This window comes from Mobula hypostoma, chromosome 24, assembly GCF_963921235.1.
Source record: "Mobula hypostoma chromosome 24, sMobHyp1.1, whole genome shotgun sequence".
Classification (NCBI taxonomy): Eukaryota; Metazoa; Chordata; class Chondrichthyes; order Myliobatiformes; family Myliobatidae; genus Mobula; species Mobula hypostoma.
The window spans coordinates 23,416,316-23,704,673 of record NC_086120.1 but is presented as its reverse complement, the minus strand read 5'-3'; the positions used below and the strand labels follow the sequence as shown (position 1 = coordinate 23,704,673).

At 44.4% G+C, this 288,358-nt stretch overlaps 3 protein-coding genes across 3 annotated transcripts; 1 reads left to right on the top strand and 2 right to left on the bottom strand.

Moving 5' to 3' along the window:
• The first annotated feature begins 45,029 nt into the window (after positions 1–45,029).
• c24h6orf120 (chromosome 24 C6orf120 homolog) lies at positions 45,030–47,415 on the top strand. The gene is made up of 2 exons (XM_063032696.1): positions 45,030–45,163; positions 46,106–47,415. The coding sequence occupies exon 2, from the start codon at positions 46,152–46,154 to the stop codon at positions 46,698–46,700; it is 549 nt and encodes a 182-aa protein (XP_062888766.1). The 5' UTR covers positions 45,030–45,163; positions 46,106–46,151; the 3' UTR covers positions 46,701–47,415.
• Positions 47,416–79,993: 32,578 nt separating this feature from the next.
• cilp2 (cartilage intermediate layer protein 2) lies at positions 79,994–116,548 on the bottom strand. The gene is made up of 8 exons (XM_063032248.1): positions 116,385–116,548; positions 113,157–113,249; positions 107,474–107,743; positions 104,461–104,619; positions 103,237–103,551; positions 102,389–102,497; positions 101,484–101,632; positions 79,994–87,911 (listed from the first exon to the last, which is right to left on the bottom strand). Exons 1-8 carry the CDS (start codon positions 116,449–116,451, stop codon positions 85,540–85,542), a joined length of 3,534 nt encoding a protein of 1,177 aa, XP_062888318.1. The 5' UTR covers positions 116,452–116,548; the 3' UTR covers positions 79,994–85,539.
• Positions 116,549–133,587: 17,039 nt separating this feature from the next.
• Positions 133,588–271,126, bottom strand: yjefn3 (YjeF N-terminal domain containing 3). Its single transcript, XM_063032805.1, has 6 exons — positions 270,976–271,126; positions 168,985–169,093; positions 148,305–148,415; positions 141,998–142,111; positions 140,365–140,512; positions 133,588–136,898 (listed from the first exon to the last, which is right to left on the bottom strand). Exons 1-6 carry the CDS (start codon positions 271,038–271,040, stop codon positions 136,699–136,701), a joined length of 747 nt encoding a protein of 248 aa, XP_062888875.1. The 5' UTR covers positions 271,041–271,126; the 3' UTR covers positions 133,588–136,698.
• Between the last annotated feature and the right edge of the window lie 17,232 nt (positions 271,127–288,358).

The window sequence follows — 288,358 nt, the reverse complement described above, 5'->3', positions numbered from 1 at the left end:
AGAGATGGTCAAAGTCTCTGGCCAAGACCCTGCATTTGCCAGGCTAGAGAAGGACAATTTTTCTTCCTTAAGCAGGTTCAATGACATTTTTTATGACAATCTCATCATTAATGGGACTAACCTTTTATTCCAGATTAATTATTGGGTTTTAACCTCTCAGTGGGGCTGGTGAGATTCATCGTGTCTGTCCCGACTGATAACCCAAACCTCTGAGTAGTGGTTCTGTAGTTTAGCCTCTCTGTTCCCAGAGCCTATGAAAGTGTTCACTTCTCGCTGCGAAAGGATGGCCAACATTTCTGATTGAGACTCTGCCTCAGGTCTAAAGGTACAGATGGGCGATGGCCAGTACAGAGAAGTGAGAGGGAAGGAGTGAGACGGAGGTAGGAAGGTCATCACTTCCTTTTCTCCTTACCTGTTTCCACATCAGCTTCGAGCCTCTCTCTCTCTCTCTCAATATTCGCCATTCCCCCCCGCCACCCGCCCCAATCCAGCTGGCTCTGCCTTTCAACTACCAGGTTCCCAACTCTAAAAAAATGGCTGTCTGACCTCGACACTCTTTGTCCTGATGCGGAGTCTCAAGCAGAAGCGTCGGCTGTCTCTTTGCCCCCGCAGATGTTGCTTGACCCACCTAGTTCCACTTGCAGTTTGCTTTTGCTCACTACCAATTAATCTGCTTGTATTTGCACCTCTGAATGTGGGGTCTTGCTGTACATGAAGTGGCCACAACATTTCCAGCGTGACTACGTTTCAAAAGTATTTCATTGTCTGTGAGGCATTTTGGGACGTCCTGAGGCAGATGTGGAAATAACAATACATATTCAGTTCTCTGTTTCTTTGTTGCACTATCCAACCTTCTCTCTTTCCTCACCCTGTCCCGTGAACTCTTTGGTTAATCTTTACCCCTGTGTCCCCACTGCCCTGGGATCTGTGAGCAAGTTGGGAGGCTGCATTCCACTCAGCACCCCCCTCCTAAGAGGGAACAGGATGATAAAAATAGAAGCAAATAAAATGAAAGTAAAAAATGCACAAATAAGCCAAGACAAACTCTTAACCTGTGAGTGAGCAAGCAGATGTCCCTGCAGTGTTTGTACAAAGATTGTAGCTCAGCAGAATTGTTTTTGTCCCTGGATTCTCTCAGAAGTCTAAAGCTGTGTTTCTGGAACTGGAGTGAGATTTTATTTCTTCATTTCTCCTACTGAAATGGACAGTGACTGAATGGACTGTCACTGTAATTTATACAGCGTTACATGGTTACCTTTCTGTACAGCCAGGTATCAAAAACCTTTCCCTCACTGTTGCTGGGTACCTGGACTCCAGCTCATTCAGCTCCTCAATCTTACCTTCACTTGACTCCCTCGGTGCCCACAAACCTTTCGATCGCAGTCCTGAACATCCTCACTGACTGAGCATCCACCAGGCCCTTTGGGATGGAGCGCTTAACGATTCACAACCGTCCGGGTGAAGAAACTCCTCTTCATCTCCATCCCAAGTGTCTGTTATCCTTTGTCCCCGAGCCTGAGAGGCCACAGCCTATCACCCTCGATGCTGTCCATCCCTCTCAGAACTTTTGAGTCCCCAAGGGATGATCTTCAAGCTAACCCCTGGAGAGCTGAAGCCAGACTCTCCTCGTAGGATAACCCCACATCCTGGCAGTTGGCTGGAGCACTGGGATTTCTGGTGCTGGATCAAGTAGGCATTGCAGGCCTGTTGACAGAGAAGCAGTGAGTTACTTACATCAACACAAGTCAGCTAAGGCACTGTGGAAAGGCTGAGACATCACTTCAATTATTTTTTGGCTAATTAGGGCTTTAGATAGCCAGAGTTCCTAAGACAGGAGAGTTTCTCCCACTCAGAAGCCCTCTGCAGTTACCCAGTGTAACCGATAGACACTTCGATTCATAGTTTGCCAACAGTCAGGTTACCAGCTTTTTGCCTTTAAAGTCATCTGGTAGAAAACAGTAAGACAAGACCTAACAGTTGTTTTCAAAATGTCTTTAAAAACAGAATCAGTGTCAGCTCACATTCAGTTGTCAATGGCCATTTGGCAGCTCCATTTTGATAATATGTTTTTGCGATTTTCCTGGGTTTGGAGAGCCAGGTTAGTTACCAGGAGGAGGTGCAGAATTACTGACTATTGGCTACCGAGTACAGCTCTCCATTTCACAAAGTAGCACTGGTAACTCCATCAGCATCCACTCTTCAGACAGGATCCGCCACCCTGTGCACAGGTGAGAATCTAGTCATTGCTTGTGGGAAAGGTTCTCTTGGTGTGTCAGAACCACACACTGCGAATTGTTTACACTATTCATTGCAGCAACTAGACATACAGATGCACACTTACACACATGTTGCACACACTCACGGTGTCAGCTTCATACACTGACACATCCGCATTGCACACACACCCCTGACGTGCTCATGTACACATGAACACAGCAACCGGTACCCGGGTGCTGCCCACACCACACTTCCGAATTCCATCCTGAGGGATCTGAGCCCCTAATCTTCAGTGATAGTCCTGAGCAGAAATTCCTCCGACAAGGAGGATGAAACGAGCTCTCAGAGAGAAGCACTGAGGGAGTGTTGTAGTGTTGGCAAAGAGGTTCTGAGAGAGTGCTGAGATTCCTGGCCTGTGACCCACCCTGATATGCATAATTTATTATACAGCCAACTGGGTTATAGAGGTCCCATATGCTTGAGTGGAGTTAAAACATAATTTGACGGGGCATTAGAAGTAGACTGGTTCCTAAGGTTCCAGGGTAGTAGTGGGGATAAGCTCCCACTACCTATGAAGTGCTCCAAATGGCGTGCGTCTCTAACAGACTCTGATAACCAAGTCCAACTCTTGGCCTTCACGTGTGGCTTAGCTACCAGGCCCGGCAGAACTGTTTCTACTGACAAGAGAACGGGCAAAGACGGACCACTGGTGCCTCAAAACCAGTTGCTTCGGGCAGGTGGGGCTCATCGGCCTTGGACGGCAGACCACCTAGGAGAAGGAAAACTCTGTTTTTAATCCTCTGCTGCCTTGCAGCCATACCCACCCATGGGAAAGGCTTTGGGAGTAAAGCCCAAGGAAGAAATCCGGAGCCGGGGTCCCTAAGGCAGTTTGATGTTGTTTACAACTTCATTCTGGCAGCCTCTGCGACGACACTGATGCCAAGCTGTATTGGCACTTGCCCTTCCCTTGGACTATATCAGTGACATGGAGAGGGGGAACCCGCGGCATGGGCAACAGCCAGTTCTTCAAATCTTCCCACCCAGGCTTGCACCCTGGAGAGGACACAGTCCACCAGAGGCGCAAACCCATGATCCCCTGGGACCGATGGCTGCCTACCAGAAATAGACATAACAATGAACTTTCGAAAGGGAAGTGAAGAAACTCATTAATATGAAAAATTTACCAAGCTCTGTGACAGATTGGAGGTATTGTCCAAAGAAGCAGATATCCATTTTGCACATGGTATTGTCCTCCATTTCCATGCCAACATTGTACCGTCTATCTAGAATGGGGCTAGAAAGCCAGACCTCTGTTCATGATTGCAGTGCACCCAGTAAGCCAAGTCTCACGTGGAAACTGGGCTGTACTGGAAGTGATGTGGTTTCTAAGTGACAATAACCCCAGGATTCAAAGCCAGAGCACTTACTGGAGGGCTGACCTCCTGCCATTTGCACAGAGAAAATGTGTCAGGGCAAAGCAACAAGTTATTGAGACATAAAGGAGAAAACTAGGGCAAGAGAAGCAGAATCACATTGCCGGTGTGTAGTAGAGGGTGGATGCAGCCGAGACTGTTATTCCCGTGTGGGACTCTACAGCCATAACAGATGCTGCTCTAACACAGACTGAAGCAAGACTTTCCAGGCGCAGATCCATGGTCTCGTGAGACTAACGGATGCCACCACCAGTAGAGGTCCACCCCAAGATGGGCTGAAAGTACCCTCAGTGACTTTATGTGCAACCTGCGCTCACCCACTCATACATCTATACCCCTGCTATACAGATGGACCACTGCCAGCTTCTATGCATTGAACACCCACACATACACACACCACATTGTACACTCACACATTGCACACATTCACAATTCTTTTTTAAAGTGCAGATCTTAGAAATCTTAAATAAAAACAGAAAATGCTGGAAACACTTAGCAGGTTAGGCACTTTTACTTTGTGCAACCACACATTGCACGTTGCTTACACTATTCATACTCAGAACAGTGATATACACACTCACACATTACATGCACACATATTACATCTACTCACAGTTAACACTTATACAGCTTTGCACATTAAGAACCCCATATGTTACACTCACAGTGCACACATAACCATCACAGTGCACACAAAACCATCACAGCGCACGCATAACCATCACACTGCACGCAAAACCATCACAGTGCACACAAAACCATCACAGTGCACGCAAAACCATCACAGTGCACGCAAAACCATCACAGTGCATGCATAACCATCACAGTGCACACAAAACCATCACAGTGCACGCATAACCATCACACTGCACGCAAAACCATCACAGTGCACGCAAAACCATCACAGTGCACACATAACCATCACAGTGCACACATAACCATCACAGTGCACACATAACCATCACAGTGCACGCAAAACCATCACAGTGCACGCATAACCATCACAGTGCACGCAAAACCATCACAGTGCACACAAAACCATCACAGTGCATACATAACCATCACAATGCACACAAAACCATCACAGTGCACACATAACCATCACAGTGCACACAAAACCATCACAGTGCACACATAACCATCACACTGCACGCATAACCATCACACTGCACGCAAAACCATCACAGTGCACACAAAACCATCATAGTGCACACATAACCATCACACTGCACACAAAACCATCACAGTGCACACATAACCATCACACTGCACGCAAAACCAACACACTGCACACATTCTACATGTACACAGTAGCCACATAAGTACATGAACAACACACTCATAGTTTACCTGTACCTGCTCTTCACTCCAGAGTACACACAACAGTTGCACACTTGTACCTGCATTTTGCATTCTACATACACTTGCAGGCACACAAACAAAGGCTCACACAGACACAAACCAACAATACATAGTAATAAACAATGGACAGCCATACAGACACACTCACATTTGTACATACAGATGAAAACTAACAGACACTCACAAACCATGAACACACAGGCACTCTCTCTCTCTCTCACACACACACTCACACTTCAAACACATGAATATACAGTGATCTTCTTTCTTTCCAATGTCTGAGCCGCAAATGTTTGCCAGGTGGGATTATGTCAATGTACTGAGGTCCAAAAATTGGCCTAAAAAACACTTGCTATTTAATAAAACTATTCACTGAGAGTTGCTGTTGGATCACTTAAGGGAGGATCTATTTAATTCACCATTAAACATTTATTTCTAACCAATATTCTCCCAAATTTTCCAATGCCAGTTTGTGTGGGGTTTAGGTCAACCGTAAAGAAGGAGCTTACGTTTACATAGTCCTTTTCTCAATGTCGGTGTGGAATGCACTACTGAAGTGCAGTCCCTGTTCTTACATAAGAATGCATGGAAGCCAATTTGTGTGTTGAAAGCTCCCCACAAACCAAAATGTGATAATGGCCAAATATTAATTTAGAAACTTGGACACCTCTCCTCTGAAATCCATTGTTTGTGGAGTGGAATACAATGGACCACACTGGTTTGCAAATTCAATGGGACATAATCTGGGCATCAGGTGAGCATCAAATGATGCTCCCCCCACTTTCTAACTCTGACTCCTCAATTTTTTTTCTCCAGTCCTGCCGAAGGATCTCAGCCCGAAACGTCAACTGTACTCTTTTCCATGGATGCTGCCTGGCCTGCTGGTGTCGCTTGGATTTCCAGCATCTGCAGATTTTCTCATGTTTGTGATCCCAGTGAATCTCCTCTGTACAATCTCAATGCAATCAGATCCTTCCTATGGTTTGATGGCCAGTCTATAGTTTATAGTCTAGCCGATGTTCTATAAAATTGTACCGTAACCTCCCAGTTGTTGTGGACTCTATCCCAATGAATGGAGGCAAGTATCCAAGATACCACCTTCACCACTTTATGTGCTGATATCTGCAGGGACCCTTAGAATTTCCCACCAAAGTCCCTCTGATCTGACCACTCATTCTGTACTTATGTCCTACTCTTAATGGTCCCTCCAAAGTGTATCACCACATACCTATCAGGATTAAGCAATACACACAAAATGCTGGAGGAACTCAGCAGGCCAGGCAGCGTCTATGGGAAAAAGTAAAGTCGATGTTTTGGGCCGAGACCCTTCTGCAGGACTGTACCTTTTCCCATAGATGCTGCCTGGCCTGCTGAGATCCTTCGGTATTTTGTGTATATTGCTTTGGATTTCCAGCATCTGCAGATTTTCTCTTGTTTGCGATTAAATATTATTCCTTTTGGAGTACCTCCAGGATAATCAGTTTTCAGGAGCACAATTTGTTCTTATGTTGGCGCGTGGCCAAGTGGTTAAGGCGTTCGTCTAGTGATCTGAAGGTCGCTAGTTCGAGCCTTGGCTGAGGTAGCGTGTTGTGTCCTTGAGCAAGGCACTTAATCACACATTGCTCTCCGACGACACCGGTGCCAAGCTGTATGGGTTCTAATGCCCTTCCCTTGGACAGCATCGGTGGCGTGGAAAGGGGAGATGCAGCATGGGCAACTGCCAGTCTTCCATACAACCTTGCCCAGGCCTGTGCCCTGGAGACCTTCCAAGGTGCAAATCCATGGTCTTACGAGACTAACGGATGCCTATAATTTGTTCTTAATAAGGATTCTCCAAACATTGACCACACTCGGTGAAGTCCCATTGTTCGCCACCTCCTATCTGCTTTCACCACTCCCTGCAGGAATGAGTCCTCATTCTCACCTTCTCTCTGGGAAAGATGTTAGTCCTGAGTACTTGAATAAATTCATCAGCGAATATCTGTGGGTGACAAATTTCTAGTTCTGCTCTTCCCCACAAGAGGAAACATTCTCAGCACCAGTTCTGTCAAAACCTTACCAAAATTTTAAAATCCCCTGTCAGATTAATGCTCAGAATTCTCTCTTAACAAAAGAAGATGCCTATTCAGTTCTTCCTGAAGGATATAATCTCACAGTTCTTGAATCATCCTTGAAAATATTTTTGTTGGCTTTCCAGTGTCCATGTATTAGTTTTATCATCTGTCTTTATCATTAGATTGAAATGGGTTTTAAGATCTTTGCTTATTTGCAAAAATAATTAAATCTAAATTGGAGTCAGTGAACCCACGTAAGCCAGAAGTTAAATTTCTAAAGGAGAGGTTATTAACTGTGGAGAATACCATTGTTAATCCTTAATAAAGGAAGTGAGGCAAAATCACTGTTTAATCCCCAGTTGTGGCATTGTGCCCATTTTCAGAGTAGGCCCTTCTATGTATAGGGGGTTTACAGCAGGGACAAGGGGCTTCAGCTCTGCAGAGAAATTGGGCTGTTCTTAAGGGATTTCCAAATTTATAAAGTGTCCCAAAATAGTAAATGAGGGAAAACTGCAGCAGGGGACATTGAGTGAAGGGGGTGGAAGGAGAATCAGAGGAGAGAGGAGGAAATTTTTTGAAGTGACGGGTTGCGTATTTGGTGCATTCTTCCAAAAGGGACGTTGAGACAGTCACCAGATATCTTCAAAAAAAAAATTGGTGAACAAATGAAGTGGAAAATATGCAGGGGAGAGCAGGAAAATGGGACTGATCATATGGTCTATCATAGAACTGGAACAGGTCCCAGGGACCAAGAAGCCTCCGCTGTATTGTGGGCTTCCATGAACACTTAACGCCAAATCCTGCAGAGTCCATGGGGCCACCAACTAAAAGCTTGACTGGACCAACTCCAGCCATAGTGTCACGCAGAAGAGAAACGGCGTGTAGCTTGTGATCCGGGGCTCAGAAACAAGGCACTTCCGGCAGTTACAAGATTAGTCATGAAGCACACTTCCTCGATCTTCATCCAGACATACATCCACAGTAACTTCTTGGCCATTATCCCAGAATGCATAAATTCGGCGTCAGGCTCTAAGGTGGCATGCAAACCCCAAAGGAGGCAGCAACACCCATCACACAGCCACGGTTGATACGTGCACAATGTTCCACACGGGTATGACATCCTGAAAAGCTGTGCCTGTGTTTGGTCCGCTCTCAGGGAATTAAAATAAAGAAATGCTCAACAGGAGTGGGAGAGAGTAGGGGTGGCGGTATATAACAGATGGGAGTTCTTTAATGCAAACAGAGATGAGGGAGCTTCCCTGAATGTCCATTGAGAAGAGGTCAAACAGGACAGGTATGGTACCCCTGGATTTTTGAAGAATAAAGGATTGTTTCAGTGAGATATACAAGAATCTGAAAGGGACTGACAGGATAAATACTGAGAAATTGTTCCCTCTATCCATAATTGGGAGCATAGCCTTAGAGCAAAGGGTCAGAGGAACAGAAATTCCTTCACTCTGAGAATTATTGGCATTCTCTCTCCCAGTGCACCACGGACACTTGGGTCATTGAGTGAATTCAAGGCAAAATTCCTAGATTTTTAGAATTTAGAGAGATCGGGAATATGGGGATCGAACTACAAAATAGATTTCAAGGAGAGGATATGGCATGATATGACACGATGGTGTGGGCTCCTTTCCTAAGAGGGCTTTATATATTCACCTGACATCCTTATGCATATGAGCACAATGATTTTCACAATGGCATCAGTACTTGGACAGGTACCTAGAGACACAAGAAATATTCAGTAAAAAGAATAGTAGGAAGTAATTGAAATAAGGAAAGTCTCTTGGGTGAAACAAAAATGACATTAAAATTGATAAACTGCATCCTCAAACTTCAGAAAATTGGGACCAGTTTTAACAGCAGTTAGAATCATAGTTAACAGCTGTTGGATCAAACGAGGATCAAATTGGAAATTAGTCAAGTGTTGACAGTGTACAGTATATCTATTTCGGTTTCAATTAGTCTCAGCTCAGTAATGGCACTCCTGAACCCAAGTCTGAAAGAAATGTCCCACATCAAAAGCTTCAGCTAAGAAATCCAGACTGTCAGAGATCTATAAATCTTTAGACCTTAAGCGAATAAAGGAACATGGAGATAGTGCAGAAATGTGGCACAGAGATAGAAGTTGTTGAACCAGTATGTCTCCTGGTCTCCAGTTTTCGAGGGTTACCCGTTCTCATCATTTTGTCTGTTCTTTGGTGTGAGTGGGCAAATAGCTCACCTGTGTTTCTATTATTAATGTTCTAACGTTCACATGGAGAGTAGTTGGGTTGTTCGTCCCCTTATTACGCAAGACGACGCGGGATATACAGTACAAGAACAGGGCTTCCTCACCCATGGTGGGGAAGGCAAATGCCACGTTAACACTCATTTCAAGGGGTCTGGAATACAAGAGCAAGGAAATGATGCTGAGGCTTTAAGGCACTGTTCACCTTGAGTATTGTGAACAGCTTTAGGCCCCTCATCTTAGAAAAGATGTGCTGGCATTGGAGGGGGTCCAGAGGAGGTTCACAAATATGATTCCAAGAATGAAAGGGTTATCATACAAGGAATGTTTGATGGCTCTGGGTCTGTTCTTGCTGGAATTCAGAAGGATGGTGGGGGTGGAATCTCATTGAAACTTCTCGAATGTTGAAAGGCTTAGACAGAGTAGATGTGGAAAGGATGTTTCCCATGGTGGGAGAGTCTAGGATAAGAGGGCACAGCCTCAGGATAGAGGGGCGCCTTTTCAAAACATAGATGCACGGTAATTCCTTTAGCCAAAGGGTAGTGAATTTGTGGAATTTGTTGCCACATGCAGCTGTGGAGGCCAGGCCATTGGGTGTACTTCAGGCAGAGGTTGATAAGTTCTTGATTGGATATGGCATCAAAGATTACGGGGAGAAGGCTGGGAACTGGGGTCGAAGAGGGGGCAAAAAAAAAAGGATCAGCCATGATTGAATGGCGGAGCAGACTCGATGGGCCAGATGGCCTAATTCTGCTTCTATGTCTTATGGTCTATGGTCTTATCGTCACTTATGCTCCCTCCTCCGAATCTATCAGTGTCGCCTTCTATTTCCTTCTCCTTCACGGACTCCTCGTAAATGCATCTGGACTATTCCCCTCACCCTTACCCTGAGGTGACGAGTTCTACATTCTCACCATTCTTAAGGTAAAGATTATTCTGAATTCCCTTTTGGAGTGACTACCTTATTTCAATGCTCTCTTCCGCACAAGTGGAAAAACTCTCTCGGCATCTACGCCATAAACCCCTTTATTACATTAAAGACCTCTATTAGGCTTCCATTCAGCCTACTTTTCTCAAGGTAAAAGAGACCCAGTCTGCTCACCCTTTCCTGATACCCTTTGTAAATTCCTGCACCTTCTCCAGTGCCTCTAGACCTTTGAACAACCTGGCCGCTAGAACCTTGCTGCAGTATTCCATTGATGCTTTTGTACTGAATGTTCAAAGGTCACCAGTGACTCATTCATTGAGACATGCAAAATGATGGGTCTTACGTGCAACATCAACAAAACAAAGTTCCTTTACCAACCAGCTCTCACTGCACAGGATTATCTTCCCCCTTTAAAGCTCCCTGATAGCAATGAGTTTTGTAAACTGTTCCTTCCTGTGACAGAGTTGCAGGCACATGGAAATTTATAGAAGTTTACAACGTGGCAAGTTGTTCACAATGCCCGGAAACCCCCCCATTTCCTTATCTCTTCAAGACCATCAGACATAGGAGCAGAATTAGGCCACTTGGCCCATTGGGTCTGCTCCACCATTTAATTACGACTGGTTTATTTTCCTTCCTAATCACATTCCCCTGTCTTCTCCCCATAACCTTTGATCCTCTTACCAATTAAGTATCTATCAACCTCTGCTTTAAATATACCCAGTGATATACATCTGTCTGTGGCAATGAATTCCACCCTCTGGCTAACAAATTCTCTGTTACATCTCTGTTGTAAATGGACATCCTTCTATTCTGAGGCTGTGTCCTCGGGTCCTAGACTCTCCCCCTATTGGAAACATAATCTGGACGTTCATTCTATCTGGGCCTTTCAATATTTAGGATCAGTTTTGGAATAAAGGGGGAGGTTTAACAAGTTCAGTATGGCTGTGGAAGTCATGGGGCCACACAGTGGGAGCACAGGAATAAAATTTGTTCAGCATCTCAACCCATGGGCACACCTCTTCCCCACCACAAGTGGCCATGCTATTTTAAGACGAAGGAGTTCATTAAACTCGTCCTCTGTTTCACAGAAACTTAACAAGTCATTTCATTTTCAGGAGGTGAAGTGAAGCCAGCCGTAAATCTAACCTTGCTGCTGCAGCTTGAGCCCAGACTAAACAGCAGCCGCATTCTTTCACTTGCCGCTAAATAGTTTTGTGAAAGCACAAGTATTTTCACCAGAATTACAATCGGTCGCCAAAGAGGAAGCAGACAAAGGCGTTTGTTCAGGTTGAGTGTAATGAGGAAAGCAGAGGACTTTCTACGCTGCTGTAGGAGGGAAAGGAAATCTCCCTGGGGCAGTTTTAATCAAATTTCTGTGTCAGATTTATTGAATACCGTCAACTGTTGAAGCAGATAACCACCATCCAGTTCCAAATTGGAAAACATATCAATGGAGAATTGTTTTTCTTTGAAGTTTATTCTGCAGAAACATAAAAAGAATCATTTTCCCTCAAAGATGAATAAGGAAGGAATCTTGAACAACAAAAAATTCTGCATTGCTTTCCTAATGGATAACCATTCGGTTCGGCAATGTGGGATAAAAGCCATTCATAGAAAGGTTTGGGAATGGAAATTTGCTTCACTGGGATTGAACATTAGGAGTAGAGAATCCCAGTACTATAGTGCCCATTTTCCCAAAAATTTCTAATCATGGATTTTTAGGAAATAGAGGCCATTCAGCCCATCTTGCCTGCCGTCCTTCGGATGAGACATTATATAGAAGTCCCTCCTAAAGGTCAGAACTGGAGGATTGTAGAGACTGTGAAAAGGAATAGGACTGGAGGATGTTTCGGAACTGCAGAGAGATGAGAGCAAAGATGAGAATAAAAATCAGAATCATAATCAGGTTTATTTTCACTGACATACAGAATGTTGTAAAGTCTGTTGTTTTGTAGCAGCAGTACAGTGCAATACATAAAACATTATTAAAAGTTACAGGAAGAAAATTTTATAAAAATCAATAATCGTTACAAAAAGAAAGTAAAATAGTGTTCCTGGATAGTGAGGTAGAATTTTAAATTCAAGACATTGTTTAAGTTGGTGTCATCTATAACAATAATTTGGATGAGAACATACAATTAGCTAAGTTTGCAGAATACACCTAAACAGATGGTGTCATTGGCAGTGAAGAGTTATTGGGATTGACACAGTGATCTTGATCAGCTAGGCAAATAGGCCAAGGAAATGCATATAGAAGTTAATCATAGAAGTGTGAGGTGTTTCATTTTAGGAAGTCAAATGAGGTTAGGACATTCTCATGAATGGAAGAGTCGTAGGGAGTGTTGTAGAACTCAGGGACCTAGGATTACAAGTGTATGGTTTCCTGAAAGTAATGTCACAGGTAGATGAGATGATGAAGAGGGCTTTTGGCACACTGACCTTCATGAGTGCAGACAGAAGTTGGGGTGTTAAGTTGCCGTTTTGGTCACCTTGCTGTAGGAATAATGTCATTAAGTTGGAAAGAGTGCAGAAAAGATTTATGAGAAGGTTATCAATATTTGTGGAACTGAGATATGGGGAAAGGTTGAGCAGGTTGGGACTTGGTTCACTGATGTGAGGGAGAAGGAGGGGTGATCTTACAGAGGTATAAAAAACCGTGAGAGTTCAACACGCATAGTCTGTTTCCTGGGATTGGAAAATCGGCATGGGTTTAAACTAAGAGGGGAGAGATTTAATAGTTCCCTGAGGGAACCTTTTTCACTCAAAGGGTAGTCAGTAGATGGAATAAGCTGCCAGAGGAAGTGGGTGAGGAAGGTACGTTTACAACAATTCAAACTTACTTGAACAGGTACATAGATAATTGAAGCTACAGCTCGATGACCTTCAGTTCATACGGGAAACTGAGATGATAAATAGGAGCTATGGGGAGGTAGTCAAACCCTAAATTACAGGAGGGAGGTAACTGGGCGACTATCAGGAGAAGGAAAGAAAATGGGCAGCTGGTACAGAATGCCCCTGCGGCCGGTCCCCTCTATAGTAAATATACCACTTTGGGTGGGGAATGACCTACCAGACGGAGGTCTTAGCAACATGATCTTTGGCACTGAGTCTGTCTCTGTGGCTCAGAAAGGAAGGGGGAGAAAAGGAATTCAGTAGTGATAGGGGATTCCATAAATTTGAGGAGCAGACAGCAGATTCTTTGGACGTGCAAGAGACACCCAGATAGTATGTTGCCTTGCAGGTGCCAGGGTCAGGGATGTCTCAAGTCGGGTCCACAGCATTCTAAATCAGGAGGGTGAACAGCCAGAAGTCATGGTACATATTGGTACCAACAACATAGGTAGGAAAAGGGAGGAGGTCCTGAAGAAAGAATATAGGGAGGTGAGGTAGAAAGCAGAAAAGCAGGATCTCCAGGGTAGTAATCTCTGGATTGCTGCCCGTGTCTTGTGCCAGTGAGGGCAAGAATAGGATGATTTGCAGCTGAATGTGTGGCTGAGGAACAGGTGCAGAGAGCAGGGGTTCCGATTTGAGGATCATTGGGATCTCTTCAAAAGGAATGAGCTGTACAAAAGGGATGGGTTACACATGAACCCGAGGGGGACCAATATCCTTGTGGGCTAGTTTGCTGAAGCTGCTGGGAAGGGTTTAATCTAATTTGACAGGGCGGTGGGAACCAGAGTGATAGGGCTGAAGATAGTGCAGTTGGTATACAACTAGATGTAGCGTAGAGTGAGACTATGTGGAAGGACAGGCAGATGACAGGGCAGAATTGCAGTCAGTGGGATGAGTTGCAATGTAACAGGGAGACAAAATTAACAAGGATGATAAATACAGGATTGAAGGTGCTATATTTGAATGCACGTAGTATTTGGAATAAAGTAGATGAACTTTTAGTGCAGTTAGAGATTGGCAGGTATGATTTGTGAGTATCATGAAGTCATGGCTGAGGAAAGATTATAGCTGGGAGCTTGACAACCAAGGATACACATTATATCAAAAGGAAAGGCAGATAGGCAGAGGGGGTGGCATTGCTCTGGTGGTAAAATCAAATCCTGAGAAAGAGGTGACATAGGATCAGAAGGTGCAGAATCCTTATGAGTGTGTCATAAGGAGATGGCTGGGAATGGACCCAAGTGCAAGACACAGACACTGAAGTACTAGGGACAGGACTAGGATACAGGGTAAGGGCAAGGACATGGACACAAAAACCGGTTACCCGGAACAGGACTGGACAAGAGAGCTAGGTTCAGAGCTTGGACTCCGAGCCAGAGACTGGACAAGGACCCAGTACCTGGGTCTTGCCTCTGGTTCAAACCCCAGAACTAGGCAAGGACGTGACTTGGCTGGCAGGCAGGACAAGGCTGAAGTCTTCAGGCTCGCGGCTAGGGGCTTGAGGTCTTGCAGCTCCCCCTGGGCAGGGTGCGGATCTCCACCCGACAGAGGCAAGGGACAGGAAGGGACAGTACCCACCACAGGGTAACGGCAATCTGGCCTGACTTACCCAACGGAGGCAAGACACAGGAAGGGACAGAACCACCCACAGAGTAACGGCAATCTGGCCTGACTTACCCAACAGAGGCAAGGGACAGGAAGGGACATAGATACAGGGTGGCTCCAAGACAAGACTTCAGGCAAGGCGAGAGTTACCGGCAAGGCTTCAGGCAGGGAAACAGAAGGCAGGGGAAGGGATACAAGGAGCAAGGACAAGAACAATCCAGCAGCCACACCCTGGTCTCTGGAGGTATTTATGCAGCCAACCCCAACCAGAATCAGCTGCCTCAATTAGTGCTCAACAGGGACAGAAACGGGGTAGACAGAAAAACCTGGAGCAAGGGTTGATGGACCAGACCATGAACCGGAATGTGGACTTCACGGACCGGACCATGACAGGGTAGAGCTAGGGAACTGCAAGGGTAAGACCCTGATGGGAGTTATATACTGGCCTCTGAACAGTAGCAAAGATGTGGGCTGCAAATTACAATGGGATACAGAAAAGGCATGTCAAAGGAACAATATTACAATAGTCAAGGGGGATTTCAATCTGCAGATAGATTGGAAAAATTAGGTTTGTGCTGGATCCCAAGAGAAGGAGTTTGTAGAATGTCCACGAGGTGGCTTTTTAGAGCAGCTCATGATTGAGCTTTCTAGGGGATCAGCTATTCTGGATTGAGTGTTGTGCAATGAGTTGTAATTAATTACAGAGCTTAAGGTAAAGGAACCCTTAGGAGACAGTGATGATATGATAGAATTCACCCCGCAATTTGAGAGGGTGAAGCTAAAGTCAGATGTATCAGTATTACAGTGGAGTAAAGGGCATGAGAGAGCAGCTGGCCAAAGTTGATTGAAAGGGGACACTAGCAGGGATGATGGCAGAGCAGCAATGGTTAGAATTTCTGGGAACAATTTAGAAGGCACAAGACAGATACATCCCAAAGAAGAAGTATTCTAATTGCAGGATGATGCACCCATGGCTGACTAGGGAAATCAAAACAAATATAAAAGCCAAAAAGCAGGCATATAATAGAGCAAAAACTAGTGGGAAGTTAGGGGATTGGGAAGTTTTTAAAAACCAACAGAAGGCAACTAAAAATGTCATAAAGAGGAAAAATATGGAACATGAAGGCAAGCTAGCCAATAATATTAAGGAGGATACCAAGAGCTTCTTCAGATATATACAGAGTAAAAGAGAGGTGAGAGTAGATGTCCCACTACTGGAGAGGTAGTAATGGGGGAAAAGAAAATGGCAGATGAACTGAATAAGTGTTGTGAGAAGTTTTGAGACCACTATTTAAGAAAGGATGTGCTAACCTTGGAGAGGGTTCAGAGGAGGTTCATGAGAATGATTCTGGGGTTACCATATGAGGAGCATTTGATGGCTCTGGACCTCTACTCATTAGAATTTAGAAGAATGAGGGGTGATCTCATTGAAACCTACTGAATGTTGAAAGGCCTCAATAGAGTAGATTTGGAAAGGACGTTTCCTATAGTGGGGAAGTCTAGGACCAGAGCACACAACCTCCGAATAGAAAGACATACATTTAGAACGGAGATCGGGAAGAATTTCTTTAGCCAAAATGGTGAATTGTCACAGGGAGTTGTGGAGGCCAGGTCACTGGATATATTCAAGGCAGAGGTTGATAAGTTCTTGATTAGTCAGGACATGAAGATTTTCAGGGAGAAAGCAGATGACTGGGGCCAAGAGGGGTTAGGATCCAAGATAAAATGGCGGAGCAGACTTGATGGGCCAAATGGCCTAATTCTGCTCCTATATCTTATGGCAACTAGGACTAGTTTAGGTGGGAATTTTGCTCAGCATGGACCAGTTGGGTTGAAAGGCCTGTTGACCTTATGACTATGGTGTGGGTCAGTTAGAAAGAGGAGATGGCTGGATGAAGTTTGGTGTGACTTCAGATGAGGCATTAGAGTTTTCGATCGATCAGTGTTGGCCAGCAGATTACTGGAATAAGATCAGAACAGGACTCAGAGGCCATGAGCTGAGGGAAGCTGTTGGACAATGTTGTGGCAGCAAGGATAGGTAAGCTTAGATCATCTGGTTATTATCCTATGAGAACTTACTGCGTACAAGTGGGCCGCTGTGCTTTCTGTAGAGACTATACTTCAAAAGTAATTCACTGACTTTAAAGCTGATGGAATATTTTGAATTAGGCTCTGTATGAAGTCAAGCCACCCCAGTATTTGGAAATGCAGCCACCGAAGAGGGCTTGTCAAAGAAATCAATCAGTGGATTTTAATTCTCTTCCCTTCTTGTAGTCTTCTTGATTTGCAGAATTACCTTATAAGCTACAGTGGGCTGTGAAAAGTGCCAAGTCAAGCCCCATCATTTAAAAGAGAAATCTTGACTCATTAAAGGATGACTCATTCATTCTGGCTCATGTTAACTCCCAGATGCTGTCTTGTCAGATGATGGTAAAGTATTCCTATTTTCTCAAGTTGTAATATTAGTTATTCTGCACGCCAGCTGTTTCAACAGCCAGACAGCGCTGGATGCTGATTGTTGTTTCACTGCCTTTGAACATAAACTGAGTCAAAGCAGAAAATGGAAATATCTGATTTCCCGGCATGTGGAGACCCCGAGTAGGTCAATGAGCACAAGGAGTCACAGACCAATCAAATGAGCCATTATACCTGCACTGGGTGTTTAAAGATTGCAGATCCACCCCAGAAGCACACAATTTAGGCTGACCCTCCAGTAAAGCACTGAGAAAGTGCTGCATTGACAGAAGTGCTACCTTTCAAATGAGATGTTTAACCAGGACCTCGTTTACTTTCTCAGGCGGGTGCCCAACATTCAATTATTGCATTTTAAAGAAGATTATGTGAGTTCTCCCTGATGTTATGGCTAATATTTAACACTAAGCAAACAAGCAACTGATCATTCCCATACTAATGTTAGTGGGAGTTCGCTGCACACAAATTTGCATTGCTTGCTCCATTAACCACACTTCAGGGTGGTGTCGTGGCAGAGCTTGAAGTGAACTATATCACAGCTCCAGTAACCCGTGTTTGATCCTGACCTCCTGTACTGTCTGTGTGGAGTATGCTTGCTCCCCACATGGTCATCAAGGACATCGTCAATAGGCGGTGCCTCCAGAAGGCGGCATTATCATTAAGGACCCTCACCGTCCGGGACATTCTCTCTTCTCATCATTCCCATCAGGGAATTTAGGAACAGCTTCTTCTCCTCCATTATTGGATTTCTGAGCCATCTAAACCCATAAACATGACCTTGTTATTCCCCTTCTGCATGATTTATGTATTTTACTTTCTGTGGCAACTTATTTATACCTTGCACTGTACTGCTGTCACAAAACAACTAATTTCACGGCACATGTCAGAGATAATAAACCTGATTCTGGTCACACAGATTTCCTGTGTGTGTCCTGGCTTCCGCTCATGTCCCAAAGGTGAGCTGACAGGTTAATTGGCCAATAAAATCACCCTAACTGGGGCTAGGTGGTGCAAAACCGAGTTGGAGATAATGAAAGGGAACAGGTTACAGGGCAATTAAGGAGAATGGGATGATGAGAATGCCTGCGGAATAGATGTGTCCAATGGTCCCCGCCTCTATTGGAATGAGTAATGTGAGCAAGTGCTCTGAGATGTCTTAATGGTGTGAAAGATGTTTCAGAAATGCTCCTTCTCCTTCTCAGTTTAGGCTGGAGATATGTCTGAGAGGTATTAGTGGTTGGGGCAAATCCTGTACCCCTTCCTCTTTACTGCTCCATGTCCTGTATCAGCTTCTGCCCATCCGATGTTTGGGGCTATCAATGCTGTGGCTGTTAGAGCGATTTAGCACATTTACATCGAACAAATGACTTCGGCTACCAGCCATCACAGCTGAATATGAATTGCAGATTTAATTTGAAGTGTAGCTCTGAACAATGGGTTCCTAAAAGCTCTGAATCCCAGACCAGACCATGCTGATTAAAATTCACTTGGATGTCTGTGATGGGTGCGAATCGAGAGGTGTGAAGTTTGTGTGTCGTTGTCAATACAGTGTAAATATGGAATTGTCCTTTGATGTTTGGCACATAAAATATCGAGCCCCACGTTGGGCCAGCAAGACCTTTCAACCAAAAGTGCCTCCATATGATACCTGCTTTCACAAATAAAGAAGTTGCTTCGTATCTACCAGTACTTTTCTCCGATGACTTCATTCATGCAACAACATTTGCAACGCACCTCAATACCGGCACAGGAATACCCCGTCAAAGCAAAAGACAAAACACTGCAGGTGATGGAAACTGAAAGTGAAATGGAGAATACAGGAGAACCGAGCAGGTCAGGCAGCATCTGCGGAAAGAGAAACAGATTTGCTGTTTCAAGTTGGCAGTCTTTCATCAGGACCAGGAAAAGTTAGAGAAGTGCAAGTTTTAAGCACAGAGACAGGGCATTTGAGGGAGTGAGGATGGGCTGGTAGAGGAAGGAACAATAGAATAGAATAGAATAGAATATCTTTATTGTCATTGTTGTGGAGCAATGAAACACAGTTTAGCAGCTCAACGTTTTGCAGCATGACAAAGGATATATACATAAAATAAACTCTAAAACCTCAGGAGTGCAGTCCAAAATTAATAGTATATGGATGGGGGGGTAGGACTATTGCACACCTGCCATTCCTGGAAGTGTGATGCATTTAGCTGCCGCCGTCTTAGGAGGGGGGCAGGAGAAGGGAAGGGGGTGTTATACATTTCACTGCTTGTGGGTAGAAGCTGTTAAGGAGTCTCTTTGTTTTTGTCCTTAATGCTCTGTATCTCTTCCCAGAAGGTAGAGGGGAAAACAGGTGATGTCCAGGATGAGTGGGATCCTTTGAAATACAAGTAGCCTTCTTTTGAAGTCTGCCAGTATAAATGTCTCTGAGGGAGGGTAATGTTGTGCCAATAACCCGCTCTGCTACCCTCACCACCTGCTGCAAGTCCTTTCTGTTCTGTTCTGTGCAGCTGGCAAACCACACTGCACAGCAATACGTCAGGAGGCTCTCTGTAGTTGTCCGATAGAAGTTGATCAGCAGGTGATGAGGGAGGAGAGCGTGCTTTAGCTTCCTTAGGAAGTAGAGCCTCTGTTGGGCCTTCCCCACCTGATAAGAGATATGGGCAGTCCAAGTGAGGTCAGCCGAGATGTGGACGCCAAGGAACTTGAAACAAAGGGAATGACTGAAAGGATAGAACATTGGGGAGATTAATGAGAGCAAAGGTGCCAGTGAGAGAAGAGGGTGAAGGTACAGGGAAGGGAACAAAGGTGAGGAGGGGTGAGTTTATCGTCTTTATTTTCTCAATAGGATGAGGCTGTTGAAAGCAAGGCTACCGTTTACCACTGCTGAACTGAGTGCCCAGCTGGGCAGTTTCAGAAATGTTCTAATTCATCCACCTCAGTGAGTCTATAGTCACACAGAGGCCAGCAGAGGACAAGAGGTTTCCTTCCAGAAGGGACAATCATCAACCAGGTGCATTTCTTATGACAATGCTTGTACCCGTGGAAAGCGTGGGTATTCCCCGGGTGCTCTAGTTTTCCCCCACAGTCCAAAGGTGCACCGGGTAGACTAATCCACCATTGTAAATTGTCCCGTGATTAGGTTAGGGTTAATCGTGATTGTGAGGTTGCTGGGATGGCCAGGCTTGAGGGGCAGGAGGGCCCCACTCTGCACTGTTTTGCTTAGTAGATAAAATAAATAAATACCACGTCTTGAAAGCTTTGCATTGCTGGTATTAAATTATTTAACAATTAATTGTTTAGCTAGTTTCTCAGCTATGCATTGGCTGCTGTACCATGTAAACTGCTGAATTCAGAGTTTAGTCTGAAAGACTGTGGTGTGTTAGATTGGAAGATTAGGTGCTGTTTCTCCAAGGTTATGACGAGCTTCACTGAAATAATGAAAGAAGAAAGTTCAGAGTGCCTCATGTAATCTTGTACACTGACTTGCTTTCTGTCTCAGTCACTATCCAAACCTTCAAACCTCTCTAGGTGAAGTAGTTCCTACTAGCTAAAGCCTCTAGCTCTTGACCCTACATGGCTGGTGACGGAAGGCGGTGTACGTCAAATTACCCATGTCAGCCCTTGAAACGGATATCATCACCCTGCATTATTATAACAGAAAACCTGTTGTTCCTGCTTCTCTTTCTCAGTATGCATCCCCAGCACTGCACATAGCCCTCCTGCAATTGCCCAGAGGAAAAAGTTGAGAGTTTGGATCTAATTCCAGGGAACTGAGCACAAATATTCACATCAACATCTCAGTGCATTACTGTGAGAAGGGTGCACTGTCAGGGGGCTCTATTTGTGGCTGAAGCAATAAACCAGCATTGAAACTACTCCTTGAGGTGGATGTGAAAATCCCATGGCAGCTATTTTGAAGATGAACAGAAGAATTATCCTTGGCATCCAAGTCAGTGCCTAACTTTCAACAAGCACATAAACATTCGCACGTATAAGGAATTTGTGTGATGAACAACATTCAACAATTATAAAGAATAAAGAATTATATAAAGTTAGAAGTGTGGTTATGGAATAAATTGTGCATAAATATATAAATTGTAGCACTTTCCAGAAGGGAGCTTTTGGAAAAGGAAATTTGTTCGGTGGATAGTATCCGCAATGATTTTTTCCCCTTTACGTTACTACTAGCAGGCAGGAGGTAGGAGCTTGAAGACCCACACTCAACGTGGACAGTGTGGTAAACCATATATATATATATGTTGTAACTGGGTTACCTGTCTGGATACGCCCCTCTGCTGACTGCTCCTGTGGCTCCTCCCACAGACCCCTGAATAAAGGCGATTGTGCCATTGCTCCTCCTCTCAGTTCAGGGCAGATACTCGGCATGGTGGAGGTCACATTTTACTGCGAATAAAAGCCTTTCAGTATTTACCCTACTTCCAGTCTTTTGGAGTAATTGATGGTGCATCAGACAGCTTCTCCCCCCCACCCCCGGTGGAGGGTTTGCAACCCTCCACCATCAGATTTCGGAATGGTCCATAAACATGCCCTCTTTATTTGTCTTTTGCACTATTTATTTATTTTTCAACATAGTAATTTTCTATCTTGCACTGTACCTGCTGCCCCAAAACAACAAATTTCACGACGTACGTCAGTGATAGTAAATCTGATTCTGACTTGCCTTATTTTACAGTACTCCTTGCATTTAAGTATATTCCCTTTAGAGTTTTATTTTTATTTTCAAGTCTTACACATTCTCTCATTAATCTTCTGCCTTCCATTTCCAACTCAGCTTTACTCTCTTCTGAATTTACTCAGATTCCTAACCCCCTGCCAAGGTACTTTAAAATCTCCCCACCAGTATCAGTAAATATGCCCTCAAGAATCTGTCTTGGTCCAGGCGAGGAACAAAACAATAACTCTATACAAGAAAAAGGAAAGTTTGCTTTGAGACTGCACACTTTACAACTTCAGTGTGTCCAAATGTGCTTCAGGGTCAGTGAGGTGTACCCAATGTTGCACTGTGGGAGTCAATGTGACCACAGAAAGCTCCCAGGTATGTTAATAACTATCTAGACAAAGTAGAAGGCAAAAAAAATCATTGCGGATACTATCCACCAAACAAATTTCCTTTTCCAAAAGCTCCCTTCTGGAAAGTGCTACAATTTATATATTTATGCACAATTTATTCCATAACCACACTTCTAACTTTATATAATTCTTTATTCTTTATAATTGTTGAATGTTGTTCATCACACAAATTCCTTATACGTGCGAATGTTTATGTGCTTGTTGAAAGTTAGGCACTGACTTGGATGCCAAGGATAATTCTTCTGTTCATCTTCAAAATAGCTGCCATGGGATTTTCACATGCATGGTGAGGGTCTTTAATGATGAATGCTGTCTTCTTGAGCATGCCCACAATGGCAGGGTGCATGGTGTCCATGATGGAACTGGCTGAGTCTGCAACCTTCTGCAGTCTCTTGTGTGTTGGAGACATGGCGATGATGAGGGTATGTGATATCTTAGCTTCTACTGAAAGGGGTGCCAGGTTCAACCTTCCTTGTCACAGGATTTTCAGGGAATATTCAGAAGGGCGCAGACAAGAAAGGAAGGAAAATGGGTCAAAGAAAGTCTCAGTTGTACGGAGGGATGATTTGTTAGGGTCATTCAATTACGTTCTACAGGTTGTGCAAAAGAAGAGCTATAATTTGGGAGAACTGTATACTATAGAACAGGGTAGGAAGACAAAACTGAAAGCAAATTTCTGAACAAAACTAGGGCAGTGATAGAGGATGATTTAACTCAACACTGGGATACATCACCATCAACTTCTAAGGTAGTCCTTTGGGACTGAGGATGATTTGCTACCCATCTGGTTCTGTAGGCTCTGAGGTGTATGTGGGTCTCACAGACTCTGCCTGAGATGGATGTGCCTGGCGGGCAGGCATGAGGGTAATTTGCAAGCTGGCACTATTTATGCCAGGCTATTGTTGTGCTTCCAAAGGTAATCGAGATTCTCAATGTTCCTTTGAGTGGTTGTAGGTTGGGAATTCCCAGGGGTCAGTCGAATGTTGCAGTTCCTCAAGAAGGTTTTGACATTTCATTGAATCTTTCCTTCTGTCCACTTGCTAATCTCTTCTTGAGACAAAGATGACTAGTTAGTCCTGGGTATAGGGAGATCTTTAAGAAAGAAATTCACCACTTTAGGGAAAATATAATTCTTCAAAGAGAAAGGGCAGGAATGCCAAAGCTAAATTTCTGGAGGATTGTGCATTCAGTGTAGTCTAAATGGATTTTAGCAAGCTTTTTGACAAGGTTAGAAAGTAAAATACCACTGAAATCCAAGGGAAAATGACACTGGATTCAAAATAGCCCAGTGCTAGTAAGCAGGAGGTGATGGTTCGTGGCCATTTCTACTAGTTGGGTTCCACAAGTTCCTTGCATTTGTAAATGGTTTAGACTTAAACACAGAGACACAATAAAGGGGCTTGTGTATTATACATATTACTAACCAGATGGTTGCTAGAGATCACTGCAGGAAGGTGTTGATAGTCAGATCAGTTGGTACACAACAAATGAGTGTGTGAAAATCAGAGGGATCTTACAGTGCAGTCCATAGATTCTTAAAAGTAGCAGGACAGGCCAAACAGGTAGCGTGCAGAATGCTTTCCTTTATTGGCTGAGAACTAGAAAATAACTGTAGGTAAGGGATAACTATAATTGCATACCGAGACCGCTGCTTCAGTCCTGTGTGTGTTTCTGTTCACTAAATTACAGGAAAGATGTGATTGGACAGGGAAATTATAGAGGAGATTAATGAGATGTTGCTGGGACTGGAAAATCGCAACTATTGGCAAGACTAGATGTGCTGTTGTTTTCTTTGGCTAAGGAGTGATGTAATTAAAGGATAGGAAATTATTAGGGGCCAAAAACAGTTAATAGGAAGGACCTATTTCCCCTTGCAGAGGGATGAAAAACCAGGGGGCATAAATTTAAAATAATCAGCAGGATTATATAGGCATCCGTTAGTCTCATGAGACCATGGTTTTGCGCCTTGGAAGGTTTCCAGGGCGCAGGCCTGGGCAAGGTTGTATGGAAGACTGGCAGTTGCCCATGCTGCAGGTCTCCCCTCTCCACGTCACCGATGTTGTCCAAGCGAAGGGCACTAGGGCCGATACAGCTTGGCATCGGTGTCGTTGCAGAGCAATATGTGGTTAAGTGCCTTGCTCAAGGACACAACACGCTGCCTCAGCTGAAGCTCGAACTAGACCAACGCCTTGACCACTTGGCCACGCGCCAACGCAATCAGCAGGGTTAGAGGGGAGAGAATGTACACACTTTTACCCAGAGGGAAGTAGGAACTTGAACACATTGCTGGGAAGGAGAGACAGAGGCAGAAACCCTCGTCACATTCAGACACTAGTTGATGGAGTGCATGAAGAGCTGTGGCCTGCAGGGTTTGGAACTCGATGCCTGAAGGTGTGATTTGGCTGAGTGCTCTTTTCCAAATGGAATAGTCACGATGGGCTGAATAGTCTCCTTGATTTTTAGTGCTCTGAACAACTGCTGGATGATGCATCCAGTGGCCTGATCCAGAGAAATGAATGGGAAAGCCTGGAGACAGAAGCCCCAGCATGTGATCTGACAGCCTGACAGCGATGATAAACTACTACTAAGCTGGCAATCCTGAGGTAATGGAAATTTACTTCCTTACCTTGGCTCTGGCATATGTGACCCCAGATCCTAATCATATGCTAGATAATTAACCAGCCTCTGTAGTGTCCCAGAAAAACTCTGATATTGATGGATTACACAAGATAGGTCTTCGCATTGTTAGTGATAATCATACTCATTTGTAACCATATTCTACAAATGACTAAACAGGATCAGCTTGCCTTAGACATTGAGGAAGGAGAAACCATGTGGATGGACACTGTGTGGTGATGCAACAAAGCACTGTGTATGTAGTTCACAGCACTCAGGAGGCTGGGAGGCTCCCCTATACTTTCTGGTCCTGCTGAATCTCTCCATGGCAGTAGAAGAAACTGTTTTTGGACATGGGAACTTGGTGACCCTCCTAACCCAAGCTGCAGTCTGCCATGTCTGCAGTCTGTTACATTAATAGCCATTGTAACCTTGACAAGAGCTCTGAATCCTATTCCCAGTTCTTCTGTCTCCGCCGCATCTGCTCCAAGGATGGGGTTTTCCGTTCCAGGACATCTCAAATGTCCTCTTTCTTTAACGATCATGGTTTCCCTTCTGCTGTCATCAATGATGCCCTCACCCCCATCTCCTCCATTTCCCGCACTTCAGCCCTCACCCCATCTTCCTGCCACCACAACAGGAACAGAGTTCCCCTTGTCCTCACCTACCACCCCACCAGCCTCCAGATCCAGCACATTATCCTCCACAATTTCTGCCACCTTCAACAGGACCCCACAACTAAGCACATCTTTCCCTCTCCACCCCTCTCCGCTTTCCACAGGGATCGGTCCCTCCGCGACTCCTGGTCCACACGTCCCTCCCCACGGATCTCCCATCTGGCACTTATCCCTGTAAGCGCAAGTGCTACACCTATCCCTACACCTCCTCTCTTGCCACCATTCAGGGCCCCAAACAGTCCTTCCAAGTGAGGCAACACTTCACTTGTGAGTCTGTTGGGGTCATCTATTGCATCCGGTGCCCCCGGTGCGGCCTCCTCTACGTCGGTAAAACCCAACGCAGATTGGGGGACCACTTCGTCGAGCACCTCCGCTGCATCCGCCAAAACAGACAGGATCTCCCAGTAGCCACCCACTTCAACTCTGCTTCCCACTCCCATTGAGATATGTCCATACATGGCCTCCTCTACTGCCATGATGAGTCTAAACTCAGGTTGGAGGAGCAAAACCTCATATACCGTCTAGGTAGTCTCCAGCCCCTTGGTATGAACACAGAATTCTCCAACTTCCGGAATTCACTCCCCCTCCCTTTCCCTATCCTTATGTCACTGGGCCCCCTCCCCCAGCTGCCTATCACCTCCCTCATGGTTCCGCCTCCTTCTACTACCCATTGTGTTTTCCCCTATTCTTTCTTCACCTTTCCTGCCTATTACCTCCCGGCCTCCTCTCCCCCTCCCCTTTATCTTTCCCCTTACTGGTTTTTCACCTGGAACCTACCAGCCTTCTCCATCCCATCCTCCCCCCACCTTCTTTATAGGGCCTCTGCCCCTTCCCCCTACAGTCCTGACGAAGGGTTCCGGCCCGAAACGTCGTCCGATCTTTTCCACGGATGTTGCCTGACCTGCTGAGTTCCTCCAGTGTGTTGTGAGTGTTGCTCTGAATCAATGCATGCTGGATTCCCTGAGATCTCCTGTGTCCCCTTCCTTGCTCACTACTCCTCACTCCTAATCCCTGCTGCCTAGGATTCCAGAAAGCACCTCTCCCCCACAGATCCCCTTGTCCAGTAACCTGAAAACCAGACAGTGGTAGCTGTGCGCCAATTCACTGCCACAATTCTCATATTGACGACATCTTCAAGCATTGTTCACTGACTGTACCTCACTGCAGGGCAGCCAGTGATCACAAATGCAACCTTTGGTTTGCAGATCCAATGATGGAATACTATTCCCTCAATTCCAATAACAACCTGGTGGTCAGCTAACAGAACAGCACAGTGGGACTTTTCATTCTGCAAAGCAGAAAGTCTAACGGTTGATGTCTGTAAAGAAAGGGAATGGGTCAGTGACCTCCCAACTTGTCTGTTGATGCTTATAGATGCTGGAGTCAGAGGCAGGATGGAGGAAATATTGACTGCATTCAGAAAGCAGAACAGACTGTCTCATGCTGGAAAAGTGATATCTGTGCGAGTACAAATATGTTTTCTTTAGCTATTAGCAGGTTTGGAGGGGTGGAAATCCAGACAGACACTGCTTCCTTCAGTCAGATGTTGTGGGATATTTCATTAGAATACCAGCAGTAACGTTACAAAAATAAAATCTTGCACCTTACACAAACTGAGGCCAGCCTAACACATGCTGGAACTATTTCAATTAAAATTATGATGGGGGGTGTAAAAGACACAATTTTCAAAATTCTAGATGATACAAAATTTGGCAGATTAAATCTAACATAGAAAAAGACAGAGTGACAAGCTGTAGAAAATCTGCAGATGCTGGAAATCCAAAGCAACACACACACAATGCAGCAGGAACTCAGCAGGCCAGGCCGCATCCATGGAAAAGATTTGGAAGAATGGGGAGAAACTATGTGAATAATAGAGACATGGTTCCAAAAGGAACATAGGAGCAGAGAAATCCAGGGGAGATGTGCAAAACTCACTGAACGTGGCAGAGCAGGTTGAAATCATGGTTACAACACTGTGTGAAAAAAAATAAGAGCAGGAAGAGATTATCTGTTCCTGTAGACAGCAAAAACAACCCATGAGGCTTCGAGGGGGGTAGACATCATTACAATATTAGTGCTGAACCATATAAGGAGGTATTAGAACAGCTCGGACTCAAGATGGCCTGTTTTAAGGAGTGTCTTAAAGGAGCAGAGTGAGATAGAGAGGTGAAAAGGTTCAGAGATGAGATGAGATTCCAGCATGAGGTATTGCTGTCAATGGGGGAGCAATGGAAATCAAGGATGGTCAACAGCTCCCGATTACATGGATGGAATCAGCTGGTCACTGAGTCCTCCCAACGGACCTCCACCCAAATAATCTTTAAAGTAAAGGCAGCTGTACTATTAGGAACGAAGCTTACCTGAGAGGCTGGAAATCACAATCACAACTTAAAGCGCGTTAAACACTCTCCCAGACCATATTTCATCTGGTTTAATCCGCCTCCTCCGTCCAGCACTGCCATTCCACTTCAAAGAAAAATACACATTTTACTCCTGCCATAAAACCCAATTTGTTTCCACTGCTGAGAACTAAATGAATGGAGTCTATTCACTCCCTCGCACTGAGCCCTGCTCCCTCATCACAACTTTAGAAACAATTAAGGCATGGCAGTTTGACAGGTAGAAAAAATGCTCACCTTCCTCAGTTTCACTTTCCGCCCTGAGTTCCGGTGCTGTTCATCTTTCAAGGGTTGCTTGGAAACAGTTTGCAAGAAAGGATTACCATTATCAAGGAGAAACTGAGACCTAAATGTAAACAGAAAATGCTGGAGATTCTCAATGAGTCTGTGAGGAGAGAATCTGTTAAAACTACAGCTCCATGACTTTTCACCTGAATGATGAAGTTAGGAAGCAAGCATGTCTACATCTGATGAAAGGTCACTGGCCTGAATTGTTAACCCTGTTTCACTTTGTACAGAAGCTGACTGACCTTCTGACGAGAGTTTCCAGATTTTCTGTATTTTATTTCAGTTGTACAACATGTGCAGTTTTTTTGTTTTGCTTTTTGATGAAGAGACTAGTCCAGTTGGCATCCTCAACCTCTCCAATACTTTCCTTCGATTATCTTAAAGTTGCTGGGAAAGTTACCTAATGTCACCTGAGGTTTGATGGGCAGGATGTTTCAGAAGATATTTGAGGTGACTGTGCTATTTTGCTGGTAATAACTGGTGCTTAACCAGATGATTTTTTTGTTGCCCCTTCTTATTGACTTGAAGCTTACACTGTGAACACACTATCACACCCAGACCATGCGGAAGCAAAAGTGATGTAAATCTTTTCTCACAGGTGATGCGTGATTCTCACAGTCCAACAAATGCTTGCCAAAATGCTGCACAGCGTAAAGGGGAAAACCGCAATGTTACCAGCATAATTACAGGAACATTGGCAAGATCCTACTCTGCTCACTTGCAGTAGCTCTTTATCTGCCTCAAGACAGTTGCTGGGAGCCCTAAAACAGCACTAACTTCAAACTCTCATTACAGACCTCTCCAATGGAATGTTATGCCTCCACCTAACCACCCCCTCCCATTGCTCTATCATCTCCACTTGGGTGCCCATCTTCCCACTTCTCATACCTGTGAGGCAGGTACGCCAAAGGTGAACAGGCTGAGTCTCCCGTGCCAGCACGGTGCCATGGCAGTAGTGTAGGAGTTCAACGCTCTCCGAGGAAGTGAGGGACTGCTGGGGGGCAGTGCTGTAATGCTGAGGGGGATCTGTAGGATCGAGGGGAAGTGCTGAGCAAGTGACACACTATCATAGGGGCAGTACTGAGGGAGAGTGCACTATCAGACAGGCAGTGCCGAAGGGATGGTGCGCCACTGGAAGTCAGTACTGGGGAAATGAAGCTCTGTTGGAGATGCATCCCGTTGGGTGGCACTGTAAATTGAAACCCATTGCTGCGAGAGGGAAAGATCAGGGATATTACCATAGAGACCCACTCACTCACTTAGAGATTGACAGCCTTGCCATTACCATCTCCAGCTGTTGAATGCATTGAGAAAACATACACTCAGTGGCCACTTTATTGGGTACCTCCTGTACTGAACAAAGTAGCCTCTGAGCATATTTTCATGGTCTTCTGCTGCTGTAGCCCATCCACTTCAAGGTTCAACATACTGTGCATTCAGAGATGCTCTTTTGCACACCACTGTTGTAATGCATGGATATTTGAGTTGCTGTTGCCTACCTGTGAGCTTGAACCAGTCTGGCTATTCTCCTCTGACCTCTCTCACGAACAAGGCATTTTTGCCCACAGTACTGTTACTTACTGGATGGTTTTTTGTTTCTCGCACTATTCTCTGTAAACTCTGGAAACTGTTGTGTGTGAAAATCCCTGGGGATCCACAGTTTCTAAGATACTCAAACCACACCCCCCCCATATGGCACCAGCAAACATTCCACAGAGATCACATTCTTCCCTGGTCTGATGTTTGGTCTGAACAACAACTGAACCTCTTGACCATGTCTGCCTGCTTTTATGCATTGGGTTGCTGCCACATGATTGGCTGATTAGATACTTGTATTAACAATTGGGTGTACATGTGTATCTAACACTGTGGCCACTGAGTGTACTTAGCCTGGTGCGTGTATGCCCATGGAGCATGTATTGAATCACAATCAGAATCCGGTTTAACATCACCGGCATATGTTGTGAAATTCATTAACTTTACAGCAGCAGTACAATGACACAAGTGATAAATAAATATAGAGAAACAATACTCAATTACAGGAAGTATATATATTAAATAGTTCAGTTAAAGTAAGTTGTGCCAAAAAAACAAATGAAATAAGTGGTGAGCTAGTGTCATGGATTTGATGTCTATTTAGAAAGCAGCTGGCAGAGTGGAAGAAGCTGTTCCTGAATCACTGAGTGTGTGCCTTCGTGCTTCTGTACCTCCTTCCTGACAGTAACAGTGTGAAGAGAACATGTCCTGGGTGATGGGGCCCTTAACGATGGACGCCGCCTTCCTAAGGCACCGCTCCTTGAAGATGTCCTGGATAGTACGGAGGCGGGCACCCATGATGGAGCTGACTAATTTTGTACCAGACAGCTAAATTTTACAAGTATTTTACGGTTTTACCTATTCCTGACTGGAATTCCAACACTAAAACATACATAAAGCATTAAACACAGGAGCCACTAGTGTGCAAAATGGTTCCATTCTGTGAAATTCCTTGTTTTATTAGGCTGCTGTTTGCCTGATTGATGACTTATGCACAAAAAGCAATAACGATTCCAGCACATGACTTCCATTGCTTCCAAATGTAAGTGGCAATGTGGCTGTGAATTTCCCTTTACTTTCTCCCGTGTAGATGTGAGATCTCGCTGGCTTCGTGAGATCTCATTGGCTTGGCTCATCCTGATGACAGGAAAATCATTTGTAGCCACAATTAAAGATGTAGGGCAGCTAAAAAAATTCAAAGTAATCAAGGAAACCTAGTATTTTTTTGTGAAAGGAAAATCAGATTGACCAAGTTAATGGAGGTAACATGCTGTGGATACAGGGAAGTAGGTAGATGTTCTACACTTAACTTTCAAGAACACTTCATAGAAGATATCACATCAAAGGCTACTGCAGAATATAATAGTCATAGTCATACTTTATTGATCCCGGGGGAAATTGGTTTTCGTTACAGTTGCACCATAAATAATAAATAGTAATTGAACCATAAATAGTTAAATAGTAATATGTAAATTATGCCAGTAAATTATGAAGTAAGTCCAGGACCAGCCTATTGGCTCAGGGTGTCTGACCCTCCAAGGGAGGAGTTGTAAAGTTTGATGGCCACAGGCAGGAATGACTTCCTATGACGCTCTGTGTTGCATCTCGGTGGAATGAGTCTCTGGCTGAATGTACTCCTGTGCCCACCCAGTACATTATGTAGTGGATGGGAGACATTGACCGAGATGGCATGCAACTTGGACAGCATCCTCTTTTCAGACATCACCGTGAGAGAGTCCAGTTCCATCCCCACAACATCACTGGCCTTACGAATGAGTTTGTTGATTCTGTTGGTGTCTGCCACCCTCAGCCTGCTGCCCCAGCACACAACAACAAACACGATAGCACTGGCCACCACAGACTCGTAGAACATCCTCAGCATCATCCGGCAGATGTTAAAGGACCTCAGTATCCTCAGGAAATAGAGGTGGCTCTGACCCTTCTTGTAGACAGCCTCAGTGTTCTTTGACCAATCCAGTTTATTGTCAATTCATATCCCCAGGTATTTGTAATCCTCCACCATGTCCACACTGACCCCCTGAATGGAAACAGGGGTCACCGGTACCTTAGCTCTCCTCAGGTCTACCACCAGCTCCTTAGTCTTTTTCACACTGAGCTGCAGATAATTCTGCTCACACCATGTGACAAAGTTTCCTACTGTAGCCCTGTACTCAGCCTCATCTCCCTTGCTGATGCATCCAACTATGGCAGAGTCATCCAAAAACTTCTGAAGATGACAAGACTCTGTGCAGTAGTTGAAGTCCGAGGTGTAAATGGTGAAGAGAAAGGGATACAAGGCAGTCCCCTGTGGAGCCCCAGTGCTGCTGATCACTCTGTCAGACACACAGTGTTGCAAGCACACATACTGTGGTCTGCCAGTCAGGTAATCAGGAATCCATGACACCAGGGGAGCATCCACCTGCATCGATATCAGCTTCTCCCCCAGCAGAGCAGGGCGGATGGTGTTGAACGCACTGGAGAAGTCAAAAAACATGACCCTCGCAGTGTTCGCTGGCTTGTCCAGGTGGGCGTAGACACGGTTCAGCAGGTACACGATGGCATCCTCAACTCCTAGTCAGGGCTGGTAGGCGAACTGGAGGGGATCTAAGTGTGGCCTGACCATAGGCCGGAGCAGCTCCAGAACAAGTCTCTCCAGGGTCTTCATGATGTGGGAGGTCAATGCCACCGGTCTGTAGTCATTGAGGCCGCTGGGGCGCGGCGTCTTCAGCACAGGGACGAGGCAGGACATCTCCCACAGTACAGGAACCCTCCAGAGCCTCAGGCTCAGGTTGAATACATGGCAAAGTACTCCACATAGCTGAGGGGCAGAGGCTTTGAACACCCTGGTCCTGACACCATCCGGTCCTGCAGCCTTGCTTGGGTTGAGACGTTTCAGCTGTCTTCTCACATGTTCAGCTGTGAAGCCCACCATGGTGGTTTCGTGTGGGGAAGGGGTATAGTCATGAGAGCAGGGCAGGGGACTGTGAGGAGGGGTAGGAGGGGAGAATGGAATATGTGTTGGTTGGGGGCCGACAACAGATGGCTCATGTGGGGGATGGGCAGGGGCCACAATGTCAAATCTGTTAAAGAACAGGTTAAGTTCGTTGGCCCTGTCCACACTGCCTTCAGCTCCTCTGTTGCTAGTTTGCCGGAACCCAGTGATGGTCCTCATCCCCACTCCAGACCTCTCTCATGTTGTTCTGCTGGAGTTTCCACTCAAGCTTCCTCCTGTACCTGTCTCTAGCCTCCCTGATCCTGGCTTTCAGGTCCCTCTGTATTGCCCTCAACTCCTCCCTACTTCCATCTCTAAACACCCTCCTTAGCATTCAGGATGTCCTTAATGTCCTTTGTCACCCATGGCTTGTTATTTGAATAACAAAGGACAGTTCTTGTCGGAACATTGCAGTCCACACAGAAGTTGATGTAAAAACTCATGTATAAGAGGTAACATAGGAAACAGTCAGCAGGCATTGCTGATTGTGGACTTCTGGGAGGCTAAGACGAAGTAGCTCATAGAGGGATCAGAAGTGGAGAGAGTGAGCAGTTTCAATTCCTGGGTGTTAAGATCTCTGAGGAACTAACCTGGTCCCAACACATTGATGTAGTCATAAAGAAGGCAAGACAGTTGCTATACTTTATTAGGAGTTTGAAGATATTTGACATGTCAACAAATACACTCAAAAACTTGTATAGATGTACCGTGGAGAGCATTCTGACAGGCTGCATCACTGTCTAGTATGGAGAGGCTACTGCACAGGACCAAAAGAAGCTGCAGAAGGTTGTAAATCTAATCAGCTCCATCTTGGGCACTAGCCTACAAAGTACCCAGGACATCTTTAGGGAGCGGTGTCTCAGAAAGGCAGCGTCCATTAAGGACCTCCAGCACCCAGGGCATGCCCTTTTCTCATTGTTACCATAAGGTAGGAGGTACAGAAGCCAGAAGGCACACACTCAGCGATTCAGGAACAGCTTCTTCCCCTCTGCCATCCGATTCCTAAATGGACATTGAAGCTTTGGACACTGCCTCACTTTTTTTAATATACAGTATTTCTGTTTTTGCACATTTTTAAAAATCTATTCAATATATGTAATTGATTTATTTGTTTATTTATTATTATGTTTTATTTTATTTATTATTTTTTCTATCTCTCTGCTAGATTATGTATTGAACTGCTGCTGCTAAGTTAACAAATTTCACGTCACGTGCCGGTGATAATAAACCTGATTCCGATTCTGATTTTCTGACTGGCAAGATGTAACAAGAGGTGTGTTACAGCAATTGCAACTGGGAACTCAACTTTTTACAATTTATATAAAGGACTTGGATGAACACATGGATACTCTGGTAAAAGTATGCTAAATTTGCAGATGCTGCAAAGATAGATAGGAGAGTAAGTTGTGAGGAGGGTACAAAGGGATAGAGATAGATTAACTTAAGTGGGTGGGTAAAAATCTGGCAAATGGAGTGCAATGCGAAAAAAATATGTAATTGTTAACTTTGTCAAGGAAAATGAAAAGGAAACAAATTTCCCAGAGATTACAGCGCACTCAGATGCAGAAGGATTTTGGTGTCTTAGTACATGATTTGTAAAAAGCTAGTATGAAGATGCAGGTTGTACTTACGAAAGCCAACGGATTTTTTTTTTAACACAAGGAAGTCTGCAGATGGTGGAAATCCAAAGCAACACACGCAAAATGTTGGAGGAACTCAGCAGGTCTGGTTACATCTATGGAAATGAATAAACAGTTAACGTTTCAGGTCGAGACCTTTCTTCAGTCATGAAAAGGGGAAGACGCCAGAATAAAAAGGTAGGGAAGGAGGCAATAGTTGAAGCCAGGTGGGTGTGAAATGTCAAGGGCTAAAGAAGGAATCTGATAGGAGAGGAGAGTGGACCATTGGAGAAAGGGAAGGAGGAAGGGACCCAGGGGAAAGTGATAGGCGGATGAGAAGAGGTAAAGGCCAGAATGAGGGAAAGAGAAGAAAGGAGGGAGGAGAGTGGATTTTTTTTTACTGGAAGAAGAAATCAATTTCAGGTTGGAGGTTATGCAGACGGAATATAAGGTGTTGCTCCTGCACCCTGAGGGTGGCCTTATCATAGCACAAAAGGAGGCCATAGTCCGGCATGTTGGAACAGGTCTAGGAATTGGAATTGAAATCTTTGGCCACCAAGATACTGTACTCTGATCTTGGCAGATGGAGCGGAGGTACTCGATGAAGCGGTCCCCCAATTTACGACAGGTCTCACCAATGTAGCGGAGGCCACATCAGGAGTACCGGACACAATAGCAGATTTGCAGGTGAAGTGTTGCCTCACATGGAAGGGCTGTTTGGGGCTATTAATAGAGGTGAGGGAGGAGGTGAATGGTCAGCTGTGGCACTTAGACCGCTCGCAGGGATAAGTGCCGTGACGGGGATCAGTGGGCAGCGATGAATGGACAAGGGAATCACGGAGGGAGCCATCTCTGTGGAAGGTGAGCAAGGGGGGGAGGTAAGGATGTGTTTCATGGTAGGATCCCTTTGGAGATGGCAGAAGTTGTGGAGGATAAAGTGTTGGATGCAGAGGCACGTGGGGTGGTAGGTAAGGACAAGAGGAACTCTATCACTGTCAAGGTGGTGGGAAGGTGGGGTGAGAGTTGTTGTTCAGGAAATGGAGAAGATGTAGGTGAGGGCAACATCAACGGTGAAGGAAGGGAAACTCCATTCTTTGAAGAGGGAGGATGTCCTGGAATGGAAGCCTCATCCTGGGAACAGATGCGGCAGAGGCGAAGGAACTGAAAAAAGAGAGTTGCATTTTTACAGGAGATGAGGTGGGAAGAGGTATCTTTTTAAAGTTTACCTTGATCAGAACTGAATACCTAAGTGGGGGGGGGGTGCTATACTTCAGTTATGTAGGGCATTGGTGAATCTTCTCTTGAAATACTGTGTACCATAACTTTATTGAAACATGCAAGATTGTAAGGATCTTGACGGGATGGATGTAGAGATGGAGTTTTTTCTTGGGTAAGAATCTAGACCGTGAGATTACTGTTTATAAATCAAGAGATAAACATACAGTTTTCTTGATGGAAGCAAAGTCTTTGAAAAATTTTGAGAGGCAGATAGATCCTTGTTAAACAAGTGATGACAGTTTACTGTGTGTTGACTGGAATGAAGAGCTGAGATTACAGTAAGTTCGGTTATGATCTTATTAAGCGTCTGAGTAGGGTCAAGGGGTTATGTGTTTTACTCTTGCTCTCAGTATGTTTGTACGTCCTGTACTGCAAACACATTAAGTGACAATTGGGATCAGTTAAGGTGTACATATGGGAATGCTTGGCATATTGATTCATTTGTGTGTGTGTGTGTGTGTGTGTGTGTGTGTGTGTGTGCGCGCACGCACGCGCACGCGAACCCAGCAACGGAGAGAGGGCAATTATTGCCCATTTTAAAAAAGAACCAAAATCAATGAAATTCTGTTTCCATTTTAAACTTCCAGCATCTGCAGCATTTTGATTTTCTCTTAAGTAAAACGGTTGCCAACTCTATGATTGCTTTAGTCTTAAAGTGTTGGCTTTTGCTCCACTAATTTCACCCAGTCAATAGAACTCCATCTTCTTGCATAAGTGTGTGAAGCAATGGTTAAGGAAATGAGTAGCATTTACAGTTTCCATCAACTGGTGAGCTCTTTCAAAGGCTTGGGAATGGAATTAACATGACACTTAATGGGAAAGCTATAAGAGGTGCAATTGAAAAGCAAAGTAAATGTCATGTTTTTCTAGTCATTGATGCACTCTAGGTGAGCAATGTTCCCTCCATCTGAGGAAGTGACTCTTATTGCATGAATGCAGTCACCAGAGAAAGGTAGATGCAAAGCAGCTTCTTTATTCAACAAAACAAGGTAAAGCAGGTATCATATAGAGATGTTTTCGGTTGAAAGGTCTCACTGGCCCAATGTAGGGCTCAATATTTTAAGTGCTAAACATCAATGAACAATTCCATATTTACAATGTATTCGCAATGTTTTCTTTGAAACTACACACAAACATCACACCTTCCGATTTGCAGACACACACACACACACACACACACACACACACACACACACACACACACACCACAGACATTCAAATGAATTTTGATCAGCACTGTCTGGTCTGGGATTCACGGCTTTTAGGAACCCACTGTTCTGAAATGCACTCCAAGTTAAATCCACAAAACATATTCAGACCAGTAGCCAAAGTCATTTGCTAAATGTAAATACGCCAAACCCAAAGATTGCTCTAACAGGGACCAATCTAAAACATTAACTGTTTCTTTACACTGAGTGTATCGAGCAATTTCTGGTTTTAGTTCAGATTTCCATCATCTGCAAATTGTTTTTAAATTTTCATCCCTTCTGCCTGTAGCTGACACAATTTAAGGGCAGTGCACACCATTTACAAGGTACACTGCAGCTACTTGGCAGAATTGGAATCTGGGTTATTATCACCAGCATGTGTCGTGAAATTTGTTAACTTAGCAGCAGCAGTTCAATGCGATACATGACACAGAAGAATAAATAAATAAATAAATAAATATCAGTATATGTATATCAAATAGATTTAAAATTATGCAAAAAGAGAAATAACATATATTAAGTGAAGTAGTGTCCAAGGGTTCAATGTCCATTTAGGAATCGGATGACAGAGGGGAAGAAGCTGTTCTTGAATCGCTGAGTGAATACCTTCAGGCTTCTTTACCTCCTACCGGATGCTAACAGTGAGAAAAAGGCATGCCCTGGGTGCTAAACATCCTTAATAATGGACGCTGCCTTTCTGAGTCATCGCTCCTTGAAGATGTCCTGGGTACTTTGTAGGCTAGTACCCAAGATGGAGTCGACTAAATTTACAACCCTCTGAAGCTTCTTTCAGTCTGTGCAAAGGCACAACCACCGCCCCCCCCATACCAGACAGTGATGCAGCCTGTCAGAATGCTCTCCACTGTACATCTATAGAAGTTTTTGAGTGTCTTTGCTGGCATACCAAATCTCTTCAAACTCCTAATGAAGTATAGTCACTGTCTTGCCTTCTTTATAGCTGCATCGATATGTTGGGACCAGGTTAGATCCTCAGAGACCTTGACCTTGACACCCAGGGACTTTAAACTGCTCACTCTAGACACCATGGAGGACCGAGTAGCAGGCACTAGACAGCACAATTCCCCTCAACATCACATAACCGAGTTGGAAACATTGCTACTCCTTCGTCATCTTTGTGTCTAAGCCCTGGGGTGTGTTACTGAGCGATACCATGGGAGGACTTCCACCAGAAAGCCACTCACCGTTACCTTCACAAGGTTAGAGATGACAAATAAGTGTTGGCCCAACCAGTGACACCAACATTCCGTGAATGAATTAAATACCAATTTCATTCCTGGCAAGGCAGGTTTGTCCTGTGTGAATACATTAAATATTGTATAAGAGATTAACTCTTTGGATCTTAGAAGAATAAGCTTGACGGGGTTGACAGACCTGTTATTCCTGTTGTCTGGAATGGTCAGATGTCCACAGTGGACATAAAAGGATGTCAGCCTTCAAGAAGGAATTTCTATACCTACAAGTAGTGAACGTTCGGCATTCTCTACTCAAGAGGTCAGTTACTGAGTATATTCCAGACAGTGAAAAGGGATCTAGTGCTTTCCTAGTGTATATGATGAATAAGCTCTTCTTGGGCTTCCAGCCGGACACGGGTATCAGTTATAACCAGTATTTCGATGACAAACTCTGCCATCTGGTTCAGGGATGAAGCCTGGGTATATCTAATCCAGTGATATTTATACCCCTGTAGTCCGTCCCTCCTGATTGGTTAATCCTCATCCAATCAGGTTTCCACTCCCCACCTTGGTAAAATCGAATTCTAGTTCTTACTTAGAGCGAGACCCTCACCTTTGTTAAAATTCTTTTCCTCTAGTTTTATTTCAATGGCTTCCTCTACCAGGCGGTCCCAAAAGTCATTGGCGTGGCACAGTAGTTTTGTGCCATCAAAGTCAACCCTATGGCCATTGTGAATGCAATGCTCTGCTACCACCGGTTTCTCCGGGTAACCCAAATGGATACACCTCCTGTGCTCCTTGATGCCGGTTTCCACCGTGTATCCCATCTGGCCGATATACAGGGAATCCTGTAAACACCAGCCGATCTGAGTCCCAGGTCATCTTTGACCCACATAAACTGTGGTTTGAGCTTCCTTACAGGTTTGTGGGTGTTATTAATCTGGTATTTCTTCAGGATCCAGGCAATCCTTCCAGAGACCGTGGGAATATAGGGAAGAGAGACGGTAGCGACGGGTTCCTCCTCGTTGTTAGGTTTCCTGTTTTTTCCATCAGCCCTTTTAAGAGCCTGATTGATTTCCTTTGCTTTGTAGCCATTCTGTAGGAATGCCATGTGTAATTGCCTTATTTCCCTAGGGAACTCTCCGGGTCTGAAACAGTTTTCGCACAGTTAGTGAAAGTAGAAAGAAACGCCCTACGCTGGGACGCGTGATGGTGGCTGTTATTGTTGAGGTATAAATCAGTGTGATTGGGTTTCCAAAAGATGCCATGTCCCAGGCTACCATCCGGTTTGCGTCGTATTGGAATGCGCTGAAACGGGAGGTAACCATTGGTCTCCAACTCCATCGAAAATTGGATGTTTGGATGTATACTGTTTAGATCAGTGGTCCCCAACCACTGGGCTGCGGACCGGTACTGGGCCACAAAGCATGTGCTACCGGGCTGCGATACCGGGCCGCAAAGCATGTGCTACCGGGCTGCGATACCGGGCCACAAAGCATGTGCTACCGGGCTGCGATACCGGGCCGCAAAGCATGTGCTACCGGGCTGCGAGGAAACGATATGATTTGGCGATATGAAATGATATGAGTCAGATGCACCTTTCCTCATTCTCTGTCACGCCCACTGTTGAACTTGAACGCATGTGAGGTTATTACGCACACGAGGTCATCAGTGACCCAGGACGCAAATGACCCGAGACGCGTAAAGGAATGGGTCTGTGACCCATTTGTGAATGTCCCCGGTGAATCATCCCTGTCAGCGTGGGAAAAAGATCAACTCCTCGAGCTTGCAAATGACGGTGGGCTGAAAAGTATGTTTGACATAACATCTCTGCCGGCATTCTGGATCAAAGTCAAGGCTGAATATCCTGAGATAGCCACGAAAGCACTGAAAACGTTGCTTCCATTTCCAACATATCTCTGTGAAGCGGAGTTGCAATGATTTTATGTCCATACGAGGAAAATATGCACTGTGTGTTTAATATCCAAACGTTACTTAAAACATTATGATGTTATTGACTTATAAGTGACTTATAATTCAGTGGTCCCCAACCTCCAGGCTGTGGACTGATACCGGGCCGCGAAGAATGCAGCAGTACAGCAGTAGCCAGAACGCACCCAGCACATATTTAAGAAAAAAGCTGAAATAAACAAGCTAATTAATTAGGTGCCGCCTGGCACGTAAATGTCGGCCCAGATCAGAGGCGATTGCCGATTGCGTCGCCTCTGATCTGGGCCGACATTTACGTGCCAGGCGGCAACTAATTAATTAGCTTGTTTATTTCGTTTTTTTTCTTAAAGATGTGCTGGGTGCGTTCTCACCACCGCTGCACCACTGCATTCTTCGCAGCAATGTATCGGTCCGCAGCCCGGAGGTTGAGGACCACAGTTATAATTGACTTATCACTATATGCGTGCAAGGAAAATATGCGCTGTGTGTTTAATATTAAGTTTGTTAGATAAACCCTTTTAGAAACAAAATTGAGTGTATTAGCCACTTATAAGTGACTTATAGTTGACTTATCACCTATATTCCAGTCGTGATTAACACCCCCCCCCACCCCTGGTTGGCCGGTCCACAAGAATATTTTCAATATTAAACCGGTCCGCAGTGCGAAAAAGGTTGGGGACCCCTGGTTTAGATGGTCCTGGAACTGTTGGAGTGCCTGGAGTCCATGAGGCCGTACTACAAAGGTGTCATCGATACATCGGAAGAAGCATTTGGGGCATGAGAGCAATGAACCCAGAGCCCTCTCCTCAAAGTCCTCCATGTAAAAATTAGCAGTAGACAGCAACAAGGGCAATTCCAAGGCCACTCCATCCGTTCATTCATAGCATTCCCATTAAAGAGGAAGTACGTTGAAGTAAGGGGATAGTCAAAAAGGTGAAAGATACTCTCATCAAACCTTGACCGCAGGAGGATGAAGCTGTCCTTAATAGGAGCTCTCATGAACAGGGGCACCATGTCCAAACTGACCATTATGTCCTCCGGGTTCAGCTGGACGTTGGTTATCATTTTAACCAAGTCGGTCGAACTTGTGATGTGATGCTCACAGCCCCCAACAAAGGGAGACAGCGTGGTTGTTAAATGCTTAGCGGGGTAGTAAGTCGGAGAATATATCGCACTGACAATAGGACTGGGGGGGGGCGGGGAATCCCTCGTTGTGTATCTCAGGGAGCCTGTAAAGTCTTGGTGATACCGGTGCCTGAGGCAGAAGTGTCCGCTGGCAGTCTAGATGTCTTCAGTAAAGCAGAGGTCATCCTGACAATCAAACTTGTGGGATCCCGCTGTAGGTGGGACCGTCCAGAATCTGTGGTATTCCTCGGAAGATGTTAGGACCGTTGCTTTTCCTTTGTCCATTGGGTTTTGGCGTAGTGCCTGGAAGGCCAGTCTCTCTCCTTTGGTAATGTTCGGTTTCAGCAAAACGGCTCTTTTGAGGGCTGTGCAGACCTCTATACTCAGCTCGTCCACAGTATCTGGTGGTAGTTTTCAGATTTCTTGTTCTACTCTGCCAATGTAGTCCCGATAAGGTATAGCTCTGGGGATCGGAGCGAAGTTTAACCCCTTGGTGAGGACCGATCTAGTCACCTCGTCAATGCTTTGCCCAATTCCATTGACGACAATCCTTTCTGGGTCCAATGGTGGGATGGCTGTACTTTTTGGACCACCTAGGAAAAGAAGCCACTGAAATAAAATTAGAGGAAAGGAAAAGGCAAGGTCTCGCTCTAAGTAAGAACTGGAATTTGATTGTAAAGAAGGTGGTAAAGCGGAAACCTGATTGGATGAGGACTAACCAATCAGGAGGGATGGACTATGGGGGTATAAATACCACCAGACTATACATAACCGGGGATTATCCCAGAAGATGGCAGAGTTTGTCATAAAAATGTCAGTTATAATCCAAACCTGTGCACAGCTAGAAGCCCGAGGAGAGTTTAATCAAGACAAATTCATAGCTTTTTATATATTTAAGGAATAAACAGAGAATGGGGTTGATGCAGGAAAATGGCGCAGAGGTAAAAGATCAGCTTTAAACTAATTGAGCGATGGAGCAGGCACAAATGCACCTCTGCTGTTTCTCACGTTCGCACACAGAGACAGTGACGAAGTTGCGGAGCCAAGTACGGCTGGCCATATGCTGCCTTTGATTACTGTTTATTGCCATTTGGCTGAGGAAGCCGTGAAAAGCAACCTCTCAGTCAGTCAGGCGCGAAAAATTCTGTCTTCAGACAGCCTTGCCTACCTGGTAACACCCAGAAGCTTCCACACTTGCCGCCTGGAAGTTCTCCCAGGCAGTCAGAGCCTACAGATTCGCAGGACAATGTAAAACTAATTAAAATAATCAGATTGAGTGAGAATGTGTACTGCTGACATTGTTGCAGATTTCAGATTGAGTATCTAAGGTATTTATTGAAGAAAAATTGAAGTTCTGATGAGATGGAACTGAGAATCTCAGCTCGTCGATCCCGACCCTATGGTCCATTGTAAGGAGCCCAAATGCAATTCAAGACTGGCATTCAGGATGGAGAGAACCTGGCACTCTCTCCCCAGACAACTGAAGGCGAGGCTCAATTGTGTGTAAGACCAGACAGTAGATGAGAATAAACTAATTTCCTTGGAAGAGAGGTGAATGAGAGGTGACTGAAGTTAATTAGCGGAGCAAGAAAGATGTTGAAGAGAATTGTGACTACCCAAAGGGTACTGGGTGTCTGGAACTCAATAACTGAATCATCATTGTAATTCAAAAGTAATGGCCTAATTCTGCTCCTGTCTCTTATTGCTCCTGTACAGCTGAGATTGGGGGACAGTGTGACAGCTGGTTTGGAATTCAACATTTTATTGCTGTTCCACTGCAGGTAAAGCTAGCCACTGCCCCCCAGATCCAGGCAGCACCCGACCGAGATAGCTCACACTTATTTCCTCATACACTAGCTGGGAGGACTGTGTGGTGTTCATCGTCATAAAATATCTACAGCACATTACAAGCCCTTCAGCCCTCAATGTTGTGCCGACTGCGTAACCTACTCTAGAAACTGCCTAGAATTTTCCCACCACATAGCCCTCTATTTTTCTAAGCTCCACGTACCTATCTAAGAGTCTCTTAAAAGACCCTATTATATCCACTTCCACCACCGTCGCTGGCAGTGTATTCAATGCACCCATCTCTCTCTGTGTGAAAAATTTACCCCTGACATCCCCTTGGTCCCTATTTCCAAACACCTTAAAACTGTGCCCCCTCGTGTTAGCCATTTCAGCCCTGGGAAAGAGCCTCAGGCTATCCACATGATCATTGCCTCTCGTCACCTCTATCAGGTCACCTCTCATCCTCCGTCGCTCCAAGGAGAAAAGGCCAAGTCCACTCCTTATCATAGTCTTCTTCACATAATCTAGACCAACAGCCCAGAACATTAAACAAGGTTTTATTTATTTGTTTATTTAGCGATACAGTGCTCAGTTAGCCCTCCGAGCCACGCAGCCCCAGCGATCCCACAAACCCGATTAACCCTAAACTAACCACGAGACGATTTACAATGACCAATTAACCTACCTGGTAGGCAAGTCGTACGGTCAGTCCCGGGACTGTGGGAGAAAGCCCACGCATTCCACGGGGAAGATGTACAGAGACTCTCTGGCAGAGAGCACTCGGTAAACGCACGCCTCACACACACAGACATTGACCTGTCATTCTGCAATCACTGCGCAGAGTGTACACACTTCAATGTCTTCCTGCTATTTTCTTGTAATGGGTTTTAAACCGAGCTGATGCGCTCAGAGTTGGCTTTATGCTGTCTTTCACTCCATACACGGCAATATATTCCATTCCTTCAGTAATGGGGATACGTAAACATGTTGTTTGTGTACCTTATTTAAGGTAAATACTTCTGATCATTTTGGACATGATTGTAACTACATTGTGGGGTGTATCACATTCTAATTTATATGTGGTCGTAAGTCAACTCGAAGATAGCGTCGTAATTTAAGATGCTATGTCCTGGTGCCCTATAAATGGGCACTTGGCTCTCAGTGGGAAAGGGATATTGGGACTACCAGGAGCTCACACTGGACAAAGTACGGAGCTATTATGTTTTCTGGTTGATACTTTCTTGTAAATATTGGCAGTATTATTTTCACTATTTCTGCTAAGTTTTGCAAGTCTGTTTTTTTTTTGAAGCATCTAATAAACATCCTTGCACTAAAGTGTTCAGTGACTCCGGCCGTCTTTTGCTCCTCCTTTGGCCGTAATCCGTGTATCTAACAGACTCCATACAGAATGGTGCCGGAATTGAACTCCAAACTCTGAAACATCCCGAGCTGTAACAGACTCCTGCTAACCGCTACCGTGGCGCCCATGGATGAATTGTGGGTATTTTGTACTTTCCATCTTAAAGTTTTATCCTGAATGAAGTGATTCCAAGGATAAGGAAGAAGGAGCAGAAGCAAGCCCCTTGGGGCCTCAAACTTGCACCGCCATTCAGTGCCATTTGCCCTTCAGAGGAAAGTTCTTCCCTCCCCCTGTTGTCTTCTCCTATCATTTCGGATCTCCCCCTCCCACTTTCAAATCTCTTACTAGCTCTTCTTTCAGTTAGTCCTGACGAAGGGTCTCGGCCCGAAACGTCGACTGTACCTCTTCCTAGAGATGCTGCCTGGCCTTCTGCGTTCCACCAGCACTTTGTGTGTGGTGTTTAAAATTACCTGTCACTTGGTTGAGCCAGAAGGCTTGTGAGTTCAATCCAGAGATCTAAACCAACGCTCCTGTACAATTGCTTAGACCATATTAAGCAATTGGAAGTGCAGTCTTTCAGATGAGGTACTAGAGGAATGTTACCTCTCCCTCGACCTCCATGGTGGCAAACTCTTTGAGATTGGCGAAGAACACTTTGCCAAAGCCAACCTCTCCGAGGTGCAATGACGCCTTCCGACCAGTGACAGTCGCTGCTGTGCGGTGGCGCCGGACGGCCAGTGCGGTTACTCTCGGCCAGTGTGCGGCCTCGTTGTCGGGAGCGCGGCGGTGGCTGGGCCGGGTGCTCGGAGCCCGAGTGAAGTGGTCGTGGCGGAACGGAGCCCGTGACCTGGGGATGGTAAGCAAAGAGACCGAGGCCGGGAACAGACCGAGTCCTCTGTTGGCCCAGAGGGTGGCCAGACACCTGAACGCCCCGACGACCCTTCACCTCTCACCCCGGCATTCTGTCTGGACCCGAGTCACCCTCCTGCCACTCCCCTGGCCAAGCACCCCTTGACTCTCCCCGCCCTGACCCCTACCTTTCCCCACCTGAGCCCTCTCTCCGCATCACTACCCCCACAGGCACCTTGCCTCACCCCGCCCAACCTGCTGCTGACATTTGCGAGCGGCGGCCGGGCTCACCCTGACAGGACTGGATGCCTCACTCCCTGATTCGGCCCACACTCTCCTGCTCTCTCCGCCCTCCTGCAAATGTTTCCTTTTCCAGTGTTGATGCAGTTCTGTTTGGAAAGTTGCTGTTTGATCCGCTTCCACCGCCATTTCACGTCGTAACGGATTGATTAGAAAGAATTCCTCCACTATCCTCTGACAGCCACTGCTGATTTGTTTCCTCTGATCAAACTCCTCTTTATTTTGAACACGTCCGTAAAATCACTTCTTAGCCATTTCTGCTCGGAGAATAATCACAGCTTCTTGCATCTCCCCGCATTAACTGTATTTTATTGTCGCATGAATTCAAACCATTATCATCCTGCCCAATGTGAGCTGTACAGCCTGCATCTTACACCTGCCGTTTAAGGTACAGCTGTAGCTTTTAAAGCACAGAAAGCTACGCAACTTTATTGAAGATTCAACATTAGCGGGAGAATGGGGTTAAAAGAAACAGCCGTGGTTTAGCAGACTCGATGGGCCAAATAGCCTAATTCTACTTCATTTGGGGAGTGGGGAAAGGGGTTGAGGAAGGAACATATTCCCTCATTTCTAATGCCTTTTCCCGATGAAACAAATCAAGAGCATTAACAGGCGTCCCTCTCTTTCTCTCTTTCCGCTGTACCTCCAGGAGCTGTGCAGATGACATGGGCTGAGTTGGCTCCTCTGGCAGAGTCATGGCGGAGGTGTGGTGGGCAGTTCTACTCGTGCTGCTGTGCCAGCTGGTTCCGGGCGAGCTCTCTGTCATTGAGCCGGTGCCCGACGACTGGGTCCTGCTGCACGTGGTCCAGGGGCAGGTGGGACCCGGCAACTACAGCTACCTGCGGCTTAACCACGACGGGCAGATCGTGCTGCGCATGGAGAGCCGGCGAGGGGACGCTGACCTGTACATCTCCGACTCCACGTTGCACCCCAGTTTCGACGACTACGAGCTGCAGTCGACCACCTGTGGCCTGGACTTGGTGGCGGTGCCAGCCAGGTTCCGCAGGCCAGTGGGCATTGCTGTGTATGGTCACCCTTCACACTTACAGACCGAGTTTGAGATGAGGGTCTACCTGGACCGAGGAGTACGAGAGAGCCCCTTCCCTGAGCCCTCCTACCCTGGTGACGAAGACACCACCGACAGGACCCCACCAAAAAAGGTGGTGGAAGAGGAGGCAGAAGAGTCTGTGTTGTGGACTATAATAATTGGGATCCTCAAACTAGTGTTGGAGATTCTTTTTTGAAAGTTCTCCTTACTGTGTATCAGGTGTGGTGGGGTTGTGGATGCGTGCGCACTTGGGACAGGAGCAGTGGAAACAGTTTGAACATAATCACTGCCTGCTCTCTATCAGGGAAAACTTGAGTTTTTTGTTCACTGACCTCAACTAGTCAGTGACTTACTGTATGATCTGATTTCTTTTTCTTTCCCAGTGGGGTGAGATGATACAACACTGTGTACCTGTGGGTCACCAAAATGTGCTATTGAAGGATACTCCTTGCCTATCTGTTCCATGTCTATTTTCTAAGATAAACCTTTTGTTAATGTCTTGTCTATTTCCTAGGACCGCTACTATTCTGTCTATACTACGTCTGTTTCCCCAGATAGCACTTACCAGATCTGTATTACACCCCATCTGACACTGGTACAGGCAGATTGTAAATATTTTTACTTTACAAAAAAAAAATCAGCAGAATTTGTACAGAGAAAATGGCAGCTGCTTATTCAGAGCTACTGTGAGATGATTGTAACGCAGCCGAGTTTAAATGTGCCAGAAATCAAAATATGGAATTTTCTCGAACCCCTGGCAGTTCTCATCCAGGGCTGAGCTTTGCCTGAGAGGATGGCTCAATCTGAAATCTAAAAGCATTGTTTTCATTTTTAAATGCCAGAAACTTGAAGCAAAAGAATGACATTCTTTCGGAACATGAGAGAGCCAATAAATACAGTCATTGCATTGACCCTGGAGCAGAGAATCTTATTTCTTAACGTCCAGCATTGGGTTTGGATGTGAGCATTCCTTTAAATGAAGTCTGCAGGGTTAGTTAGTCCAGCAGTGGCAGTAGCTTGCACCTCGATTGTTCTGGATAAGTATTTGTACAAAAAAAAGTTGCATTTCTTAGGGCCTTTCACATCTACAGATGTTCCAGGTCACCTTGCAACCAGCAAAAACACCTGTCATGTGAGGTTGCTTTGGTTTAGGATTAGGAAGCATATCTATCCCATCAAAATCGTGCAAATAAATGTATGCCCTGTGCAATGTTTCTAATGACACTAATTGAGGGGATCTATTCACTGAGACATTGGAGAATGCTATGGAAATGTCAGTCCAACTTGGTAGAAAGAGCTTTTTAAAAAAAAATTGTCTCATCTGAATTACATAACGCCCACATTGAAACATATCTTCAATACACCACTGGCAGTATTATTTTGGGTGTTTCCATTAATTATCTCACTAGGACGTGAACAGGTGAGATGAGAGTGTCATCCCACTCAGCCAGTCTGAGGGTTTCTGTCACATCTCACGGTTTAAATAGTTAATGCAGATTGGTAAGTTAGACAAGTATCAAACATGATGGGTACTCATTGTACAGAACACCACAATATAGCTCTTTAAAGGCAGCAAGCGTTTTGAGATTTGTAAATCTGTATGGCAGGGGAGATGGTGCAATAGGGACAACTTTAGATTTTTGGGGCGTTGGGACCCCGGGGAGTTGATGGCAGTGTTGGGGAGAATAAAAAATGGGATTGATGTACAGTGCCTTGTAAAAGTATTCAGTCACCAACACTTTGTTCATGTAAATGAATATCACAACCAGGGATTTTGATAAATTTAACTGAGAATTTTTATTTGTGAATCACAGGTTCTTTTCTTCACAGTTGAGCCCAAAAGCGGAAAATTGTAAAGCATGAAAATCTAAAAATTCAAAAACTGAAATGTATTCAAAAGTTTTCATCCCCCTTTGCTTAGTACTTATTTGAACCACCTCTTACAGCTATTACTGCCAGTAGTTTAATTTTGGATAGGTCGCTATTAGTTTTGCACAATGTGATGGAACAAGATTTGCCAATTCCTCCTTGCAAAATTGCTTAAACTATGCCAGGTTGGTTGGAGAGCAGTGGTGGACTGCAGTCTTGAGGTCTTGCCAGAGATGTTTGATCAGGTTAAGGTCAGGGCACTGACTGGGCCACTCAAGGACATCAATTTTCTTCATTTGAAGCCATTCCATAGTTATTCTGGCAGTGTGCTTTGGGTCATTGTCCTGCTGAAAGATGAACTACCTCCCCGGTTTAAGCTTTCTGGCCAAGGCTAGCAGATTTTATCCAGGATCTTTGTATTTAGCAGCATTCATCTTCCCATCAATCCTGACCAGATTTCCCGTCCCTGCTGCTGAAAAGCATCTCTTTTTGCATGACGCTACCTCCACCGTTCTTTGCAGTAAGGATGGTGTTACCTGGCTGATACACAGTATTAGATTTATACCACTCATACTACTTAGTGTTATGGCCAAAACGTTCCGCTTCATTTTTATCCGACCACAGACCTTCTTCCACATCTTAACAGTATCTTCTGAGAGTTGCTTTCGAGAGTCTTTATAGGCAAGGAATATATTTTTTTTATCCAGAGCACTCTTACATAAATACCCTTTTTATGCAAGTCCTTAAAGATTGTGAAGCCACGAACTTCATATTCAGTTGCAGCCACTGATTTCTGCAGCTCACTAAGGGTGACTGTTGGTGTCACAGTAACCTCGCATACAAGTGTCATTCTTCTCCGACTATGTTTAGAGGGGTGACCTGACCTAGGCAGTGTGGATGTGGTTTCACAATAGACTGTACTGAGGTCGAGGTATGTTCTGTGCTTTTGAGATGGTCTTGTATCCTTCCCCAGATTTGGGCTTCTCTATTATCATTCCCTGACCTGTCTTGAATGTTCTTTTGTCTTCATTTTGGTTTGGTCTGTTGAAAATCAACCATACTGTTGGACCTTACAGAGACAGTGGGTACTTATTCTTGTGAATTTATAGAAAGCAGGCGATCCTCCAATTCTCTGCATCAACAAATGGGTGAGTAGGTAAGGTAATTGCACCTGAGGGAAGTTAGCATAGCAGTTACAAAGGGAATGAATTATTTTTCAGCCTTACAGTTTTGGTTTTGATTTTTAGTAAGTTGTTGCCGGGTTTTGGAATTTTTGATTTGATACGAAGCACAATGTTTTGTAGATTAGCTCAAAAAAATCTAACTTCAATATATTTTGAAGTTTACAAAATGAGACAGTAAAATGTGAAGATAGTTGTGGGGGCTGAATACTTTTTCAGAGCACTGTAGGTTAGTGTAAGTGGGAGCTTGATGGTTGGCACAGGCTTGGTGAGCCAAAGCGCGTCTTTCCATGCTCTTTGCTTCTATGACTATATATCAGGTTAAAGAAGTGGAGCTATTCTTTTTGACCTGGAGTGTTTCTTTTTAGCATTTTCTGTTTTTATTTTTGATTTTAGCAACTCGAGTCTTCTGATTTTCAATCCAGGGAATGGCAGATGGGAGTTTATGATTCCGATAAATGTGTGGTATACATTTTTTTAAGATAAACTAAGGCAGGAATTACACAAATAATGTTGGGCCCTGGGAATGTTGATAGTTCCATGAAAGTGATGACAGAAGAAAGTGGTGAAGAAAGCATTTGGCGCACTTGTCTTCATCAGTACAACAATTGGGAAGCCGTGTTACAGCCATACAATTCATTAGTAAGGCCGCATTTGAAGTACTACTAACAGGTCTGGTCACCCTACCACAGAAGGATGTCATTGGAACAAAGACTGATGAGGATGTTAGTGGGGATGGAGGGTTTGAGTTTTAAGGAGAGGCTGGATAGGTCAGGACTTTTTCCCTGGAGCACAGGAGACAGAATGGTGGCCTGCAGAGGTTCAGAAAATCATGAGGGACATACACAAGTTGAATAGACGTAGTAGAGGAGTCCAAAACCAGAGGGCATGGGTTTAAAGTGTGAAGGTAAAGATTTAAGAGACCTGAGGGGTAACCTGTTCACATCAAGGTTGGTACAAATGTGAAACTGGTTGTCATGGGGAGTGGTAGAGGCAGGCACAATTACAACATTTGAAGGATATTGGACAGGAACATGGCTTAGAGCAGGTGTTTCCACCCTGAAATGCACGGACCACTTGGTTAATGGTAAGGCACCATATAAAAAAAAGGTTGAGGACCCCTGGGATAAGGACCAAACACAGAAATAAGTCTGGCTCAGTTACCTAATTGGTCAGCATGGATGAGTTGGGCCAAAAGGCCTGTTTTCATGCTGTGAGGCAGGTGGTGTCTGCAAGCTAGGCAGATTAGACATCAACAGGACTGGAAACAATGTGTTGCTTCTGAGGAAGGTTCAAACTGGCTCAGCTGGAAGATAAGCAGAACAAATATCTAGAAGAGAGAAAAGCAGATCTGGTAAGAAAGGTAGAAAATTTGTGGCAGGACTTGGGATAGGCAGAGAAAAAATGTTTACAAAATAGATAAAAGTGGCTGCTCTTATATATAGCTACATGCAAATAGTTCTGTAAGGTTCGTGTAAATATAACTACTCTGAAAATGTGACTTAAAGAGTGGTGGGTGATCACTTACCATTCTGGGCTGTGATAAAAATTGGTAGAAGTTTATTAAAAGTATGTTATACTTTTAAAAAAATGAACAATCACATTGTTGAGATTGTATTTTAGATCTGAAAACTGTCCTTAAGGGATATAGGAAAACAATTCTGAAGGCAATTTTCATAAGAAGTACAAAATGGCAGTCGTGGTGGAAGACCTCAATTCTTCTTAGACACTTCTTAATCTACATTAGCACCATCAACTTAGCCCCAAAACATTATCATCAGGAGATGGTGTTGACCTAAGAAGGTCAAAGAAGAACTTCACAAAGACAACTCTTCACAGACAACCACAATCAGAATCAGGTGTATTATTGCTGATATGTCATGAAATTTGTTGTTTTGTGGTATACACAGTGCAACACATAAATTACAGTAAGATATATATAGTAATGTAATACAAAAAGAGAGCAAAATAGGTATTTTTATTGGTTTTTATTTTTATTTCTGTGGGTTCATGCTCCATAGAAATCTGATAGTGGAGGGGAAGAAGCTGTTTCTAAAACATTGAGTGTGTGTCTTCACATGTTCCCGGGTTGGAAACTCCATCTCTGTTGAAGGGGAAGGAGCTGGAGGCAAAGGTCCAGTGAAAAACTTGGGACCTAGATGATAGATGTAAAAAGAGCAGGAGGCTTAGCAATTTGCTAACAGCAATCTGTGCTGTAAAAAAAATTTGTCAAACACCAGACTACATCCCACTGAGGACCAGAAATGGTGTTTTCATCAGGTGGAACAGCAGTCAGATCTGCTAGAAGGAACTCTGATGATACCTCATTCCAGACTCGGTCCTTGATGTGAGCACCTGATTCCAGCCAATAGAAATGTATTCCACCCAGTCTTTCTACCATTCTTGACCTACAATTCCAAATTCATCCCAATTCAAAAACAACACTAGTGTGGAGGGCTGTCAGAGGTTACAGCGGGACATTGATAGGATACAAAACTGGGCTGAGAAGTGGTAGATGGAATTCAACCCAGATAAGTGTGAGGTGGTTCATTTTGGTAGGTCAAATATGATGGCAGAATATAGTATTAATGGTAAGGCTCTTGGCAGTATGGAGGATCAGAGGGATTTTGGGATCCGACTCCATAGGACGCTCAAAGCAGCTGTGCAGGTTGACTCTGTGGTTAAGAAGGCATACAGTGTATTGGCCTTCATCAATCATGGAATTGAATTTAGGAGCCTATTCTATATAGGACCCTGGTCAGACCCCACTTGGAGAACTATGCTCAGTTCTGGTCGCCTCACTACAGGAAGGATGTGGAAACCATAGAAAGGGAGATTTACAAGGATGTTGCCTGGATTGGGGAGCATGCCTTATGAAAACAGGTTGAGTGAACTCAGCCTTTTCTTCTTGGAGCAATGGAGGATGAGAGGTGACCTGATAGAGGTATATAAGATGATGAGAGGCATTGATTGTGTGGATAGTCAAGAGGCTTTTTCCCAGGGCTGAGATGGCTGCCACAAGAGGGCACAGGTTTAAGGGCTTGGGAGTAGGTACAGAGGAGATGTCAGGTAAGTTTTTTACGCAGTGAGTGGTGAGTGCATGGAATGGGCTGTCGGCAACGGTGATGGAGGTGGATACGATAAGGTCTTTTAAGAGACTTTTGGATTGGTACATGGAGCTTAGAAAAATAGAGGGCTATGGGTAACTCTTATAAATTCTATGGTAGGGACATATTTGGCACAACTTTGTTGGCCAAAAAGCCTGTTTTCTATGTTTCTAGTAACAATTGCTTGGGAATAGAGTGTTCCTGCTCAAATCTTCACACTGGATGGTAAGAACTCAAGCTACAAATCCAAAATCTTAACTGCCCACATGTGGGAAGAGGAGGAATCATGAAGGACCTCAGAGCCAATGTAATTGAGACCATCTTGAGAGTGGAAATAAATGATTACGCCAATTACACAAGGGTCCTCCTAGTGGGATTTCACTTACCCCAGTATTTACTAGGATACAGTCAGTGTAAAAGGAACAGTAGACACAGCATTTCTAAATCGAATGTAGGACATTTTTAGCTGGTCAGTAGTAGCAAGTCTTACAAAATGGAGTAGATTTAGGTGGTGAAGAATTTTGCAAATTTGAATTTGTTCTCATTGATCTGAAATCTACACAGGAAAGAGTATACAAGTGAAGAATATTCTTCTGTTAGCATAATTCATTTAGATTTTAGTTATGGAAAGGGCAAAAAATTCTACATTGGAATATTTTTACCACACATGAGAAATGCTTTAGAAAATGTTGACAGCACCCCAAATGTAAATCAGCCTTAGGAGGAGATTCAAGGGGTTGAGCATAAACAAGTTCCACATAGATGAAGAGTGGTAACTGCTAATTCAGGGTTGCAAGGTGCACAGAGGGTAGGATAATGTAAAAAGGGATACACGTGAGACAGAAAAGGTATTGAAAATGTATAATTACTAAAGAACTTTAAAATGTGGAGGAAATATTGGTAAGAATATATAGAACAAGGGGATAACCAAGAGTAGGGTCTATTAGGGACAGACAGCTAACCTGTATGTGACGGAAGATAAGATGGAGTGAAATGTTTCATGACTGTCTTCAGAGTGGGATGATCCAATTTTTAAAATTAAGGTGAAAATAGACAAGTTGTTAGATCAAGATGAACTATACCTAGGCTGTTAAAACAATCATGAGATGTGAAAGTATTCAACCCCCAACTCTTTGTTCAGCTAAATGAGTATAACAACCAGCGATTTTGCTCAATTTAACTGAGAAGTTTTATTTGTGGATCACATGCTCCGTTTTTCACAGTAGAGCCCAAAAAAACAGAACACCATAAAGCATGAAAATCTAAAAATTCAAAAACTGAAATGTCATCACTCCAAAAGTATCCAGCTCCCTTTGCTCAGTAGTTAACTGAACCACCTTTCACAGCTATTAAAGCCAGTAGTCTTTTTAGATAAGTCTCTGTTAGCTTTGTGATGCAGCAGAATTTGCCCATTCCTCCTTGAAAGATTGCTCACGCTGTGCCAGGTTAGTTGGACAACAATCGTGAGGTCTTGCTTGAGATGTTCGATCAAGTTAAGGTCAGGGCGCTGACTGAGCCACTCAAAGACATCTATTTTCTTTATTTGAAGCCATTCCATGGCGTTCTGGCAGTGTGCTTTGGGTCGTTGTCCTGCTGAAAGATGAACTTCCTCCTCAGTTTAAGCTTTCTGGCAAAAACTGGCAGGTTTTAATCCAGGATCTCTCCATATTTAGCAGCATTCTTCTGCCCATCAATCCTGACCAGATTTCCAGTCCCTGCTGCTGAAAGGCATCCCCATAACATGATGCGACCTCTACCATACTCTTCAGTAGGAATGGTGTTCCCTGGCTGATGCACAGTATTAGATTTATGCCACACGTATTGCTTACTGTTGAGGCCAAAAAGTTCCACTTCAGTCTCATCTGACCTCAAGACCTTCTTCCACATCTTTACAGTATCTTCTAGGTGATGATTTGCAAAGAGTTTACGGGCAAGGATATGCTTTATTTATTTAGCTAGGGCTTCTTCCTTCCCACTCCTCCATAATTACTCTTTTTGTGCAAGGGAGATTGTGGAGCCGTGAACTCCCACCTTTGGTTGCAGCCACCGACTTCTGCAGCTCACTCAGATTCAGAATCAGAATCAGGTTTAATATCTCCGGCATATGTTGTGAAATCCGTTAACTTAGCAGTAGCAGTACAATGCAATACATGATAATATAGAAAAAATAAATAAGGATCAATTACATTAAGTATATGTATGCATATTAAATAGTTAAATGAAAAATAGTGCAAAAACAGAAATAATACAAAAAATGGTGAGGTAGTGTTCAAGGGTTCAATGTCCCTTTAGGAATCGGATGGCAGAGGGGAAGAAGTTCCTGAATTGCTGAGTGTGTACCTTCAGGCTTCTGCACCTCCTTCCTGATGGTAACAATGAGAAGAGGGCATGTCCTGGGTGATGGGAGTCCTTAATGATGGGTGCCGCCTTTCTGAGACACCAGTCGTTGAAGATGTCTTGGATACTACATAGGCTAGTACCCAAGATGAAGCTGACTAATTTTATAACTTTCTGTAGCTTCTTTCAATTCTGTGTAGTAGACTGCCCCCCCCCCCCACATACCAGACAGTGATGTAGCCTGTCAGAAATACATCTGTAGAAGATTTTGAGTGTCTTAGGTGACAAACCAAATCTCCTCAAACTCATGAAAAGTAGCCAATGTCTTGCCTTCTTTATAGATGCATCGATATGCTGGAACCAGGTTAGATCCTCAGAGATCTTGACACCCAGGAACTTGAAATTGCTCACTCTTTCCACTTCTGATCACTGTATGAGAATTAGTTTGTGTTCCCTCCTCTTACCCTTCCTGAAGTCCACAATCAGCTCTGACATTGAGTGCAAGGTTGTTGCTGTGATGCCACTCAACTAGCTGGTATAGCTCGCTCCTGTACGCTTTCTCGGCTCTACCTGAGATTCTGCTAACAATGGTTGTATCATTACCAAATTTATAGATGGCATTTGAGCCTCACAGTCATGGGTATAGAGAGAGTAGAGCAGTGGGCTAAGCACGCATCCTTGAGGTGCACCAATGTAGATCGTCAGAGAGGAGGAGTTATTAATACCAATCCACACAGATTGGCTTCCTAACCGGAAGACCACAATGATCCATTTGTAGAGGGAAGTACAGAGGCCTGGCTTCTGTAGTTTTTCGATCAGGACTGTAGGATTGACTTGGTGTTACTTTAGCCTCCCTTACAAGTGCCGTTCTTCTCCAGTGACAAAGTTTAGAGGTACGGCCTGAACTAGGCAGTGTGGCTGTGGTTTCATAATGGACTGCACTGAGCTCCAAGGTGTGATCAGTGCCTTTGAGATGGTCTTGTACCTTTCTCCAGACTTGTGCTTCTCTATTATCATTTCCTGACTTGTCTTCAATGCTCTTTTGTTTTCATTTTGGTTTGATCTGTTGAAAATCTACAATATTATTCAATGTTACAGAAAGCGGGGGTGTTTATTCTTAGGAATTCATTGAAAACAGGTGATCCTCCAGTTTTCTACAATAACAAATTGGGTGAGTTCTAAAGTAATATATGGTATTGCACCTGAAGAAAGTTAGTGCAGTAATTACAAAGGGGATGAATACTTTTTCAGCCTCAGAATTTTGGTTTTTAATTTTTAGTAAATTGTTGACAGGTTTTGGAGTCTTTTGATTTGACATGATGCACAATGTTTTATAGATTAGCTCAAAAGATCCTATTTTAATATATTTTAAATTTTGAAAATGAGATAGTAACATTGAACAATGTTGTGGGGGCTGAATACTTTCTCAAGGCACTGTAACTGGAAGCTCTATTGGAGGACTGTGGATATTGTACTATTCTTTAACAAGGGAGGCAGATATAAACCAAGTTATTGCAAGCCAGCTGGTTTAATTTTAGTGGTGTGTGAACTATTTTAAGAGACAGTATAAACCTTCATTTGGAAAAGCAACGATTAGGCACAGCAAGTCATCATGGATTTGTTAAGGGAAGGTTGTACGTGGCTAACTGGATTGAATTTTCTGAGCTGGTTAGAAGGAAGCATATTTAAATATTTGTAGACAATATAAAAATTGTCTATCCATTTGACAATGAAAAGAAAGCTTTAAGTTGCAAGAAAGATTTCGATGGTGTAGATATTTGGGTAGAAAATGGCAACTGGTAGACAGAGGAATATCAGTTAGTGCAGTGGGGAGGTCCAATGTAGCAATGAAATGAGTTCAAATAGGAGGATATTGTATGGAGCGAACGAAAAGAAGATCATTGCAGTTTATGCTAACAGATCCTTAAAGGTTGCAGGACAGGTCAATAAAGTGATTAAAAAAAGCATATGGGATCCTGTCCTTTATTAGAAAGCGTAGATTTTAAGAGGAGGTAGGTTACACCAAAACTGAATAATTCACTATTTAGACCATAGCTTGAAAGGTTATGTTCATCACCTTAAAGAAAAGATTTAATTGTACTGCAGAGGACGCAGAAGAGGTTACCAAGATTTTGCCAGAATTGCAAAATTGTAACTGAGGAAAAACTTGATTTGACTGAGTTGTTTCCTTTGGATCTGAGGTGGGATTTAATTGAGGTGAAAAAAGAGGGGTTCAGAGTAAGTAGGTGGGACCCATTGGTTCTGCACTTACAGGTCAAAAACCAGGAGGCATAGATTTAAATTAGTTGGTATAAGGATTAGAGGGGAGATGAGAAAAAAGTATTTTCATAATGGTCATTTTTTAGGGTGAAAGGTGAATTATTTAAGGGGAACCCAAGGATTATCTTATTCACTCAGAGGGTGTAGCGAGTGGAATGAGATGCCAGCAGAAGTTGGTGGATGCAGGTTCAATTGCAACATTTAAGCAAAGGCTGGATAGGTGCATGGATGACAGAGGTATAGTGGGATATGATCCATGTGTTTGTAAATGGGACTGTAAAAACAGGTCAGCATGAAGTAGATAGGGTGAAGGGCCTGTTTCTGTGTTGTAGTGTTCTACAACTGGGGGAAAAAAAAAATCACATTTCAAAAGTACTTGGATGTGCACTTAAAGAACAGTGACCTACTGAGCTTTAGACTGAGTGCTGGAAGGAAGCATTAGGCTAGAGAGTACCTGTTCATCCAGCTTGTACAAGATGACTAACACTCGTGTTGTAAACTTAATCACGATTCTTTTGGCAAAGTGCTTTAAAAGAAAGAGAGATACAGAAGTTCATCAGGGGAATTCCAGAACTTAGGTCACAACTGAAGACAAGGCCACCAATGAGAGGTTTATTTATTTTTAATTTTGATTTAAAGATATAGCACGGTAACAGGCCCTTCCAGCCCAACCAGGCCAGCACGGTAACAGGCCCTTCAGGCCCAACCAGGCCAGCACGCTAACAGGCCCTTCAGGCCCAACCAGGCCAGCACGCTAACAGGCCCTTCAGGCCCAACCAGGCCAGCACAGTAACTGGCCCTTCTGGCCCAATGAGCCCACACCGTCCAATTACACTAATGTGACCAATTAACCTACCAGCCCATATATCTTTGGAATGTGGGTGGAAACTCCTTTCGGACAGCGGTGCGAAGTTAACCTGGGTCACTGCTGCTGTAATGGCATTGTGCTAACTGCTACACCATGGTGCTGCCCCAAGTTGGAAGTCAGATTGTCCTGTCTGCCCAGCTGCTGACGTGAATTCTCCAGACCAATAGCCCCATAGATGACTCTCAGCTGCCTGTTAATATTGCCTAGAAAAGTGTACTAAACCACAACAATTGCATCCATACATTAATTTTATTTCAGCACGATATTCCAAAGAGCAAACTTCAATTCCTAAGGAGATATTAGCACGGATTGTCAAAAAGGATTGGACCAAAGGAGTCTTTAGAGTGCAGGGGGGTGGGGTGGGGGGGGGGTTAGAGAGGAAAAGCAGGAGGAAATGGGAAGAAGACGCCTTACAAAGCTCAGTACTATAATTTTATTGTGGCTGAGCGCGGTTCTTGTTCCTTCATCAGTTGTGACTCAATCTCAATTGAATTTAGCTTTCCAAAAACAAATTCTGCAGCCAATTTGTTTGCAAGGCCAACCTCTAGAAACTTGCAAAGACCACTCTTCATTGTGTTTGAACTTGTGGAATGCGGAGAACGCCATTGCCCAACTGGATTACATACAGTTCTTTGCCAGCGAGGTACTTAAGCAGGAATAAGGGCTTAGTGTTCTTTGGCTCGCAGGCGTCCATACTCCAGACTAGACAGTGGTCTGCATTTGTCATTAACTGTTAACCTTGAAGAATTAAAAATGTGAGAAGTCAGCTTGTCACTGACCTTTCTTACCACATGTCCCCTGAGTGCCTTCTCTTCAAAAGAACAACCTGTCCTTGTTTTCATTCCCTTAAAAAGAATTTGCTTTACTGGAAGATTTTTTGTGACGGGCTAGGAGAGAAGAGGAAAGGAAATAATCAGCTCACCACCTGCAGTTGAAGCAATTCATTGTCAACAGCACAATGTTGTGTAATAGGGGATTGGGTTCAATATTTTCAGGGCTCAATATCCTGCCGAGCCATCTGGCTCAGTAATAAAATGCAAAGGAGTGTGTGAAGACCCCAGTGCAGTTTTTGTTCCTTCATCAGTAGGAGGAGGCTGGTATCTATGCTCCCGTGGTAATCATGAGTTTGGTGGGGGTGGGGAGGCGGTAAATCAGCCAAGGTTCCTGGAAGGATAGAAAGGTGATATTACAAAATGGTGATCATGTTTAGTGACACATGATTACATCAAGCGGAAAATTAGCTAAGGCAGGATCTGCTTGCTAATTTTTGAATTCTTGTGAAACTAAATAATTTCCATTGTGGCACCTTGTCCAGACTGGTAGACAAAGAGGATATAGTGTGTATACCAGAGGTAGATTCACAAATCATCTGTAAAAGTATTATTTAAATGTAGGAGCCGATTCTTTGGTGGTTAATGGAAATAATATTCATTAATTGTAAATTACCTAGATTTCTTAAAGAGATTTTGGGACAGTATTTGAATAATTAGAGAGTGGATGTGTGAGAAGTGTTTGAGATTGAAAAAGGATTGATTGGAATTGGGCTAAGAATTAGAATTGGTTTATTATTGTCGTGTGTACTGAGATAGAGTGAAATATATTTTATTCGTGTGCCATCCAAGCAGATCATGCCATAAATAAGTATACTGAGATAGGAAAAAGAAAATAGAGTGCAGAGTATGGTGTAGCAGCTATAGACAAAGTACTTTGTACAACACAGTGCAACAACCACAACAAAATAGACAGAAAACAAGAATTCATCTTTAGCATTGAGGTCCATTCAAGATTCCGATAACAGTGAAGTAGAAGCTGTACTTGAGTCTGGTGGTATGTGCTTTCAAGCTTTGATCATTGATAGACAAGGAACCATGTAGTTTTCTTACCTAAAAGTTCCTGATTCTAATCCTCACTCAGTGAAAACACTATTACCATGTAGTGCCATGGTGAGCAGTGGCGGTGCCAGGGATTATTTCTTGCTGGTCTAACAGTGGGGCTGAATTATTCAGTGATGGTGCTGAGGGATGTACCCTATGGTAATATGTATTCGCAAGGCCAGACACGTGGCATTTAAAAGTCAGTTTCAAGCATTATGTGCCTACTATAAATGCCTCTGTTAATTCACAAGCAACAGCAATTGATAAATATAACATAGAAGTGAACTGTGACAGTGTCAACAGTATTGGAGACAACCCGGGCTACACAGAGCATAAACAAACAAACCAACAGAGCCAGCCGACCCACAGCGCACAATGTGAATCACGCACCAATCCCGCAATCAGCGTCAAATGTGTGCTTTCCAACTGAAAAACACAACACTAACCCACAATGTCCACGGCTATTCGCATTACATAGACAGACAATGCTAAAAGATACACCGTTATTAAAGTCAAATAAGGCAAACAACAAGGCTTTACCAGGAGTTGGACAAATCGTACTCTGACCATACAATACCTCAATTAGTTCAGCTACTGAATTTAAAACAAAAATCAACAGAATCACCGCTTGGAAGTCTAAGCAAAACAAGTAGGCTTTATAGCAGTAAATGTAATAGTTTAGGATTTGCAGGAGACATAAGGACTATGGGGTATCCACCACAAAATAATAATAATAATCAGCATTAGTCTTGGCCCAAATTTTTTAAAAATCAACTGCACTCACCATTGATGTTTTCAGAGAAGCACAATCCGTCTGTTGCTGTGATTTATGGTGAAAGTATCAATGATTTTCTGAATGTCAAGTGCTTTGGTCCTCCGGCTGTTTATGGCCAACAGGGAAAAGTTGCTGTTCCGAGCATCACCACTGCTGTTCCTTAGGTAGTTTTTGAGGCGTCTGAGGAAAGAGAAACTCCGTTTGCATGAAGCAGATGTCACAGGTAGAGTCAGTGATATGCAGATTAGTTTGTATAAATCTATAAATGCATCGCGGTAGGGTCTCATTGGAGCTAGAAATTCCACTGTGTCATTCACTGTCTGTCCTTGCTAGAGACTCAACCACAGCTCTCGTATACTCACGATTTTCTTGGACGATTTTTGCATGTCCTTTGTCAAGCATATTTCCCCATCTTGAACCGTCTTGTTTTCTCAATCTGAATTCGGCCCATGCCTCATAGCAAACTTATGAGCTGCACTTACATGGTGGGTTTTGAAAACTGTTATAGCTTTTCACCGGTTGCGGTAACCGGTGACAGTGAAGGCAGACTCAGAATGGAACCCATGCCCTCCACACAGGAAATGCCTGCACGCGAAGCAGAACATAGTATCTTTCGTGATCGAATATTCCAGTCAGTCAAACCAGCCACGAATAAAACTCCTTTGCTGATTGCCAAACTTGTTGCGAGCAGTGAAGGGTGCTTTTTCAATGCTGGCCGACAGGGTCATTCCTCAGGCTGCTGGCTAACATTGCTAACAGTATTCCCACTAGCACTAAGAGCAGCTTCATCCACGTTCTCTTCCGAATCCCGCTCCATTTCTTGTTCCTCTACTTCGCCCTCACACTCCTTCGATGAACTGTTGTCGTCCTCATTCCCACTTACTTCTTTCTGCATGTCACTTTCAATTAAGACATGCTCAGGCTGAGACACCACTGATTCCTCTGGATGAGGTCGTTTTCTGACTAAAAATTGATCCATTTTTCAGGCTGGCCAAAATAATGCAGGTGCCTGGCCCACACTAGCTTGTAAGAGCACAATGTGTATTTGTGGCATCCGTTAGTCTTGTGAGACCACGGATCTGCGACTGGATCCTGCATAATGTATGTATACTATCAATCTCTCGCGTGAGTGAGAGTGAGTGACATCACCACCTTAAATGATCTTAGATCAGCTTAACTGATCTGAGGACAGCAATGGCAAGACATTGACAACAAATGAATAAGCAGAAGTGTAGAGTGGATCTGACAGAGTTTATAACTTTATTGCTGCGTGGGTGCTATGGTAATTGGGGGTGCTGTTTTACTAGGTCAACTGGAGAAACGAGCTGTATTCAAAACTATACAGGGAAAGGAAAGCAGCTGCAATTTGTATGTGGAATTTCAGTTAATTTCTTGGTGGTGCTACGCTGGTGCTATTGCAATTTCTGCTGAGGCTATAGCACCAGCTAGCACCACCTTAGCACCGCCCCTGATGGTGAGACATCGTTAGTTATTACTATAAACATCAGTAAAAACTCATTTTAACGTGGCTTATTGATTCAGGAATTGATGTCCTGTTCTGAAGTCAGTGGGGTCTCCTTGAGCAATGTGAAGTTCACTAACTGAAAGCATGGATAAGGCATAAGGAACAATAACCTTCAATGGGAAAGTCAAAAGTTGAGGGCCGAGGATTACTTGGATGGCTGGGATTAATTGGAAAGTTCTTCAAAGAGCTAGCATGGGTATCGTGGGTTGAATGATCTTCTGTGCTGTGCTGTTCTGTGCCTTTAGCTATTGTGAAGCACTGATTTAAATGATGCAAGAGACCCGAAGTTCCATAGTATTGACTTACATGGTTCTATGGTAAAAAAAAATTAAAAAGTGGCCTTGACTCCATTCTAATCTTGTTGCTTTAAAGCTGTACTCATTACATTTCAGTACCCATTCCTCTTAGAAAACCATCAAGTCAAGCTATCAGAGTCTGCCAACTCTGCCAGCCAGGAAAAATCTACAGGATTATTGCTCTCTGGTGAAGCAAATGTATAGTCATGAACATCAGAGTGGGTTTGATGACTCTGCCCCACCACCACTGGAGTATTGCCTGTCAGCACATACCTTGGCTTTACACTTGAAGAATGGTTCTTCTGATAAAATTGGGTCTAACAAAGGTACGTTACCTGAGGGACTGCAGCAGTTCAAGAAGTGCCGGCTTTCCACTAAGGTATTAAAACTAAGGCGTTGATTCTCTTTGCTTGATGTAAAAGACTCTTCAAGACAGAAAAATACTGTCCAGGATCCTCTGCAAATATCTAAACCAATTTAGACGTTATTTCATTGTCACCAGAGGATCTCTTCAAGGCATCATCCAAAAAGATGGCATCACATTTACACCAATGTCAACTGACTTGACCACATTCTTTCTCTCTCCCGTCCCAAAATTGTTAACGCAAACAACAGGAATTCTGCAGACAGGGGATCTCCCATCCCCTGACACCAACCTTATAGTTCCCACACCCCGCACTTCCCGTTTCTACCTCCTACCCAAGATCCACAAACCTGCCTGTCCTGGCCGACCTATTGTCTCAGCTTGCTCCTGCCCCACCGAACTCGTTTCTGCATACCTCGACACTGTTTTATCACCCCTTGTTCAATCCCTTCCGACCTATGTTCGTGACACTTCTCACGCTCTTAAACTTTTCGATGACTTTAAGTTCCCTGGCCCCCACCGCTTTATTTTCACCATGGATGTCCAGTCCTTATATACTTCCATCCCCCATCAGGAAGGTCTCAAAGCTCTACGCTTCTTTTTGGATTCCAGACCTAATCAGTTCCCCTCTACCACCACTCTGCTCCGTCTAGCAGAATTAGTCCTTACTCTTAATAATTTCTCCTTTTGCTCCTCCCATTTCCTCCAAACTAAAGGTGTAGCTATGGGCACCCATATGGGTCCTAGCTATGCCTGCCTTTTTGTTGGCTTTGTGGAACAATCTATGTTCCGTGCCTATTCTGGTATCTGTCCCCCACTTTTCCTTCGCTACATCGACGACTGCATTGGCGCTGCTTCCTGCACGCATGCAGAACTCGTTGACTTTATTAACTTTGCCTCCAACTTTCACCCTGCCCTCAAGTTTACCTGGTCCATTTCCGACACTTCCCTCCCCTTTCTAGATCTTTCTGTCTCTGTCTCTGGAGACAGCTTATCCACTGATGTCTACTATAAGCCTACTGACTCTCACAGCTATCTGGACTATTCCTCTTCTCACCCTGTCTCTTGCAAAAACGCCATCCCCTTCTCGCAATTCCTCCGTCTCCGCCGCATCTGCTCTCAGGATGAGGCTTTTCATTCTAGGACGAGGGAGATGTCTTCATTTTTTAAAGAAAGGGGCTTCCCTTGCTCCACTATCAACTCTGCTCTTAAACGCATCTCCCCCATTTCACGTACATCTGCTCTCACTCCATCCTCCCACCACCCCACTAGGAATAGGGTTCCCCTGGTCCTCACCTACCACCCCACCAGCCTCCGGGTCCAACATATTATTCTCCGTAACTTCCGCCACCTCCAACGGGATCCCACTACTAAACACATCTTTCCCTCCCCCCCTCTCTCTGCATTCCGCAGGGATCGCTCCCTACACAACTCCCTTGTCCATTCGTCCCCCCCATCCCTCCTCACTGATCTCCCTCCTGGCACTTATCCGTGTAAGCGGAACAAGTGCTACACATGCCCTTACACTTCCTCCCTTACCACCATTCAGGGCCCCAAACAATCCTTCCAGGTGAGGCATCACTTCACCTGTGAGTCGACTGGGGTGATATACTGCGTCCGGTGCTCCCGATGTGGCCTTTTATATATTGGTGAGACCCGACGCAGACTGGGAGACCGCTTTGCTGAACATCTACGCTCTGTCTGCCAGAGAAAGCAGGATCTCCCAGTGGCCACACATTTTAATTCCACATCCCATTCCCATTCTGACATGTCTATCCACGGCCTCCTCTACTGTCAAGATGAAGCCACACTCAGGTTGGAGGAACAACACCTTATATACCGTCTGGGTAGCCTCCAACCTGATGGCATGAACATCGACTTCTCTAACTTCCGCTAAGGCCCCACCTCCCCCTCGTACCCCATCTGTTACTCATTTTTATGCACACATTCTTTCTCTCACTCTCCTTTTTCTCCCTCTGTCCCTCTGAATATACCTCTTGCCCATCCTCTGGGTCAACCCCCCCCCTTGTCTTTCTTCTCGGACCTCCTGTCCCATGATCCTCTCGTATCCCCTTTTGCCAATCACCTGTCCAGCTCTCGGCTCTATCCATCCCCCTCCTGTCTTCTCCTATCATTTTGCATCTCCCCCTCCCCCTCCAGCTTTCAAATCCCTTACTCACTCTTCCTTCAGTTAGTCCTGACGAAGGGTCTCGGCCTGAAACGTCGACTGCGCCTCTTCCTATAGATGCTGCTTGGCCTGCTGCGTTCACCAGCAACTTTGATGTATGTTGCTGGAATTCTGCAGATGCTGGAAATTCAAGCAACACACATCAAAGTTGCTGGTGAACGAAGCAGGCCAGGCAGCATCTCTAGGAGGAGGTACAGTCGACGTTTCAGGCCGAGACCCTTCGTCAGGACTAACTGAAGGAAGAGTTAGTAAGAGATTTGAAAGTGGGAGGGGGAGGGGGAGATCCAAAATGATAGGAGAAGACAGGAGGGGGAGAGATGGAGCCAAGAGCTGGACAGGTGATTGGCAAAGGGGATATGAGAGGATCATGGGACAGGAGGCATGGGATCAAATTGCTTTGCTAAATCTCATGCAAAATTGTTCTTCAGACCACATTGTAAAGACCACGTAATTCTCCCTCAATTACCTGACAAAAGTGCATGCCTGTCTAACTCTATCTGCTGATGAAACTTTCATCCATGCCTTTGTTACCAGGCCTGCACCAGAAAATGAGGTATGATTTGTGGAGGGCTATTTCAAGGGCAAAGAGTCAATTTTGAACGAGGTTGGAGGTGACAACCGGATGCACAGCAACTCTGGCAGGGTTTGCAAGACATTACTTCCTACAAAGTGAAACCCAACAGCATGAATGGCAGCGATGCTTCATTACCAGATGAACTCAACGCCTTCTATGCCTGCTTTGAAAGGGAGAACGCAACTACAGCTGTGAAGATCCCTGCTGCACCTGGTTGACCCTGTGATTTTTGTCTCAGAGGTCGATATTAGACTGTCTTTAAAAAGAGTGAAACCTCACAAGGTGGAAGGTCCAGATGGAGCACCTGGTACTGAGAACCTGTGCCAACCAACTAGCAGGAGTATTCAAGGACATTTTCAACCTCTCACTGCTATGGGCGGATGTTCCCACTTGCTTCAAAAAGGCAACAATTATACCAGTGCCTAAGAAGAATAATGTGAGCTGCCTTAATGACTATTGCAAGGTAGCACTCTCATCAACAGTGATGAAATACTTTGAGAGGTTGGTCATGACTAGACTGAACTCCCGCCTCAGCAAGGACCTGGACTCATTGCAATTTGCTTATCGCCACAATTTGTGTTGGTCACGTGGCCAAGTGGTTAAAGCGTTCATCTAGTGATCTCAAGGTCGCTGGTTTGAGCCCCAGCTGTGGCAGTGTGTTTGTGTCCTTGAGCAAGGCACTTAACCACACATTGCTCTAGTGTCTGTGAGAGGAGTGGCGCCCAACACAGACTTCCAATCTGCGCCTTGTAAAGCATGAAAATGCCCGATGCACGCCTCTCATGGTCTGAGTCGACATTCCCTCCCTCCCACAATAGGTCAACGACAGATGCAATCTTAATGGCTTTAGACCACCTGTTGGTAGAATCTCAGGTGGTGATGAGAGGGCGTACAGGAGTGAGATATGCCAACTAGTGGAATGGTGCCGCAGCAACAACCTGGCACTCAACGTCGGTAAGACGAAAGAGCTGATTGTGGACTTCAGGTAGGGTAAGAAGAAGGAACACATACCACATACCAATCCTCATAGAGGGATCAGAAGTGGAGAGAGTGAGCAGTTTCAAGTTCTTGGGTGTCAAGATCTCTGAGGATCTAACCTGGTCCCAACATATCAATGTAGATATAAAGAAGGCAAGACAGTGACTAAACTTCATTAGGAGTTTGAAATGATTTGGCATCTCAACAAATACACTCCAAAACTTCTATAGCTGTACCATGGAGAGCATTCTGACAGGCTGCATCACTGTCTGGTATGGAGGGGCTACTGCTCAGGACCGAAAGAAGCTGCAGAGGGTTGTAAATCTAGTCAGCTCCATCTTGGGTACTAGTCTACAAAGTACCCAGGACACCTTTAAGGGATGGTGTCTCAGAAAGGCAGCGCCCATTATTAAGCACCTCCAGCACCCAGGGCATGCCCTTTTTTCTCTGTTACCATCAGGTAGGAGATACAAAAGCCAGAAGGCACACACTCAGTGATTCAGGAACAGCTTCTTCCCCTCTGCCATCCGATTCCTAAATGGACATTGAACCTTTAGACAATAACTCACTTTTTTAATATACAGTATTACTGTTCTTGCACATTTTTAATCTATTCAATATACATATACTGTAATTGATTTAGTTATTATTATTTTTATTTTATTTATTTTTTCTCTTCTATATTACGTACTGTATTGCATTGAACTGCTGCTGCTAAGTTAACAAATTTCACATCACATGCCGGTGATAATAAACCTGATTCTGATTCTGTTACCTTTGGTTTCACTATTTTAGTCTTCTCTTCGATAGTGTCCATTGTATTACTTACATTAAATGTTTAAAATCTCTCCTCCTCATCTGCAAACTCCTATGATCATTCTCAAACTTCCAGTAACTGTACCCCACTCCTTCACCATTCCCCACTGATGATTCCCTCTCTCCTCTTATCTCCTTACCTGCCCATCACCTCCTTCTGGTTCTCCTCCTCCTCCCTCTTCTTCCATGGTCTTCTATCTTCTCCTCTCTGATTCCTCCTTCTACAGTCCTTTATCCCTTTCACCAATTAATTTCCCAGCTCTTTACTTCACCCCTCCCCGTCCCAGTTTCACTTATCACCTACCACCTTGTACTTCTTCCTTCCCACCTTCTTACTCTAACCTCTCTTTCTTTCCAATCCTGATGAGGGGCTCGGCCTGAAACGTCGACTGTTTACTCTTTTCTATAGATGCTGCCTGGCCTGCTGAGGATTTCCAGCATCTGCAGACTTTCTTGTGTTTGTCATATCATAATGGTCACCCACCACCCTTTCATAGGTTTTAAGTCGAGCAATACCTTGATTTTAAAATTCTCACTCTTTTTTGAAATACAACCATTGTCTCCCCAGACCCAATATCTATAGTCTCATCCAGCTCCGTAATGCTGAGGTTTCTGTACTCCACTAATTAGGTCCTTGACCTCATTACGAAATTTAATTACTCTATTGTTGTTTGTTGTGTCTGGGCTGTAAACTCTGGAATTTTCCTTCCCTAAACCTGAAACCCTTTTTAGTCCTTTAAGAGGACTTTAGAATGTGGATCTAAATGTGCCCATATTTATGTGTCTAAAAACAATTTAATCATGGTTCAATTGTTTCTAATTGCACAATCAGGAATCTGGCCTGAGCATGTCTAAACTCAATCCAGCTCATCAAACCTCACCACTTCCTGGCATCAACTGCACATGTAATGGCACTATGAGTCACAAATCGAGTTCCTCCTTAACCAGCATAACTTAGAGCTTTAATATGCAAACTCTCACCAATGAAATTTATCAAAAATAATTAGGAGGATATTGCGCTGAGGTTAACAATGTTAAAAACTAGTCTTCACTCTAATATCTACCTTTTACATGTGGGATTGCCAACCTCCAATGTTTGGAGTACTTGAAACTTTATCATTGGTTGTCCTAGTCCGATTTGCAGCCTTTTTATACATCGAACATAGAAGAGTATGAGGTCTTTGTCCCACGGTGCTTTGCCAATCTTTTAACCTACTCCTTCCCTCCCACATAGCCCTCTATTTTTCTTCTTTCTATCTAAGAGTCTCTTAAATGTCTTCAATGCATCTGCCTCTATACCAACCCCAGCAGTACATTCCATGCACTTACCAGTCTGTGCAAACAAAAACCCTGTCTCTGATATCTTCCCATACTTTCTTCTAATCACATTAAAATTATGCCCTCACGTATTAACCATTGCCACCTTCAGAAAAAGGCAATGACTGTCCACCCTATTTATGCCCCTAATCACCTTGTACACCTCTATCAAGTTTCCTCTCATCCACCTTCGCTCCCAAAGCTCTGGCTCGCTGGACCTATCTTCATAAAACATGTCCCTAATCCAGGCAGCATCCTGGTAACTCTCCTGTGCGCCGTCTCTAAAGCTTCCACATTCTCCCTATAATGAAGTGACCAGAACTGAATACGATACTTAGTGTTGTCTAAGCAGTTTTATAGAGCTACAACATTACCTCGCGGCTGTTGAACTTAATCCCCCAGTCACCAAAGGCCAACACACCTTGTGCCTTGTTAGGTGCTCTATCAATTTGCACAGCAACTTGGAGAGCTCCCCCTGCTCCTCCACACTGCTAAGAATACTGCTGTTAACTTTGTACTTTCCCATCAAGTGTGACCTTCCAAAGTGTATCACTTCAGACTAATACCATGCACGTTAGCGCTCTCTGCTGCAATGTCTATCTCATTGACCCTCCCACAATTTGCTGTGGAAAGGAGCCATTTGTGGCTTGGGATTTGATCAGATCTCGGGATTGCCTCATTCTCTGCTCTTCCTTAATTTTGTAGTTGTTTGTGGAGAATCATCTTGGGCATTAATGCTATACAGGGCATATGTCAAGTTCACCAAAAAATGAAATCCCACATCTGGACTTGGCTGTTTAACTAATACTTTATCTCCATTTTTAAATTATCTCTTTATTATCTACTAATATTGATTAGTCACATCTTGATAACATTCCTGTCCAGCATCTTGGGCAACTTTGATTTATAAATAGAAATTGTTTGTGGGATCTTGTTATGTACAAATTTGTAACACATTTCCTACAACTTTGATTGCACTTCAAAACAAAATATTTTATTGGCTATGTAACAGTTGACGAACTACTGAGGTCACATCACTGATTTATTAAAGTTGCTGATCTAGTGAGACCAAGTTTTGATTGTTGCTTATGAGAAATATCAGTGAACGTTAAGATTTCAACATTTCGATGTGTGCACTGTTCACTTGTCTAAAAAAGGAAGAAGTGGTAAATAGGTTCTAGCTTCACCCATTGCAGACACATTAATCCCCAACAACAGAGACTGGGAAATAGACTTGTCGATTTTCCATCCTGGTCTCCATTCTTGGAAGAGTCATGCCTGAAAAGGTGAAGCATTGGCATAGTACACTATATTTCAGTTTCTGAGCCACCCTGAGTCTTGGAACATCCTGTTACACACAATCTGTCCATTCTCATTGTCGCCTGTGGCCAATACAGACCTGTCTCAATGTTGAGGTACATCACTCAACATGTATGGCCTTTTCGAGGGAGTATTTGAATTTTTTAAATAAATGAATGTTTGTTAAAAAGGTGCTCCCTAATTTCAGGTGTACAAGATGATAAGAGGCATAGATCAAGTTGACAGCCAGAGGCCTTTTCCCAGGACAGGAATGGCTAACATGAGGGGGTGTAATTTTAAGGTGATTGGAGGAAAGTATAGGGACTGTCAGAGGTAGGATTTTTACACTGAGACTGGTGGGTGTGTGGAACGTACTTTCAGGGGTGGTGGTAGAGGCAGACACTTTAGGGACATTTAAGAGACTCTTAGATAGGCATATTAAGTAAGTAAGGCATCTGTTAGTCTTGCGAGACCATGGATCTGCACCTGGAAAGTCTTCACTCTCCAGGGCGCAGGCCTGGGCAAGGTTGTATGGAAGACCGGCAGTTGCCCTTGCTGCAAATCTCCCCTCTCCACGACACTGATGTTGTCCAAGGGAAGGACACTAGGGCCAATACAGCTTCGCACCGGTGTCATCGCAGAGCAATGTGTGGTTAAGTGCCTTGCTCAAGGACACAACACGCTGCCTTGGCTGGGGCTCGAACTCACGACCTTCAGGTCGCTAGTCGAATGCCTTAACCACTTGGCCATGTGCCCACAGATAGGCATATAGATGATAGAAAAATGAAAGGGTATGTGGGTAGGTAGGTTTAGATTGAGTTTAGAGTAGGTCAGCTCAACATTGTGGGCCAAAGGGCCTGTACTGTGTTGTAATGTTCTATGTTGTAAATGTCCTTGCCTATAATTTAGTTATGTGCTTCTCCCACTCCAAGTTCAGGGGTCATTCACTGGTGGAAATATTTTATGTATACATACCTATCAACTACACTGAACACCTTTGTGGGATCCTATCACAATCTTCTATATTCATAGGCATTCAGGCCATGTTTATGCAACCTGTTTTCCCAAGCTGGCCTCATGTATTAGGCTCAAGCCTCTGGCATAGGACAGAAACCCTACTGATTTTCAACCAACATGAGTGAGACACAAGCGACTACAAATACTGGAATATGGAACAATCTGCTGAAGGAACTCAGTGAGGCAAGCAGTGTCTGTGGGAAGAAAGGAACGGTCGATGTTTCAGCTCAAAACCTTGTGTCCCAGATGCTGCCACTCTGATTGTTGGCCTTGCTAATTAAACAAATGTGGGGTAAAGCTTTACATGATTGATCATTTGGGAATCTGCAGACATTCGGAAGGGACATAATGATTATTTTTCCTCCAACTTTATTTTAAAGTTTTCAGTGAACATTAGCTCAACAAATACATTTGATTGAACAAGTGAGAAAAAGTTACACAGATATATCAGGAAGTCACATGTAAATCTATAAATGAATACACCACTATCCCAGAGAGTAACGCACTATAGATGCAAGGGTACAATGTTAACCTTACAAAAGAAGCCAACCAAGCCTTTAGTGCAAAGGAGAGTTATCATAGTGATACCAGAATTGAGAAATTGGATTTCTGTTGAAGTGCTGGGATTGCTCTTAAAGCAGAAAAAATGATGGCCAGGTTTAATTTTTTCATGATTATTATACAGAGTTAGTAAGACAAAACTTTTTCCAAAGTTAGTAACCAAATTGATAATTACCAAAAGGAGGATAGGGGAGTGGAGAAACAATTTCATGCTATGTGGTGTGCTTTGGAATGCATTGTCTGGAAAGGTAGTGGGAGGAGATTCCTGTGGACTTTTTTTCAACAGTGAAGGGGTGAACATAAAATGTGACTGTATTACTGTGATACAAATCTCAGGACATCCCAAAATATTTCACAATCAGTGAAGTACGATATTAAAGTGTGGACATTGTTACACAGTTCACTAGGGGCAAGCTTCTGCGATCAACTATGACCTGACCATTTGTTTTTTATAGCAATGATGCCTGATGTTTAACGAGGACAACTTTGAGATAATGTCATGTACACTATAATGTTCATTTATGAACAACCAGATGGTCATCTTGAAGAATTTCATCTTTTGATTCTGATAACTGTTTATGGGAGATTGCTGTGTAAAAATTAGCTGCTTCATTTCTAACATTGTAGTAAGGACAATGCTTGCTGTCTGCAAGGTGCTATTTCATGGGAAAAGCCTGTAAAATGTGCTATATGGAAAACCTTTCCTGTTCAAATTGCTGAGAGGCTGTGGAGGAAGAACAGGAGGAGTGAGATTAATTAGATATTTCTTTCAAAGCTCATATGCGGCAATCTGAATGGCTGCTTACGTACTGTTGGATTCTGTTTTCATTGTTAAACTCTTATGAGGTTGTTACCATTCTAGCCAAAGCATGAAAGGTGCATTCCCTTTCTCAACACTAAAACAATGAATACCAATAGAACACGCTGATTGGGAAGAGCATCAACACTTCACTCTGCTCCACAATGGAACCAACATTCCCTGGAGGGAGGATCAGGAGCAAATACTGTTGAAAGCATGGACAAGCAGAAGGCTGCTAGATCTTTTAGTTCTGTTATGAACACAACATTTGCTGTAAACACTACAGAGCTATTATTAGTGTGTAATACACTCAGGTGTGCACACCTCTCCTCAGCTGAATGAAGGTGAGAGTGATATTGCAAAAAACAGTTACAAATTGTACAGCTAAAACTAGAGTATTACCAACATCTGCATAGCATAAATATACACAGCAGTACATTCCTCCTGAAAATATCAAATATAACGATACAGAAACAAACATGCAGTAAATAAATTATACGGTATTTACAGGTGGTGATGGCACTCGGAGAATTAAATCTAGCTGAGTGAGTTGAACATGTTGGGATTGTACTTCAAACACCGTCAGGAAAAAAAACTGAGTTAAAAAAATGTTTCCAATGGGACAATTTGTTCTCTTTAATATTTCAACAGATTGTGATTTTTTTTTATTTGTTCTGGCATGTTAATGTTCCTTCATCTCTGGGATATAGCATCCAGAACTAGTCTCTTTTATTTAATCTTGCCTGGGCCTAGCAAATCCATTGCAGTGGAATCAGAAGTCCCTGATTCTAACCTTCTCCCTCCTTACAATCCTTCAAGAGTCTGTTTTCATCCACTTTTGCCTTGTTGGGCCTGATTCCCATTACTCCAGCCTTGGCGCGTGTACCTTCACAGTTCTGAAATTCTCTCAATACACCTTTACCACTCTACCCTCCTTTAAAGTACTCCTTAAAACCCATCTCCACGGTCATCTTTCAATATATCTCCAGTGCCTCAGTTTCAAACTCTGTTTAACTGTTATATTCTGTTAATCTCTCCTATTTTACTTAGAGGTTAACATGCAACGTTAAAGGAGCTAGGCAAGTACATTGGATACTTTTAAAAGACGTTTGGATAGTGTTACGTACCCTGTAACTGGGTTGCCAAACCAGCAGAAATGGATCACTCAGTTGGAGTCTGGATTACTAGAACTAAGAAAGTTTTATTAAAGAAACAAGCAACACAGTACTCTAATCAAAAGGATAATGAATGCAACAGTTCAGCAATGATAAACATACATGTACACAGAATTCAGATAACAGGATCAATCTAGCTCTATCGTTGTCTAGGGGTAAATGACCAGTTTCAAAGTGACGCAAAGTTCAGTTCAGTTCGCAGTAATCGCTGCCATGGCGATGGACAGTGGGGGGAAGGAGAGAGAGAGAGAAAAACGAATGAATATTCAAGGCTTCCACACAGACCTTCGCAGTCAGCTTTCGGGCGAGTCCTTTGTGATGTCATCTGAGGTCACTGACCGTGACCCCTCCGTTTCCAGATGCGATCGTTTCCCTGCGCTGAACCTGGCACCCAGGCAAGGGTGGACACACACCAGGTTCCCGCCAATCGTGCCCTTCCACCCTGTGCGTTTATGGCCCGGTACTTCCCACCGACCTGTGAGAGACGCACCGCTTCCAGGGTCTTGTTACCTCGGGTGTCGTGTGTGTCGCCTTAGCGAACCTGTCCCTTTTTATCCCCCTGCTGGGGTATCGCCTGTCCATCACTTCAAACAGTTCAGGGTTCAAAGGGGGAGCCGCTCTTGCCAGCTCTCCTTCCTTCATTAACATCTCCAAATGCTGCTCCATTGTTTTCCTTATCTCTCTCTCTCCTGAAGACAGGTGGCAGACCAACTGCTGATCCCACTGGTGCCAGCACAGGACAGCTACATCTTAATCTATGTGTATTCTTGTCACACTTCCCCCCTTTAAGGATTTTTACTGGGGGGTAAAAATTACAAACATGAATATATTATTTGATACACACACAAATATACATCTTTATCAGCTATTTGGCTAATACAGCGAGTTTGAAGTTGTCAACACCTGACAGACAGTCAGCCATCACATTTTCTGTTCCTTTTATATGTGTTATTAATAATCCCTTAGACCAGGCTCCAACTTAGCAAACTTCGTAGTGGCCAAAAACACTGATGAATTGCGATCAATGTAACCTCTCATTTGGTTTTGTCCCGGACCACAGTAACAAGGGTCGTCCCATTCCAACTTAGTTTTCTCTTGCAAGGGCTTAGTAGGAGGGGGAGGGGTAGTGACCGCAGAGTTATTGCAAAATTTCCTACAGTACCCCACCATCTCCAAGAGCCTTCTGAGGGCCCTCTTGTCTGTCGGGGTTGGGAGGTCAGCGATAGCCTGCACTGTAGCTTGCATCGCTGCCAGCTGCCCCTGTGTCACCACAATTCCCAGGTAAGTGACCTTCGTGTGGCCGAACTCATTTTTTTCAAGGTTCACTATCAAGCTGGCTTCAGACAGCCGTATTAAATTGCCAATACACACCTCTGTGTTCGTCAGCCCTTTAGTCACTGAATTACTCATTCTGTATGGATGTTGCTCGCTAGGCTGACCTAGTGAACAGACACCACCCAACGTCCCAGTTCTTTGCATCGCCTCGGGACAATCAAACACGCGGGTGCGAGTCATTTAATTACTTCTCCTAAAGAGTCGCTTTGTTCGGGGATTAAGGGAGAGACCTTATCAGCAGAGCTGGCCAAAACAATAGCCTTCTCCCATCTGGTCGATACCATACTCATCTTTTCAAAATGATTTTTTTCTCTTATCAGGGGGCCCCTAGCTTCATTGATTTCCGTGCTAACACCGACTAGGTTTGTTAGCATATCAAAAGCCTGTAACCGTCTCAGTTCGCGTCGGCCATAATCAATAACTTCCTTCCTTCGGTGCAGCCGGTAAACCTCTTTCATGATTCCACCAACTGTTTTCTCCAGCACCGCAAAATGTCCACCGGGGGGTACCTTGTGGGCCAGGTTAAAAACCTCATCCTCATAACTCTTTTGCACCACCCCCATTCCTCATCTGCGGGCACGGCACTTGGTCTCCCTTGTTTCCTTAGCACTTCCTCCTCTACACAATAGCCTACTAGTTCCCTTGTTAAGTCTGTGTCAGAGAGAGCTGTCTCTGCCAAAACCAGCAGCCCCTCGTCTCACTCCTGCGTCTGCACAAATTCTTTCCTGGCTACTGCTACGTCTGTCCCAGCTCCCTCACTACCTCTTGTCTCATTACACTCCTTCTTTTCACTTTCTACCCCCTTCTCATACAAGGCTGGCAGAAACGTCTCAGCTAAATTTACTACCGCGGTCCCGTGATGAACCTGTGAGTCCATGGGCGGGGCCTCAATGCTGGCAGGCTGACCTGTCAATCTCACTGCTTCGAACACGATTCTCCCGGCGAGGTCATTACCGAGCAAGACTTCCACGCCTTTCATCGGTAATTCGGACCTCACCCCGATCGTGACTAGTCCAGAGACCAGGTTGCTTTGTAAGTGTATCTGGTGCAAAGGGACTGACTCTGTCCCTCCCCCAATACCTTTCACCTTGACCTCCCCAGTCTGGGTCTCTGAGCTAAACTCTAATACACTCTTCAGTATTAGTGACTGACACGCTCCCATGTCTCTCCAGATCCGCACTGGAACTGGTTTTAACCCCTCCTTCACTGACACCAATCCGGCCGAGATAAACTTCTCGCGCCCTTCCTTAACTTTGGCAGACCTTCCTTCCCTAGCGGTTCATTTACCAGCTGGATACAGCCAGACAAAATCGCCGTTTTTCCTTTTCCCATCTCCTTCTTTGGGGCAAAGCACCTGGACACAAAGTGTCCGACTTTCCCGCAATTATAACAGACGACCCCAGGAGACTTCTTACCAGACTGCTCCCGGTCTACCTTATCCTTCTCACTAGTCCCCGGCTTACTTTCTGACTTTTCTGGCGGACTCTCCCCGCCGTCCTGACTACCCTTCTGGTAGCCTTTACTCGGGGCAAACTTCATTTTATGCGTCAACGCATACTCATCCGTTAACTTAGCAGTTGCGGCTAACGTGGCTGCCTCTTTCTCATCTAGGTAGGGGCTCATACCCTCAGGGACACAACCTTTAAACTGCTCAATCAGGATCAGCTGCAGCAGTCTGTCATAATCCCCCTCTACCCCCTCACAATATGTCTGCATCTCACGGGCAAACTCTAAATACGTGCGGTCCCACTGCTTCCTCGCATTCCGGAACCTCTGCCGGTATGCCTCCGGGAGCAACTCATAAATCCTGAGGATGGCCTCTTTCACCACCTCATACCTCTGGGCATCTTCCGCGGACAAAGCTGAGTAAGCTTCTTGGGCTTTCCCTTTCAGTACACTCTGAAGCAAAACAACCCACTTATCCCTCGGCCAGTCCTGACTTATAGCCACTTTTTCGAAATGGAGAAAGTACCGATCCACGTCGGTATCGTCAAATGGGGGAATCAGCCTAACCTCCTGGGTCGCCCGGAACCCTCCACCTTGGTTCGGCACGAGCCCCTGCTCTGCCCTTATCTTTAACTTCTCCAGCTCGAATTCCCTTTCCCTCTGTTTCTCCTCTCGCTCCAGCTGTCTCTCTCTCTCTCTCGCCTTTCTAACTCTCTCTCCTTCTCTTCTCGCTCCAACTGTCTGTCCCCCTCCTTCTCTTCTCGCTCCAACTGCCATACCCGGAACTCGTGCTCGAGTCTCAGTTTTTCAAGCTGCACCTGTACCGCGTCTCCAGCAGGTTTTTCAATAGACACCACCTCCAGCTCGCCTTGGGGAAACACACCTTTAGATACATAGTGCTCTACAATAGCTCTGTGTATCTCCTCTCTCCTCATTGTCGACTTCCCCTTAGCAAGATTCAACCGTTTGGCCTCAGCTACCAATTCCGATTTCCTGGCATCCTCTAATGCCTCCAAGGTCGGCGCCTTTATAATTTCCTCAGCCTCCATTTCTGCTGTTTGTCTTTTCTTTCTTTCGGAAATTTTGACCCAATCAATTTACTCCGTCCCAAATTTAGCATTCAAAATTGCGGACGAGAACCCCACTTATGTTACGTACCCCGTAACTGGGTTGCCAAACCAGCAGAAATGGATCACTCAGTTGGAGTCTGGATTAGTAGAACTAAGAAAGTTTTATTAAAGAAACAAGCAACACAGTACTCTAATCAAAAGGATAATGAATGCAACAGTTCAGCAATGATAAACATACATGTACACAGAATTCAGATAACAGGATCAATCAAGCTCTATCGTTGTCTAGGGGTAAATGACCAGTTTCAAAGTGACGCAAAGTTCAGTTCAATTTAGTTCAGTTCAGTTCGCAGTAATCGCTGCCGTGGTGATGGACAGTGGGGGGAAGGAGAGAGAACGCAAACGAATGAATATTCAAGGTTTCCAGACAGACTTTCGCAGTCAGCTTTCGGGTGAGTCCTTTGTGGTGTCATCTGAGGTCACTGACCGTAACCCCTCCGTTTCCAGATACAATCGTTTCCCTGCACTGAACCTGGCACCCAGGCAAGGGTGGACACACACCAGGTTCCCGCCGATCGTGCCTTTCCACCCTGTGCGTTTATGGCCCGATACTTCCCACCGACTTGTGAGAGATGCACCGCTTCCAGGGTCTTGTTACCTTGGGTGTCGTGTGTGTCGCCTTAGCGAACCTGTCCCTTTTTATCCCCCTGCTGGGGTATCGCCTGTCCATCACTTCAAACAGTTCAGGGTTCAAAGGGGGAGCCGCTCTAGACAGCTCTCTCTCCCGTCCCTTCATTACACATCTCCAGATCGCCTGTCCATCACTTCAAACAGTTCAGGGTTCAAAGGGGGAGCCGCTCTTGACAGCTCTCCTTCCTTCATTAACATCTCCAAATGCTGCTCCATTGTTTTCCTTATCTCCCTCACTCCTGAAGACAGGTGGCAGACCAACTGCTGATCCCGCTGGTGCCAGCACAGGACAGCTACATCTTAATCTATGTGTATTCTTGTCACAATAGGCACATGGAGGTAAGGAAGAAGGAGGGATACGGGCGTGGTGTAGGTAAGAGGGATTAGTATTTGGGTGCTTTTGATTTGCTTTTTAACTGGTTCAGCACAACATAGTGGGCCAAATGGCCTGTTCCTGTGCAGTACTGTACTACATTCTACCTTCTCGCCATCTGATTGTCAACTGTTGCTAGTTAAAGACCGCACATAACGACACAGAAGTGCAAAGCCAAAACTATTTCTGACCAATGCTTTACACATGCATTGCAAATTAGGTGTGAAGATCCTAAGTTTTTTTTATTGCCACATTTACAGTATGGCAAGTGGTTATGTCACAGAGTCATTCTGGATGAATGACCTGGAGGGATAAATTCAGAGACTACCACAGCAGTTGGGAAATTGAATCATTCTCGGATTATAAAAACTAATATTTATAAAAGTGACAATGATAACAACAAACTGTTCATAATCTCATCTGATTCACGTGTGTCAATTAGCGAAATAAATCAACCATTCTAATCTAATTCTGGTTTATACATGGCTCCAGCAATGTAGTTGAACCTCATTAACTGTCCTCAAAAATAGCCCTACCAGTCACTCAGTGCAAGGGCAATTAGGAATAGACGATAAGGGCTGATCCTGCAAACAGCAACACATTCTGTGTAAGAACGTAACCAGAAGTGAGCAGTTGAACCTCTCCCAGTATGCCAAAATTACTGTGAAGTTGAAACACAACAGACCCTGGAAATGCTTTTGAGGCTGAGGCAAGCTGTTAGCTTGCCATGACCTTCAGATACAATGAAGTATTTCTCAAGTGTTGTTGTCAACGTAACATGGAAAACACTGAAAATTTTACACCAAGATACTAATTCCCAGCATTGGGGCCCTTTAAAAACATTGGCAAATAGTTCATTTGATTTCTTAAACCTTGGAGGTAATTTTTTATTTGTTTCTTGGCAGGAAGCTGATGGTTGGAATGCATAATCAGTTCCCTTTTGCCAAGATATTTCAATATCATCGGCCCAATTTTCTGCAATCATCTGCTTGCAGTGTGACTTACAAGGCTGGACAGGCTGCCGTTTCATATTTACAGTAAGAGCCTTTAATGTAAGTCCAAGACCCATTGCTGATAGGATTAGGGAGGGCTTTTAAAACAAAGGAAGAACTTGAATGCCATTCACAACTCTCGGACATCCCAAAGTGCTTCAAAGTCAATGAGATACAGTATGTATTCTTTTGATTGTAATACTTGAAACACAAAGTGATGATGGCCAATTCTGGGGTCTATTGTTGGCAGAAGCAAAAGAAAATTCAATATATTTGAGAAATTGGGAAGGAATATGGGAGAACTAATGCTAAACCTAGTTAGACTGACGTCCTCAAGTCTGAATTTTTTTTGGACTGTCAATAGTTACACAAGTTCTTCCCTCTTTTAATTCAAGCACCCCCGAGACATACAATCTTCCCAAATGTGCAGGCTCCTTCATTAGTGGCACCTGGCAAATCCCTAGTTTCTATCAGTTCATTTTTGGAGGCTGATCCTTCATGAACCCAAGCCTAAATTATGAAATTTCCTCCCTCGACTTCTCTGATTTATTTTCCCTCCTCTCATTAAGCCTACAGCATCTCTCTAACCAAACAATTGGTCATCTGTCTTAATCGTTCCTTACTTGGCCCAGTGTCAAGTTTGGTTTGATAATAGTCTGGCGAAGCTCGTGAGAAGTTTTACTCTGTTCAGGGCAGTAATTAAATCCAATTTGTTGTGTTTTGATGCAATCGCTAGAAGTCAAAAAGTCAGCCATGGCTGGTTTTGTTCCCTAAAGGACTTAAATGATTCAGATTTTTATGACAAGTATCAGTAATATTTACTGAGTCCAATATGCTACTTCCAGATTTCCACTAGTAGGAACTGGCTGGGAGCAAAGGAATTGTTTGACATGAACATCCCCAAAGCCTATCTAGTTAGACTCTGCCATCATGACATTATGAAAACAAGGTTGCTGTCTAATTACTGTAATAATCTCAGCGAATGAGTTTGCAACAAACCCGGGCTGAGGAAGTTACGGTCATCTACCTACAGGAAAGGTGTAAATAAGGTTGAAAGAGAACAGAGGAAAGTTACAAGGATGTTGCCGGGTCTGGAAGATCTGAGTCATAAGGAAAGATTGAATAGGTTACGGATATGGAGGGCTGTGGTCCCGGTGCAGGTCGATGGTAAGCAGTTTAAATAGTTTGGCATGGACTAGACAGGCCAAAGGGCCTGATTCTGTGCTGTACTTTCCTATGACTCTAAGCCCCTTCTGTTGTACTGTTATGGGACCTGGAACATAGAAGAGCGTAGTAAAGGAACAGGCCCGTCAGTCCTCTACGTATGTGCCAGCCAGGAACATTTCAACTAATCCCATCTGCCTGCACATGACCTACATCCCTCTAATCCCACCATTTCCTGCCTGTTCATGTGTCTGGCCAAATGTTTCTTAAAGGTTACTATCATATCTGCTTCAGTCATTTTCCCTGAGAGTGCATTCCAGATAGCTACCACTCTGTGTGTAAAAAAACCTCCTTTGGACATTTCTGCTCTCACCTTAAATCTATGCCAGCTAGTATTTGATTATTTACACCCCTGGTAAAGCACCCTGACTACCTACCCTATCTATGCCCCTCATAATCTTACATACTTCTGTCAGGCTCCCTCAATATCCAATACTCTTGAGAATGCTGTCTAAGTTTGTCCAGCCTAGTGGATCTAGCTCTGAAGTAACCCACCACAGTATCACCGGCCTAGAAGAAGCAGCTTTTCAGTCATAGTGGGGAAATTCCCTTCGCCGGGGGGTGGGTGTTTCTCGTTACTGGAGCAAAATTGGTGCTTGTGAGTAATCTGATTGTTATTGACGTTGGGAGGGTTGAGAGCCACAGGTTTCTGGGAGTGAACATCACCGATTGCCTGTCACGGTCCAACCGTGTTGACATCACGGCCAAAACAGCTCGCCAGTTCCTACACTTCCTTAGGAAGCGAAAGGAATTTGGCATGTCCGCATCTACTCTTACAGGTTTAATTGATGCACCTATCTGGATGCATACGTCTTATTATTGGAATTGCTTTGCACGCGACCACAAGCTGCATGAGTTGTGTACACACAGCTCAGCACATCATGGAAACTAGCCTCCCCTACTCTGTCTATACTTCTCCCACCCTCAGTAAAGCAGCCACCGTAATCAAAACCCCACCCATCCCAGACATTCTTTCTTCTCCCCTCTCCTATCAGGCAGGAGATACAAAAGCCTGAAAGCTCGTACCACCAGGCTCAAGGACAATTTCTACCCAGCTGTTGTAAGACTGTTAAATGGGACCCTAAGGTGGACTCTAGACCTCATAATCTACTACATTATGATCTTGTATCTTATTGTTTACTGCACTGCTCTTCCTCTGTGGCTGTTACATTTCATTTTACATCGTTATTGTTTTAACTTGTTCTACCTCAGTGCACTGTGTAATGATTTGGCCACTATAAAGTCTGCAAGACAAGCTTTTCAATGTATCTTAGTACATGCAGCAATGATAAACCAGTTCCAAGATGTGCGCTAATCACAGATGAGTTTAACTTATATTGTAAGTTCACAAAGGAAATATCTTACATACAATCTGCTTTGTATCTAGTCTTTCTGTAGCTAAAGTGGACAGTTTCATCAGCACAGTACCCTTCAGTTTTACAATGAATCTTGAAAAGAAACCTTACTTCTTATTATTGAAACAATCTGCACCCCCCCCCCATCCATCCATCCTTCTCACCAATACATCTGGCCATCAGTGTTGTACCTCCAAGTGGATCACAGCCATGGCGTTGGGTTTGAAGGCTCACGTCTCAACAGCCCAGAGAGCTATGTTGGCTGGAGTCAGAGCTTTATGCTTTGGCCCTTGGTAGGATCACCCATGCCGAACAGGTCAAAGGGTAGTGGCCACTTGTCCACCAGTCCTCCATGTTTGTGGGGGGAGGGGGGCTGGGGGTTCAGCTCAGGGCTAACAACCCTGACTGGTGAAACAAAGCTATCAACAGAAACAGCAACGAAGAATCACTACACATCTGAGTGTGACAGAATTCCTGAGTCTCCCCCCAGAACTTGCGTGGCTGGCAGAAGTGAAAAACAAGCTACTGGCACGCTAATGGAAGCCCGAACAGTGCCAAAGATGGAAGACGTTCATTTCTGCCGTAAACGGCAGGGGCAGAACGGGCAGTAGCCTGGTCTCTCAATCAGGAGCTACACACAGGTACAAGGCGGGGAAGGATAACAGGTTTCATTCTATACCTTTATTTGGGCAGCTTGATTGTTGCTGTTTTCGATCCTCATTACTTATTGACAGGTTTTGAAGTAAACGGGATTGAATGCTCTGACTGCTGTGGCAGGATTTCGACTGCCTTCCTTTAAGCCAAGGGTTCCCAACCTGGGGTCCGCTGATGGTGGGAGTCTATGGCATAAAAAAGGTTGGGAACACCTCCGCCATAAATCCAGTACCACTGTTTAGTATACCACCAGATCACTCTAACCATATTCCATCTGCAATAGCTCAGCAGAGGCACTAAGCCCCACGCCCAGCCACTGAACAGAGCGAAACTATCAGTGCCACCGTGTCCTGAGCTACAGCGTCAGCTCCACCACAGAGCAGCTTGAGACATTCTCTCTAACTCCCTCCCCTCTGGCTTCATGTCACGCAGAAACCCGCGACCACCTAGTCTCTTCATAATTACAGGAGGCTTCAGTCGTGTTAACCTGCAGGACATTTTACCCAAATTCCAGCAACACGTCACCAGAGGAACAAACAGACGGGACCATGTTTATACAAAGCCAACCCACACGCTCATCTTGGCCTCTTGACCACGTCTCCGTAATGTTAGTCCCAGTGTACTGACCTCTGCTGAAAATGGAGAAGCCAGCCAAGAAGACCCACACTGTATGGCCGATGCTCAAGGAGCCCGTCACAAACGGAGAAGACTCAGACCTCAAGGAATACGTCTCGCCTGTTACCGGCTACATCAGTAAGCTCGTAGACAGCGTTGGTACCTCAGGAAGGGTCATCCCAGAAGCCCTGGCCGAACGCAAAGGTGCGCTCCCTACTTAAACCCCGGGACATTACTGTCAGGTCCAGTGGCAGAGCAACTCCTGGAATAGCCAGGAGAAACCTCATTTCAGGCATCAAGAGGGCAACTACCTACACACTAAAAATTCAGGAATACCTGCCTGATAACAGACTCTGATGTATATGGCTGGCTATCGAGGTCATTACTGACTATGCAGGAAAAACACCGTAGACTGTACCAGTGACACCTCCCTGACGCTCTAAACAACAAGGAATGCAACACAACGGCGTCCAAGAAAGCTACTCCCCTCCCAGGTGAGCAGCCGCTGTCTGTATTAGAAGCTGATGTGAGAAGGACTCTGCAGAGAGTCAACCCCCATAAGGCGGCTGGACCAGACAACATCCCTGGCTGAGTACTCGGGGAGTGTGCACACCAGCTCACTGACGTCTTCAACACTTCACTCATCCAGTCTGCTGTCCCCACGTGCTTCAAATCAGCCACCATCATCCATGTACCAAAGAACCCTACACCTTCAGAACTAAACAACCACCGCCCAGTGGCACTGACGCCAATCATCATGAAGTGCTTTGAACGGCTGATAATGGCACACATCACAAACTCTATTCCTGCCACACTGGACATTCGCGAGTATGCTTACTGACAGACGCCATAGCGTTGTCACATTGACACGACACTGGTGGGGCTGATCCCCAACAACAATGAGACGGCCCACAGAGAGGAGGTGGAAGAGCTTGAGGACTACTGCCAGGCAGACAGCCTCTGCCTTAATGTTAAGAAGGCAAAGGAGATGGTTATCGACTTCAGGAGAACTCGCTCCACTCACACCCCTCTTTACATCGGCAGCACAGCGGTGGAAACTGCGAGCAGCTTCAAACTCGTGGGAGACCACATCACACACAAACTCTCATGGTCCCAGAACACACCGTACACAGTCCAGAAAGCTCTGAGATGGCTGAGGAGAGCTGGAGTATGTACATCCACACTCATGTCATTCTACAGTGCACGGGAGAAAGCATCCTAACAAAGTGCGTCTCTGCCTGATACGGAAACTGCACCACGGCAGACAGGAAGGCTCTACGGCGGGTAGTCAAAACTGCCCAACGCATCACTGGCACCAGCCTACCCACCATCAAGGGCAGTATATACAAGAAGCTGCCAGGAATGGGCCAGTAATATCATGAAGGGGCTCCCAACCACCCTGCTCACGGACTGCTTGTCCTGCTCCCATCAGGGAGGAGGCTACGTAGCATCCACATCAGGGCCACCAGACTCGGAAACAATTACTTTCCCCAAGCAGTAAGGCTGATCAACACCTCCACCCACTAACTCACTCCTCTACACCCCCAAACACCACTACTTTATCATTTGCTTCAGTCACCTCACGTACAGACACCCCTGTGCCTAGTGTCACTTTATGAAAATACAATCAATCTGTTTATAAGCTATCTTATGTATTTATATTTATTGTGTTTTTTAAATATTATTACTGTGTTCTTTATCTTTTGTGGGATTTTTTTGTGCTGCATCAGATTTGGAGTAGCAATTATTATCTTGTTCTACTTTACACTTGTGTACAGGAAATGACATCTTGAATCTTGAATCAAAAACCCCCAGCCCATCAGTTTATGCTCTTATTCAGACCAGGATCCCAGAAGGGAAGGGATGAAACTTCAGCCAGAGAGGTATCACAATGAAGGGTCCACGTTTCAGAATTGGGTGTGATCTTCCTTGATTGTGTCTACTGTTGTAGAATTCTTCACTTCTTGACTCAAAATATATAAAAAGTCACATAGAAAACAGGCTGCAGTCACTATAGAGTTCAGTATGTACAGATTTTACAACAGAGCTGCCAATTCAGGGTCAAGGAAAGTCCATGCTGTCTACTGCCGGGCTTCTCTGCTCCTCTGATCATTGCCGCGGATCCTGCGATTCCTTTGCCCCGAGGGATAGGGCACAATCCGTGACTGCATGGGTCGTGTTTGGACCATCCTCCTCATTTCCGCCCCAATTTCTGCTATGGTCTGACTCGGAGAGTTCTGGAGGCGCTGGAAGAGACTCTGGCGGGTCACGGGTTTCTCCTGACAGCTGAAGGTCAGGGCGTTGCCTATGTCCACCTTCATCTCTCGGGAAAAGCCATCAGAGGTGCCGTCAAAGCAGCGGCCAATGGCGATCTCCTTGGCCACCCTGGGGTTCTGATCCGTCACGGTGTAGATGCCGTAATTGTGGCCCAAAGGGTCGACGGGAGCCAGCATGCTAAATGCTGACGTGTCATTGTTCACGGCCGATGGCGGGTGTCTGTGCAGGTACTCCTGCAACAGGCTGTTAATTGCAGTTCGGCGGCAGTTACCCTGGGGTATCAGTGTCACGAGGGTGCGGTCCACTGCGCTTTGGTCGAACAGCATGCCGCTACACTTGAACTCGATGCAAGTCGACGAAACATTCGCCCTGACCAGGTCGTGGACACTGCGGGCGTCACGGATGCCGTAGAGCTGCCCCGTCGTCTCTGGGTGAGTGCCGCCGTAGTTTCGCGACCTCACCATGACCTCCACTGGTCCATTCACCTTGACCTTGATGTAGCAGGCACGGAACTCTTGTGGGTTTGGCCACCAGGCGAGGTGGTCACCGGTCCAGCTGGTCAAGTCATTCTCCTCAAAGGGAACCACGTTGTATTCATACTTGTCCTTCTCCACTTTGTAAAACCTGAAGTGGTTGGCCGAGATGGGGGCGTTCTCGCAGTCCTTCATGTTCTGATATGCGTATATGGGCCCATCAGCTTCATCAATGTTGTTTGCATTGGGCTTGGGGAGGTTGATTCTAAAGGCCGTCTTCTTCAGCTGCTTGTCATCATGGTCGGTCCTCCTGTAGTCCAGTTTGCCCAGGAAGGGCTGAGATACTCCAATCACATTGGGGTTCATCTTAGGACTTGAGGCAGCGGCTTCCAGCTCCTCGGCGCCAAGAGTGGCCGTGACGTAAGCAGTGTAGGCATCCGGCCGGTCAGCATCACAGAAGGCAGGGAGGCAGGCTCCATTGGGCCCGGTTATGACACTGTCAAAACGCCCCCAAGCCCGAGGGTTGGCCTTATAACCGGGCAGTGGCTCCAGATTAATCAGGGAAATCACCGCTCCCTCCAGCTGCTCTCCAGGCAGAAACTTCTCACTCATGTAGGCCCGAACTTTAACATAGCAACGCCTGCCCTCGGGAACGTCCAGGTTGAAGAGCCGCCGCTCCCGGATCTCTATATTGCCGATCAGGAACGTCCTCTCCTCGCGCTTGTTCCGCTTCTTCTTCTCAATGTGGAAGAGGCTCTCCTCCTCCCAGAAACCAGTGTCTGGATTCAGTGACCACAGCTTCATCTTCTGAATGTGCTCTGGCATCTTGACGCTGGCTGTGTCCAGGTACACCTGCGCTCCAGAAACATCCAGAGGCTGGTTAGATGGCTCCTCCCAGAAGTCTGCCGAGAACATGCCGTAAGTCCTCAGTGGCTGGACATTGCCCTCACTATCCACAAACCTGAGGTCGCTCGAAGCCGACATGGCCAGACTGATATTTCTGGGGTCCAGAAAGGTCACACTAGCTTTGACCTTTCCACTGTAGCTCTCCCCATTTCTTCTACGGAAGGAATCGGGTGGAATGTCAATCTCCCCAATGGTGTCCTCCCCTTCCATTTCCCCCAGAGGTATGGTGATGCCTTTACGGGAGTCAACTTCAATTGTTTCTGACTTTCGCATCAGCTTAACCATGTAGTACACTGCACCACTCCTGCGGTCAAAGGGCAAGACTTTAACGGTGTCCACAAACTTGCCCAGCCTGTCCACAAACTGCACAACAAGCCTTTCTGTCCCTTGGGGCACCTGAACGGTGAAGGTCCCCTTGTAGCTAGTCAGGCCGACAAGCTCACCCCCGATGAAGATCTGTCCGAACCGGAGGGGCTCCCCGTTATCCGCCGCCACTGCCTGCCCTCGGATCAACACTCTGGGCTCCATGCAGCTCTTGCAGCCGCACTTGGTTACCACCTTGACAGGGAGGGTGTATCCCTGGCAAGCGATCTCCTTCCACTTTGTCCGCTTCACCCCGCAGCAGTAGCTGGTACCGTCCTTACACTGGAACTCTTCTTTCAAATTGCCAGCACAACCAACATTGGGACACTTCCTGACATTGTAGTAGAAGGAATTGGTGGCAGCTTGGAAGCAGTTCTCGGGGAGTCTGATGAAGTGCTCCACTGGTTCTGACTTACACTTTGGCTGTCCTTTGGCTGAGGGAAAAAAGAGATACAAGCACAAAGAGATTAGGTCAAAGCACTTGCAGCTGGCAAACAGGCCACCTAGCAACAAAGGTTAACATACAACACATTTCAGGGTAGCAGGCACATAGACACCGGCGTCTGGACAAATGACCATATTCTTCGTGAAAGGACGAGGAGTTAAAGAGCGTTAGGTGGGTAGAAGATTTAGGGAGGAAATTCCAGGACTTAGGGGCAAAAAGTAATGTACTGGAGGACTTCAGCGTGGTAGGCAGGAGCTGTGGGATGAGAGCACTTGTCAACGTTTCAGGTCAAAGGGCTGCATCGTGAGTGGTGCTGCTCTAATTTTGCCCTTGCTAATTAATCAGCTGAGCACATTTGTGACAAACCTTCAAATACGCAGGGCTCTGGGAACCTGCCATGAGGATCCTTGTCAAATGCCTTATTAATATCCACATAGACAACACCCACAGCGCTACCTTCATCGGTCACCTTTGTTACCACCTCGAAAAACTCAATCAAGTTAGTAAGGCACAACTTGCCCCACACAAAGTCATGCTGATTGTCCCCATAGTTTCCAAATGCTCATAAATCCTATCCCTAAGAATCTTCTCCAATAGTTTCCTTACCACTGAAATGAGACCCACAGGTCTATAGTTCCCAGGGTTATACTTCAATATTGGAAAAACATTGGCTACTTGCTCGTCCCACAGGACCTGTGGCGAGAGAGGACAAGAAGATCTTGGTCAAGGCCCCAGTCATCTCTTTTCTTGCTGTTCTCAGTAACCAAGGGTACATACGATCATCCCTAGGGGGACTTTTCCACCCTAATGCTCTTCAAGAGTTCTTCTCAAAATGCCTTACCATATCGGCGTGCTCCACACAGATCTTACTACCTTCCATGTCCATCTCCTTGATTAATACAGATGAAATGTCCTCATTTAGGACATCACCCAACTCTTTGCGTCAAGCACAAGTTAATTCTTTTTATCCTCAAGTTGTCAAACCTAATTATCCTCTTGCTCTTGATTAATGCATGGAATGCCCTGGGATTCTCTTTAATCCTACTTGCCAAGGACTTTTCTTGACCATTCAATTTTAGCATCCTAATCCTTACATATGGTTCCTTTTCCTTCTTGATAAAATTCATCACTTCTCTTGACATCCAAGATTACTTTACTTAGCCATCCTCGTGGAACAAATCTGCCCTGTTCCCTGTGTGGCTGATCTTTAAACACCCTCCACATGTCAGATGTGGACTTGCCCAAACAGAGCGGTTCCGAATTAACTCTGCCTAGCTCCTGTCTAATACTCTAGTAATTTCCCCTGCTCCAATGTAATATTCTCCCGCAAGGGTAACAGACACAAATTTAACAAACTCTCAAGGGATACAAAGATAAAAAAAAGTTTAATAAAACAGGATTGTAGGGAAAAAGCATTCGGAGCTGGCACAGGCATGGTGGGACAAGTTTATTTTTGTCACACATACCAAGGTACAGGGAGAAGCTTGTCTTGCACACCGTTCATACAGAACAAAATCATTACACGGAGCATTGAGCTGGAATAAGGTTAAACAGAACAGTGCAGAACAAAGTGTGGTAGCTACTGAATAAGGTGTAGTGCAGGTAAACAATAAAGTGCAAGATCATAAAGGTGGAGGGTGAGGTCAAGAGTCCACCTTAAGCCACTGTAGGGTCCACAAAAGTTTCTGGTTTTTTAAAAATATAAAATCTCCCTTATTCTCCGTGGTTCTGCTAAGAAGAGGGTGCTGGATTATGAAAGGGCCAGCATTTTTGAAGAGAACCTTGGAAGCTCTTACCTTTATCATGGAGCCATAGAAACCATAGAAACTACGGCACAGAAACAGGCCTTTTGGCCCTTCTTGGCTGTGCTGAACCATTTGCTGCCTAGTCCCACTGACCTGCACACGGACCATATCCCTCCATACACCTCCCATCCATGTATCTGTCCAATTTATTCTTAAATGTTAAAAAAGAACCCACATTTACCACCTCGTCTGGCAGCTCATTCCATACTCCCACCACTCTCTGTGTGAAGAAGCCCCCCCTAATGTTCCCTTTAAACTTTTCCCCCCTCACCCTTAACCCATGTCCTCTGGTTTTTTTCTCCCCTTGCCTCAGTGGAAAAAGCCTGCTTGCATTTACTCTATCTATACCCATCATAATTTTATATACCTCTATCAAATCTCCCCTCATTCTTCTACGCTCCAGGGAATAAAGTCCTAACCTATTCAACCTTTCTCTGTAACTGAGTTTCTCAAGTCCCAGCAACACCCTTGTAAACCTTCTCTGCACTCTTTCAACCTTATTTATATCCTTCCTGTAATTTGGTGACTAAAACTGAACACAATACTCCAGATTCGGCCTCACCAATGCCTTATACAACCTCATCATAACATTCCAGCTCTTATACTCAATACTTCGATTAATAAAGGCCAATGTACCAAAAGCTCTCTTTACGACCCTATCTACCTGTGACGACACTTTTAGGGAATTTTGTATCTGTATTCCCAGACCCCTCTGTTCCACTGCACTCCTCAGTGCCTTACCATTAACCCTGTATGTTCTACGTTGGTTTGTCCTTCCAACGTGCAATACCTCACACTTGTCAGTATTAAACTCCATCTGCCATTTTTCAGCCCATTTTTCCAGCTGGTCCAAGTCCCTCTGCAGGCTCTGAAAACCTTCCTCACTGTCTACTACACCTCCAATCTTTGTATCATCAGCAAACTTGCAGATCCAATTTACCACATTATCATCCAGATCATTGATATAGATGACAAATAACAATGGACCCAGCACTGATCCCTGTGGCACACCACTAGTCACAAGCCTCCACTCAGAGAAGCAATTCTCTACCACCACTCTCTGGCTTCTTCCATCGAGCCAATGTCTAATCCAATTTACCACCTCTCCATGTATACCTAGTGACTGAATTTTCCTAACTAACCTCCCATGTGGGACCTTGTCAAAGGCCTTACTGAAGTCCATGTAGACAATATCCACTGCCTTCCCTTCATCCACTTTCCTGGTAACCTCCTCGAAAAACTCCAACAGATTGGTCAAACATGACCTACCATGAACAAAGCCATGTTGACTCTCCCTAATAAGCCCCTGTCTATCCAAATGCTTGTAGATTCTGTCTCTTAGTACTCCCTCCAATAACTTATCTACTACTGATGTTAAACTCACCGGCCTATAATTTCCCAGATTACTTTTCGATCCTTTTTTAAACAACGGAACAACATGAGCCACTCTCTAATCCTCCGGCACTTCACCGATAGAGCACCACAGCACAGAAACAGGCCCTTCAGCCCATCTAATCCATACAATCTATTACTCTGCTTGTCCCACCTACCTATGCCTGGAAAAGAGCCCTCCATTCCCCTCCCATCCACGTATTTATCCCAATTTCTCTCAAATGTTGAAATTGAAACCACATCCACCTCTTCTGCTGGCAGCTTGTTCCACACCCACATCACCCTCTTCAGCTTCTGGCTAATATTTAGCTTCAACCAAAGTCACCAGTCCAGAAAGTGATTCTCAACCCTTTTGGTGTACTACACAGGTGTGCATACAAGATAAATGCCCACTTGCCACCTCATCAAAAACCTGAGAAACTGGGTAAAATAAAAATACGTTAGCATCAAAAAGGTGTGCTGCTCTAAAACAGGACCTGCAGGGTTTCTGTCCGGAGCTGCATAGTTTACAGCTGCCCTGTCACTGTCAGATTGAATCCTCCAAGCTCAAAGTACTCTCAATGGCAGCCAAGTCCCATTGGACTGAGAGGCACTTCCCACATTATCTTGTGCGCTGATCAACCCCTGTGCCCTGCAGTGCTACAGGATACAAGCTCGGCAAACGGCTGTGATGTAACTTGAAACAAAAAGGTAGTGGACAGTAAATAAACTCAGCCTGGGAGATCCTGTGTACGAGACTGCAATGTTCCTTCAAACCCAACGTGAGCAGGAACCCAAGAGAAATGGATACACAGGCCTAGGCCCTGCAGACGGTGTCAAATCTCAAGAAGAATGTCTGGCCTACAATATTAAATACCTGTTTTTTTTTTCATTTTCATTTCATTTTTAAAACTTTTTATTAATTATTATTGAAAATCAACAACCTGTTTTAATAAATGTCGAAACTGAGAATAAATCAGAACTGAGAAGTACATAATCAGGGCACACATCTTCAACACACTCCAAGGCTAAAATGATAGCAACCATCTCAGACATGAATACTAATAATCTTCTCTTAATAGTCACCTGAAACTTTGGAACATAAATAGAAACACACTGGATCTTTTGAACCATCTGTGTAGATATGTAAGAAACCATATCTGCCTCACATATATTACTGAACTTCCTGTGCCACTGATATGCAACCAATCTTCTTTTTGATCTTTTCTTGAAGGCTTAAATCAGCCACAGGTAAAGGGAAAATGAAGGGGGGGGTGACAGAAAAGGGTTAATTGGGACCATTCAACAACCCAAAATTTTGGGTCCATTCATTTCCCATCCACCCAGACCGAAGACCTTACGAATACCGTGCTCCCAACACCCTACTAATGTTGCCAATATTGGATGAACAACTCTGTCCTTTTAAATTAACCCAATAAACCACTACTACTGTAACCTGTGCAGATGTAGAAGTACTTCACCCATTTCTACCAGTAGTGCCGAAAATGGGGATGATTTAATCTCACCACAACATAACCTCAGTGCTTGAGTTTGAACTTTATCTAGGGGCGTTAACACTTCTGGTGAGGTGACCCACAAGCAACACATCCATAATCAAAGACAGATCTGATTAAAGCAATATACACATTTGTTTAAGTGACTTCCTACTTGCACCCCAATCACCTGAGCACAATAAGGACATTTTTACCCTTCTCTAGCATTTTACTCACATGCACCTTCCACGTTAGCCTTGTGTCCATCCACATACCTAGAAACTTTACCACTATTTATGACTCTTGTTTAAGAGATTTACTGTATAACTTGAGATCAATGGTGGGTATAATGTTCCTTTCAGAAAAACAAATAACTTGACTCTTTGCAACAGGAAAAGTTAAACCCCCATAGGTGTACAAGATATTAAGAGGAATAGATAGAGTGGACAGCCAACGCCTCTTCCCCAGGGCACCACTGCTCAATACAAGAGGACATGGCTTTAAGGTAAGGGGTGGAAAGTTCAAGGGGGATATTAGAGGAAGGTTTTTTACTCAAAGAGTGGTTGGTGCGTGGAATGCACTGCCCGAGTCAGTGGCGGAGGCAGATACACCAATGAAGTTTAAGAGACTACTAGACAGGTATATGGAGGAATTTAAGGTGGAGGGTTATATGGGAGGCAGGGTTTAAGGGTTGGCACAACATTGTGGGCTGAAGGGCCTGTACTGTGCTGTATTGTTCTATGTTCTATGACTTCCCCATTCCTCTGCTTCATTAGTAGCTGTCTGCATTTTCCTAACTGTATCATTTATACTCCTGCCTCTCTTCCACACTGCACCATCAGCATTTACTGATTTGGAAATGTCTGAGCCGACATTTCAGAAGATATCATTCATCAACTGAACCTCTTGACCATGGCAGCATGCACTTATGCATTGGGTTGCTGCCATATGATTGGCTGGTTAGATATTTGCAAGCGTAGCTAATAAAGTGGCCACGGAGCCCAGAAAAGCAGAAGATGATTTAAATGGAGAGTACAGCAAAATGCTACTGCTCGGAGAGATTTGGATGCCATTGTGCCTTCTGTCTCAGTTACTCCTTTAGGGGATGTGAATGGTACCAGGAATGCCAGGAATCCACCCTGAGCAGGGAGACATACAGGCCAAACTGGGTAAGGACGGAGGATTTCTGTCTTTGAAAGATAGAAAGTTAGTACGAAGGTCTAACAGTATTTTGGAAGACAATAGAATGTTGTCCTTTAATTATAAAGCAGATAGGACAAAGATATAAAAGTCTGCTTTCAACTTTCGAGGCTGTTGATGAGGCTACACTTGGAGCACACTGCACATAGCTTTGGTTTCCTTATTTAATGATGGACATACCTGGATTGGAAATAGTTTGGAGAAAGTTCATTAAGTTCATTCCTGGGATGCAAGAGTTGCTTTGAGAGGAAAGCTTGGCCTGTATTTATAGGTGTTTAGAAGGTTCTCAGGGGTTTGACACAATAGATGCTGAGATGATATTTCCCCATGGGAAAGTCCAGAATGAGACATTGTTTCAGAATGTGGACTCTCTAACTAAAGATACAAATGAAAAGAATTCCTTCACTTGGAGACTGTGTATCTTTAGAATGCCCTCTATTGCAGACCACCGAGAAAGAGTTACTGAATTCATTCATGGTGGACGTAGGTAGATTTTTGTCTACGGATGTGGTTGTGTGTGTTTTTCTTTGGGGGGATGGGTGAAGGTTATAATCAAGATTTATGAGAAACAGGTAGCAGAATGGAGCTTGGGCCAAAATCAAATTAACAATAATTTTACTGAATAGTGTATTAGCCTCATGCTACTGTTTCTTATATTCTTCGGAAAATAAACATAAATGGATCTAATTTCTGGTCTATTATCGGACCTCATAGGTGGTTATTTTTGGGAAATTGCCTCGCATAAATTGGAAAGTGAATTTTTCACACCATAACAATAAGCATATTTATAAGCACTTCATTCTCTGAAAGTTATTCAGGATAATCAGTGGTTGCAAGACGCAAACCATTCTTAGCTTACTCTGAATTGGCAGCCCTCACTAGGACCTCCTGCTGAGGGAAGATTTCACATGCTGACTCTTGCTTGGAAATCCTTCCACCTTCCACCCATCCTGCCATCAGCTGAACGTCTGACAAAGCAGCAGGCAATGGTTGGGTTTTCTTGCTTTGGTTCATTCTCCAGCCACACCACTTACTCTTAGGAAAACTATTCTAAGTTTGACGTGCCTCTAACATTGCGACCGTTCATAGCTAAGAAATATCTTGTGTCTTTTCCATAAACGCCAACATAGCCACCAGGAGTACTGCAATAGTAGCTCCACCTTCTTCCAAACTCCTTATTTTGCTACAAGTGCACTTTGTTCTATATTGGCAAGAACTTGTACATCTGTCAACATCCTGAAACCAGTTACTTTTGCTTGTATTTTGTCCTCTGGTGGATTTGCTGGGAAATTTTATATAGCCATTTATGTGAAACAATCTAAATTCCCTTTCAACCTCTTCCATGTTAAATTGATGTGCAGCAACACAGCCTGGGGCAATTTAATAACAAGGACTAAGACTGGTTGAACCACTGCCAGGTCCAGCATTTATGTATACAAGACCGCTGACGATTGTTGGCCACAGAGTTATGGCTTCACTTCTTGAAAATAAAATGTAACTGCAGATGCTGCAAATCTGAAATAAAGACAAAAACAAAAATGCTGGAAACTCTCAGTAGGTCAGGTAGTATCCATACTTTTGTTTGTAGCTTTATTCCTCATCTGTTCTGCCTGGTGCTGCTGAACTCATGGTAGCGTAGTGGTTAGCACAACACCTTACAGTACAGGTTCAATTCCCGCCGCTGCCTGTAAGGAGTTTGTACGTTCTCCCCATGACTGTGTGGGTTTCCTCCCACACTCCAAAGACCTGCCGGTTGGTAAGTTAATTAACCATTGTAAGTTGTCCTGTGATTAGACTAGGACTAAATTGGGGGATTGCTGGGCAGCACGGCTCGAAAGGCCAGAAAGACCTATTCCACGCTGTATCTTGATAAATAAACAAACTCAGTGAATTGTAAATTGTAATGGCCACAGAGGGCAAAGTCTGAGTGGCTTCCAGCAGCTCCTCCATCTTTTACAAGGACTCCCTGTAAACCTCGAGGTAAAACTGCGAGGAAGAGGCTGTAGGACAGAGGCAGATGAAAGGGTCTGGGTGTAAAAAGATAAAACATGAGTAACAAAGATAGATTTTGTATTGCTGGATGAACAAGGAGAGAAAGTAGAGAGTTACTGGTCAAGTAACCCAGGGACGAGGTCAGTCATATGGTAAAATGCAAATTCAAATCCCACTATGGCAAACTGGAACTTGAATTTTAAAATCTGTAACTACCAATTCAAGTAACTGTGCCAATGAAGTTATCAGATTATCAGTTACACATCTACCGCCCTATTACGGTGGACTAGGGAAAGAACACACGCAAAATGCTGGCCATCGTTAGTCAGGCTACAGCTTTATGTGACCTCAGTGCCACTCCAGTCTGGACCAAAACCTCACACAAAACGCTGGAGGACAGCAGAAACTACCACCTTGAGCAGCAGTGTGTGGAGACAAAGATCCCTGCTGGGTCGCACACAGTCCGGGCTGGCCTGTCCTTCACTGTCACCGAGTCTGAACGGTGGAACTGCCTACCCATGTAGGAGCAGCTTCCCCTCAGGGAGCGAAGCAGCTGAAGGAAGTGAATACATGTCCATTAGTGAATCACTTGGTTTCTCTCCATGCTCCATATCCTCTGCTGTTCCAATGGAAACTCATCCCAAAGTGCCTTACAGATAACGAAACATAATTTCCTCAGATAACTTGGGCACAACAGGATTCCACAAACATCAGTTTAATAATGAGCACAATCTAATTTAGTCCCGGTTGTGTCTGAAGGAAACCGCACAGAGGGGTGGGAGAATGTGGGGGGTGGGGTGGAGGAGATGTTGAGTAATAGTAAGAAGTCCTGTTTGCATATGAAACACACGACAATTGAAAGGTGAAATAAACAGTTCATTCTGCATGACGTTCCTGAAAGATCACAGGAAGATATTATTTTATATGGTCAGGGCATGAAGGGATATGGGTGGGGGGGGTGGTGGGAAGTCTGGAGATTGGGGCTGAGAGGAAAAATGGATCGGCCATAATGAAATGGCAAAGCAGACTCGATGGACCAAATGGCCTAATTCTGCTCCTATATTTTATTGCTCCTGTGTCTGGCCAAGAACAGCAGAGATTAGGGGCCAGTGTGGCAGCTGGCTTGGAATTCACCATTTTATTGCTGTTCCACTGCAGGTAAAGCCCCCCCAGATCCAGGCAGCACCCGACCAAGATAGTTCACACTTATTTCCTCATACACTAGCTGGGAGGACTATGTGGTGTTCATCGTCATAGAACATAGAACATAGAAATCTACAGCACATTACAGGCCCTTCAGCCCACAATGTTGTACCAACCATGTAACCTACTCTAGAGACTGCCTAGAATTTCCCTACTGCATGGCCCTCTATTTTTCTAAGCTCCATGTACCTAAGAGTCTCTTAAAAGACCCTATTGTATCCACTTCCACCACCATTGATGGCAGTGCATTCCATGCACCCACCACTCTCTGCGTGAAAAATTTACCTCTGACATCCCCTCTGTACCTACTTCCAAGCACCTTAAAACTATGTCCCCTCGTGTTAGCCATTTCAGTCCAGGGAAAAAGCCTCTGGCTATCCACACGATCAATGCCTCTCATCATCTTATATACCTCTATTAGATCACCTCTTATCCTCCGTCACTCCAAGAAGAGGCCAAGTTCATTCAATATATTCTCATAAGGCAAGCTCTCCAATCCTCGTAAATCTCCTCTGCACTCTCTCTATAGTATCCACATCCTTCCTGTAGTGAGGTGACCAGAACTGAACACAGTACTCCAAGTGGGGTCTAACTATGGTCTTATAAAGCTGTAACATTACCTCACGGCTCTTGAACTCAATCCCATGGTTTATGACGGCCAACACACCATACAGCTTCTTAACAACACTGTCAACCTGCGCAGCAGCTTTGAGTGTCCTAAGGACATGAACCCCAAGATCTCGTTGATCCTCCACACTGTCAAAAGTCTTACCATTAATTTTATGTTCTGCCTTCATATTTGACCTACCAAAATGAACTACTTCACTCTTATCTGGGTTGAACTCCATCTGCCCCTTCTCAGCCCAGTTCTGCATCTTATTGATGTCCTGTTGTAACCTCTGACAACCCTCCAGACTATTCACAACACCCCCAACTTTTTTATCATCAGCAAACTTCTATTTCCTCATCCAGGTCATTTATAAAGATCACAAAGAGGAGCGGTCCCAGAACAGATCCCTGCAGACCACCACTAGTCACCATCCTCCATACAGAATACAAACCATCTACAACCACCTTTTGCCTTCTGTGGGCAAGACAATTCTGGATCCACAAAGCAAGGTCTCCTTGGATCCCAGGCCTCCTTACTTACTGAAGGAGCCTTGCATGGGGAACCTTATCAAATGCCTTACTGAAATCCATATACACTACATCCACTGTTTCAAAGTTCTGGTTTATTTGATGAGTGTAGGGATCATATTTTTATTGTAATCCATTGAATGGTAATTGAAACAGAGTCACCGATCACCATACAGAGCTTCCTGTTCATGCAGATGTGAAACCAAATGGAGAATTACTGGGAATTTAAAAACGCAAACACGAGGAAATCTGCAGGTGCTGGAAATTCAAGCAACACACACAAAAAAGGCTGGTGAACGCAGCAGGCCAGGCAGCATCTATAGGAAGAGGTACAGTCGACGTTTCGGGCCGAGACCCTTTGTCAGGGCTCACTCTGACATAAGGGTCTCGGCCTGAAACATCGACTGTACCTCTTCCTATAGATGTTGCCTGAACTACTGGGAATGTTGACTTTACAATGGAGAAGAGGAAGACGTAGTTCAGGAATCACTGAGAGGCTGAGGCATGCAATTAAGGTGGCATACAGTGAGTTAGTCTTTACTACAAGAAGATCCAAGTAGAAGGTTCGGGATGTTTTCTTCCAGTTTTACAGGGTCCTCAGGAGACTGCATGTGGAACATTGTTTCAGGTATGATCTACTTACACGCAACGGAAGGAGTATTGTGAATGTTCCAGATTGATTCCTGGGTACTGGGGGTAAGATGGGGTGTCATTACAAATCAGGCCTGTACTTTATTCACTTTAAAGATATGAGACGTGATTTTTTTGAAAAGTGTCAAGTGGTAGATGCAGGGATGGTGGCTCCCCTGGCCAGGTGCCCAGAACCAGATATCCTCATCTCAAAATAAAGATCATTCAGATTGAAAATAATGTGAGATTTCTTCACTGGAGGATAGTATATCTTTGCAATTCTCTGTGGAGGCTCATTTCCAAATACACTAAAGACATAAACTGGACAATAGGTACTTAAATATTAAAGCAATCACAGGATGTGGGGTTACTACAGTGATACTGACCAACCACTATCATATTGAGTGACAGAGCAAGCAGAGGGGGCAGAATGTCTTACTACTGCTTATACTTCTTACTGGAGAAAAAAAAGCCCAAACTGCAAGTGCAAGATTAATTAACAGGAAGTATCGGCCTGACAAGATTGTTAATAATAATGAGGAAGCGGTAGATTACTCAAAGCCTGGTGCCTCCTCCAGCAACTGCAACTCAGTTTATGAAAACGTAACAGATTGTCTTTACATTGGGCTCGTGCCAGTGACTTCTGGAGGACGGATCTCACTCAGTCAAATGCAGCCAGTTGGAGAGTAGTGTTTGTGCTGTGTGAAACTGATTAACAGCTTAACACAAACAATCTCTGCACAGCTACTGACCGAACCCCAGATTCACAGCATAGCTGACTGAATAGATAGTCCACGTAATGGGATGGTTTAATGCGTTGTCTCATCAGATTCATCCTTTTTAACTTTATTTCAAAACTGATGAAAAGTCTTAGTTCCTCTCTCCGCAGGTTGTGCCTGATCTTTTGAGTTCAACTGGCATTCTTGCTCATTTCGGATTTTTAACAACTGCAGGGTTTCGTATCACTTGGTTTGTGGTTTTGGTTCATTTCTTTATATTTACACCTCCTCCGGAGAGATGAGTTGCACTTTAACACGACTGCACCACTCTCCCGTCGAAAATCATTAGCTCTCTCTATCTCTCCACCCAAATGCAAATGTTCCCCGTGTTCCCTCCATCTCTCCTCATCCTCTGCAACTTAGAGCACCCTTCATTTTTATCTTTCTCTAAGACTGATTAAAATCCATTGACTTGAAACTTTACCCATTTCCCTCTCCACAGACACTGCCTGACCTGCTGAGGTCTCCAGCTCTGTTTTTATTGGGTATATAAAATATAAAAAATAAAAGATTTGCATTTATATTTTTTCACAACTTTTCTTCAAGCTGTTTACAACTAAAGAGTTGTTCTATTTTTTTTATTGATATAAACTCTACTGTAATTTAGAGAAAGGCAGCGGTAAATTTCCTCACTTCAAGATCCCACGCAGAAATGTAATAACAATTGCTTTCGTGAAGTTGCTCGAGATGTAAATCAATACAAATATTAGACTGGACACTGGAGCGAACTGCCTTGCTCTTCTTTCAAGTATTCTTGTGAAACCTTTAATGTCAATTTGAGATGGCCAATAGAGCAGTGTTTAGCATCTCATCAATGGAACAGAATTAATCGGTACTGTGATCAAGTCTCTGAGAAGTGAGTTTGTGAAAAATGTTTATATATTTTTCCATGGGGCGGGGGAGGGCTTCTGTTGGCACAAGTGGGGGGAGGGGGAGTGTCGATGTTTCTGCTGCTGCTTGTATGATGGGAAGGGGTCTTTGGGGTTCTGATGTTTCTATCATTCATTCTTTGGGCTTCTTGTTTCATGGATGTCTGCAAAGAGTAAGAATTTCAAGTTGTATACTGTATACATTCTCTGGTATTAAATTGAACCATCTGAAACGCAGTATATGACCAATATATCAGAGGTTCAGTAACCAGCACCGGTACGATAGGCTGAATGGTCTCAACCTGAACTAATCATGGATTCTAAGGAACTCCACAACGTGACTGGGCTTTGTGAAGTTCAGATTGTTTGTGGGCATGATTCCAGCTGAGTGTTGTCTTATAGGCCAAGTTATCAACACGTTATTAAGGCTGTCTAAGTGAATCTATTCTGTTGTTTATAAATTAAACACGCAGCTGTTAGACCAGTCACATAGCAGGATGCATCACCCATTATGTCAGAAACTTGTTTAGTGGAGTCTGATGTCTCATTACTTTCCCCATGTTTAGCGCTTCTGTCTCCGGACATCATGTAAAAGAACAAAGGAGCCAAGGCAACAGTACACAGATGACTCGGGAATGAGAGATTAATCTCACACCCAATCCCCAGCCTCATCCTCGGCCAACCAGAAACCAGTATAGGACCTTTATACATATGGTCTGCATTTTCAGATAATCAAGGCACTATAGAGGTGGCAACAGCTGCAGAACTAAAAGGAGATGCCAAGTCTAAGAGATGATAGAAATAAGATGAACTCTGTAACTGCCATTTGGAGCCCCCAACGCTGACTCTGGAAATATAACTGGGACTGAGAATCCCATCACTGAATGAGGGATGCAATGGAGAATGAGGATCCCTGCATTGAATGAGGGATGCAATGGAGAATGAGGATCCCATCACTGAATGAGGGATGCAATGGAGAATGAGGATCTCAGCACTATGTGCGCAGTGTAACAGGGACGGAGAGTCCCAGCACTGAGTGTTTTAACAATCGGTTAGTTAATAGTTAGACTCAGTTTACTCACCAATAATTGTAAGGGTTGCTGGTGCTGATCGGATGAAACCAAACCCATTGGTAACATTACAGTAATATTCTCCTTCCTGCCACCTCTTCAGGTCCCTCAGCACAAGAGTACTTTCATTCTTAGTGTCAAGGAGTGTCCCATTGTGATACCTGGATAAAAATCAAAGGGGAATGCTCAAATCAAATATTCAAATCCTCGATTATGAGGTATCAACATTAAGAGCCAAGCAGTTGTCATCATGGTTCTGTCCTCCCCCCATACAAATAAGAGCAGAGTCTTTGTTGCCTCATTCGATGATTCTTGACTGTCAAATAAAGGTCAGAATCAGGCTTAATATCACTGGTATATGTCGTGACATCTGTTTCTGTCCTTCTTGTTATGTTTAATAAGGAATAAAAGTAAATATTTTTTAATCTGAAGTGCCATTGCGATTTTGTATTCCAGTTATTCACAATCCTGAAGTCTGCTCTCCCACAATATCACTTCAGCAGCAAGACAAGCATCCTGGATGACCCTCAGCTTCCTTAACTGCCACAGTTTGCCAGAATTCTCTTGTGGGGAGAGGTCCAGGATTTAGAACCAGTGACGATATATTTCTAAATCAGGGTTGCGTGTGATTTGAAGGGCAACCTGCAGATGTTGATAATCCCATGTTCATGCTGTCCTTGTCTGAATTCATCCTACATCTAATTCAGCTCCCATGTCTGTGGTCTAATGGTGTAGGAGTTCTATTGGAATGACAGGTACATTGCTATATTCGAGATGCTATACAAGTGTAAAAGAAAAAGAATTGTCAAATGCAGATTGAAATCCAGTCAAAGACTACTTTGTCTCAAATCAAATCCTACATTGATGAACACCCACCCCAGCCAGGTACCTAAAGGAATGAAATCTTAAAATCTCACCAGAAATATTTGAGTGGTTTTGGAGCTCCTGTGGCTTTGCAACAGAAGGTCACCCGCTGACCTTGAAATCGCACTTTACTCTCTGGATGTTTCACGATGTAAGGGCTTTCTGTTGGCATGAGAGAGAGACAGTGAAAAGCAATCAGAACTTAGAGGAATCACATCCAAAACTAAGATAGTCACATGGCATTTCAAGAGCAGAATTCAAGGTTGATTATTTAAACATAAACTCTAAACACAGTTTTACATATTTGATCCACATCTCTGGACCTGGATTCTGCAGAAGCAGAGTCATAAATGAAGCTATCTGGCTCCATGTGTCTACACCAGCCTCCAATTATCCTCACTCTCAATTACCTTGCAGACTTTTTCCTTTAAGTATTTAGCTAATTTCTCTTTAGCAAGTCCTATTTCCACCACCCAGATCACAATGGCACTAAATGAAAATCATTCTCTATCTCTGGCTCCTTTCCAGGTCTCTGTAGGATGTTTTCCAATTAAAATCTTGAACATTTTACAGTGGGCTGAATAAGATACAATTATTCAGGGACTTTACTGTACTTTGGTACATACAAAGTGTTGTTCAAATCTGTTTCCTACAACTGCCATCACCCAAGCTGGACAGATTATTGTTTTGTGAAGTTATGAAGGGAAGTGGAGTAATGCTGGCTGACTGGAGGTGAGAGACAGATTAACCGAATGATTCCAAGAGCTGAACTATCATGGCCGCTTGCTGCTGTGTCTCACAGACCATTGCTTCCTACATTTAGAAAGGAAGAGTTACCAGCGATGTTACTGAAAGGGGTTACTTTGCATCAATGAGTGCAATGTATGAGATGGTTACTGACCCACTCGCGTGAGGATTGCCTTGATCACCGAAACATCTGTACTGTTCTGAACAGCTTGGAATACTGAAGGGGCAAACTTTTTGTGCTCGACTAGCACGACGTTTCTGGTGTGGGCACACACTCCAGGGATCCGGAAAGAACCTGTCTGATTGGTTGTCGTTAACGTCACCAGGGGTTGGTCCGGCATGGCTATCCTGCTGCCAATGAGAGGTGACCCATCAGTAGAATGGACTGTCCCTAGTAGGATGTGCTGGTCACAGATGCAACCATTGCAGTCTTCATTTACCCGGCCCATCGTGCACACCAGGTGACAACCTGCAGGAAGACAATCTCGTCATTTGTTTTTATTATACATTAGGGTTGATAAAACCTGATAGTTCACCTTATCTTCCACCCCTATACCTGTTCTACAGTCACCAAAGAGCAGATCCACCAGCCCTGGGGGCAATCTGTGACCTGCCCAAAAACAACTATTAAAAGCACATTAAAATTCTTCAAAACGGATGCAGTGTAGACAGGGCCCGCAGGGGCAAGCTGCATTCTAACCCCAGAGAGATGGCAGAGGGAGCGTGGAGCAACTGAAACCCATCTGCTGAAAGACAATGCACTGACTACTAAATAAACATGGAAAGACTACAGAATAAAGGTACACTCCATTTGTCCCATCTACTGTGACCACAGATCCACCATTCACTGTTCACTTGAAATGCACTAATCCCCCCAGCTCAGTAAAAGTTTCAACTGGCCCCTTTAACTTCCATAAGACCAGAAGACATAAAGCAGAATTTACGCCATTCAGCCATTTCTGTCAGAAATCCCCTGCAGACAATTTTTTTTCTAGAAGTTTCTAGGTTTTATGAAGACGAAACCAGTGGAGACTACAGGTCTTGCTATGTGTCTTTAAGTTTTAAGAAAAAAGAGAAAGCATGGGAAATACTCAGTGAGCCAAGCAGCATCTGTGGAGAGGGACACAAACCTGATAACCAATTTCTGCTTTTATTTCCGATTTACAATGACTGAGTTATGTGCTTTTGACAATTTTTGGACTTCTCTGAGCCCTTCTGTCACTCAACATGGGAGCAGTTACCCTGTGATGGACTGAACCCCCACCCTCCCCCCGACTGCCCTCAGAGAGCCAGTAGAGTGAGTGCAAGAATCTCTCTTTGCATGGATCAAGAGACCCAGCCCACCACGTTTTCCACCTCATCTGACACACATCCATACCTGAGCAAGGCGATTCAACGCATTTTTTAACTTCAATTGCTCGACCAACACAAGTCTGCCCGTCTGAGGTCTGGACACAATTTCGGTGGCGTAGGGTATGCCCGCTGCCACAGGTGACCGAACACGCAGTCCAAGGTCCCCATTCTGTCCAAAGGGCCTCTTGAAAATCAGACAGAGGAGAAATGGAATTCATAAGTTCATAGGAGCAGGGGTAGCTACAAATATCCCAATCTGGTATCCTTCCTCCTTGGTGGATCAAGTGATTTGGAATATGACATAGCATCAATCTAGAAGGACACTTCTCATTCAAGAAAAACAGTACACTGTCACCTGATACTTACGTAGAGTCTATGCCTTGGTGAAATAACTCAAGGCCCTCTAGTGAATCACTGACAGATAAGGTTTGGAACCATATTTGGAACCAAGTCACACTTTGGGACAAGTGGCCAGAGCTTTGTCAAAGTTGTAGGTTTTAAGATCTCTCTCAAAGGGAGAAAGATAAAGCCGGGAAAAGAGGTCTGATCAGGGAATGACAGGGCATGGAGGGTGCTAAAGAGAGGAGGTAGAGAGGCTTGTCAAACAGTGCAATCTAAGTCTCAACATGGACAAGACAAATGAGATTATTGTGAACTTCAGGAAGGCACGGTTCAACCACTCTCCATTGCACATTGATGGATCTACTATAGAGGGAGTGGAGAGCACAAAATTCCTTGGTATGCAGTTAACAGATGATCTAACCTGGACCCACAACATCTCCTCACTAGTCAAGAAGGCACAGCAGTGTCTATAATTTCTGAGGAGATTGAGGTGGGCATGGCTCCCTACCCCATTCCAACAACTTTCTTCAGAAGCAGCATCGAGAGTGTCCTGCATCATTGTGTGGTACAGCGGATGCAAGTCATTGGACTGCAAGATCCTACTGAGGAGAGTAAAAACTGCCAAGGAGATCACTGGTCTCCCTCTCCCCAATTTGTGACATTTACCCGGAGCATTGCAGATCAAGGACACAAAGTATTGTTGAGGATCCCTACCACCCATCCCACAACCTCTTTGACCCACATGTTCTTCCAGTCTTCCTCACTGTATCCCACTCCCTATATCCACTCTATCTCTCTGTAACCCTCCCTTTATCCAGTCCATCTCACTGAGTCCCACACCCTTTATCCAGTCTATCTCTCTGTAATCCACACACTTCATCCAGTCTGTCTCTGTAACCCACTCCCTTTATCCAGTAAATCTCACCGTAACCCATGTCCTTTATCCAGTCTATCTCAGTAACCCACACCCTTTATCCAGTCTCTCTCTGTAACCCACTCCCTTTACCCAGTAAATCTCACTGTAACCCACACCCTTTATCCAGTCTATCTCTCTGTATCCCACACCCTTTATCCAGTCTGTCTCTCTGTAACCCACTCCCTTTATCCAGTCTCTCTCTGTACCCCACTCCCTTTATCCAGTCTATCTCTCTGTATCCCATTCCCTGTTCACAACCTGCATGATCTGTCCAGATTCCACGCAAAGCAAATATTTTTCACCATATCTCAGTGTTTTACAATAAAAATAAACCACAAATACCAAACGATAAACTTCGGTTTTTGTTTGAATCTCCGGAATTTCCTGTGACGAGAGACCTAGATGAGGATGGTGAGGAGCCAAGTGCTGGAGTATCCGAGACTCGAACCGAGACACGATACGAGACTGAGACGCGAACAGGTTTCCGAACTAGACACGAGTTGACATTCAAAAAGTTGAGCTGACAATTGAGCCCCGAACCCCAGTTCAGGTGCTTTTTAAATATTAAAATCTGGATGTCAAATCCTGGCCGCTGATTAGCGGGGCGGGAACGAATCTTTAAAGGGACTGCGCCAGCTGTCCATAGTCCAGAGAATCAGAACATCTAATCTCTGAAAACCGGCACAATCGGGTGCATATCGTAATAATTCCTACCCCAGAGGGTTGTGGAAGCTAGATCAAAGCAGTTATTTTGAGAGACCAGGGGTAACTTTTTGAAAGATGAGGGAATTGAGGGCTATGTGGAATTGGCAAAGAGGAAATGATATCTGGTACAGAGCAGCAGTGATCATATTGAATGGCAGGGCAGTTCCCCACTCCCCACCCCCCTATTTTCTTGTGTGTTTGCTCTCACCTTGACATGGGGGCATGTTGCACGCTCGATGCTGGATGGCTTTTCCCTGGCACCTCGGAAGCGTGAGATACCGAAAACGCACGTTGTCCGTACAAGTGCGCTGCCGGGCCTGGACGCCTGGTCCCCCACAGTCTGTGGCCGCACAGGGACTCCACTCTGACCAGTGCGACCAGTGGGTGTGAACTGCAGATGGAGCAGAGAGAGCGTGAGTTAGACCACGATCACACGTCGCAATGTGCTCCATTAGTGCAACACTACCGCCCCAAAACAGCAGTGTACATCAGTCCTGCTGAGGGGTCGCGGCCCAAAATGTTTACTCTCCTCCATGGATGCTGCCTGGCCTGCTGAGTTCCTCCAGCATTTTGTGTGTGGTTTGTTAATTTACATTTGTGTGGCTCCTTTTAGTATAGTAGAAATATTCACGGGGGGGGGGGGTTATCAGAAAAGTATATTCATGCTCCCGACAAGTTTTTAGCAAATGTCAAAAAAAAAAGTTTTAAACAAAGTCTTGGAGGAGGACTTGGAGAAGGGGCAGGGAATGTTTGAGAGAGAATGAGGGTGGGAGTGGGGGAAGTGGGGGTTTGGGGAGGGGGGAATGGGGTAGGGTCTTTGGAGTGATGAAAGCAGAATGGAGCAGAGAGGCGCTGGTGAGGAGAAAGGGGAGGGAGGTTGGGGAATATGAGTGGGGTGGGGGTGAGGGGTTGTGAAAAGTGTGGTGGAGGGTGTCAGCGGGGTTGGCGTGGGAGTGGGTGGATGGGCGTGTTGTTAGGGTGGGGCTGGCGTGGCTCTGTTCGCAAACAGCTGGAGAGAAGAGGCCCGCAGAGCAAGAGCCGGCACAGCAGGGTCAGAAAGAGAAAGACAGCCTACCTAGAGGGCACTTGAATCGAATGTGGTAGTTGGAGCAAACCCTGCCCTGTGGCTGCTCCTTGTTCACACACCAGAAGCCCTTGTCGGGGCTGTAATGAACCACCTCCCCGGTTTGGTCCGCCTTCACCCAGTCGGTGGTGCGCGCCTCGATGGAGGTGGGCCGCGCGCACACCCGCTCCCGGTAATAGAAGCGGATTGCTTCCAGCCGCTCGAAGTCTCCAAGCCCGCTGGGGTGGTCGATATTGAACCAGGAGGTCCACTCTGTCACATCTGGGAGCAACAAATCATGAACGTCAAACAAACAGCTTGAACTTGTCTTACGCCTATTGGATGGCAGAGTTGTCTGAAACTAGGGGGCAGAGGTGTAAGGCAAGGGGTAAGAGACTTAGAGGAAATCTGAGGAGGGAACTTTGCCGGTGGTTGGATCTGGAACATTCTGTCGGGTGGTAGGGTAGGAAACAAAGAGTCTCATTACGTTTAGGAAACATCTGGACAAGGGAAACACAGGAGAGAGCAGAGGCTGGAACTTGGAGTAACATACATGATGCTGAAGAACCTGGGGGGGGCAGCATTAGTGTAGGGAAATGCACAGTGGATGTTTCGGATTGAGACCCTTCATTTGGACATCTAGTCAACCGTCCATTTCTATCCACAGATGCTGCCTGACCTGCTGAGTTTTTCCAGCATGATTTGTTGATTTATACAAGGGAATAGGCTGCTTTAGGTCTGGTATTATATAAGTCTTCAGGAATGTCAAAAACGTAGAGTTGCCAGCAAAGTTGCCAAATGTAGAGGTAAGGCAGCATGAATGAAGAAAATTAGTCAATGTCTTATCCCTTCTGCCTTTCTGTCCATTTAAAATCTTGTAACAATGTGGATTGGGAAGTGCCTAGCAGAAATAAATGGATTATTTTCAGATTGGCCAAGTTTGGAAGGGATGCCACAGGAATTTGTGTTGGGGCCTCAACAAATTATTAACTGTATTAATAATTTGGATGAAGGAGCCACATAGACAAACTTGCAGAAAAATTGTGAGGAGGACACAAAAGAGTCTGCGCAGGGATATGGATAGGTTATGTGAGTGACATCACACTGGCATTTGGAAGGTAGCATGGGAAAATATGAGATCCACTTTGGAATTAAAAAACGAGAAACCAGATTATCATTTAAATGGAGCGAGATAACAAAACGTTGTGGCCAAAGGGTTTTAGAGATCCTGGTACCTGAGACACAAAAGTTAACATTCAAATACATGCATCAAGTCTTTAGGAAGGCTGTGGAGCGTTGGTCTTTCCTTCAAGGGACATGTAGTATTAAAGAAGGAAAGTTTCAATGCAACATTGCAGGGTGCTGATGATACTGCAATTTGAGAACTGTGTACCACTGCTCACATTTAAAGAAGTGCATTCTTGCATTGGAGGCACGGCAGAAAAAATGCTGAGATTAACATATGGAGAAAGATTGAGAAGGTGATCTTATTGAAACATATGAGATTCAAAGAAGATAGAAAGAGTTGTTGCTAAGAGTAGGTTTCCCACAGTGGGATTCCTAGGAGAGCATGTTTCCACATGAGGCAATTGACCATTTAAGACGGTGACTGGAAGATTTCTTTTCTCATGGTTATAATTCTTTGGAACACCCCCACCCCAGGAAGCAGGGAAGGCGGAGTCACTGAATATAACCAAAATAGAGATTTTAAACATTACCTTCATTTGTCACAATGCATCAAAACATCCAGTGATATTTTGCGACAATGACCAACACAGTCTGACGATTGTACTTGGGGCAGCCCACAAGTATTGCCATGTTTCCAGCACCAGTGTAGCATGCCCACAACTCATGAACTCTAACCTGTGCATCTTTTGGACTGTGGGAGGAAACTGGAGCACCCGGAGGAAACCCATGCAGTCACAGGGAGAACATACAAACCTCTCACAGGCAGATGTGGGAATTGAACCCCCTATTGGTGATTGCTGGTGCTGTAAGGTGACTGCTCTAACCATTACACTGCCGTGCCCTCTTATTAGCAAACATTTAAGTTAGAAAGGACTTGAGAGGTATGGGAAGAGAATGGGAAATCAGTGTTGTGCCCGAGATTGGGTCAGCCATCAGCCATGATTTTACTGAATGTCAGAGTAGGTTTGAGGGACCGAATAACCTGCTTTCTCCTCCTCTTTCTCATGGGTACCTTGGTCACCCATCTCCCCTTCACCAACTCTGCCAAAACAAGTGGGACATTACGTAAAATACTTGATGCATTTGACAAAAGGCAAAGTTAGAGGAGTGGAATTAATCGAAGAGTTCATTCAAAGAGTTGTGAAGATACAAGATGGCCAAGGAGCCTCCCAGAGTTTCTTTGAATGGCACTGGTTGGGCTTGGAGTATTGTCTTCGGTTCTGGTGCCGCACTTTTGAAAAAAATGTGGTTATGCTGGACAGAGTGGAGAGATTCACCAGCATATTGCCTGGACTGGAGGACATTATTCATAGGGAGATTGGATGGGGTGGGATTGTTCTCCCCCGAGAGAAGGGGGACTAGGATATGATTGTATAGATGTAGATAAAATTGTAAGTATTATAGATATGACAGATAGAATCTTCTACCCATTATAGGGGTATTAAAAACTACAGAGGATTGAGGAGACAGTTCTTTTATTACACAGTCAGTGGTTGATATCTGGAAATTGCTGCTAGAGAAGGTGGTGGCGTCAGATTCAGTCACCTTGTTTACGAGACATTTAAGCAGGCGCTTAAATTGGCAAGGCTTAGAAGAATATGGGCTGAATGCAGGCCAATTTAGCGTAGATAGGCAGAAGGGTTGGCATGGACAAGATGGGCTGAAAAGCCTTTTTCAGTGCTGTAGAGCCCCATGTGACTTTGGATCATTTTGGAAAGGAAGAAAAAAGGATGGGAAGGAAACAAGTTAGAACTTCTCAGTTCTGGTAGAATATTGGGTTGTGATGGGCCTAGCTGGATAAGGATCAGATGGAGGATGCGCACAGTGACAGGTGAGACCAGCTAAAGTCCACAAAGAGCCCAAAAAGGTTAAAATCAAACCAGAAGATATGGCAATCACTGATCAAGCTCTTTCAAGGGGTTACTTGGCCGCGAAGGCATGCTGTTCCTTTAAATGAGTCAGTGACAAGGGAATGCTCAGTGACCTGGTTACTTGCGGATGGTTGACCAAATGGTTGCATTAGGTGGGCTGTCAATCACGGCCGCCTCCCAGGCACACAGTGTGGCTGCCTGCTGTGTTCTCTTATTCACGCTGCAGGACTGCCACTGGATTTCCCAGAGAGCTATGGTCATTGATCACAGTTCTCTGATCAGCACCATTACATCCAGCCGTCGCCTCATCTCGGAGTCAGCAGCCTCTGAGACCAGGCCCACCTGAGAGACAGGGAGCACAAAAACCATCCCAAGCAGCACTCTGAATGTACCACAGGAGGAACTCAGTCCAGTCAGAGGGGCAGCGCCGAGGATCACAGTATTGTCCGAGGGGCAGTGCAGAGGGAACGTTAGAGTTTCGGAGGGGCAGTCCTGGAAAGATAGTCTGCACAAACACTGCAGTTTCGGAGGAGCAGTGCCAAGTGAGCCCTGCTCTGCAGGCGGGGTTAGTGCTGAGGGATTGTTGCACGGTCAGGAGTTAGTCCGAGGGAGCACTGCACGAACAGTGGGCAGAGCCACACTGTCAAAGGGGGCAAAGCCAAGGAAATGCTGCACAGCCCAAAGGGCAAGGCCAAGGGAATGTCACATTGTTAGAAGGGCACTCGCTGTCGCTGGTGGAGGATGAGTAATATTGAGGGAGTGGTTCTCCCTCTGAGGGTCAGGGACAAGGGTATGCTGCATTGTGGAAAGGCAGTAGGGCTGAAAGAGCACCAAAACTATGGGAGGAGTCATGCTGTGGGTTTAAGGTAGCTGAGGAATGGAATTCAAGGCTATCGCACATCCCCTTTGTCTACTGAAACTTAGTAGAGTGTTAGAATCCTAATGAACAATCTCATCACCTAAAACAAAACAGAGAATGCAGGAAGTGCTGAACTCAAGCAGTCAGGCAGCACCCATGGAGAGAGAAAAACAGAGTTCACATTTCAAGTTCAAAAACCAAACTGCTGGAGGGTCTCATGGTTCACACAGCACCCGTGGAGGGAAATGGGCAGTTGGCATTTCGGGACGAGACCCTCAATCTGAACAGCAGGTGAAGATGAAGGGACTGGATTGCAGTCCAGAATGAGGGTGTTACGATAGGCGCTGGCTGTATTGGAACCCAGGTGCAGAGCAAAGACTGACTCTGATGTAGAGACGGCAGTGACAGTTTATTCATAACAATTACAGAAGAACACCGATGGCTCGGTTGAGGGACACCGCGAGATGTAGCATTCTCAAAACTAGGATCCCGTGATTAGACCTAATCAGGCATCCACTTAAATACACAGAATCCCTGAGCCTATGAAAACAAACTGAACAAGCCTAAACAAAAGGTACCAGGAGACCGCAATACAGAGCGAGTGGTTCAAGAAAGACACAAGGAACTCTAAACTGGCAGTAGCTGTCATTAAACAACAATTAACCAATTCAGGTGCTCTAAAAGCTTCAGAGCCCAATGCTCTCCAGCACCCTGTGCTGGCCTGAAGAACGCAGTAGAGGACCCTCCTCCTATGGCTGTCACCTGACGGCCCAGGGACACCCGAAAACTCAGGATCCAGGGACAACTTGAGAGACCTGGGGAACTCGAGAGGGAGACCTGAGTCACAGGACCCTGAAGCTGGGATCCCAGGTACTCGTGAATTGAAAGGCTTGGAACAGAGACTGGAGAAACTTAGAAAGTAGACTAGAGAAGTTCAGAACATCGACTCGGGACATGCACTGGGAGTAGGGAGGCACACTCTCCTCCAGCCTTCGATGTCAAAACGCCACTGTTCAGCTTCTACTGGGTCCATCACCTGGCACGATCCTTCTGTCATGGTGTGTGCCGACAATATCAGAACCCATAGACTCTGATGTAAAGACTACAAGTAGGGCTTATTCATAAAAATTCCAAAACAACATTAGTGGCTCAGCCAAGCAACACTGCGAGGAGTAACATTCTCAAAACTAAGACCCCGCGATCAGCACTCATCAGGCAATCGCTTAAATAATGCAAGTCACACTGAATCCTTGGGCCTATCAAAATAAACTTAATAAGCTTAAACATAAGGCACCCAGGAGACTGTATTGCAAAGAGCAAGTCGCTCAAGGAAAACACAAGGAACTCTAAAATGGACTGTCGATAGATGACAAGTAATCAGTTCAGATGCTCTGAAAGCCATGGAGCCCAATGCTCTCTGGCGCCCCGCACAGGCCTGAAGAACTTATTACAGAGGGGCTCAACTTAAATCACCGACTGCTCATTTCTCTACACAGATGTTATGGGACTCCCTGAATTCCTCCAGCAACGAGGTTTTTGTTCCAGATTCCAGCATCCACTTCATGTTCCATACTGATAACTGCTCATTAGAATGGCCTTGCCGAATAAAAATGGGGGGTGACCTCATTGAAACCTATTGAATAGTGTGATAGGGTGGCTATGGAGAGGATGTTTCCTTTGATGGGAGAGTCTAGGACTAGGGGACACCGCGTTTTCTGTTTTGTCTCAGATTTACAGCATCTGCGGTATTTTATTCTCACATTATTGTTCTGTTTACCTGAATGCAGTTTCTGTACCTCGTTGTTACTCAGTTTCTGATTCCTCCGATTCTGTTTCAATTTCTGGAGTTTGGGCTGGCTCTCTTTGGCAGCTGTGGAAAGTATGAATGGAAGCAAACCATTTGAAAAGAACAGATTTTAAAAAACATGTAAAATGCTCGAGGAACTCAGCAGGTGGACTCATCTGTAGAAGGGAGAAAACAGCCAACATATCAGGCCAAGATCCTTCATCAGAAAAATTCAGGAAATATTTGTGTCTTGATGAAACAATCATCGACCGTTTATTTCCTCTATTAAAAAAACCTGGCCTGCTGAGTTCCTCCAGCACTTTGTGTATATTGCTCTGTATTTCCTGTATCTGCAGAATCTCTTGTGGTTATAGTTTTGAAAAAAACTTGTCTTAACAGTAACACTCGCCTGACCGTCAACATCAGACCCAAAATAAATATTGGGAGCAGAAGTGAAGAGGAAGGGAGGTAGATTTCCAAATCTTTCTGCTATCAATTAGGCAAGAAATTGTTTGAATGTATCGATCGAAGTTTCAAACAGGATGCTTTAAATTTTGGGAGATAGCAATACACACACACGTATGTTTCCAAACAAAACAGAGGGAGCTTTCCTCCATGTTTAACCTTTGCTGTCCCTGCCCTGAATGGGGCAATGAAAAGGGAGCTTTCCAGTGTGTGTAATCCATTTGGCCCCTGTGCGGGGAGTGTTTGCTGAGGCTGTATGGAGGAGCCTCTTCTCTGTATCTAATCAGCACTATTCCCGTCACAATTTTTAATAGCATGGACAGTGGGAGAAAATAGAACAACAGCAATTTCTGCCGTCCTTGGTATCATTTTACGAGAAGCGGCAGCGTGGTTGTTTATTATGAAGAAATATTTAAACAGTTAGACTATTTGGACCACTAACTCACCCAGCCCATGTCTCTTCTCTTCAGTCTGTCCATTGTACTTTCCCCACAACCTTGCAGATTTCCCTTTATGAATATTACCTCGTTCTTTTTGAATGCATAGTTTCTGGAAATGCTTTCAGTAAATGAACTATTCCTTTCTAAACTGATTTAAAGCTATTCCATTGTCTGCAATGTACGTAGGTCATCTTGAGGCAGTGAAGACTTCTGTAGAGATGTACAATCATGAGTGATGTTGGGGAAGGTTGGAAGGATAAGCTAAGATGATCGTGGGTCTCATGAAACATGAACTTTCTTTCTCTGTTCTCTCAGTTTCAACCCCAACACCTCTGGAACGATGGGCTGGATGGCCTTCTGTATCATAAGCTTGGTACAGTTCTATTCAAGTCCACAACAGGAGCCTATTATCCAGGGCAATGCTCTTGGAACAATGCTGCGGAGGCACTGAGCTAGGGGGAATTGTGTCTTTCGAATGAAATGGGTCAAGACTCTTGTGCTCTCTCAGGTGGATACAAGAAACTGATTCTTCACTGGGAGAGTGGAGGATTTCTCATCAATTCAGCTTGACTTACTGTTTTTATTTTAACATCATAGATTTAGGGGATTAGATCATTAAATATCACTGCTTGTGGGATCTTGCCATGCACAAATTGACATCAGTGTTTCCTATATCACACCCCAGTTTTGTCTTGGTTGTATCATCCTACAGAGTATCTATCTGGTTGTATCACTTGGTGCTCATAATGCATCAGTTAAGCTTGGTGTGTATTTAATATTGTTGGTTAAGCTTTCTTGTTCATTTAAGTAATTAATTACGGGTTATAAATAAAAATGCGTTAAATGCATATGTCATCAGACCACCACGTGATACGCATGCACCTCACTAAAAGAAAACTCGAAGTTAGACCTGCATTTTGGACTCCCGTGTCTCCCTTTGAATTAATTTAATGCTTTGAAGTTACAAGACAGGACAAAGCTCTTTCCCTCCGTAGGTACAGGAAAGTCCCTATTTTGACACATTCAGGCAAGGGGGTCAGAGGTCAGTGTCCAATACCTACACATCTGTTCATTTCTTCTGCAGGGCCCTGGACAGAGCAAATGATGCTCTCACCCACACTGTTAGTTTAGCCCTCAGTGCGCGAGAAAGTCTGGTGCCTTGGAAGGGATGAGTGAAGGGAGAGGTGTGCAATGGAGGAGAGTGGAAATTGTTATTTGGCATAAATCTGAGAAAATTTACCCCACCATCTCCTTCAGCTAACTGGAAAGATTGACTTATGTTGGCTATCCAAGAGATGCTCAAATGCACTGTTCATTTTGCCTCACGTCCCATTGGGAGTCAATAGCTACATCACACATCAGCCAGAGTCTCCTCACAGTCCTGATTGTCCCAGATGCTGATATATTATTCTGCTATTTATCATGTTAAAAGCAGCTAAACATGGCTCAGCTCATACACTGAATATGGGGGTTCCCCACTTAATTGCCCCAGCTATTTTACCCCAAATTTGTGTCAACTGTCCAAACTGTTAGTCAAAGAAGATACCAATGTTAGCACCAAAAGCTTGAATTCCACATGTCGTGTTCAGTCCCTGATAAAGAGACCTCAAAAAGCCTGGAAGCCATCAGAATACTTTTGAAGTGTTGTTACAATTTTAAATAGAAAGCATTTCAGCAAATATGCATAGCAAGATGCCACAACGAGCACTGTGATGACAACCAAATGATCTGTTTCAGAAATGTCAATTGAGGGCTAGGATTTGAGCTTAGGACACCAGAAAGAACTCTCCCACTCTTGCTCAGAATAGAAAACTGTGATCACTTATGTTCATCTGAGAGAGAAATCCTGGGTGCTTTCACCTGGAGTATGTCTTCAAATCTGCAGAATGGTTTCAACCAATGACCTTCAGGCTCAGAAAATAATCCGCCAATCAAGAACTGATATTACGTTAATGCGTCCATGCCATCACATAAACCCACAAATTTAATAAACTCAGATTTTCAAAGGTCCACACAAAAATTAAGTACGGTCGGGGGGAAATGTACATCCTCAAGAAAGAATAATTTGGGAAAAAAATAATAAAGGGAACAAGATGTAGAAGAGGTGAGTGAAATCATTGTCTCTCAGGACAGCAGATGAAGGCTCAGATCTGACAATCAAGTGTCAATTGAATAATTTTCTTTCAAAAATTTGCAAAAACACCAGACAATTAGTCAAATATTATTCCAGATTCCTATAAAGGAAAATTCAGTTGAAAACAATATTCAGGAAAATAGGGACCTTTCATATTTATACTACTAAACAGCATCTTACCTTGAGCTGAAATGTACTGTTGCAAGACAAGAAAGATGAGGAAAATCCAGACTGCTGATCCTTCCATCTCCTTCTCCACTAAATGTGGAAGGTGCTGCCTCTTAGGAAGACCTCAAGTTGTTTTATTTAAATATAAAAATACAGTGGAGTCTTTGTAGAGTACTTGTCAGGTCTGTAGGTCAGTGGAAGGTAATTCAGTGCTGAGGCTGTGGAACTCTGTGTGGAGAGCAGAGACTGTGGGTTGTGACGGCTCACTGGCCCTTATATATGTTACTGGGTCTACCTCGTTTGATTGGTCTAAGGTTGCAGTCCACATTCCTTACCCTGAGCTTTCTGTGATAGGTGATGTAAGGAAGGGGGTGTGGGGGGAAGTGGGTGAGGACGTGATTTGAAAGAAAAATAAACTAAGTGAATTCCCACTTTCGCTCTTTTGCAAATATAAAGACTTAAAAAAAAAGACTGCTCCTTCCCCACCTGACCTGCATGAGCCAAGTGTTTGCAAATATAACTCCCAGAGCTTGGCAGGAATCTCGCAATCAGCTTAAGTCCCGCTGTGCCCAAGAATCCATCTAAAGTCTGTGCTTGCTGATGATCAGGTTTTTTTTAAAAAAAATAGCCCTAAAACTCAGGTTGGGAAATGCTCGAGACAGCTTCTGTAACCTAATTCACCCTCCACATCTGTTGGCTCACTCTTGGAGTATGCCTCATGTGAAAGAGACACGCTCACTTGGACACCAAGACCTCATTCATTAGGCTGTGCATAGACTATTCAGCAATGAAGCTGTACGTTTTAGTACACTTCACACAACCTCTGGGACAGATACTTATGAAGTCTCAAGCATCAAATCCAGTGAGTTACCAAGGGAATGATGTCTATCAAGTGAGGCATTAAACAGGGTGCCCTCTCAGTTGGGCAAGGAAGATCCAACAGTACCAACTGAAGTTCACTGCTGTGCACTGAGTAATAGTAATTTCTCAACAAATATAAATGGAATATTTTTGTGTCCCTGAATTCCATTTGTGGGTACTATGGCTCCATATCCTATCAGCTCCAAACCAGTCCCCGGCTTTGCTTGTTGCTTGGCATAGATGGTGCTCGGTGCTCGGTGTCAGAGGGCTGGTCGGAGTCTCAAAGCTTTCGGACGGACTCAGAGTCAGCTGCGACCGGGTGCTTCCAATGCATCGGCAAGTTTGTGGCGCTTGGGGGTTCATGGCAGGGAGAGTTTCTCCCTTCTACCATCTGCGTGAGATGATGGGGCTATCAGGACTTGAGACTGTTTTTTAACCGTGCCCACGGTCTGCTCTTTATCAAATTACAGTATTGCTTTGCACTGTTGTAACTATATCTTATAATTATGCGGTTTCATTAGTTTTCGTCTTGGCTTGTCCTGTGTTTCTGTGATATCTTTCTGGAGGAACATTGTATCATTTTTAATGCATGCATTACTAAATGACAATAAACAAGGACTGAGTGTCCTCATAATCTAATTTAATTTCCCCAGTGCAGCAATGCCTACACGTCAGAGAACTTCTCGCCCCTCGTAGATCGCCAGCACAGCTTCAATACTATATTCAAGTTTGCTGATGATACCACTGTCATAGGCTAAATCAAAGGGTGGTGATGAGGAGGGAGGGAGACTGAAAATCTGGCTGAGTGGTGCCACAATAAAAACCTCTTACTCAATGTCAGCAAGATCGAGGAGCTGGTTATTGACTTCAGGAGAGGGAAACCAGAGGTCCATGAGATAGTCCTCATTGGAGTGTCAGAGGTGGAGAGGGTCAACAACTTTAAATTCCTTGGTGGTATTATTTTGGAAGAGCTCTCCTGGACCCAGCACGTAAGTGCAAGTTACGAAGAAACCACGACTGCACCTCTGCATCCTTAGGAGTTTGCAGAGATTTGGCATGGCGTCTAAAACTTTGAAAAACTTCTATAGACGTGTAGTGGAGAGTATATTGACTGGCCGCATCACAGCCTGGTATGAAAACACCAATGCTCTTGAACAGAAAATCCTACAAAAAGTAGTGGATATGGCCCAGTACATCACAGGTAAAGCTCTCCCCACTACTGAGCGCATCTACACGAAACACTGTCGCAGAAAAGCAGCATTCATCATCAGGGATCCCCACCACCCAGGACATGCTTCTCATTGCTGCCATCAGGAAGGTACAGGAGCCTCAGGACTCACACCACCAGGTTCAGGAACAGTTATTACCTCACAACCATCAGGCTCTTGAACCAAAGAGGATCCCTTCACTCAACTTCACTTGCATCATCAGTGAGATATTCCCACAACCAATGCATTCACTTTCAAGGACTCTTCATTTCATGTTCTTGATATTTATTGCTTATTTATTTATTATTTTTTTTCTTTTTGCATTTGCAAATTTTGTTGTCTTCTGCACTCTGGTTGAACACCCAAGTTGAACAGTCTTTCGTTGATTCTGTTATGGTTGTTATTCTGCATATTTATTGAGTATGCCCACAAGAAAATGAATCTCAGGGTTGTACGTGGTGACATATATGTACTTTGATAATAAATTTACTTTGAACTTTTTGAACTTTATTGAGCACCCAGTTGGCTGTGAACCTCAGTGACCATGTACCGATTTGGCTATATACCTTTGTTGCCATGTACCCATTCAGTCATATACCTATTCCATCGTGTGTCTTTCCTACTTGTGGGCAGCTGTGGAATGTTCTCATCACCAGCCTCAGGACTTTGCCTTGTTTGTCTTGCCCTTTACCTGTCTTCAGGTAAAATGGTGGCAGGTCTCCTGGTAAGATGGCAGCGTGCTCGGACACAGCGGTCACTCCGGGTCCAATCAAAGACGTATTTGTTTGTCTTGTGTGTCTTTTTTATGATCACAAGTCACGGCTAGACACTGGGAACATCAAGTATTACAGGACTATCCCATCAGTGAGTTGCTCGATAGCGATGGAGCTGAACTTATTGTTGCATTGTTGCCTAGAGTTGGTGTGTACCGTTGTACTGTGGCGGTATATGATCGAACTAATGGAGTGAGTGAGTGTCTTGGGCGTTTTTGTTAAGACCCTGTTGGACATTGCTAACATAATATACTGCAAGTCCGGTTCACTAGTTCATTAGCAAGACTGACAGCGGGGGAACTGCATTGCCTCATTTGTGGCAAGGACTAGACCTAGGCCCAGGCTGAGGCGTCGCCTGTTGCAGCCTCCCAGGGGAAGAGAGCTGAGGCGGTGTGAGAGAAAGCGAGGGCCTCTGTTGGAATTTGTACTGGGTTAGGGGCGGCCCTCTCTTGTCAGTGCTGCCCTTCAATATTCACTCTCTACTGTCCTCTAGTCTTTAATCAATACTGCCCTCCAGTGTTGGGAGTACAAACTGAACCAGGACAATCGACAGCCATGCCTCTCAGGGACTTGGGCTGTATTACCTTCTCTTTTAGTGACTGCATGTTTTCCTGAATTCGTAACCGTATGCACTATTTGTGCTGTGTGCTGTTGGTAATGTGTTCTCCACCTTGGCCCTGGAGAAGCACTGTTTTCATTGAATGATAATTAAACTTGAGCTTGAACTGTTGCTGGTGAGGTGAGATTAACGATTCCTCCCCAGACATCATTTCCATCCCACAGCTAGTTCACAGCAAGTACTGCCGCTCCTTCTCAGAAAGGAAAAGGTGCTGCGGGTATCTCCCAATGTAAATGTTCGTAAGTTGCAGTAACGGTGTACAGAGCATGATCCCACACATAGCAATCCGATAAGGGCCAGATACACAGAGACTATGGATGCTGGAAGTCTGGAGGAACGCAGTGGGTCAGGCAGCATCTGTGGAGGGAAATGGGCAGGCAGTGTTTTCAGTCAAGACCCTTCACTTCTGGAAAGAAAGAAGGGAGGTAGCCAGAATAAAAAGGTTGGGGGGTTGAGGGTGGAGTAAGAGCTGACAGGTAATAGGTTGATTCAGGTGAGGAGGCGACAGGCAGATTAGGGAGGGGGAAATGGAAAAGATGTAAGAAGCTGGGAGGTGATAGGTGAAAGTGACAAAGGGCTGACAAAGATGGAATCTTATAGGAGAAGACAGCAGACCATGGAATAAATGGGAAGAGGAGAGAAAGAGAACTGGAGGAGCAAAGTGTGCATGATAGGCAAATTGAAAAGACGGGAGGGGAAAGAGATGAGGTGATGGGCAAGTGGGATAAGGTCAAAAGAGGGATAGAGGGGAGTGGTTAATGGGAAACTGGAGAAATATATATTCATGCTATAAGGTTGGAGACCATCAGACAGACTATAAAGTGCTTCTCCAAGCTGCCTCCAGCCTCAACTAGGAGGCGGAGGCAGCTGTGGACAGACAGATCAGCGTAGGAATGGGAAGTGAAACTAAAATGGCTGGCCCTGGCTGTTAACAGAGGATGGAGTGAAGGTACTTGACAAAGCGATCCCCCAATCTGTATCATGTCTCATTGATATAGAGGAGCCTGCACCAGGAGCACCAGATGCAATAAATGGCCCCAATGGATTCACTTGTGTGAAGGACTGCCTCACTGGGAGGGACTGTCTCGACTGAGGGAACAGTGTTGGCCAGGACACCGAGGAGACCATACTCCTCAAAGCTGTGATCTTATCTGTCTCAGTACCTCACTTTGATTTTAACCTGATCGAATCTAGGGCTGGTGGAGGGCACAACGCATGTTTTATTCAGCGGCTGATGAGTTAACCCTGATACCTGGCAGATGCCTATAGGGATATACGGTTCTTCACTGGGGCAAATAAGGGTAGGCTTCCCTCCATACACATGCCATGGTAGGGTAATGGTTAGCGTAACGCTTTACAGCACCAGCAACCCGGGTTCATTTCTCACTGTTGTCTCTAAGGAGTTTGTACGTTCTCCCTGTGAGTATGTGGGTTTCCTCCAGGTGCTCCAGTCTTCTCCCACAGTCCAAAGACATACTAGCTGGTAGGTTAATTGGTCACTGTAAATTGTCCCACAATTAGGCCAGGGTTAAATCGGAGATTGCTGTGTGGTGTGGCTTGAAGGGCCGGGAGGGCCCATTCCACACTGTATCTCATTAAAAAATAAGTAAATAACTACTAGTTTTGAATCCTCTAACTGCAGAGCAGAGTAAAGATACACTCAGTGGCCACTTTATTAGGTACACCTATACTTGTTCTTGTTCATGCAAAAATCTGATCAGCCAATCACATGGCAGCAACTCAATGCATAAAAGCATGCAGACGTGGTCAAGAGGTTCAGTTGTTGTTCAGACCAAACATCAGTTGGGGAAAGAAACATATGTGATCTTAGTGATTCTGGCCATCAAATGATTGTTGGTGCCAGATGGGGTGGTTTGAGTATATCAGAAACTGCCGTCCTCCTAGGACTTTCATATACAACAGTCTCTAGAGTTTACAGAGATTGGTGAGATAAACAAGAAAAACCAAGTTCTGTGGGTGTAAACGCCTTTTTACTGAGAGAGGTCAGAGGAGAATGGCCAGACTGGTTCAGGCTGACAGGAAGGTGACAGTAACACAGATAACCATGCGTTACAACAGTGGTATGCAGAAGAGCAGCTCGAAACACACAACACGTCAAACCTGAAGTGGAGGAGTTACAGGAGCAGAAGACCACAAACATGCACCCTGTGGCCACCCGATTAGATCCAGGGAGTACCTAATAAAGTGGCCACTAAGTCACTGAAGAAAACGCAATCTTTAAACATGTGCAGATAATACAGCTGGTAGATCAATAGGAGAAAAGGAGAAGAGAGCAATTTTATTTAAGGAAGCTGTCAGAGTGAAAGAGTTAAGGATAATTACATGAGCAGATGGACTCCAATAACCTCATTCCCTGTGTACTCTGATATTTTTATTTCTTGGACACAAACATGAAGTTTACATGTTCTTTCTGGCTCTGAAATTCTGTGCAAATGGGAAGTGATTTGGAGGTTTGGAATTTTAATGCTGTGATCATGAGGATTTCGATATAACGTGCAAGATGGGAAGTGATTTGGGAGCTTGGAATTTTTTACCAGTCTATATGTGCTGTGCTGGAGGGTTTCCACTGTCTGATCTGAAGTCTACAGTGAATATTATTCAGATCAAAGCCACTGAATTATATGACCAGATGGAGACCATTCAGTCGTGTGTTCATGTTCTGGATCTTTGCAAAGCTCTACTTAACTGCACTCTCTTCTAAACTCTGATGTGAGGCTCCTTCAGTAGCCCCTCTGACAGACCCTTAGTAACACCCCTCTGACAGTGTGGAGCTCCCTCAGTACTCCCTCTCTGATAGTGTGGAGCTCCCTCGGTACTCCCTCTCTGACAGTGTGGAGCTCCCTCGGTACTCCCTCTCTGACAGTGTGGAGCTCCCTCTCTGACAGCGTGGAGCTCCCTCAGTACTCCCTCTCTGACAAAGTGGAGCTCCCTCAGTATTCCCTCTCTGACAGTGTGGAGCTCCCTCAGTTCTCCCTCTCTGACAGTGTGGAGCTCCCTCAGTACTCCCACTCTGACAAAGTGGAGCTCCCTCAGTACTCCCTCTCTGACAGTGTGGTGCTCCCTCGGTAGTCCCTCTCTGACAGTGTGGAGCTCCCTCGGTACTCCCTCTCTGACAGTGTGGAGCTCCCTCAGTGTTCCCTCTCTGACAGTGTAGAGCTCCCTCAGTACTCCCTCTCTGACAGTGTGGTGCTCCCTCAGTACTCCCTCTCTAACAGTGTTGCTCCCTCAGTACTCCCTCTCTGACAGTGTGGAGCTCCCTCAGTACTCCCTCTCTGACAGTGTGGAGCTCCCTCAGTACTATCACTCTGACAGTGTGGAGCTCCCTCAGTACTCCCTCTCTGACAGCGTGGAGCTCCCTCAGTACTCCCTCTCTGACAGTGTGGAGCTCCCTCAGTACTCCCTCCCCGACAGTGTGGAGCTCCCTCAGTACTCCCTCCCCGACAGTGTGGAGCTCCCTCAGTACTCCCTCCCCGACAGTGTGGAGCTCCCTCAGTACTCCCTCTCTGACAGTGTGGAGCTCCCTCAGTACTCCCTCTCTGACAGTGTGGAGCTCCCTCAGTACTCCCTCTCTGACAGTGTGGAGCTCCCTCAGTACTCCCTCTCTGACAGTGTGGAGCTCCCTCAGTACTCCCTCTCTGACAGTGTGGAGCTCCCTCAGTACTCCCTCTCTGACAGTGTGGAGCTCCCTCAGTACTCCCTCCCCGACAGTGTGGAGCTCCCTCAGTACTCCCTCTCTGACAGTGTAGAGCTCCCTCAGTACTCCCTCTCTGACAGTGTGGTGCTCCCTCAGTACTCCCTCTCTAACAGTGTTGCTCCCTCAGTACTCCCTCTCTGACAGTGTGGAGCTCCCTCAGTACTCCCTCTCTGACAGTGTGGAGCTCCCTCAGTACTATCTCTCTGACAGTGTGGAGCTCCCTCAGTACTCCCTCTCTGACAGTGTGGAGCTCCCTCAGTACTATCTCTCTGACAGTGTGGAACTCCCTCAGTACTCCCTCTCTGACAGTGTGGAGCTCCCTCAGTACTATCTCTCTGACAGTGTGGAACTCCCTCAGTACTCCCTCTCTGACAGCGTGGAGCTCCCTCAGTACTCCCTCTCTGACAGTGTGGAGCTCCCTCAGTACTCCCTCCCCGACAGTGTGGAGCTCCCTCAGTACTCCCTCTCTGACAGTGTAGAGCTCCCTCAGTACTCCCTCTCTGACAGTGTGGTGCTCCCTCAGTACTCCCTCTCTGACAGTGTGGAGCTCCCTCAGTACTCCCTCTCTGACAGTGTGGAACTCCCTCAGTACTATCTCTCTGACAGTGTGGAGCTCCCTCAGTACTCCCTCTCTGACAGCGTGGAGCTCCCTCAGTACTCCCTCTCTGACAGTGTGGAGCTCCCTCAGTACTCCCTCCCCGACAGTGTGGAGCTCCCTCAGTACTCCCTCTCTGACAGTGTGGAGCTCCCTCAGTACTCCCTCTCTGACAGCGTGGAGCTCCCTCAGTACTCCCTCTCTGACAGTGTGGTGCTCCCTCAGTACTCCCTCTCTGACAGTGTGGAGCTCCCTCAGTACTGCCTCTCTAACAGTGTGGAGCTTCCTCAGTACTATCTCTGACAGTGTGGACCTCCCTCAGTACTCCCTCTCTGACAGTGTGGAGCTCCCTCAGTACTCCCTCTCTGACAGCGTGGAGCTCCCTCAGTTCTCCCTCTCTGACAGTGTGGAGCTCCCTCAGTACTCCCTCTCTGACAGTGTGGAGCTCCCTCTCTGACAGTGTGGAGCTCCCTCAGTACTCCCTCTCTGACAGTGTGGAGCTCCCTCTCTGACAGTGTGGAGCTCCCTCAATACTCCCTCTCTGACAGTGTGGAGCTCCCTCAGTTCTCCCTCTCTGACAGTGTGGAGCTCCCTCAGTACTCCCTCTTTGACAGCGTGGAGCTCCCTCAGTACTCCCTCTCTGACAGCGTGGAGCTCCCTCAGTTCTCCCTCTCTGACAGTGTGGAGCTCCCTCAGTACTCCCTCTTTGACAGTGTGGAGCTCCCTCAGTTCTCCCTCTCTGACAGTGTGGAGCTCCCTCAGTACTCCCTCTCTGACAGTGTGGAGCTCCCTCAGTACTCCCTCTCTGACAGTGTGGAGCTCCCTCAGTTCTCCCTCTCTGACAGTGTGGTGCTCCCTCAGTACTCCCTCTTTGACAGTGTGGCTCTCCTTCTGAAAGCTCAGTGCTCTGTCAGTGTGACCCCTCCATAGTGCAGCTTTCCCTCAACAGTACAGTACTCCTGCAGTACAGCCATCCCGAGACGTTGTGTGGCATCACACTGATGTAGCTGCACTCCACCAGTACAGTCATTGGAGTCTGTCTCCCAATATACAGCACTGCTTTGAATGCCCCTCTGATACTGCAGTACTCCCTTAGTATCTCTTACCAACTGTGCAGCATTGTCCCATTCAATCAGATTTTTCCTTCCGACAGCGAGGCAGTCCCTCTGAATTACCTCCCTGACTGTGTACTACAGCCTCACTTCAGTACATTGCAATCATTCAAATAGAGAACGATGTTCTCCCGAGGTGTTGCCTGTTGGTGGGTGTTCGTGTGACTGTAGCATTCAATCTGGGATCCACATATTTCTGGTGATTACCCTTCTCCTCCTTCAATTGTTCTTTGTAAATCCACCATTGTGGAACCTGGGCTCATCCAGACCTCACACTCCTGCTCTTTTTGCCACTTACTGGTCGACACGACTTAATAGAAACATAGAAATCTACAGCACATTACAGGCCCTTTGGCCCACAATGTTGTGCTGACCATGTAACCTGCTCTAGAATTTCCCTACCATATAGCCCTCTATTTTTCTAAGCTCCATGTACCTATCTAAGAGTTTCTTAAAAGACCCTATTGTATCCGCCTCTCTGACCTTCGCTGGCAGTGCATTCCACACACCCACCACTCTCTGTGTGAAAAACTTATCCCTGACAATACCCTCCTGAAACTACTTCCAAGCACTTTAAAACTATGCTCCTTCATGTTAGCCATTTCAGTCCAGGGAAAAAGCCTCTGGCTATCCACACGATCATTATCCGAAACAGCTTTATCAGGTCACCTCTCATCCTCCTTGGCTCCAAGGACAAAAGGCCGAGTTCACTCAACCTATTCTCATAAGGCATGCTCTCCAAACCAGGCAACATCCTTGTAAGTCTCCTCTGCACCCTCCCTATAGTATCTACATCTTTCAGAAATGAACACAGTACTCCAAGTGGGGTCTGACCAAGGTTTTATATACCTGTAACATTACCTCAGGCTCTTGAACTCAATCCCATGGTTGATGAATGTCAACACACCACACGCCTTCTTAACAACACTGTCAACATGCACAGCAGCTTTGAATGGCCTATGGACACAGGCCCCCAGATCTCTCAGATCCTGCACACTGCCAAGAGTCATACCATTTATATTATATTCTGCCTTCAAATTTGACATACCAAAATGAAACACATCACACTTATCTTGGTTGAAGTACATCTGCCACATCTCAGCCCAGTTCTGCATCCTATCGATATAACCTCTGACAATCCTCCAGACTATCCACAACACCCCCAACTTTTGTGTTGTCAGCAAACTTACTAACCCACCCTTCTACTTCCTCATCCAGGCCATTCATAAAGACCACAAAGAGCAGAGGTCCCAGAACAGATCCCTGCGGAAGACCACTGGATGTTAGAGTGGATTCTCTTCATGGAGAATGTATGTGTTGTTTGTTCAGTGGGGAGTGGGGAGGGGGGCAGGATCCAGTGGCAAGGAGTGGAAGATGACTGGGGACCCGTCACTGCTGCTGTCTTCACCTGCATTCACTGCAACTGTGATGTGGCATCGCTTTCCCCTGGCTCCACTGTTGCTGGCTTTGTTGGTTCGCTCTCTGTCAGGAACCTCCCCCCTGACCTTACCGCCATGGTGGTACTACCAGGAGCCAGGTGGCAAGAAGCTAAACTCCAGACGGTGTCTCCCTCGTGACCTCAGAAACTCACAAGCCTCTCCACCACCACAAGGTGGCAATACCCCCTCGCTGTTGCCGCTCTGACATTGCAGCATTCCCTCACATATCAAATCAACCTCAATCCCATAACCGAACACTGGCCCAGGGGTGAAAAAAACTACCCCCTACATACATATGGTGCATCAGATTACAGCGAGACTGCTCCCGGCCCGTTGGAGGGTGAAACATTGCTGGAAACTGTCAGCCAGGTGTCAGTGTAAAATTACAACAGAGCGTACAAATGCCCTACTAAGTCACATCACATAGTGTAGAAAGTTAACAAGATACTCTGGACTGAGCAACCGTGAACTGAAATATAGTTTAAATCATTGGAGTGTTAATCTCATGGTTTTATGACTCCTCAGCCCCTCGATTAGATTCCAGGTTGTAATGCTTTCCCAGTAATCCTTTATATAACCCCTCCCCCTGCCCCCTGAATACCTTGATATGCTTTCAACCTGCAAATTGCTAATGTTATTCCCTAAGGAACTGAGGGTTAAGATATGATTCGGGTGGGATATATAATTCTTAAATGGTACTTGGTTTGTACAGAATAGTCCTGTTCTTGCAACTTGTTTTTACGGGTGTTGTGGTCTCGCCAAGACGTTAAATCCAGTTTTTCTTCTTTTCCCATTTCCACTGAATTACTGCTGAGTTTGTACATCCTCCCTTTTGTTTCCCTCTCCTCCATATCTATCTTTCCTCTGTAACCAGACATGTACCAAAATCCCTATTCAACCCAGTGCAAAAACAATCATGTCATGTAAGATCACATTAACATTAAATGAACAATCACATCTGAAGAGCCTGACATACCCAGTCTAGTAGCCCCGTCTCACAAAGAAAATGTGGGCTATTTGGCATGGGAGAGCATCACCCACCTGGCATCCTGCAGGAGTTCTTGTTGTTGGGAGAGAGGATCTTGACTCTTTCCCTTTGTAATCCTAAAATGTTACCAAAGACCAACAAGAAGGTTCTGCTTCCCATCCTGAATGAGACCAGCCAACTGAACCATCTGGTCCAATTGATTACACCATTCTGAACACTCACATCATTTCCTGTGTTAATTAGTTGAATATAATAAGTGGAATGCCCTATTATCTGATCAATAGATACTTGCACAGATTGCTGTTGATGTTAATGATATTATTGATTATATATAATTGCTTAATGTAGTCTGAAGGAAGTTATTAACAGACCAGTCAAGTGGTTTTGAGAGAAATTCAAGTTGGAGAGGTTTGAGGCAAAGCACTATTGAGGAAAAACAAGCCAAAGGAAATCATTGTGATGGGGTACTGACACCGCAGAGGGAAAGTGCTGTTTCGTACTACAGGGTCCTAGATCCCTGTCGGTAATTGGAAAGTTAGATAAGGTGGTTAAGAATGCATATGGGGTACTTTTCTTTATCAGCTGAGTCAGAAGAGTGGAGAATAGAGTGGTATGCTCAGGTATAAAGTTAAAACAGGACCCAATTCCAACTCAACCTACAGCCAATCCCAACCCACCTCAAACACAACCAGTTCAGACCTGGCCAATCTGAACCTAAACAGCCACAGTAAATCTCAACCTATTGTGAGCATGGCCAATTCAAACCAGTCTTTCCTATTATAAGATATGGGAGCAGAAGTAGGCCATTTGGTCCGTTGAGTCTGTTCCGCCATTCAGTCATGGGTTGATCCAATTCTTCCAGTCATCCCCACTCCCCTGCCTTCTCGCCATACTCTTCGATGCCCTGGCTAATCAAGAACCTATTTATCTCTGCCTTAAATACGCCCAATGACTTGGCCTCCACAGCTGCTCGTAGCAACAAATTCCACAAATTTACCACCCTCTGACTAAAGCAATTTCTCCGCATCTCTGTTCTAAATGGGCGTCCTTCAATCCTGAAATCATGCCCTCTTGTCCTAGACTCCCCTACCATGGGAAATAACTTTGCCATATCTAATCTGTTCAGGCCTTTTATTCATTGTACAGAATAATCGATTGCTCTGCTCAGCATGTTTTTTAGAACCAGGATAATCCCAGCCTAATCAAAGGTCCTTAAGATTAACTGCAGAGAATGTACTGAGTGATACCAAAGAGAACAGCCCGGCTTGGATAGAGTGCTTAACCCAAATGTACAACTGATCTGACCTGAACCCAACCACGAAGACAGGTACTGATGGTCTCACACCAGGTAGCCAGGTGCCCAGTAGGGAAAACATGCTGAAACTGTGTTATCATTTGTTAGGCTAAAAATTGGATACTGTGTGTAATTCTAGCCCCCACACCAATGAAAGGTGGCAATAGCACTGGAGAGGCTGCAGGAGATATACAAGGATGAAGTCCTGACGAAGGGTGTGGGCCCGAAACGTTGACTGTACTCTTTTCCATAGATGCTGCCTGGCCTGCTGAGTTCCTCCAGCATTTTGTCTGCATTTCTTTGATTTCCATCATCTGCAGATTTTCTCTTGTTTATATTGTTTTCACTGGAGATGTTTGGGTACGAAGAATGCTTGAAGAGGCTGGGGTTGCATGCAAGCAAGCAAGCAAGCATCCATTCCCTCACTCACTTAGAGCGTAGAACAGGCCCTTTTGGGTCAAGAAGCCACGACACCCGGCAGCCCACCTACTTAACTCCAGCTTAATCACAGGACAATTTGCAATGACCAATTAACCCTGCCACCTCAAGGCGGCAACGTCTATCATCAAGTATCCCCACCATCTGGGCCACGCCATCTTTTGCAGCTACCGTGGGGCAGGAGGTACAGAACTCTAAGGTCCCACACAACCCGGATCAAGAACAGCTGCTTCCCTTCAGCCGTCCAGTTCTCGAAGCAACTGTCATAATCCTAACCACTACAGTTTAGCAACACCGTGGAGACTTTGACAACTGTGCATTAAAATAGACTTTTTTTTTAATGTAACACATACAAAATGCTGGAGGAACTCAGCAGGCCAGGCAACATCTGTGGAAAAGACTAAACAGTCAACGCTTTGGGCTGAGACCCTTCATCAAGAATGGAAAAAAAAGATGAGAAGATTTCTTGTTCTGAAGTCTTCTGAGTTCCTCCAGCATTTTGTGGTGTGCCGCTTGGATTTCCAGCATTCGCAGATTTTCTGGTATTTGTCAGACTCTTTTTTGATCTAATTGTGTTTTCTTATATTTAAAAAGTATATACATTTTTATTGTTTTTCGCGAATGCTTGTTTCCCCTCTCTGCGCCTTGTGGTGCATTTATCTGTTGTTGTTTTAACAAGGCTGAGGATGGAAAGCGTGCCAAGGAGCTGGCTGGATTCGAACCTGGGAACGTCAGGATATATATTGTATACATTTCTCTGACATTAAATGTACCTATTGAAACCTATTGAACTTACCTTGGAACCCGGTGCAGGTGCCATGACCCCACCAGCTGGCTTTCTCATGAATGCTGCTTATATGATAATATGTGCCTGAGACAATGCTGCAAGCTTTTCACTGCACCTGTGCTTACGATCACAAACTCAACTTTGAACTTGTCTTTGATCCTGCATTTAAGGGCCACTTGCTCCAATCCTTCCATTCAGTGGTTCTCGAGTGTTTCAGTTTATAAACCAAGGGAAGAGATTTCCTTTTGAGATGTAAGTCAGATGTTTTGGAACTTATCCCTGTGACCTGTGACCTTAGTGTAAATCTTCCATTGAGGAATCACATGCTTTCTTTAATTTCTTTGGAGGATTGTGCACCCTGGAATAGTTTGATAGTTTTGTCACTTGAATGAAGATGAAACTGAGAGCATTGAGAAATGGTGAAGGAATTTCATCTTTAAATCATTCCATATTTTTCCAACTTAAATAGCAGCCAAAATATGCTTTTGTGGCCTTTTATATATTGGCGAGACCCGACGCAGACTGGGAGACCGCTTTGCTGAACACCTACGCTCTGTCCGCCAGAGAAAGCAGGATCTCCCAGTGGCCACACATTTTAATTCCACATCCCATTCCCATTCTGACATGTCTATCCACGGCCTCCTCTACTGTAAAGATGAAGCCACACTCAGGTTGGAGGAACAACACCTTATATTCCATCTGGGTAGCCTCCAACCTGATGGCATGAACATCGACTTCTCTAACTTCCGCTAAGGCCCCACCCTCCCCTCGTACCCCATCTGTTACTTATTTTTATGCACACATTCTTTCTCTCACTCTCCTTTTCCTCCCTCTGTCCCTCTGAATATACCCCTTGCCATCCTCTGGGTCCCCCGCCTCCTTGTCTTTCTTCCCGGACCTCCTGTCCCATGATCCTCTCATATCCCTTTTGCCTATCACCTGTCCAGCTCTTGGCTCCATCCTTCCCCCTCCTGTCTTCTCCTATCATTTTGGATCTCCCCCTCCCCCTCCAACTTTCAAATCCCTTACTCACTCTTCCTTCAGTTAGTCCTGACGAAGGGTCTCGGCCTGAAACGTCGACTGCACCTCTTCCTACAGATGCTGCCTGGCCTGCTGCGTTCACCAGCAACTTTGATGTGTGTTGCTTGAATTTCCAGCATCTGCAGAATTCCTGTGTTAGCAGCCAAAATCTGATTTTTTTTTTTGCAAAAGAGCGGAAAGATAAAGATAGTCACAGTACTGGGGAAAGTTCTGTGAACATTTTCTTAGAAAAACTGCCAGTGTTAAATGGAAGATTTAGATTCAGATTCAAGTACATTTACTATCAAGGAATGTAAAAAATTACACGAACTTGAGATTTGCTTACTCGCAGGTAGACACAAAGCAAGAAACCTGAAAGAACCCAATTGAAAGAGTAAAAGAATATAAGTAAGAATAAAAGACCAACACTCAATGCTCAAGACAAAGAAGAAAAAAATACAAATCATGCAAACAACAACATTCCGATTTACAAATCCACATTGAGATTATTGGAAGTGGCCCAGATTTACTGGAGTGTAATCTCTGTAGGAGCCTCTCAAACTCCAACCCTACATCTCATCATGAGAGGTGGAAACGGGTCAGGCCGGCTAACAGGGCTCTGGTGAAGCTGATAGGCCAATCCCCTGTATGGTGGATACAATGGATTACAGAAACATAGAAGAATTACAACCGTACCATCGACTTTGGACAATGGAGACGGGAGGCTATCAATGTCCCAAGGTTCCAAGAAGAAGACGAATCTCTGTGAGAAGCAATTTCTTACCTCAAAAACCCTTGACGTGTCTCCTCTCATTTGTCTTACACTTTCAAAGGAGGCTATTCAGCGCATTGAGTCTAAACCAGCCTTCAAAATAATCCCATCAAATCCCTTTTTGTTGTAACCTATTACTGCTACAATGTCCATTAACTCCTTCCTGATTCTCCCACCCATCCTGGAGGACTTCCTGAAGCCCAGGTATGTAGGATCGCGCACTAAGTGATCATCCCCACCACTTACCAGGATATGGAGAAACAAGATGTCTCTTCCTATGTCTCGATTTCCTTAAGCCGTGATCCCAGCAGTGCTTAAATACAGTGGTCGTCTGCTTTCTAATGGGCACTGACACATGTTAATTACTCAGTTTAATTTCAGCTGGTGGACACATGTAAATAGGAATAAAACCATAATTGCATCTTTTAACGATTAATCTTACTCTATGTGTTGGAAAATCCTGTGTGAGAGAAGTTATGGATTGAAATAGATGCTATTAATCATGATCTGTTTCAAACTGTGGGCAGGTCAGAATATTCAGCAGCAGGAGTGGAATTTAGTACAAGTTAGGATATGGACTGAACATCATTAAAACTTTCTGTGGTTTAAACTGCCAAATGTTTTGATCCATCCACTGTCAGTATGAATATTGATGTCAAATATTGCATACGAACAGTGAAAATAGGCAGAAAAGATTAACTGTTGAGTCCAATTGATTGGCTGCTTTTACAGAAGATTATCATTAATAGTTGCAATGGGTGAGACACAAGTTTAATTGCCTCTGATGGGGAAATCGTGGATGAGAGGCCATTGTTAGAAATGGATACCATGGGTCAAATGAGGTTTTCAAAATGGAACTGATGGACATTTGAAATTAAAAAGCAAATGTTGGAAACTTGGAATCATATCAGAAAAGGGCTGGTCAGGTAATACCTGCAGACAGAAATACAATGAAGACTGCAGCAAAGCTGGAGACGAACATTTTACTTGGAGGATGTACAGGGAATACTCTTATCGGGCAGATTGCATTAGACAAAGAAATAAAGACCTTCTGGGCTTGACTACTCTGTTATTTGGTACAAAATGCAGACTTTTTTTTAATGTCACAGGACAGGAAGAAGCCCTTCCTGCCCAATGAGCCCATGCCACTCAATTACACCCGTGTGGCCAATTATCCTACTAACCGATACGCCTTTGGAATTTGGGAGGAAACCAGAGCACCGGCAGGAAACCCATGCAGTCATGAGAAGAACGTACAAACTCCTTACAGAAAGCAGCAGAATTGAATCTGGGTCACTGGTGTTGTAACCAAACTATGCTACCACTATAACACTGTGCTGCCCAATCCCCTTTTTAGGAATCTCCTTGTTTTTTAATTAAGCCCATTCCTTCTGGCTTTGGCAACTGGTTTTGACTTTGGAGCCAATTGACCAACACTAGGGATGTTGGTCTAGGCCTGGGTACAGGGTGGGATATGTCATAGGTGTGCAGAAATTCAGTGAGGTTGAAAGCTGGGCCACCTTGCTGGAAACGTGTGTTGTGACAAACATGTCCCTACATCCATTATCAAGGACACAACAAAAACCATGAACATGACTGTTATTTATTACAAGCCTCAATGAGTCGACAACAATCCAGGATCTGGCAAAGCAAGAACATTAAAATTTTCTTCCCTTATCCACAATGGAGCGTCTGTTCAGAGCTGGGCAGAGTTTACAGACAGTCCCTAAAATTTAGGCATCGGAGATTAACGACAGTTCATGAATGCTAAGTAGGTGATGATAACAGTAGAGAGATACCGCATAAGTGTGTAGCGTGGAATCAGTTGATTTGTTACCTCTGTGACTGTGACAGATAAAGCTCATTAAATATTTCTTGCTGACAACAATAAATAGGTCACATTTGGGATTGAGCAGATCAATAGAGATATGAAGATCAACCAGGCCTAGAATTTTATATTTGGAATTTGATCTTATTAGTCATTGAGAGAGAACATTTACTCACATTTTTAGCAAAATAACAACAGATCCTGACAGAGTGAACCTATTAAGGAATTACAGAGTAAAACTCCCTCTACACTGTTTTTCCCCAATCATTCCCATGTTAGATACAAAATAAAGCTTCTTCTACACTGTTACATCAATCAGTCCCAGGGTAAGGGCACCACAGGTTAGACACAGAGCAAAGATTGTCAAAGATGGCTCAGATATCAAATTAGGCTCTCTCTACCCTGTCACATCAATAAAGTATTTTGGATTATGTGCACGAAGTGAGCTTCCAATGAGAACAGCCCTGCTCCTACTGCAAACTGGAATGTGAACCTTGTCTCACATAAGCTAGTTTATTAGTAGCGTAAGAGAGATGGAATGTTGTGCCTATGTCTTATACCCAATGACTACAACTACTGAATAAACCACCCAGCTTCAAAAAACACCATCAAAAGTGCAAAAAAACTAAACCATATATTATAATCCATCAATATATATTTATATATGCAATATATTAAAAACCCTTTCTTCTGCAGTATGAAATCCTGAGCTCACATTTATTAACTTATCAGGCTAGAATCCCAGCACCAACACTAGCAAGAGTGAGTAATCACAGTTTGTCATGTTTACGTGCACTGTTGCCATTATTAATGTGAAACTCAGAATTTTATAATGCAAAATCTGAAATTTAAAGTCCAGATAAATAGGGGATCTAATTATATCTGTATATCCCCATACTAATTACTCCTTCCCCCCAGGACCACTTCACCTGATGTCTTAGCTCCTCAGAAGCAATGTTACGGGATGATTTATTAAACTTCTACAGTGAGCACATATTCTAAGCATAATGAACTTGCAAAATAGACAGTAGAAGCCTTAGGTAATAAAGATCTGAAAAGGGAGCAGAAATTGTACTGGGTCAGGCAGTATCAGCCCAGAAGCTGAAATTTCAGGGATGCAACTTTTTTTATAATAATAACCTGTCTGTGTTGTTTAAGTGCTGACAGACCACTGACTAGGGAATCCTGAATCAGAGAAGGCTAGAAAATTAGTGAGCACTAGCGAGGGTTGACCATACAGTTCCTCAAGACTTCTCCACCATTCAGTAAGATCTTGGCCCTCCTGTATACATTGGCCATCTGGCCTATCCCAGGTATCATTCACTATGACCTTCATTTCATTATCAAGACAGAAATTGACCCCTTCTTTGATCACTGGGATGACATATTTTTGGGGCTTCATTCTAAAGGAGGAAAGCCAAATCATTTTTTCACATGAACTGTATTAGCTTGACTGCTAACCCATGTTCTTAGCTCACTGCACCACCTGATGACCTCTTATCTCATCAATACATAACTCCCTCAAAGACAAAGTGATGTCTCCTTGTGACTTCATCTCTTGAGGCCTGAAATTAGTCATCACATTTCCCAAACCTATTGCAATCCATCTATCCTCTTTGCCTCTGGTGGCTTCTCTCACTAATATTATTGAAGCCTAGTAAGATCTTGTTGATAAATGTTGAGTCCTGGAGAAGTTTGGGAAGCCTGGTTGCCTCCATTTATCCAGTTTTTCTTCTTTTCCCATTTCCACTGAATTACTGCTGAGTTTGTACATCCTCCCTTTTGTTTCCCTCTCCTCCATATCTATCTTTCCTCTGTAACCAGACATGTACCAAAATCCCTATTCAACCCAGTGCAAAAACAATCATGTCATGTAAGATCACATTAACACTGGTGTTCACTAATGCTTTGGGGAGATTTTGATCATAATGCAATCGAAGTTCTTTTCCATAGCTTCCCCAAAGTTTTGTACCATTCCTATCTGATCACCAGTCCAGAGGAAAGTTCATAAACCCAAGTGACCCTTTTTTCTTTTGGCTCCTTCCTGTGAGTCAGTAGAAACTGGGAGACTTGGCCAACTATAGTGACTACTATTGTCAACTAATACTACCCTGTATGGCATTGCCATCAGATGGCTGATAAGGAGCGGGGTGGAGATTTGTGAGGGCTCAGGAATGGGACTCCCATCCGCTCACTACCTTCACACTGCTTAGTGTTACCACGGTCAAGGTCCTTGTAAAAAGCAGATCAAAGTAGGAACATTCCCAATGTCTGCAATATCATTCCCACTTCCACCTCCAGAATTAAACAGAATTAAACCTAGGATTATGGCAACACACACAAAATGCTGCCTGGCCTGCTGAGTTCCTCTACCGTCTTGTGTGTGTTGCTCGGATTTCCAGCATCTGCAGATTTTCTCTTGTTTGTACCTAGGATTATAGAAAGGCTACAGATACAGGAAATGCTCTGGTCTCCTGCAACATAACCATTAGAAGCTGTAAACTGCACGGTCAAAAGTGTCACAAAGGAATACACCAAGCTTTGGCCTAGCCAAAAGTTCACTGTTTCTTGAAATTACATAAAGGTCATTCTCTGCCATAAAAAGAGCTTTGATAAAAGTTAAAAATAAAACATTACAAATTGCAACACACAACTTAGACCAGATAATCTAAACAAAATGGAACTGTTCTGATCTAGAACACCCTCCCTCCCTGAGGAGATGCAAATTCTGGGGCTTTAAGGAACTTGATGAGCTACTTGTAGGATTTCTGGAGAGTGCATCTCCCACTGCAGGAGTGGACAGAACGCTTATCCAAGTGAGATTCTAGTTAGGGTCAGTCCTCTCTTGGTTTACGTCTGTCATTTTAATGTAACCCCTTAAAGTTGTACTATGCAGTCAGTTCCAGGGTAATCTGGGAGGTTGAGGTCATATTTCTTCTGTAGGTCATAGGGCAAGTAACGACCAGCTAGAAAATGGTATTTGCCAGAAAACTGGGTGGCACATTTCTTCGGTGCAGCCAGGGAAATGAGGACCTCAGGACTGATGCCATCGCCTTTCCCGTTCTCTGCGTCCCAGCCTGCACAAATAGAAGAAAGATCACCCTTTGTTAAATGGGAGGGTATGCTGGGAGAGCATACAACACTAGTTAGGCCCCAGCGGAGCACTGTGTACAGTTCTGGCTACGGCACTACCTGAGCAACATGAAAGCACAGGAGAGGGTGCAGAGGAGATATCCGGGCTGTTGCCAAGGCCAGAGAATTTTATTTATGAGGAGAAATTGGCCAGGCTGGGCTTGTTTTCTTTGGAATAGAGGAGACTGAAGGGAGAATTTAATCAGGTGGATAGAACTATGAGAAGCCTAGACAGAGTGAGTCATACTTTCAACCCTTCATACTTCCAAGGCCAGATAAGGCTCTCATGAGAGAGAACCACAGTTTGTATTCCACATCAGGCCACATGTCTTCTCTTTCTTCAGTCTCCTTGGGTGGACTCTTTCAATACTACCTATCTAGTATCTAGCATGGGATTGTTTCAGGCAGCTGTATTCCTCACACGGGGCAAGCTGTCCATCTCCTTCTCGTCATCAGAGACTTTGCATTTACCCTTCGGTGCAGCTCAGCTTGAGATTCTTCTTGGCCTGACAATCTTCCACAGGTGTTTGTTTTGGAAGCGCTCCAGCTTATGAGCTGCTCTTGCTGTCAACTGTGTAACCACACAGAGGATTTTGCTGTTGAAGAATTTTGTCTTTGTTGCATTTGAAGACTTGTTGTTCTCCAGCATAGTAAAGGGAAGGTTTGCTTTGCTAATTCTTCCATTGATTTCTTTCTTGGTGCCACCATTTCTCCCAGGTGGACAAACTCTCTTGTCCTTTGGCCTTATTGTTGGTGTTAATTATTGGTTTCATTTTCATGTGTCAAACCAGAAGGATCTATTATTCCAAGGGTTCGACTCGGGAGCATGGATTCAAGTTAAGAGTTAGAAATACAAAAGGAGAGGTGAAAAAAAATCACCAGATGGGAGGGAGGAAGCCTGGAACTCATTGCACAGAGGAGTGATAGAGTGATAAATCTCTAATGCATTTTAAACGGTGCCTGATTAAGCACCTAATGTACTATAATCTACAGAACTATGGATCAAGTGCTGGGAAAGGGAATTGGTCTCACTAGTTCAGCTCAGGTTGGCATGAACCCAGTGGACTGCAAAGCCTCTCCCAATGCCTGGAATCCCTATCATGCTATGATTTTTAGAGTCAGGCCAGATCTGATTAAAAACATTTAGTCTTCTGGTACCTTTTCTGACCAATAAAATCAGAAAGCTTAATTACAGATATTCATTGCCCTTGGCAGTTTAACCGTCATCATCACTGGGTCCAAGCGCTGGAACTCTGCACTCAAACACTTTATGAGAACACCGTCACCAGAAGGACGGTAATGGCTCCGGGGGGCAGGTCGCCACAACCTTCTCAGAGGTAAATAGGGCAGAGCATAAACATTGGCCTTGCCTGTGATGCCGGTGTGATGAGAAATAATGGAAAAGCCCTGTAATTACCAAGGCCACTTAGTCAGCCGGTGAATGGAACTGGGGAGTGTTAGGGGGTATTCGGGACTTATGTGAATGTAGCAAATATTAATTCAAGGAAGAACTAGTCTCCAGTTCTTAATGTAAATTGTAAATTGCAAGTAGTAAATTGTAGTTAAAAACATCCCTTTTGCAAATAAACAACCATGTCTGCAGAGCATTGTTTACCCTGCAGACTAAGAGATATGGTTTGCAGAATGGTTACAATGAGACATCAGCCAAACGTTAAGACAATGGGGTTGTGTTAATTGGCCTGCATCAATTCAAGGTACTATGGGGCTAAGTAATTTGGAAACAATTTCAAGGAAGCTTGCAGACCAAACTGATACTATCACTTAGCACATCAAATAGCTGATCTATCAATAGTTGGGCATCTGCTTCTCTGCCCTCTGAAGTTTTTAGAATACCTGTGTTAATTAGTTTCTCCCAGCAAAAATGTTTGAACATTCAGTAGTGTCTTATTAGTTACAATGTGCTTCCACTGTAAGTATGTACCAAAGCATCGAAGTAAATTATGTCTTTGTAACTATTGAAATTGTATTCAGTCACTTACTGTTACCTTTGATCTAAAGGGCATAAAAATGTAATGTGCTTTTGAGTTTGTGAGACTCTACCGAGAGGATCTCCAGAAGAATGCCTGCTTGTTTCAATGAATAAAGACTTCTTTATCATCAGCTTCAGTGTCTCTCCAGTAACTTAGATCATAGTCACAACAGAGAAAGACCTATTATATACAGTAGATCAATGCAACAAAAAGATTTATATTGTTAACATAATAAAAACACCACAGGGAGTACAAAGAAAGGATATTAATGATGCAGGAGTAGTCATAAATGGTAGGGTTTAAGCACAATCTTAAGGCAGAAAAGGGGGGGGGAAAGGTGAACAATTTTAGCGATAGAATTCCAGAACTTGGGAACTCAGTAATCACGAACAGTGGAGCAATTATCTTTGGAATACTCAAGAGGCCAAAAATGGATAGCTTTATGATTGAAGGAGATTACAGTGAAAGGGAGTGGTGGGGCCAGAGAGGGTTTTGAAAATGGGGGATTCAAATTTTAATTGGGACAAATAAGGACAAGCTAGAAATAAAGAATGAAAGGTGCTTTGCCTCAGTAAGAGTTACTCTGAGTTATAACGGAAGAGTTATTCAGCACCAGTCCCCCAATAATAGGAAGATCATTTCTCCAGTAATAGTGAATGATGAATGGAAGTTACTGTAACTATAACAGAAACAACTCAGCAGGTCGGGCGGCAGCGATGGAGAGAGATAAACAGTCAACCTTTCGAGCCAGAACCATTCATCAGGTCCTGAAAGATCAGCTGTTTATTCCTTTCCATAGACGTTGCCTGACCTGCTGAGGTCCTCCTGCATATTTATTTATTTAGCAAAATACGATTTACTCTGGATTTCCAGCTCTGCAGAATCCCTTGTGTTTATAATGGCAACAACGTCCATAAAATCAACCCTATTCAACACTTTGGAGAGGGTGTAGAGATTATTTCCTTCAAAGGCCCCAGGAATGAGGGACTTCAATCAAATACATCTGCTGGAAGAGCTGGGTCGGTTTCTCTGAGAGCAGAGATGTTTTGTATAAATGAAGGTTTCGGGTTATGAAGTGGATGATAGAGTAAATAAGGAGGAATTGTTACCTGTGGCAAGATGTTCAGTGCAACAGAAAGCGGTGAATTAAGTTGATTGAGGAGAGAACCAGATGGGAGATATGTGCCGGGTAAAACCGTGGCTAAAATGATAGTCAACGCAGTTTCAGTGGAATTTTCTGAAAGGGAACTGGAGAAAAGCTCAGGGAAAAAGAAGTTGGCTGGGGGGTGGAGGGGTAAAGAGCAGGAGATTGAGTGGAGGCTCCAGCTGGTTTGCTGTTCCCAAGGGTTGACACTGGTGTGATGATCTGTATTGTGCAAGCCGACGGTACTGCTTTGGAAGGCAGTTATGTGTTCTTTACCTGAGGGGACATCAATGCTGATTACAGGTATTTTCACATGTTTCATTGTAGTCAGGATATTGAAATACAGCTCCTTCAGGCCCACCTCATCTGAGAGCCCCAGCACTGCATCTATGATCAGGTTGTAGGCATCATTTATCAGCTGCACCTATGGAGGAGGAAAGATAAACATTCCACACTGGTCATAGAATCAGACATACTAGGATCACCTCAAGCTAGCTCATTAAATGCTGCTTTCTTTTATCCTAACAATCTGCTTCCCAGAACAGTGTAAGAGAGAGCTTTGCCAGGTATATCAGCTCTTCTATCCCTTCCTTGGCAATATCTGATGGAACAGTGTAGAGCAAGATCTACTCTGTATCTTCTCTGTCTTTAACCTGTCCTGGGACAGTTTACTGGGACAATATAGAAGGAGCTTAGGTGAAGACTGTAGCTGTCTTTTCCACTACCTTCCTAAAAGGTCCACATAAAATGTTGAAATCTTTGATCATCTCAGTTAAAAATTTATTTTCTAATTTAATCTTTGTTATCTATATCCTATGCCAGAGTCAATCTTTCAACCTAAGGGCCTGGCCCAGACCTGATCCACCTTGGGCTCCTACGTTCACGATGCTGTTGAGGATGTTGTTGCAACAAATTCAGACTGAGGCCAGTCTTTTTAATTATTTTGTGAACCTTTAAGACATACAATTTACTATCCAGACACCTTAAACGTGAGAAAGTCTGCAGATGCTGGCAATCTGAAGCAACACACACAAAACGCTGGAGGAACTCAGCAGGGCAGGTAGCATCTATGGAAGTGAATAGATAGTTGACATTTCGGGCCGAGACCCTTCTTCAGGACTGAGAAGGAAAAGGGGAAGATGCCAGAATAAAAAGATGGAGGGAAGGGGAAGGAGGCTAGATGGAAGGTGATAGGTGAAGCCAGGTGCAGGAAGATGTTGGGGAAGTCCAGAACGAGGGGTCACAGTTTGAGGATAAAGGGGAAGCCTTTTAGGACTGAGATGAGGAAAAACTTCTTCACACAGAGAGTGGTGAATCTGTGGAATTCTCTGCCACAGGAAACAGTTGAGGCCAGTTCATTGGCTATATGTAAGAGGGAGTTAGATATGGCTCTTGTGGCTAAAGGGATCGGGGGTATGGAGGGAAGGCTAGTACAGGGTTCTGAGTTGGATGATCAGCCATGATCATACTGAATGGCGGTGCAGGCTTGAAAGGCCGAATGGCCTACTCCTGCACCTATTTTCTATGTTTCTATGTTTCTTCTCGGTCCTGTAGAAAGGTCTCGGGCCAAAACATTGACTGTTTATTCACTTCCATAGATGCTGCCTGAGTTCCTCCAGATTGTGTGTGTGTCCCATAAACCCTCAGTAGGGGCATAAATAGATTTGAGACTATTTATGGGCATATAGCGAGAAGTAGGAGGTGCAAATTCTAGGGCAAAAGGTGCACAAAGCCATGAAAGTATAATAAAATAGGACAGTCCCACCTTTACTCCAGTCCCACCATACAGTGTGATCACGACTGAACTGGTTAACAATGCAGTCCTACATTCCTCACCCTCATGGTGACCCACTGGCTGCCCAACCACTGCTAAAGCTACCAGAGAAAGCATCGCCTCGAGTTTTATTACCTCATTCGGAAGGTAGGAGAGAAATGGAATGTCCAACTTCTCACACTGAACCGTGAAGTCCAAAAAGATGGATTTGCAGGAACGTTTGGGGTAATAGATGGTTGGTTCATATCCCTGTCAGGAAAACAAAGCTGGGATTATCAGTGTTTCATTGACAGCTTCTTCCTGTTGTCAAAGATCTAACAACCTCTATTCTAGGGTGGCAGGGTAGTGTGGTGGTTGGCGTAACGCTATTACAGGGCCAACAAACCAGGTTCCAAACCACCGTTGTCTGTAAGGAGCCTGTGCACTCTCCTGTAATCACATGGGTGCTCTGGTTTCCTCCCACATTCCAAAGGCACACCCGCTAGTAGGTTAATTGATCACGTGGGTGTAATTGATCACTGTAATTGATCACATGGGTGTAATTAGGTGGTGTCGGCTCTATTAGACCTGAAGGGCCTGTTACCGTCCCAAATCTCTAAATAAATACGTTTTTATTTCTCATCTCTGTACCCAGCCTCACCAACAGAATCTCAGCCACTGCTCCCCATGCCACAAGACCATTAACCATAGGAACAGAATTTGGCCATTCAGCCCATCGAGTTTGCTCTGCCATTCTATCACGGCTGGTTTACTATCCATCTCAGCCCCATTCTCCTGCCTTCTTCCTGTAATACTTGCTACCCTGACTAATGAACAACCTGTCAACCTCTGCATTAAACGTACCCAATGATTTGGCCTCTACGACTGCCCATGGCAATGCATTCATCAGATTCACCACTCACTCGCTGGGTAAAGAGATTCCTCCTCATCCATGTTCTGAAAAAGCATCCTTCTATTTCAAATCTGTGTCCTCTGGTCCTAGACTACAGAAACATCCTCTCCACATCCATTCTATCTAGGCCTTTCAATACGCGATAGGTTTCAATGAGACTTCCTCCCCGCCCCACCTTCTAAACTCCAGCAAGTAAAGACCCAGGATCTTCAAATGCTCCCTGTACATTAACCCTTTCATCCAGGGATCATTCTGATGAACCTCCTCTGGATCCTCACCAATGTCAACGCATTTTTTCTTAGCTAAGGAGCCCAAAACTGCTCACCATATTCCAGGAGCAGTCTGACCAATGCCTTATAAAATGTCAGCATTATATCTTTGCTTTTATATTCACCCTGAGAAGGGTGAATGTACGGAAGGCAGCTGGTCCGGATGGAATACCTGGCCATGTGCTCAGAGTCTGTGCAGGGCAGTTGGCCGGGGTCTTCACAGACATTTTTAACCTGTCCCTGGCCCAGACAGTTGTCCCCACAAGCTTCAAGATCACCGCTATCGTGCCAGTGCTGAAGCATTCCACTGCCACGGGCCTGAATGACTTCCGTCCAGTTGCACTCACCCCCATCATTGCAAAGTGCCTTGAGAGACTGGTTCTATCACATCTGAAATCCTGTCTGCCCACTACCCTGGACCCCCATCAATCTGCCTATCGCACCAACAGGTCAACAGAGGACGCTATCTCCACGGCACTTCACTCTGCCCTGACCCACCTGGACAGCCCCAACTCTTACCTCAGAATGCTGTTCATTGAATTTAGTTCGACATTCAATACTGTGATCCCCTCCAAGCTGATCGCCAAACTTCACCAGCTTGGTATCACCCTAATCAGTTAAGTTAGACAACCTCTCCTTTTCCACTCTCACCCTGAACACCGGCGTGCCTCAAGGCTGTGTGCTGAACCCTCTTCTGCACTCTCTTTTCACCTATGACTGCGTTCCTGTACGTGGTTCTAACTCCATAATCAAGTTCACAGATGACACCACAGTGGTTGGCCTGATCAGAGGGGATGGCGAGACGGCCTACAGGGACGAGGTCCAGCACCTGGCTGCATGGTGTGCCGACAACAACCTGGCCCTTAACACCCAAAAGACCAAGGAGATCATTGTGGACTTCAGGCATGCTAGGATCCACACTCACGTCCCCATCTACATCAACGGAGCTGTAGTGGAGCATGTATCAAGCTTCAGATTCCTTGGTGTCCACATTTCCAAGGATCTCACCTGGTCCCTGAACTCCTCTGTGTTGATCAAAATGGCACAACAGCACCTTTATTTCCTGCGGAGCCTCAGGAAAGCTCACCTCCGTCCCAGGATACTGATGGACTTTTACCGCTGTACCATTGAGAGCATACTCACCAACTGCATCTCAGTGTGGTATGGCAATTGTCCCATATCGGACCGCAAAGCACTCCAGCGCGTGGTGAAAACTGCCCAGTGGATTATCGGCACCCAATTGCCCACCATTGAGAACATCTACCATAAACGCTGCCTGGGCAGGGCGAAAAGCATTATCAATGATGCATCTCACCCTAACCATGGACTTTTTACTCTCCTCCCATCCGGTAGGCGCTACAGGAGCCTCTGCTCCCGCACCAGCAGGCACAGGAAGAGCTTTTTCCCTGAGGCTGTGACCCTGCTGAACCTCACATCACAGCACTAAGCAGTATTGCACCCATATTGTACTGTCTCAGTACTTCTATATTTGTGTGCTGTAACACTTACTTTTTATTCGCAGTTATTTTGTAAATAACACTATTCTTTGCATTTCTGGTTAGATGCAAATTGCATTTCATTGGCTTTCTATCTGTACTCGGCACAATGACAATGAAGTTGAATGTAATCTAATCCTCTCAAAAGGTAAAAACATGGATGTGGTGCTGAGGCTTCCTGCTGCCTCCCTAACCACTTCCATTCCTGCAGATTCCCCAGCTCCCAGCACTTCCCTAGATCGGTTCCCCGACACTTCTCCAATTTTGACTGCTCCACTACAGCCGTGCCTTCAACTACCTGGATCTGCACTCCAAAATTCCTTCCATGAACCTCCAAGATATCTCTCATCCTGTAAGACAGCCCTTAAAACCTCCCAGCCTCGGCTTACCCGCCCTTTGGATGTAGTTCAGTGTCAGAGTTAGTCTGAAGTTCCTCCAAAGCACCTTCTCATTTCTCATATTTCCTTATGACACAAGAGGCCAGTCCGTGGTGAGCCACCCCATCAGTCCCATTCCTTCGCACACGTATCTCCTTACAAGCTATTTTCTCTCACCTGTCCCAATTTCGTGCAACCCACATACCCTGGGGTAATTTACAAGGACCAATTAACCTACCGGCGCATCCTTGGGATGTAGCAGCAAACTGGAGCATGTGGAAGAAGACCATGTTGTCACATGGACAGCATTCAAATTTCATATGGGTAGGTTGCACTCAGGGTTGAAACAGGTCACTGGAGCAGTGAGACAGCAGTAAGTGCTATAGCGGTTGGGACGTTAAAGGTCCCTAAGACTCTCTTAAACCATGCGTCTCTGCCATTACTTTGTAGTGTTAAGTTTCTATGGCTTGCATGCAAAGGGGAAATGGACACAGATCATCCTTTGGAGGGCAGTGTACCAGGTGCTGTGTGGGCTACATCCCCTGGAAGAGGCAGGTAGGCCAGCTCTAGGAGATCAGATCTTGTAGCAGGTATGTGCCTTTGAAGACGATACTTGGCTGCAAGAACAGCTGGACCAGTCTTAATCACCCGAGGGGTTTGGAGATGAGTTTGCCTGAGTAATTTTCCCACATTAATCCTGGATTTTTGTCTTTCCCGTGGAGTTATGTGGCCGGGTGTGGGGCAAACTACTCAGTGACGCAGTTACTTTGTTAGGCCAGTGATCTTTTGTGTGAATAAATCTTCATATTGCCGCACCATAATCATGGCGTTCCCTCACCGATGGGGTTACAGGAGCACTTTTACCCAGTCCGTGTTGGAGAGTGGGCACCAGTCAATGCCCCATACCGTGGATATGGGAGCACAGAGGGTAATAACTTCCTCTTTGCCAGCACCCCTCGTGCAGGGAACAAGTTAATAATGGATTTGTATCCATGCCAACCACTGGGAGATTGTTTCCATCCCTGCTGGCGCAATCAGCAGCAGCAGAACTGTGGCCTCTTTTCAGGAATGAGCTGAAGGTGGAATTATCCAGTTTATAGGTTGTGTTTCTTCGTGAGGAGCATTAAACCGTCTCAGGCGGGTTTCACAATCCCAACTCTGCCCAGGGTCAACATCTGTTGTTCAGCACCGTAGGCACAGGCTGGTGTCTCTGAAGCCTTTCTCACTGCGGAGCTGATAAACGCTCAACTATAAATTATTTAAACCATTTCACTCTAAAAAGCCTCCACATGGGAGTTATTTGTAGTGCTGAACAATATCGCTTAAAGAGACAGGTTGGCTAATTTACCCAGAGAGATCTCAGGTGTGTCTGGGTTTTCTGAGCCCTGATTTAAATCAGTTGAGCCATTTTGAATATCCACAGGAAGTCCTCAAAAATACTTCCTGTCAAGTAGACTTTGACATTGACAAACTTTAGCCTTAAATTTTAATATGACAGGATATCATGTTTGAAATACAAATTGTTTGACAGAGAATCTTATAATTCTTTAGAATCATAGTCATAGAGTATAGAAATGAGCCCTTCGACCTAACACACCCATGTTAAATTTCTACACTAATCCCATTTATCACAGTTGTGATGGGAACCCTTGTTCTGGTGAGGGTTTACAGATTTCCCAGGAAGAATACCTGACTATGTGGTGAGAATGTTTGAGAGCTGTGGTGGTACCCTGAGGCTGGTGAGAAGCACAACATCAGTCTGGTGCCATTGGATTGGGGTGCGCCCCCGGTCATCTGACACTCAAGCTCCCTCTGATCTGACTGGTCACCTGCTACATCCCGAATCTGTAGCAGAGGAGCTGGCCTTTTACTCCAGCTGTCCACTGTCATTAGCTGTGTCGGTCTCCTCTCTCTTGGTCTAGCATCATCATCTTCCCTGTTCTCCTGCTTGCCTGCATCTGGTCCAGAACCTTAGTTTTTGCTTGAGACTTGTGGGTGGAAAGAGAGCCGGCTGGTTTGGTTGGCTTAGGGCTTGTTGGCTCCCTTCACTGTCCCGTGGAGGACAGGTGAGGAGCTTATCCACTCCCTTGTGCTGTTTTGTAAATCTCAGCTTTCACAACCGCGCAATGCCCCAGTGGAAACCAGCAGCCAGCAGTGAGGTGTGCTACCTTTTACGGCTATTCTCTTTGCAAATTAGTAGAAGGCAGGGGTTCCCAACCTGGGGTTCACGGACCCCTTGGATAATGGCCAGGGTCCATGGCATAAAAAAGGTTGGGAACCGTCAATATAAGGCATGTGACATAACCTGTGACATAAACTTCTCCTGACCATGGGTTGCAGTGTGTGTTATGCAGACGCTTTCATGTTGTGGGGTTCTGCGTGTGTCCGCTGGGTCTCAGTGGGAGTTTATGATCCACTCCATGCAGTGCAGATTGACACTCCCACTGCAGCACTGAGGGAACGCTGCACTACCTGAACGTTGTCTCGTGTGTGACTCCTCAGTACACAACAGATAATAAACACAAGAGGTTCTGCAGATGTTGGAGATTCATTGTAACACACACAAAATGCTGGAGTAAACAACAGATGATCTGCTTTCGTTGCTTGGCTGATTAAGGGAGCTTGCAAATTGATCTCCCCCATATGAGCTGTGTGCAAATTAATTGTCTCCTTATGGTTTGTGTACAAATTTATTGTCCCTATATGATTTGTGTGCAAATTTATCGTCTCCATATGATCTGTGTGCAAATTGATCGTCTCCATATGACCTGTGTGCAAACAGATCATACCCCATGCTGACAGTGCCATTTTACTGGTTGAAAGGTTTTGATGAAAATTTTTGGAAATGTAAATTTATTTTTGATGAATCACATATCCCATCACAGGAAGAGGATTCAAATTATTTCAAATATCTTTCTACTTTCATTGTGACCTCAGCCCCTCGGGGGGTGGGAGGGTGGAGGGGTGGGCAGTCGAGCAGAGAAGGAGTGATGACGTGACTAAATTAGCTAGACACAGCCATATTGGAAAATGTGCCCATTTCTCACCCTCTTTCTCACCATCTTGCACCCTGCTCCTGCTCCCTCAGACCACTAACCCCATCCCATTCCAGCAACTCACTCCTGCCCGTTCCCACCATCCTGCTCCCTGCTTTCCCAAACCTTTTCCCTATTTCTCCAGTACAATCCCACGCACCCTGCTCCCCATTTCCCCAGTAGCAACCCACTTCCCCACCCACCTCCCCATTGCCCTGATCACCATCTCATTCTTTTCCACCTTCCCCCGAGTGCCCAACCACCCTGTTCCCAATGTCCCCAGGATTAACCCTGCTCCACATTCTCTCAGTCCCCATTGCAGCTCTCTGCAACCCCGCTCCACATTCCCGCTGCTCCCCAGCCCGATACCTACGAATGTGCGAAGGTGCCTAGCACACACCAGGCCGATAGCTCCGTTCTGCTCCTGGCCACAAATCACCAGTATGGTTGGCTGCTTCCTGTGGAGAGACCCCCGTGGATAAGCCTGAATGAAGAGAGATACAAAAAAAAAATCATTGGGTTCCGAATCACAATGTCAGCAATTAGAAGCTTATCTAGCTCAGAATCACTCCTGGAGGTCTCATCCTCTGAAGATAAAGGGAGATTTAAATCTCTATAGTACCTTTTTCAATCTCAGGACCTCCCAAGGCAATGGAGGACTCTTTGAAAGGTTGCCACTGATGTAATGTACGTAATGTGGCAGCTATTTTGTGCACAGTAAGATCTCATCATTGTAATAATGGACGCATAATCTGTCTTGGAGGTGGACCTTTGGCTCACTCTGAGTGTTGGTCCATCAGGAATTTAGCAGAGACCACGGTACCATTCCAAAGAGCCCGGCTGCAGTGAAATCCATCCAATGCACCCTGTGGCCTTAGCTTGGTTGATGAACACTTGGCTAAGCTCCAGACTGGACAGCATCAGAATGTGTTCGAGGATGAGGAGGAGCATCACCAGTCAGATATTGGTCCTAAAGTAGAGAAAAGAACATCTACCTTCTGCTCATTCACACTTTGGACTCAGTCAACCTTTTAAAGAAATCTGGCAGCTAAGAGGTTTATGTATTTGGTAATATTTTGATCATTCTTTTTGAAATATGTGTAATTTCAAAGGCAGCTATTGAGAAAGGATTGACCATTTATAGTTGTTTGGAGGAAAATACAGAACAGGTGTACAGAAATGATCACTATCCGTCATGCTGCAGCGAGGAAAGCTGACAGATTCTCTCCTCTCCAAAGCTCCCAGCTGTTCCCTCCAAGTTGTCAAGCCTCGCTGACAATTACAGAAGATCTAGCCCTTAATGACGTTAATCCTACTTACTTCTGGCAAAGAAAATGAATGAATAAATCTAGGCTGCTCACAGAACTCTTGGAGCTTGGTAGAAGTATGGGAAAAATCAAAAGAGCAAAGACAACAGGAATGATGACTGAATGAAGAAGCAACAGGGCAGAAGCATAGAGATGGAGGAAGGGTTACCCACGGGGCAATATGAAGACATTTGAAGGAGCAGATTTTGTTTTCCTCAGATTTCAACTCCATGATTTATACTCTGAAACTAGGAGAAGAGCCATTGGCCAATCGTTCACAATCGCATTCCTCACTGTGATATTTCTCTTTGTGCAAACCTCCAACCAGGAGTGCTTGCCACACCTTGTCAATCTTTCCTGAAGTAACTCATGTTGCTCCATAGCATTGTCTGTAAGGCAGATCTACCCAGTGGCCATTTTATCAGTTACCTCCAATACCTAATAAAGTATGTTTGTGGTCTTCTGCTGCTGTGGCCCATACACTTCAACGTTGTTGTGCCTTCAGAGGCACTCTCTGAACATCATTGTTGTAACAAGTGGTTAGTTGAGTTACTGTCATCTTCCTGTCACCATTCTGACCAATCTCCTCTGATCTCTCTCATTTCCAAGGCATTTTCACCCACAGAACGGCCACTCACTGGATTTTTTTTTGGCTGTTTTTCACACCATTCTTTGTAAACTCTAGAGACTGCCGTGTGTGAAAACCCCAGGAGATCAGCAGTTTTTGAGATACTCAATCCACCCTGTCTGGCACCGACAATCATTCGATGATCAAAGTCACTTAGATCACATTTCTTCCTCGTCTGATGTTGGATCAGAGCAACATCTGAACATCATACCTATGCCCGCATGATTTTATGCATTAAGATACAGCCACAGGATTGGCTGATTATAGATATGCATTAACAAGCAAGTGTACAGGTGTAACTAATAAAGTGGACACAGAGTGTATGTCCTTGTTCAGGTCGTAACACTTCCCCAAGTTCCTCCCTGTGTTACGGATGCTGTTGGAGGTGGAGAATGATATCTGTGATGAGCACTCTGGCCTCGGCACAGACATTATTCCCCATCACTAACATTTCAACAGCTCATCAATAAGCAGGGAAATAAACACCTTTTAAAACATTCTCAGGACTTCCCTCCATCAATACATGTAGCAGTTTAATGCTGAATTCTTGGAGGCCTCTGACAATCCTGGAGATGGTCGTGGATGCAGGAGGGATAAAGGTACATAAAAACCAAAGTGATGAACACTTTACGTTTCCTAATTGAGGCAACAAATAAAAAAAAATAAAGGAACACCCTTAAATCTGCCTGGAATAGTTGTTAAGTCAGCAGTTGAACTGTGTGTACAATTACATACTGTATTATAGACAGAGTGTCACAACCGCAAAGAATTTTATCTAGAGTAATGCCAAGGAATTATATCTTTGATAAGAGATTTTTGAGATTATCAATATTTTGACAAAGTAAATGTAATCCAGGCACAATTTCAGTCATCAGGGCAAGAATATTTGACAGCTCAATGAGGGAGATTTACTCTACACCTTACTCTTCTTGCCCCATATCTAGGTATATTTGGTGGGTTATTCAAAAGGAGCTCTTTGCTGAATCAGATCCATGCTCTGGGAGTGTTGAGGGTGTTTTACTCTGTATCTAGGATATGCTGTCCCTGTACTGGCAGTGTTTATAGGTCAGTGTTGAGGGAGCTTTACTCTGTCCCTGCACTGGGAAGGTTCACAAGACTGTGCTGCGGGAGTTTTAGTCTGTATCTAACCCATACCGTCCTTGCACTGGGAGTGCTTGTTAGGGCTGCATTGAGGGAGTTTACTCTGTATTTTACACCTTCTGCCATGTCATTACAATGCAGAATCTGTGTCTGTTTCTGCCTACAATCGTTGGCTGAGGAACGTCGTGCCTTTCTGCTGCCACACAACCCAACCTGAAGTCAAGAGTTGTCCTGTAGTCAGAACTGAGTGTTTGTTACCCTGGTTCTAGTACTTAAATCCCCCCTCAAAAACCTGGACTACCTGCTGAGCCCTAAGTAGTGATGGCACAGCCATTTAACGTAAAAGCTGTAAAGAAAAGGCTCGGTCTAGTAGGAGGTCTCAGTTTAATGCCCAGTAAGTCTGGTGAATGAATTCCAAGGGCAGACTTCAGAGAACAAAAGACTCATTATCCCAGCTGAATGCTTCCTAAATTGACATCCTATAGGTCACTGTAAGGCAAAGACAAACCCCTTAAGAGGGAAGCATAGAATTTGGAGCTGCAGTTGTTAAGTACATTCCTGGACAAATAAAACTGCAAAAAAAAAGTGTAGTTCCATGGGAATTTAGTTCCTTCCATTTCAATCTACCAGCTGAACCCAATGGAAATGTTTATCTGAGCACCATTTCTGTTTCGCAGGCATTAATTGCTCATCCTATTCCCCAGTATGGGGTGTAGGAACCCTCAGGTCAGCTGTAATACCCACCATATTGGTTTTCACTGGGTCCAGGGATGCTTTTTCAGAAGCTTCTTATGCTGTGTGATTTCACCAGCGGCCGAGCGAGCATTTGGGGTGTTTCAGAATCAGAAATCTAGATGGAGCAGAACGCCCTTTTGGAGTGAGGAAGGTATTAGGATGATTAGAGGGACCTTGTATTCAGTGTCTACGACCACTAGAACTCAGATAATTGTGTGATCACTCAGGTGGAGTGTGATGTTCTCCTAAGGGGTTATTCCCTTAATGGAGAACGACCGTGCATGACTTTGTTTAAAGTGGCACCGGCGTTCACCACACAGACTTTGACAGATCGGGACCAGGGTCCAGTGGCGCGGAATACAAGATGACTGGGGACCCGTCACTGCTGCAGCCTTTCTCGATCTTCATTGCCACTGTGATGTGCTGTCATCTTCTGACAGCTTCAGCCGGGTCGCTCTTTGTTTAGAACCTCCCCCTTGATATTCCCACCACGGGTGGCCCTATCGGCAGCTAAACTGCCAATGGCATCGAGCCAGGATTTCGGTAACTCAGAAGCCTCTCAACTATGACAAGGTGACAATTCTCAGATTGTGTGTGTGTGTGTGTGCGGGCTGTGGGTATTGGTGCACAGTAAGTTTGTATTCACAGTGAATGGAAGGGTTGATGAACTGTAGGTTGTACACAATATGGAAGGTGCAGAGTTGGGTTGAGTGTGTAGCAAGCTGAGGTAGGTGCAGATATGGCGGATATACAGAGTGTGAGTCTGCGTAGAGTGACGAGTGACACAGAGTTCAAGGTACAAAGACAGCGTGAGAAGGGGCAGAGAGTAAATAGGATGGGGTGACCCACCTCAGCTCCAGAGGCCAAAACTTCACCAGGCATGTCACATGCCCAGTTCACCCTCAGCTAGACTTTCTTCATCTTCTCCACCTCCCCTGCTCTAAGGAACAAAATCCAAGCTCTTGGCCTCCCCTGCACTTTAGCTCCTGAAGTCAATGCAGCGCTGGTTCATTGGATTTACCACAGGATGAGGGATTGTTCACCGAGAGAGACTGAGTTAAGCTGGTCCTTTTCCGCTGTAGTGTTGGAGAATGCGAATCATCTCCCGAGAAAACACAGGAGTCTGGGAGTAATCGATGTGCTGGATGCCAAGAGGGTGTTTCTCAGACTGCAGAGCGGAACCAAAGGCATTTGGCATAGGCAAGAATTTCCCTTTAGTAATGGTTGTGAATTTTTGAAATTCTCTGCTCCAGGGGGCTGTGGATCCTCAGTGGCTTCAGAGTATTTAAGGCGAAGGCTGACAGATCTTGAGACGTCCAGAGGAAACGGGATTGGATGATAAAGCAGACAAGATATAGAGCAGTTCTCTTCACCACCACCCCATCCCATTCCTTTGCCATCCTCTGTCTGTGGCCTTCTGTACTCAAGGATTTCCTTTCTTTACTGTAATATACATACTGCTATAACAAAGCCCGAAGCTAGTTTGAGGACATTCTTGGTTCTCATTCTTCTTTTCATTATTTCTTTCATTTATATAGTCTTACGTGCTGGGCACATCCCTATAGGTCAGCATGTACAACATTGCCTGGACTTCACAACTTTAGCTACACTTTACTCATTGAATGACCACATTATTTCAACCTATAATAGACATTCCCTGTGTTCCATTCATTGCCCTTCCCAGCTTCTCTACTAGATGAACTCATCATCTCTTTTTCTGAGTTCTGCTAAAAGATCTTTGGCCAGAAATGTTAAATCTTTCTCTTTCCACAGAAGCCATCTGACCTGTTAAGTAATTCCAATATTTTCTGCCTTCGTTTTAGATTATTAGTATCTGCATTTTTTTAAAATTTTCACAGAACGTCTGGGATCACGTTGAATATGTGCAGACTTGACGGGCAATTGAGCAGCTCCTGATCCAATTTCTTATGAACCTGACTATTCCTAATGAATGATGTACAAATTCCATTTGGCTGATTTGCTGTGAGACAACTGAACCCAATGTACTTCTGGCCCAAAGACAAGTGTGAGGGAGAACTGAGCTGCCAAATCCCGTCCTCTGGGTCTGCGGGAGCCAAAGGCTCCTCATAAACCTCAAAAGGATCAATGACATCATTTAGTTTATAGCCAGATTAATAAAAGTTGAAGCTAATTTGATAGGACACAAATTAGACATTTCTCCAGTAATGGGGAACTGCCTTTCATTGGCCTTATCCCAAAATAATCAGATTTTAGACGGCGGAGGCTTCATTTTTGCTGGATTCAGGAGAAGGAGGATGGAATGCATGAAGATTTTTGCAACACTGTAGTTTTCTTGTGGCCGTCACTTTGTGACTGGACACAGTTTCAGCTTTAACTCAATGGGAGGCAGTCTCTAACCTGCACTCCAGGGAGTTATGAGTTCAAACACTGTTCTCAATCCTTGAGCACAAAAGACTACATTTGGTGTCTCTTGATGAAAGATCATTAGAAAAGTAAAACTATTTATAAAACTATGTAACAAGCGACAAGATCTATTTAACAGTCAATAAATGTTCTGTGGGATATAGATGATCCCTCCATTATGACCATTTCGGTAATCGAAATCTGCATTTCCAGAATCACTACCCAAAAATCGGAGAAACAGAAAATATGCGCTCATGGAATTTTGAGAAGAAAATTCATAAAAAAAAATATTTTTTGCAACTTGCATTTCTCGAAGCATGAACAGATATGGCTTTGCATGTTTGAAAATTGTGATATAGATTGTTTTCTAAGAACCTGCGGTCTCCTATAATCCGTGTTTTACAATTGACCCTGGAAGGCAGGTTCTTTAACGATGGATATGGTAACGATGCTGGATGTTGATTTTATTTTAATTAGTGGTACAGCATGCAGCAGGCCCTTCCAGGTCTTCAAATCATGCCACGCCAGCAACCCTCAATCTTGAGAGGGATTGGGAGAGGGGGAACAATAGTTTATGAATTCACCTCATGGGAGTTGTCCAACTGGAAACTGGCAGCCCCTTATGGGCATAATCCATTTAACCAAGAGAAAGGCACAGAATGAAGCCGAGGTTTAACATATTGATGAAACTCAGCTGTTGTAGTGTGTCATACATGGTAGAATGGGCTGAAACTAACATCTCTGATCTTTCAAAGAATTGTGGATTCCTGGCAAGGGCTGGCTTATATACAGAGTAAAGCTCTCTCCTCACCTACCCTTCAAACACTCTCAGGGTAGGGACAATACAGATTGGAAGCAGAGTGGAAGTCCTTTTCACGACATGCCCTCCAACACTGCCAGGGTGTATATTGAACGCATGAGCAATAAACGCAGAAGCTCAAAGAATCATTGTTCCAGTGAAAAGAACCTGAGGTAACCCAATCCTTGCAGCTAAAATTTTACATTTTGGCAACATCTTCATAAATTCACCCACTTCAGTCTAATTTCATTTTTTCTGTAATGTAATGGCCAGAATTCATGCTGTGGTTTAGCCAGTGTTGTATACAATATTAGTATATTTTCCCTGATTTTATATTCTGTGCCTTGGCTAATGATGGAAATCCTCCCATATACTTTTTAGGTTATAGAGTCATAGAAAAGTACAGCACAGAAACAGGTCCTTTAGCCCATCTAGTCCATGCTGAACCATTTAAACTGCCTCCTCCCATCGACCTTCTCTGGGACCGTAGCCCTCCATTCCCCTACCATCTATGTAACTATCCAAACTTCTCTTAAATGTTGAAATCAAGCTTACATGTATAGTTTGTTCCACACTCTCACAACCCTCTGAGTGAAGAAGTTTCCCCTTATGTTCCCTTTAAATGGTTCACCTTTCACCCTTAACACATGTCCTCTAGTTGTAGTTCCATTCAACCTCAGTAGAAAAAGCCTTCTTGCATTTACCCAATCTATAAATCTCATAACTTTGTATATCTCTATCAAATCTCCTTTCAATATTCTACATTCTAAGGAATAAAATCCTAACCTGTTCAATCTTTCCTTGTAATTCAGATCCTCCAGACCCAAAAATACCCTTGTAAATTTTGTCTGTACTCTTTCAACCTTATTTACATCTTTCCTGTAGGTAGGTGACCAAAACTGCACACAATATTCCAAATTAGGTCTCATCAATGTCTTATACAATTTCAACATAACATTCCGTCTCCTGTACTGAATACTTTGATTTATGAAGGCCGATGTGCCAAAAGCTTTCCTTACAACCCTATCTACTTGTGACACCACTTTCAATGAATTATGGACCTGTATTCCAGATCCTTTTCTATTACCACACTCCTCAGTGCCATAACGCTCACTGTGTAAGACCTACTCTGGTTGGCCCTACCTAAGTGCAAAACCTCACACCTGTCTGCCTTAAATTCCATCTGCCATTTTTCAGCCCATTTTCCAGCTGGCCAAGATCCCACTGCAAGCTTTGATAATCCTCCTTGCTGCCCACTACACCCCCAATCTTGGTGTTATCCACAAATTTGCAGATCCAGTTAACCACATTATCATCCAGATCGTTGATATAGATGACAACCAGTAACGGACCCAGCTCTCCACTAGTCACAGGCCTCCAGTCAGAGAGACAACCGTCTACTACCAATCTTTGGCTTCTCCCACAAAGCCAATGTCTAATCCAGTTTACTACCTCATCTTGAATGCTAAGCAGCTGAACCTTCTTGACCAACCTCCCATGTGGGACCTTGTCAAATGCCTTGCTAAGGTCCATGTCAACAACATCCACTGCCTTGCCTTTACCCGCTTTCCTGGTAAAGTCCTCGAAAAACTCCATAAGTTTGGTTAGACCTGACCTATCACGCACAAAACCATGTTGACTATCCTTAATCAGTCTATGTCTATCCAAATGCTTACATATCCGATCCCTTAAAATACCTTCCAACTACTTTCCCACTGTTGATATGGGATTCACTGGCCTACACTTTCCTGGTGTATGTTTAGAGCCATCTTAATCACTGTTTATCATTTCATGCTACTTGAAGGAATCCACAGGTCTTCCTCATCAGTCGATGTGTACAGTTCCTACAGCCAGTGTTGTCTCTGGTGTATCACAGGATTCCACTGAGTATCCCAGACTGCCACACAGACAGGAGTTACACAATAAAGGACATCCCATACAGGTCCCTGGTCCTCGCTGGGGTCATTCATCAGGAGCACAGAGGAGTCCACAATGAAAATGACCAACTTTGTGCAACCTGGAAGTCCCAATCTGCATTAACGTTTTCCTATTTTACAGAAAATGTATCACAAATGCACGGGCTAAACTCTCAGAACACACTGGAGAATGTTAACAGGAGGTGAAGGCAGAGAAGGACCCAGGGGTTCGAAGAGTGAAAGTGGTGTCAGTTAGTCACTGTAACTCTACCCTACAACCCACGAAGTACAGACTCTCAGCTGCTCAGCCCAGCATTATCCCATTCCTAAGGAAGACCAGGACTGTGAACTTTTAATCTTAATTAGTTATAACTGTTTGGTTCAAGTTTAATTGCTTGGGACTAAGTAACAGGGTTGGGTCTGGTTAGCTATTATACAGTCCTGAGAGAATGCTCACTCTCAGAAGAGCTGCCATGTAAATTAACATATTTTGGGGCATTGGCTTAAAGTGGAGACTTCAGCTATGTCTGGTACTCTTTATGTCTTAATCAACATCATAAAACAGGTATCTTAGCAGTATAATCAAAGGCATGGACTTAAAGGGCACTATTGACCTGAAACAACTGCTAGTTATCAAAAGAATTTTAAACTCCCTTCACCATCTATGTGGAGAGAGCTGGTACTAATCTTTAGACATTCCCCCACATGCTGGACCGCTCTTTCTTCACTCTTTCTCTCCATCCATAAGATTTTGAATGCTTTAAATTTCCTGCAATTTTAGCCTCTTCTCTTTCCTCCTAAACCCACCTCTAGCTCCCATTTTTTTCCTGCCAATACCACCACTTTTACATAAGAACACAAGAGATAGGAGCAGGAGTAGGCCATCTGGCCCGCCGAGCCTGCCCTGCCATTCAATAAGACCATGGCAGATCTGGCCACGGACTCATCTCCACCTACCTGCCTTTTCCCCATGACCCTTAATTCCCCTCCTATGCAAAAATCTATCCAACCTTGTCTTAAATATATTTACTGAGGTAGCCTCCACTGCTTCATTGGGCAGAGAATTCCACTGATTCACCACTCTCTGGAAAAGCAGTTCCTCCTCATCTGCATCCTTAATCTACTCCCCTGAATCTTGAGGCTATGTCCCCTAATTCTAGTCTCACCTACCAGTAGAAACAATTTTCCTGCCTCTATCTTATCTATCCCTTTCATAATTTTATATGTTTCTATAAGATTTCTTCTCATTCTTTTGAATTCCAGCGAGTACAGTCCCAGGCGACTCAATCTCTCCTCATAGTCTAACCCCAACATCTCTGGGATCAACCTGGTGAACCTCCTCTGCACTGCCTCCAAAGCCAGTATATCCTTCCTCAAGTAAGGAAACCAGAACTCCAGGTGTGTCCTCACCAGTACCCTGAACAGCTGCAGCATAACCTCCCTGCTCTTAAATTCAATCCCTCTAGCAATGAAGGCCAATATTCCATTTGCCTCCTTGATAGCCTGCTGCACCTCTAAATCAACCTTTTGTGATTCATGCACAAGCTCTCCCAAGTCCTTGCACACAGCAGCATGCTGCAATTTTTTTACTATTTAAATAATAATCTGTTCTTTCATTTTCCCTTCCAAAGTGGATGACCCCGCATTTACCAACATCGTACTCCATCTGACAGACCCCTGCCCATTCACTTAACCTATCTATATCTCTCTGCAGACTCTCCGCATCTTCTGCATAATTTGCTTTTCCACTCAATTTAGTATCATCAGCAAACTTAGATACACTACATTCAGTCTCCTCTTCCAGATTGTTAATGTACATAGTGAACAGTTGTGGACCCAGCACCGACCCCTGTGGCACACTGCTCACCACTGATTGCTAGCCAGAGTAACACCCATGTATCCCAACTCTCTGCTTTCTATCAGTTAACCAATCCTCTATCCATGCTAATACATCACCCCCAATTCTATACATCTTTATCTTATGGATAAGTCCTTTACAAGGCATCTTATCGAAAGCTTTTATTCCCCAATTGCCCCCATTTCATTATCCCTATCTCCCAAACAAGAGAAAATCTGCAGATACTGAAAATCCAAGCAACAACACACAAAATGCTGGAGGAACTCAGCAGGTCAGGCAGCACCTATGGAAAAGAGTACAGTCGACATTTCAGGCCAAGACTCTTTATCAGAACTGGAGAAAAAATGTACTGTCCTGATGAGGGGTCAAGGCCCAAAATGTCGACTGTACTCTTTTCCATAGATACTGCCTGGCCTGCTGAGTTCCTCCAGCATTTTGTGTGTGTTACCTCTATCTCCCAGCTACTTCTCTCCTAAACTACCAACTAGCCCGACTCCATTCTTTCACAAGCCCTCCACTTCCTTCTCAAGCACCAGATCATTTCCCTTCTTTCCGACTTGCCAACGTTCTCCCACAAACCTCCCTCCCAAACCAATCACCCCACCCCTTCTCTTCCAACCCATCATTTTCCCTCCAAGCCCCCCATTGCATTTCCCCTCAACACTTCCACCTCCACCCCATATCCTCACACCAACCACCCCAGTCTATTTCCCCCAGTTAAGATAACCCAAGTGGAAAAGAATCAGCTTCTTTTCCCCTGGATACAGGATCTTTCTCTTCTCGCCTCTTGGTCCAGTAGCCCTTATATTAATGCCTGGCCAGCTCAGTTACATCTCACTGGTTATAATTAACCATGGGTCTTTCTCCTGCTTTTCTCTGGATAACCTCACTAAACTCACAGCCATGTATTTTGGGGCTTCAAGTGCCCACCTTTGGGTTAGTGACTGAGGGCACTGCCACTGCTACAGTGGGTATAATATTATTGACCAGAACAATAGCTTCAGTGGAGTGTAAATCTGGCTTGATTCCAGACCCGATGCAGACTGGGAGATCGCTATGCTGAGCACCTTCACTCTGTCCACCAGAAAAAACAGTATCTCCCAGTGGCCACCCATTTCAATTCTACTTCCCATTCCAACACGTCAGTCTATGGCCTCTTCAACTACTGTGATGAGGCCGCACCCAGGTTGGAGGAGCAACACCTTATATTCCTTCTGGGTAGCCTCCATCCTGAGGGCATGAGCATCAGTTTCTCAAACTTCCTGTAATTTTCCCCCACCTTCACCATTCCCCATTCCCACTTCCCTCTCTCACTTATTTCCTTACCTGCCCATCACCTTCCTCCGGTCCTCTGGTGCTCCTCCCCCTTCCCTTTCTTCTGTGGCCTCTATTCTCTCCTATCAGATTCCCCCTTCTCCAGCCCCTTATCTCTTCCCAGCTCTTTACTGCACCCCTCCCCGTCTCCCGGTTTCTCCTATCACCTACCACCTTGTACTTCTACCTCTGACTTCTCATCTTTTTTTTCCAGTCCTGATGAAGTGTCTCACCCCAAAACGTCAACTATTTACTCTTTTCCATGGATGTTGCCTGGCCTGCTGAGCTCCTCCAGCACTTTGTGTGTATTGTTCGGATTTCCAGCATGTGCAGATTTTCTCGCGTTTGTGATCCCAATCTTATCAGTTTCCTGGTACCTACACATTTTCCCGTGTCAGGGGCTAGGATTATGCAGTAGATGGGCGAAAGGCTCTGGCTCACTCTCAGAGGCCTGGTGGGAGGGGCAGGCTTCCAGGCAAGACTCACAAGACCCACCTTGCAGAAGTTGCCATGGTAACATATGGGCAGGGACAGGGAATTCTCCCCGTTATCTTGGTAAGTAATCTATCCTCATAACTTATGTACATTTTCTGGTCATTTTTCTACTTGTGGGGTCCCGCTGCGTGAAAATTGGATGACTTCCAAATTGCTTTGTTAGCCGAGAAGCTCTTTGGAACAGCCTGAAGTTGTGATAGGTGCTACAGGAATGCAAGACTTTGATTCTGATTGTAACTCACCAACCTCACAGGAAATGGACAGCATTTATTGCCCATCCCTAGTTTGCCCTGAACTAACTGCTCGCTTACCTACGTCAGTCAGCAGTGAAGAGGGGGTCTGGAGTCAGCATGGGTCCGGGCAGCAGCTTTTTTTCTCTTAAAACACTAATAGTGAATCAAATGGGATTCTTACTAATAACTTGGTTTATTTCATGGTCAGAATTATTGAGACTAGCTTTTTATCTGATTGAATTCCCAAGCTGCTGTTGTGGGATTTGAGCTCACGTCTCCAGGTCATTACGCCCGGCCTTGGATTGCTGGTCTAACTGCATAAGCACTTTACTACAGTACTCTTTAACAAGGCCAGGCTGAGGTCTTGGGCACTGGCAAGTGCAGCTGTGGTGACTACCACTGGCAACAGCAACTACCTCAGTGCCTGCTAGTTCAGGGTGGCTGAGGTGATGGCAACAGTCAGAGTTGGCAACTTAGCAGTGTAGGTAGCAAAGTGAGACAAGAAACTCACTAAAATAATAGGAATATTCAGATGGCAATAGGACAAGGTGGAATGCATCCAATAATAATCAAAGAAACAAAGGCTGTAATAGTGGGAGCCATAGTTGAAATATTTTGCAGCTCATTAAACATAAGGCAAGAACCAGATGAACGATTTGGGTTAAATTCCTTCTTGAAGTTCAGACGGCCAATTGTCTTGATTGGTATAATGGGAAAAACATTGAAGGAAATAGCTCCGGCTACTTAACAAGAGCAAAGGTGATGTTTCTATTCCATCGCAAGTTTAAGAACAAAGGTCAGATCCTTTAAAGAGAAAACCTAATGTTGTGGATGTAAGTATTTCTGACAATATTTGATAGTTGATGGATGAGATGCTTGTAACCAATTGGAGATCTTTCTTTCTTTCTTTTTAAATCTTTTTATTAGTTCTCAAAATTATAAACTCAATAACGAAGTTGGTACAAAGAGATTCAAATAATGTTAATCAGCATATATAAAATGAATTTTAAGTAACATAGATATAAAAGACTTCCAAACTCATAATGAAATTAATCATTAAAAAAAGAAATAAAACGAAAAAAATATATAAACAAAAAAACCCAAAAGAAAAAAAGAAAAAAAAACCAAAAAAAAGCAAAACCGGGCTAGACCAATAGCTTGTATCAGACACGTACAGTAATGTTGTTAACTCCGCTCCTCTCATCATATAACTTAAGTTTAGAAAAAAGATTCGGAAAGGCCAGATTACATCATATGAAAATGTTACATAAAAGGTTTCTAAGTTTCTTCAAATTTAACCGAAGGGTCAAAAATATCACCTAATTTTTTTCTAAATTTAAACTTTAATATAGTTTGAGAAAACCATTGGAATGTAGTTGGAGGATTAGTTTCCTTCCAGTTCAACAAAATAGATCTTCTCGCCATTAAAGTAACAAATGCTACCATTCAACAGGCTGAAGAAGACAAAGATCTATGTTCTACCATTGGCAATCCAAAGATTGCCATAATAGGATGGGGTTTTAAATCGAAGCATAGAACTGTTGAAATAATATCAAAAATATCTTTCCAATATTTTTCCAAAAGAAGACTGGACCAAAACATATAAGTTAAAGAAGCCACTTCAGAGTGACATCTATCACAAGTAGGGTTTACATGGGAATAAAAATGAGCTAGTTTATCTTTGGACATATGAGCTCTGTGTACTACTTTAAATTGTATTAATGTATGTTTAGCACATATAGAAGAAGTACTAACTAATTGAAATGTTTTTTCCCATTTCTCTATAGGTAGGGAAAGTTGAAGTTCCCTTTCCTATTCATTTTTGATTTTATCAGATATATCTGGCTGTAATTTCATAATTATATCATAAATTATTGCTATTAATCCCTTCTGCAAAGGATTAAAACCTAAAATTTTATCAAAAATTCCAGAAGGATTTGAAGTCGGAAAGGTAGGCAACGTAGTATTTAAAAAATTTCTTATTTGTAGGTATCTAAAAAAATGGGATCTAGGCAAATCAAATTTCTCAGATAACTGCTCAAAAGACATAAAGCAGTTATCCAGAAATAGATCACGAAAACCTATCATACCTTTCGTTTTTCATATCAAAAAGGCTTGGTCCATTACCGAGGGTTGGAAAAAGAAATTAGATATAACAGGGCTTGATAACATAAATTCATTCAGGCCAAAAAATTTACGAAATTGAAACCATATTCGCAATGTATGTTTAACTATAGGGTTGGAAATTTGTTTATTCAATTTAGATAGTGCAAAAGGTAGTGAAGTTCCTAAAATGGAAGCTAAAGAAAACCCTTGTACAGAATGGCCTTCAAGGTTTACCCAATATGGGCTTGGAGTTATATTCCAATCTTGTGTCCAAAATATTAAATATCAGATATTAATTGCCCAGTAGGAAAATCTTAGGATAGGCAATGCCAAACCACCCACTTTCTTAGATTTGTGTAAGTATTTTTTACTTATCCGGGATTTCTATTTTACCATATGTAAGAGGAAATTTTAGAGTCAATAGTATCAAAAAAAGATTTAGGGATAAAAATCGGTATCGCTTGAAATAAATATAAAAATTTGGGTAAAATAATCATTTTAGTAGCATTAATACAGCCAATCAGTGATAGAGACAAAGGAGACCATTTAGTAATCAGTTGTTTAACCTGATTAATTAATGGTAAAAGGTTGAAATTGAATAGATCCTTATGTCTCTTAGTAATTTTAACTCCCAAATAAGTAAAATAGTCAGTAATCACTCTAATTGAAGAATTTCTATAAATAGGAACCTGCATATTTAATGGAAAGAGTTCACTCTTACTTAGGTTCAGTTTATAACCAGTAAAGCTACTAAACTGAGCAAGCAAAGTTAATACTGCTGGAATAGATTTTCCTGGGTTAGAAATATACAATAGTAGATCATCTGCATATAGTGATAATTTATGAGTCTCATTTCCACGAGTAATACCAAATATATTAGGGGAGTCACGAATGGCAATAGCTAACGGTTCCAAAGCAATATCAAATAGTAATGGACTAAGAGGGCAACCCTGCGCAGTACCACGAAATAAATGAAAGAAAGGGAATCTTTGATCGTTAGTAAATACCGAGGCCAAAGGGGTAAAATATATCAGTTTAATCCAGGAAATGAATATCGGACTAAAATTGAATTTCCCAAGGGTATTGAATAAATATATCCATTCAACTCTATCAAAAGCTTTCTCAGCATCCAATGAAATAACACATTCTGGAATTTTGGGTGAAGGCGTATAAACAATATTCATTAATCTCCTAATATTAAAAAAAAGAGTAACAGTTTTTAATAAATCCAGTTTGATCAGCGGAAATAATTTGGGGTAATACATTCTCCAATCTCGTTGCCAATATTTTAGAAAAAATCTTAGAATCGACATTCAGCAGAGATATAGGCCTATAAAATGCACATTCAGTAGGATCCTTATCTTTTTTAAGAATTAGGGAAATAGAAGCTGGATAAAAAGATTGCGGTAATTTACCTATTGACACTGCATCCCTAAAAACACTGCATAGCCAAGGAGTTAGTGTAGTTGAGAAAAATATAAAAAATTCTACTGTAAATCCATCTGGGCCAGTTGCTTTACCTGAATTCATTGAAAAAATAGCACTCTTTATTTCCTCTACTATAATAGGTACATCTAGATCTGAACGTTCATTAGATGATAATTTTGGAATATTCAGTTTCTTAAAAAATTCATGCATTATAGTGGAGTCATCAGGAAATTCTGATTGATATAGGGAGGTATAAAATTCTTGAAAGGATTTATTAATCTCGTCATGGTCAACTGTCAAAGTGCCATCTTGTTTACGAATCTTAAGAATCTGTCGAGGCCGATTTCAATTGATTAGCTAAAAGTTTCCCAGTTTTATCACCATGTATATAAAATTGACTCTTAGTTTTGATTAATTGACTTTCAATCGAAGATGATAATAAGAGATTATGTTCCATTTGAAGTTCAACTCTCTGTTTATAAAGTTCTTGATTAGGAGCTATAGAATATTTATCAACTTCTTTAATCTTGTCGACCAGTTTAAGCATTTCCTTATTAGTTCGCTTTTTTAGTCCAGCAGTGTATGAAATAATTTGTCCACGAATATATGCTTTAAAAGTATCCCAGAGTGTCCCACTGGAAATATCATCCGTGGAATTCGTTGTAAAGAAAAACTTAATCTGTTCATCAATAAACCTAACAAAATCTGAATCTTGAAGCAGTGGTATTAAATCGCCATTGTCTAGAATTAGTAGAGGTATCCCTTAGGTTAATAAATAATTTCAACGGTGCATGGTCAGAAACAGCAATAGAATCATATTCGCAACCCGTAACAAAAGGAATTAATTGAGAGTTGATAAGAAAGTAGTCAATTCTTGAATAGTGCTGATGTACATGTGAAAAAAATGAGAACGCTTTGTCATTTGGATGTAAGAATCTCCAAATTTCTGAGATTCCAGAGTCAGTCATAAAAGAGTTAAAAAGGGTAGCCGATTTATTCGGAAGTGCTTGATTAAACTTGGATCTATCTATCAAAGGATTTAAGGAGATCTTTCAAAGGCATACATTGATAGGAAGAATCTCTCCATCTGTGCTCTATCATTCCACGAAACCAGGTGCTATCAGGATTGACCATAAGATCAAAAGATACAGGAACAGAATTAGACCATTTGGCCCTTCTAGTATGCTCCACCATTCAGGCCTGGCTGATTTATTATCCCTTTCCACCCCTTCCCCAGCCTTCTCCCCATAACCTTTGATGTCACTGGTCCTAGATTCTCCCACTATTGGAAACATCTTCTTCAAGTCCATTCTATCTAGCTCCTTCAATATTTGATAGGTTTCATTGAGGTCCCCTTTCCTTCATCTAAACTCCAACGAGTACAGGACCAGAGACATCAAACACTCTTCATGTGTTAACCCTTTTGTTCCTGGGATCATTCTTGTGAACCTCCTCTGGACTCGCTCCAATGTCAGCACATCCTCTCTTAGATAAGGGGCCCAGAACTGCTCACAATACTCCAAAATGAGGTCCGACCAATGCCTTATAAAGTCTCAGCATTACATCCTTGCTTTTATATTCTAGTCCCCTCAAAATGAATGCTAACATCGCATTTGCCTTTCTTTCCACCAACTCATCCTGCAAGTTAACCTTTAGGGAATCCTGCACGAAGACTCTCAAGCCTCGTTGCACATTTTATTCCATATCTGTATTTCTGACTTTAATTTTATATCATTCTTTAGTCTACATAACAGTTGTTTGTTGTTGTTTTGTGTTGCATGTAGCGCCAATACACACAGCAATTTCCTAATATACATAAATATATATGATGGATAAAGTTGATCCTTGGCCTCCGATTTTTGAACTTTCTCCCCGTTTAGAAAGTAGTCTACACCTTTATTCCTTCAACCAAAATACATGACCATTCACGTCCGAACACTGCATTCCATCTGCAACTTCTTTGCCCATTCTCCCAGTCTGTCTAAGTCCTTCTGCAGACTTGCTGCTTCCTCAACAGTACCTGCCCCACTACCCGGCTGCATTGTCTACCAAGGAAGTTATCCATCATTCCTTCATCAGCACGGGATCTAAATCCCAGAATTCCCTCCATAACACTAACTGAAGGAGAAAGACTCAGGGATTTAAGAAGGTGGCTCACCATTATGTTCCCAAGGGCAATTCAATGCCAATCTTCCAGGGATGTCCACAAAAATGAATAATAAAGTAACTAAATTACTATGCTATATGACAAACCCATATCCACTGTTGGGTGGATCTACACATCAACACCATTTACTGGCAATACACTGTATCAGCACCATGTACATAGGTTATTAGTATGGTATAGGTAATATAAGCACTACCATGTGACTATCAGTGTACAGTCACATTATACAGTGATATTGCAATTGTATCACTTTGGCGAGTGCTACCCACTTTCAAATCAGTGGAGCTATTTTTTACTTCATTAAAACTAATAGTGTTATAAATGTAATGCCCTAGTTAAGATTTTTACTGCTATGCTGTAGGTATTTCATTTTAGAAGTTCTGTAAGAGTAGCCTATTCTGCTTTCAGCTTGTTTGGGTTTGAGCTGATTTAAGAGGCTTTGGTGTTCAGCTTAGGAGCATGGTGTCAGCCAATCAGGATGGTAGAATTGGGAGAAGATTTTAGAGAATGCTGGGTGAGAGGTTCGTTGGTGGGAGCTGGGAGAAGACAGGAGGAAAGATGCCTGAGGTTGCTGACCCTGTGGCACAAGGTGCTTTGTACAGATGAATGGTTTTGAGGAGGAAGGACTAATATTCCCATGGGAAAGCCCATTTGTTCAAGGTGGATTTTGAGTGACCTTCAAAAGGTAGTGTGTGCTTTCATGCAGACCGAGGGTCCAGCGCATGAGTTACAGACAAGTTCAAGATTTGAGCTCCACCGTGCACGTGACTGTTTAAGTATAATGGGCCCTTTTTGGTTTTTCTTTCTTTCCTTTACTAACTGTTTGCTTAAGTTAACATTCTTAAGTGCACTACTGATTAACGGTATGCAGTATACGATCTGTTAGTTCTTGCGGGGGGCAGTAAATCACACAGCATTCATACAAACCGTGGTTTGGTTGGGTGAAACATCCCAATCTGACGGACTTGGCAGGACCAAAGTCATATACACCCTAAACATATGAAGCCTGAGAAAGGTGAGTTTCTTGCAATGGAATCAAGTGGCTGTTAACGAGGAGTTAACAAGCCGCATTTCCAGAGTTGCCCAGTAGAAGGGGGTTTCATAAATATTATTACTCTGTGGTTACTTGTAATTAAATACTTGGTCCACTAGTTCAGGGACACATACTTGAATCCCACCATGTTAGATGCAAAGTGTAATTCAGGTGCATAAATCGAGATTACAAACCAGTGTCAGACAACAAATAATGCCAGCAGCTATACTTCATTTGGAGTTTGAGGTGATTTGGTATGTCACCAAAGATTCTGGCAAATTTCTACTGATGTACCCAGGAGAGCCTTCTGACTGGCTGCATCACCACCTGATGTAGTGTCTCCAATGCACTGGATCGAAAGAGTCTGTAAAGGGTTGTAGACTCGGGCATGCTCCATCAGGGTCACAAGCCTCCCCACCACTGAAACACCATCAAAAGGCATAATCCATCATTAAGACCCTCACCACCCGGGACGTGCACGTTTCTCATTACTACCATCAGGGAGGAGGTACAGGAGCTTGAAGACCTACACTCAACAGTTTAGGAACAGCTTCTTCCCTTCTTGTATACAAAACTGTGAGAGGTATAGAGAGGATAAATTCAAATAGGCTTTTTCCACTGAGGTTGGGTGGGACTGGAACTAAACGGCATGGGTTAAGGGAGAAAGTGGAAATATTTAAGGGGAACTTCTTCACTCAGAGGGTGCTGAGAGTGTGGAACGAGCTACCAACACAAGTGGTGGATGTGGGTTCGATTTCAACATTTAAGAGAAATTTGAATAGGTACATGGATGGAAGGGGTATGGAGGGTTATGGTCCAGATGCAGATCGATGGGTCGAGGCAGATTAACAGTTTAGCACAGACTAGATGGGCCAAAGGGCCTGTTTCAGTGCTGTAGTGTTCTATGACTCTGTGACTCTGCCATCAGATTTCTAAAAGGTCCACAAACCCAAGAATGCTCCCGTGTTATTCATCTTTCATTCTATCTATCCATTAATTAATTTGTTTTGTTTATCTATTATTTATTTATTTAAATGACATGGTAATTTTAAAAATATCTTTTGCTGCGACAAAACAGCAAATTTCATCACGTGTCGTCATAATAGATCCGATTCTGATACTGAAAAAAGTGAATAGTATATCTTTATGGAACAGTAAGGGTTAATTTTTTTATAACTCACTGCTGCAGATTATAAAATCCGTATTCCTAACATTTCATTCCTTAAAATGTAAGAAGCAATAAATTGACATTTTTCTTCAAAATCAGAGTAGACAGTGGAGCATTAGAAGGCACCTGGCTGTTCACAGATATGCCTGAACAACATCTGTCGGCAGCTGTGACAACGCTGCAGATTATCTGAGTTTGTTGCCATGCCAACGCAGGCTTCTTCTCCCGGTGCTGTGAGGTGAGCCAGTGGCAGAGATGAGCAGGCTGACTGAGCCTGGCGAGGTCCTCGCTCAGAGCACCCAGCATCCCGTGTGAGGATTGGGACGGAGGCGGTGATCGGGACGACTGGAAGGGGTGGGGGTTTCGGGGTCACGGCCTACCTTTGTGATAGCCATGGCGCAGCTGTAGCCCGCCATCTCGATCAGCTGCTGCTTCCCGAATCGATATTCCTCATGAAGCTCCTTCTCCATTTCCTTCGCCTCTTCTTTGCTGCAGGGTACACAAGCAGGAGAAAGTAGTCAGAACACAAGGCCTGGTGCTCAGGGGCAGTATCCTGAGTCATTCATGGATTCAACACCCATTCCGGAGGGATGAGCCCATACACCGTGTCAACCTTCTAAGTACACTTCTGAGGGAATAGAACATAGAACATAGAAATCTACAGTGCATTACAGGCCCTTCAGCCCACAATGTTGTGCCGACCATGTAACCTACTCTAGAAACTGCCTAGAATTTCCCTACCGCATAGCCCTCTATCTTTCTAAGCTCCACGTACCTATCTAAGAATCTCTTAAAAGACCTTATTATATCTACTGTGACGAGAATACACATAATTTAAGATGTTTGCTGGCCTGGGCTAGCACCAGTGGCATCAGCAGTTGGTCTGCCACCTGTCCTCAGGGGAGGGAGAGATAAGGAACACAATGAAGCAGCATTTGGAGATGTTAATGAAGGAGCCATCAGTCTGGGTATTGTCAAGATCACTGTTTGAAGTGATGGACAGGCGATCTGGAGATGTGTAATGAAGGGACGGGAGAGAGAGCTGTCTAGAGCGGCTCCCCCTTTGAACCCTGAACTGTTTGAAGTGATGGACAGGCGATACCCCAGCAGGGGGATAAAAAGGGACAGGTTCGCTAAGGCAGGACACACACGACACCACGAGGTAACGAGACCCTGGAAGCGGTGCCCCCCCCACCCCCCGCAAGTCGGCGGGAGTCGTTTGGAAGGCTGGTGGCGGAACCAAGCCTTAAACACACAGGGTGGAAAGGTACGATCAGCGGGAACCCGGTGTGTGTCTGCCCTTGCTTGGGTGCGGGGTTCACTGCAGAGGATCGACCGCATCTGCAGGAGGGGTCACAGTCGGTGACCTCAGGTGACATCACAAAGGACTCGCCCAAAAGCTGCTTGTGAGCAATATCGCAGGTATGTGAGTGGAAGCCGTTTTGAATGATCATTCGTTCTTGTTCTCTCTCTCCTTCCCCCCACATTGTCCATCGCCGTGACAACGATTACTGCGAACTGAACTAAATTGAACTGGACTTTGTGTCACTTTGAAATTGGTCATTTACCCCTAGACAACGATAGAGCTTGATTGATCCTGTTATCTTAGTTCTGTGCACATGTGTATTTATCGTTGCTGAACTGTTGCATTTATTATCCTTTCGATTACTGTGTTGCTTGTTTCTTTGGTGAAACTTTCTTAGATCTAGTAATCCAGACTCCAACTGGGTGATCCATTTCTGCTGGTTTGGCAACCCAGTTACGGGGTACGTAACACTACCTCCACCATCGTCACTGGCAGTGCATTCCACGTACCCACCACCCTATGTGAAAAACTTACCCCTGACACCCCCTTGGTACCTATTTCCAAGCACCTTAAAACTATGCCCCCTCGTGTTAGCCATTTCAGCCCTGGGAAAAAGCCTCTGGCTATCCACATGATCAATGTCCCTCGTTATCTTATACACCTCTCTCAGGTCATCTATCATCCTCCGTCGCTCCAAGGAGAAAAGGCCAAGTTCATTCAACCTATTCTCATGAGGAATGCTCCCCAATCCAGGCAACATCCTTGTAAATCTCCTCTGCACTCGTTCTATAATATCCACACTGTTATACTGTCAGAGGGGCTGCCTGGGAGGTACAGCCACTAATACTGAGACCACTTGATTTGCAGGTGATCAAAGAAACGGAGTTCGAAGGCTACAGATATTTAAGGGTTGAAGGCATGGAGGAAATTCCAGATACAGGTCGGAATGAGGCTATGGACAGACTAGAATTAGTGGGAATAATAAAATCATGGTCTGGATGTGGACTGAGGAGCTCAGGCAAGGTGGATACCTGTGATAGTCAACACAATGGCTCACCCGGTAGAGCCACTGCCTCACAGTGGCAGGGATCCAGGTTCAATCCTAATCTATAATGTTTGGAGTTTGCCCATTTTCCCTTTGACTGAATTGAATTGATTTTATTACTTACATCCTTCACATACATGAGGAGTAAATATCTCTACATTATGTCTCCGTCTTAATGTGTAATTTAAAGTAATTTTTAATAAGTAGTACGTATTTCCTCTGGGTGCTCTGCTTTCCTTCCACATCATCAAAGATGTGAGGATTGGTAGATTAAATAGCTGCTGTAAATAGCTCCTACAGCACGTGTGAGAGGTAGAATCAGTTTATGTTTGATGGGGGGTTTGGGGGTGTCAGAAGTGGGTTAGATGCAGTTCTAAAGAAGGCCAAACAGCGACCATCAGGAGTTTGAAGAGATTTGATATGTCAACAAATACACTCAAAAACTTCTATAGATGTAACGTGGAGGGCATTCTGACAGGCTGCATCACTGTCTGGTGTGGAGGGGCTACTGCACAGGACCGAAAGAAGCTGCAGATGGTTGTAAATCTAGTCGGCTCCATCCTGGGTACTGGCCTACAAAGTATCCAGGACATCTTCAAGGAGAGATGTTTCAGAAAGGCAGCGTCCATTATTAAAGACCTCCAGTACCCAGGGCATGTCTTTTTCACATTGTTACCATCAGGTAGGAGGTACAGAAGCCTGAAGGCTCACACTCAGTGTTTCAGGAACAGCTCCTTCCCCTCTGCCATCCGATTCCTAAATGGACATTGAATTCATAAACACTACCTCACTTTTTTAATATATATTATTTCTGTTTTTGCATGATTTTTAATCTATTTATTATACATATACTGTAATTGAACTTATTTATTATTATTATTATTTCCTTTTACATTATGTATTGCATTGAACTGCTGCTGCTAAGTTAACAAATTTCACGACACATGCTGGTGATAACAAACCTGATTCTGACTCTGAGTAAACATGGGTGCTTGATGGCCAGTGTGAATGGTGGGCTCCAGATGTCCATGACTGAGACTGAATTCTGATGAGCCTTTACATTCAGGGGGAAGGTTCAATTAACCTTTAAACTGATTGCTCAATTAAGACTGAGTTCACAATTAACTGCACAGCCTTCAAAGAAGAGAGATGAGAGAGCTAAAGGAAGACTGGGGAAGATCTTGGGAGGAAAAGCAATAACTTCGATGACAAAATGAGTCCCCATGGAGAGAGGTTTGGAGTTTGGTTTCTGAGGATATGAAGGAGAACAGAGGAAGAGAAGGGGGAGGAGAAGATGGCGGCGCGGCGCAGCACGCGTGGCCGCTCCAAATTGATATCGTATTTGTGAACTAGGATGCTGTGCACAATCCTGATTTGATGGAGACAGCCGTGAGAAGCACAGAGGAACATCTGGAGAAACTTCTGAAATGCCTGCTTCGCTGCTGCTGCTACTGTGCGATAGAGAATCTCCGGAGGGTTAGGCCCCAAATCCTCGGCTTTGCCTATTGCCTGTTGCCGGGGCCGGGGTCGAAGCGCTCAGCAGAGATGGTGCTTGGTGCATCGGTGTCAGAGAGCTAATTGGAGGCTCGAAGTTTTCGGACGGACTCAGAGTCGGACTGTGGTCGGGTGCTTCCAGGGTGCTGCATCGGCAAGTTTGCGGCGCTGGAAGCTCATGGCGGGAAGAGTTTTCTTCCTTCAACCACCTGCGTGAGATTATGGGACTTTCGAGAGACTTTGAGACTTTTTACAGTGTCCATGGTCTGTTCTTCTATCAAATTACGGTATTGCCTGCACTGTTGTAACTATATGTTATAATTATGTGGTTGTTGTCAGTTTTTTTAGTCTTGGTTTGCCTTGTGTTTCTGTGATATCATTCTGGAGGAACAAATTGTATCATTTCTTAATGCATGCATTACTAAATGACAATAAAAGAGGACTGCGTGTCCTCATAATCTAATAATCTAATCTAAGAGTATGCAGAGAATTCCTAAATCCTGAGGCAGAAGCCTGACCAAACCATCACCGGGAGAGGAGCAGGCTGACTAATACTGAAAATTCCCAGGAGTCTCCAGAACACTGCAGCGAGCAACCTCCATGAGGAGTAATCATGGTAGTATGAATCAAAATCATATGAGAACAGGTTCTGAGGCAGGCTAAGATGATCCAGCAATCAAAAAAGAGCAAGAGGAGTCATTGAGTAGTGATATACTTTTGGGAGGAGTGACACACTGTGGAGATTTGGAGAAAGGAAGGATGGGAGAGGGATGTCAGTGGGAAATGGCTCCAAAGGAAGGGAATCTATTGAGGCCAGGAGCATATAGGGGAGAAAGGAAACATGGCAGGATGGGAGACATGAAGGGAGATAGAAGGAGGAAAGTACAGGGAAAGGGCAGGTCTGAGGTGGGAGATATGGAGTGGGAAGATACAGAGGAGGGATTTGAGATTTTGGGTGAAAGGAGACATTGGGCTATAAGAAAGAGGGATGAAAGGGAGAGAGGTGGAGGAGTGAGGCAAGGAAGCATATGGGAGAGGCACGGGAAATCTAAACTTGGAAGATGAGAGGAGAAGTTTCTGGAAAGTAGAGGTGGAAACGGGGTGGGTGCAGGAGTGGCAGAAGCACTGAGAGAGTGGACAGGTTAGAACTTGAGCTCTAATGATTTGTTTTTATCCAAAGTTGGTCCATCTCAAACAGAATGACTGTACTGTAGGCTGGGATAGCTGGTTACCTGTATCCAGTGAGATTCCTGTGGGAAAGTCTTCTGAGCACTTTCCTGAGGTTGATTTGCTGATGGGATGGAGAAAATTAGAAGTGTTCTGAAGCACAAGCTGGCGCAGAAGCACAAAGCAGCTCTTTCTCCATCCACTCATCCAGTCACATTCCAGCTCAATGTGATCCAGCACAAACAGATTTGACAGAGCCCCCCCAGGTTTAACCAGCTATACCTTCCATTCTCTGCCATCTGCAGTATCTTCCTGTTTATCCACCAGGTCTCTCCAAATCTGTTTTTTTTTGCACCATCATTAACTCACCCAGCAATGGCCATCATGTCCCAAGTTTCAAGCTGTGGAATAACTTTTTTGGCCACCTACATTTTCTCTCCTGACCTGACAGCCCTGCAATAAGTCAATTGATGTTTTATTGCATTGAAGGCATTCTACACTGAAAGCTGCAGTTATTAACACCGAGTCAATCAATATGCTTGAAGGTGCCTGGAATTGCCAGGCAGAGAAATATTTGGTTCAGCTTACAATACCCTAGTAGTTAATCAATGCTATGATGAGGTCATTGACTGATCTCAGTAATCAATCTTAGTCAATGAGTCCACCACAGCCTATGGAAAGAGGTGCGGAGAATCAGCCAAGAGCACTTTCGGAAGCAGAGATTCAAACTCTCCATGTTTCCCAGAAAACACACTATAATATGCAAATACTGACTCACAGTGAAAACCAATGACCCCAATATTTGAAGCAGAACATGCTAGCTGAACTATTCAAATCTTTAATAATGATTTAATTAGTCTTTGCCATTCTTTTTTGAAAAATGGCCGTCTTGGTATTCTTAGCAAGAGAGACTTTCAGTGTGAGACCTGAGTCCCGTGCATCTTGTGAGAGGGGTTTGATGATAATGGAGTGGCTTTCTAGCATAGTGATTAACCTAACGCTTTATAGTGCCAGCGACTCAGGTTCAATTCCTGCTGCTGTCTGTCAGGAGTTTGTACAGTATGTTCCCCGTTCTCCCCGTGACTGCGTTGGTTTCTAGCTTACTTGGTCACTTGGGTGTATTTGGGCAGCCGGGCTTGTTGGGCTGGAAGGGACCTGTCACCGTTTTCTATCTCTACATTAAAAATAACAAAAATAAATGCTGCATTAGCTCTTCTCGGGCTTCCAGGTTGGGTCCAGATATCGATTTTAACCAACGTGTCGATGACAAACTCCGCCACCTTTCATCAGGGGTGATGCCTAGGCATCTCTAGTCCAGTGGTATATCTCAACTCCCATCGTCTGTTTCTCCTGAATGGCTAGTCCTCAACCAATCAGGTATCTGCTGTCCCACCTTGTTTGAAATCGTATTCTAGTTCTTACCTATCATGAGACCTTTGCCTTTGTTGAAATTCTTATTCTCTAGTCCTATTTCAATAGGTTCTTTCACCAGGCGGTTTCAAAAGCCATTGGTGCGACATGGTAGTTTTGTGCCGTCGAAGTCAATCCTGTGGTTATTGCCTATGCAATGTTGTGCTGCCGCCAATTCCTCTGGGTAACCCAAATGGATATGCCTCTGACGCTGGCCTCCGTTTGGCCGATATACGATAAAAATAAATAGCATTACAGTGCCAGGAATAAGTGAGTGAGCAGCTCAATGACCCCAAGCCTCGTCCTCTACCTAACAAGAGTCCTCTCTTATTTTCCAATGCCAAGCATATCTCCTTACCCTTTACATTCCTGCACCTCCTGTGGTGCAATAACATGGGAGAAAATTAGAAGTTGTACTTCTGTGGCTACTTTGCAACCTCTGGACATTCCAGGGTATATTACAGCCAATGAAAGGTGCTCACTGTTGTAATGTAGGAAGCTAATATACCCACAGGAAGGCGAGTTAATTAATGATATAGAAGTAGAAAATACTGCAACTAGTTCTGACGAAGCATCATCAATCTGAAACGTGAACTCTATTTCTCTCACCAAGGACGCCTCCCGGCTGCTGACGTTGCCAGGATTCTCTGTTTTTAATTTTGATTTCGAATTCCAAGTGGCGATCTCATTCAAATGTATGCATTCTTAAGGTGCTCCGACAGCATAGATGCAAGGTTGATGTTTTCCCTGGCTGGGATATCTGGAAGCAAGGGTCATGGTTTCAAAATAAGGGGTCAAGCATGCAGGACTGAAATGAAGAGAAATTTCTTCCCCCAGAGGCAATGAACCTTAACAATTCTCCACCACACACATCATCATCATGTGCCTTGCCGGATGACTTGGGTGTTCTTTGTCTAAGACCATGATCGTCCTTGCTAAATTTTCCTACAGAAATGGTTTGCCATTGCTTTCTCCTGGGCAGTGTCTTTACAAGATATGGGTGATCCTAGCCATTATCAATACTCTTCAGAGATTGTCTGCCTGGCACCAGTGGTGGCATAACCAGAAATTGTGATATGCACCAGCTGCTCATACGACCATTCACCACCTGCTCCCATGACTTCAGTGACCCTGATCAGGGGCTGAGCAGGTGCTCCACCTTACCCACGGGCAACCTGCAGGCTAGTTGAGGGAAGGAGCACCTTACTCAACTAGCGAGGAAACTTTGTCACATGGTGTGAGCAGAATTATCTGCAGCTTAATGTGAAAAAGACTAAGGAGCTGGTGGTAGACCTGAGGAGAGCTAAGGTACTGGTGACCCCTATTTCCATCCAGGGGGTCAGTGTGGACATGGTGGAGGATTACAAATACCTGGGGATATGAATTGACAATAAACTGGACGGGTCAAAGAACACTGAGGCTGTCTACAAGAAGGGTCAGAGCCGTCTCTATTTCCTGAGGAGACTGAGGTCCTTTAACATCTGCCGGACGATGCTGAGGATGTTCTACAAGTATGTTGTGACCAGTGCTATCATGTTTGCTGTTGTGTGCTGGGGCAGCAGGCTGAGGGTGGCAGACACCAACAGAATCAACAAACTCATTCGTGAGGCCAGTGATGTTGTGGGGATGGAACTGGACTCTCTCACGGTGGTGTCTGAAAAGAGGATGCTGTCTAAGTTGCATGCCATCTTGGTCAATGTCTCCCATCCACTACATAATGTACTGGGTGGGCACAGGAGTACATTCAGCCAGAGACTCATTCCACCGAGATGCAACACTGAGCATCATAGGAAGTCATTCCTGTCTGTGGCCACCAAACTTTACAACTCCTCCCTTGGAGGGTCAGACATCCTGAGCCAATAGGCTGGTCCTGGACTTATTTCATAATTTACTGGCATAATTTACATATTACTATTTAACTATTTATGGTTCAATTACTATTTATTATTTATGGTGCAACTGTAACGAAAACCAATTTCCCCCGGGATTAATAAAGTATGACTATGACTATGACACCTCCTTTGGTAGAGAGATATCTCCACCCTGCCACCCTAGCTTCTGTACATTGAGGACGGTGATTCGTAGATATTAAAAACACTAGAAAATCTGCAGATGCTGGAAATCCAAAGCAACACACACAAAATGCTGGAGGAACTCAGCAGGATAGGCAGCATCCATGGAAAAGAGTAAACAGTCGATGTTTTGGCCTGAGACTCTTCAAAGGAAGGGGAGAGGTCAGAGTAGGAAGGTGGGGAGAGGGGAGGAAGAGGTACAAGGTGGCAGGTGATACGTGAAACTGGGAGAGAGGGAAGGAATGAAGTAAAGAGTTGGGAAGTTGATTGGTGTAGGAGACAAAGGGCTGGAGAAGGGAGAATCTGATAGGAGAGGACAGAGGCTATGGATAAAAAAGGGAAGGGGGAGGAGCACCAGAGGGAGGTGATGGGTATATGTAGATATTAGGTGAATAAAAAGATAAAAGGTTAATATTGGAAAGTAGTGCTGAGATTAGTCTTACGGAGTGCTCGAGCAGGAACTAGGGACTGAATAGTCTACTCCCGCTTCTCTTTCTTTTGTATTCTTTATTTCCAATACCAGATGTGTTTTTGCTAATTAATGACTACTTTAATTAGTGGGGGTAAATAGTTTGAACTGACAACTTTCTTTCTCCAGAGTCAAGACACTTCCTACTCCTCCCCACGGTGTTCCAAGGGAGTTTGTTTTGTCATGGATTGATGAAGGACCTCCCTTCATTACATAAAGCAACCTAATGGTTAAAAACAGTGCATCAAAACACACTAAAAGTCTTTCGCAATTTGGAGCTTGTGATAAGTTTGGCTGAAATTTGGGATCTGATGTCTAGACAGATGATCTTATCATCCTTATGAAAGAAGAAAGTTCCTTTGGCTCCAATATATTTTGCAGCAAATGGGACCATAAGCCTGTGGTTACTTCATGTGTTAAACATGAACATTGTGTCATGGAACCTTAAAGAGAAAGAATTCTTTGCAATTAATTTCTGGGATTGTTTATATGACCACTACTGGCTAAACATCCACAGAACTGGCCAAGAGAACTACCTCACTTGTTCAGAAACTGGCAATTCAAAATATTAGTGAGACTTTAAAGAGTTAAGTTAAAAAAAATGTTGCATAAACCCTGGTTGACCAAGGTGTTTAAGAAGCATAAAGGAATTCAGTAAGTAGACATGGAGAGATGGGGCCAGATCACACTGGGATCAGAACAAGCCTTCCATTCACCCCTTACGGGATGCCCTCAGTCACAACAAGCACTTGAAGCCCAACAGTTCCCTGTGTCCTGCTGGCCTTGTGGATGTAATTGGTCTGCAAGACAGGTGTCCGTGAGCAACAGCAGAGCTTCTGGCGGTGAGATAAAGGCCCCACCTCCTACCAGCTCGTTGGCATCTAACAGCTCATGTAGTCTCGAAAGGCTTTGATGCTCCAGATTTCCAGCAACTGCAGTCTCTTGTGTCTTTCACTCTTTCTAAATGTCTTTGGTGAGTCATTCACACCACAGTCAACATATGGAAACTACAAACGTAATTGGACACAATAATACAAATTAAAATAAAATAAATTACCTTATTGACCTTATTACTGATGGTCGGCGATTCCTTTAAATGGCCACTCTATAGGAGCCAGCTGTGGCTGGCATACTGATAGAGCGACAGATGTGGTGGCCTCCAGCCCCCTAATTCTGTACATCATGGACATAGACTTTAAGCGTGGGATGGACTGTCATCTCTCCTCCATCATGTTCCATATTTCTGTGCTGCAATTCAGAAGAAGCCCAGACCACATGCACATGCCCATTGCATGTAGATGGTACTTCTACCAGGAACAGGCAGCCAGCAGTCCATAAGACCGTAAGATATAGGAGAAGAATGAGTCTGCTCCGCCATTCCATCATGGCTGACATCCCTTCCAACCCCGTTCTCCTGCCTTTTCCCCATAACCACTGATGCCCTGACTAATCTATCAACCTCCACTTTAAATATACTCAACAACTTGGCCTCCACAACCATCCATGGCAATGACTTCCAGAGACTCACCATGGTCTGGCTATCGAAATTCCTTTTCATCCCTGTTCTAAATGGACATTCCTCTGTTCGGAGGCTATGCCCTCTGGTCCTAGACTCACCCACAGCTTGGTCTCCACAGCCACTGTATCTCAGCCTTTCAATATTCAAGAGGTTTCAATGACACCTTCCCCTCATTCTTTGAAACTCCAGTGAGCACAGGCCCGGAGCCATGAAACCAGTCCTCATATGTTAACCCTTTCATTCCTGGAATCATTCTCATGAACTTCCTCCAGACTCCCTCCAATTCCAATTTTTTCTTCAATAAGGGGCCTGAATATGCTCACAATACTTCAAGTTTAGTCTGACCAAAGCCTTATAAAGCTTCAGCATTATCTTCTTGCTCTTGCAGTCTAGTACTTTAACAGTGAACACTAACATCACATTTGCCTTCCTTACCACTGTCTCAACCTGCAAGTTAACCTTTAGAGAATCCTGCACAAGAAATACATCCGACATGAAACCCAAAATCCCACAAAATGAGCCCACAGCCTCACCGATCAATCCTGGCAACGTGGATCCCAGGACTCCTGCACTTTCTCATCCAAGAGCGGCTAGCGAGAGGGAAAGCTGGTTAAACACAGGCAGATGGAGCTGAACACCCGCCCATCTTCCACTCTCGTCCATGTCAACTTCAACCTTGCTCCACGCCTCAATCAGAGAGAAGCAATCGGGTCAAACCTGTGCTTGCACCCCATCTCCAGGCCGCACACTCTGCTCCAAACCTCACCAAACTCCCTCAGAGACAGCAAAGCTATCAGCCCAACAACACACCATCAAAATGTAAACCGCAGGTTCCAATGGCACACGGCTTCGTGGGAGAATCATATTTGAAAGAAAAGAAGAAGTAAACAAGTTTTGTGAACTGTCTGAAGGACATTGGCACTGATCGCGTTGTTTACTGGTGTCACCTTGATTATGCTTTTATCCCCTCTTCCAAAGTGCATGACCAAGCACTTCCCTACACTATATTCCATCTGCCACTTCTTTACCCATTCTCCTAAACTGTCCAAGTTCTTTTGGAGTCTCACTGCTTCCTCAACACTACCTGCCCCTCCACTTATCTTTGTATCATCTGCAGACTTGGCCACAAAGCCATCAATTCCATCATCCAAATCATCCAAATCATCAACATATAGTGTGAAACAAAGCCAACAGCGACCCCTGCGGAACACCATGAGTCACCGGCAGCCAACCAGCAAAGTCCCGACTCTTTACCTCCTGCCAGTCAGCCAATCTTCTATCCATATTGGTACCTTCATGGGCTCTTATCTTGTTAAGCAGCTTGTCAAAGGCGTTCTGAAAATCCAAGTACACAACATGCTGACTTTGATCTACTTTATGATGCACCTCCAAGTACCCTGAAACCTCATCCTTAATAATGGGCTCCAAAAGAGTGGAGTGACATTTGCAATTTTCCTGTCCAATAAAACCATTCTAGAATCTAGTGATTCTTGGAGATCATTACTAATGCCTCTTTTGGAACCCTAAGATATAATCCATCTGGTCCAGGTGATTTATCTACCTTCAGACCTTTCAGCTTCCCAAGCACCTTCTCCTTAGTAATAGCAACTGTACTCACATCTGTCTCCAGATGCTCTCGAACTTCTGGCATACTGCTAGTGTCTTTCACAGTGAAGGCTGACATAAAATACTTCTAAAGCTCATCTGCCACTTCTTTACCCCCCCCCCCCATTACTACCTCTTTGGCATCATTTTGCAGTGGTCCGATACCAACTCTCGCCTCTCTGTTACTCTTGGTATATTTGAAAACATTTTTGGTATTCTTTGACATTATTGGCTAGCTACCTTCATATTTCATCTTTTCTCTCCTTATGGTTTTGTTAGGTGCCTTTTGTTGTTTTTTAAAAGCTTACCAATTCTCTAACTTCCCTCTAATTTTTGCTACATTATATTTCTGCTAGTGTAGTGTCACCAGTGAGGGATTCCTCCAACTCAGTCCAGAACTCACGGAGCCCGAGAACATCCTTCCATGGAGGGTGGTTGGTCTTGAGGTCTTCGGAGCTGGACCAGGGGTCCACATTCTCAGTGTGCTGAGCAGAACATCACAACGAGTGAACTGGTGGCCTCAGCTCATCCTCCTACAGAGGTGAGAGGAGGCCAGGTGTTGTACTGGCCCCCCAGGCTCTGCACCGCAAGTCATGGATCTCCAAGGGTATAAAAACAACTCTGATGGGCAGCATTTGAAGCGCAGTATCCAGTCCGTATCGCAGGAGATGGAGAGGTGGTGGGCAAGGCTCACGTTTCGAGATGCTGTGAGAGAATTCCTTCCAGTGACCAGGGGCAGACTCAGCTTTTACTCCACAATTATTCAGAAATAGTGAACAAAAAGGAGGGGAAAGGTTCCATGGAAGAACAAGGGAGCAAGATATTGCGGTCAGCCTCCGCAACCACCCCCTCCTTACTGAGATCAACCTGGTCGTAATGTTGAAGATAGGCACTGGACGGGAATTACCCACAATTTTCCCACATTAACATTGAACAGATGCACACTTTCAGGAGGGAGGGGCCTATGGGTGTCCCGCCCACCTTGGCTTACAATCGAGGTCCACCAAAGTCTCTGAAGATAGATTAGAACTTAATGAAATTGAGACCATTCTTGGAAATATTTATGACTTTGCTCAGAGGGTGTGGAGAAAGTGGCAAGCGTCCTTGTCTCAGTTCACCCCAAGCGGCTGAGTAACAGAGGACCATCTGATCTATCTACAGGCTGCTCCCAGAGGTGCACAGACACCCTGATGTCAAGTGCTGCTGGAAGGTCATCAACTCAGTGGTCTGTTCAAAACTTGCAGGTTGTTCTGCCCAATGAGATGTCTGTTAGGGAATCCTAATGACAAGTGCTGGACATGGGGAAGCCCATCAAACAATAAAAAGGTGTATCACCCCAATAGAGCACATGAGAGGCAATGGTACTATGGTTAAAAATTGGTTAACAGCGTAGAATTTTAAATTAAAATGTTAGTGATATTAACACCAAGTGTTTGACCAACACACACAAAATGCTGGTGAACGCAGCAGGCCAGACAGCATCTATAGGAAGAAGCACAGTCGACGTTTCAGGCCGAGACCCTTCGTCAGGACTAACTGAAGTTCTTTCTTCCTATAGATGCTGTCTGGCCTGCTGCGTTCCACCAGCATTTTGTGTGTGTTGCTTGAGTTTCCAGCATCTGCAGATTTCCTCGTGTCTAAGTGTTTGACACTGTTTTTTCCTTTAAAGTTTTATTCATAACTATGGAAACATGCTATAACATTTTACCATGAAATTTGTTTCACTTACTTTCTTTTAATTTACTTTCCCCTCTCTCTGTCTCCCTCTGTCTGTCACTCTCTTATTCTTTCTTAATTTTGTTTTCATTCCTTTTTTCTTTTTTCTCATTTTTCTTTATCTCTCTCTCCCTCTCTCACTTTGTCTCTGATTTCTTTTGTTTCCTTCTTTCTTTCAGTTTTTTCCCTTCCTATTCTCTATTGCTCTCTCCTATTTATTTCTGATGTTAATGCATTTCATTTTCTGTACAGGTAACGTTGGCCACCACCTCCACCACTTTCCTGTTAGCTGTAGTCACTCTGCAAAATAGACCAGACAAGGGAAGGTGGAGAAGATCTCCCAGGCACCCGGATGAGCAATTACTCATTCTGAAAAGCGTCAGCTCTCTGGTAAATGGCTACAATGACAGTAAGAGGCAAGGGAGGTTTGTGGAGGATTCCTATCAATACATTCTCATCTTAAATAACAAAAGAAGTTTTGAACAACTGGTGATCAAAAGCAGCAGTCTAATACTGTGCGGAGATTCCTGTTGGTTTTCAGCTTATATTTTACAAATTTGCTGTCGGAGTCAATGGAACTTCTGCTGCCATGAAGTAAGGTTACAGACAGACCTATCACATCAGCTTGCATTTATTCGGAGACTGCAGATATTGGAATCTGGAGCAACAGACAACCTGCTCGAGGAACAGTGGGTCTGACAGCATCTTCCTCTCCTATCTGCAGCCCTTTGCTGTCTCCACCTATCAACTCCCAGCTGCCATCCCTAACCTTCTTTCCTCCATCCCTCCTCACTTGGTTCCAACTTTCACTTGACAGCCTTTGCCCTGCTTCTTCCCCTCACCTCTTTCATTCCAAATGAAGGGTCTCAACCTGAAACACTGAATGCCCACCCATCCCCTTCTCCTGCCCACTGAGCTCAAAACAGCTTTTCACATTTGTATGGTGCCTTCCGTGTATTGTGCCAATATATCACCAGGTACTTCACAGGAGTAGTGATCATGCAAATGCTGACAATGGCAGAGAAATCTCAAAGGGAGAGGTTTAAGGAGTCTTGAAGGAGCAAGAGAGGTGGAAGTGTTTGGGGAGGGTATTCCAGGGCTTACTGCCTGGGTAGCTCAAGGTTTGGCGGCACTGGTGGAGTGAGGGAAATCACTACAGCAGGATTTGGAAGAGTGCAAAGATTGTAGAGCTGGAGGAGATTGCAGAGGTGGGGAGGGATTTAAAAATAAGGATTGCAATTTTAACATTGATAGGCTGTTTATCCGGGCATCTGTGTAGCCAGGGGTTGAAGTATCATGTCTCTTCGTGGACTGGCAATCTGAAACTCATCCATAGAGGTTTCAAAGACAGAGAGGGATTTCAATAGAGGAAGACTCTCCTCTCTGCCAAAGAGATGAATAACCAGAGAGTAAAGCATTAAACTCATTGACAGAAAACCATAAGGGAGGAGAAACTTGTTCTTGGGATAATGTGAAGGGGTGTCGAAGCCACAACGTTTGGAGACAATTCAGGAAAAGGTTCATTCAGCTGAATGCTGAGATCTGGAGAGAGGAAAGGTCGAGCTGGTTGGGTCTATATTCATGAGGGATGATCTTACCGAAAGCTATAAGATTCTGAGGGGGTTTGACAGGATAGATAATAAGACGATGTGGTCTAGCGTTTGGTGCACAGCTTCAGAATAATCTCTTCCAGAGGTTTGTGAATCACAGAGGGATTCGGCAGCAGAAGAATTGAATACGTTCAAGGCTAAGTTATTTACCTCACCTTCGCAGCAATCAATTATTATTTATCTGAGAGCATCTGGAAAGTGGAGTTGAGCCCAAGATCAGGCGGTGATCTCATTGAATAAGAAGATAAGCTTGAGGGCTGAATGGCCTTCTGTTGCTCCTGATTCTGATGACCTTAAGGTCAATCGTCGTTCTGTGAGATATGTTGAATGCAGTCACATTGATGTTCAGGTCCTGAATGCCACTGGTCAGGGGACCGGGAGGAGGGGTCCCTGCTTTTGATCACAGGAGGTGAACAGCTGGATAGACAGAGTGATAAACATTTTCCATGGATGAAGAGTCTGCTGGCGCTCAGTGCTTACGGAACCTCAACCCAACACTGGAGGGCAATCATCACTGCTTCTTCCTGGGTTCGCAGTGAATCAAAGGAAGGAAGAGTTGACAGTTTTCATCAGAAATTACTCATACAGAAAAGAAATGGATTTGCAACACATTTCTGCTAAGGAAATGACGTCAGCTTCATGTGGATTGTATAAGTAAGGGCTGCCAATCTTCAGTGAACAAAAACGTGACTTTGAAAACTAACGAGGCTTTCTGGTAGTGATGAAGAATGATTGAAGAGTTAATTAGTCCCTCATTATCCTCTTCAATTAACAGTTATTTTCAGAAGCTGAACCTGTGCCATCTCCTAATGAATTGTCTGTATCTGTCACTTGCAACACACAGTCTGTACAGCTCTTGCAGACAGGCAGTCCTCTGCTTATAATATGAAGTGGAATCATCTGCATGGGAATTAATCAGCAACAACTTGCATTTTGAGCAGTACCTTTGACCACTGGTACCTTCAAGATATGGCCCTCAACAGCACTGGACAAAATTTGTCTCTGAGCCACATACCACTGACCAAGAACCGCTATGGAGATACAAGAACTGCTGACTGCAAATTTGCTCAAACAGATCTGGTCTAAGGAGAAGCTGACAAGAGAGAATTGGGAGTGGGGGTGAATTCCAGAGGAGAAGCAGGGTTGCCAGTGGTAACCAACTGTTGGTGTGTGATTGGACAAGTATTGACCAAAGAAGGAGGGGTTAGGTCAGATGACAAATTCAAGCAATGGGATAGGTTATCAACCAGGGGCCAATACTTCTCTCTGACTCATCATTAGAACCAATGATTTGGTTATTATCACATTCCTGTTGGTGGGGACTTGCTCTGTGTTCATTCAGCACCACACGTCCTGATGTTCTGAGCCTGTAGATACTGCAAATCCATCTGCTCGTTCTCATTAATGCAATAAAACATTGCAAAGTATATCATGGGGGTGCCATCAGAGGAGACCTGAATCAGCCACTAAATGTGAGGTTACAGCAGGTGACAAATGTGTAATTCAAAAAGAAACGATTAGGTGAAAGGTGGAAACGTGTGTGTGAGGAGACAAGGGGTGTGGAGGGTTGGAAGCAGCTTTACGGAGCTCAAGCTCCAAGCAGTTGAAATCACTGCTGCCGGTGGAAAGTTCTCTAAACGTAAGGATAAACGAGAAGTCAGGAATAGGGGATGACGACTGGAGTTGCTGGAGCCAGAGTAGCTTACAGAGAGAAAGGAGGCATGAAGAGATTTGAGCACAACCATGACTCAATGTTTCAAGATGAAAGCAGAGAAAACAGCAGTCCAAATACGTACACACACACACACACACACACACACACACACACACACACACAAACACACACATGTGCACAGACACACACAAACATACACACACACACACACAAACACAAACATGCGCACAGACACACATAAACACACACATACATACACACGCGCACACACACAAACACACATGCGCACGCACACGCACATCCACGCACATGCATGTGCATGTACATATTCACACATGTACACACACACACATGCACAAGCGTGCACACATGTACATACAGTAGATTCACACGTACACACGTGCACAGACACATGCATCTACATGAACATATATGCATTTGCATGCACATGCTCCCACGGAGACTTTTCTAATTCAGGTCAGTAGCCATTCTCCTGGCAGCTGCTCTATTCTCAAGTGCAGTAGAGTATAATGAGCACAGATTGTAAAAGCCATGTTTGCAGTACCAAGAATGCCAATTTATTAATAATACAAACCAACTTGACTGTTCACAGTAATTGGTAACTGCTTCCCTTCAGACTAATCCCCCCTCACCCCAGCACTCAATCAATTCAAGTGTTCCCAAGGCCTGTATCCAACTGCCTTCTCAAAGTATAATTTCCATCAGTCATTCGCATCAAGTCTGATTCTGCAGTAACACTCACCCTGAAAGACTTAATAGCTCTTCCTATTACAATATTCTCCAATACAGGGGCACCTTGTTACCTCCGAAATCCACACTCACAGACAAATGTCACTGACTTCCAAGTTCATTATCCATTGAACTCTCTATTTTCTGCATTTAAAAAATCAAGAGGGTGCATATTTATTTTGGGATTTTGACAGTCGCTATCTGACTGCTCTTCTGTCAAAGGACTCTACACTCGGCGGGCACTTTATTAGGAGCACTTGTACGCCTGCTCGCTACTGCAAATATCTAATCAGACAATCGTGTGGCAGCAACTCAATGCATAAAGGCAAACAGATACAGTCAAGAAGTTTAGTTGTTGTTCAGACCGAGTATCAGAATAGGCAAGAAATGTGATCTAAGTGACTTTGACCATCAAATGACTGTTGGTGCCAGATGGGGTATTTTGAATATTTCCAAAACTGCTGATCTCCTGGGACTTTCAGGCACAACAATATCTGGAGTTTACAGAGAACGGTGCGAAAAACAAAAACCATCCGGTGAGCAGCAGTTCTGTGGGGGAAATCACCTTGTTAATGGCAGAGGTCGGAGGAGAAAGGCCAGGCTAGTTCAAGCTGACAGGAAGGCGACAGTAACTCAAGTAACAGAAGAGCATCTCTGAGCACACAACGCCTCGGAGCTTGGATGTGGCAGAAGACCACGAATGTTCTCTCAGTGGCCACTTTATTAAGGACTGGAGGCCCCTAATGAAGTGGCCACTGAGTGTATTTGGAAGTTTGGTTGATCACCGAGCTTGCCAAAATGTTTGCGGACGTTTCGGCTCCAATCGAGGAGGCATCATTAGTGCGCAATTGAGGGTGTGCTCTCCTCAGAAAGCCCCCTTACATGCTCCTCCAGGGTCCAAATGGATATTGTTTAGGCATCATGATCTGGTTCGCTGCTTCAAAACACTGAACAGTTTACCAGTAGAAGATTTTGATTGGACAGTTTCAAGGAAGGTCCATCTGAAGTAGGTAGATAGATAGATATACTTTATTGATCCCGAGGGAAAATGGGTTTCGTTACAGCTGCACCAACCAAGACCAGAGCGTGAATATAGCAATACAAAAACCACAAACAATCAAACGACAATGCAAACTATGCCAGATGGAAATAAGTCCAGGACCAGCCTATTGGCTCAGGGTGTCTGACCCTCCACGGGAGAAGCTGCAAAGTTCGATGGCCACAGGCAGGAACGACCTCCCGTGACACCCAGTGTTGTACTGTATCTCGGTGGAATCTGGCCGGAGTCCAACAGCAAAAAGTTCAATATCCAGTCTACAAACACGTTCCTCAATCGTAATATAACCCGGATTGCACCATCCGTTGTTAACCAGAACAGTAAGCACCCAACTCCTTTATGCTTACCGCTCTCCAGTGCACTTCCGGTTAGCCTGAACGGTCTGGAAGCCCTCCATGGAAAAGACTTGATTGGGTATGTCCTCGTGCAGCCCCGTTCCAGTGAAACACATAACACTGCTCTCCCGAAATGTTCTCTGACGCCTGGTTAGCGCCGTGAACTCGTCCATTTTGTTACCCACTGAACTCCTCTTCCCCATAAGTCTCTATTGTCTCGACCCAGTCCTCTTTCCCCCCTCTGCATCCTCTGTGTGTGTTTCCTCCAGATTTTAGCTGGGGTGTCCGCCGCTCTGCTCGCTAAACCGGCCGGCATAAGCGCAAGCAGCTGGTCCCTGGAGTAAACAATGCGACCATGCTTCTGTCCCGCTAATGAGATGTGTTGGAATGTAACTATTTCCAGCGCTAAAAACCCAAATAAAACTCTCTCTACCAGCATGTTAGAGAGGGTGCAGCTTCAACATGTTACCATGAAAAAAAAATACAAAAAATAACGTGTTAAAAAAGTAAGAAGAAAATAGTAAGAATACTGGTCGGAACGGCTGTAACAGGCTGCACGCGCACTAAGTGTTTGCTTTGCTGTCCAGATCCCGAGATTACTAGTGATTCGTTGGTTGTTGACATTATCATGGTTTCTCTTTTCTTTGTAAAGGTTCATGGACTGGATCCATGTTGATGGATCCTTCTGCAGAGAACCTTGCTTCGAGAATGTATATTTCCCTCTGCCTGACCTGCTGAGTTGTTCCAGCAATTTGTTTTCTTGCTATCTATTGACCATGTATATCTGAATGTACCAATTAGTACCAGGAGTAGGCCACTTGGCCCTACTATGCCAGTGAGGTACTATCCTCATATCACATTTCTGTTACTATCACATTTCTGAATATTATCCCTCTGAATAAATGTTGGGAATCAAGCCATTCAGGAAAGCGATGCTGAGATAAAAGATTTTATTGAATGGTGGAGCAGAAATAAGGTGCCAAATTATCTGCCCCAACTTCATTATTTATGCTATAACTAGTGTGGTCGTGGTGGCCAAAGGCTGGTTCTGTGTCTTCTAGCTCTGCCAAAGTCAAAGTCAAGTTTGTTGTCGCACACACAGGTACAACTCTGGTGCGGTAGCATCGCAGTCACAGAGCAACATATTAGCAACATAACTACGAGAGCGCAATTAGAGAAGAAAACGCCTCCATAATTTATAGCAAACAGAAATAAAAAGAAATACACTGAGTTGAGCCTTGTAGAAAATACACAATCTCACACACCTTCCAAACTTTAGACAAACAGAGTGACGGATTCAAAGTAGCTTTGGGTGCTGCTTAAGAGCTGTGAGCAGTGTTGTCAGATCCTCTTTGAATGGTAGTTTTGTGAACAGATGGTAAAAAGTTATTTTATATCATAGGTGTGTAAAGTACACGGTGATAATGCAAATAAGCAAGTATTTTCTTAGTCAAATTGTTTTTGTATGAAATATTTTACTTGCAAAGATTGTTGAATTCAATAAAACCCAGTGATGAGAGAATCTACATTCTCCTGCCACAGGAGCCCCAGACTGAGGAGCCCATTCAGTCTGCCCCATGCTAAAGCAGATCTCTCCGACCTATCCTCACATGCATCCGCAATGCCAGGATTCACAGGAGTTCAGTGAGGTACTGATGAACTTACACCCTGCCGCCAACCCTCAGGTGCACTTTCTTTTAACTGGCTTAATGACCACTTCCCTTTAAAGATCTGTGGATGTGTTTACAACGCAACTGGAGGCCATCTTTCCTTCCAGCAGAGATCTCCCAGCAGTTTCATTCCTCTCACCTTATTTCCCTGTACTCTCCCTCTTACCTGATCCCATTTGCCTATACCAAGGGGTCAGTTAACCTACCAGCATGCCTTTAAACGCATCTCCCCCATTTCACGTACATCTGCTCTCACTCCATCCTCCCACCACCCCACTAGGAATAGGGTTCCCCTGGTCCTCACCTACCACCCCACCAGCCTCCGGGTCCAACATATTATTCTCCATAACTTCCGCCACCTCCAACGGGATCCTACCACTAAGCACATCTTTCCCTTCCCCCCCTCTCTGCTTTCCGCAGGGATCGCTCCCTACGCGACTCCCTTGTCCATTCCTCCCCCCCATCCCTCCCCACTGATCTCCCTCCTGGCACTTATCCGTGTAAGCGGAACAAGTGCTACACATGCCCTTACACTTCCTCGCTTACCACCATTCAGGGCCCCAGACAGTCCTTTCAGGTGAGGCAACACTTCACCTGTGAGTCGGCTGGGGTGATATACTGCGTCTGGTGCTCCCGATGTGGCCTTCTATATATTGGCGAGACCCGACGCAGACTGGGAGACCGCTTTGCTGAACATCTACGCTCTGTCCACCAGAGAAAGCAGGATCTCCCAGTGGCCACACATTTTAATTCCACATCCCATTCCCATTCTGACATGTCTATCCACGGCCTCCTCTACTGTAAAGATGAAGCCACACTCAGGTTGGAGGAACACCTTATATTCCGTCTGGGTAGCCTCCAACCTGATGGCATGAACATCGACTTCTCTAACTTCCGCTAATGCCCCACCTCCCCCTCGTACCCCATCTGTTACTTATTTTTATACACACATTCTTTCTCTCACTCTCCTTTTTCTCCCTCTGTCCCTCTGGATATACCCCTTGCCCATCCTCTGGGTCCCCCCACCCTTGTCTTTCTTCCCAGACCTCCTGTCCCATGATCCTCTCGTATCCCCTTTTGCCAATCACCTGTCCAGCTCTTGGCTCCATCCCTCCCCCTCCTGTCTTCTCCTATCATTTTGGATTTCCCCCTCCCCCTCCAACTTTCAGATCCTTTACTCACTCTTCCTTCAGTTAGTCCTGACGAAGGGTCTCGGCCTGAAATGTCGACTGCGCCTCTTCCTACAGATGCTGCCTGGCCTGCTGCGTTCACCAGCAACTTTGATGTGTGTTGCTTGAATTTCCAGCATCTGCAGAATTCCTGTTGTTAGCATGCCTTTAATGTCTGGGAGGAAACTAGAGCAGCCATTGGAAATCCGTACCATCAGAAAGAAGAGCAATTCCTCCTCTGGGACAACACCAGAGGTGAGGATCTAACCCAGGGCTTTGGAGCTGTGAGACAACTACACTAAATGTTGCGCCAGCATGCGCGCTACATTCTAGAGTTTCCCTCGGTTCCTCAATAAGACCATCAGACATAGGAGAAGAATTAGGCCATTCGGTTCTTCGAGTCTGCTCCAACGTTTGATCATGGCTGATGCATTATGCCTCTCAACCCCATTCTCCTGCCTTCTCCCCATATTCGTTGACACCCTTACTAATCAAGAGCATATCAACATCTGCCTTAAATATACCCAATGATCTGGCCTCTACAGCCGTCTGTGGCAATGAATTCCACAGATTCACCACCCTCTGGCTAAAGATATTCTTCTTCACCCCTGTTCCAAAGGGATGAGCTTGTGCTTGTATTCTGAGACTGTTACCTCTGGTCTTAGACTCATTCAGCTATTTGAAGCATCCTCCCATGTCTGGGCCTTTTAATATTCAAAATGTTTCAGTCAACATTCTCTCACTTGTTTTGCATTCGCTTATTCTGTTACATCTCTCCAAATGCATTACCTCACACTTGTCTGGATTAAATCCCACTTGCCTTAAGAGGAAGGGCACAGTCATACCCCATCCAGACTTTGGAGTACATCACTGTACCTTCAGCATCACTGGGTCCAAATCCTGGAACCAACCAGACCACCAGAGGGCAACATTGGCTGCATTATTGACCAGATAACCATTGTCACCGATGTTGAGGGACAGGCTTGGAGCTAAGATCCGGGCTGGGATTGTTCTGAGGGATCTTTCACAAAGGAGCAGTCCATGGTTCTTGTAGGAACTGAAGTGTATAAATCATTTTTAATATTTTCCTACATTGCCACATTGACTAGATCGCAAGAATATTTGATTGTCTGTGAGACACATTGGATATATATCATCCTGGCATGATATATATCCAAACCCTTTTACATGACATGTACAAAATGAAGAATCAGATCTTTAAGGCATTCAGTCTTCAAACACACCAGAATACAGTGGTGTTCACACCATCTCATCAAATACTCTGGCCCACTGCTGAATTAATTGGCCTGTTATCAGCAGAATGAATTTGCAAGTCATCAAGATCATTAAACTTGCAGGAAAGGCTTTAGCTGAACTTCATTAATCTGTAAACCAATCGTTCCCTCTGTGACTTTGCCAAAAGGTTTCAGAAATTACATAGCATGAAAGCTTTGACCAAGATTTTTCCTATATTGCTTTGATCTAATAGAACAAAAGGAACAATGTTCTTTATATACAAGAGAAACTCTGAAGATGCTGTAAATCTAAGCAACACGCACTCAGCAGGCAAGGCAGCATCGATGGCCTTCTTATCCTGACTTCTCTTTTTTCTCTCCAGTCCTGGTTAAGGATCTCAGCCCAAAACATCAACTGTTTACTCTTTTCCAATTTTCTTTATATATCCATTCACCATCCCCAGCAAGTCACAAAGTGCTTTACAGATAATAAAATGTTGAAATGTAAAAAATACACTACCCTGCCTATGCACATAAGATCCCACAAACACCAAGTTAATCTTGAATTACGTAACCTTAGAAAATTTACAACATAGAAGAAAGTCATTTGTCCCATTGTGTCTGAACTAGTCGAGAAAGAGTTCCCCACCCTATTTCTATTTTCTGACTCTTTGTTCTACGTGCTCCACCTCCCAACTCCACAAGTCGTAGTTAAATATGGTCAAGAGTTTTGTCTCCATCACCATTTCTAGCACTGAGTTCCAAGTCGCCAAAGCTTCCAAGTCAGCCTCCAAGTCCTGATGAAGGATCTCGGCACGAAACATCAACGGCTTATTTATTTCCATAGATACTGCCTGACCTGCTGAGTTCCTCCAGCATTTTGTGTGTGAACTTCCAAGTCAAAATTTGTTTCCTATCTTCTCTCTAATCCTTCTATCAATTTGGTTAATTCTACACCCATTGGTTTGTAATCCCAATACTCAGAGAAGTAAGTACTTCTATTAACTCCACATTTAACTTTCTCCTTGGCATCCTTTGTTCCAAAGAAAATATCCATTTTGCACTGCTTGCTACAGTTTTCCAGAGCTGGCAACATCCATGTAAATCTCTTCTGCTGCCCTCTCCAGTGCATTTGAATCTTTCCTACTGTGTGGAGACTAGAATTGCACACAGCGTACAAGCTGTTACCTAATTGGAGTTGTATGTGGTTCTATATGACCAATCTTCCCATCTATTCTAGGCCTCTGCAAATAAAGGGAATAGTCTACTATTTTTTTATCAATTTATTGGCCTGTACTGCTACTTTCAAGGATCTTTAGACATACTCTGGATAAAATGCTACTTGGCATGTCATAGCACCAACAGGTTGCCTTCCCAGTCACATGTGGGTTTCCCCTAGATATATCAGTGTCCTCCAACCTCCCCAAGACATGGAGATAAGTGGGTGGCTCAGGCACTGTAACTTGCCCCTGGTGTGTAGCTGATTGGTGGAATCTACGAGAGTTGATGAGGATGTTGGAGAATAAAACTTGGCTTAGGTAGATAAAAGAGTCTGCAGATGCTGGAATCTGAAGCAAAGAATCAAACTTCAAGAGGAACTCAGCAGGTCAGGCAGCATCTGTGAAGGTGAAGGAGTAGTCAGTGTTTTGGGTCAAGACCCTACATCAAGATTAAAGTACAATCAGTGTAAATGGGTGGTCAATGATCGGCATTGACTGTGGACTCAAGGCCTGTCTCCATGTTCAATCTCTCTATGAATTTCTGACAATTTTACCTGGAAAACTCTGTGCTTTTCATCATGCTCAGATCGAAATCCCGCAACACGTTACGGACAGACTACTAGTGAAATTCATTGGTCAGGTACTCTACATCAGGAATGTTAAAAGACTGATTTCAGCCAGGACACAAAGAACTTGAAATTACTCCATGGTATTGTTCACAATAGCCAGTGGCTTGCACTATACAGTGCTCCCTCTTCACTCTGCGACAGTCGATCTGAATTTTGTGCACAAATTCCTGCAGCAGGTCTTGAACCCACGGCTTACATGGAAGCATTTTCCATCTGAGCTAAGGTTCAAAGTTCGAAGTAAATTTATTATCAAAGTACATATAAGTCACCATATACTACCCTGAGATTCATTTTCTTGTGGGCATTCGCAGCAGAGCAAAGAAACACGATAGCATCAGTGAGAATCTACACACAAAGACGGACGAACAACCAGTGTGCATAAGACAAACTGTGCAAATACGAGAAAAAGTAATAATTGTTAGGGAAGTTAATTTGCTAAGGAATTTCAATTAAAGTTGGTCACTAATAAATTGGACACAGACTTCGAAGTGACTAGAGAATACCTTTATTCATGAATAAGGGAGGAATGACTCGTTAAAAGTGCAATCATCAGGTCTTCCAAAGAACAATAGTCACTGCCTTTTTTATACATGCACACAGAAAGTCAATTACATCGGTCAAAGTTAAAAAAGTCAGTCCTGCGCATCTTACCAATTCCCATGAAAATGCCAGAGACAGTCCCTTTGCTGTCCACAACACACAGAGACAGTTTGTCAGAACATCCTTAAAGCTTAGATTATTGCAAGCAGTCTGAGAAACCAGGCCAAATGGTGAGTCTTTATTTATGATATAAAGAAGGTTCATTAAATCCTTAGATCCAGTAAGTCATTAAAGTACAAAGGTATAATTTGTTTTATATGTTAGTACTAGACAGGTGAAGGAAAACCATACACACTGTTAACTTGACAGGCCACAGGGTCCTCCCTATGACCTTCACTGTCTCCATCTTGTTTGTGCTGCTGTGTTATGCACCAAGATCAGCACATAGGCATATCGCTAATTAAAGGAAGGTGCAAGGTGTTAACAACCCAGATATTTGAACCCTTTATTCAGAATTTTCTTCCACAATTTTTTCCACAACAAGTAACGTAGTTTTGTGGTGTACCACAGTAGGCTAGAGAGCAGTACCACGTAGTCTCATGTTTACAGCAGTAGGCTAAAGGGCAGTACCAGGTAATCTTGTGTTTACCCTAGTAGACTAGAGCGCAGCACCACGATTAGATTAGATTAGATTATGAGAACATTCAGTCCTCTTTTATTGTCATTTAGAAATGCATACATGCATTAAGAAATGATACAACGTTTCTCCGGAGTGATATCACAGAAAACAGGACAAACCAAAGACTAACACTGACAGAACCACATAATTATAACATATAGTTACAGCAGCGCAAAACAATGTCATAATTTGATAAAGAACAGACCATGGGCACGGTAAAAAAAAGTCTCAAGTCCCGATCGACTCCCGAGTCCCGATAGCAGGCAGCAAAAGGGAGAAACCCCCTGCCATAAACCTCCAAGGCACCGACAACTGCTGATGCCTTGGAGGCAGCCGACCACAGCCGACACTGAGTCCGTCCGTCCGAAAACTTCGAGCCTCCAACCAGCCCCTCCGATATAGCCTCCTGAACGCCATCCTCTGCCGAGTGCCTTCGACCTTGCCCCAGCCGCCAAAACACGCAAAGCCGAGGATTCGGGGCCTTCTGCTCCGGAGATTCCGGTTACCACACAGTAGCAGCAGCAGCGAAGCGGGCATTTCAGAAGTTTCTCCAGATGTTCCTCCATACTCTCACGTCTGTCTCCATCAAATCAGAATTGTGCACGACACGATCCAGGCATTAAGCAATACAGACACATAATTCTATAGTCTTGCAAAGGAATTTACCCAACCCAATTGGCCAAAATCCTCCACAATAATAAATACTGTAAGTAAGTAATAAATATGGAGAACATGCATTGCAGAGTCCTTGAAAGTGAGTCTGTAAGTTGACGTGAGTGTATTGGGGTGAGTGAAGTTATCCATGCCAGTGCATCAGCCTGATGGTCAAAGGGTGATATCTGTTCCAAAACATGGCAGCAAACAAGAGAAAATCTGCAGATGCTGGAAATCCGAGCAACACATACAAAATGCTGGAGGAACTCACCAAGCCAGGCAGCATCTCTGGAAAAGAGTACAGCAGACGTTTCGGGGCAAGACCCTTCAGCAGGACTAATATGGGACGTAAGGCTCCTGTGCCTCCTCCCTGTTGGCACAGCGGAAAGGGAGGTTGATGTTGTCTGGAGGACCCAGTACATCCGAGGTATGGTTAGGAGAGCTGAGGAGAATGATCAGCACCATTCGGGGCAGACAGCATGAAAACAGGATCACTTCAATCTCTTTTGACTTGAGGCACACCCTGATGTGGGCAGCTGGACTGGTGAGGAAGGACACTGCCTTCCCTCACTGTCGCAAGGATGTCAGCTGGGGAATTACCTCCCCCATCCCATTTGCTCTGGGGATTTCTCCTCTGAAAGCTGCATCTTTACTCTCTACCAGGATACATCATCACCTGGGTGATACCCACTTACCCTTGGCTGTTCAAATGCAATGATGTAAGGTATCCCAACATACTATTTCCCCACAAGTGTGACAAAATTTTATTCCAGTTTGCGTTCCTCTTTCAGATTTCTATAGTCTTCCTTTCTTCTTCTCATCCTTTTTCACTAACTTCAGGTTTAACCAGTTCACCCAGCACCAGCCAGCAGTTTGCCCAAGTCCCTGCACTGCTGTTTGACTGTAAGAAACAGTACAGTGAAACACAGCCCCCAGGAGAAGGATGTTTGCTAAGTGCCAGCTTTAATCCTTTATGTCCAAGGCCCAAACATGAGCATTGTTACCTTTGTTCTGCCCCTCACTCAACCAGGGACTGACTCAGGACCTACCAGCTCGACGGAGGGATTTGGCGCTTTTGCTGCTTCCTGGGGTATTCGGGAAGATTGACAGTGGAGCGTGCGACCATCGTTTCTTAATGGCTGAATGCGAACCCATGGTTGGCTCCATTAAAGTGCCGAGCAAGATTGAAACCGATGAGGACAACCAGGTGTTCAGCGTCGCCTATGTGCATTAACCCTGCTCCCCTCTCACTTCTGTCGGAAGAAGGTGCAGGTTCAATTACTTCAGCGTGGCTCGTGGCTGGGGGACTCTGCAGTCTGATGTTTAATGCCCTCAGTGTTGAACGCACTCCACGGTTGTGTGTTCATTTCTGGGGCACTCCGCAGTTCACCTTCCATGTGCACCTGGATTTTTTTTTTATGGATGTTGGCGCAATTTGATCGAGGCGCTTTTGCGTGGAACTGGCTCTGCGGCTGAGGCTTGCAGTCGTCGACACACGCTAAGCTGAACTGACTTGGAGGCTGCGGACCGTTTCGGGACTCTGCGCTCTGAAGTTTCATATTCGGTGCGTTATTTACTCACTTTTTGCTCTTTGCATGATTTGCTCTTTTTTTTCGAAAATTGGTTCCATGGGGTTCCTTTTCTTTTTCCTGGCTGCCCGCGGGAGGATTGTACACTGTAGACATACTTTAATAATAAATGCACTTTCAAACTTTGACAATGGGAGGTGGAAGCAGCAGGAGGAATAGTGATCTGCAAGAGAGAACAGTGAGCATGCTGCTCTTCACTTGCCTCCTACAGTTATAACGATCAACCATCCACACTAAAAACCCTCATGATAAACAGACCTTCACTCCCCTATCACTCCCTCTGCCAAAAGCACACAGGGGATGCAGTGTATGCCATATACATTATGCACTACTGTTACTTGCCTATGTTTCTTCGCATACACCGCCCAAACCCAGAACCTCGAAAACTGAGAAGGACAAGGAGTGATGGAAGAGTGGAGCCACTCCAATTTGACCTGAAAATATAACGCCACTCCTTCATCATCAGGGTCTAAATCCCGAAACTTCCTTCTCAACTGCTCGCCGTGTGAGTACCTTCACCAGAAGGTTCAAAGCTCTTCTCAAGGCAATTAGGAAAGGGCAGTAAATGCTGATCAGTGCCGTCTACCTTCCAAAAAACAGGTAGGAATGCTCCAGTCCATCTATCTGCACGCATCCACCACAATGTATGGGCTACTCGCCTGTATACGGATAGTTGTGGTCCCCTGGAGGAGGCCACATCAGAACAGAACAAAATATGTGGAGGAATTCAAGCAACACACACACAAAATGCTGGAGGAACTTGGCAGGCCAGACAGCATCTGTAGAAAAGATTAAACAGTCGACGTTTTGGGCCGTGACCCTTCATGGGTCCTGATGAAGGGTCTCGGCCCGAAATGTTGACTGTTTACGCTTTTCCATAGGTGCTGCCTGGCCTGCTGAGTTCCTCCAGCATTTTGTGTGTGTGTTGCTTGGATTTCCAGTGTTTGCAGATTTTCTCGTCTATGTGAAGGATTGCTGTCTGTCTCCAATCTGATTGATACATGCTTTGGTGAGGATGTCTTCATCACCAAGACAGGTGCTGCTCTCACTGAAAGGACCCCAACAAATTGGTGTCCATCCATAATTGGCAACTTATTCCGGAGATGCTGGGCTCTCTGGGAAAAAGATCTCCTAATCTTGAGTTAGGAATTGGAGATTCCCTACTTTGGAATCTTTTGTCCATCCTTTGTTACCATTGGATTTAAATATTCTGAAGCTGAGAATTGATTCACAAATACTAAAGTCTCTTCAGTCATTTCTCCTTCCCATCTCTTGAACTTCCTTCCACCTTATACCCTCAACTCTGCTCCATGTCAATCCCACACATAAGCACTCAACCACTGGCAACTGCCCATGTCCCAAGATCAAAAATTCCCTCCCCAACATCCCCGTCTCTCCCCTCTTCTCACGCGCTCTTAATTCCTCTGACCAAACTTTTAGTGCCTTTTCAAATGCACCTTCACATTGTGTTTCTATTAGAGATGATGGGATTTTTATCAATGCAAATTTCATACATCACACCAAACTCCACACTGCCCAGTAAAGAGTGAGTTAAAAATAGAGACTTCAACTCGAAAGTATTGGAAACAAAGCACACTATTTGCAGCTATCTCCATCTCCATACACTTCTACAGTCAATGGGGAGCTTCTATGTTTTCCGAAGAAATATCACATTCTGGGAGTAGAAATGTTGCAGGGAATTTAATTAACTGTAAATGAGGTTGTTTAAATCAAAGGCTCCTCTGACATTAATCACAGGAGCAGCATCTGCTCTCCTCCTCCCTCAGCGGCTTGACAGCTCTCCTCATCCCGCCCACACAGTGTATTTATTCTCTCTTACAGGACAAATTGTCTGGTAAGCACTTTGATTGAAACTTTTATTAAACCCCTCTGGCAACCCCGTGTATGGGTGTGTGTATGTGGTGGGGTGTGTGTGTGTGTGTGTGTGTGTGTGTGTTTGTGCATGTGGTGCTGTGGGGGTGTGTGTATGTGTGGTGGGGTGTGTGCGTGGCAGGGTGTGTGTGGTGCAGTGTGTGTGTATTTGTGTGTGTGTGGGTGTGTGTGTGTGTGTGTGTGTGGTGAGTGTGGGTGTGTGTGTGTGTGGTGGGTGTGTATGTGTGTATGTGTGTGTGAGTGTGTGTGCGTGTGTATGTGTCTGTGTGTGTGTGGTGCAGAGTGTGTGTGTGTGTGTGTTTGTGTGTGTGTGTGGTGCAGAGTGTGTGTGTGTGTGTTTGTGTGTGTGTGGTGTAGTGTGTGTGTGTGTGTGTGTGTGTGTCTGTGTGTGTGTGTGGTGCAGTGTGTGTGTGTGTGTGTGTGTGTGTGTGTGTGTGTTTGTGTGTGTGTGTGGTGCGGTGTGTGTGTGTGTGTGTGTGTGTGTGTGTGTGTGTGTGTGTGTGTAAGTGAGTGTATCTGGTGTCTGTCCACTTCCATGAGTGAGCACACAAGACTTTGGCATCTGAAGCCTTGTAGCGTTTATTATCAGGCTCGGGCCCCTGGGTCCAGTAAAGTCAATGGACCACAGAGTGCATGACACCAACCCTTCCAATTGGCTCTCCCTTTTGAGTTTGAAATATTTTTTCATTCCTTTATCCTCACTAGGACTGATCCTTGAACCTCCTACTCAATAGTACCATGGGATCAGCTGTACCAGGACTGCAGAAGTTTGAGAGAGCAGTCTATCATCACCTTAGGAACAGGCATTAACTTCCAGCAGCACCCAAGCCATGGGAGTTTATTTTGCAATGCCTGTAAGTACAGGGTGAGGACAGACATCCCTTGCCTCACTACTACCAGGTAGTGTGGATTGACTTGAGATCAATAGGTTGTTGGGTCTTTGCTCCCTGCACTCATCACCCACCCTGTCTTCAGTTCCTGGTACTCCAGAACACACATCTTACAAGGCAATAGAAATCTTATCTTGTTTGGCACTGAATAAGTCAATACTCATTGTTCTCACCCCCCTCCTCCAGAACCATATGCCAGCTGATTATAATCTTTCCACAGGTTAGCAATTATACCTTCCCTGCTGTCAAAGTTGGAATGATGTTATGGAGAATGAGGGTTTTCCCATTTGAGGAATCTGAAACACAAAAGGCAAAATATTTGAAATTTTTTTAAAAAGAGCAGAAAAGATCTCCCACCAGATAATTAGTGTGAACTGGTCCAAACTGCTTTGGTGTCAAGCTTGGAAAAGCAGTCTTAATTCATCACAACAAAATGAGTCATTGCCAAGGGAAAATGAAGTGATACATGAATCCCTCCGAGACCTATCACAATCTCAGTACCCTTCAGCCTCGAACTCTGTCCGGTTCACCACAGAGTCACACTGCCTCGTGACCTTCCTCCACTGCATAGAGCTCACTCCAGACCACCCCATCCTGCCCCAGCAGCCATTCCTAGGGACGTCCCACCCCTCCCTTGCATTGTGGCCTCACTGTCCTTTGCGAGTTGTCTCCTAGTTTCAAGCCTTATTGGTCTTCTCAAACCTCACTTGCTACGTATCATTCGATATCTTTATCTGCTGTCAACTGATACTCTCGCACTCTTGAACTCTTTCATAAACTCTCTTAGCCTCGAACTGTCTATCATTGTCCCTCAGAATCTCATTTTTTCCTTCATGTGACCATTTCTCCTTCTCACCACCTGCTGCAATAACTCAACTCTAAGTCCGCCTACTTCTCCCTTAGATTTTCTCTCTCTCTCACACACACACACACACACACACACACACTCTTAACCTTATGTCTATTCTTTATCTTTCTCCTTGCCTTATATTATTCCTCCTTCTATCTCATCTGATGCGTATTTTGCATCAGTCTTCACAGTGGAAGAAATCTGCAGTATACCAGACATTCAAGAGTGTAAGGGAAGTGAAATATGTGCTGCGAAAATTACGACTGAAAAGGTACTCAGGAAGCTTAATGGTCTGAGGGTGGATGTCTCCTGGACCTGATGGAGTGCACTTATGTGTCCCGAAGAAAGTAGCTGGAGAGATTGTGGAGGCATTAACAATGATTTTTCAAGAATCGATAGGTTCTGGCATTGTACTGGAAAATTGGAAATGTTACTCTGCTATTTAAGAAGGGTGGGAGGCAGCAGGAAGTAAACTATAGACCTGTTAGCCTGACACCAGTGGTTGGGAAGTTGTTGGAATCGATTGTTAGGAATGAGATTACGGAATACCTGGAGGCACATGATAAGATAGGCCAAAGCCAGCATGGTTTCCTGAAAGGAAAATCCTGCCTGGCAAACCTACTGCAATTTCTTGAGGAAATTACAAGCAATAGATGTGGTCTACTTGGATTTTCAGAAGGTCTTTGACAAGGTGCTGCACATGAGGCTGCTTAGCAAGATAAGAGCCCATGGAATTACAGGGGAAGTTACTAGCATGAGTGGAGTATTGGCTGATCAGCAGAAAACAGAGTGGGAATAAAGGAATAGTATTCTGGCAGGCTGCCGGTTACCAGTGGAGTTCCATAGGGGTGTTGGGACCACTGCTTTTTACAATGTATGTCAATGATTTGGACTGCGGTATTAATGGATTTGTGGCTAAATTTGCCGATGATACAAAGATAGGTGGAGGAGCGGGTAGTGTTGAGGAAACAGGGAGCCTGTAGAGAGACTTAGATAGTTTAGGGGAATGGGCAAAGAAGTGGCAAATGAAATACAATGTTGGAATATGTATGGTCATGCACTTTGGTGGAAGAAATAAACGGGCAGTCTATTATTTAGGTGGGGAGAAAATTCAAAATGCAAAGATGCAAAGGAACTTGGGAGTCCTTGCACAGGATACCCTAAAGGTTAACTTCCAGGTTGAGCCAGTGGTGAAGAAGGTGAATGTAATGTTGGCATTCATTTCTGCAGGTATAAAATGTAAGAGTAGGGATGTGATGTTGAGGCTCTATAAGGCACTCGTGAGACCACACATGGGAGTATTGTGTGCAGTTTTGGGCTCCTTATTTTAGAAAGGATATACTGATATTGGAGACGGTTCAGAAAAGATTCATGAGAATGATTCCAGGAATGAAAGGGTTACTGTATGAAGAATGTCTGGCAGCTCTTGGGCTGTATTCCCTGAAGTTCAGGAAAATGAGGGGGGATTTCATAGAAACATTCTGAATGTTAAAAGGCCTGAACAAATTAGATATGGCAAAGTTATTTCCCATTGTTGGGGAGTCTTGGACACGAGGGCACAACTTCAGGATTGAAGGACATCCATTTAGATGCGGAGAAATTACTTTAGCTAAAGGGTGGTAAATCTGTGGAATTTGTTGCCACGAGTGGCTGTGGAGGCCAAGTCATTGGGTGCATTTAAGGCAGAAATAGATAGGTTCTTAATTAGCCAGGACATCAAAGGGTATGGGGAGAAGGCAAGGGAGTGGGGATGACTGGAAGAATTGGATCAGCCCGTGATTGAATGGTGGAGCAGACTCGATGGGCCGAATGGCCTACTTCTGCTCCTATATCTTATAGTCTTATCCCTTTCTTCCCTCCTACATTCTCAGCTGAGACATTAATAATTCTGCCCTCTTAAAAGTGTATGACAATTCCAAGACACAGCTACAGGGAGCAAAGCGATACAGGTCCAGCACTCCTTGGGCCAATATTTACACATTCCTCTTAGTGAGATCTTGCTGTGCATATGTTGGCCACAATGCCAGTAAGTGGCCACCATTCAGAATACTTTTCAATGGACGTGAAATGCATTGGGATGTCCCGAGGATGCAAACAGTACAATGGAAAAGCTAACTCTTTCCTTAACATTTTCTAGGGTTGCCTTTCCTAACGTGTGCCTACAGCAGCTACCAGGAAATGTTACGTCCAATCATTATGGTCCACAGTTTACATAACCTCCCAGCGCTCACTACTAAGGCTTGCTTTTTAGGAAAAGCCTCTTCATGAAGAGACGGAAAGGATACTGCTTCCTGTGAGTCTTAGCATCCAAATTTCTTTAAAAGAAAGATCAGCTTTATTTATCACATATGCATTGCAACATACAGTACTGTGCAAAAGTCTTAGGCACATGGATATAGCTAAGACTTTTGCACAACGCTCTCTTTGTTAACGTGGAGTGGAGGGCGAGTTTGTAAATCTGGTGGGAATGGCGAGGGTGGAGTGGCATGTGGCAGGTGGTCGAGAAGGAGGGCCAAGAGCACAGGTGCAGACAAACCCAGCCCTGAGAGACCAAACATTTGCTTTATTGAACATGACAGAATTTATTTCTGGTGCTTCCCGCTCCCTCCCCTCTCTCTTTCCCTTTTTCCAGCCATGATTCTCCTTTTCCTGCCCCTTTCACACTCTCAATCCACAACAGAGACCAACATCAGAATCAGTTTTATAGCAACACACATAAACAAAAAGTTGCTAGTGAACACAGCAGGCCAGGCAACATCTCTAGGAAGAGGTACAGTCAACATTTCAGGCCGGGACCCTTCGTCAGGACTAACTGAAAGCAGAGCTAGTAAGAGATTTGAAAGAGGGAGGGGGAGGGGGAGATCCAGAATGATAGGAGAAGACAGGAGGGGGAGGGATGGAGCCAAGAGCTGGACAGGTGATTGGCAAAAGGGATACGAGGCTGGAGAAGGGAGAGGATCATGGGATGGGAGGCCTAGGGAGAAAGAAAGGGGGAGGGAAGCCCAGAGGATAGGCAAGGAGTTATAGTGAGAGGGACAGAGGGAGAAAAAAGAGAGAGGGAAAAAAATCTGTTGTAATAATAAATAAATAAATAACGGATGGGGTACTAAGCGGAGGTGGGGCATTAACGGAAGTTAGAGAAGTCAATATTCATGCCATCAGGTTGGAGGCTACCCAGACGGAATATAAGGTGTTGTTCCTCCAACCTGAGTGTGGCTTCATCTTGACAGTAGAGGAGGCTGTGGATAGACATATCAGAATGGGAATGGGACGTGGAATTAAAATGTGTGGTCACTGGGAGATGCTGCTTTCTCTGGATTTTTATAGTCACTCTTTTAGATTATGACGACATGCAGTCTTCTTTTATTGTCATTTAGTAATGCATGCATTAAGAAATGATACAATATTTTTATGTAATGAAATTAGTTTTTTTCTGACAGTAGTACAGTGCAATTCATGAAATTAGTACAATACTGTGCAAAAGTCTCTCTCTCTCTCTCTCTCTCTCTATGGCTTCCGGTGCAAACATAGCGTACCCACAATTCACTCACCCTACCCGTACGTCTTTGGAATGTGGGAGGAAACCAAAGCACCAGGAGGCACCCTATGTGGTCATGGGAAGAAGGTGCAAACTCCTTACACCCGGCGGCAGGAATCGAACCCTGATCTTACAGCGGGTGCTGTAAAGCACTGCGCTAAGCCCTGCACTACCATGCCACCCTGATGACCTTCGAACCACAGGACTACAGGACATCTCAAAATTCTTCACAACCAGCAATGTGTAGTTATGGCAGAGAAACACTGCGGTCACTTTGCGCAGTGGATTCCACGAACAACAATGTGATGGATTGGTCGATCAACCTTTTCTTCATGATGTCAGTTGAGTGGTAAACATTGGCTGAGATTTTGAGGGCAATTTCACAGACCTTCTTCAAACTAATTTAACAAGAGCTTTTGCATCTTCCTGAGAGGGGAGACTGAACTCAGTATTTATATCTCATCCCAAAGGCAACTCATCCAACAATGCAGAAGTCCCTCGGAACTGTACTGGAGAAGCTGCACTGGAGCCTTGTCTACTTAAGACTTTTAGAGTCATAAAATCACAGCACGGATACAGGCCCTTCTGCCCAAAGTGTCCATGCTGATCACAATGTCACCCAGCTAGTTCATAAGTTATACTGTTGTACCTGCCTTAACCACTTTCTCTGGCAGCTCACTGAATATACTCACTGCTGCCTGTGCGACAAGGTTACCCCTCAGAGCCATTTTAAATCCTTCCTACTCACCCTCAATCTATGCCCACTAGTTTTGGTCTCCCCCACCCCAGGAAAAGATTGTTATCTCTGCCTCTCATGATTGTGAAAAGCTCAAAGTTCAAAGTAAATTTTATTATCAGAGTACAGACATGTCCTCACTTATAACCCTGAGATTTTTTTCCTGCGGGCATACATAGCAAATCTATAGAATAGTAAAGGTAAGCAGGATCAATAAACAACAAACTATGCAAATGCAAATGTAAATAAACAGCAATAAATAATAAGTATGAAATAACATGAAATGAAAGAGCATAAAATAACAAGTCCTTGTCATGAGACCATCGGTTGTGGGAACACTAAAAGTAGAATGAGTGTAATTATCCCCTTTTGTTCAAGAGCCTGATGGTTGAGGGGTAGGTACTGTTCTTGAACCTGGTGGTGCGAGTCCTGAGGCTCTTGTACCTTCTACCTGATGGCAGCAGCGAGACAAGTGCATGGCCTGGGTCATGAGATCTTTGATTATGGATGCTGCTTTTCTACGGCAACATTTCATGTAGATGTGCTCAATGGTTGGGAAGGCTTTACCCGTGATGTACTGGGCTGAATCCACTACGTTTTGTAGGAGTTTCTACTCAAAGGCATTGGTGTTTGCATACCAGGCCTTAATGCAGCCAGTCAGCACACTTTCCACCACACATCTATAGAAGTTTGCCAAGGTTTCAATGACATGACAATGACGTAGACTCCTGAGGAAGTAGAGGCGCTGTCGTGCTTTCTTTGCAATAATATTTATATGATGGGATCCAGGGCAGGTCCTCTGAGATAGTGACACCCAGGAATTTAAAGTTACTGACTGTCTACACCTCTGATCCTCCAATGATTACTGGTTCATGGACCTCTGGTTTCCCTCTCCTGAAGTCTACCATCAGTTCCTTGGTCTTATCAACGTTGAGTGAGAGGTTGTTATTATTACACCACTCAGCCAAATTTTCAATCTCCCTCCTGTGTGCTGATTCATCACCCCCTTTGATACAGCCCACAACAGTGGTGTCATCAGCAGACTAGTTCATGGTGTTGGAGCTGGACTAAACCACACAGTCATAGGTGTAAAGCGAGTAGAGCAGGGGGCTAAGCACACATCCCTGTGATGCTCCTGCGCTGATGGAGACTGCGGAGGAGATGCAATCCGAACTGACGAGTCTACAAGTGAGGAAATCCAGGACCAAGCACGAATCCAGCACAAGGGGGGTATTGCAGCCCAGGTCTTGGAGATTACTAATTAGTTTTGAGGGGAAGATGGTATCAAATGCTGAGCTGTTTTCGACAAAGAGCCTCCCGAAGTATGCATCTTTGCTGTCCAGATGTTCCAGGATTGTGTGAAGAGCCAACGAGATGGCCGCTGCTGTGGACTGTGGTTTTGGTAGGCGAGGTGGAGTGAATCCAAGTCACCATTCAGGCAGGAGCTGATATGCTTCAACAACAGCCTCTCAAAACACTTCTTCACCATGGATGTAAATGCCACTGGGAAATAGCCATTTAGACAGGCTACCAAGCTCTTCTTGGGCACCGGTATGATTGAAACATACTTGAAACAGATGGGTATCACATACCGTTGGAGTGAGAGGCTGAAGATATCCGTGAACACACCAGCCAGTTGGTCAGCACAGGTCTTAGGTCCTCGGCCAGGTGCTCCATCCGGACCGGATGCTTTCCTCGGATTCTCTCTCTTGAAGGCAGCCCGCGCATCATCTTCAGATACTGAGAGCAAAGTATCATCAGAGACATGGTGGTGCACAATAGTTCCTCCCTGCTCTGGTGATCAAAGAGAGCAGAGAAGGCACTGAGCTCATCTGGAAGCAAAGCTCTGCTGTCCCCTATGTCACAAGATTTAACTTTGTAGGTGGACTCGGAGGGTGGAGCAAAGTCAAGATGGCGCTAAACAGCCATTCCTTTGCTTGCATCTTCAGAAACAGCTCTATTTCTATCTTTGATATCCTTTTTTTTTCCTTTTCAAGATTCTTTTGAAGGCCCTGATCTGGGGCTACACTTTGACTTCGGTTCAGAATGGGACCTCACGACCAGTTGCTTTTTGATATCCCAAGGACACAGCCTGGAATACTAGTGCACCTTCAGAGTGCAGGATTTTCGTGGCTGTGGAGACGGGCTGAATCAAGGCCTGTGCCCCTGACTGAGGCATCGCGGGAGAGCACAGAACATTGGGAGCAGCAGGTTAGCGGCCGTGGGCTGTGTGACCAGAGATCCGAGCCTCTCTGGGGCCAACTCTCTTGGCACAGAGCTCGGAAAAAGTGACACAACAGACTTTTAACACCATAATCAGTGAGTTGTTTGTTAGGTCTCCCCTGTCACTGTGAAATGGGGACATCTCTTTTTCCCTTATTAGGGAGAGAGAGAGCGCCTGTGGTATGTTGAATTACCGGGTGATCAAGTAGTCTTTGGGGTACTGCAAGTCTGTGCCTTTATTGATGACTGCTGCACATTTGAGTGCTCGGGGGAGGGCACCGATGCATTTTCGCTGGGGCGTGGGGTCATCGCCTTGCTGCTACTTGTGCGTGGGAGAGGGGAGCTGGGGGGCTTGGGGTTCTAAGGTTTAACTGAGTTTCATTCTTTTTCATTTCCCTGTTTTCGTGGATGTTTGCCAAGAAAAAGAATTTCAGGATGTATATTGTATATATTTCTCTGACATCAAGTGTACTTATTGAACCTATTGGTTATGGTATTCAAACTCTGCCACAGCTGTCGAGCATGCTTTGTTGATTCCAGTCTAGTCCAGAATCTCCACTTCACTTCACTCAGCTTACCCGAGGGATGGCTTTCCCGAGATCATACCTGCACCTCTTGTAGCATTCTCGATCTCCAGACTTGACTGCCTCTGATCTGGCTTTCAGCAAATTCTGGATTTCATGGTTCATCCAGGGCTTCTGATTGGGGAAGACCCTGAACGATTTGGTGGGGACACACTCATCCACGGCTGTTTTAACAGCTGTTACAACCCAGTCATTCAGATCCTCAGTCCACAGGCTCAAGGCAATCCTGTGGCCATTCCTCTGCTTCCCACATCCACCTCCTGGTTGTCTTGATCTCTGGAGCCTTGCTTTTTAAGTTCTCTCTGAATACAGGCAGCCGGAGTACAGCCAAATGGTCCGATTTGCCAAAATGTTTTGAGAAACACATTTCTATAAGGCTGCTCTTCAATCTCCTACGTTCCATGGAATAAGAACCAAGCCTGACCAACCTCTCCACGTAGCTCAGGCCCTCTAGTCCTGGTAACATCCCCATTAATAATGTCTGTGTAAAACCATGTAAAATCTCTTCTTTGCAAAACTTTTGAACATAGAACATCATAGAAATTTACAGCACAGTACAGGCCCTTCAGCCCACAATGTTGTGCTGACCACGTAACCTACTCTAGAAGCTGCCTAGAATTTCCCTACCACATACCCTTCTATTTTACTAAGCTCTTAAAATACCCTATTGTATCCACTTTAATTTTTTTGCTTTAATTTCTGATTTAATTTGAACATTTGTGCCATACACAAGAAAAAAAAGCTCCTTTCTGAAGGGTGAGGCATGAACTCACAGCCTCCTCTCTTTGTGGTGAGAGAGCAGTCACAAGTCACAAATGATTATTTATGAGATATTTTTATAATTTGGGGCCACTTGAGTCAAATTAGCTCATTACACTTCTCCCTCCACACCAGCGAGCTGAACTAATCTAGTTCATCAGGTCCTTCCTTTCCCTGAAGCTCAGTACTGTTGAGTGTGGGCACTGAAATATTTACTCCTTTCAGAACCATGTGTATGATGCGGAATGACTGTCAGTGAATTCCACTAGTGTAACTGGTGTTAGCTGGACGTTGGCTGCCTTATTGGCTGAAAATCTCCAGTTTTTTCTGCTTTTCTTTCAGATTTCCAGCATCTTCAGTTTTGGGCTTTTGGATTACCAGGTCACATCAGGAAAATAATCAGCTGTCATTAACACATCGATGGTTATGGGAGCTTGCTATGTACAATTTGGTAGGTGTTTTCATACATCACAATAGCTTCACCCTGTAATTAATCTGTGCTGTCAATGTCTTCAGAGTGTTTGATAAGATGCTGCAAAAGCCCAGAGGCATGTATCTGTATTATTATTCTGTTATTATGTATCTGTACACATGCCTGTTAAAGCAAATATCTATTCAGCCAATCATGTGGCAGCAACTCAAAGCACACAGACATTTTCAAGAGGTTCAGTTATTGTTCAGGCCAAACATCAGAACGGGGAAGAAACGTGATCTAAGTGACTTTGACCGTGGAATGATTGTTGGTTCCAGATGAGGTAGTTTGAGAATCTCAGAAACTGTTAATCTCCTGGGATTTTCATGCACAACAGTCTCTACAGTTTACAGAGAACGGTGCAAGAAACAAAACAAAACCATCCAGTGAGCAGCAGTTCTGTGGGCGAAAATGCCTTGTTAAAGAGAGAGGTCAGAGGAGAAGGAGCAGACTGGTTCAAGCTGACAGGAAGGTGACAGTAACTGAAGTAACCACACATTACAACAGTGGTGTGCAGAAGAGCCTCTCTGAATGCACAACACATTGAACTTTGAAGTGGATGGGCTACAGCACCAGAAGACCACACCAGTTCCACTCCTGTAGCTAACAGTGTGGCCACTGAGCATGTATTTAACCCATGCTACCCCTGCCCAGAGCAGATATGCTGTAACAGTACAGGGAAAGAAGGCATCTCCTGGTATCTATGCTATGTTTAGTGTGAATTGGTACTCAATGGACATAGACCCAACAAAGAGAAGGGCTTGTTTCTGTGCTGTCAGACCCTGATCTTTATGACTCTGTGAGATACTGACCCTGAAATCTGTACAGCTTCAAAGTCATCGAACCCAACTTCATATAACATGTGTGGCCTGCCTGGGAGTACTTGATGGGTCACCACTGAGAGAGCTTTACTCTGTATCTAATCTATGCTGTCAATGTCCTGAGAGTGTGCGTAGAAGGAACTTCATTCTATATCTAACCCATGCTGACCCTGCCCAGAGTATATCTGCTGGAACAGTGGAGATAAGGCTTAATCCTGTATTCAGCCTCTGTTGTACCATGGGAGTGTTTGTTGGTTCAGTGAAAGGGAGGTCATCACTAAGGTTAGATTATTAATCAGAGAAACAAATCCAAAATGATTGATTCAACCAAGTGAATAAAATCACACCATAAAGTCTGGGGAAATTTTAAGGAAAAAGATAATGCATTTCATCACCTGTGAAGGATTTTGGAGCATCCTGTGGTTGTGAGAAGCATTTTAGAAGTGAGGGAGTGTATCACACCCATCCCTAAATGAAGAGACTATTCTGGAAGTTATGCAGCCTTATAGAGTGCCACGACTGGGCTTAACCAATGACAGTGAACGCCAACATGGTGACTGATGTGTCCTGGGATCCTTCGAGGCCCAAGGGTCATATTGAGGGCCCTGGGCTCAGCACAATTATGAAGAGAGCACAGCAGTGCCTCTATTTCCTTAGAAGTTTGCAAAGATTCAGCATGACATCTAACTTTGACTAACTTCTATAGATATGTTGTTGAGTTGAGTTCCTCCTTGCGCCTTGTTTGGTGCATTGGGTGGCATTCTTGCCATTTCTTTAGAGTTTGTCCCCTTTTTTTTAACAAGGCCGAGTTACTAGCTCAATGCTCAACCCAGCAAGGATGGAAAGCATGCAAAGAGCCGGCCGGATTTGAACATAGAACCACTCGCCTCGAAGTCCAGTGCGGATGACACCATACCACCAGCCGGCTACTATAGATGTGTGGTGGAAAGTATACTGACTAGCTACATTGCAGCCTATTATGGAAACACCAAGTCCTTGAATGGAAAGTCCTACATAATGTAGTAGATATGGCCTGATCCATCATGGGCAAAGCCCTCCCCAACACTGAGCACATCGACACAAAGTGTTGTCAGAGGAAAGCAACATCCATCATCAGAAACAACCACCACCCAGGCCGTGCTCCCTTTCACACTGCTGCCATCAGGATGAAGATACAGGAGCCTCAGGACTCACACCACCAGGTTCAGGAACAGTTACTACCCCTAGATCATCAGGCCCTCGAACCAAAGGGGATAACTTCACTCAACTTTGCTTGTCTCATCACTGAAAATGTTTCCACAACCAATGGATTCACTTTCAAGACTCTTCATCTCATGTTCTCAATAATAATTGTTTATTTATTTGTTATTATTACTTCTTTCTTTTGCACAGTTTTGTTGTCTTTAGCACACTGAGTTGTTGTGGTCTTTCATTGATTCTGTTATGGTCATTATTCTATTTTGGATTTATTGAGTATGCCCGCAAGAAAATAAATCTCACCGTTGCACATGGTGACACATATGCACTTTGATAATAAATTTATCTTGAAGTTGAAGCCCATTGGCCGGAGCCAAGTCTGTGAACCTCTCCGTGTCCACTGGGGAGTTTGAAGCCCAGTTTCTGCGGGCTCAAGTTCGAGTGTGCTGGAAGGTGTCCTGGTGTTAAAGGACTGTATATGTGCATGGGTGGGAGGGAGGAATGGGGTTTGTTTTGTTTTGTTGCTTGTTATGTTCTGCGTTGTTCTGCCAAGCATCACAGGCAAGCTATGTGTGGTGCCAATTGCAGGCTGCCCCCCTCCACCCCAACGCTTCCTCAGGTGTATTGGCTGTTAACGCAAATGTGCAGTACGTTTCGATGTACGTATGATAAATAAACTTCAATCTTCGAATCATTGCTGCAGACCATTCCTAGCAGCTGTCCCTGTACACAAACTGGAATTGGGAACGCCCGGTGAATTTTAAGGGGAGCATGCATTTTGGACCTGTTGAGGTCCTGAAAGACACAATAGAAATGAAAGCCCCCATGTCAACCTGGCTGACAGCGATGTATTGTGGCAAACCGCTCCACAGTCTCTCTGTCATCCAGGGACTGTAAATGAGCGCCACGTCTGAGAATGAAAAATAAAAACAACTACTCTTCTGCTTCTGTCTCCCCGGTGAGGCTGTTCCATCATTCAGTCCTTGCCCACTAACCTAGAACCAAGTAAGGTCAACAGCTAATACATCACTGAAACACAAGGGACAGTCATGGTTATGTCTTCATTTCGCTCATTTCATTGCATTAACATGCACCAAGAGATTTTCTTAATGAAGAACATTTTGAAATACACAACATAGGAAACATAGCAGCTTACTCATGCATAGCAAGAGAAAAGACTTAAGACATAGGAGCAGAAATAGGCCATTCAGCCCATCAAATCTGCTCTGCCATTAGATCCTAGCTGATTTATTGTCCCTCTCAACCCCATTTTCCTGCCTTCTCCCCATAACCTTTGATGTCCTTACTAATCAAGAACCTATCAATCTCTGCTTTAAATATACCCAAGGTCTTGTCTTCCACAGGCATCTGGAGCAATGAATTCCACAGATTACCCACCTTTTGGCTAAAGAAATTCCTCCTCATCTCTGTTCTAAAGGGACGGACATGTATTCCAAGGCTGGTCCCTCTGGTCCTAGACTCCCACACTATACAAAACATCCTCTCCACATCCATCCTATCTAGGCTTTCCAACATTCTATAAGTTTCAATGATATACACCCCCTCCCCTTCTAAACTACACCAATTACAGATCCAGAGCCATCAAATGTTCCTCATCTCCCACAAAAAAAGGCAGTCTTCCTGCTGACTTGTTTTCAGTGATGTTGGCTGGAATTGACCAAAGAGTTGGAATACTTGTTGCTGATCATCAACTGTCCTGCCCATGGAAGATTATTCCCCCCTACACACCCCTCACAATGTCACACATCTCTGCTAAATCTCCATTTAACATTCTGAGGAGAACAATTCTACTTTCTCCACACTCTCAGAATGAATGGTGACCGTTTGTAATTAAAGGGAGGATCTCTGATGTGAAAACAGAAAATGCTGGAAATTCTCAGCAGGTCAGGCAGCATCTGTAGAGGACTCTTCATCAGAGTCTAGACAAAATGATTTTGGTAGCAGAGAAGCTGAGCAAGGAGAATGGGTGGAACAAAGGGATTTTTTCTGATTACATGAGACTGGATGACCCAGCTTTGGGGCAGTTAAAATCAGATTCAACTTTGTCCTGGAGATATATTGTCTGCCCTACAAGGACATGCTCACACATCCACACAATACAATGATAATCGGATGGCAGGCAAAAGCATTCAGATCTTATACAAATGTAGAGAAAGAACAGGTTGTCTAAAGTTGAAGCATTCAATATTGAGTCCACGTTACAGTCATATTTGAAATCCTGGTCTTCATCCTGCTGGAGATACTCCCTTTGTCCCATCGAGCCCTCTCCACCACTTTCTCTGCTACCAAAACTAATGTCTCTCTCTTTTCCAGATCTGATGAAGGGTCCTGAGCCTGAAATATCAGAATCAGGAAGGAGGAGGGAGGAGAAGATGGCAGTGCGTCACAGCGCACGCGGCCATTCCGAATGAATATCGATATATGTAACTAGGGGTGCCGTGCACAATCCAGATTTGATGGGGACAGCCGTGAGGCGCAGAAGAACACTTGGAGAAACTTCTGAAATGCCTGCTTCGCTGCCGCTGCTACTGTGCGATCGAGAATCTCTGGAGACGAAGGCCCCAAATCCTCAGCTTTGCGTATCGCCTGTTGCCGGGGCCGGGGTCGAAACGTTTGGCAGAGATGGTGCTCAGTGCTTGGTGTCAAATAGGTGGTCGGAGGCTCGGAGTTTTTCGGACGGACTCGGAGTCAGACTGTGGTCGGATGCTTCCAGAATGCTGCATCGGCAAGTTTGCGGCGCTGGGGGTTTACCGTCTGCGTGAGATGATGGGACTTTCGAGACACTCTGAGATTTTTACTGTGCCATGGTCTGTTCTTATCAAATTACGGTATTGCTTTGCACTGTTGTAACTATATGTTACAATTATGTGGTTTTTGTTAGTTTTTAAGTCGGTCTGTCATGTGTTTCGTGATATCATTCTGGAAAAACATTTTTATCATTTCTTAATGCATGCATTACTAATGACAATAAAAGGGGACTGTGTGTCCTCATAATCATAATCATTATAATCACGTTTATTATCACCAGCATGTGTCATGAAATTTGTTAACTTAGTAGCAGCAGTTCAATGCAAAACATAATATAGAAGAAAAAATTAATAAAGTAAATCAATTATAGTATACGTATATTGAATAGATTAAAAATCATGCAAAAACAGAAATAATATATATTTAAAAAGTGAGGTAGTGTTCATTGGTTCAATGTCCATTTAGGAATCGGATGACAGAGGGGAAGAAGCTGTTCCTGAATCACTGAGTGTGTGCCTTCAGGCTTCTGTACCTCCTACCTGATGTTAACAGTGAGAAAAGGGCATGCCCTGGGTGCTGGGAGTCCTTAGTAATGGACACTGTTTGAAGATGTCCTGGGTACTTGGTAGGCTAGTACCCAAGATGGAGCCAACTAAATTTATGACCCTCTGCAGCTTCTTTCAGTCCTGTGTAGTAGCCCCTCACTGCCCATACCAGACAGTGATTCAGCCTGTCAGAATGCTCTGCAAGGTCCATCTTTAGAAGTTTTGAGTATTTCTGTTGATGTACCAAATCTCTTCAAACTCCTAATGAAGTATAGTCACTGTCTTGCCTTCTTTATAACTGTATTAATATGTTGGGACCAGGTTAGATCCTCAGAAATCTTGACACCCAGGAACTTGAAGCTGCTCACTCTCTCCACTTCTGATCTCTCTATGAGGATTGGTATGGGTTCCTTCGTCTCACCTTTCCTGAAGTCCACAATCAGCTCTTTGATCTTACTGGCGCCGAGTGCAAGGTTGTTGCTGCGACACCACTGCACTAGTCAACTGTTCCTCTCTCCATTGATGCTGCCCGTCCTGCTGAGTGTTGCCAGCATTTTTCAGATTTTCAACTTCTACCATTTTTGTTTTAATTTTCAACTCCCTCTTGTGTTGCACAGCAGATGTCAACACACAAGGAGAACCCAAAGCAACAGGAGGTTTTAATGAGCAAAACGTATTTCAGTATAAAGACTTACGTAAAACCGCCACTTTCTGAGCAGCGAGCAGCGCACTGGAACGCAACAGAGTTTCAACAGCAGCTGGTTAAGGAGGTACTCCACAACCTTAAGTGTGATTATATTCAATTCATTGAATCCATCACATTGGTCCTTTTTCACTGATTAGTCTGTAGTATGTTGATATTGGATATTGAAACTATTTTCCTTCTAACCCTCCATCATGATAGCTTCAATACAGGCCAAATCTCCCTCTCCACTGTCCCATCAAACACTCACTGGGGTGGGACAGCGTGAGATAAGTACAGGGTGAAGTCTTATCTCCACAGTTTGCACTCTGAGTGGGGAAAGCATGGGTTAGGTATAGAGTGAACTTCTTTCTACAGTATCTTATTATGAACTCTGACAGTACAAGTTAGATACGGTACTCAGTAAAACTCCTTCCTCTCTGACCCATCAAACAGTCCAAGGCAGGGCAGACTGCACACATTATATAAAGTGAGGCTCAGTGTCTTTGAGACTGTACAAATCTAAGGGTCAATATCTTATAGTCACAAAGTCTTACAACACTGACACTGGCCCTTCTGCCCACTGTGCACATGCTAACCATCCACACTAATTTCATTCACCAGCACTTGGACCATTGTCAGCTAGGATTTGGTGGTCAAGTTCTTGTGAAACATTTTTTTAAGTGTTGCGAGAGTACTCCCACCACCCACTTGGAAAACACGCTCTAGATTCCAACCGTCCTCCTTGTGAGAAGGTTCTACCTCAGGTCCTCGCTAAACTCCTCACACAGGAAAAATGGTTCCTACCATCTACCCTGTCTATGACCCTCATAATTTGTATACCTCTATTAGGTGATCCCTCAGCTTCCTCCATTCCAAGAAAATAAACCTTTATAGCAGTATCTGTGAAGCTGGGCCTCAGAGAGGGTCAGTGTCCATGGAGCCACACACCATTGTGAGTCAGTCTATAATCAGTATACATTTGTGAGATTTCATGTCTAAGGACGGCTGCTGGTGTAGTGGTATCAGCACTGGACTTCAAGGCAGATAGTCCTGAGTTCAAAACCCAGCCAGGTCCTAACCTGGGCAGCAGCAAGAAAGGTCTGGCAATCTGCTTCTGTATGAAAACCCTATGGTCCATGAGGTCACGAAGAGTCGGACTTGACTGAAGAACAACAATGTCCAGGGAAATGTACAGCACCGAGAAAGGGAGTGTTTGGAGGGTGTGTGCCCCGGTGAGAATCCCAGCCACTGTCTCTCAGTGCTGTGACATTTTACTCTGGTGAGACTCACAACCCGGTGAGATCCAGTGTCTCTGAGACTGTAGCAGGGATGGGGATTAGTGTCTGTGAAGTTTGTGCAATAGATATTTGTTGCCTTTAGGAACTGTATCCTGTACCCTCAGCGAGTCTTGGCACATCTTCTAAAAAATGTTTTTGTTCTTGAATGACCACAAATCATTTATTGCTCATTCCTAAACGTCCTTGAAAAGAGTTGGAACCACATGTCAGGCAGACTGGGGAAGGATGGCAGAGTTCCTTCCTGTAAGTACAGTAGTGAACCCGATTGGTTTTTATGACAGAACCATAGACCTGTGATCATTGTTACCAATATTTAGATGTTTTTAAATCTTACATTTTAATTACAGGTTATTAACTCAGTTAAATATCATGGCTACTGCAATGGGACTGGAAATCAATTTTTCTGTTCAGGCCTCTGTATTTCTCCTCCAGTTCCTTAACCACTTTCCCAAGTGCAACAGGCTGCCCAATTCAACCAACCAACTGTAGTGTGGAAAGCTTATCCACTTCAAGTATAATCCCAAACCCGTTGGAAAGCTACTCTTGAACCTGTTTTTGCTGCCTTTATGAGCAGTGTGCTGCATTCATCACCAGTCCAGGCTTCTCATCGCAAGTTTTATTTTGCTAAATACTTCCCCTTACAGTACCCCCTCCAACACACATTCACTATACACTCACACACACACATTCACTATACACTCACACACACACATTCACTATACACTCACACAGACTCACTATACACTCACACACTCACACACACACTCACTATACACTCACACACACACTCACTATACACTCACACACACACATTCACTATACACTCACACACTCACACACACACATTCACCATACACACACACATTCACTATACACTCACTCACAGACACACATTCACTATACACACTCACGATACACACACACTCATACACACTCACTATACACTCACACTCTCTCACACACACACACTCATTCACTACACACTCACGATACACACACACTCACACACACTCACTATACACTCAGACTCTCACACACACACACACACACACACACACACACACAGAGTCAGATGCCTCTGTCAAATTTTTCCTTAAGCTTCCTCATCAAAGAAGAACTAACCCCAACTTCTCCACTCTCTCCAAAGTGGGCATTGTTTTTTTAAAATTAAAGTGAGATCCTCCCTCTTGTGTCGTATAACTGATCTCGATTCCTGAGGAGGAGCGAGAGTCACAGGAGCTTTTAATGAGCAGAATATATTACAGTGCAAAGCCTTTTACATAAAACCACAGCTTTTTGAGCACAAATACCACACTGGAACACATCAGAGTTTCAACAGCAGCTAGTCAAGGAGGTACTCCACAACTTTAAGTGTGATTATATTCAACTCATCAAATCAGTCATGTCAGACTTTTTTTCTGAATAACCTGTGGGATCTTGGTGCTTGATATTGAAACATTTTCCCATCTTACACAGACATGGGATTGACATTAAAAATCCCCTCTCGCTGTCCCGTCACACATTCCCTCTGTAAATTATGTTTGTTGGAGGCCTTTTGCTCTTTAGTTAGTCGTGCCCCGGGACCTTCCACATCCACTCGAGAGTGGTCGGATTGATATTCTTAATGGTTCATTTGAAAGGCAGCATCTTCCTCAGGGAGCCCCGTGGTCCTCTGTGTGTCGCCTCATTACGTGCCAAGCCTCTGGACCACTGACTACAGAGGTGAGAGTCTTCGCCACACTCCCAAAGTGAGCACTGATTATTTTTAATTATAGTGAGGATCTCTCCCGACGTAAAAACAGAAAATGCCAGAGGCACTCAGCAGGTCAGTCAGCTTCTGTACAGTTATACGGTTAATGTCCGTGTCCAGGGCCCTTCATCAGAACTGGGATAAAGTGAAACATGTTTGATTTTGGCAGCAGAGGAGGTGGAGGAAGGGAGTGACTGGAACAAAGGGGATTTCTCTCATTGTATGAGATCGGACGACCCAGCAATGGGCCAGTTAAAATCAGAGATTAAACTGTGTCTGTGTGATATTGCTAAAGTAGCAATTGTCTGTCCTATCAGGACATCGCCGCGTGCCCATGCAATACCATAAAAAAGGGAGTGAGGAGAGTGTGGTGAAGGGTCTGGATTCAGCCCTGTGCTGTGAAAGCACACTCCAGTCAGTGCATTCTCAGTAGCAGTCCAGCATGCGGATTCATCAGTGTAAAACACATCCTAATCCGGGTATGAGTCAGTACCAACACCTTATTCTGAACGTTCCACTGTCTACACCTTCTGCCTGCTTTCCCGTCTTACACAATCCAGTCCACATGTTTTTTTTTCCAAACTGATAGGAAAATAGAGGCTACAACTATGAGTAATATTGCTTGGTGACACCGGCCTGTGCACAGGAGGCATGCAGTTGGGTTGCAAAAATAGTAGCTGTTTGTGGAAAGATGGGAGCAGGTGGTGGCTCGATGCAGTCGGCAAGTAAACAAGAGCAGGCTTCTGGGCTCCCAACCAATCCGAGCTCTTCTGTCTGATGCTCCCGGGGACTTGCTGTGCCTCAGTCTGCATTGTGGCCTACCCATAGCTTGTTGCCTGCCAGTGGAGTCTGCAGACAGATGTCAGGGCCCGTGTAATCCAGAGGAGAGGGTAGCACTTACAAAACGCACAGTCACTCCGGCAGCAGCTCCCAAACCCACAAGCTCTGCTGTCTGGGAGGAGATGGGCAGCAGGCACAGGGGAACCAGGCCAAATCACACCATCCTGACTTGGAAATGCATTCTCCATCACTGCACGTGAAACCTGGAACTCTCTTCCCAGCAGCAGTGCTGAGGTACATTCACCTGGACTGTAGTGGTTCAGGGCAGCATTCAAGGGCATTTAGAGGCTGCAAGTAAAAGCTGGCCTTGCTAGAAACACCCAGGTCTCTAAGAATGGATCAATGGGTAAACAGGTAGTAGAGGAGAAACGGTTTCCCCATCTCCACAGATGATGCCTGGTGATGGGAATCCTTTGTAAATAAAGCCTTTGAAGTTTCTGGCCAAGACCCTTCATCAGGACTGAAAGGAAGAGATCAGGAGGCAGATAAGAAGATGAGGGGAGGGGAAGGAGTACAAGCTGGCAAGTGAAAGATGACCTTCTCATCCCTTCTCTTCTCTTCTCCTCACGTGCCCATGTCCTCACTATTTTTCCCCTCCTCCTCTTTCTTCCATGGTACGCTTTCCTCTCCTATCAGATTCCTTCTTCTTCAGCCGTCTATGTCTTTCACCTATCACCTCCCAGAGTCTTCCTTCACCGCCCTTCCCCCTCACGTGGTCTCACCTATCACCAGCGAGCTTGTACTCCTTCCCCTGCCCCCCCCCAACTTCTTACAAACACAAGAAAATCTGCAGATGCTGGAAATCCACACACAACATGCTGGAGGTCCTGGTGAAGGGTCTCGGCCCAAAACGTTGACTGTTTACTCTTCTCCACATATGCTGCCCCACTTTCTTATTCTTGCCCCCTTCCTTGCCAGTCCTGATAGAGGGACTGAGTCTGAAAAGTCATCTGTTTATTCCCCACCCCGCATACATGCTACCTGACTTGCTGAGTTCCTCCAGCATTTTATGCAACACGTGCCAGGCGATGACCGCTGCAAACTTGAGCCAGCATAACCTACTCCCCATGATAATCAAGATAGTTGATTCCCATGGCTGTCTTGACTATACCTCTTTCCACCCTGTCTCCTATAAAAATGCTATTCCCTTCTCTCAGTTCCTTTGTCTCCGCTGCATCTGTTTCCAAGATGAGGCTTTCCTTTCCAGAACATCAGAGATGTCCTTCTTCTTCAAAGAACAGGGTTTCCCTTCCACCACCATTAATGCTGCCTCCACCTGCATCTCCTCCATTTTCTGGACAACGACGCTCACCTCATCTTCCTGCACATTAACAGGGATAGAGTTCCTCTTGTCTTCACCTACCATCCCGTGAGCTTCCTTATCCAATGTATTCTCCACAACTTCCACCATCTTCACCGGGATCCTATCACCAAACACACCTTTACTTCCCTCTCACTCTCCACTTTCCACAGGGATCACTCCCTCTGTGATTTCCCCTGTCTATTCATCCCTCCTCTCTAATCACTCTCCTGGCACATACCACTGCAAGAGACAGAAACGCTACACCTACCCATTCACCTCCTCCCTCACCTCCATTCAGGTCCTCAAATAGTCCTTCCAGGTGAGGCAACACTTCACCTGTGAATCTGTTGGGGTCGTCTATTCTATCCGGTGCTCCTAGCACAGCCTCCTCCACATTGGTGAGACCCAACGTAAATTGGGGGACAGCTTTGTCATGCACCTCTGTTACATCCGCCAAAAGCAGTATTTTCTGGTGGCAAAGCATTTTAATTCCTATCCCCATTCCCGTTCCACAGGTCTGTCCTGTTTTGCCATGATGAGGCCACTCTTGGGGTGGAGGAGCAACACCTCATATTCCTTCTAGGTAGCCTCCAACCAGATGGCATAAATATCGATTTCTCCTTCCAGTAATTTTTTTCCTTCCCTTTCCTCTGCTTCTATTTCCCTCTCTGGCCTCTGCCTCTTCTCCTCACCTGCCTATCACCTCACCCTGGTGCCCCTCGTTCCCTTTCTCCTATGGTCTATTCTCCACTCCTATCAAATGCCTTCTTCTCCAGCCTTTTCCCTTTCCCTCCCACCAGGCTTCACCTATCACCTTCCAGCTAGTCCTCCTTCCCTTGCCCCATCTTTTTATTCTGGCATCTTCAACCTTCCTTTCCAGTCCTGAAGAAAGGTCTCGGTCCGAAACGTCGACTTTTTATTCATTTCCGTAGATGCTGCCTGACCTGTTGAGCTCCTCCAGCATTGTGTGTGTGTGTTGCTTTGGATTTCCAGCCTCTGCAGAGCCTCTTGTGTTTGTGATTTGCTTCTCCCTTTTGACATTGGCTGGCATTAGCTACTGCTACCTACCTCCTGGCTGTTGATTGCCCAGAAACTCAATTGGACCGGCTATATAAATACACATCTCTAAACTCAGGTCAGAGACCAGCAATCCTGCAGTAAAACACTCACTATTAACACCCTATAGCCTTTCCACCATCTTCAAGGCACAGGCAGTTGTGCGATGGAATACTCTCCCTTTGCCAGTTCCCTAAATACTCAACTTCCAGGACAAAGCAGCAAGCACTGAAATATAGTCATGATGAAGGGTCTTGGCTCAAAAGGTCGACTCCTAATGTCCCTCCACAGTGCTTCCCTGACTTGCTGAGATCTTTTAATAGCTGGTGTGCATCAGTAGGTTTCCAGCATCTCTTGTGTTTATAATTGATGTTCATGCCTTCCCTGTGAACGATGCTTATATGATACCCTGTACCTGTGATGCTGATGCAAGTATGTTTTTCATTGCACCTACGTGTACACCTGGCAATGCATTCAACCTTGACTTTGAACTTGCTCAGCTGGCACTCCACTCACCATCCTGAACATTCACTCCCTACACAAGGACCTCTTGAAGGCACTCGCCATTCTGATCTGGAAGTATGATGCCTGCCGTTCATTAGTGCTGGGTCTAAGTCAGTCATTCCCATTTTCAAATCTGTCCACGGACTCGTTTCATGCCATTTCTGTGGCCTTCCTCAGCACAGTGACCCTCTGAGGTCTCTATGTTCCTCCAGCATTGGTAGCTGCTCCTTGAGCTGCTTGAGCTCAAAGAACTGGAATTACAGCATTAGAACATCTAAAAGAAATAGAATCAGGAGAAATCCATTCAACCACTTAAATCTAGTCTGCCATAAGATCATTCCTGAACATCTACGTCAGTGTTAATTCCCTGCACTAACCCTGTGTCTCGTGATTTCCTTAATTAACCAAAAATCAATCCATTTCTGTCTTGTACAGACTCAGTGATTGAGCTGCCACAGCCCTGCTGTGTAGTAAATTCCAAAGATTCATTATCATCTAGTAAAATATCTTCTCTCCTCAGCCCTAGGAGGTTAGATTGTGACCTTCCAGGCACCCCAAACCACCTTCCTGAGACTTGTACATGTGCAGTCTCATCAGAGATTCAAATCCTTTTACAATAAAGACCCCCATGCTGTTTGACTTCCTAACTGCTCATTGTGTCTGCATGCCAACTTTCAGTGATTTATGTACAAAGACACACTGACATACTGATCCCTCTCAATACCAACATCCTGCAATTTCTCTCCATTCAGTAATACAGCATTTTTGTTTTCTTTTTAACCAGAATGAAAGTCGTCACATTTTCCTACATTATATCCCACCTGCCACTTGGCCCTGTTTGGTATCCCTGGAAGCCTCTCTGATTTCCGTTTACAATGCCCAGCCAGCCAACCTAATTTCTCCACACTTCCTCAATATGATTCTCTTTAAAGATATCTCTTGTTTGGGTCAGCTGGATCTGTTTTTACTTTGCGGGGCACAATAACAGAACTTCTATATTCCTCTAAAGGGCCTTGGGGTGTTTCGCTGCGCTGAGGACGTTATTACATCAAGCCAACTTCCGCTCTGTGAACTGGGCCGCTGGTAAATTGTGGTCCCTGTGGCCATTAGACCTTCCTAGGCATCCACCAACAGAAGCACGATTGATTAGTTTAGCCTTTGAGCTCCAGTCAGCATGCAACAAGAAGAAAACATGACATTTATTTGACAGTGAGAGGCATCAGATTGCACTTCATCTTTCTCGGGTGAGATGTCACAGGACAGCCTTGTTGACGTGAGATGGCAGAAGATTGCCAGTCTTGTTATTGTTATCTTCTCTTCTGGGAGTAGTGCCTCCCTCCTGCCTGATCTAATGAGTTCCACGTCCCGTTATCTAGTAAGCTCAAGGGGGGGGAGTAACTGGGGACATCTCGCTGTCCAGAGACAAACAGACTGGAAATGTTGGGAATGCAGCTTGTGAGGCCAGTCAGAGAGCTCAAGGAAATTCTGATCATCGTAACTAATAAGTATAAAATATAGCCTGACCAGTCAGGGGAGGGCTGCTGTTCTCTCCCTGGCCTCTTCCTAATACATTGACAAAGTCTAAAGTTCAAAGTAAAATTATTATCAAAGTCTGCATATGTCACCATATACAACCTTGGGATTCGTTTTCTTATAGGCATTCGCAGTAGAACTAAGGAATACAACAGAATCAATGAAACATACAACTGACGTGCAAAAGGAGACAAACTGAGAGAATACAAAAAGTTGTGGTCACAAAGGTGACCTATTGTGGTCCTGTGGGTACCATTCCCACCCGTGAGCCAGAAGATAGGGGGTCCAAATCTGCTCCAGAGAGATGTTTCCGTGCACTGCTAAGGGAGCAAAGCACAGTCAACTATGCCTCCTTTTGGATGAAATGGAAACCCAAAAATCATTAGTGGTCTCTTAAATGGAAAATAATCTACGATCTCCAATTAGAAGAAGAGCAGAGAAGTTCTTCCTGAGTTTTAATTGATTACTAATTATAGAACCAACAACCTATCACTGTTGGTAGAAGCTTGCTGTACACAAATTAGTTGTATTTTCCTAAAATGGAACATGGAGTACAAAACAGGAAGGGCTTAATTAGATGGCAGAATGCTTCAAGACAGTAAAATAAATCATATAAATACATTTTATACAAATTACATTCAAAATTGCAATAAAACCATACCCCAGAGCATTTTCAAACAAAACCTGACACCAAGCTGCAAAAAGATACATTAAAAGGCAGGTGGCCTGGAGGTTTTTCAAAGAGGTTGGCTCTAATGCCAACTTATGAGGAAGAAGCCAAGTCTAAACGGAGGAAGGCAAGGTAGGATTAGAGAGTGAGTTTCGGAGTTTTGGAAGCCACCCTGTCGAAGTCCATTAGCGGAACATTGAAAATGGGCCGGAATTAGTGGAGTCATGGGAGCGTCAATAGCTCAAAGAGGCACACGGGTAGGGAAGGGTGACATCAAGAAGGGGACTGAAAACACGGGTAAGATTTGTAAACCTGAAGACTTGCTTAACTGTGAGCACGGGCTGATGGGTGAACTGGACTTGATGTGAGTTTGTAACAAGGCAGTAAGAGTTTGGATGAGATGAGCCTTTTGGAGGGAGAGAATGGAATGCAGGCACGAGATATGGCTTGGGGGAACACTGAACTGACAATCAGACCATCCCATCTCTACACTGAGATCCAACTGAACAAATTACAGGTTGGGTTTCTCCTAAGAAGAAGAGCTGAATAAAGATTTTGGAGGTTGAGCTCTTGCTAGAATGAAAGAGTGAGGAAGGAAAGTGAAGTGAGGAGGAGAGAGAGAGAGAGAGAAAGTGGGATAGACAAAAAAACTACTGGAAATGTAGGAACGTGGTGTTACTTATATCAACAGGCTCATCAATTGTGTCCCAAGAATCAATGATAATTTCAGATTGTTAGGAAGCCCTGAAGGACAGAGGCCACAAATGCGACAGAAGGAATATAATAGAAACAGAATAATTATATTCAATTACTGAGTGCTTTTTTAAAAGTAATTAGTAGAATGATGCCTTAATCTTAGACGTGAAATTTCTGGTAAAGATAAATGGATGAGAGTTAGGGGTGTGAGGGATGGTGGGTTGGTAGGGTTGAAGTGTTTCTGGGAATGTTCAAAAGTAAATTTATTATTCAAGTACGTACTGTATATATCACTATATACTATCCTGAGATTCAGTTTCTCGTAGACATTCACAATGGACAAATAAGTACGATAGAATCTATGAAAATCACACATAAAGACAAAGGACCAATGTGCAAAACAAGACCAGCTTAAGAAATAATTAGTATTCGAGAACATAAGAACATTAGAACATAAGAAATAGGAGCAGGAGTAGGCCATCCGGGCCATCGAGCCTGCCCCGCCATTCAATAAGATCATGGCTGATCTGTCCGTAAACTCACCCATCTACCTGCCTTTTCCCCATAACCCTTAATTCCATTACTATGTAAGAACTTATCTAACCGTTTCTTAAACAACAGGAACTCTGCAGATGCTGGAAATTCAAGCAACACACATCAAAGTTGCTGGTGAACACAGCAGGCCAAGCAGCATCCATAGGAAGAGGTGCAGTCGACGCTTCAGTCCGAGACCCTTCGTCAGGACCTAACTGTTTCTTAAATATATTTAGTGAGGAAGCCTCAACTGCTTCCCTGGGCAGAGAATTCCACAGATTCACCACTCCCTGGGAAAAACAGTTTCTCCTCATCTCCGTCCTAAATCTTCTCCCCTGAGTCTTGAGGCAATGTCCCCTAGTTCTAGTCTCACCTACGAATGGAAACAACTTTCCTACTTCTATCTTACCTATACGAATATACGAGAACACGAATAACAGAGCAGTTGAATGTGTGGGAGAAGTTGAGTGTTCAGCCTGGGGGGTGTGGAGAAAGTGATGCTGAGGGACGTGGAGGAAATGAAAGGTGGGTCTGTGAGTATGGGGAAAGTAGACGGGTGGTGGTGTGGGGTGTGAGGGAAACGTGAGAGAAGGTGGATGTGGCTGGATGGTAGCTTGGGGAAGAGCTGTGTGTGGGGTGAATGAATGTGAGGAACGAAGGGGTGGGCTTGAGAGTTCTGAGGAAGGGTGTCCTGGTGGGATTCAGAAGGTGTGCGGAGAAACGTGGATGGGCTTGAGGGTCATGGGTTTGGAGATCAGGCGGTGGGGTTGCGGGGTGTGGGGGCAGGAGGGTGGGTAGATGTGAAGGGTGTGGGGAGTGCGCTGGTTGTGAATGGTGTGGAAAAAGATGGGCTGGTAGGATTGAGAAGGCTGACGTGAAGGTTAATTCACACTGTGCAGAAATGCAATCCTACTAAGCCAACATGTTATCACCTCTATGACATCTCTTATTCCTATCGCTCACTCAGATCAGTGGTAACCGAGCTCCTCCCCATGTCAAATCTGACTATTCCAATACATTGCTCACTGAACAACCACCTCCACAAGATCTCTTATCCCTATCGCTCACTCAGATCAGTGGTAACTGAGCTCCTCCCTATATCAAACTCTAATACACGGCTCCCTGAGTAACATAAGGTCATCTAAAATCTTGCTGCCCAATGAGTCCCATTCAGCCTGCACATCAGTGCTCACTCTCCCTTACTGGCCTCTGGTTAAACAACGCTTTCCTTGGTTTTAAAAAGCTTTCATTTTCTTTCTTTTCAAATCTTTTTATTATTATTATATTATTCAAAAATAACACGAGTACACCAAAGTAAGCAACACTTACAATGTCTCAAGGAAAAAAAACATTATTTTAAAGATTGAAAAATTTTGGTGATAATAAAAAAACCCCACTAAGCAGAAGAAAATGGGGGGGGAACCCATTAGGTGTACAACGCCGGAGCCATGCATCATACAAAAAGCTTCTAAAGATAAACATCAAACCGCCAGCAAGAAAAAAAACAAAAATTTACAATTAGATCGTGGAGGAAATCTATCAATTAACTCAAATGATAATAACGAGCAAATGAACCCCATCTTTTCTCAAAATCAAATAAAGGTTCAAAGGTTCGACTTTTAATTTTTTCCAAACTAAGACATAGCATCACTTGAGAGAACCATTGTGACAAAGTGGGAGCTGATGTATCCTTCCACTTCAACAAAATGGCCCTCCTAGCTATCAAGCTCTCATTTTCCTCCAGCTTCCCAGTTTCCATTGCCCACAGCTGCGGGGACTCCAATCTCTGAAGTTCCCTCACGAATCCTTGCAAACTCTTTACTCCTCTTTCTGCTAGTAATATCTTTCACTCCTTTTAGGAAATCAGTCCTAATATCACCAGTCAATTTTTGTTTGATATTTTTTCCTGTGACATTTTGCACAATATAAATGTTATATTCCCGCCGCTGATTGTAAGGAGTTGGTACATTCTCCCCGTGACCACATGGGTTTCTTCCGGGTACTCCAGTTTCCTCCCACAGTCCAAAGATGTACCGGTTGGTAGGTTGATCTGTCATTGTAAATTGTCTCGTGATTAGGCTGGGGTTAAATCGGGGGTTGCTGGCTTAAAGAGCCAGAAGGGCCTATTCCGTGCTGAATCTCAATAAACACTGTAGATAGAAGGATTGATAAATAGATTAAATGGATTGATAAATAGTTAAATGCTGAAGTGAATGTCCAGTGTTTCTTTTTTCTAAGGAAACCCACTTAGTGTTCCGAGACGCATTGATTAACCACCCACCTTGTCCCCAAGCCTTCCTTTCATTACTACAAAGCCGCTCAGCAAACCAGACTGCTTTCTTTGTGAGAAATAAGTAACATTTTAGATTAATGACTCTTCATCAGAATAAACTGAATTGGGTTAAGCAGGTAACGAATGGTAAGGAAAGAGTGAAGGGGAAGATCTGTAGGATAGGATAGATAGATTAAAATAACAAAAGATCGGTCTGGCGAAGGCGTAAGTAGCAAAAACAAAACTGTTACCGGCAGTTGCTGTTTGAGCAACATCGCTGATTTGACATGGTTGAATTAGATATTGGTCAGGAGGGTTGGAAATGTTTCCACTGGCAAATGTACACCTCCAACTTCCCACCCTCAGCCCCGGTGTGTATGACTGTATTTATGCTCTGACGAAGCTTGGCATGCTCCACATGGGCAGGGTTCTGCTGTCGGTGCGAATTTCAGTCAGTATTAGCCATCAGCTTTAAACCACTCAGGGACAATGGAAAACCCAGGTGCCAGCCAAAGCCTTGCTGATATATGGCTTAATGCATCCAACACTGTTCCTTGCAGGGGTTCCCAACCTCGGGTCCACGGACACCTTGGTTAATGGTAGGGGTCCACGGCATAAAAAAAGTTGGGAACCCCTGCTTTAGAGAGAAATGTCTACACTTCCCTGCAGCTGGACATAGCGTCTGCATGTCCTAAAGTCATTCACAACCTCAGAGAGACCTTTGCAGAGTTGCCACCAATGTACTTTAAGAAACACTGCAGTGGATTTGCACTTAACAAACTCCCAAGGACAAAACTGATTGAGAGGTAAACGTTAGCCTGGGGAAGTAACAGTATTGGCATTATTTCTATCCTCATGGATAAAAGCAGACCGGGTCTCAGTATAAGACATCACCTGAAGAAGTCCATCTGTTGAAAAAGTTAAATATCCCATCCACCAAAGAATCATTAAGAAGACCCAGCAATCACTGGTGAAGTTTACTCAGCCTCACAGTGTGAGGCCCATTCCGTCAATCGCAAGAACAATTGCTGGAGATCTGTTTTTAGTCTGCGTTCTGAAACATGCCACCTTTCTATCCAGTGCCCCTGCATGACGTCTACTTGCCAATCAGTGATTCAGGGCTCATTCAGCATGGCCTGCGAGACGTCCACCCACGTGTTGTAACGCGGTTGCTGGAAGACCAAGTGGGGAGTGTGAAACAGGACAGTGGGAAGCGGTGGAGCAGTGGGACTGAGCGAGGGAGCCTCCCTTGACATGAACCGCCACTCAATTCCACAGCACAAAGTTTCAACTGGAGGGGGAGCCAGCAGCTCTCTCCCCTTCCTTACCTCACTGAAAGATAGTCTGGCACCTAGCAACTCCCTTTCGCAATATTGCAAAGGATCTGACAGCCAATAAAGCCATTGCAAAGTGCGGCCACATTTGGAATGTAGGAAATGTGGCAGCCAACTAAGACCATAAGACATAGGAGCAGAATTAGGCCAATCAGCCCATTGAGTCTGCTCCGCCATTCCATCATGGCTGATCCCGGATCCCACACCTGCCTTCTCGCCATATCCCTTGATGCCCCAACCAATCAGGAATCTACCAACTTCCACTTTGAAAATACCCATGGACTTGGCCTCTACCAGTCTGTGGCAGAGCATTCCACAGATTCTCTATTCTCTGGCTAAAAAAAAAATTTCCTCCTTTCTTCTGTTCTAAAAGGTCACTCCTCCATTTTGAGGCTGTGCCATCTAGTTCTGGATACCCCCACCATAGGAAACATCCTCTCCACATCCACCCTATCTGGTCCTTTCAACATTTGGTAGGTTTCAATGAGATCCCCAAACAGTCTTCTAAATTCCAGTGGGTACAGGCACAAAGATGCCAAATGCTCCTTGTATGTTAACCCCTTCGTTCCCAGAATCATCCTCGTGAACCTCCTCTGGACTCTCTCCAATGACAATACATCCTTTTTGATATGTGGGGCTCAAAACCGTTGACAATTACTACTTCGCAACAAAGCTCCCACAATCAACAAAACGCTGACAAGTCCAGTCTGGCCAAATCCTATCTCACTGGTCTACACTCAGATATCAAGAAAGTGGTGAAAAGTGTCATCAATATCTGTAAAGCAGTATTTACTCATCGGTAACTCTCTCATCGATAGCCAGCTTGTTTCCCATCAGTTCCAGACCTCATCACAACCTCGGTCCAAAGATCTGAGAGCGACTGCTCCTGACGTTGAGGCAGCGTTTGACCAAGCATGGCACCAAGCAGCCCCGGTACAAGATGGATGAACACACCCCCAATGGCTGGAGTTGTACATTACACAAAGGAAGACTGTTAATCAAACCTTGGGGCCATTGGAGCAGAACAAGATCCTGTTCCCTGAACACCAGAAAGTAACTGGTGACTGTTACCCAAGTCACTTCACCCACCGACAAATGGTGCCACAATTTTATACCTTCTTCCCTTCCTCCTTCCAATTTGAGCATCCTGCACATAGATATAAATATTTATTTCTTATAACCATTTATTAGTCTGCCAGTATGTGTTTGGATTAAAGTATCGATTGAATCGGTGATTTGGAATTGTAGAGATAAACTTGGCACTTGGTCCATGAAACATGAGCTCTCACTAATCACAGTCTGTTGATGTCAGCCACTCGCTCTCTTGACAGTGTAGTTTTTGCACTGCCTTAACCTATTCCAGGAGCTCAGTGTAACAAACAAGACCAAAGAAAGCACAAGCAGCATGGATGAAATTGTCTAAAGTGCAACCACAACATTAAAAGGTGCTGGAAGAAAAATAATCTTATCTTCTTTAAGGTACTTTGAATTTTCATCTTGAGTGGTGTTGGAACTACTGTTTTTTAAAAATACTACTTTTAATAAGTCTTGTACTTTTTAACAAACTCGTGTATATTTCACACTCACTGGCAGAAAGCGGTATAGCTGCTAAACTAACAGTTTAGTGGATGTGATCTACATGGATTTTAGTAAGGCACTTGACAAGGTTCCACACGGTAGGCTTATTCAGAAAGTCAGAAGGCATGGGATCCAGGGAAGTTTGGCCAGGTGGATTCAGAATTGGCTTGCCTGCAGAAAGCAGAGGGTCGTGGTGAGGGAGTACATTTGGATTGGAGGGTTGTGACTAGTGGTGTCCCACAGGGATCAGTTCTGGGACCTCTACTTTTCATGATTTTTATTAACGACCTGGATGTGGGGGTAGAAGGGTGGGTTGGCAAGTTTGCAGACGACACAAAGGTTGGTGGTGTTGTGGATAGTGTAGAGGATTGTCGAAGATTGCAGAGAGGCATTGATAGGATGCAGAAGTGGGCTGAGAAGTGGCAGATGGAGTTCAACCCGGAGAAGTGTGAGGTGGTACACTTTGGAAGGACAAACTCCAAGGCAGAGTACAAAGTGAATGGCAGGATACTTGGAAGTGTGGAGGAGCAGAGGGATCTCGGGGTACATGTCCACAGATCACTGAAAGTTGCCTCACAGATAGATAGGGTAGTTAAGAAAGCTTATGGAGTGTTAGCGTTCATAAGTCAAGGGATAGAGTTTAAGAGTCGCGGGGTAATGATGCAGCTCTATAAAACTCTGGTTAGGCCACACTTGGAGTACTGTGTCCAGTTCTGGTTGCCTCATTATAAGAAGGATGTAGAAGCATTGGAAAGGGTACAGAGGAGATTTACCAGGATGCTCACAACACGCTGGAAGAACCCAGCAAGTCGGGCAACATCCGTGGAAACGATGAGTCGACATTTTGGGCCGGAACCCTTTGTCAGGACTGAAGAGGGAAGGGGCAGACGCCCTATAAAGAAGGTGGGGGAGGGTTGGAAGGAGAAGGCTGGTAGGTTCAGTTGAAAAACCAGTAATTTGAAAGACAAAGGGGTGGGGAGGGGAAGCAGGGAGGTATAGGCAGGAAAACAATGGGTAGTAGAAAGAGGCGGAACCATGAGGGAGGTGATAGGCAGCTGGGGGAGGGGCAGAGTGAAATAGGGATAGAGGAATGGAGGGGGAGGGAATTACCAGTAGTTGGAGAATTCTATGTTCATACCAAGGGGCTGGAGACTACCTAGACGGTATATGAGGTATTGCTCCTCCAACCTGAGTTTAGCCTCATCATGGCAGTAGAGGAGGCCATGTATGGACATATCTGAATGGAAATGGGAAGCAGAGTTGAAGTGGGTGGCTACTGGGAGATCCTGTCTGTTGTGGCAGACAGAGCGGAGGTGCTCGACGAAGCGGTCCCCCGATCTGCGTTGGGTTTCACCGATGTAGAGGAGGCCGCACCGGGAGCACCAGATGCAATAGATGACCCCCAACAGACTCACAAGTAAAGTTTTGCCTCACCTGGAAGGACTGTTTGGGACCCTGAATGGTGTCAAGAGAGGAGGTGTAGGGACAGCTGTAGCACTTATGCTTACAGGGATAAGTGCCGGGTGGGAGATCCGTGGGGAGGGATGTGTGTATAAGGGAGTCACGGAGGGACTGATCCCTGCAGAAAGTGGAGAGGGGTGGAGAGGGAAAGAAGTGCTTAGTGGTGGGGTCCTGTTGAAGGTGGCGGAAGTTGTGGAGGATAATGTGCTGGATTCGGAGGCTGGTGGGGTGGTAGGTGAGGACAAGGGGAACGCTGTCCCTGTTGTGGTTACGGGGAGGATGGAGTGAGGGCCGAAGTGCGGGAAATGGAGGAGATGCAGGTGAGGGCATCATTGATGACAGTAGAAGGGAAACCACGATCCTTAAAGAAAGAGGACATTTGAGACTCATCGTTTCCACGGATGCTGCCTGACCTGCTGAGTTCCTCCAGCGTGTTGTGAGTGTTGCTTTGATCCCAGCATCAGCAGATTATTTTGTGTTTACCAGGATGCTGCCTGGTTTAGAGAGTATGCATTATGATCAGAGATTAAGGGAGCTCGGGCTTTACTCTCTGGAGAGAAGGAGGATGAGAGGAGACATGATAGAGGTATACAAGATATTAAGAGGAATAGATAGAGTGGACAGCCAGTGCCTCTTCTCCAGGGCACCACTGCTCAATACAAGAGGACATGGCTTTAAGGTAAGGGGTGGGAAGTTCAAGGGGGATATTGGAGGAAGGTTTTTTACTCAGAGAGTGGTTGGTGTGTGGAATGCACTCCCTGAGTCAGTGGTGGAGGCAGATACACTAGTGAAGTTTAAAAGACTACTAGACAGGTATGTGGAGGAATTTAAGGTGGGGGTTATATGGGAGGCAGGGTTTAAGGGTCGGCACAAGATTGTGGGCTGAAGGGCCTGTACTGTGCTGTACTGTTCTATGTACTATGTTTATCACCTTTCTCATTTTTCATTGGCTAAGTATTAGCACATTACCCACATGATGTAATTGTTTTAGTTATGTAGCCTATTAATTAATTCATCACTATCGAAGGAATTTTCTTTATATAATCTATAAAAGTAATAGATTTTACAGAAACACCATCTTTATTCCTCTGTCTTACACCGTTGGCATTAATTCCCCCCTTAGCATTGTTTCTCAGCTCCTTATTTAATTTGCTTAGTATTTACATGTTTGTTTGTACTCTAAAATAAACCATAATCTTGGAATTAAGACTGCTCGTCATTCCTGACTCCCAGAAGAACCCGAAGGATCAGGAATTAAGCAGAGATCCAACAGTGTGATTGAAATTACACCAAGTGGAATGAACTTGGTGTAATCAGAGTGAGTGGGGAAGAAAGAGTAGTATAGATGGCGTTGAGTAGGTGGATGAGGAGGATGGAGATGTTGCAAATGGTTGGATTGGATGGATGGAAAGGAGTATGGTTATACTGCCTTTCCTAACAATGGAGTTGGGATCCAGAAATTGTTATTTGTTGCTAATTCAAGTCTCTCACTCCCCATCTCAATATTTCTCAATGTATCTCCTCAAAAGAAGATTAGATTAGCTTTGATTGTCGCAAGTACATTGAAACATTGAAGCATACAGTGAAATATGTAAAACAGAAGAAAATCTGCAGATGCTGGAAATCAAAGAAACACACACGAAATGCTAGAATTCAGCAAGCCAGGCAGCATATATGGAAAAGAGTAAACAATCGACTGCGAAGAGTAAACAGGACCCTGATGAAGGGTCTCAGCCCAAAACGTCAACTGTTTGCTCTTCTCCATAGATGCTGCCTGGCCTGCTGAGTTCCTCCAGCATTTTGTGTCTGCTGGAGTGAAATGTGTCACTCGCATCGAGAATGTGCTAAGCGTCATGTAAGTGTCACCAGGCTTCCAGCGGCAACATGGCATGCCCACAACTTACTAACCCTAACACATACGTGTTTGGACTGTGGGAGGAAACTGGAGCACGTGGAGGAAACCCATGAGGTCATGGGGAGAATGTACAAATTCATTACCGTCAGCAGAAAGAATTGAACCCTGATCTTACAGCTGGTGCTATAGAGCATTAGCTAACCGCTATGCTATGTGCCATCCTATACCTTGTCAGTCATCCACTGTCCTGAATGTCCATCCTCTTGGGAATCACATGTTGTCTCTCACCCCATCCACAGATCCTGTTTCAATACACTTTTCTACACCTCTTTCCTTGGTTCCCATTTCTTCCTGCCAATGTACACAGGAACATGAAGTCTTTTGCACTGTCTTATGTACTAGGCTGACTTAAATCTAGTGTGCAAAGAGACGAAATCCTGGTTCAGTTCCTCAAAAGGGTCCTTTGCAACACCTCAGTAATCAGCACATTGTGATAATGTATACTGACGCTGGCTTTATGCTGTGAGCAGGTGGTAGATTGGAACAATTAAATTAATTATATATTTTGTTATTAACGTGTTCCTTGTCCCTGGAGAAACCCACTTCCCTCTTGCACACTGTTATTGTGTGGTGATCTAAACTGCATGAGAACCGAGGTCAAAGCTGCTAACCACCAGATAATGTTACATAGGAATTAATTTCAGGAATAAAAAATAGGAAATGGTGGAAATATTCAACAGTTTAGGCTGTATTCAAAGAGGGAGAAACAGATTCAGGGTTTCAGGGCAATAACCTTTTTTTGAGAATCGGGAAAAGTTAAAAGGAAAAGCACATTTTGAGTTTCAGAGATGGCAGTTGGGTAGTGAGAACTTGAAACTTGACTGTGTACTGGAAATACTCAGCTGATCAGTCAGCATCTGTGGAAGGAGAAACAAGTGAACTTATAGGTCAGAGACCCTTCATCAGAAGCGTCTTCAGCCTAAATCATTAGCTCCATTGCTCTGCAACACACACAAAATGCTGGAGGAACTCAGCAGGTCAGGCAGCATCTGTGGGGAAGAGTAACAGTCAACACTTCAGGCAGAGACTCTACATCAGGACTGTAGCTGCCCACAGATGCTACCTGACCTGCGGAGGAGTGTCTCCAGCATTTTCTATTTTTATTCCAGATTACCATAACCTGCAGTTCTTCATTTTCATGCTTGTTTCTTAACTTTCCTGAGATGATCTGAAACACTATCTCCATTATCCCCCATGGAAGCCACCTGATCAATTGAGAATTTTCAGCATTTTCTGATTTATTTCAGATATCCCACATCTGCACATTTTTTTTTCCTTTTCAATTAATTTTGGGAAATGATCAACAAAGGTTCTTAACAGCAGTAAGTAGCCGCCCTTCCTGGTTCCAAAACGACCAATCGGATGTCTCATTGGTTTTCCCTGACCATATCGGTGATTCCCAATCCTGGCTTCTCACCATATCACTCATCTTGTCAATAAACCCCATTCTTCATCCCAATCCAACACTTCACCCATCAGTCCTGAAGCTGGCATCCCTAGCTGGGCAATAGTCTCCCAGAAGTTTATATTGTCAAGGCTGAGTGGACGCTCTGCCACCCGCTCAGAAAGACTGGGTGAGGAACAGTTGGGAATCCCAACAGCAAAGCCAGCAAACATCATGATTTCCTAAACGTTTCACAGCTAGTGAAGTAATTCTGAAGTGTGCAGAATGTAGGAAGTGATCCATCCAGCAAGGTCCTTGGTAACCTTCGTATTCAGACTAATCTGTTCAGTTATATCGCCTGATAACAGTCTCTCAAGCCCCAGTGAGAGATTCATCACTCTGCCTCCAACTATGACTGAAAGGACAAAGATGGCCACAGATTAGCATTTTGCCCAACAGCCGTTCTCTCAGAAATACCCCTTTGCTAGAGTCTGAAAGAGTTGCTTATCTGACAACGTGGGTCCCCCCCACCTTTAGCCTGCCCGTCCAACTAGTGCTGTACTCCCTCGATGCAGGCTCTTCTAACAGTGTGGCACGCAATCAGCAGAGTGTTCCCGTGTCACATTCTCTCTGACTGTGCGGCACTGCTATACTACCCCACCCCAATGCTCCTTCTAACAGTGTGCCACCTCCCTTACCTCAGCTCAGATGGCACAGCACTGCTCCTTTGACAGTGTGCCACCTCCCGGGCACACCCCCAACAGCATGGCACCCTCTCAGTATTACCCCCTCCAACAATACAGGGCTCCCCCTGAGTTGCCTTTCTGATGACACAGGGGCCACATATTGCCCCTCTGACCACCTGGGGCTCCCTTTGTATTGCCGATCTGACTGTGGGATTCCCTCAGTATTGCCCCTCTTGACAATGTGGGGCTCCCCCATTATTGTCCCTCTGACAATGCAGATCTCCCTCAAGAACGGCCCTCGGGCAACGTGGCTCTTCCTCTGTGCAGCATTTCCTTCCTTTGGTACCATGCAGTGGCGTCAGCCTTGACCTGTGTGCTCAGATCCCAACTGGGATCTGAAACCCAGCTTAATGAGCTATAGAGAGCCCATAACGAGCCAGCGTGGCACCTCTGCACTCGCCTAGGCAAGTGGAGGATATCCCAGGGCACGTCATGTGGCTTGTAACCAGTGGGAGGGTCTTGTGGGTGTGAGGGAATGAGTGACTCAGTGCAGGACACCCAGCACTTGACCTGCCAGAGCACTGGTGTGCTCCACTTGGTTGAGTTTCTGATCCGGCTGAAACAGTCACTCATTCATAGAGCCGGCAGAAGAGATTGCTCCTTTATTCGTACAGGGTGAGAGAAGGAGGGACAGCGACAGGGGGGCCAGAAGGACAGAAAGCCCAGAGAAAAAGAAAATCCTTGTGGGGAGGAATATGCGTTGAAATTCGAGGTTTTCGAGCATTTTGCCAACTGTTACTATAGTAACCCTGACTTTTTTCACAGCTATATATAGACGGATATCAGTGTTAGTCAGTTTTCAGATGAAATTCACACCTGGATGTGAAGAAGTGAATTAACCCTTAACCACACCGGCTACAACCTCTTGTCATAGCCTGGAATTTTCCTGGATTCACCAACTGCAGGAAAATTATCTCCCTTTTTTAATATAGCTGTTCTACACAACAGGTGATTACTGTATTCAACAGTGTTCAAGAAACTCAGCGGCATCTGAGACAAAGCTGTAAACCCATTTACCATCCAAACGTTCAACCCCTCCATCAGCCATGCACCGCGGCTACAAACATCATCCGTAAGGCGCACGGCACTTACTCACCCGGTTACCCTGACTGTACCACACCAAGTCACCAAGAGGGAGAATGGGAACATCAGGGTCTGCAGCTTCCCCTCCAAGTCGCCAGTCCGACCTGGAAATATATTCACGTTCCTTCATCCTCACTGTCTAAATCTTGGAATACCTTGCCCGGTGATATCATGAGAGTATCTTCTACCGAAGGAGTGCAACAGTACAAGAAAATGGCTCACCACCACCATTTCAAGGGTCATATAATATGTGTCAGCAACATTCACACCCTGAATGTGAACAAACAAAACTGATAAACACTCCGGCACTATTGTATGCTCCATCAGCTCAACACACCTAACCTTTCTACTTCTTAGAGGATTCGAGTACAGGAGCAGTGAGGTTCTACTGCAGTTGTACAAGGCCTTGATGAGACCACACCTGGAGTATTGTGTGCAGTTTTGGTCCCCTAATCTGAGGAAAGACATTCTTGCCATAGAGGGGGTACAAAGAAGGTTCACCAGATTGATTCCTAGGATGGCAGGACTCTCATATGATGAAAGACTGGATCGACTAGGCTTATACTCTCTGGAATTTAGAAGATTGAGGGGGGATCTGATTGAAATGTATAAAATTCTAAAGGGATTAGACAGGCAAGATGCAGGAAGATTGTTCCCGATGTTGGGGAAGTCCGGAATGAGGGGTCACAGTTTGAGGATAAAGGAGAAGCCTTTTAGGACCGAGATGAGGAAAAACTTCTTCACACAGAGAGTGGCTTGGTAAAATGATGAAAGGTGCTTCATGGATCTCAACTTGAATGAAAGTGACATCATACCGCAGAATTGGTATTGGAAATAAACTAAAAGCTCGGGAGGTTAAGACATTTCCTAAGGAGGAAGGGACAAGTGTAGGGAAGGAATTCCAGGTCAGAAACTTCTATTGATTTTATTCATTTCTCTTGTCAAGATCAAAGCACCAAATCATTGCCAACCTGGCTGACGTCAACCGAGTCAGCAGAGAAAATGGACGGTTTGCTTAAGACTGCTGTACTCACTGGCTCAACTAATATCTGGATAAAGAAGTCTTAATCTTACCGTGAAGGAAACCTCATCACTCTGACATCATCTCAATTTTTTACTTGATAGGATGGCGCAAGAAAATGATCATTTTGATTTTTTTCTCAGCTCAAGCTGGTAAAACCTGAGGTACAGGCGTAGCCAAGCACACTCATTTCTCAGTAGCTAGGAACTTTTGGACTATTCTAGTGGTGTTTAATATTGTGGCCTCCTGAAGATTTACATAGATATTACTGTGTAGCTCTAATTGTTTAATGCTATTGTGTAGTGCCTTTGGGATGAAACCAGTTGTGGATATTACTATTGAGACAATGTATACTGTATCTTGTTCATGTTAATTATTAATATTATTATTGTTTCTTTTTTCTTTCTTTTTTTTGTACTTGCACAGTTTGTTATCTTTTAGACACTGGTTGTCCACCCTACTGTTGCAGACTTTCATTGATTCTGATATGCGTGTTGGATTTACTGAAGATGCCCGCAAGAAAAAGAATCTCAGGGTTGTATATGGTGACACAAGTATACTTAGATAATAAATTTACTTTGAATTTTGAACTTAGAAATGAAGTTATATTCAACATCTGAACTATGCAGTCCTGCTCTGGGAATCTGTGATCATTCAGTGGAGAGGTAGAAGACTTAACAATGTTAAGGGAGATGTACTCTGAATCAACTGTGCTGGTGCTGCCTTGGGAGTGCTTGATGGCAATTTAGAGAAAGCTTTGAGTAATATCTGAAAATTGGCATATAAATTACATGTAATTATTCATTTTAAATTATTATTCCCCTTTGATAGCAGTTTTAAATTAGAGCAGTCTCCCAGCTTTGAAATAAGATACATATCCCTGGGTGTGTGGATTTATGATTTGCTGTGTATCTGAACGGCCTTCACTGTTACAGAAATGAAATTCTAACATTTTGCTCAATATCTCCATACAGCAATGCTGCTTTAGCCCTCAGTTAAAGGAAGATCTGGCAGTGGAGACAAATTCCACCTCTGCCTGTCTAAACAGTGATGGTGATGAGAAAATACCTGCAGCGATCAAAGGGGAGGAACAAAATTGCTGTGGTTGTCAAATAAAGAACCATCAGTATTGTGAATTTGTCAGGAATATTACATCTGATTTCATTTGTGGGTTCAAGCCCTATTCAAGGGATTCAAGGTTCAAGATTGTTTGTCATTCTTCAGGAGACGAGTGCAAAGGAAAACAAAATAATTGTCACTTCGGATCTGATGCAGAGATTTAAAAAATCACAATAAGCATAATGAACACAATAGTAAAAAATATAATAAATGTAGTGTAAATATAAAATCAATCATATAAAACACAATGTACAAGTAACGGTTATATACATCGACTGATTGTATGTACTGTGCATAAATTGACACTAGGTGTTGTGGTGATGGGGGTGTTGGCCTGGATTGAAGTGTGGAAACGTTAATTGGCCTGACAGCTTGGAGGCAGTAGCCTTTTGAGTCTAGTGGTCGTAGCATGGATTTGAACCTATCGATGGTGCAGTGCAGTGGGGTTGCTGTACTGCTGGGAGGGCCCTAATCTGTACTACTAAATAAATGAGGCTTCGCCTGCTCTCCCAGATGAACCTAAAAGTTCACAGAATTGATATTTTGGAGAATTACAAGCAAATCCTCTGCCAATATTTAACACTCAACCAAAAGCACTAAAGTACAGTCATTAATTAACCATTGTTCCTTATTGAGAGGTGTATGGCCACAATCTGCATTCATTTGTCACATTTTCTTCTACGGTAGTCCTTTGGGTCTTATTTCCACTCCACTGAGTAACTAACAAAGTCAATAAAGAAGTCACAAAGAACCTGCGGTCAACAGCCAAAATCTTAAGGTAGTCATGGACCAATGGATGGTTTGTCATAGAGTCATACAGCACAAAAACTGGACCTTTGGCCCAGCTAGTCCATACCAACCAAGATACCCCACCCAAGCATGTCCCATATGCCAATGTTCAACCCATAACCTTCTAATCCTGTGCAACTGTGTGTTTAAAGTTTGTGATTGTGCCTACCTCAACCACTTCCCCTGGCAGATCATTCCACATACGAACCAGGTTTGTGCTGAGTTTGTGCTCCTGACCTTCTTTCCTCAGGGGGACAAGGGTGTGCTGAAGCCCTGGAGATGAAGGTGAGTCTCCTCACTCAGCATCCTCCCTTCAGTGAGACCTGGCACCTGAGTTATGAAAGGTGGACCACATTTTCTAGGGTCAAACTTGGACCTCTATTGTTAGACGGTATTGGTATATACTGCAGTACATTGGCAGAGACCTTTTGTATTATATGTTAAATATATTCTTAAATTATATTTTATATATTATTTATTATAAAATGCATATTATATGTTATTATATTGTATTATGCATTGGAGAAGGCAGGAAAATGGGGTTGAGAAGAATAATAAATCAGTCATGTTGGAACGGCAGAGCAGATTCAATGGGCCAAATGGGCTACTTCTGTTCCTGTGTCTTATGGTTTATGGTCTAATACGTTAAATAAAATAACGATATGTTAAATATAAGGCTCTCATTCTCACAATCTTCAATGACCTGGAGTTCAGCTCCTGAACGTAGCATAAGCAACACTACCTGCATTCTGCAGCTCAATGGCAGACTGGGGTGAGCTTGTTTCTGAAATGTAAGCTCTGCATGTTGAACAGTTTTGCACTAAAACTTATGGATTAGCTCCACTCCCGATGAAAGCTTACCAGAGGTGAGATGCATCATGAAAGAGAGGAAGATTGGAAAACATTGTGTGACAATAATGTAAAACTGCTTGACTCAAGTCTGAATTGATTTTAGATATTTGGTGGACCACCGTGGCTTGTGTGATGGGGATAAATTTCTGTAGGCACCTAAATGCCCAGTGGTCTCTCTTGTTTAACAGAGTTAAAGATGCTACAGTTCTCTTCAAGTTGCATACAATGAAGATAGTTTCTGTAGTACCTCTACATGGTCGAATGCATATTCCGGTATGGGGAGTAATCTTCGGTTATTAGATGGACATGGGTCAGGAGAACATTACATTGATTTCCACTGTAGTAATAAGCAAGGAGAGTTATCTGTAAATACTGGAGAGGATTGGTCTCCTTTAGTGAGCATGGTCATGGTTACTTTGTCCCTGAGGTCCCGTGGTACACCTTCCTTTTCCCAGACACAAGAGAGGGGACTGCGAATTTATGATTGAAGTTTCTTACAACCAAGTTTTAGAATGGCAGCAGACATGTGATCTACCCTGAAGGTCTTTCCAACATCTTGTTAGTCCAGGAAAGCAACAAGGCAGTATCATTAGATTTACTACGGGATAGAGTCAAAGATGTTCATACCAAGAGCAAAGTCTCCACTGAGGTGCCCTTCAATGTGATTCTTTCAACAAGTGCTGTCACCACTGAGGCCACTGAACATTGTCCTAGATAAGCCCCCCCACCCCCTCCATTTTTGGCTGTCAGTGGAGTTGCCCATTGGTGTTAAGTCTGTGGGAACTTGACAACACTGAATAATTGGTGTGTTTTATGGTTATCAACGAGTTACTGTATACCCTGCCCTATTTTCACCACCATCTGTACTTTGGATCACAGGATGTTCTGCTGAATCTCAGCCTTCGGGTGTCTGTAGAGCTGATCCTTTTCCCTTGGGGCATGGTGGAGCTCCAGCCCAGGTACAGCTTGCATTTACAGCCAACTAACAAACACCCGGGTCTCTTCATCATTCACATCAAACCATTCCTTGTTCTTTCTTGTAGATCAGAGTCTTTCCACAAGTGTTAATTTTGTTGTATTTCTTTGAGGAAGTTGAGGCACTGCTGAGTGGGAGTCATTGGGTTGTCCGTGAGTTGCTGGCTGACAACAGCTACCCTTGAGACCATCAGCACTGAATTTCTTGAGATGATGTTTCTGTTTTTGATGTTACTAAGGGTGATGACCAAATGGTGCGGATTGGCAAGTCATCGGTCCAGCACTGATCAGTCCTTGTCTTGGTGTAGGTGATGTGGATGTCCTCCAAGTTTGTCAAGTACAATATAACACACAGGTGCCAGAACTTGGATTCGGGGTGCAGTTATGAGGTCTTTTGCTAGTCATTCACAATGGCAAAACAGAGTATTGGTTGTGGGAGCAAGCATTTTGTCAGAAGGAGACAATGTTCCTTCATTGCTCATAGCTGATAATGTCTGCATCTCTTCCATCCCCAGTGCTGAAGTCCCAGGAGGATCAGTTCATCTCCCTCTGCGTTGCCATCCTGGGATTTTTCAAGGTTAGAGAAGGTACCTGATCGGTTGCATAGCTTGGCAGTCACAAGTCAAGCTACAGAGTTGGCCATAGATTGGATTAGGTTATGAGGACACACAGTCCTCTTTTATTGTCATTTAGTAATGCATGCATTAAGAAATGATACAATGTTTTTCCAGACTAGTATTACGAAAACACATGACAAACTGACTTAAAAACTAACAAAAAACACATAATTATAACATATAGTTACAACAGTGCAAAGCAATACCGTAATTTGATAAGAACAGATCATGGGCACGGCAAAGTCTCAAAGTATCCTGAAAGTTCCATCATCTCACGCAGACGGTGAACCTCCAGCACCGCCAACCTGCCAATGCAGCATCCCGGAAGCATCCGACCACAGTCCGACTCCGAGTCCGTCCGAAAACTTCGAGCCTCCAACGACCTCTTCGACACCGAGCACCGAGCACCATCTCTGCCAAGCACTTCGACTCCGGCCCCAGCAACAGGCAATAGGCAAAGCCGAGGATTTGGGGCCTTCGTCTCCGGAGATTCGCGATCGCACAGTAGCAGCGGTAGCGAAGCAGGCATTTCAGAAGTTACTCCAGGTGTTCCTCCGTGCTTCTCACGGCTGTCTCCATCAAATCCGGATTGTGCATGGCCCCCCTAGTTACACATACGATATTCATTCAGAATGGCCGTGTGCGCTGCGTCGCGCCATCTTCTCCTTCCTCCTTCATAGGAACTTGAATTGCCTGGTGCTTTTGAACTTGATTCTAACTCCTAATGTACATAAATCAAAAAAAAACCTGCCCAGGATCTGACACTGCCAAGTGACTACATTTCCTCACCTGAGAAGGTGAAAGGCAGCAAGTGAGAGCAAACTCTTTTAATGATCTCAAAGTTAATCATCTCAGTAATGGGCAAGGGGAATGAGCAGAGCACAATGCCTAGCAACTTACAGACTGATATTAAATGATATAGTGTACATAACACCATGTACTAATGGATATATTTGATCCTTTATTTGTGGGCAATAGCTTTCTCAGCAGGTGGGTGCAGACGTTGTCTTCCACTCCATTGCAGTTCAGAGATTCGACAAGCAAGCAATGCCAAATGCTAATAACGCTTTCTGTTTCTTCCTTTAAAGCAGCGTGATCAATACTGACAAACATTTGCACCCCTACCCCCACCCCAGTCCCTCAGTCACACCTCCTGCTGGTCAACAACTGGTTGAAGAACATCAAACCACCTTCAGGGAGCAGAAAAACCCGGAGGAGTCATTGGCACAGTGAAGAGATCCGCAGTCACAATGAGGTAAGGATGCACCTTCTGTGCCGAGAATTTCAATGACATACCAAGTACAAAAACTAAGTCCAAAGTAAGTTTATTATTAAAGTACATCTATGTCACAATATACTACCCTTTACTTACAACTGTTCACAATAGAACAAAGAAATAAATGGAATCAATGAAAGACTACACACAAAGACTGATGGACAACCAATGTGCAGAAGTAGACACACTGTTCCAGTACAAAAGTAAACAGATAGACAGATCATACTGAGAACATGACTTGTGGAGCCCTTGAAAGTGAGTCCGTAGGTTGTGCGATCAGTTCAGAGCTGAACTGATGTGAGCACAATTTGGAATTGAGGCAATATTGTCACTGTGTCTTTATATAATATCAGTGACGGCAATGAGTTAATTGGTAGATCAGCAATGGCCCAGTATTCAATTTGCGTAGATGGTGATAGGGCAGCTGCTGCTACAAGGAAGCAATCACTGACTGGAGAGGGGTGAACTGCAGTCTGAAGCCTGCATGGGGCATTCATTCTGTCAACAACTTTTTTGCTTTGTTCGTTTAGAGGAAAAGAGCCAAGGATAAACTGTAGGCGATTTACATGCAAGAGACAAGGTTACTAGGATGGAAGAACTGATGCACACATGCACCCAGACGGACACACAGTCATACTCAATAGACATACAGATTCACACATGCAGACACAAAGTGATACACTGACTGATTTGCACATACAGAAGCAGATACAAAGTCATAATCATTGAAATGCATAGCACAGCAACAGGCTCTTTTCCCCATTTTGTCTATGCTAACCCAAATGCCTCACAAATTCTACTTGTCTGCACTACACCCATAAACTGTAGCTCTGTTCCTTTCATATCCAAGTACCTGTGCAAATATCCTCTAAATGCTGTAATGGTATCTGCCTCCACTACCTCCTGCAACAGCCTGTTTCAAACATAATCCATCCTCTATATGCCAAACATCCCTCAGGTCTCTTTTAAATGTTATCCCTCTCACCCCTAAACCTATGTCTTCTTGTTCTAAACCGTCCTGTCCTGGAAAAAAAGGATTATAACTATCTATCTATGCCTTCATAATGTTACAAATGTCAATAAGGTCACCCCTCAGCCTCCTAGGCTACAATGAGAGTAAGCCAAGCCTACCTAATCTTTCCTACTTACTATAGATCTCCATTCCAGGCAATATGCTGGCGAGTCTCTTCTGCACGCTCTCTCTATTGAAGAATTGCGGGAGAAAACGGAATATTGGGAACAGCAGATTAGCTGTCAGGAGTCTCTGTGCTCGGCCAATTGCTATCTCTCTCTCTTTTTCTCTTGTTGGTGGGGTAGAGTTTGTTGCCGATCCTCAAATCAGAGAACTCAGAAAAAAAACTAATGAGGCAGAATTCAACATCGTAAACCAGTGAGGGTTTTTCTTTTGTCCTGTTAGTCTCCCCTCTCACTGTGTGACACCTCTCTACCCATTTATCAGGGAGCCTGTGGTACGTCAAATTGTCGGGTGAACGATTAGTTTTTATTGTACTGTAGATGTCTGTTGTCTGTTGTCTGTCTTGGGGGCTTTGCTAATGCATGCTTGGTGCGTGGAGGGGGCTGAAGTTTTTGCTGATGTAAGTGGGGAAGGGGAAGTTCGATGCTTTGCTGCCGCTTGTGCATGGGAGGAGGAAGTAGGGGGTTTGGGGGTTCTAATGTTTTTGCTGTCACTCTTTCTTTGGGGTTCTCTTCTGTTTTTGTGGATGTCTGTGAAGAACAAGAATTTCAATTTGTATACTGTATACATTCTCTGATATTTAAATGGAACCATTAAACTATTGTAACCACCTCCTTTGCGTGGTGCAGCGACCAGAATAATACACAAAGTGTCATCTAACCAATATTTTGTGCAACTGCAATGTGATCTTGGAACTCTTATACTCAATGTCTCAGCCTACAAAAGCAAGCATACTAGATGTCTCTTCCATTACCCTATACATTGTGTTGCCTGTTTCAGGAAGTTCTGGCCTTGCACCACAAGGACTCTCTGAAAACCAACATTCCTAAAATCCCTGCCACTTACTCTATATGACCTCCCAAAAAGCATTACCTTGCATATGTCAGCTGCGTCTGCTCTGCCCAGCTTTCCAGTCAAACGCAGATTGACACAGGCATTCGCTCCCCCGTACATAGACGAAAGCAGCCATTCACTGACGGAAACAAGCACAAGCAGAAATGAATACACAAAGACAGAAACAAACACATTTCAATGCAAAGAAAAATGTAGAGAAGCTTGGAAAGGAACGTGAACTTGCAGAGAATGGGGACATATGAGCCACGTGCAGGCAGATGGGATAAGCTTGGCATCGTGGTCAGCAGGGATATGATGGGCTGAAGGGCCTGTTCCTCTTCTGTACTAGAGATAAGTACACATGCACACATATACACAGCCACACAGACAGGAGCACAAAGACATACAGAGTGGAAAATGCACGGAGCCACACACACAAGAAGATAGCCAGAAGCAAATGGAAAAACACACCCGCACACACACACACACACACACACACACACACACAGGTATAGAAGATCTCTGAGAGATAAGCCATTTTTTGGTCCACTGTTGCAAAATAAAATAGAGCTATTTCACCCCCTCCCCATCCCCTCCGGGAAACTCTGTACTCGCCATTCCAACTCTCCAGCCGTTCTAGGCTAAATGAAGTAAATGTGGGTCGCAGCAATTATCAGTTCAAACCACAGGGCAGCCAGAGGATCCAGTGACTTGTGAGTGGCCCTGATACTCTTCTCATATCAAGATGCTTAATGGAAAAGGGATCAAATTTCCCCCAATGCACAGGGTTGCATCAATAGTATGTCATTACACTTTTTAAAATTAAGTTAACCCGCGAGCATGCATGGGCTTTCAAACAATTTCTAGCCTAATGAGTCAAGTGACTGCAGAGAGAGCCACCGATAAAAAGCAGCACAATTACTTGTCCAAGCTACACCACAGCACCTCCCTAACCCGTATGGAGACATAAATGTTTCATTGTCACTGGGTCCAAATCCTGGTACTTCTCAAGAATCACAGAGCAACCACCTTCAGAAGGATGTTACTGGGAATATTTTTTTTATTGCACCTCTATGTCGCTTCATAAACATACAATCTGTCTATGTATACAAGCTAATCTTACCTATACAGAGGATTCCAGTTAATTAGGACACATTGGGACTATTACATTTTGGCCCAATTTAGCAGCTGCCCCAATTAGCTGAAGTTGCATGGAAATGGTTTAAAAAAATTTAAAAAGACAAAGAGTAACAAATTAAGTATTTAAATGAAATACAGAATAAATACAACACTACCAAAACTATTACAGTACTATAAAACTGTGTATTACTTCCTAATAGTTACCGATGGAAGAATTCATCCGGTGTATGCTAGTGTTTCCTTTTGATTGACTGTAAATGAGCAAAATCAGTGCAGACACCTAGTGCAGGTAATGGACTGCCTTCATACAATATTTTTGACAATTGCATTCTCCAAATCTTCATTTTCATTGTAACATTCAAGGTGATTGTTGACACCTTTAAATTCTTCATAGGTCCTAACTTGTTGAAGTAGTGTAATTGCTTAATTTCCACTCCCAGCCGTTTCTGGCATCTCCAAGCCTCAATGCTTGAAACTGCAGTGAGCAAAACAGTTCTGAATTGTCTGATTGTTTATTACTCCCAAATTATCCATGACAGAAATCACTGCTTTTTGAGCACAAAACACATGCAACTGACACTACTTAAAAACTGTTGGCTCTAAGCAGGATAGAGTGTCAATGGCCACGCGATGTGCACGCAACTGACACTAGTTAGAAAGTGTTCAGCAACAGTCTCCTGCCGATTAAGCAGCACAGAGTCCCGGGTAAACGAAGGGAATCCTGGCTAATTTCCCGATTTATTTTTGTTCTTTAAGAGATTGGTTGCCACATTTCAGAAGGCTGCTCACAACCACGTTCCCAAGATCAATTAGGGATAACAACAGATGTGGCCTTACTGGAAACATCCATATACTGGAAGTGGATAGATTTATATATAAAAAAAGACAATGATTCAGTGTTATACCTTCTCCATCTCCCTCATTCACACTCTGCTCACCTCCCCCGAGCATCAAGGCAGAGACAGTGAACGTCTGCAGCACGTTGGACTAATTCTTCTCCACTGATCACATCCTCCAACGATTATGGGTGTGTGCGGGTGTGTAAAGAGAAGGCAGACAAGACAAAATCAGAATCAGATTTATTATCACTGATTTATATGACGTGAAAATGTTTTCTTTTGTGGCAAAGATTGGGGAATTGAGGGCATAGGGAAAATGACAGGAGGGTTTGAGTTCTGTGACAGACCAGAACATTAAATGGCAGGCAGGCTTGACCATCTCCTGCTCTTCATGTCTCGTGTGAGGTTTGAGGCTGAGGGGTAGGGTCAGAGAATCGTGATGAAGGAAGAAGCTACCACTGACTTCTTTAACCCAGAGCAACTCTATTGTACTGTATGTGTTGATTGATTCAGTTGGGAGGCCTGCTCTCCACCAATAGAGGGGAGAGCCTCTGTATCCCTGAAAAAAATTAACTCACCACAAGTCACGTCTCCAGTTGTTCAGATATTATATTATGAAGCATTAATCTCCAAAAGAAATGTTTTCTGAAAGGAATTTGAAGAAATCAATACTCTGTGCCAGCAGTTTCTCCCCAGGGAGCCTGTTCGATGGTATGACTACTCATGCAGCGAAATGTTGTTTCTGCTCATTAAAGTTATCGTTACCAAGGGATATACGGAGACCAGTGAAACTGAGGCCGGCATAGGACACAATAGGTACTTCACAGCTCCACAAAACCAGGTTCATTTCTGACCTCCAATGCTGTTTGTGGAAATCTGCAAGTTCACCTTTTGACGGCATGGGTTTCCCTCAGGTATTCCAGTTTCTTCCCACTTTCCAAAGACAAGTCAATCCTCATTGGTGGAGGGGGGGCGGTCATATGTGGAAAAGCTGAGCAGCTTCAAGTTCCTGATCAGCATCTCAGAGGATCTATCCTGGGCCCAACCCACTGATGCAATTGTGAAGGAGGCCCACCACCAGTTCTGCTTCATTAGGAGTTTGAGAAAATTTAGCATAGTTTGAGGAGATTTAGTATCACGAATGTCCCAGAGACCTTAGTGAACAAACTCCTGCTCCTTGGCCTAAATACACCGCTGTGCAACTGAGTGATGGACTTCCTAACCAACAGACCTCAGATAGTCAGGATGTGCAACCACTCCTCTCTCCCCATCATCCTCAACATGGGTGTCCCCCAGGGCTGTGTGCTGAGCCCACTGCTGTACACTCTGCTCACAAATGACTGCAAGGCCAAACACCCGAGTAATCGAGTAATCACCTTGTCAAGTTCGTCGATGACTCGATAATGGCGAGGATCATCACCGACAATGATGAGACAGCCCACAGAGAGAAGGTGGAAGAGCTCGAGCCCTGGTTCCAGGCAAACAACCTCTTCCTCAATGTCAACAAGACAAAGGAGGTGGTTATAAACTTCCGGAGGACTCACAGCACTCACACCCCACACGCATCCCATTTACATCCACAGCACAGCAGTGCAAACCGCGAGCAGCTTGAAACTCCTGGGAGACCACATCACACACAAACTCTCATGGTCCCAGAACACACCCTACACAGTCAGGAGAGCTTACCAACACCTCCAGCTAAAGGGAGCTGGACTTCACACATCCATCCTCACGTCATTCCACGGACGTTCAGTAGAAAGTGTCCTAACATGCCATATCACTGCTTGATATAGAAACTGAACTGCAGTGGACAGGAAGTCTCTACAATGGGCAGTCAAAACTTCCCAGTGCATCACCTGCATCAGCCTACCCACCTAACAACACATACACAGAAAGGTGCCGGAAAAGGCCAGTAACCAGATGAAGGATCCCACCCAATCTGCTGATGGACTGCTTGTCCCACTTCCATCAATGAGGAGACTACGCTGCATCCACACCAGGAACACTAGACTCAAAATGGTCACTCTCCCCAGGCAGTAAGACCTGCAACACTCTCCACCTACTGACCACCCCTCCACATCCCGAACCACCACTACTTTATCACTTCCAGTCAGTCACCTTATGTACAGACACTCCTGTGCCTAGCGTCACTTTATGGACACAAAATCAATCTAAATACAGTACAAAAGCTATCTTATGTATTTATATTTATTGTGTTTACATTTTGTGCTGCATCAGATCCGGAGTAACAATAATTTCATTCTTCTTTACACCTGTGTACTGGAAATGACGCTAAACAATCTTGAATCTTGAATGTCACCATAGACTCTTGCAAATTTCTACAGATGTTTGGTGGAGAGCATTCTAACTGGTTGCATCACAGCCTGGTGTGGAGATTCTAATGCACAGGACTGCAAGTGGGTGCAGAGGGTTGTCAGTTCCACCTCAGGCATAATCCTCCTCGCCACTGAGGGCATCTTCAGGTGGTGGTGCCTCAGAAAGGCAGAATCCATCTCTAAAGACTCTCACCATCCAGGACATGACCGCTTCACATTACTACCATCGAGGAGGAGATACAGGAGCCAAAAGACCCAAGTTCAGTATTTTAAATCAGCTTCTTCCCCTCTGCCATCAGGTTTCTGAATGGCCTCATTTAGTTATTTTTGTAACTATTTATGTTTTGCACTGTATTGCTGCAGATAAACAACAATTTGCACAACATATGCCGCTGATAAAAATAAAACCTGATTATGATTCTGAACCAATTAGTGAAGGTGGGAGAAGAAAGATGTTGATTTAAGAGAAAACAAGCTCCAGAAAATAACAAAGGGAATGAGACTAATGTGCTTGCTTTGTAAGCTAGCCTAAATTCAATGGACGAATAGAATCTTTCTATTTCATAAGCCATTACGAAAATATGAAATCTTTGGATCCTTGGCAGAAAGCGTGGCTAAGAGGAAGGGACTTCTCACCTTCGTAACAAACTTCTGTTTTCATTGCCACTTTTAAACAAGTGGTTTTGGAAACCCTTCATCAGAACTTTTCTAATTCAAGTGAAAGTTCATTGACCTGATGCACTAACTCTGTCTTTCTCGCTCTGCTCATGCTGCCTGCCCTGTCGAGTGTTTCTAGCATTTTCTGATTTCCTGCATCTGCAATTTTACTGATTTTCAAGTTTGGACTGTGGTTCAGTAAGTAGTAAGTTGGAAGATCACGGATTCAACTCCCTGTCCAGAGGTTTGAGTACAAAGACATATCTGGTGGTCCCAGTCTAGAATTGAGGAAGTCCAATTCAGCAAGAGCTGCGAGCTTTCGGGGTGGATCATAAACACAAGAAACTCTGCACGACAGTTTGTCTCCAGAAATGGAGACAGAGAGATTGAGAAAGAGGAGGGAGGTGTCAGAAATGAAGTGGATTTGAGGACAGGGTGGAAATTGGAGGCATAGTTGATGAAATGGACAAGTTCAGCATGGGTGCATGAAGCAGCACCAATGCAATCATCACTGTAGCACAGGAAGAGCTGGGGAGCATTACCGGGGAAGGCAAGGAACATGGATTGTTCTACATAGCAAACAAAGAGGCAGGTATCGCTGGGGCCCATGCGGATGCCCATGGCTACCCCTCCAGTCTGCAGAAAGTGGGAGGAGCCGGGGGGGGGAATTGTTGAGGGTGAGGACCAGCTCTGCCAGACAGAGGAGGGTGGTGGTGGAGGGGGAACTGGTTTGTTCTTTCATTGAGAAAGAAACAGAGAGGTTTGAATCCTTCTTGATGTGGGATAGAAGTGTATAGGGACTGGGCATCCATGGTGAAAATGAGGCAATCAGGGCCAAGGAATTGAGAGTTAGTGAAGAGATTGAGAGCATGGGAAGTGTTGCGGATATAGATGGGAAGAATTGCAGAATTTTGGAGTAGATATCAAATGAGTGTAGTAGCTGTTCTCTCAGATGGTTAAAGCGTCACAGTATTTAGCGAGGGATTTGTAACTGGATTTACAAAATGCTCAATTAACATTTAGCAATTAACATTGTTCAAGTAAGATTATCTGGTTATTGTCAAATTGTTGGGGATCTTACTACTCTGACTGGCTGCCAATATTCCTTTACACAGGAACTTCAAAATAATTCAATGGCTGCAAAGTTTTGAGATAGATGTGAAATTATAATGCAGAAACACAAATCTGTCTTCCTTTCATTATTTGGTACCATGATCTAAATGAATAATGGTTCTGAAGTAAATTCAAAGTCTGTAACCTTATAAATGTCGCTGTCATGGGCTTTTAAAAAAAGGCGGTAAATGGAAATTTTAAAAAACTACAGATGCAGGAAATCTGCAATAAAAACAGAAAATGCAGGAAACACTCCACAGGTCAGGCAGCATCTGTGGAAAGGGAAACAGTTAATGCTTCAGCTCGAGAAGTGTCGAGCTGCAGCTCCTAAGGGACCGAGTTAGGGAACTGGAGATGCAGCTCAATGACCTTCATTTGGTCAGGGAGAGCGAGGAGGTGATAGAAAGGAGTTATAGGCAGGTGGTCACACTGGGGTCATGGGAGACAGACAAGTGGGTCACAGTCAGGAGGGGGAAGGGGAAGAGTTAGAGAGTACCCCTGTGGCTGTACCCCTTGACAATAAGTACTCCTGTTTGAGTACTGTTGGGGGGGACAGCCAACCTGGGGGAAGCAACAGTGGCTGTGCCTCTGGCACAGAATCCAGCCCTGTGGCTCAGAAGTCATAGTCATAGTCATACTTTATTGATCCCGGGGGAAATTGGTTTTCGTTACAGTTGCACCATAAATAATAAATAGTAATAGAACCATAAATAGTTAAATAGTAATATGTAAATTATGCCAGTAAATTATGAAATAAGTCCAGGACTGCCCTATTGGCTCAGGGTGTCTGACCCTCCAAGGGAGGAGTTGTAAAGTTTGATGGCCACAGGCAGGAATGACTTCCTATGACGCTCTGTGCTGCATCTCGGTGGAATGAGGCTCTGGCTGAATGTACTCCTGTGCCCACCCAGTACATTATGTAGTGGATGGGAGACATTGACCAAGATGGCGTGCAACTTAGACAGCATCCTCTTTTCAGGGTAGAGGAAGGAAGAGGAAGGCAGTAGTGATAGGGGACTCTATAGTTAGGGGGTCAGACAAGCGATTCTGTGCACGCAGGAAAGAAACTCGGATGGTAGTTTGCCTCCCAGGTGCCAGGGTCCGGGATGTTTCAGATCGCGTCCAAGATATCCTGCAGTGGGAGGGAAAACAGCCAGAGGTTGTGTACATATTGGTACCAATGACATAAGTAGGAAAAGGGAAGAGTTCCTGAAAAAAGACTACAGGGAGTTAGGAAGGAAGTTGAGAAGCAGGACCTCAAAGGTAGTAATCTCAGGATTACTGCCTGTCCCACGCAACGGTGAGTATAGGAATAGAATGAGGTGGAGAATAAATGCGTGGCTGATGGATTGGAGCAGGGGACAGGGATTCAGATTTCTGGATCATTGGGACCTCTTTTGAGGCAGGTGTGACCTGTACAAAAAGGATGGGTTGCACTTGAATCCCAGGGGGACCAATATGCTGGTGGGGAGGTTTGCTAAGGCTACTGGGGAGGGTTTAAACTAGAATTGTTGGGGAGTGGGAAACAAACTGAAGAGATTGGGGAAGAGGCGGTTGGCTCACAAATAGACAAAGCTTGGAGACAGTGTGTGAGGGAGGATAGGCAGGTGATAGAGAAGGGATGCGCTCAGACGGATGGTTTGAGATGTGTCTATTTTAACGCAAGGAGTATTGTGAACAAAGCAGATGAGCTTAGATCGTGGATCGGTACTTGAAGCTATGATGTGGCGGCCATTACAGAGACTTCGATGGCTCAGGAACAGGAATGGTTACTTCAGGTGCCGGGTTTTAGATGTTTCAGAAAGGACAGGGAGGGAGGCAAAAGAGGTGGGGGCATGGCACTGTTGATCAGAGATAGTGTCACGGCTGCATAGAAGGTGGACGTCATGGAGGGGTTGTCTATGAAGTCTCTGTGGGTAGAGGTTAGGAACAGGAAGGGGTCAATAAATTTACTGGGTGTTTTTCATAGGCCGCCCAATAGTATCAGGGATATCGAGGAGTAGATAGGGAAACGGATCCTGGAAGGGTGTAATAATAACAGAGTTGTTGTGATGGGAGATTTTAATTTCCCAAATATTGATTGGCATCTTCCTAGAGTGAGGGGATTAGATGGGGTGGAGTTTGTTAGGTGTGCTCAAGAAGGTTTCTTGACACAATATGTAGATAAGCCTACAAGAGGAGAGGCTGTACTTGATCTGGTATTGGGAAATGAACCTGGTCAGGTGTCAGATCTCTCAATGAGAGGGCATTTTGGAGATAGTGATCATAATTCTATCTCCTTTACGATAGCATTGGAGAGAGATAGGAACACACAGGTTAGAAAAGCATTTAATTGGAGTAAAGGGAATTATGAGGCTATCAGACAGGAAATTGGAAGCTTAAATTGGAAACAGATGTTCTCAGGGAAGAGTACGGAAGAAATGTGGCAAATGTTCAGTGAATATTTGTGTGGAGTTCTGCATAGGTACGTTCCAAAGAGACAGGGAAGTTATGGTAGGGTACAGGAACTGTGGTGTACAAAGACCGTAATAAATCTAGTCAAGAAGAAAAGAAAAGCTTACAAAAGGTTTAGAGAGCTAGGTAATGTTAGAGATCTAGAAGATTATAAGGCTAACAGGAAGGAGCTTAAAAAGGAAACTAAGAGAGCCAGAAGGGGCAATGAGAAGGCCTTGGCGGGCAGGATTAAGGAAAACCCCAAGGTATTCCACAAGTATGTGAAGAGCAAGAGGATAAGACATGAAAGAATAGGACCTATCAAGTGTGACAGTGAGAAAGTGTGTATGGAACCAGAGGAAATAGCAGAGGTACATAATGAATACTTTACTTCAGTATTCACTATGGAAAAGGATCTTGGCAATTGTAGTGATGACTTGCAGCAGACTGAAAAGCTTGAGCATGTAGAGATTAAGAAAGTGGATGTGCTGGAGCTTTTGGAAAGCATCAAGTTGGGTAAGTCGCCAGGACCAGGTGAGACATACCCCAGGCTACTGTGGGAGGTGAGGGAGGAGATTGCTGAGCCTCTGGCAATGATCTTTGTATCATCAATGGGGACAGGAGAGGTTCCGGAGGATTGGAGGGTTGCGGATGCTGTTCCCTTATTCAAGAAAGGGAGTAGAGATAGCCCAGGAAATTATAGACCAGTGAGTCTTACTTCAATGGTTGGTAAGTTGATGGAGAAGGTCCTGAGAGGCAGGATTTATTAACATTTGGAGAGGTATAATACCACTAGGAATAGTCAGCATGGCTTTGTCAAGGGCAGGTCGTGCCTTATGAGCCTGATTGAATTTTTTGAGGATGTGACTAAACACATTGATGAATGAAGAGCAGTAGATGTAGTGTATATGGATTTCAGCAAGGCATTTGATAAGGTACCCCATGCAAGGCTTATTGAGAAAGTAAGGAGGCATGGGATTCAAGGGGACATTGCTTTGTAGATCTAGAACTGGCTTGCCAACAGAAGGCAAAGAGTGGTTGTAGATGGGTCATATTCTGCATGGAGGTCGGTGACCAGTAGTGTGCCTCAGGGATCTGTTCTGGGACCCTTACTCTTTGTGATTTTTATAAATGACCTGGATGAGGAAGTGGAGGGATGAGTTAGTAAGTTTGCTGATGACACAAAGGTTGGAGGTGTTGTGGATAGTGTGGAGGGCTGTCAGAGGTTACAATGGGACATTGATAGGATGCAAAACTGGGCTGAGAAGTGGCGGATGGAGTTCAACCCAGATAAGTGTGAAGTGGTTCATTTTAGTAGGTCAAATATGATGGCAGAATATAGTATTAATGGTAAGACTCTTGGCGGTGTAGATGATCAGAGGGATCTTGGGGTCCGAGTCCATAGGATGCTCAAAGCAGCTGCACAGGTTGACTCTGTGGTTAAAAAGGCATATGGTGCATTGGCCTTCATTAATCATGGAATTGAATTTAGGAGCCGAGAGGTAATGTTGCAGTTATATAGGACCCTGGTCAGACCCCACTTGGAGTACTGTGCTCAGTTCTGGTCGCCTCACTACAGGAAGGATGTGGAAGCCATAGAAAGGGTGTAGAGCAGATTTACAAGGATGTTGCCTGGATTGGGGAGCATGCCTTATGAGAACAGGTTGAGTGAACTCAGCCTTTTCTCCTTGGAGAGACGGAGGATGAGAGGTGACCTGATAGAGGTGTATAAGATGATGAGAGGCATTGATCGTGTGGATAGTCAGAGGCTTTTTCCCAGGGCTGAAATGGTTGCCACAAGAGGACACAGGTTTAAGGCGCTGGGGAGTAGGTACAGAGGAGATGTCAGGGGTAAGTTTTTTACTCCGAGAGTGGTGAGTGGGCTGCCGGCAACAGTGGTGGAGGCGGATACGATAGGGTCTTTTAAGAGTCTTTTGGATAGGTACATGGAGCTGAGAAAAATCGAGGGCTATGGGTAAGCCTAGTAATTTCTAAGGTAGGGACATGTTCGGCACAACTCTGAGGGCCAAAGGGCCTGTATTGTGCTGTAGGTTTTCTATGTTCTATGTTCTATGTTCTCTTTCTGCAAACATTCCTGATCTGCAGAGTGTTTCCAACATTTTCTGTTCTTATTTCAGGAGAAAGGCCTTGTGTGTGTGCGCGCAATTGTCATGAATGATCAGGTAGTTTATTTCACAGTGTTGCAAACCCACACGCCCATTGAGTTCAATCAGTGCAACTTGTTTTACACACACACACACACACACATACATACATATAAATACTGCATTAACCTCACATCTGGACATGCCCTTTTATCATTAGTACCAGCAGGGAGGAGGTACAGAAGCCTGAAGACTCACACTCAGCAATTCAGGAACAGCTTCTTCCTCTCCACCATCAGATTCCTAAATAGACAATCAATTCTATGAACAATACCTCGTTATCCCTTTTCTTTATCACTATTTATTTAATTCTGTCATTTATAGCAACCTTACATATTTGCGTTGTACTGCTGCAACAAATCAGCAAAGTTCATGACATATAAGTCAGTGATAATAAATCTGATCCTGATTGAAAATGCATTACTTTGTACTTTTCGGAGTTAAATTCTACTTGCCATTCGTTTACACAAGAGTTTCTGCAGGTCCTGGAACTCTTGAGCTGCATGCACAGGAACTCGGCAGGGTAGACAGCAGTTCTGGAGGGGAATAAACAGTCAACTTTTTGGGCCAAGACCCTTCCTGGTGCCCCTTCCATAGATGCGACTTGACTTGCTGAGTTTCTCCAATATTTTCAAAGATCAAAGCATATGCCACTATATACAGCTCTGCGATTCATTTTCTTGCGGGAATACTCAACAAATCTATAGAATAATAACCATAACAGAATCAGTGAAAGACCCTCCAACTAGGGTGTTCAACCAGAGTGCAGAAGACAACAAACCGTGCAAATACAAAAGAAGAAACAATAATAGTGAATAAATAAGCAATAAATATTGAGAACATGAGACAAAGAGTCCTTGAAAGTGAGTCCATTGGTTGTGGGAACATTTTAGTGATGAGGCAAGTGAAGTTGAGTGAGGTTATCCCCTTTGGTTCAAGAGATTGATGATTGAGGGGTAACAATTGTTCCTGAACCTGGTGGTCAGGCTCCTGTACTTCCTGGTGGCAGCAGTGAGAAATGTGTCTGCCATTCCTCTACCCATTTTCCTACTTGACCTAAATCCTGTTGTAACCTTAGACAAACTTCTTCACTACCCACCACACCATCAATTTTGTTGTAATCTGCAAAATTATTAATTATGTCATCTACATTCTTATCCAAATTTGTTATTCTGTATGACAAACAACAGGGGACCCAGCATCAACCTCTGTGACAGAAAAACAACTCCCCGTTACCACCCTCCAACTCCATCCACCAAGCCAATCTTGTATCCAATTAGCCAGCTCAGCCTGAATCCCATGATACCTCATCTTCCAGATCAGTCGACCAGTGGAATCCTGTCAAAAGCTTTGCTAAGCATCTACCACCTTGCTCTCATCAATCCTTTTGGTTACTCTTTTCAGAAAGCTCAGTCATTGAGTTGTTGTATTTGATTTGAAAGCATGTACCTGTTTGAATTCTAACTTCATTGGATCTAACCAATAATGCCTTTGGCCTTTTTCAGTACACCTAGAAAGGAGTGAGAAACCGCCTTACACAATGAATGTGAAGTGTTGCCAGTTACCGAGACAGGCTGACTAATTGTTGCTTATTTGCATGCCAGTAGGAAACGCAACCTTTACTTCATTAACATTTTAACCATTCATGTTTCATTGGCTGGATATTAAATTCATTGCATGTTTATACTGAGTTTTGAAGTCCAATATTTCAGGCTGGCTCTTTGTTTTCACATCTTTGCCTGGGAAGAAGATATTGAAAGATCCTGTAATCAAGACACACAAACAGAGAAAGATTCCAGAAATCTATAAATTTGCCAAGGATACAACTGTTTTTGGCAGAATTTCAGTTGTTGACAAGGAGGCATACAAAGAGTGCACGTAAACAGCTGTATTACATTAGGAGTTTGACGAGATTTGGTATGTCATCAAAGACTCTAACAAATTTCTACAGATGTACCGTGAAGAGCGTTCTGACTGGTTGCATCATCGTCTGGTGTGGAGGCGCCAATGCACAGGATCAGGAAAAAACGACAGTGTTGTAAACTCAGCCAGCTCCACCATGGGCACTTGTCTCCCTGCTGTTAAGGAAATCTTCAAAAGGCAATGCCTCAAATAGGCAGAATCAATGATTGAGGACCCCCACACAGAATATACCCTCTTCTCATTGCTACAGTCAGGAAGGAGGTGCAGGAGCCTAAAGACACATATTTGACATTTTAGGAACAACTTCCCCTCGGCCGGCAGATTTCTGAATGGTCCAAGAACCCATGAACACTACCTCATCATTTTGTTCTCTTTTTCTGCGCCATTTATTTGTTTTAATATATTTCTTTTTGTAACATACCAATATTTGTTATGCATTGCACTGCACTGCTGCCACAAAACCAAAAAAATTCACAGCATTTGTCAGTGATTACAAACCTGATTCTGATTCTGTAATCTGAGGTACAATCTCAGGGAATTTCAAGACCATTGGAAGATTCAGGGAAGAATGGCAAGAAAGGACAAGCCATGCGTTCTCCGTCTGTAATTCCACGAGCTGGTACAGTAGTGGATTCTCACCAAATTAAGTGGCCTTATCCACCTCTAACATGCACAGAGGACAGGGGCAACACATTTTTCTCACCCCTTTGCACCTGCCTCTATCCTGTAGTGTTGTGGTAGTGAAGAGGTTGAAAAAAGACAACCATACCAGAACAGAGATTGGACAGCGTTTTCAGTTTTAACCAACGCTTAGACACCTGGAGGTTACCACATACAAGATATTTAATGGGCTGTGAAGCTCTTTGAGAATGTCAACAGAGGATACGCAGGTGGACTGCTAACCACACAATTGGAGTGAATCTCCAGCATTGATTGATTACAGGATAATCTAGTCCAGCATGAGTAAAGGGGCAATAGTCCACCTTATGCAGCAGCAATAAATTGCAAAGTCAGCTCATTATATTATGACATGGTCCTAAAGGCCTAATTAATTGGAATGTGTCTATCTGGTTGTAGTGAGATAAGAAGCATAGGGCTTTCTCAAACACAATGCCAATCCAATCCAAAGCCTCAACAACAGGCAGAAGAGCTAGCTATCACTATGGTAACACAGGTCTCAGCGGACACAGCAAAATATCCACATGTGAGACTTGGTCACAGAACCAACACAGGGAATCAAGACTTTCTATAAATGTCAGGAGCTTGCTCTTCTTTGGAGTCCTGATGAAGGGTCTCAGCCCAATATATCAGTTGTTCATTTCCTTCGTTAGAGTTCCTGTTGAGTTTCTTCAGTATTTTGTGTGTGTGTTGCTCTCCTATACCTGACTGGTTCAGCATCAGTAACGTGGGTGTTACACAACTGCTGCAGTGGGAAATGGAGCTTGAAGTGTAACGAATGATAGATAACCTATTGGCAAAAGGATGTAAATGGGTTAAGCTTAGACCAGATATTAATGTGGTGCTGTCTCACTGGAGAATATCAGGTGGAATAAGAGGTTCTGAATCAGACGACACCGTGAGTGCTTAAGATGGCAGAGTGACCTCAGATCCAACACTCTCATGGAGGAGGTCAGAGTCTATAACTCAGGGATCAAAAGGAAACTACAACTCTGAACAGGATTGATGACCTCTGGTCTTGACGTGAGTGCATGCATGTTTTTTTTTGTATTTAAAGCTTGAATAAAGCAAAGTATACCTTTCACTAGTCATCGATGGGATAGAGCCATGGGGTGATAATCAATGCAGTCTGGAGTCAGGCCCCTAGGCCCAGCTGGTCCATTCTAACCACTGTGGTCCACACAGCCAGTTCCAATTTCCTGCACTCAGCCCAACCCCTCCATATCCCTCGTGCTAATGGGCTGGCCGGTGGTGAAGTGACGTGAGCACTGGACTTCGAGGCGAATGGTCCTGAGTTCGAACCTGGCCAGGGTGCCAACCTGGGCGGCAGCAGCAGCAGTAGCAGGATCTGCATGGAGTAAAGGCCTAGGCCTGGTAATCTACATCCGTATCTTGACAACTGCACGGCCATAGGGTCACCATGAGTCAACGACAATTCGATGGCACTCAACACTAGCAACTGTGAATTCAGTACGAATGGATCCAGAGCATTAAAAGCAACCGTACCCCAGAGGGAGAGTGGACTGTGCTTTCAAGTTGAATCAACATCTGAAGGTTGCAACACGCAGGCTTGGTTATCCTCATTCTGTCTTGCATCCTTATGAATGAATTTGTGACTCAGTGAACTATTTCCAATTCCTGCTCAAAAACAAAAAAAAATCTGTCACATCTTGCTTTCCCTCTTGTTCCTCTCCCCATACCTTTCTTTCCCTCTTGTATAATTTTCGCTTCCTTGTTCTATCTGCACCTTTTACTCTCACTTTCTTTATCTTCCTCTCTGTTTTTCTCTGAGGGAAAATTGGAACAGAAGGGGAGGCAGTAGCTTGGGGCAGTAAACGTTCTGCCTGCAGTAATTAGTGGTTCTCGCTCAAAATCCTTCACTGCCTTCCCTGAAGGGCTACCAGTAATTCAATAATACAGTTGCAAAATAACCTTTTTTTTTGGAACCTGCTGGAAGTGATTCAAATGACATTAAAAATACCACAGAAACAGCAGGGCAGTCGTGATGGGGCGTGTGATCACATCACTCTGTTGCAGTACAACACGGTTGACATTTTAACTAGTTAAACATTGAATGAAACATTTTCAGACTCGCCACTGGAAAGCTGACAGCTGGAATAAAAGAGTTTTGTTACTCTGGTTTGCTTCGTTCATTCATTCACAGGATGTTGACACCACTGGCAAGATATGTTGTCCAGCTCTATCTGCCCTCCAGGCCACTTCAAAGGAAAGTCAACTACAGTAAGTTTGGAGTCACATCGGGCCAGACTGGATAATAATGATGAATGTCCTTCCTTGAGGTCATTTTCCAGCCAAATGCGTTCTGTAAGTCAAATTGTTTCATAGCTGCTATAATTGAGACCACTTTTCACTCCAGTCCTGATTACTTTAATCCCAACGCTCCAGCTGCAAAGCTACGATTCAAACATATGTACCTAGATGCTAGTCCAGTAGGTTAACCACACTCTATCAGGGGTGCGGTGAGATTTTATAATACAGACACTGGTGTGCAGTGAGGAATGGATGAGCAGCCATCAGGAGTAAAGCCCTTCCCTCCACTGAGCACATCTACACGAAGCATTGTCACAGAAAGGCAGCATCCATCATTAGGGGCCCCCACCACCCAGATCATCCTCTCTTCTTGCTGCTTCTATCAGGAAGAAGGTACAGGGGCATCAGGACTCACAGCACCAGGTTCAGCCACAGTTACAACCCCTCAACCATCAGGCTCTTGAACCAAAGAGAATAACTTCACTCAACTTCACTTGCCCCATCACTGAAATGTTCCCAAAACTTTCAAGAACTCTTTGTCTCATGTTCTCAATATTTATTGCTTATTTATTATTATTATTATTATTCTTTATTTCTTTTTGTAGTTGCACAGTTTGCCATCTTTTGCACATTGGTTCAACACCCAAGTTGGTGTGGTCTTTCATTGATTCTATTATGGTTATTTTTCTATTATAGATTTACTGAGTATGCCTGCATGAAAATGAATCTCAGGGTTGTATATGCTGACATATATATACTTTGATAATAAATTTACTTTGAATTTTGTTCTAAATTTGTCAGGTTAATTTTGATTGGACTGTCTCTGATTTATATTTTCCCATCCTATATTTCACCCCCACCTTACATACACACACACACACACACACACACACACACACACACACACACACACACACTCATACTGAGTGTTCAGCAGAAGGAGAATTATTAGGTATCTGCCAGCTTTTACAGTTCACATTTCGCATCCTCCTTGACACCATCCTCCATCTTCTGCTTAACCATCTTCTCCTAGTGTGTAATACCAGTAATTAGTGCCTTTTATTAATTGCCTTTGAGAAGGTGGTGGTGAGGGTGCTCCCAGAGAACCATTGGCAAGGAGGTTAAGGAGTTAAACTTAGTGCCAATGAAAAAATGGCAACGTATTTCCAGGTTCAGGATGGCTTATGACTTGGAGGGGAATCTGAAGGTGGTGGTGTTCACTTACGTGGTGTGTCCTTGCCCTTCTTGGGTTTGGGAGTTGCTGTTGGGGAGGAACCCCAGCCTGTTTTGAGGATATGTCAGTGGTTGAGGGGCTGAATATTTAGGTTAGTGGATCACTTCATCCTGAATGATATCAAACTTCTTGACGAGGTTGTTTGGAGATGCACAGCCGAGCAAGTGAAGAATATCTCTTCACCTACCGGGCGTGCTAGGGGTGAGCCACAATGCAGGAGTCTCAGCGCTTGGGCTACTCTTGTAACAATGGTCCTAGCCAGTCCATTTGAGTTTCTGGTCAACACACACAAAATGCTGGAGGAACTCAGAAGGTCAGGCAGTACCTAAGGAGGGGAGTAAACTGCCCATGCTTCAAGCTATGACTCTTCACTGCTGATGGCTCAAGTAGGTCCATTTAATATCAGAGAATGTACACAGTACACAACCTGAAGTTCTTACTCTTCACAGACATCCACGAAAACAGAAGAGAACCCCAAAGAATGAATGACAGAAAAACGTTAGACCCCCCAAAGCCTGCTCTCCTTCCATCCACACACAAGCAGAAGCAAAGCACTAACCTCCCCCCTCCCACCCACCCATTTCAGCAGAAAGCCTCAGTGCCCACCACCCACCAAGCAACAACAAAGACCCAAAGAGAGACCATGACCTGCAGTCAACAAAGACTGCTTACCCGACAATTTGACATGCCACAGTCACTCTCTCTCTCTCCCTCTCTAACAAGGGTATCAGTTTGAAACGTTGACTGTTTATTCTCTTCCATAGATGCTGCCTGACTTGTTGAGTTCATCCAGCATTTCATGTATATTGCACAAGATTTTCTGCATCTGCAGAATCTCTTATGTCTCTGAGTTTCTGGTCAATAGTGATTCCCCAGAATATTGATGCTAGAGGACTCAGCAGTAATAATACCATTAAATGTTAAGAGTGGGTGGTTAAACTATGAAAGTGATTATTATCCAGCACTTCGATAACATGATTATTATCCTCAACTCATCAGCCTATGCCTGATGATTCTCAAGGTCTGGCTGCATCCAGATATGGCTGCTTCACTGGCTGAGGAGTTGTGAATGGGATGGAACATTGTGCAATCATCAGCAATCTTCCCAAGGTAATATGATGGAAGGAGAATCATCAATGAAGCAGGTGAAAATAGCTGGGCCAAGGACACTGCTCTGAGGACCTCCTGCAATATTGCCCAGACACTGGGGTGACTGACTTCTGACAACTATGGAGAACTTTCTGTGTACAAAGGTTCAAAGGTTCATTTTACTATCAAAATATGTGTGCAGAACACAACTCTGAGATACGTCTTCTCCAGATAGTCACAAAACAGGAAAACCATGGAAGTCATTGAAAGAAAAGACATCAGCCACCCCTCACACAAAAAAGAAAAAGAAACAAAAACTTGCAAACCCTAAGCCCTCAACCCTCTCCCTCACACAAAAGCTAACAGATCACCCACACGGGAAACGCACATGGTATAACTCCACGCATTAAAAGTCTTTCCTTTGCAGCTCACTTGCTACAGCCTTACCAGGATTCCCTGATCCCACACCAGACAAACAGTACCTTGATGTCAAAGGCAGTCACTCTCACCTCCGATCTGAAACTCCGCTCAATGGTCTAGTCTTGGACCAAGGCTGTGATGAGGATGTCAGCTGAGTGGGCTGGAAAAACCAAAGGTGGCACTGGTGACAAGGTTATGAGTGAAAGTAAGTACCAATTGACTGCTGTGTTGAGACCAACTTCCACCAAGTTGCCAATGACTGAGAGCGGATCGAATTTGATGGCATTGACCAGATTGGATTTGATGGCATTGCCCAGATTGGATTTGATGGCATTGACCAGATTGGATTTGATGGCATTGACCAGATTGGATTTGATGGTATTGACCAGATTGAATTTGATGGTATTGACCAGATTGAATTTGATGGTATTGACCAGATTGGATTTGATGGCATTGCCCAGGTTGGATTTGATGGCATTGACCAGATTGGATTTGATGGTATTGACCAGATTGAATTTGATGGCATTGCCCAGGTTGGATTTGATGGCATTGCCCAGGTTGGATTTGATGGCATTGACCAGATTGGATTTGATGGCATTGACCAGATTGGATTTGATGGTATTGACCAGATTGGATTTGATGGCATTGACCGGATTGGAGTTGATGCTATTGACCAGATTGAATTTGCCCTGTGTTTGGGGTAATTCTCTGCGTAATCAGATAGATACCAGAACAGTGGCTGCATTGGAACCACTCGGCTTGTTTTGAGTGTATATTTTAGTGCTGCTGCTGGAATAACTGGCTTCGTAGCCTTTGCAATGTGCAGTGATCTCAGCAGCTTCTCAATAACAGGTGGAGTAAATCAATTTGGCCTTTGAGACGACAGCAACCTCAGGAGGTTAATCAGATGGATCACTTAGTACTTTTGGTTTTGATATTTCCTTTGTACTCCAAGAAGAAAGAGGCCAATTTGTTTATATGAAGGTTCAAAGATCCCAGAACGTGGATGGAGTAACAACAGGCAGAATCAATGGTACTGGAAGAATTGCCTGGGGTTGGCTCCAGACCTGAATGTGAGCTCAGGCAACACACTCAAAATGATGGAGGAACTCGGCAGGTCAGGCAGCATCTATGGGATGATTAAACAGTCAGCGTTTTGTACTGAGAACCTTCTTCAGGACTGAAAAATGAGCCAATAGACTGGTCCTGGACTTATTTTCCATCTGGCATAGTTTGCTTTTTGTTGTTTGATTGTTTGTGGTTTTTGTATTGCTATATTTACGCTCTATTCTTGGTTGGTGCGGCTGTAACAAAACCCAATTTTCCTCCGGATCAATAAAGTATATCTATCTATCTATCTATCTATCTATCTATCTAAAAGGAAGGGGGAAGATGCCAGAATAAAACAGTGGGGGGAAGGGAAAGTAGGGGACCTAAAAGGTGATAGGTGAAGCCAGCTGAGTGCGAAAAGTAAAGGTCTGTCAAGAAGGGATCTGATAGGATAGGACAGTGGACCACCGGAGAATGGGAAGGAGGAGGGGGACCCAAGAGGAAGTGATAGGCAGGTGAGTAGAGGTAAAAGGTCAGAGTGGGGAACAGAAGCAGAGGGGAGAGGGAGGGAAAAAAATTACCAGAAGGAGAAATAGATATTTGGCTATCCAAACGGAATGCAAGGTGCTGCTTCCCCACCGTGAGGGTGGCCTCGTCGTGGCACAAGAGAGCATGGATCGACATGTAAGAATTGGAATGGGAATCAAAATTACAATGACTGGCCACTGGGAAGCTCCACTTTTGATGGATGGAGTGGGAGTGTTCGACAAAGTGGCCCCCCAATTTACGGCGGGTCCCACCAGTGTAGAGGAGGCTGCATCGGGAACACCGAACACGATAGATAACCCTAGCAGATTCACAGGTAAAGTGTTACCTCACCTGGAAGGACTGTTTGGGGCCCTGAACAGAATTGAGGGAGGAGGTGAATGTGTAGATGTAACACTTGGGCCACTTGCAAGGATAAGTGCCAGGAGAGAGATTAGTAGGGAAGAATAGACAAGAGAATTGCAGAGGAAGCAATCCCCGTGGAAAGCGAGTGGTTGGTGTGGGGAGAATTAAAGATACGTTTAGTGGTAGGCTCCCTCTGGAGATAGTGGAAGTTGCAGAGGATGATGTGTTGGATGTGAAGGCTCTTGGGATGATAGGCAAGGTCAAGAGGAAATCAATCACTGTGAAAGTGGTGGGAAGATGGGATGAGCACAGATGTTCAGGAAATTGAGGAGATGCGGGTGAGGGCTGCATCAATGGTGAAGGAAGGGAAACCCTGTTCCTTGAAGAAGAAGGACATCTTTGATGTCCTGGAATGGAAATCTGCATCCTGGGAATAGATGTGGCAGAGCAAGGGAACTGAGAAAAGGGAATAACACTTTTACAGGAGATAGGGTGGAAAGAGGTATAGTCAAGATAACTGTGGATATCAGTAGGTTTATAAAAGATGTCAGTTGACAGTTTGTGTCCGGAGATGGAGACAGAGAGATCGAGAAAGGGGAGGGAGGTGTCAGAAATGGCAAACTATTCTCTGTGGGAAGGCATCAGAGCTGCTGGCCCCTACCCTCAACCCTCCCACCACTGGTCCAATGGGATTGCTTCCATAATTCCCCAGAGCCGCCAATCCCTTGGAGCAATAAGAGACAATTGTTTTCCCGTTGGCCTTTTCACAGGCTCAGCTGGACTACAACCACTGAAGCACAATTCCTTTTGTAGCAGATGCAACAGATAATTTCACACAGCAGGATCCCACACACAACAATGCAACAATGATAACATGTTTGAGAAATGTTGACTGAATGAACAATCACGGCCAGGCACTGGGACGTACTCTTCTGCTCTTCTGAGCTGAAGGAGCAAAGTAACACCCCTCCCAAATGATAAACGCTAAGAACCAATCACCAGCCAACATGCACTGAGAGACCCCAGATGACCATAGTCCCAGGACCTACCGATCTGTAAACTTCTCCATGTCATTTTCTATGTACCTCCTTCCCGGGTGGGGGGTGCTGACGTGGTCTCATCATGTCACACAAAACAGGTGGCTGGGTATCACAGGCTGCAGGAGAGGTCCTGGCTTTAGGCCGGGACAGTTGTCCCATGGGAGGCAAAGGCCTCAGTCCTTCCTACAATCTTAGAATATGTTGAATGGATTCAACCCATTGAGTCTATGGTCCTTCATTAAAAGAACTGGCTGCATTCCCAACTTCATTACAGCTCGGTAATGTTCCCATATGCAATTCCCTTCTGCGTCAGCGTTTCCCAGATCCTAATAATTTTTTGCTCTTGTCTTGATGCTGTGCCTGTGCTGTTGTAGTTCAGAATCGAACCCACCCTGCTCATGCAAAATGTTGGCCCTCTATCTGCTGAAGATGGCGTACGGACTACAGGGTAGATATTGGATATTGGCTCTCTATCTCCACGCAGACCGCAGGGTAGATATTGGATATTTGGCCCTCTATCTGCACGCAGACTGCAGGGTAGATATTGGATATTTGGCCCTCTATCTACACGCAGACTGCAGGGTAGATATTGGATATTTGGCCCTCTATCTGCGCGCAGACCGCAGGGTAGATATTGGATATTGGCCCTCTATCTGCGTGCGGACTGCAGGGTAGATATTGGATATTGGCTCTCTATCTGCGCGCGGACTGCAGGATAGATATTGGATATTTGGACAGGACAGGCATCACAAATGGTCCAGCATTCTCAAAGCTCTTAATGCAGGATCCCACACACGTGCCCATTGATCCCTCAGACTGGTGAAGAGCTGAAACTTCCACCTTCACTGAGACAGTCCAACCGCACAGAAAGGACAAAACAAAAAGAGGAGCTGCTCGGACCCATCACCCCATATAGTAATGAGAAAGGCCATTAGGCCCATCAAGTCTGTGGTATGTACCATTACACTACATTCCATTCAATTATCCCAGGTTCTACCAGTCAATTACACACTAAGGCAATTTACAGTGGTGAAGGCATATCTTTAGACTGTGTGAAGAAATTGGAGCACCCAAATCACCGAAGCAATATGCAAACGCACACAGACCACAGCAGAGTTCAGGATCAGGCTGGGTCACTGGAGCGGAGGGACTGGATTTAGTGCAGTTGGATGATCTTCTCATCTCTATGGACCCATGTTGAGCCATGTCCCTCAGTGCACCGACTCAGCACAGCTCCACCACTCCAAAACCCTTCTATTCGTGTGCAGCTTCACCAGCTCAGGATTTCAACCAGGTAGAAGAGACCCGCTTACTGTTAAATATTCGTGGTTCCTCCCTATTCGCAACCCATTCAGAAGTTTCTCTGTACCCACTCCACAATAAACATTACATGTCTCAATCCGATTGCCTGCCAACTTCAAGTTCTCAAGTCCATGTAATTTAACTTTATTGGTGCTAATGTCACTCTGGTAAAATGATGAAGCCTGTGCATGCTGTCCAAGGAGTGAGAGAGCCCAGCATTGGTCCAGCATGTTTCACGCAATGTACCAGCCAGTCTCACTTTGCCCAGGGAGCAATCAGAGAGGATGGTTTTTAAAATACAATCATGGGAATGTGCAGCAACAAGGCCACATTAATTCAGTCCATAAGTGAATGTTAGGTTCTCAGCTCTCAGTCCCTGCATGTCACAGATCTTCAAAGTATAGCTTGAATGTGGTGAACACTTCATTCTTTGGGCAATGGGTTCCAGCCCCTCGCATTCATTGAGTGAATTTGTTTTTCTCTCAACACACCCATCTAATCGTAAAGTCATAAATTGTACAGCACGAAGGCAGACCCTTTGGCTCAACTCATTCATGTCAACCAAGATGATCACCTAAGCCAGCTCCACTTGCCTGTATTTGGCCCATATTCATCTAAATCAGGGGTCCACAGACCCCTTGCTTAGTGGTATTGGCCCATGGCATGGAAAAGGTTGGGAACCCCTGGTCTAAACCTTCCCTATGCAGGCACCTGTCAAAGGTGTCTTTTAAATCCCCTTGCCAACTTAAATTCAAGTAATTAAGTAATTTTGGAGTTTGAAGGAATAGTCAGTCTCAGCAGTAGTGACCACAAAACTACCAGATTGCTTTAAAAACCCATTTAGTCACTAAGGTGTGTCCCTATCTGGCCTCTGCGTGACTCCAGACCAGCCAGTGTAACTAATTCTGAATTGCCCACACAGTTTAGCGACAGGTAGTTATGGACAACCAATGTTGGCATTGCTGGCAAATTCCACATCCCACGAACAAGCATTTTTTAAAGAAATAATCTTAAATCTGACCTTTCTACCTTGCATAATATATTCTCCCTATTCACCCTGAAAAGGCCATAATTTTATGCAATTATTACAAGTCTTCTCAGTCTCTACCACATTCCAAGCAAAAATGATACCAGACTGGACAGACTCTCCTCGTACACATGATGCTCCACACCTGACAATGTCCTTACAAACCTCCAGCAACCTCTCTCAGAATGATCAGGCAAAGCCTCCAAGGTTCCCACCCAAGCAGGAGGCTTCACTTTGGGAGAGAAGGCTGGAGTTGTTAGATTCCGAGAGGCACACTGATAACTTCTCATCCTGTGTCATCAGCGGTTGGCTTCTTATCGGGAGAGCAGGATCCTTTCCTGTTCTCTTGGCAAAAAGCCAAACGCTGATGATGCAGGGTGGGAGGTAATTGATGTGCCTGTTTGTACATAAGAAAGGTGCAAAGCCCAGGTTTCAGTATGGCTGTGGGCACTTGTCACGACACAGCAAACTTACTCAGCAGTAAGTTTGTCGTCTCTGCGATCAGCTTTGCCATTGCTGTTGTAATTCCTGTTAGGTTTTTCACTGGTGCTTCCTAATCCCTGACCTCAAACCAACACGCAATAAATAACATGCGCCAGTTCTGTGAGATCATCAGATGTACACCTTACCCTCTGAACTGAATGTTCGTGCCTGGTGTGTTTCAACACCTTTCTCCGTATCTCGTCGTTCCACCACTCACGTAGAGCTGGGCTCAAGGACAACTTCTATCCTGCCGTTATGAGACTTCTGAGCAGACGATAAAGATGAACTCAACCTCGTCATGGCCCTCACAAATTACTTTTCTACCTGCACTGCACTCTCCCTCAACTATAAGACTATATTAAGGATTCCTCTTTTTCCTTTCATACTATGATCTGTCTGGAGGGCACGTAAACAAAATCCTTTTAATGTATCTCAGTACATGTGACAATAATAAACTATTGACTTGACCTCTGACCCGGAAGCTGCCCTGACAAGCCTCTGACGGCTCAGAATGACACAACATTGGCACCGCCGACCCAACAGAAGAAAATGCAAATTCATCACTTACACTCTGGTTTACACCCTATAGTTCAATCACGGGGCAGGTCTGAGTGACGGGTGGGCAACATGGGAGGCAGCCAGTCAACTGTAGAGATGGTGACTTCCACATTCCTCAGCCACCGGTATCAAGGAGAACAATGTGCAGATTTCAATTGAATCCAGGGACAGATAATGCTCAACCAGGCAATTTCTCATTTAACATGGACCTACTTCACTCAAGACCACCATGTAGAACTTTATGGAGCAGTCTGTGCCTGGCTGGCTGGCCAAGCGGCAGCTCGATCCCTTCAGGATGCTTGTGGAGAGCTCTACCACAATCACCATTCCCCTTCAGAATGAATCAGGTTTAAACACAAAGCATATGGGACTCATCCCTCACAGACATCTCCTGCACAAGAGCTCCAAACCTGTTGTAATGATGCAGCCTAAAAACAGTGCAGACCTTCCAGCCTTCGAGGAATCAGTGTGACAATTGCACTGACACTCTCAGTGCTGGCTGCTGCTTACCTGATGAATTTAAGAGGCTCGTTTCCTCCAGTTTCCGGCTCCACGCCATGGATGGTGCTGGCCATGTCCTTGCACAGTGCCCAGAGAGTGGAGAGGTGATGCCAGATGCTGGTGCTGAAGCTGGGAGCTGCTGTCAGACTCTCTGCCTTCACAGATATATCGTATCCTCATTTGTGATTCAGTAACCTTGCCCACTGGCTGATGCAGCAGCCAATCAGAAGAACATCAGCTCCAACAGAGAAGAGCAGGATTGGCCGGCAGTAGCTGCATCAGGATTGGCCAGCTTCTGTGCTCAATTTAATTGTGCCCATTTACTGTAAGCCTTAATGTGTGAACGTACTTGTTTGAGTGTATGTGTCTGTGAGTGTGCTCTGTTTAAACCCAATGTACATCTGAAACTATTATGAATGTGTGTTTGTGAATATCCGAGTAAAGTGTATATGGGTTGCATATTTATACGCGTGTGCCTGTAGATATGTGTTTATTTGTCTTTGTATATGTATTTGCTTGTGTGCGTACAACTGAGTGTATGTGTCATCAGATCTGTGCATGTGCTTATGTATCTGTATTTAAGTGCACAATGTAATATATCGTGTGAACGTGTGTGTGTGTGTGTGTGTGTGTGTGTGTGTGTGTGTGTATTTTAGCATGTGCACGAGTTGCCAGCCACGTGTTTCATTGGGCCGCTGATTAAACCAGTAACAATGAATGTTGGCCATGACATACTATACCTGCAAAGGGAGAGTCGTTCTACAATAGTAAGGATTTTTTTTTTTTTACGTACCATTGTAATGATTTTCGATCCCCTGCCAGCCAGTCAAGGTGGTCAGGTTGCAGGGCATGACAAGTTTTAAGACAAAAACTGAATAAATGGGGCAGCAACTCCTGCCGTCGAGTTTGGATATTAAAATCGCGCAGACTGTTCGAGAGGGGTAGAGAGGTCTTCACGTCCTTGTGAGTGAAGTTAGAGCCCCAGTCGATCTTTGTGATAGGCTTGCCAACCATCCTGGAATTCTTTGCAGACACAAAATTTTAAAGGTGAATCCCTTGGCTCTTCAAGGGACTCAAGGGAAAGAAGCTCAGTTGAGATAGAAAAATAAGGGTAATGTGTTCCCACTTCTGTTTACTAATCTGAACATTTTGCCCACGCTTCCTGTTTATGACCTTTAGTTTTCAAGTTGCGCATGCACACACACACACACACATACACACAATCTGGCTTCAAACATCCGCCCCGTTCACACTCACATATTTATACGCTCGCACACACTGGATCACAATTGCAGAACAACAGATAATCTGCTGGAGGAACTCAGCAGGACGAGCAGCATCCGCGGGGTGGAGAATTGCTGATGTTTCCAGCTGAAACCCTGAATCAGAACTTGACCCCAAACGTCAGCTATTCCTCCCCAACACCCCCCGCCACAGATGCTGAGTTCCTCCAGCAGGTTGTTTACGTCTCAACATTGAAACATCTGCAGTTTTGTGTCATCATGATTTTCTAAGTTTTTTGTTTTTATTGAGCTTATTTTCACCTCTTAAGCCATGATGTTAGGACTTAGAGTACAGAAACAGACCCATCAGCGCACCCAGCTCCCAATTACACTAATCCTCTTCTAATCCTGCATTATGCTCCCCACATTCCCATTAACTCCCCATAGATGCTGCCACTTACCTAAACACGAGCAACCCTTTAACCCAGCAACCCACGCGTCTTTGGGATGTGGAAGGACACTAAACCCCACACAATCACGGGGGAGAAAGTACAAACTCCACACAGATGGCTCCCGAGGTCAGGATTGAACCCCAGCTCGCTGGAGGTAGTGGTGCCACCGTGCGACTGGTTTGGTTCAGAGCAGCTAAATCACACGGGCATTTTTCCAGAGATGGAGGTGAGGGTTGAAACCAAACACCTCTTGCATTTTGTAACCCACCCATCCTTCTTCTCCCTCGCGTGGTCTCATCTATCACCTACCGGCTAGTACTCCTTCCTCTCCCCACTTTCTTATTCTGGATTCTTCCACCCCCGCCTTCCCAGTCCTGAAGTAGAGCCTCACTCTGAAGTAACGACTGTTTATTCATTTCCATAGATGCTGCTTGATCCTGTCGAGTTCCTCCAGCTTTTTATACATGTTGCCCTAGATTTCCAACATCTACAAAATGAATGATTCTATCTAGCTATCTATCTCATGTATCTACTTACTTACCTACCTATTTGTTTGTTTGTTTGTTTGTTTGTTTATTGAGATACAGTGTGGCATAAGCCCTCCAGGCATCTCAAGCCGCTCAGCCCAGCAAACCCCAGGTCGTGGGACAATTTACAATGACCTAATGGTAGGTTCATTATCCAACCAACCGGTCGGTCTTCAGACTGTGGGGGGGAACCGGAGCACCCGGAGGAAACCCACGCAGTCACAGGGAGAACGTACAGACTCCTTACAGACAGCGGCTGCAATGGAACCTGGTACTGCAAAGCGTTTTGCTAACCACTACACTACCGAGCCACCTTGTCTACTGTGTACATGATCTTGCATTTGTACTTTCAAGGGGTTTTCCGGTTCGAAGGGATATGATATGATCCAGAGGCTAATGACCGGAAAATTGCAAATGTTACTCCGCTATTTAAGAAGGGTGGGAGGCAACGAAAAGGAAACTATAGGCCTATTAGCCTGACATCAGTGGTTGGAAAGTTGTTGGAATCGATTGTTAGGGATAAGATTATGGAATACCTGGAGGCACATGACTAGGTAGGCCAAAGCCAGCATGGTTTCCTGAAAGGAAAATCCTGGCTGACAAACCCACTGCAATTTTTTGAGGAAATTACAAGCAGGGTAGACAAAAGGAGATGCAGTAGACATGGTGTACTTGGATTTTCAGAAGGCCTTTGACAAGGTGCCACACATGAGCCTGTTTAGCAAGATAAGAGCCCATGGAATTACAGGGAAGTTAAGAGCATGGGTGGAGCATTGGCTGGTCGGCAGATAACAGAGAGTGGGAATAAAGGGATCCTATTCTGGCTGGCTGCCGGTTACCAGTGGAGTTCCACAGGGGTCAGTTTTGGGACCACTGCTTTTTACGATGTACGTGACTGATCTGGACCACAGTATTAATAGATTTGTGGCTAAATTTGCTAATGATACAAAGATAGGTGGAGGAGCGGGTAGTGTTGAGGAAACAGAGAGCTTACAGTGAGATTTAGATCCTGTAGGGGAATTTAGGGGAATGGACAAAGTGGCAAACGAGATACAATGTTGGAAGGTCATGCACTTTGGTGGAAGAAATAAACAGGCAGACTATTATTTAGATAGGGAGAGAATTCAAAATGTAGAGATGCAAAGGGACTTGGAAGTCCTTGTGCGGGATACCCTAAAGGTTATCCTCCAGATTGAGTTGGTGGTGAAGAAGGCAAATGCAAAGTTAGCATTCATTTCTAGAGGTATAGAATATAAGAGCAGGGATGTGATGTTAAGTCTCTATAAAGCACTCGTGAGACCACACTTGGAGTATTGTGTGCAGTTTTGGGCTCCTTATTTTAGGAAGGATATATTGACATTGGAGAGGGTTCAGAGAAGGTTCACGACAATGATTCCAGGAATGAAGGGGTTACCATATGAGGAATGTCTGGCAGCTCTTGGGCTGTATTTCCTGGAGTTCAGGAGAATGAGGGGGAATCTCATAGAAACATTCCGAATGTTAAAAGGCCTTAACAGATTAGAAATTACCTTAGTCAGAGGGTGGTTAATCTGTGGAATTTGTTGCCACGAGCGGCTGTGGAGGCCAAGTCATTAGGTGTATTTAAGGCAAAGGTAGATAGGTTCTTGATTAGCCAGGGCATCAAAGGGTATGGGGAGAAGGCAGGGGAGTGGGGATGACTGGAAAAATTGCATCAGCCCATGATTGAATGGCGGAGCAGACTCGATGGGCCGAATGTCTTACTTCTGCTCCTATACCTTATGGTCTTATAGTGCTAGTGCAAGTTGATGGGACTCGGGTTAAGATCAGGTCAGGAAGGACCAGATAGGCCGAAAGTCTTTCTCTGTGCTGTAGTACTCTATGTAACAGAATCCGTGTGAGATAAGTTGAGACAGGAGCACAAAAGCTTGGTCGACGAGATGGATAAAAGAATCTCAAGAAGATCAAAGGAGAGTTGCAGAGGTTTATGTGGAGAGATCCCAAGTGTTGGCCCAGTAGATGGAATCATGGCTACCAGTGATGGAAACATGGGTAATCCAGAGGCCAAATGGATGAGCATGGGGATCCCGGAGGTTGTAGGGAGATGGAGGTTACAAAGGTAGAGGCAAGTGAGAGGAAATTGTAAAGTGGCGTTTTGAAGTGCAGGAGCCAGAGCCCCATGTACAGGGCTGTTCATTGTACCTAATCCCCGTGAACCCTAGCCTGAAGAGTTTGAAGGGAGAGTGTTAAGAGGCCTTTACTCCATCTAACCCACGGTGCCCCTGTCTGGGAGTTTTTGATGGGACAGAGTGGAGTGAGCTTTACCCTGTGTCTAATGAGTTTTTCTTTTCATGCGCTTTCCCTGTCTTGCGAATGTGTGAAGGAACACTGTCATGGGAGCTTTACTGTATACAGAAACAGCTCTATCCCTGCCTTAAAGTGAGGATTGACATTTGATCTTAAATTAGAGGATACAGAGAGAAGGAGACAAAGTCACAGTGATATCTTTAAGACCAGCAGAGTTTCTTAACTGGTATTTATTCTCAACCAACATCAGTAAAAGGCAGCCAGTTTGAATATTGTCTCATTGCAGTTATTTGGGAGCTTCCTGTGTGTAAATTGGTTGTGATATTTCCTACATTATGATGGTGACTATAATCCACAGCAAACACTTTGGGGCCAAACTGAACTTTGGAAAACTGTAATAAAAAAAAGATTTTTTTTAACTTTCCTTTCCCCGCTGCTCAGCTATCTGTCTCTGTAGAACTTTACCTGAGTGATTAGCTGAAGAGGGCTTGATGATTGGAAGTGCAGTGGATAGTGCTATGAACAGCCTGTCTCAGTTTGGATCAGTGAGCAGTTGACCAGAGCAGAGGGGAGACGGAAGGCAAACACTGACCTCTAGTGTTGGTGAAAGGCATAACATGCAGAGGTCCCCAGTTACAAATGTCTGCCTTAAGCCTGTTCATACAAGCGAGCATTCGGGAGACCCATGGGAAGCATTTGCCGGCTGTTGTGGGGCTGCAGACATCTTTCGCCATGTGGGAACATAGTTCATGAAAATACCTCAATGGCTGAGTTAAATGCCTTCGTTTAACTACATGTCCCCCTCAGTTAGCCTCTGTTTTTATTTAAATATATTGCCAGTTGCTGTATTTCTGACCTAGCGTCTGCTGGAGTTACAAACAGTTCTCAGGAACAGAACCCTGTCATAACTTGGTGGACACCTGTATGAAGGCAAAAAAAAGCTCGAAGAAGTCAGCGCTCAAGCAGAATCTTTGGGTGGAAAAAAGTATAAGTTAACGTTTTAATATCAGACCATAAGACGTAGGAGCAGAATTAGGCCATTTGGCCCATTGCATCTGTGCTGCCATTCTATCGTGGCTGATTTATTGCCTCTCTCAACCCCATTCTCCTGACTTCTCCCTGTAACCTTTGACACCCTGATTAATCAAGAACCTATCAACCTCTGCCTTCAATATAACAAATGAACTGGCCTGCCCAGCTGTCTGTGGCAATGAATTCTACAGTTTCACCATGCTCTGACTAAATAAATCCCTTCTCATCTCTGTTCTAAATGAATGTCCCTCAATTCTGAGGCTGTGCCCCCTGGTCCTAGACTCCCCCACTATAGGAAACATCCCCTCCACATCCATTCTACCTAGGACTTTCAATATTAAATAGGTTTCAATGAGATCCCCCCCGCTCGATCTTCTAAACTCCAGTGAGTCCAGGTTCAGAGCCATCAAATGCTCCTCGTACAATCATTCTTTCATTCCTGGAATCATTCTAGTGAACCTCCTCTGGACCCTCTCCAATGGCAGCATATCTTTTCTTAGATAATGGGCCCAAAACTGCTCACAGTACTCCAATTGCAGTCTGACCAATGCCTTATAAAACCTCAGCATTACATCCTTGCTTTTGCATTCTCGTCCTCTTGAAATGAATACTTCCTCACCACCAACTCAACCTGCAAGCTAACCTTTAAGGAACCCTGCACAAGAACTCCCAAGTCCCTTTGCACCTCAGATTTTTGAATTTCCTCCGCATTTAGAAAATAATCTACACCTCAATCCCTTCTGCCAAAATACATGACCATGCACTTCGCTACACTATGTTCAATCTGCTACTTATTTTCCCCATTTTTCCAATCTGTTTAAATCCTTCTGCAGACTTCCTGCTTCCTCAGCACTACCTGCCACTCCACTGATCTTCATATTGTCCGCAAGCTTGGCTACAAAGCCATCAAGTTCTTCATCTAAATCATTGACATGTAATGTGAAAAGAAGCATTCCCAACACTGACTTCTGCAGCACACCATTAGTCACTGGCTCCCAACCAGAAAAGGCCCCCATTATTCCCACTCTGCCTCCTGCCAGTCAGCCAATCTTCTATCCATGCTAGTACCTTTCCTATAATACCATGGGTTCTTATCTTTTTAAGCAGCCTTATGTGTGGCACCTTGTCAAAGCCTTCTGAAAATTCACATATACAACATCCACTAACTCTCCTTTGTCTATCCAGCCTGTTATTTCCTCAAAGAATTCCAACAGATGAGTCAGGCAAGGTTTCCCTTGAGAAAACCATGCTGACTTTGGTCTATTTTATCATGTGCCTCCAAATATCCCGAAACCTCATCCTTAATAGTGAACACCAACATCTTTCCAACCATTGAAGTCAGGCTAACTGGCCTATAATTTCCTTTCTTCTGCCTCTCTCCCTTCTTAGAGAGTGGAGTGGCGCTTGCAATTTTCCAGTCCAGAATATAGTGATTCTTGAAAGATCATTACTAATGCCTCCACAATCTCTTCAGTTACCTCTTTCAGTACCCTGGGGTGTAGACAATCTGGTCCAGGTGACTTACCTACCTTCACACTTTTCAGCTTCCCAAACTCCTTCTCCTTAGTAATAGCAATGACCCTTGACAAACTCACATTTCTGGCATTCTGCTAGTGTCTTCCACAGTGAAGATTGACACAAAATACTTAATAAGTATGTCAGTAGTTTCTTTGTCCCACATTACTACCTCTCCAGCATTATTTTCCAGCAGTCTGTATTCATTCTCATCCTTCTTTTACAATTTATATACAGTATCTGAAAAAACTTCTTGTATTTTCTTTTATATTTTTGGCTAGTTTACCTTCATCTTTTCTCTCTTTATGGCTATCTTCTGTTGGTTTTTAAAAGCTCCCCAATCCTCCATCTTCCCACTAATTTTTGCTATATTATATGCCATCTCTTTTGCTTTTATGCTGTCTGTGACTTCACTTGACAGCCACGGTTGCCTCATCTTCCTTTTAGAATACTTCTTTGATCTTTGGGATGTATCTCTACTGCGCCTTCTGAATTCCGAACTCCAGCCATTGCTATTCTGCTGTCATCCCTGCTAGTGTCCCCTTCCAATCAATTTTGACCAGCTCCTCTCTCATACCTCTGTAATTCCCTTTACTCCATTGAATACTGATACATCCAACTTTAGCTTCTCCTTCTCAAATTGCAGGATGGATTCTATCATATTTGATCACTGCCTGCTAAGGTTTCCTTTACCTTAAGCTCCCTAATCAGTTCCGGGTCATTACATAACACCAATCCAGAACTGCTAATCCACTCGTGGGCCCAACCACAAGCTGCTCTAAAAAGCCATCTCAGAGGTGTTCTACAAATTCCCTCTCTTGGGATCCAGCACCAACCTAATTTCCCTAGTCTACCTGCCTATTGAAATCCCCATGATTATTGTAGCATTGCCCTCTTTACATGCCTTTGCTATCTCCCATTGTAACTTGTAGCCCACATCCTGGCTACTGTTTGGAGGCCTGTATATAAATCCCATCAGATCCTTTTTATCCTTGCAATTTCTTAACCCTACCCACAAGATTTTACATCTTTTGATCCCATGTCACCTCTTTCTAAGGATTTGTTTTCAATTTTTACCAACAGAGCCTCCCCATCCCCTCTACCTACCTGCCTGTCCTTTCGATATAATGTGCATCCTTGGATGTTAAGCTCCCAGCTGTGATCTTCTTTCAGCAACAGCTCAGAGACGTTCACAACATCATACCTGCCTTTCTCTAACTGCACTACAAGATCATTTATCTTATTCCATAAACTGTATGCATTCAATTATAACACCTTCAGTCCTGTATTCATCACCCTTTTTGATTTTGGCCCCCTGTTACACTTTAACATACTCCACTGACTGCAATTTTGCCCTATCATCTGTCTGCCCTCCCTCACAGTCTCACCACACACTTGCATCTAATTGTGTATCAACTGCCCCATCCTCAACCCTATCACTCCAGTTCCCATCCCCCTGCCAAATTAGTTTAAACCCTCTCCTCACAGATCTAGCAAACCTGCCTAAGAGGACAATTGTTCCAGCCGGGTACAGGTATCAATTATAACCAACGTTTTGATGACAAACTCTGCCATCTTCATCAGGAATGATGCCTGATATTGGTTCCCCTCGGATTCTGGTGTAATGCATCCTTTCTGTACGGGTCACACCTTCCTCATAAAAGATCCCAATGATCCAGAAACCTGAAACCCTGCCCCCTGCACCAATTCTTCAGCCACATGTTCATCTGCTAAGTCATCCTTTGCCTCACGTGGTGCAGGCAGCAATCTGGAGATTATTGCCCCCTCTCAGCACTGTTTTGGGTGAAGACCTTGAAGCAGGGCTGAGAGGGAAGAGAGTATGTAGGGGGTGGGGAAAGAGGCTCGTAGGTTTTGTGGAGCCAGCTGGGGAGGAGATGATGGACAGATGAAACTAGGTGAGGGGGTGAGAGTGATCAACAAGGGAGAAAAAAAACTAGCTGGATGAGTAACTGTTTGTAGGAGGAGACTGCGAGGGGATGTGGGTTACCTGAAATTATGTAATTCTATGTTCATACCATTGGGTTCTAATCTATTCAAGCAGAATATGAGATGTCCTTCTTCCAGTTTACATTTGTCTTCTCCACGGCAATTGGGAAGGTTGAGGAAAGACAGGCTGAGGTGCAAATGGGAAGTAGAGACAGGTGAAATACAGCCAAAAGCTCAGGATGACCATTACAGACAGAGCACAGGTGCTCTGCAAAATGTTAGCCTAGATTACGCTCGGCTTCACCAGTGTAGAGGAGGCCACATCACGAACACTGAAGGCGGTGGACCTGGTTGGAAGAGATGCAGCTGAACCCCTGCCTCACCACAAAGAGCTGTCTAGGTCCCTGGGTGGCGGTGAGGGAAGGGATGAAGGGACAGGTGTCACACCTCCTACAGTTGTAGGGGAAAGGGTGGGGCGGGTGGCAATCAGGGAGCACATGCGGGAATTTTATTTATTTATTGAAATACACCACGGAGTAGGCCTTCTCGCTCTTCAAACCACGCCACCAGCAATCCCACAGTTTAACCCTAGCCTAATCACAGGACAATTTATAATGACCAATTAACCTACCAACAGTTATATCTTTGGACTGTGGGAGGAAACCAGAGCACCCGGAGGAAAGCCACGCGATCACAGGGAGAATATAGAAACTCCTCACAGGCAGTGGTGGGCATTGAACCAGGGTCACTGGTACTGTAAAGTGTTGCGCTGACTACTACACTACCGTGCCACCCAAGCTATGAAGAAAGTGGTCCCTGCAGAAAGCAGGAAGAGGGAAAGGAGTCGTCGAGGCTATCCCTCGAGGTCGAGGATGATGGTCTTCATTCCGAGCAGAGCGAAGACACCTGTGCATGTATTTGTTTAATGTGTACTTGATGTTGCTGTCCAAGAAGCACACGATACTTCACAAATCAACCAACTGATTCCAATGGCATGGAAACCACGACGATTGGAGCTGATGGATTTGTTGCAGCCTTCATCCGCCTTCACAGCCGTTGAGTTCCAAGTAACTTCGTCCGCCTGTTCCACCGTCGAGGTCTTGGTTGGATTGTTCTTTGTCGGGGACCTCACCCTCGACCTTACCGCCATGGGTGACCCTACCAGGAGCATAGCTCCAGACGGCATCGCTCTCGGGATCTCAGGACCACACAAGCTTCTCCATCACGACAAGGTGACAAGTCATGGAGAAGGGGAAAGGAGTGTCTGGCAGTGGGATCATGTTGGGGCGGGAAGAAATAGCAGACGATGTGTATCTAATAAAGTGGCCACTCTTTATACATTCAGATGGATGAGCAAAAATAACGGATCCTCCAAAGTAGTCCCTCTGCTGGTCTTGAGGAGGGAGTAGAAGCAGGCATGGTGGACTGTTAGACTGGAGGCTACAGACGAAATATCTCCAGAGGAAGTGAGGTCACTGGGGGATGACAGCCTGATCTTCAATATTTGGGTTGTGGACCACAGAATCCAAGTCAGGTTTATTGTTATTGACATATGTCTTTGTGTTGTGAAATCTATTGCTCTGTGGTAGTAGCACGGTGCAAGATATTTTAAAAATTACTATGTTACAATAAAAAACTAATATAAATAGTGCAAAATAGCAAGGTGATGTTCATGGGTTCATGGACCATCCTGAAATCTGGTAACAGAAGGAAAGAAGGTGTTCCTAAAACATTGAGTGTGGGTCTTCAGGCTCCTGTACCTCTTCCCTGAAGATAGGAATGAGAAGAGGGCATGTCCTGGATGGTGAGGATCCTTAGTGATGGGTGCCTCTTTCTTGAGGTACCACCTTTTGAAGATGTCCTCGATGCTCGGGAAGGCTTGTGATGGATCTTGCTCAGCCTAGAACCCTCTGCGGCATCTTTCAATCCTACATATTGTGATGAGCTCAAGTTCAGCTTCAGTGAACCAGAGGTCAGTTCAGCACAAATTTATAGCATTGTCCTAGTGCTGGTTGGATGACAATGTTGGGGTTGGTTGTAGTGAGTAGACTGCTGTGAGATTAGAGCTAGGGGCAGATGACACAACATAATGGCAATGGAAAACTCTGAATGATATAACCCAGGCAGTTAGTGGCAATCTAGGAAATGGGAGAAAGCTTCCACAGTCTGGGTGAAGATCCCTGGTTAAAATATCAGGCACTGAAGGGTGAAAGAAGGCAGCATAACATAACGGTAGGCTGCATAGTTTTTGAGATGGGGACATTGGCAGATGAAACTGAGACCTCTGCTGAGGACAGATCATCAGATCATTCTGAAGATCAGACTAGATGGTGAAAACACAGCAGGGAAGAAAAGGAGAAATGGGGTCCATTGAACTTGAAGGGGAAAGGAACAATCAGAAGAATTTCACAATGTAACAGCTGTTGAAGTTTGTGATCTTTTATCCCTGAAAGGAAAGGATGGAGATTTTGTAGGAAGAACCTGGTACGGTGAAGGGTGGAGTGGAATGTGGAGTAGGACATCAAGGAGATGAAGTGAGTCAGTGTCAATAGGGAGAGAGGTCAAGAACATGCGTGTGTCAATTACTCACTAGGCTCAGGCTGAATTAAAAGCCAAAATCCCAAAGGAATTTTTAAGTGGACATTTTTAATACTGTTAAACTCTATCCACCATTTTCATTCTGACCATCCAGTACCCATCCACACTCTGGATGGACCCTTATCTAAGAAAGGATCTGCTAGCATTGGAGAAGGTCTAGAGCAAGGATTTCCAACCTTTTTTATGCCACGGACCAATACCAATAAGCAAGGGATCTGTGGACCCCAGGGTTGGGATTTGGGTACCCCCGGTCTCGAGGAAGTTCACAAGAATGATCCCAGAAATAAAAGGGTTAACGTTTGATGGAGTTTCAAAGAAACAGATGGGATCTCATTGAAGCCTATAAAATATTGATGGCCTACATAGAATGAATGTGGAGAGGATGTTTCCAATAGCGTGGGAGTTTAGTACCAGAGCGCATTTCTTTAGCCAGAGGTTGGTGACTATGTGGAATTCTTTGCCACATACGACTGTGGAGGGCTAGTCACTGGGTCTACAGTATTTAAAGTGGAGGTTGTTAGGTTCTTGATTAGTAAGGGTGCCAAAGGTTATGGGGAGGATAGGGTTGAGAGGGATCATTAATGAGCCATTATTGAATGGTGGAGCACACTCAGTGGGCCGGGTGGCCTAAATCTGCTCCTGTACCTAATGGTCTTGTCTTGGGTGCCTGTGATGCTGCTGTTAGTAAGTTTTTATTGCACATGAGCATACATGTATGTGCACATACACACACAAACACACACACACACGCACGCATATGTATATGATAAACTCGATTTTGACTTTGCCTCTCTTCAGTGCAATGGTCCTACCTATAATGTGGAGTGACGAGAACCTCACAGCATTCCAGATGTGTCATAACCTCTCTACTCCCAGTTTTTGCCCCAGCTACTGAAAGCAAGAATCCTGTGTATGCCTTCTTCATTCCCTTATTCTGTGCTGCCATCTTCAGGGATCCTTGGGCCTATACACTGACGTCTTTCAGTTTCTCAGTCCTCCCTACCATTCTTCATATATATTGTGCACACACTCGGCTGTGCTCTTGTCAGCTGTATTCTCATTGATTAGACATTTCCTGCATTACAAAACTCACTGCATTTCAAAACAATTGTGTTAGCTGCACAATGTGTTGGAACACTGATAAAATGTGACCTGTTTAGTGAATAGAACAATGAATATACACTACAACATAGTACAGGCTCTTCGAGCCACAATGTCGTGCCTATATATTAATGTACTCAGTGATCAATCTAACCCTTCCCTCCTACATTGCCCATTTTTCTATCCTCCATTCTCAATGTACCTAATGTATCTGTCTTTACCACCACCCCGGCAGCATGTTCCATGAACCCACCACCCTTTGAGGGAAAAAAACATAACTTCTGACATTCCCCCAATACTTTTCTCTAATCACCTTAAAATTATGCCCCTGGGTAAAGTCTCTGGTACCCACTTGATCTACACCTCTTATCGTCTTCTACACCTCTACCGAGTCACTGTACAGCCCCCTTCCCTCCAAAGAGAAAAGCTCCAGCTCATTCAACCTGCCTCGTAATAAAGTGTCTTTTTTTTCCTTTTGGGTAGGTGCAGTAAGCCTTAAATCCTCAATTCCGGGTCCTCAGGATGTTAACAAATACGCTAATGGACTAAATGAAACCACATCCTTCACTGCCTAGTAGTGTAGCATCAAAAATATACTGCAGATGCTGGAAACATGAAACAAAACCAGAGCAACACACACGTGTTGCTTGAATTTCCAGCATCTGCAGATTTCCTCGTGTTTGCGTTTTTAAACAAAACCAGAGGTTGCTGGAAGTGCTCAGCAGGTCAGGCAGCTTTAATGGGGAGATAAATGGAGTAGATGTTTTAGGTCAAGGACTGACGATGTGAGAAAACAAGCACATAAAGCAGCAGAGAAAGAGAGGGCGGGAGAAGCAGAAATATCGGGGATGAGGCACGGGCCAAAACTGTTAGGAAATGAATTATTCTAAAATTTAGCAACTGAAGATTTAAAAAATAAAACAATTTTAGGCATACCTGCAGAGAGAAAATAGGAAGTGGTTATCAGAAGTTATTGAATCATTAAGCACTCGAATATAATGAGTACAGGTAAACACATAGGTCAGCATGGAGAAGTTGGGCAGAAGGGGCTGTTTCTATGCAGGATGGCTCAATCTCTCCAGAGGGTTTCAAGTGCCCACGTGGAAGATGAGGCTTTGTTCCTTAGAGCAAAGTTGAAAATTGGAGACAGAGATATGAGAGAGGGAGCTGAATGGAGATCAAGGTGACAGGCAACCAGGTCAGGTTACAGGTTGAGTGAAAATGCTTTGCAAACTAGTTGTCCAATCTGTGTTTGGCTTCTCCAATGTAGAGGAGATGGAAACAAGAACACTGAACACAATGCGCCAGACTTGAAAAATTGCCATGGACTAAAGTGGAAATGATCTCTTTCTCTCTAGAGATCTAGTCATCACTGTTAACACAATGTTGACCACCTCAGTTATTCCATTGCCCTTACTCATTCTAACCTACCCTCTTGTCAAAGTCATTTAACCTGGAAACAGGCCCTTTGACCCACACAAAGTCAACACACCCATTTACACCAATACTGGTCTAATCGCAGTTCATTCTCTCCACAGTCATATCAACCCAACCCCTCCCTCCATTCACCCACCAGTAGACTCAGGGCAATTTATAGTAGCTAATTAACCTACCTATCCACATGGGATGTGGGGTGAAACCAGGCCACAATGGAAAACTCCATATAATGACAGGGAGAAGATGTAGGCTCTACAGACAGTACACGAGGTCAGGATTGAACCTGTGTCTCTGGAGCACTGTGGCAGCAGCTCTACCAGCTGCACCAATGTGCCGCCCTTCAAAACTGGTAGCACTGGGTTCACTGAGACTAATCCTGGCATTGCCCTCAAACCTACTGTCAGGATGGTGTTGTTATGGTTTAGTAAACTAACCTCCAGCTTGTCGAAGCCAAGAGAAAAAACCTCAGATGCTGGTCCACACCAGCAATGTGGACATGGGACAAAGGACATCCAGAGATCAGACCTCTGCCCTGCACACTGTTGTGTATTTAATATTTCAGTCATATTGTAAATATATTGTTTGATTAAGCATTCTTTGTTGTTTACATAATTCATTACAGGTTATATATATGAAGTACAAGAATGATATTCGCTGTTACGCCACCAGGTCATAAGTGCATGCGTCACTAAACTAAAGGTGAAATAGACACGCTTCCTGGTTCCATGTTTTTTAACTTTCGATTAGTTTTTGGATTACAAACCATAATAGTGTCGATGAGGAAGCTTTTAAACAAACCCGAAAAGACTACTAACCTGTTGAAACACAGCGAGATGTTCAAGTTTTTAAAAAGCACAGCTTATTTTTTTACTTCTGAAGGGGGAGAGAAAGACGGTCAAGTTTTAAAAACAAAAAGCAGAAAATGGATGAAATTCACAGATTCATAAACAGTGAGTACCGGGTAATAACAATAATAAATAAAATAAAGCAGGAATGACTGGCTATATCAGAAAGATAGATATATTTGATTGCACAAACAATAACTGGATGATGTATAGAGTGGACTGAGCAGTATTTTAAAGCAACTGGAATGGTCAATGAGAAACAAGTGCCAGCTTTGCTAAGTGCAACTGGTGGAAGAGCATACAGTTTACTTAGAAGTTTCGACTGTTCCAACCAAACAAGCCAAAATGAGTTGTGCTGATATCGTGAACATAATGCGCGAACATTTAGAACCAAAACCATTGTTGACTACAGAATCCTCTAGATCTCATAAGCAGAATCAAAAGGAAGGGGAGTCAATTTCAGTCTCTTGGCTGAATTGAAGAGATTGTCTGAGCATTGTCAATTCAGTAATGGGCTTAATGATGCACTGTGATTATATGGTTTGTGGAATCTTGCAAGAAAGCATTCAAAAATGGCTTCTAATTGAAGCACAACCCACATTTAAAAGAGCAGTTGAAATTGCTGTATCAATGGAAACGACTTACAGAGTCACAATTGATTTGCAGTCAGGAATGAAAGTGAGCGTGAACAAAATTGCAACGTCTAAACAGATACTGGCCCGGCTGAACAAATTATGTTACTGTTGTGGCAGAGGCTCACATACACCAGACCGATGCAGATTTAAAGGTGAAACTTGCTGAAAATGCAACAAAGTAGGACACATATAAAGAGCATCTCAACAGGTAAAAATAAATGGATTGCACAGGGAAGAGAAAAAGATAAAAAGTGAAGTTGCAGCTTCAAAAAGAGCACTAATCTGCATGCTGTTGTTGATAATGATGAGAGTGAATTGGACATTTGCTCAGCTGTTTCAGTCATTCCACAAAATGAGCTTGAAAGGTATGTCAAAGATACTGAACTAAAGCCTGCAGATACTCATCTAAGAACTTACACTGGATAAAAGATAAATCCTGTGGGAATGGCATTCTTAACTGTGACATACAACAACCAACAAGCCACACTGGGCTTGAATGTGGTAAAAACAGGAGGACCAGCATTGTGGGATGTGATGGGCTGAGACAGCTACAACTTGATTGGAGATCCATCCACAATTTGCATGCCACATCCCTGTAACAGAGTCAACTGAAAGTGAATTAAGAAAGGTATTGGGTGAAGCCATGGCATGAGAAAGAGAGAGAGAGAGAGAGAGATAGAAGGAGAAAGAGAAGAAAGAGTTAAGGGGGAGAGAGAAGAAAAGAAAGGGAGAAAGAGAAAGGGAGAAAGAGAAAGGGAGAGAAAGACAAAAGGAGAAAGAGAAATGGAAAAAGGGGGAGAGAGAGAGAGAAAGAGAAAGAGAAATAAAGAGAAAGAGAAAGAAAGAGGAAGAGAGAATGAGAGAGAGGAGAGAGAGAAAGAGAAATAAAGGGAAAGAGGAAGAAAGAGAAACAGAATGAAAGAGGAAGAGAGAATGAGAAAGAGAGAAAGAGAAAGAAGAGAGAAAAAAGAGAGAAAGAGAAAGAGAGAGAAAGAGAGAAAGAGAGAGAAAGAGAGAGAGAAATAAAGAGAAACAGAAAGAAAGAGGAAGAGAGAATGAGAGAGAGAAATAAAGAGGAAGAAAGAGAAAGGAAGAAAGAGAAAGGGAGAAAGAGAAAGGAAAAAAGAAAGAGAGAAAGAGAAAGAAAGAGAAAGAGAAAGAGAAAGAAAGAGAAAGAGATAGAGAAATAAAGAGAAAGAGGAAGAGAGGAAGAGAGAGAATAAGAAAACGGGTCTGCCTGACCCAACACTATGTGACATTTTATATGCTGAAGGTCAAAGGAGAATTCCATATTTACAATCCTTCCTTTGACTATACACCACCCTCACATCTCTCTCTCACACCCACACGATAGACACCCAAATATCGAATTCAATGAGCATCGCCTGGTCTTCCAATTAACTGTGGTTCACGGTCTTAACAACCCATTTTTAAGAGCTGCGTTTTAGATTTAATCCATATTTCATATTCAAATCTGAAGACTAGTTGCTGAAGTTATTGGCTACGTGTGCTAATCCCAAAATAACGCTCTAACAGTTCCCCGTCTTTGTCCTCCTGGACAAAATAAATTTGTACCAGGAAAGGGCAACCTTAAGGAGGATCTACTTAAATAGGACAGCAGAAATGCCCTGCCTCAGAATTCCCCCCCCCCACCCATTATGTGCATCTATATCTACCCTATCATCCCTAATTGCTACCTACAAAATGCCAAGCAGAGAGATTGTTCCAGAAATTTGAATAACACTGTTTAAAAATGCAGCTTCATTTGTATGCCTTTTGGCTTTTCCCTGCTGG

What these genes read in the sequence shown, in the direction of transcription:
- c24h6orf120 (XM_063032696.1), top strand. Translation starts at nt 46,152, where the DNA reads ATGGCGGAGGTGTGGTGGGCAGTTCTACTCGTGCTGCTGTGCCAGCTG.
- yjefn3 (XM_063032805.1), bottom strand. Translation starts at nt 271,040, where the DNA reads ATGGCCAGCACCATCCATGGCGTGGAGCCGGAAACTGGAGGAAACGAG. An exon ending in GAGCCTCTTAAATTCATCAG is followed by an intron (nt 169,094 to 270,975) that starts GTAAGCAGCAGC and finishes TGTACCCTGCAG; the next exon opens with CAAAGAAGAGGCGAAGGAAA. An exon ending in GCGCCATGGCTATCACAAAG is followed by an intron (nt 148,416 to 168,984) that starts GTAGGCCGTGAC and finishes CTCTTCATTCAG; the next exon opens with GCTTATCCACGGGGGTCTCT.
- cilp2 (XM_063032248.1), bottom strand. Translation starts at nt 116,451, where the DNA reads ATGGAAGGATCAGCAGTCTGGATTTTCCTCATCTTTCTTGTCTTGCAA. An exon ending in CGTTGAATCGCCTTGCTCAG is followed by an intron (nt 103,552 to 104,460) that starts GTATGGATGTGT and finishes GTCTTCCTGCAG; the next exon opens with GTTGTCACCTGGTGTGCACG. An exon ending in GGCAATCCTCACGCGAGTGG is followed by an intron (nt 102,498 to 103,236) that starts GTCAGTAACCAT and finishes TCATGCCAACAG; the next exon opens with AAAGCCCTTACATCGTGAAA.